This window comes from Zymoseptoria tritici, chromosome 5 (genome assembly GCF_000219625.1).
Source record: "Zymoseptoria tritici IPO323 chromosome 5, whole genome shotgun sequence".
Classification (NCBI taxonomy): Eukaryota; Fungi; Ascomycota; class Dothideomycetes; order Mycosphaerellales; family Mycosphaerellaceae; genus Zymoseptoria; species Zymoseptoria tritici.
The window spans coordinates 1,816,844-2,061,464 of NC_018214.1; the positions used below are offsets into that span (position 1 = coordinate 1,816,844).

Below are 244,621 nucleotides of genomic sequence, written 5' to 3' on the forward strand. Positions count from 1 at the left end.
TTCCTCCTCGGTAGCCTATCGGCCCGAATGCGACTCCTTAGTAAGGTCTAGTCTCCTACTAAGTACGTCGGCGGCGCTATTCGCCTTACCCGGCCTGTACGTAGTCCTAAAATCGATCTGCGACAGCTATTTAGCCTATCTAACTTGCCTCCTCGAGAGGGTCTTCGTCGTTATAAGGGTCTAAAGGTTCGCATAGTCGGTTAGCAACTCTACTTAGTAGCGGGCGCCCTCGAGGTAGTGCCTAAAGTGTTTAAAGGAGTCTACTATAGTAAGGAGCTCGCTATCTTCTATTCCGTAGTTCCTTTCTGCCGCAATTATCTTCCTTAAGAAGTAGGCAACCGGGAACTACTGCAGTTTGCCCCCCTCGTTATAAGGCTAGGACAGGATACCCGATATTGCTTCCCCTAATATATTAGTCTCTACCCGATAGGGGAGCTCTAGGTTATAGTAGCGCAGAACGGGCTCTTCTGCGAACTTGCGGCGTAGCTTATAGAAGGACTAGATCGCCCTGTTATCTAATTCGAGATAAGCACGCTCTCTTCGGCGCTAGTTCGCCGCCTTCTTGCCTTTAGTATAGCGGTTTAGGGCGGCCGCTAGCCGCGAGAAGCCCTTAATAAAGCGTCGGTAGTAGTTAGCAAAACTAATAAAGACCCTTATATTATAGATAGACGCAGGGACTAGCTACTCCTAGACCGATTTAATGCGTTCTAGGTCGATCCGCAGCCTATCCTAGGTAACTACGTAGCCTAGGTATTCGACCTAGCTTTTGTAGAACTCGCATTTAGCTAGGTTAGCGTACAGCTTGTGCCGTCGTAGCCGTTCTAAGACCTGCCGGACGTAATCCTCGTGCTCTTTAAGCGTTCTAGAGTAAATTAGGATATCGTTAAGGTATACAACGCAGAAGATATTAACTAGTCCTACTAGGACGCTGTTAATAAAGTTCTGGAACACTGCCGGGGCATTACAAAGCCCGAATAGCATTACCGTGTATTTAAAATGGCCGTACCTAGTCCGGAATGCTGTCTTCTACTCGTCGCCTTTCCTAATACGCACCTAATAGTACGCATAGCGCAGGTCGACCTTAGTAAAGTACCTAGCACCGGCTAGCTAGTCGAGGGACTCGCTAATAAGAGGTAGACCCCCCCTGTTTTTAACTATTACTACGTTTAGACCGCAGTAGTCGACACATAGGCGGAGGGTACTATCCTTCTTCCGTACGAAGAGGACTAGAGCGCTAGCCGACGACGTCGACCGCCTGATAAACCCGTTCTTTAGGTATTTAGGTAGCTAGGTCCGCATAGCCTTTATCTCTGCCTCGGATAGGGCGTATATCGGACTAAAGGGGACCTTTCCTCCTTCTACTAGCTCGATCTTTAGATTATGTAGACTGTAGGGAGCTAACTCGCCTACGAGTTCCTCCGAGAAGACATCCGCGAAGTTAGAGTAGGCGCTCGGAACGCCCCCCTAACCCGGACTAGCTTCTTCCGACGCGTCCTAGATCGTTATAACATAAAGTGCCGTGTTTACTTTACTAAGGCACTCCCTGTAGAACCTCTCTAGCCTAACGACGGCTATCGCCTATCGTTTTCGGGGCTTCGTTCTCTAGTTAACCCTTTTTAGGGTGAAATCTACGTTTAGATTGTATTTCTCGAGCTAAGGTATCCCTAAGACGACCTTATAGCTATAGATGCGCCCTACCCTAAAGGTGTCGACGCATCCGTGCATTCGTCCTAAGTCGTCCCGGGCCTTATATAAGCTCCGCGTTTCGCTAAGGACCTAAAGGCTTTGCCCGTTTAGCGTCTTGTACGCGACCCTAGCGGGCGGCTCCTAGATAACCTAGTCTATGTCCTTTGCTAATAAGGAGTTATAGAAGTTATCCTACGCGCCGCTGTCGATTAGTCCCGCGACTATTCTAGTCCTCCCTAGACTATTTAAGGTTAGCGTAACTTCGATAAGGCGCCTACGCTTATAGCGGCGCCGACCCAGCTCCGCCATCCTGCGCTACTCCTTAGTATAGAGAACCTAGCCTACTAAGACAGCAGCGTCTATTTAGGGGGCGCCTCTTTTTCCGAGTCCTTCTAGAGGGAAGGGTTAGGGCAATCGCGCTTAATATGCCCGACCTAGCGGCAACCGTAGCAAGTAGCCTTAGATAGGCCCCTCTAGTCCGATCCGTCCTCCGACTTAGACTTCTTAGAGTCCTAGTTGTCGACACTGTTGCTTCTACGTCTCTTTCGGTTGCCCTTGCCTCTTCTACGGCCCGGGTTGTCCCTTAACTCCTGCTTCTAACCCTCGATAATCCTGTAGGTTTTGTTAACCCTTTCTTAGGCCTTAATAAGCGTAGTAGCCGGAGCCGGGTAGTTAGAGAGGCGGGAGCGGTAGTTCTATAGCAAGGAGGCCTTAAAGTTAAGGATCTTGCGCCCCTCGTTCTCTTCTTCTAACTCCTTCTAAAGGATCTTTAGCTCTTCGAGGAGCTAATCGGGGGTACGGTCTCCGAGGGAGGCCTTCCGCAATTGTTCGTAGGCCTTCTCGCGGCGTTCCGCCTCTGTCCCTATAGAGTTAAGCATAACTCCCTTTATTATAGTCTAGGTTAGCGTAGTCTAGCTATTAAGCTAATCTACGTAGCGCTCCTAGTAGTCTTGCTAGAGCTTGCCTATATAGTCGGCAGCGTAGTCGACCTTTCGGTCCTCCCGGTTAGAGAATCTATAGTGTCTGCGGAAGTTGCGTTCTACCGCGCGGAGCTAGTCCTCGTAATTGGTACGGGTCTTCCCTTCGAATACGGGTAGTTCCTTAGACTTAGGGAGGCTATCCTTGTTCTTATCGAAATAGTCCGTTTCTGCGAAGAGTTTAGCAAGTTTCTCCCTCCTTAGGGTAATTAGGCTATATAAGGCTAGTTCGCTCCGGAGCTCCTTAATCTTTTGCTAGAGTTCGAGGAATTCGTATTCCGCCCGGGCTTCCTAGTTCCGTTTCTTACGGGTTAGTGCGTCCCCTTAAACTAGGTTAGCCTAAGTAGTTAAGTCGGTGCCTTCCTAGGTCGTTCCGGCATCGTCCACGGTTTCCGCGATAGAGGTAGCGCTTAGCTAGCGGGCGGCGGCGTCCGCGTCGGACTTAGCGGCTAGTATAGTACCCTGCTAGCGAGCGGAGGTGTCGGAAGGAGATTCCTCGCGTCTGCGAGTAGCCTTAGGTGCTATGTCGATCAGGGGTTCGATACCGTAGTACGTAAGTTTAAACGAATCGCGTGTTAGAATTGCCTCGTAATAAGGCAGGGAAAGACTAAAGTAGGGAAGTATCGAACAATAGGTTTTAGAATGTAACGACTCGATTCGTTAAAGGAGGGAATAGAGGAGGAGAGCCTCCTTCGCTATATACATAGCTACTGCTAGGTTCTATTCCCCTATCCTTTACTTCTCTCGTTATAAGCGGGATCGTCTGTCCCTTCGTAGCCCTTCGATCCTTATCGTTAGGCATTAAGAGGCAAGCTAGATCGGACTGCCTTAATCCGTACGCTGTTGCGCTCTTCGTAACCAGGATAGCTCGTTGTTGTGTTCTTCGAAACTAGGTTGGCCCAGCTTAGGGGAGATGAGGCCAGACTGCGCTCACGTGAGGGGATCCTCACACTCCGAGTACGATCGAGACGAGTAGTACGCTAAACGAAAGCGCTTAATAGATTCTTAAGTTCCTATATAGCGTAGACCTTAATATAGCTCGCGGTTATAGTTGTTTAATTATATAAATATTATACGAGAATATAAGAGCCTATAAAAAGCTAATATTACGACGCTCGGCTATACCTACCGAGGAGCGGCCGGACCCGCTTTCGAGTATAATATTCGAGCTATTATATTTTATCGAATAATAACATTAATAATACGCTAACTACTAGCTATTAGCTACGCGTTATATTATAAGGGAAGCCTTATATAGGATAAGAAGGAAATTAGTGCGTCTAATAGTAGCTAAGAGCTATATAACGGCAACTAAGAGCGGCAAATCTAGCTAAAATTAGTTTATCGTATAACACCTAATACGTACTAAGAACTTCGTCCCCTACTACGCCGGCTTCTCTTCCCTCCTTACCGGTCCCGGACTAGAGTCCGTCCTGTCCTAACTTATCGGCGACGAGTAAGGCGGCGTAGTACTCTTTAAGAATAAAATTAATTATAAATTGTTAAAAGGGAACGGTTTTAAAGCCTACCTTAACGCCCCGGCTTATAGCTACATTATATCCCTTACTCGTCCTAGCTAGGAAATCTCGTACATTACCGCTAACTTCGCCGTCGATGCGGCTTCCCCTACGAACGGATATATTAAAGTAGTCCCCGGTTCGTATCTTATGTCCGTGCCGTTATTACTAGGTAGAGGCGCTATCGATCCGGAATAAGAAAAGGAGCAGACCTAGGTTCCCGTACCGTTGGAAGAAGGCGACTTATTGATTTTTGGATCCGTGTTAGCGCATCGGAGTAGACGGAATAAGTCCGGAGGGGAGAGGAAGAGTATTTATACGACGTATTATTTAAGGAGGGAGGGGGAGGGGTTAAGGGAGATGTATTATTAGGATCGGAGGGAGAGGTTTCCGCCTGATCATAGTGAGTTAAACCGTTTCGGAATGGGTTAGTTAAGACGGGAGCTGACTTTTGTCGTGTAGAGCGAGTTCCGGGTAAGGATTATTCGGCTGGCGTGCAGCGGTATGCGTTTGCTGCGCCGTTCACGACAATTGAGAAGCCGGCGGGGGCGCAGACGGTGAAGGCTCAGGAGGTGATGTGATGTTGTGGAAGATATCCATCCGTGCGGAGCAGATTGGAAGCACCTGTCCAAATGTTTTTAGCTTTCCAGAAGCCAGATATAGCACTTTCGTCGTGTTGACGCCCACTCGAAAGCGAGCCGTAGCACTTCCATGAATGCTCACGCTCTCCAAGTCGAGAATGCTTCGGGACAACACGACACCCTCCTCAGACACACCTCCCTACCAATCAACAACCCACTCACTAGCCCCACTCTCCCAAAACTCATCACAAGCCGCCTTCAACCCATAATTACTCCTCAACTCCTCCACCTTCAACCCTTCCCTCGTCAACGGATCCGTCGCACTCCGTTTCAAATGCTCATAAATCGTCGCTCTCTCATAACTATGTCCATTCTTCGTAATGACCGGATCATGCATCGGCTCGAAAGTAATCATATCAATCAAATGATCGGGAATCTCCCTCGGTTTATGGTTTTGCGGGTCCGCTGCCTCGAAAACAGACCGTAGGGTGGCGATCTTGGTGGCGAATGTGGAGGTCACCTCGGCGGAACGTTCGTTTGCTTCGACGAGTCCGAGGGATCGCGAGTGGAGTTGGGAGGAGATGGAGTCCAGTTCGCGTTGTTTGGTGAGTTCGAGGCTGTCTTCGAGTTCGGCGAGGAGGGAGCCTTGACGGCGGAGACGTTCGCGGTCGCGGACGGCGAATTTGGCTTTCTTGCATTTGAGCACGAAGGCGGAGAAGGTTTGGAGGTCTTGTGGGGAGATCTTTGTGGCTGGGGCGGGATGCAGGACTTGGTCGTAGGCTGTTAGGGCGGAGGAGAGAGCTTCGTGAGGGTGGTGGAGGGCGAGTTGGGCCTGGGCTGGTAGAGGAGAGCGTCAGCGGCTGTGGGTGAATGAGTACGTTCAAGGGCTCTGGAGGATTCAAAAAGCCAGAGTAGCAATCATGTCCTCCGAGAACGACATGTAGAGCATCTCTTCGTTCGGTCATACCCCCTTCCCAACCGATCGATTCGCCACAGTAGACATCTCAACTCACCCAGAAAGTAAAAGCCCTTGTGATTTTGCCCATTCGGCCCCGTAATTTCAATACTCCTCAAACAGTCATTGACCGCCTCCTCCCTGCGAACCGTCAGCCTACCCTCTCTCCCACAAGAAGCCAAACCCTCTCCACCACCTCCACAACTAAGCCGCCAAATATCTCCCCCAAACTGGTCCTCTCTGCGCCCAACACCCAAAACCATAGCAAAAACTCACCACTTCTGCAACTTCAACCTCACATTCGCTCGATTCGTAAAAATCAACGGATTCCTCGAATACTTCTGCACGGCTTGGGTATAAAACTCCTCGGCTTGCAGGAACTCCCCATTTCGAAATGCTTCGTTCCCCTTCGTTTTGAGGGCGTCGGCGAGGTGCGCCATTTGAATTTGTGCTGCTGATTCGGGAACTGGGGGAGCAGGTTTGGGAGGTGCTTTTGGGGGAGTAGAAGGGATTGGTTCTTTGTTCTGTTGTGGAGAGGCTTGTGGGGCTTGTGCTTGTTCTGGTCTTCGTCGCGGCCGGGAGCGGAAGGGGTTGTGGAAACTCATGGACACATGGGTGGATCTTGATAGCGGGTCGCGAAGTGGTCTTTTTCATGTGATGTGGTGGTCGAAGTGAGGTCCGAGGGAGATGGAGGATGAGGTGCAGGCGGCCCCGATCGGGAGGCACCTTCTCCTGCTATTTTGGGCTGCTGTAATTGGTAAGCGCCGAACCTTGTTTGGGCGGTTTCATTCACTTCTAGAAACGTCCACTTATGGAACCGCGAGTAGTGCATGATGTGATTCAGTACTGTACGCCGAGGATTTGGCGGTTGTCAGAGACTGTATGGTGCCTGTATAGTCTTTGCAGTCTATCCGCACAACGCCGGTGGTGAATAGATCGGTCTACGATTTGCTTGCGCTCTTATCGAAGACCGCGCGAAGATGACAAACCAAGGATGAGCCTCAGCCGGCGTCACATGTTGCGCTCTAGTAGATGAGTCGATCGACTGCTCGTTTTGCACCGGCAGCATGAAGACCATGGTCGTACGTTCACGTTGTACGCACGCTTTCACCATGCTTTTCGTAGATTGCAATGCTCCAACTTCCCTCGTGCAGCCATGCTCCATCCCGTAACCCCGATCGTGAAGCCAATCACTTCTTGCCCTTCTTCTTCGCGCTCCCCTTGGCATTTGACGCTCCCGGACCGTCCTTCTCCACCAAGACCGCATCATCATCACTGCTTCCCTTCTTCACAGGTGTAGCCAGGCCAGTCTTCACTGCCTCCTCGTCCAACTCCACCAGCAGTTCTTGCTGGATGCCTTCCCGGCGCTTCTCCCACCACTCTTTCTCACTATCTCTCGTCGCTGACAACTCCGACGTTCGCTCCTTGATTATCCTGTTTTGGTTGATCTCGTTCGCTGACTGGAAGATGACTTGGCCCCAGCCGGATGTGAATGCGTTGGCCTGTAGTCCATATAGTTAGCTTGACTGCCCATAGACACGCAATTTACCATTCCAAAGAAGTATGGCAACAATAACTCACCTCCTCAACAACATCCTTCACCTCCGCCTCCATCTCCTTCTCCGCTCGAACAAACCTCTGCATCAACTCGTCACTCACACTCCCCCTCTGCAACAAATTCTGCAGCGCAGGTTTCGATGCTCTCAATTTGACAATCCTCTCAATATCCTCCACCGCTCTCCTCATCAATGCAGCCTTCAGCACTGAATCCGGCACTTTGTTCAACTTCTTCTCTCCTTCCTCAGCCGCTTCTGAGGGATCGAGGTGTAGCAGGGAGAGGTATATGTCTCGTTGAGTATGTGCGGGAAACCATGGTTCGAGGGAGGCTTGTTTGGCGAGTTGGCGTTTGCGGTAGGTGGAGGAGAAGGTTGCGAGTGAGCCGAAGACGATTGTGAGGTAGAGGAAGGGGAGGAGTAGGTTGGTCCAGAAGGGTTTCGGCGCGGCTGTGAAAGGGTCGCCTGTGCCATTGAAGGTGCCGTTGAATGTGCCGTTAAATGTTCCGTTGAAGGTCGCGTTGAAGGTCGAGTCGGAGTCGGCCATGGTGGATTATTGGGGAGGGCGCACGAGGCGCGGAGGATGTGGAGTTGTTGTCGCTTTGCGGTTCGTGGACGGAGGGTCTCAAGAGGGCGAAGAGGATGCTATTCCAGTGGGTGGTGTGGCAGGGCGTGGTGACAGTGAGAGTGTTTCTCTTCTCTTGGTCCTTCGTTTCAGTGTATCCACGTATCCAGATTGCCCATGTCAGGAACCTTTCTTTCATCAGCCACAATGATCCCTGAGGATCTTTGACGGGTAGATCCGAGAGCTCGTGTCAAATCCATCAATACGTGACGTCGGCATTTGAAGCTCGTGAACTTGAGAAACCATCCAACGAACATCACAACACCTTTCCATTCGCCTCCTTCAACCGTGAATACATCGACATTAGCTTCATCGACACACACCGCATGGCATCGACTTCGACCTCGCAATAACACCGATCCTCCTCCGCCACGTTTCGACACCCTCACCTCACACTACCTACACACCCACCACGCAACATGATCCTCAGATTCCAGAGCCGCAATGGCCAGTTCCGCCTCACAGTCGAGCCTACCACCGACATTTCCTCCATACTCTCCGACGTTCTCGAGAAACTCCCCAATGACACCGTTGCATCCACCGTCACCATCTCCCCGAAGCCTGCAGGCGCCGACTCAAGACCGATAGAATCATTGAAAGGCGTCACGTTTGGAAAGTTGGGACTCACGTGAGTATATCATGAGTTGATGAAGTTTGTATTGCATGAGCTGACTCCCTTCACCACAGACACGGCACGCAAATCTTCATCGACTACAAACAGAATGATGCACCTCCAACCAACGGCCAATCGGTCGCGGCGAACAAGCTCAACGGCAACCAGGTCAACCCAGAAGAGATGGCATCATCAGTGGCAATACCTGCAAATACGGCGCAGAAGCTCATTCAAAATCCATGGGAGTCGGTCAAGCAGTCTGCGCTCGACGATCGGTTAGATCAGCGGGATGGCAAGATCAAGCGAAAGAGGAACGACATGATGTGTAGTCATGGACCGAAGGGCATGTGTGATCACTGCAGTCCGTTGGAACCATACAGCAAGGACTACCTCGACGAGCACAAGATCAAGCATCTGTCATATCATGGATATCTACGGAAAGTGAACCAGGGCAAGAACAAGTATCAGCAGGGAAGCTCGTACATGCCGCCACTGTCGGAGCCATACTTTCGTGTCAACCCGAACTGCCCTTCAGGACATGCTCCATTTCCTGCTGGAATCTGTACGAAATGCCAACCATCCGCCATCAGTCTGCAACCGCAAGAGTACCGTATGGTGGATCACGTCGAGTTTGAGCAGTCAGAGATCGTCAACAAGTTCCTCAACTTCTGGCGTGGAGGTGGAGCGCAGCGTATTGGATTCCTCTACGGCCACTACGAGGAGTACGATCAAGTCCCGCTCGGCACAAAAGCCGTCGTGGAAGCAATCTACGAGCCGCCGCAAGTCGATGAAGTTGATGGTGTGACCCTCTCCGAATGGCCGAACGAGGCGCAGATCGAGAAGCTCGCCGGTTTCTGCGGTCTTCAACGACTCGGCGTCATCTTCACTGACCTCCTCCGCCCTGAAGAAGGCGAACAAACCGCCGTCTGCAAACGCCACATCGACTCCTACTTCCTCTCCTCCCTCGAAATCATGTTCGCCGCTCGCTACCAAGCACAATACCCACGTCCCTCGAAATGGAGTGAGACTGGCCAATTCGGCAGCAACTTTGTCACCTGTGTCATCTCCGGCGACGCAGAAGGCAACATCGGCATCTCCGCATACCAAGCCTCCAATGCTGCCGTGGAGATGGTGACAGCCGACATCATAGAAGCCTCCGCAGATCCCAGCGTCATGCTTGTCATTGATGAAGACGAAGAGAATGCCATCGGACGCAAGCGCTATATTCCCGAAGTGTTCTACCGCCGCCTGAACGAGTACGGCAGGAACGTGCAAGAGAATGCCAAACCCTCCTTCCCTGTCGAGTACCTCCTGGTCACACTCACGCACGGATTCCCGAATGAAGTCAACCCGAAGTTTGTGAAGTGCGACTTTGCGATCGAGAATCGTGATGCGCTAGGCGAACTTCAAGAGCAGAGAGACTTGCAGAAACATTTGCGCGCCGGCGCGAATAGAGTCGCGCTGGACACCGTCGAGGGCACGCTCGCTGTGTCCGACTTCCATTTGCTGGGTTACGTGATGTCGCTGGATATCTTGAGTGAGGTGAGTTTGACCTGTCCCTGTCCTGATGCATTTTCGTGGATTGTGTTTGCTGACATTTCTGGGCGTGTTCTCTAGGACGAGTTGAAACTCCTCTGCAACGTCGCCATCTCTCACGACGCCTCGCAGGGCGCGCAGCTCATGCATACTCCAGGTTGGGCCACTCTTGAAACCATTTTGCAGATGTAGCCTTTTTTGGCGCATTCTGGGCCCTTGCACCTGACCTCACCTCCCCTTCGCTTGCACCTACTTGTATACTATTGATCCATCGATCCTCCTTTTCCTGCTGCCCTGGACCGCTTTCACATCCTCCATCCGCCGACCGCGCGACTCCCGAGCTGGAACAGACTTTGACTAACTTTGTTCTTCTCTTTCCCTCCTGGATACAGGTTTCCAAACTCTCCTCGCCATCATCGAGGAATTGAAATCCAAACCGGCCAAGAGACTTAGCGATCCGGAGGGGCAGGGAGGGTTGGTTAAGAGGGTGAGGGGGATTGGACTTGGGACGTGAATGCGAGGACATGTGATATGGCGGAGCAGGGTGACAAGCAAGAATTCGAAGGCGAAGCGGGAATGGAGGTGATGGACACGTGGAGAAGACGACTGTCGCAGTCCAACTCGGATGGCAATGGTCGCCACAGACGATATTTCTCTCGCACGCAGATGCTTTCAGATGTCGAGCGCGAGGCCGAACACATGGAGTAATCATCACGGAATGATAGCCATTCCAGAAATGCAAAAGTCCAAGGACGCGAGAGCCAATGGAGATCCATGCCGAATATGCTCGTAGTACTCAATCCTCGTCCACCGCAGTTTCTTGTTCTCTGAGATCAACATCCTCTGCGACTGGTGCAGTTCGGGGAACAGAACCGCCAACAAGGAGGCTGGTGCCGGCGTGCGTCTTGTACCGCTCGCTGTGTTGTGACCGTTCTCGTTGTGGGCCGTGACGGCGACACTCACTATCCGGTCTCTCGAAAGCGTGTGCGTGGAATTGAGAATGAGTGGAGAGAAGAAAAGGCTTAATACGTGTGTACGCTCGAGCGACGCGTTCCGTGCCATATGAGTACGGTAGGTTTGACATCTCCGCTCCTCACCTTGAGCATCTCCCGGGACATCTTTCCTGCTGGCCGGGCGGATGACCACGCATTCGACTACTCTTCGTGACTAGAAGACAGTAATGGATGGCTCCCTCGTGATACGAAGACACCCTGTCCACCGCTTCGCCAAGGTCCATGAAATCGATTACCCCATAACAACTCCCTTTCTCCTCATTCTCCAGAGATCACGCCACGCGCCAGGATTCCGGTACGGGACCTGTAGATCCCCAGCGGTAGAAGAGCGGTCTATGCTATGCACGGTCCACGCTGTGCACGCTCTACCGAGAGTATAGCTTTATTTAGTCTACTACTTCTACGGTTAATATTGCAACAACGAGTCGTCGTAAGAGGGTAGTTAATAGCTTAAATTTATCGCATTAATCGTATCTATAAACTCTAAGTAGCTTAAAGTCGTTGCCTTAATGTTATGCGTATTAGTAGCTAGGAGGATTTAGCCGCCTATGCACCCCCCCTCCGCAACGAGGGCACCTTTAACACTACGATTAACACCGGTTTATCTACTTACTTCCTTTTGCGCTGCTTAGCTAGTAATACTATACGAGTAGAGGCTTAGAGGTTACTTTTTAGCTATAAATTAGCCTCTTTTGTCTCTAATAACGTAGCCTTTTTAGCCTTCTTCTACGCCGCTATAGCTACCTTAGCAGCTTTAGCTTATATCCGCTATTTAGCTCTTAACTACTTATCTACCTTCTTTACTATTACGTTAGCTTCCTTTTACTTCTTCTTAGTAGCCTTCTTAGCCTCCTTAGTAGCTAGAAGTTCCTTACTAGCCTATAGTTTAGCTAGTAAATAGAACTAAGCTGCCTAACCTTATAGAAGAGCTAGTAGTAGCTTAGTACGTTATCGCTTCTACTTCTTATACTTAAAGTATTACCGAAGGCTATAGCACTTACTTTTAAGGAGCTAATTCTATATTTAAACGTATAGAAGCGTATTTGTAAGCTATTATATCTTCTTCTAATCCTCGCTGCTCTCTAGCTACTTTAGCACGCTTTTTATAAGGGCCCTTGTCTTACGCTAGTCGTTCGAGATAATAGAGGTATTAGTACTAGCGGTCGTCGGTCTAGTAGAGGTAGAGTTGTTCGCGGTGCTAGGCCTTAAGCTATTACTAAAGTAGACGTTCTTGCTCTTCTTCGTATCTTTAAACTTGTTTAGCACGACTAATAAATCTAATAGCTATAGGCTAGTCTTATAGAAGCTAGAAGCGATATTAGCTAGTATAAAGGACTTCTAATAAGCCGGCTAAAAGAGCCTAAAGAAGTTACGCTTAGTAACTACTAACAAGCCCTCTAACTAGTGTAGAAACCGTAATAACTCGGAACTATAGTAGCTAGCTAATGCGCTAAAGAGGCTAATATCGAGAGGTTATAAGCGGTATGTTAAGTAAGGTAGAAAGACTGCTATAAGCATGCGGTAATCTATATAATACTAAAGGAACGCTATGTTTACGTATAAGCTATAGCTATCGATAACGAGTAGTCTATAACCTCTACTAGCCTTCTACTTCGTATAAGGCTCGAATATCTTTGTTAGCTAGTATAGCCTAAGGTTATTGTCTGCCTAGCTATTTAGTAAGGATGCGAAGAAGGCGTAGTACTACTCGATATCGAAGTCTTATATCTACGAGGATTAGATATTACTAGTAACTACCTTATAGATTAGAGCCGGTAGTAGTAAGGTCTAGTTAGTATAAATATATGCTATATAGGTAATCTATTTACGACTACTATCTTATACGTTACTAATAAACCGACCTAAGTTATAGTATACCCTCGTAAAGACTCGCTTTAACTTCTAAAGTATACCGATTAAGAAGCCCTTCTCGTCTATATTATAGATGTTCTATTACTCGATATTATACTACTAAACCTTACTACTAATAAGGTCGTAATATGCCTTATATTACCTTATAGAGTCCGCCTTCTTCCTACTCTTGTCTAGCGCGTTAAGATATCGTAAATCGATGTCCTTTAAGTGCCTTATAACGAATCTTCCGACCTATTGTCGAGTAGGTATAATATGTACGATATCGTAAACGAAGGTAAGAACTATTACCGGAGTCGGTAGAATACCTCTACGTATAAGGGTATCGATATAGGCTACGAGGGTACACTCTTACTAGTATAATAAAATTAAGTTGTTCTTATTACGTCGAGCGCGTAAATCGGTCTTTCTATACTAGCGTCGAGATAACGTATAACGGTAAACGCTATGCTTATCCGCGATTTGCTTAATATTCTTCGCCTTCGTCTCTTTTACCTCCTTTAATGCAGTATCTATTAGACCTATAGTTATAGCGTAATAAATCGTAGAAGTTGGGCTAATATTATGGATTTGGACGTATTACGAATTCGAGCGTGCACAGCGTGGACCGTGCACAGCATGGACCGCTCTTCTAAAGAAGAGAGAGGGGGGCGTCTGCCGCATGACTTTATCTCACTTCTCCACGTTTTCGCTTCTCTCCGCATTCTTCAACTCGCCGTTGGGGAAAGGTGGAATTGGTGGCGCCATGATGAAAGCGAGTCACGTTTGATGAAGAGTCGTCGTCGTCCAAGGTGCCGGACCGGACTTGGCGAAGTCTCGACCGGTTGGCATCGGCTTTCTCTCTCTCGTCATCATTCCGGGAAGTTTGTTAGCAATTTTCACCCCGGATTTTCGTCTTCTTGTTAGCGTCATTCCGGCAGGGTATGCAGAGACACACATCGTATTGAACGGGTGTTCTGCATACATGCATAATCCCATCTCGTAATGAAATCTCTCCCCGTTGGATGGACAGTGGTCCCGTGATTGCGGAGAAGTTTCAGTCCCTTGATCACATGGTCTCCCATTTTCTCCATTTTCATTACCCCCAGACTTGGTTCGATTTGCTAATAACCGCTTGGTCACATGGCCACGTCCAACCAGATGAGGAAGGAAATTCCCTCGAATGCATTCTCTTGACTAATACGCCCTTGCCAAGCGTGGATTGGTGATGAGGAGTCACCACCGAAGAAATCTTCACCTCTCCTCTCGTCGGCGTTGGTCATGGCATGTGCGCTTCGAAGCGTAATGGAAATTCATCGTCAAGCAGAGGTCAGTGCATACTGGTCAGTGGTCACAAGGAGGAGGAAAGTACGGTCCATCTCCATTCTCAGATAGGTACCTTATTATACATGAGGTATCCATCACAAAGAATCTCCACTTCCTCCCTTTGCTCTTCTTCTTATCTACGTCCACTCACGTCCTTTCTTCTGACACACTACTGAACCTCACCACCCGCTGCGCACCACTCACCTGTCATCTTCTTATCTCTACACGACCACACTAAGAAAAAGACTGCGCTTATTGCAACCTCACCGTCTCTGCCTAAGGCCGGCATCACACCGCCATTGTCGTCGTTGCTGCCTGAGGCTACAGTCATCATCGAAATGACCAACATCACCCATCTTCCTCACGAAATCCTCACCACCATCCTCCTCCTCGCCACCAAAGCCAACGAACGCGAGAATGAATCCTTCACCTACGGCCTGACACAAGCACCTCTCCCTCTCCAACAGACCAAACTCACCAAATACGTCCGCGGACCCGTGACGGCTGAGTCTCTCCGCTGGGACGCCACCGTCTCCATCCGTCAGGTCTGCTCCGCATGGCACGAATGGGCTCTCTCCTACAACCTCGAGCATGTCTTTGAGCGACGATGGCGCGGATCCGAGAGGTGGGCTGAGCTCTCACCAAACCGGAGGAAGTACTCCCTCTACGAATTGATGGAGAAGCCCTCCGGATGCGCCGTCTACCGCGATCCACTCTCCTCACTCCGATCCACCGATCGCGCCTTCACCCAGCTTCCGCACCTCACCCAACACGTGCGCCGCCTCTGGTTCAACGGCTTCTACACCGCCGACTCCGACAAACACATTCTCTCCATCGTCGCCGAGTGCTCCCACCTACAATTCCTCTCCGTCCCCTGGACCATCCTCCGCCGCGGCACCGCCGAAGACTGGATCGACCTCCTCAACGTCGACGGCGAAGGAACACCCCTCCACTCCCTCGAACTTCAAGCCGTCTGCCTCCCCTCCGCCCAAGCCCTCACCCTCGAATCCGACGCAGCCTCCAACCCCAACCCCCTCCTCGACCCCCGCGTCTCCTTCTCCCACCTCCACCGCCTGAAAATCTTCGGCAACACCCTCCACAACCCCATCTCCGACACGGACATCTCCCTCATCGCCCGCACCGCCACCTCCCTCCACGCCCTCGACATCACCAACCTCTCCACCGTCTCCGTCGCCGCCGTCCTCGAACTCGTCCACGCTTCCCGCCACACCCTACAAGTCCTCGAACACTCCCCCCGCTCCTCGGATGGTTTCTACCACCCTTACCCCGGCGCCATCCCCGATAGTACGCATATCTGCACCCTCTTGACGTCCCTCCCAAAACTCCGCGACCTCTCCATTTCCGTCCCAACCCTCTGCCCCGACCTCTTCCGCGCCGTCGACGACGTAAAATGGGAAGGCGACTTCCAAGTCCGCGCTACAGACCTCTGTGGCTGCCACCCCTCCACCTCTACCGCCACTCGCACCGCCTTACTAGGATCAACCCTCTCCGCCGCAAGAGACCTCATCGCCGCCCGCGCGCGTCTAGGTCGAAACCTGAGCATCGAAATTTTCTTCAACGGGTGTATCTTTGAACCTGGCAAGAATCTCGTACACGGAGACTTTGTGCTCGCGGAGGTGGCGTCGCGGGGTGCGTTTCCGCGAGGTGTCTCGGGAGATGCGGGAGAGAGGGAAGGAAGCATGAAGGGCCCGTATGGCACGACGGGGGTGTATGGCAAGGATTTGAGTGATGGAGAGGGAGGAAGGGGAAGTTGGGATCAGGTTTGGGAAGGGGAATTCTTGGAGGCGGGGGGGAGGGGGTGGGTTGGCCTTTGAGAGATTTGAGGAGGTATGTTGAGGGGATTGGGGGAGAAGAGGATTGGATTGCGAGGGTGTTTGGAAGCGATGGAGTTTTTGGTCTTGAGTTTTGAGAAGTGGACTTTGGTTGGATTTTCGGTTCAAAGAAAAGCGAGCGAGCGATTTGAGCGACTTGAGCGATTGATTGAGCATTGGAAAGGATCGATGAAACGAGTCGAAAAGGGAAAAAAGTTCAGCATTTGGTTTGGCAGCGCAGCGCAGCGATGGAGACTCGCGTGCTTGAGCGGGTCGAACGATGACCCAAAGAATATCCGAAAATGCGGCCATGAAGCACGATGCCAAAATGAAGAATTGGTCTAGGATTGTAAATGTACCCGGATAGCATAGCACGAAAAGCGAAGAGCATCTTGCAAAGATGACCCTACCGCAACCGCAACCTCCACCTCGGGCACAAAGCGAGACTCGACTACTTGACAACAGTGCTTGCTCTCAGATTCTAAAAATTCCCCAATCGCGCTCCCTATCACGCGCGGCCTTTCAGGCTCCCTGACAGGCCAAGTCCCATCTATGTTCTGCGTACAGTCTCGCGTCCATGTCGTCCATTGCCGCATCGATGCTGTCTGTCGTGAACCCGCGTTCGTTGTCGTCTTTTTCTCTTCGTTCATCACCTGTGGTGGTAACATATTCCGCCCCTTACTTTCTGATGGATTTCCGTTCATCACCTGTGGCAGCACATTCCGCCACTACTTCCGTATTGCAATCCAATTGACCCTTCCGTGCAGTCCGTCTCCGTCGCTTAGCTGATCTTGCCGGACATTGGTTCCTCATTCATCCGAATCCTTCTTGTCGGTCGGAGCCTCGGAGTATCTAGCGGGTTTGGCTGGGGAGACTCTGAACCGTTGTGCACTCTCACTTTCACTGGCCGAGTCGTGGGCGGCGAGCCTCCGGGGGGAGAGCATTCGTCTTCGGCGGCGCGAGGAGGTGGTTCAACCTCGTGCCCTTCCCGTGGCAAAGGGTCATGTTCTCCGATGCTTCGAGCGGTAGCGGCGTCGATCTCGGATTCTCCCCCTGTGGAAACAGGAAGCCATCCTGCTTCATCAGCGGGGCGACGAACGGATTGAGGCTTGTCTCTTTCTTCCAATAGACGATCGTAATCGTCGTCTAACCTTTGCCGTGTCGCGGCGTCCATCTCTGGTCTTTCCAGCGCGGAAGCAGCATGGTCGCGATGTCGGGTTCGCCTGGCTTCCTCCGCAGCGATGCGGCGTCGTTCCTCATGCTCGTAAGCCTCCGCTCGTTTGAGAGCGGCGGCGTGCAGAGTCGACAAGTCGACTGCTTCTTGCTGGCGGCGTGCAGAGTCGACAATTCGACTACGTTCCTTTTGTGCCTGGTCATCGTCAATGGCTCGGCGGCGCCGACGCTTAGATGTGGCTCGTCGTTCTCGTTCGACGTTTGCTTGTCGTTCATCCTCATCGCGACTCCGACGGTAGAGCTGCTCATCTCGGGCGGCAGTCGATCGTTCTTGCCAGCGAACAACAGTTGAACGAGAAGGGGCGAGCTCGGTCGTGGTGGGTTCCGGAACAGATCTTCCAGGCCAGTCGTGTCCCACCTCTATCCGATCTTGTCTCACCTCTATCCGATTCGGTCGCTCGTTATGCCATTTGAAAGGGCGTTCTTCCTCGAGCCAGGGTGGCGGTCTTGACTGTGCCCGTGACCTGTGCCTCTTGGCGGCCCGTTCCCACGGCCATAGCTGCATGCGGCGTCCACGTTCAGGGAAGTCGTCATGCGGACCCTGCCTCCTCGGATTCAATCTGGATGTGTGTCCAATCTCGCGAATGTCAATGGATACAATTCTATCAGCGATCGGCGGGACATGGACAGATTCCGCTCCTAGTACGGCCATGGAGTCCCGTATGTCGGGTAGGTCGCGGCTTGTTGTCAAGATCTTGAGCTGCGGTGCTGCCTTCGAGAGTCGTGCTAAGTAATACATCGTGGAGTGCCGGTTATCGCCGTCTGCGGTACATTCGTCGAGCGCGTCAAGCATAAGAAACACTTCATTGTACGTCGGAATGGCAGCAAGCAGGATATCCTCGAGCTCACTTTCTCTGAGAGTCTTCTGGTCTTCATATGCCCGTTGAATCGCCGATAGGCCAGGTTCCTTCCATGCTAGTTGAGCAGCGAGAGAGAGCAACAAGGCTCCATAGGTTCGCTTGTGGTGATCGGAGGAGGAGAAGTAGAATATTGCAAGCGGGACATCTGATGTTTGTACGTCATCAACAGCCGTACTGTATAGCACAGTCTTTCCAATGCCAGGTTCTCCGTACAGCCACAGGTTCTGGTTGGGTCCGAATTTCCACTCGACGTAAGAAGGAGACTGCAATAGCCAAAGTCCCAGGCCAGGCTCCTGTCGCTGCCGAGCGGAGGCATGGCTTGTCCATGGATCAGGCGCCGAGAGCCAGGCTTCAATCTTCTGAGAATGAACCTCTTGCTCGGATTGCACGGGAGGGCTCTTGCTAGTTCGGTCGCTAGTACTTGATGAAGTCAGCATCGCGAATACCTCTCTTACGGAGCGAGACCCACCTGTCGTCCATTCTAACATAAGTTTTCACGGACTCGATGACTAGGCTTATCGTCCTCGCAATTTCTGCTGCCTCATGTGACTCCGGCGTCCACTCTGAACTCTGCCAAGTTCTGGACCCTCCACCTTGCTGCTCGAGTATCTTCACAAGCCGAATGAGAGTGACGCGGCATTTCTCCAGAGCGAGGCTGATGTGGCTTGAGTATGGTTTGCCAACTTTTATAGTCTCCGTCAGCATCCCCAAGGCCGACAGGAGCTCATGCAACTCAAATTGAAGCCCAGCATGAAGCTGAGAATCGTCATGCGCAGAGTTCAAAAAGCTCTTAGCTTCTAACGTGTGCTCCTGAAGCTGTAGAACATCCTCGACTGCCGCCCATGTGATCGAATCCATTGTTTGCAACGACAGATGCTGTCCTGTCCGCGATGGTCCAAGCCTTTCCTCTATGTGCAAGATAGTGATGTCTGGTCCTCGGAAACGTACGGCTTTGGTTTGCAGGAGACTGTGTAGAAGTTGTTCGGTCCACTGGTCCGAGGCCGGTATGTCACTGCTGTGTGACCGCTGGTCCTTGGTATAATCTCGTAGATCTGGATTATCTGTTGCATCATCTGAGTCACCGTTGCTCAGAAGCTGGTGCGTATTCGAATCAACAGATTGGCTGCCATGTTCGCCGGAGGCAACATCTATCGAGATTGCTGCGTCGTTCCTGTAGTTCTCGGGATCCTCGTCGAGCTCTGGTAGCGATAGCAGAGCAAGAGCGCGAAGATGAGACGCGATATGTTCCTGGACTTTCGAAACCGAGTGCGAGGCATCACTCTGACCCACGGAATTCGGTTGCTTCTCACACAGCGGGCACACACCAGGCACTCTTACTTCCCCTGCCCTCCGCTTGCGCCGTTTGAACATGTCTATTTTCCGCCGGTCGAGGCTGTGCACTTCACTCAGATGAATCTCAAACTTGACAACGTTCGAGAATGTGATGTCTTCGATGCTGTTGCCGGCGCTCTTCTCATGCTTCAGGTCGCAGTACCAGAGTCCGAGGTGGACAGTCTTCATCCAGTCTATTCCATGCTCTTTCAACATATGGCTTAGCCAGTCGTTGGAGCTGTGGAAAAACTTGATTGGATCAGCACAATGCTCCGAAAGACATGTGTAGACCTGAAGGTCCTTGTCGACGTGAGCCCTGCGAGGGGTTGTTAGCGTAGCGAATGAACAAACTAGGCCGCGACGAACCTCCAATCCTCGTCAGTCAGAGGCAAAGACTGCGGAACAAAGCAGTATGGGCAATGGCCGGAAAATTTGTCATGCACGTCTGGAAATGGTTTGTCTGGATACACCACAAGGGTATCCCCATTGCGGCTGGAACGACCAAACACACTTCCAGCAGTTTTCAGCTCCTTCCGTCGTTGTTGTATCAGGCTGTGTCTCGGCATGGACAACATCGTTGGAGGCGGCTGGTTACTGCTAGACGCTGGCAGACTTTGCCCACCTGGAACTGCTTCGGTCGGGATCAGAGATTCAAATCTGGGTATTTTTGGCTCAGTCTTCAAGACTTCTGCCTCCGAGGTCTCCAACCTCTCATGATCGGTCTGCTGCATCTTCTTCTCGTGGTCGCGGCGGTAAAGCAGCCTGTTCCTACGGACGGCGATTGACTTGCCCAGTTGATCGGTGAGAGTACTGCGCGCATCCGGAAATCTCGCCCGCACCAATAGACAGCACGTGTGCTCGAAGAACACGCTATCGTTGCGCTGGTAATGAGCAGGCACGGGGGTAGACCTGTTCAAGATTGAGGCTTTGCGAACTGTCCGCGTGAGGCTTACGAGCTCGCCGATCACGCTGGTCAGTTCATCCCATGGTTTCCCCAACATGCATCCAGACTGACAGTCGAGAGATTCCTGGTCTAGAGACTCTTCGGCGGGTGTCTGGAGTGCCAATGGTGTCTTGCCCGATGTGGCGCCCGCTTCGTCCCCCTCGTAAGCGACATCCAGGAGTGATGCTATGGTATTCAAGAGCGAGACAAATGCGTCAGCGATGCTGTCTAAGCCCCGGAGTCTGTCGTCAAGGCGGTATCCTGGCTTTGCGCGAGCACCTCCGTACTTGTTCCAGAGCGCCAATCTGCCCATTAGTTGCTGAGTTATGCCACGGCGCGGTGGGCGACAGCCCGCGATGAGGCGATCGAACGCATCGAAACACTTGTTAGTGCAATCAAAAATCCGAGTATCCGTGTCGCTCGCAGAAAGCACGATGGCTGTACCAGTCGACTGGAGAACTTTCGCACGCTGATCTTCCATGTTCAGACATATCACCGGTGTGGTTCGTTGTCTTTAAGACTCCAGACAAGTTGCTCGAGAAAGACGCTTTTCAGGTCGGCGCCTGTCAATCGGCACCAGACCACTTCCGAGGCTGACCACCTCCATCACCTCCGGAGTATCTTGTGGCTGCATATTGATTCCGGGATCCTGCAGGTCGCGTAGAGGTGCCCCGCCTTCCTGGCTCATAAAAGAGCCCGCCCTCGCAATTACGCAAACACATGGCAAGTATTCTCCTCATCGCAGATCCTCATGTCGACGGTGGCATGGCGTGGTCTCGACATCGACACGTGCGTCGGGCTTCTGAAGAGCGTGCGACTCGCTGCTCTTCGCAAGATTCGCAGCACTTCTGGAGTAACCGCAAGCCTGCTACGAAGCAAACTCGAGAGGCTAGGACTTTTGCTGGACGCAATCGACTTCGCGCAGCCCACTCGGCCTTTTTTGCAGACGCTTCTGGACCTCTTGGGCCTCCTGCTCGATCGACTGGAGGATCTGATACTGGAAGCCATTAGAACAAGTGTTCAAGATGGATCGACAGCGACGATGACTAAGCTGGCTCTCCTGGCTAGCTTGATGTCTGAGAAGGGAGAGGCAGAGGCTGCTGAGTCTTTAGATCTGGAGCCACTGCAAGATGCTCAGCGCGCGGACGACGTCCTAGATACTCTCCATAGCTTCCTTGAGGCGCTTGAGCGGTGTCCGCGCGCTACTGTCGATCCGCAGGCCTTTACTCCATCGGACAGTGCGGACAGTGTGGGCTTGCAAGACAGCGGCGATGCTTGGCGCATTCTGTTTGATCTTCTCTCGAAACGCATCGTCGAGTGCTCCTCGCAGCATGAAGTCCATCAAACGAGACTCTTTCTCGGCAGCTTGGCAGATCAGGTCGATGCTTTGCGGTTACTCTGCTCGGGTTCGAATTCGCAAAAATGGTACGCCGTCGACTTCCTTTTCAAAACATCGAACAGGACCATCACTCAGGGAAGCCTCTCATCTGCGTGCGAACTGTGCAATGTGCTGAGCAAGTCGCCCAAGCATCGCGCGACCGAGATCTTCTATGACAAAGAAAAGATATGGCATGTTGACCGAGGTATGGTGCTCGAGCCCTCCCGAAGAGATCCGCAGCTTCAGTCGCTGCAAGCCTGGCTGCTTGCACAACCAGCCCACAGATACCGCAAAGCTTTGCAATGCATTCTCGCACAATGGCTCAACTGCCTTTACGGCACGCCTTGGTTGCCAGAGTCATATGATCTGGACAGCGTCTGCATAGATGGAAACCTCGCCAAGGATGGCTATCGTACACCATATGTCAAGTGTCGTTCGTGGCAGCCGAGCGAATGCCCACAGGATGGAATCCCGGACGCCGCATTCATGATCCGATTCGGAATACTCATGCTCAGAATTGAATTTCCAGGAGTCATCGAGCCCTTGATCATCGAGGGTGAGGACACATTGGATGCTGAAGAACTGGACGAGCTTCTCCAGGATCTTTTGGAAGACGAAAGGATTTGCGAGAATCTCGAGGTTCGCATGAGGAGCGTTCTGGAGGTCTGTCAGAATTGGGACGCTGCGTCTCTCCCAGAACGCCGAGTCATACTTGAAAAGATTGTTGCGCCTCTACTGGAAGAATTGAGGTTTCGATTCGAATTGGACGTTCCTGATGTTCCTGACAGGACCGTAGTAGCGCAGGCCGGGAGCCAGGCTATGCCGTCAATATTCGGAATCAACGGCTCGGGACAGGTGAGTGTATGCTTGCTCAACAAAGCACCGCCGCTCTCCCCAATGCTTCTGTACGATGATCACGATGACCCTGCAGATGCTCCCAATGTCAAGTATGCACATGAATTTTTTGCAAAATTTGCAGAATTTCGTCGGTTACATGTCGCAGGATCACAGATCCAGAAAAGAGTTAAGATTGCCGTGATCGACACTGGAATCAACGAAAAGTCTCCATCTGTCCACGGCCATCTCTTCAGGATCAAGCAAGAACGGAACAAGTTGCACGAGGAAGCACTCAGGATGGGGCCCATCGTCGCAAAGCAGTCATTTGTCGGCGGTGACGGATGTGTCAATGATGCATATGGTCATGGAACAAGGGTTCTGAGTCTGCTCTTGCGGACTGCACCCGATGCGGACTTCTATATCGCGAAGACCAGCACAAGAGCGAACGACGACGATGCAGCTTCCGCAGATCATATTATTCAGGTAAGGCGCGCTCGTGAGAAACGCTTCGCAAAGCACACAACTAATTCACCGTAGGCACTTGACTGGGCCATGGCACACGAAGTAGACCTGATCAACATGTCCTTCGGGTTTACGAGGCAACCAGAAGACGGGAGGTTGCAGCAGAAGTTTCGTGATGTCCATGCAAAAGGCATCAAGATGTTTGCTGCAGCAGCGAACCACGGACGCAACGGTCCCCGATCCTTTCCCGCGAGTGCACATGAGGTGATATGTGTGAATGCATCGTCCGGCCAAGGTGTATGGATAGGCAATCTCAATCCATCCGCGACTGGCCACGCCGACAAATGGAATACGCTCGGAACTGGCATCGAGTTTATCGAGGCATCGAAGAAGACGTACAAATCCGGAACCTCTTATGCTACGCCGTTGGCTGTTGGAATCGTCGCGAATGCCATAGATGTCATGAGATATCTGCAGCACCAGAACCTCCTTTCATCCAACCGGGCAAATTACTTTCAAACATACCAAGGCGTCGAGGAGCTCATGAAGATGATGAGTACAGACGGTTTCCTGGCTCCCTGGACTCTTTGGAACGGAAATGACATTACACCTTCGGGTTTGGCGGCTAGACTGGAATGGCAAAGCAGGTGATCGACGACAATGCAAGCACATAGCAAGTTCGACCTCACAATTTGTCTGCTTTTCCCGAACTACATATTACCCACCGGCAGATTACTCTTATCTGTCGCGATCCGGTGAGCATTAAGGCACTGCTACGTCCATCGAAAGAGTATGAAGCTATGCAAGCGAGCTAAGGATTCCGGAGCGGCGTGTACTCACTCGTGGCGGCCAGTGACGCTGGGCATTACGCGAGCCTGCATCTCTTTCTAGGGAGCTCTGCTGATTGGACGTGTAATGCATGCCTTCTGGTGGAGAAGGCGCGATGGAGAGGCCAGTGACAGCGGTGCTCTTGAGTTATCGATTGTGGCTGCATTGCTGACTGCGTCTCGGGTTGCCTTCATCGCGCTACATGCCATATCGCTTCGCGCGCATCCTATCTGCGCCGACACATCTTACCGTCCAGAGCAGATCATCATGAAGAAAACATACTTCATCTCGCCCAACTTCGACATTGCGCCTCCGCCAGATGGCCCACTCAAGCTCGGCCACATCATTCCGCGCCCAGATGAGTCCGATATCGAGCCGCTCAATGTCGACAGCTACATTGCAGCCCCAGCGTCGCTGCCACCCATGCTCAAGACTGGCTTTTCCAGCTCCCGCAGCAAGCTACTGGCCGGCGAACTCGGTATATGGGCTCAGGTCATGGCCACAATCGGCGTTCACGCCAGCGCAGGCTTCGATTGTTCTTCAGATGACGAGATCAACGTTAGAGAGGTTGAGACTCAGAGCTTCCAACCAAGTCTGGACTACGTGACAAGAAGCGTTGCTGGCCTCGACGTTGCTGCTTTCCTTGAGCAGACCCGATACAAAGCTCCAGTATATATGATCACAGGCCTCAAGATCGCCCGAGGAGCATCCATGCGCAGCAGCAGTAGCAGATCCATCAATGCCTCTGGCGGAGTAGACCTACCCATGGAAGGCGCCCGAGTAGGACCAAGCGGAAAGTTAACGCACAGGCGAGCGGAACACGGATCATTTGAGGACTCGAGCGACTTCGTGCTCGCGTTTCGCATCCAGCGTGTGCGATTCCGTGTCAAGGACGGCGTACCAGAGATTAGGGACCGCGCAACATATGTCAAGGGAGCTAAGATGCTGGGAGACGACGACGAGACTCCACAAGGACCAGAGGCGCCAGAAGTTCTCGGTCTACAGGACGAGGCTGATGAATTGCCGGAGGAAGTGGGATTGCTTAATGGTGTACATCACGATGACGATGACGGTGATCAGCTCTGCGAATTTGCGTTGTTACGATAGGAGGCGATTTCTTCGCTGCTCGCGCCAGGCGGTCAATTTCATGATTGAATCATCCATACCATCTCCTTATTCTTCAGAGGTGGAATCTCTGTGCTCTGGCTCGTCTCCGCGCAGCGAGTCCGTTCGAAAAGGAGATTTCCGCAAAGCCTGTGTTACGATCAGTTGTCGTAGTCCATTTCTGCGCCGGACTGCAGGCGGGACAGCATCCTTTCCAAACTCTGCGCGCATTCGTTCTTCAAATCTCTGATCTGGTCCTTCGACAGTCCAGCTACAGCCTCCGGATTGCAGAGGCGCCAGGGTGCGATCATCTGCACCAATGCATCCACATCCGCGACACCTTGGAAGCCGGCCATCGTGCGTGGACGCTGGACGTCGTACCTCTCCAAAGCGTCTTCCCAAGCCTTCGCCATGTCCCAGTCCACAGTCTCCGTCGACGCAGGCAAAGGCGAAGGGAAGCCGTGCAGTTTGGCCTCCATGAGCGCGCGCCGCTCGTCGCTGTGCTTGGGTTCCCATCCGTAAAACGTTCCGCCCAGACCGTAGAATGAGCGAAGAAACTCAAACGATGGGTGGCTCACCCATGCGGTGTCAAAGTCGAGCACACCGGTGATCTGTCCGGATGCGACATCGACGAGAAGGTTCCCACCGGCTGGAAAGAGGTCTGGTGAGTCATGTGGGTCTCCTCTCGCAGTTGAGCATGGAACTTACCACCCAGATCCGCGTGCGTGAGGACTCGACTGTCGCGTGAGAGCAGCTTGCGAAACAGGGCAGCGATCCCATCCTGCAAGAATATATCAAGTCCTGCGCGGAGCTCTGTCCCGCGCCAACCATCGATGTGCGGGTTCGTGTCTGTGCTTGCCAGAGCCTTGCTCAAGAGCTGTCTGAAAAATGCTTCGTAGCTGTCCCACGGCCCAGCACTCTCGAGCGGCGACGGCCCGCTTACGATGGTATCGGCCGTTGTCGGGCCTGACGACACGATCGACAATCCCCCAAATCCTGTCACCGTCGATGGCAGATTGTACTTCTGGAGCGCACCGATAATTTCAGCAAGCTGCGCCATGATGCCGGCCTTCTGCTCCAATGTGAGCTGCGGAAGGGCAGCATCCAGCTCTATTCCCGGTAAAGCTTCCTGTAAAGTCCAGCCCTGGCTCTCCGAACCGTTGCTGCCGCCACCAGCCGCGCTGGCCCAGCCATACACCGACGGGACGACCTTTCGCCCGTGTTGCAACGAACTGAGAGCAGCAGAAGCGAGATGCATCGCAGCGACTTCGTTCTCGACGCGATATGTTGGGTCGATGCCCATGGCAGAGCTATTCGTCAGCCGCATGATGAGTTTTGACGTGCCCTTCGGTATGGGTTCGAAGCCAATCCGCGGAGGGCTTTCGTTCGACCTCGGATCCGATTGGAATTGGCAGTCGCGAGGTATGGCGATTTCGTATACGAAATTGTTATACGTGTAAGGGCATTCGGGATCGTATGCTAGCGGCGTCACTTGTGCTAGGCCCATCTGAAAGCGGTATGAAGTCAGCAGTGGTAGCTGATCCCATTTTCACCTGCGGCGTTCGTTGCGCACCTTCACCCCAAGCTGATCACTCAGGAGAGTCTGGACGAATGCGAGGCGAGCCTCATAGCCGGAATGATTCGCCATGGCTGCTGTCTGGGTGCGTATATCGTTCGCGTGCGGGTCTGTAGCAAGTTCAGTTTAGCTCCAGAGCACAATACGGGTCGGATGCACGGGAGATACTGACGGCTCAACCTGTCCCGATTGAGGTTCCACCAGGCAGAAGGCGGTGTTGAGCGAAGGAACACAAGAGGGGGACCGAAAGGTGGACATCGTCTAGACCCCGACAGAATCGTAGACACGAACCCAACTTCGTCTTCTGACAGGGGGGCTACTGGATATGGAAATCACTGCGTTTTCCCTTGTCATGTCGCAATTTGAAAGAAGAATCAGGCGGCACACCTGGCCGTATGTATTATTGAGATTTGAGTTGGATCACCTTCCAGGGTTGGGCTGGCTTCATCACACCACAAGGGCTTACCGGTACAGCACGCGAGCTGCGAGGAAGCGAAGTGTCTACAAGGAGAACAACAGGATAGAACAATCCGGCTAATTGTCTACGGGTAAAAGTAATCACTTCCGCGTAGATTAAATCCCGGCATAGATATCCGGACAAGCGAGCCGAAGTTGCGACACAGCGAGGCGACGAGCGTTAGCAACGAGGGAAGTGAGTACTAGACCGAGCCTAAAGCGAGGTCGTACGTACGATACCCGAGCGCGTAAGGCATAGGCTCGTTTAAAAGGTTAGCAAAACTATTTAGGCGCTGCAGGCTCTATTACAAAGGCTAGTTTTGGTAGGAGTAGCAGTTAGCCGGATGTTCTTTTATTTTGTTCTCCTTATAGACACTTCGGCGAGGAAGTAACGACCGCTAGCGACGGAGCTTTAAATAGCCTACCCCGCTAAATTCCTAGTTTTGCGAATTCGTAGAATTAAACACTCTATAGACTGTCGCCTTTTCGTATAGCGCGGCGCCCGACTGCCGGTCGTAGGCTTCCTAGGTCGCCGCGAGCTTTTATATAGTTTAGCCTACCTTCTAAACTTAGTTATAATTATAATAGAAATACATTAATTACCTCGTAAAGTTGTTGTAGCTTGCGTTCCTCTATTGTAAAAGTTAGAAACTTAAACTCCGAACTTCAAATTCTAAACGAGGTTATAAGGATCGCAATAACGAGGATAGTACTATAAAGAAGCAACTTTTATCTTAGTTTTTGAAGATGCGATGTATATAAATAGCTTTGTGTTATATATTATAGGCAGAAGAAATATACGAGGCTCTATTCTACGTGTTATAAACGTCGGTCTCGCTGCCGTTTCCAAAAATCCAGGAATTTGGCGGGGTGGGCCATTTGAACCTCCGTACTAGCAAGGGTGAGATTTCCCCTGTCTATGGCTCGCGGGAGGAAGTAATACCCGATACGCCGTTGAGCACCACATTGCTTGCTCGATCACTGACATTGAACTCAGAGGGAAGAATCGAGGGCTACATCATCCTGCGAGTATCGAATGACGCGAGAGCGGTAGCTGGTGATGAGTCCTTCGCCCAATCTTCGGCAACCATGATATCTTACCGTACCGACGACAATATCGAAGCCACGATAGGGAGACGACAAGTTATGACGGTGCCTGTCAAACTTTGGGGACGCAGTGGAAGTACATGGCTGCTCATGATTCACCACACGATTGGCACCTTTATGAAAGCTCACCTACCACGAGTTCTGGCCTTACCTCTCGAGAAAAATCATGTCGCAGTTGCCGCTTCTCGCTGTGCATGTAGTGTTGTGCTTCTTCAATGTTGCATCCTTCATGTTCAACGTTCATTTCATGCCCACGGTTCCACACATCCTATGGCCATTCACTTTCAGCAACAAATACAGTACGCTCGTTGCAGAACCAAAGTACGGCGTGGCATTGACTGAAAATATGTGGAACTTAGTCCCCAACGATACACCCACAGACATCTCCGCTTCGACGATCGACGGTCGACTCTACACCATTGCGTCTTCGAAAGCCTGGGATTTCCTTGGGCCCCCATCATCCACCACCGATCAATACTGGGACGATTTATCTGCAGAAGGCCACGAGATCATAATGGTTCGAAGCCAGGAGCTTGAAGCAGCTGGATACAACGCCTCCAAGTACTTTCAAGGTCCAACATCTTGGGGTTTCGGTAAAGACATGTATCCAGTCCAAGTGGACGTCTTCCACCAGATACGTACGTCCGAATGTCTGCCACTCACACTTGGGAAGCACTTTCTAACGTTCACGCAGACTGTCTCGATCAGCTTCGCAAACAGATGTATGCAGATCACTACTACCCTCGAGATCAAGAGGCAGACTGGCAACACCTGGGTCATTGCTTGCACATCCTGCTTCAGAACATACAGTGCCACGCAGATACCAATCTGATCCCTCATCGCTGGGTTGAGAACAGCTCAAGGCCATATGCGCAGTTCAGCATTGACAAGCAGTGCCGCAACTTCCATGCGTTAAAGAGATGGAACAAGAAGCACAGTGTACTAGTTTCCAACGATATGTGGGCCTCTGCGAAGCCACACGCAGATTCTTACGTGTGGGAAGGATATGGCGAGGACTTATCGTAGCATTCTGCCATTCTGTAGATTTTGACTCGATCTTGGTCCTACCTGAGCTCAATGAAAGAGCACTTGAAGTCTGCAGCCGGCCAATGTGACAAGTCGTTCAGAGACCACACGATAGCATATTCCTACACACGATCTTGGCCACAAAGTTACTGCCTCCAAACAGTCCGCAATCGTCTTCCTCATCCTATGCAGGCCGCAACATCGTGAAAGCGGAATTTGTTGGGAGAATGGCAGATCTGTATGTCACTGACACCGCAAGACGAGTGAAAAGCCAACTCAGCATTGCGTTCACTCAAAGTACATATCTGCCTGAATAGCACGGTCCATGGCTTGGCTGCCATCCCAGCCAAAGCGATCAGTTTCGATGCGACAACATCATGTGTGGGTCCAGAGGATCAAAAGTAACCTCATCTTCCCACTTGTGCTCGAGCACCCAATCATTGATCCGGTCCAGGTTCCTGCACATGTGCTCAGTGGCGAACTTGGCCTGTGGTTCCCTGTCGGCTCCCTCCCAATAATAAATGATGAGTCCAACGTCCGCAGTGCACATAATCATTTGCCGAAGAAGATCCAAGCAATGATCTACGTGACTCATCAGTGGGCCGAGCCCCGTCAAAGCATGCTGCAGCTGGAGTCGAACTCACCTATGTGACCCATGATCGCCTCTTCGCTGAACTGAAACACCTTGAAATCCGAATAGTGCTCCCGCCAAAACGACCTCCTGATGATGTCGAGGCAGTGCATCTGGTGGTAGTACTCGGGGAGGGCAAAGTATTTGCCTTCAAGACTGACAGCCTCGTCCAGCGATTGACCGAGGGCTCGAACACCGGTCTCATTCAGTAGTATCAGATGGCCTTGCCAAGCTTGTTAGTCGTGGGGAGTAATGCCAGAAGACTTCGGATTTACCTTCGGTAATGTTGGCCCAGGCCTCGTCCAGCTCTGGCCGCGGCTGACCGACGTACTTCTTGTTGGCTTCCACATCGGCGTAGAATACCTTTTTCTGGTATTCAACCGCGCTCCAGATCGGGGCTGCCCTTGGTCAGTAAAGACGAACAATGGTGAGAAGACTCTGTTGGCTAGCGCGACGAACAATACAGTCGTTGGTAGCCCAAGTCGTCTCTGGGCGTCCGTGCATCCTCTATCCGAACGGCAAGCAGAAGGAGTGATGCAGAGAAGAAAAAGAGGACGATGTTCAAGATCGTGAAACGCTGCTTCCAAGGATCGTGGGAAGGCTCTTGCTCATCATGTCCCCGTTCTTCCATTGCCTGCGACTCGGGCTTGAGCAGAGAGTATTTCATCGTGGCACGAGTGAGCTAGCTGAACAATGGCAAAAAGCAATGGTAGATGATGAAGAGATCGTTGGCGACGCAAACTTCGAGGTCCCCGGTGAATGGCTCTTTGAACCGGCGAGACAGCCCACGCAACCTCGATGTGGATCTCTGGCGTTCTGACTGCTGCTCTGTCCCGTCCCAGAAGGTTTCAAAGGTCTGCCAGGCAGCTCTTCGCATCATCGATGGTATCATCGAAAGGAATCCGAAAGATGCAAGGGGTCATTCCGAGGTACTGAGCTCCGCTGATCGAGAAGCAAGCGCCTCGATCTTGTCATAGCAGGTCATGGGTGTTGTAATCGTTTTGGCCGTGCAACTTGTCTCATGCAGAGGCAAATGGCGCTAGACAAGGCCTACCGTAGTCCGGAAGGCGATGGTGACAATGCCACCTCGTATTCGACAGTATTGAGTTCTCGGTTAGACCTCAAGTCATGCGTTCGCGAATAGCCGCTGAAGGGCGGCACTTCCACTCCCAAACTTCCCCGACCGTTGGGCTGCGTGCATGCAGTGCCTAGCGTCTTTTAGCCTGACAAGCCCGCAAGGTCAAACCAACATCGTCTGCATGAATCACGACCAGGTGCTCAGCGCCGTTTCGGGTTGCCTGCATCGCAACTCCATCTTCCACGACGACTTCCAATATCGGCTTATGCGTAGATGCTGTGCCTCGTACCGAAGGTAGTTCGGTTCGGTGACGAACAGTTGACGCTAGACTGCAACCTGCTGGTCGAACAGCACGATCTGGCGAGACCGGAGGCTCGAAACAGCGCTACACCACGATTGTGCTTGCGCAGAGTGGGTGCTCAATTTGCTCATTGCGGTACGGCACCGAGTTCCACTCAGTCGAGCGCAACTCACTTTTCGTTGCACGTTGCACGTTCCACGCAGTGTATGGTAACTGGCCACATCGAGCAGTGCGAATGAAGTTTTCGTACAATGTCCGATCTCGATCTCGATCAATACGAGCAAGTAGCTCTGTGCAGTAGACATGGACCTCGAGCCAATCTCTTGCGTCCGCTTGATGTCAAGGAATTGAAGTTGATCCCCAGCCCAGCGGATCGCTCGTAACGACACGATCGCGGTCGAAATCCGTCTTGAGCTGACGTTGGAGACCCCACTGTCTGACGAGATCGAAATTGCGACATGAGTGGACCACTTCCATGACTTCCTTCACCTTGCCATCGTGCCGTTGTCGAGCCCAAACGAGCGGCGTGATGTCTGCGCTGCACTGCAGTCTCACGGCTTAGCTGAGAGAGTATGGAAGGTCGAGTGAGTGTCGTTACCATAAGGCTTTGCCGAATCGCGTTGATGCAGTGATCAACGTGAGAAATTGCCATGAGCTCGTCAATGTCTAACCAGTCGGGTCCTTCGTAGATCGCATGTCGCATGACGTTCTATATCATCAGCTCTCTTACAGAAGAGCTCTTCGGATTATACGTACCAAACAATGAAGCATATGGAATACGGATAGGGATGTGATGTAAGAGCCATGCTGGCCAGGAATCGGGAGCGTGTGGTTGATCATCTGGCTGGCTTCCTTCGTCGAAATCGCTGAAATACCAACTGCTTTTGATCAGTGATGCACGATGAAGACATGCGCTACTCAACTCACAACTGTACAATTCTTCCCACTTCGCGTTGCTTTCTTTAGTTGGAGGCCCAGAATAAGCAGACGAGTTCAAGCTGAACATGCCCTTGAACACAACGCTCTGGTGCTGCAGCACGCCCATCGCAGGAGCTACTTTGATCAGTAGCTTTTTCTGAAGGCTGCACAATCTGCTCACAGTATAGCACTTGGCCATGTTCCGGAATTTGATTCGTCGGACGGCACCCGCGCAATCCCTCCAGTAGAAGTGCGTTCATGACGGCAGAGAATAAAGCAAGATAAGGAAGGACCTTGAAGAAGCCATCGCGCAGCGCCGCGTAAGAGATCCGTCGGTCGGATACATCCTGATCGTGCTCGCAGCTGAGAGGCGTATACTTTCCGCATTGCTCCATATCCAGACGCGATACACTGACAAGTTCCAAAAGAAGAATAAGAGTAAAATGGAAGTGGTTGATAGAACTGTCGTCGGATCCTCATTTGCTCATCATCCGGGCTCTTGCAGATACTCGCACGTGAAGCCTTGACGACAGCCGCTCAAAGCTGGAGGCTACACTCCGAACGAACCCGGATGACTTCGCAGAGGATCCCAGGATGGAAGGATACCGGACCCATCCCACAGCGTGGACGTGGAGCGCCTACGCCGATACTTTCTCTCTCATTAGCTTCGCATTAGCCACTTCTCGCGAGAAGCAGTACACAGCACGTCAGGACATGAGAGCGTGTCGTGCTCTCAGGTGTGCAGGCATGACAGGCGAGGAGGGAGAATCGAAGCCAGTGAACAGCACACCGGAAGGCTTGAACCATCAATGCGCTCATTCGCTGACCTGCGCGGTCTGCTACGGCTGTACATCGGGTGATGACTCGAGCTATCGGGTAGGCATGTCTGACATCTCCCATGACAGTCCTGGTGGCGTGGTCAGCGTGATATCGTTTGTGCGCGTTGAAGTCGCTGCCGTTGAGATGGTGAGCTGAAAGTACTCTGCAGGGACTCGGACTCCAAGTCTGGAACCTTGCAAGTGAGAACGTGCGCATACTGTACGAATTAGGTAATAAGGTGGTGCGGCCGATCTACGAGCGGAATCGCAACTGGCGTGTCTGTTTATCGAAGAATCCAATGGAAAATGGAACGGCGTTGGAGTGGTGACTAAGCATCTCCTGCCTCAGGCAAGAACGACGATAGTTCCAACAATCACATCTTCAGACGTCCAATGCAACTGGATCGGCAACACCACCCGCGGTCAACGTGGCCGAAGCCATGCATGGTTCAGATCGCGCTGGGATGCTGCTACAGCTCCTGGACCAAAAGCAAGAATTATTTCCGGTTTACACTTTGGGACCATTCCTCGCAGAGTGAAGACTGTCATCTCGGACATGGTAGTTAATGCAAAGTCCACACGATCTCGCCTGGATGAGACGCTTCTGATTCGACAAAGGCCCATGTTTTCAGGCCTTTGTGCTCTGGACGCCTTCCGAGTGGATGTTCCTGTATGCAGTGCACAGGCTGTAACCGACGGATGGCACGGTGATTGCCCATTGACCTATCGAAGCTTTGAACAAGGAGTCGAACATCGGACAAGGCGGCAGACTCGGAATCTTTGTTTCAATTCGGCAATCCTGAGCCAGGCGAGGAGCGGCAGTTGGTGTGAAGCCATGAATGCTGCAAGATTTGTGCCCAAAGCCTCACTTCGATGCTGAGGGAGTTCGATCACCTCACCATCCCCCCAGAGCTCACCTCGCCCCCAAGCCTCCAGTCGACGTACCATTTTGCCAATGTCGTTGAGATACTCATGGATGGCATTCGCCGAAGATTCGCCCACGACGAACACATGGTGACAACTATACAACGATACAACGGCACCCTGCAACCAACAGCGAAGCGGCACGAGACCGGAAAGCATGCAGGTCTCTGCAGCGCCTGACTTCGGGAGTTGGTCATGCACGTAGCTCTGCAATCACACGCTACGCTGACGGGATCGAGAGCGGGCAAGCCTCGAGATCAGTACGGTGAAAGAGGGTGCAAAGAGCATAAAGACTCGAGCGATGCCCACCAACTTGCAACCAAATCAAATCCTGTCTCGACTACCCATCAGGTCAAACATCCCTTCGGCCCTCCACTCAAAATGCAACTTTCTCTCGTCTGTGCTTTGATGGGTGTTGTGTCGATCGCCGTCGGAGCACCCGTCGAAAAGCTCGTGAGCGCATCTCTGCCCGGTATTTCTCTTCTCGACTAACACAGACGAAGCCTGTCGGCGTCGACTCATACTCTACGCGCAGCGCCTGGCACAGACCCCCAATTTCAGGCCATGCCGAAGTCGAAGGCGAAGACGATGCCGTGAAGCGTGCTGCTGAGGCCGAAGAGGCAGTATGTGGATCGGAACGGGTTTCGAGAATCCAACAAGCTGACTTGACAAGACCATCGACTGCTACAGCACGCGCTCGAGATGGGCCAACGTCAAGAGAGCATGCGACCATCCCCCGTCGGAGGAGTAATGTCGATTTCATCCGCAGCTGGGTCGACAGCCGAGATGGATCGGGTGACACGATGGACGAAAGTTACTCGCGGAAGGCTTTGAGCAATAGGGAAGGAATTAATGCGGGCAACTCTCCTTTGTCTGTCTTCTTCAACAAGGACAACAAATCCACGTTCTTTACGCCCCCAGCGGAACCGAATGGAAATGAGCGGATTTCTTACTCACTTGTCCCCCATCGTTCGAAGTGCCTCAAACGTTTCGTGTTCATCTCATCGTCCCATGTAACGAGATCCACTCAGACCTCGAATCCCAACTCATCCCTCCGATCATCCGTCAATCGTCCCCACTCCAACAACAACCGAAACAGATAAATCTCCATATCCTCTTTCCGCATGACTTTCTCCGCCCACTCTTTGCCTTGCTCAGCGATCCTCTTCGCCTCGGCGTCCTTCGCTTCCCACTTCATCCCCTGCACATCGTTCCCATCGCCAACGCCACCAAGATATGCCACCGTTCCTGCCAGTCCATGGCCGCGAACGTCGAGAGGGACGAAGTGCTTCCACGCCCTAACGCGATCTTCCCACCACTCCCGAAATAGTCCTGCTTTGAGCACCAGACTACCACTTCGCAGGAAAGGTAAGAAGCGGCCACTGAACCCCGCTCCGTCCAAGTCGAGTAGGTATTTATGTTGCCAGTGAGCTTGGAAGTCAACAGTCGTCTCGGCCAGCGGTGCGAGGTGGATCGCTTGAGCGTCGCAGTCGACGCCGCCGCAGCGGACGATGGGGTGTGTATGCTTGACGTCTATTGACGTGGAGAGGGAGAATAGAGGGAGGTGTCGGTAGCTCATTTTCTTTTCGTCCGGAGTGGAAGGGTGGTTTGGGAGAAGAATCGGGTGAAGTGTGCCGGGGTGATTTGCGAGATAAACGAAGCGCTGGCGGGTCATACCTTGCCATTGACCCCAACCTTGCGACACGCCTTCGGAAGTAGCGCCACGCCAAAAGAGAGTGTTGCTCTTTTCTTCCCAGGGTCTGTCTGGATGCTCGGCAGTGGGAAAGTAGAGGGCCTTGTCGAGATAGTTCCACGCCGAGGGATAGAGGATGTCGTTGAAGCCGCCGACTTTGCTTTGGGAGAATATGGGGTATAATTCGTGAGAGGACTTGAACGAGGCGGGCGAAAGGTAGAAGCCGTGTAGGTTGGCGAGGTCGGGTTGGTGGCAGATGTTGGATGAGAGGGTCCAGTTGGAGAGGAAGGCGCCCAGGGAGTGTGGAGCGGCGCAGGAAGTGCAGAGGGACGAGGTGTCGTACACCCGAGATCTGACGGCGGGAGAAGAGGGAGGACAGCCGACTGCGCCGTAACGATGGAAGGTCTGCTGCCATGAGAATTCTTCCAGAGGTGAGGTGGTAAGTGGAGGTTCGATCGCCTCCCAGGTTGCAGCGCGGTCGGCGGAGAATGTTTTGATTGGTTTCTCGGCAGGCACGACTCCTCGTCCAACCTGACGCATTCGTTCAATCTCATCGTGAGGTACAGCGATACGAGATTCGTCGTTGAGATTGAATGCTAGGTCCATGTCGGGGAGGTATTCGGAGAATTTGGAAATCATCTCTGCCACGCCCTCCCCCATCCAGCCGTGAGTGGGTGCAATGTTTGGCATGACGGAGACTTTGCCTGATCGGATGCTGATTCCTGCCGCGAAATTCCATTGGTTGGCTACCATTTCCCATGTCCTGTGTCGAATTTCCTGTGGCGTGAGAGCGTAAAAGGGGAGCAAGTCGCGGTTGATGCTGTTGAAGTCGTCGATGATGACGGACTTCCTGTCAGTGGCATATTTGAACCAGAGATCGAACCCGGGCGGAGGATGTCTGCCGTAGCGATTTCGGTAGATCTGTGTGGCTCGTTTGAGGTCTTTGCTGGCGCCGGCTTGCGTGGCATATTTGTCATGTGCCATTTCAGCTTCATAGATGAGGAGGTCGATGGGGTGGTAGGATACAGAGGTACTGTGGTTGATTTTGAGACCCGTCCACGTGAGAAAGATGGCTAGAAGGAGGATATACAGCCAAGCTGGGAGGTGAGAAGAGAAGAGTGATCGTCTCCTTGGAGAGGATGCGGAGGAGATCGTCTCGAGTTGCAAATATGCCAGCAGTCCAAGAATGGCAATCGCGATGCCCAAATATGCCAGACCAAGAGAATATGGCGGGAATGGGTGCTGGTTCGTCCAGGCTGAGGGTGTCGCAGCAGTCACAATCGATGTGAATGCAACAATTAGAGAGGTGGTTACCAGACCTGCATGCAGTGTCTACCAAATAATCAGTACTTCCTTTTCCGAGAACACGGAAAGGAGACTTACCATAGCGAACGCGGATAGAAGAGCAAATGCAATATAAACATCCAATCGTAGAACATGCCAAACGTAATATCGGGGTATCGTCAAAATCCAAGTGCGGTCCGCCTCTTCTGCGAGGTAATACACCGCACCAATGCCAAACAAGAATGTAGCAGAAAACTGCGCTTATTAGCTTCCGCACTCAAAAGCGCTGCAAGTATCTCACTCACCATAAAAGCCCATCCAAGAAGGGCGCATCGCGAGGCCAAACTCCTCCCTCCTGATGTAACCACTCGCCCAACGATCATGGCAATCATTGCATCTGACACTGTTCCCGAAAATGGCAGGAGCTGCCCTGCAGAAGAATTCCCGGCGCAGATGTATGTTCCATGAGGGCTCGCCAGTGAGTTCAGCGCCAACAGCCCACCAAATCCAACCATAGAAGCAGTAGCCACACCGGACACCGCACTCTGGGCGACCAGCCGCAGGAGAACATCGTACACGCTTGCATCCACATCGTCATCCGAAGAAACTCTTGTGGCTTTCCTTTGTCTCGCCTTCCTGGCACTGTGTCCTCTCCAGAATTCCCAAGCTGCTAGCAAGACCGGGATGATGGGTGTGCACGTCCTTCCACTGCACTGCACATTCTTCACCACTCGATGCCAGACTTCTGCTCTGAGACAGAGAGAGAAGACCAACGCGAGAAACAGCGATCTCCATTGTCGAGGACTGGGCTGATCCAACTCTTCATCGCCATCGTCATCATATCGTTGATGCACAGGCAGAGGCGAGGCATCTCTCGCGGCGTTCGCATGACCTTCTTCGTTCAACGGCACCAAGTCGTATCCGCTCTTGCTCGATACCACTGCTTTTCGGGGTAACGATCGGCTTGCGATAAGTACTGTAGCTCCACATATTGCAAACGTTGCGATCGCGGTATGGACTGGCTTATCGGCGGCGAAGGTCGTAGGAGATTCGCGGATGATAAGGTAGGTTGCGATGACCAGGCCACTGCGAAGAGGTCCGTCAGCTTTCAGTGACACGACATCCAGGAATCGATATGTCTCACGTGCAGGCCGGCCAAATTGCCTGGGTCGTGCCATTGCGTCCGTTCATTTATTCCCTGTAGTGCATTGTCCAATACGAGCGCTATAACGTAGTGCTTGGTCCTTGCCAAGCTGAGCAAGCATGAAGATGCTGCGATCGTGCCTGGTAGGCGACACGAACGGCGCGGTTGTCAACAACAACAAGAAACGGAAGAAAGGCCCGAGAGTTCATGCGATTCAGTTCCAGGCTGAAAGAAAGCAGGACAAGGTTTTGGCGGGCGTTTGGGGGCCACGTGCCGATGCAGATCGTGGAGAAGCTTGTCTCCCTGCTAGCGCCAAAGTTTTTGGAGGAAGGAAGATCTGAAAATTGGCTTGTGAAAGTCGACTTCTTGCTCGACATCACCGCCGATTACTTCCTCCTCCTCCTCCGTCCGACATCTCGATCTAGCACTTGAGATCTTAGACTTCAGGTGACCATGGATTGATCACCTCTACGTTGTCCCCTAGCACGAACCGAACACCTGAATACCTCCCATTCCGTCCAGACTACCGCTATCATGCCAAAGAAAGCCATCGATGCGCGCATACCGGCGCTGATTCGCAATGGCATGGCAGAGAAGAAGCGATCTTTCTTTGTCATCGTCGGCGACCGTCAAAAGGATGTCATCGTCAACCTCTACCACATTTTGCTCAATCTTGACATCAAGTTGAACAAATCCGTGCTATGGGCGTACAAGAACAAGCTTCTGGGGTTCTCCTCTCACCGACAAAAACGGGAGAAGAAGATTAAGAAGGAGATCAAAAGAGGTGTCCGTGACACGGACAATGAGGATCCATTCGAGCTGTTCGTCAGCACACAGAACATTCGATATGTGTACTACAAGGAGACGGAGAAGATTCTGGGAAACACGTACGGCATGTGCATTCTGCAGGACTTTGAGGCGATCACACCGAATTTGCTTGCAAGGACAATGGAGACGGTCGAAGGTGGAGGATTGGTGTTGCTGTTGTTGAAGGGCATGAACAGCTTGAAGCAGCTGTATACTCTATCCATGGACATTCACTCGCGATACCGGACAGAGGCCCATGGAGATGTGACAGCGCGATTCAACGAGCGATTCATCCTATCTTTGGGAAGCTGCGAATCTTGCTTGGTTGTGGACGACGAGATGAATGTCTTGCCCATCTCGGGTGGAAAGAGCGTGGTTGAAAAGCAAATCTCAGACGAGGACAACGAGAAGGTCAAGTCGAGACTGGAGCTGGAGGAAATCAAGGAGAATCTGGCGGACACAAAACCGGTGGGAGATCTTGTCAAACTGGCAAAGACAGTCGATCAAGCGAAAGCACTTCTTACGTTCGTGGAGGCCATCGCAGAGAAGACACTGGCAAGTACGGTCACTCTCACAGCAGCTCGTGGACGAGGTAAATCTGCCGCGTTGGGTGTGGCTATCGCAGCGGCCATTGCACATGGCTACAGCAACATCTTCATCACCTCTCCCTCGCCCGAGAATCTGAAGACTCTGTTCGAGTTCGTCTTCAAGGGTTTCGATGCGCTGGGGTACCTCGACCACTCCGATTATACCATTATCCAATCTACAAATCCCGACTTCAACAAGGCCATTGTCAGGGTCAATGTTCACCGACAACATCGACAGACCATCCAATACATCCAACCTCAAGATGCATACACTCTTGGACAGGCTGAGCTGCTCGTCATTGACGAGGCCGCAGCCATTCCACTTCCGCTCGTTAAGAAGCTCATGGGTCCATATCTCGTCTTCATGGCGTCGACGATCAACGGCTATGAAGGCACTGGTCGATCTCTTTCATTGAAGCTCATTCAACAGTTGCGTGAGCAATCAAGAGGCGGCTCCAAACTGCAATCAGACGAAAAGGTCACTGGAAGAGAAAACGGCAACAAGAAGGACGTCGACTACACACCACGCACATCTCGCTCACTCCGAGAGATCACCCTCTCAGAGCCAATCCGATACGCTCAAGGCGATGCAGTCGAGAAATGGCTCAATCGACTTCTCTGTCTCGACGCTACACTCCCTCGAGCATCAAGCATACATGGCACGCCCCACCCTTCCGAATGCCAACTCCTTCAAGTCAACCGCGACACTCTCTTCTCATTCCACCCCGTCAGCGAGAAGTTTCTCCAAAACATGATGGCTCTCTACGTCGCCTCTCATTACAAGAACACACCCAACGATCTTCAACTCATGTCCGATGCACCCGCCCACCAACTTTTCGTGCTTGTCGCTCCAGTCAAAGAAGACTCCAACCGCCTTCCCGAAATTCTGTGCGTCCTTCAACTCGCATTGGAAGGCCAAATATCTCGCGAAAGCGTTCTCAACTCACTTTCGCGCGGACAGCGAGCGGGGGGCGATCTTATTCCGTGGCTTGTCTCTCAACAATTCCAGGACTCCGAATTTGCCGGTCTCTCCGGCGCTCGCATTGTCCGCATCGCCACAAATCCCGACTACGCCAGCATGGGATACGGCTCACGCGCTCTCACACTCCTCACCGAATTCTACGAAGGCAAACACATCTCCCTCGACGAGTCATCATCTTCCCTCCCGATCTCCACAGAAGAAGCATCCATGCCCCGAGTCTCCGACTCCGACATCGAGAAATCCTCCCTTTTGACCGACAACGTCAAAATCCGCGACATCACCGCGATGCCTCCTCTCTTCGCCCGCCTCTCCGAACGTCGACCGGCACCTCTAGACTACCTCGGCGTCTCCTACGGTCTCACTCAACCCCTCCACAAATTCTGGCACCGCGCAGGCTTCGCTCCCGTTTACCTCCGCCAGACCGCCAACGACCTGACTGGTGAACACACTTGCGTCATGCTCCGCACCCTCGACGCGGACTCCTCCACCGCCGACGGAAGCTGGCTTGCGGCGTACGCGAAGGACTTCCACTCCCGTTTCCTCTCCTTACTAGGCTACCAATTTCGCGCTTTCGGTAGCGTGCAAGCTCTCGCCATCGAAGAGAGCGCACGGAAAGGCTTCACCAACAGCTCGTCATCTATCGGTACAGCCACCTCTCTCACGAAGAAAGACCTCGACGCGACATTCTCACCATGGGACATCAAGCGCTTAGACTCCTACGCCAACAACATGCTCGACTACCATGTCATTCTCGACCTCCTACCGCGCATCGCGGCTCTATACTTCTCCGGACAGCTCGGCACCGGCTCCGACGGCGTGACTCTTTCTGGGATTCAAAAGTCCCTCCTCTGTGCAATCGGACTACAGCGAAAAGTCCTCGAAGACCTGGAGAAGGAATTGGGCGTTGGTATGTCGCAGCTACTGGCTATGTTCGTCAAAGTCATTCGGAAAATCTCGACTTTTTTGAGGAAGGTGCAAGAAGGTGCGATTGTGGAGGAGATGCCGGATGCTCCTACCTCTGGTGGAGTCGATCGGGATGGTGAAGGTACCATCGAGATTGATGGCAAGGCTGTAGCGAAAGATCTGGCGGACGACTTGCAGGACGCGGCGGATGAGTTTGTTGAGGACAATGCCGAGCGAGAGCGTAAGCGCGCGGCGATTGACAGTCTAGCGCTTGACCGTATGGGTGGCGATAAGACGACGGGAGAGGGTTGGGAAGCTGCTGAAAAGGCGGTGAGGGACGAGGTTGAGAGGAAGAAAAAGGGGAAGAAGAGTGGCAAAGATGAGGTGCTGACCATTGCGGTCAAAACGGGAAAGGGAGAGGAAAAGAAGAGGAAAGCGGGGCAAGCGCTGGGAGAGGCGTTGAAAGAGGTTGAGGATGGAGGAGGGAAAAAGAGGAAGGGTGGGAGTGGAGGGAAGAAGAGTGGTAGATAATATAGTATGGCTGCTTAGGCCGGCCAATATGAGCTGGTCGACATACGTCTGAGCGGACAGAGTAAGAGTCGGAGACATTGCAGGCGGGACTTTGACGTCGACCTGCATCTAGGATGCACTGGGCCGGCTGGACAAACATTTCGAGCTTTCCAAAGCAGGCGAGCAATTGGAGTATGCAGCAATGCAAAGGTCCAATGCATTCGCGTAAGCTCTATCGATGATTCTTGCACAAACATCTCGGTCTTTCTCTCAGCAATCGTCCCAACATCGTTTGAACTATATGACCAAATTCTCTCATTCGTCCAGATCTGTTACCCTCCTTCAACAGTCGTCGTCTCGTACAGATCGGTGTGAGAACCAGGTTCCAATTTCACTCCAATCAGACCAAACACAACCATGTCCACCTTCACCGAGACCCTCGACCGCCTCACCTCCGCCCTCAACACCCTTCGCCTCGATCACCAAGACGCCGCAACCCTCCGCCACCTCGCCACCGTCCACGCTATCAACCTTCTGGATCCATCCAAGCTCACCGGCCACCTGTCACCCGATGACAGGTTCAGGGAAGCCGACATCCTCGCCAACAGCTTCGTGCACCGCTATGCCAACGAATTGTGGCCCACCACCACGGTGCTGGAGGAAGTAGACAGAGCGACGCAGGTGTTTGATGTGTTTGTGCAGTTGTTGCAGTTGCCGATTGATGTGCCTGACAATGAGTTGGTGCGGCAGCTGGCTCCTCCTGCTGGTCTGGCTCCGGCTACCTCCACTGGCCCGACTCCTGGGCCGTCGACAGCTCCAGCTCCCACTCCGCACGCTGGTCTGCCTCCTGCTCCGTGGGCAGACCCACCTCCAGCATCTCCCGGCCGTCGCATCGTCAGTGCGCCTGAGGAATTGACCACCAGAGCCCAGATTGCACGCCCGCGGACGTTGGAAGAACGGGTGGCAGATTTGGAAGAGAAAGATCGTCTGATCGAAGGTCTATGCCAGGATCCGGATGCGGATCCGGAACATGGGCTGGATGATACGCTGGGGAGTGGAGATTTTGTCTTGGATGGGCATGAGTGTAAGCTTTGTGAGGAGATATTTGAGGGGACAGAAGAGTTGTTGGAGCATTATGAGAAGGTGCATCCTGTCATTGCGGAGCACAGTGGAGAGGAGGATGAGAGCAGGGATGGACGTGACGATGAAGTCGATGGGAAGGATGATGGAATCGACAACAGGAAAGATAAGCCTGCTGTGGAGGATGGAGTAGATGGGAAGAAGGTTGAAGAGAACAAAGACGAAGCGAAGATTGCTGAGCAGGACCAAGAAGTGCTGCAGCCAACGAACAGCGAGCAGGAAGATAACAAATCGCCAGAGAAGAAGGAAACAAGGAGGAAAAGGATGGAGAAGGAGAGGGTGAAAAGGATATATCGTTGAAGCAGTTCGACGAGATTCAGGCACGATGTGCGAGGCGATCGATAAATTTCGATTCCGTCGATTGCAGGCTGCAGAAAGGCACGGAGGAGCTCGAATGTCGTTTGGCCTCGATCTGTTTCTTGAAGATAAGTAGCATCTGTTTGTAATGGTAGCACGAGAATCATGACAGCTCTCCCTACGATCGGTTCCACATTCTTGAGAACAGAGCTCCTCCAATATTCCTCGCCAGCGATCCAGAGTAAAGCCCACGCTCCACCAGTCCACTCGCTTGACTGAACTTGTCGCATCTTGAGAACGCCAAGGTATTCGTGATCGTGAGCACCATGGCAAAAGCTAGAGTGCACTTGTCAGCTTCACATGTCTTCCATACAGCGTCGAGGTATACCCACCAACAAGCGTCAACCAGATAAACTTGAACCTCACAATTGCCACAATCGCCAACGCAATCCACAGTCCAGGCTGCGCATACAGCGCCAACCAGAAGAACCTCTTATCCGTAGCATTGATCAACCTTCCACCCGGCTCATTTGGCTGCGGCGCCGACTCGAACACCCAATGCGAGTCTCCTGATCCCGCACTCACTTCGTTCCACCATCTTAGTCCCACGAGTCTTCGGCCGGCAATATTTTTGAGGTAGTAGAAATCGGCTGCGAGGAGGAGCATGGTGATGATGAAGATGAGGACGAAGTTGTCGGTGAAGATCAGGCCGAAGAGGTAGACGAGAAGGCTTGCTGCGAGATATGTCAGTATGGTATGGAGAGGGTGATCTGGAGGCTGCGAACATATGCGGAAGCTGAGAAAGGTCACCAGCGTGATGGGGTGGGCGCTCAGTCGCCAGTTGAGCTGGCCGGGGGTTGCGTCGAGGTCGGCCATTGTCGTGAGGCTATGAGATGTGCGCGGGCATGAGGTGAGGGTCGGTCCTTGGAGTTGTTGCTTGGAGGAGTCTCTTGTATCACGGCGTATCGGAGGAGGTGATGTTCATTTGGTATCAGTGTTGGAGCCGAAGAGGACGCGTTTCGGGAGTCAAGCTTCCGGCTGCCCCTTCCGAACGGAGGCCTATAGTCTAGAACTATTGACATCGACATAGATCTGGTCTCGTCCACATGTGTCGCAGCACATTAATCATTCGACCAGCACTGCATTCGGTCTCCACAGAATCGATGGAGACTCTGTGGCAGGGCCGATCCCGGACGCGCTTCAAAACTCTCGCTATCGACTGCATCCGCACGGCGTGCTTGTGGAGCTGAACTGAGCTGAGCGCAGCTCTCGGGTAGACCTATTTCGAGTTGCTTCGCTTGCAAGACTGCATGGGCCCTGTCGCACAGCAGCACCTTCGACCGCACTAAAGGCATTACTTCGGCCTGATCTGTCGGGGAAAAGTAGGTTAGAGAGTGGCTGCCTTCGGTGGCAACCACTAGCACTTCTGGATTCGTCTACATCCCTTCTTGGAGCAACCATGGACGACGACGGCGAGCCGCAAACTCTGCTGCAATCCGTCCTGGGCTTCTTTGCTCGGAGGCCGTCGCCCAAGTCGGCAGAGCCGGCAGCTCTGAAGGCACGGCAGCGTGAGGCCTGGCTACGGACGGACGCATTCCTACAGCGCGATCATCTTGACGATGCTGATCCAGCGAGTGTTGCCCGGACTCTACGCGCGTTTGCGGCTCTAGTCCAAGACGACTCCGACCGCGAGGTTGATCTGGTAGGTAATCCAGAGCCACCACCAAATCCTGGTCGGTCACATTTCCGAGTCGTTAACCGCGATGCAGAACGTCCAACGGTCCCAGCACGAGCAATACAAAAGACTTCGTCGCATTGTCGAAAGTCCAGATCGCGAGTCACGCGCCGATTCGGACACCGTCACTCGCGTTGGAAAACGGAGAAGAGAGTGCGATGATGCGATCCAGGAATTGTCAAACCTGGATCAGGAAAACAAACGAAGACGAATACTGCCTATTCGGGAAGAGCCCGCTCATGGCTCCGATGTGGAAGACCCAAATGCCGACTTCGCCGTGCTAATGAGGAGACATTTGGTGTCCTTGGACAACGCGTTGCGAAGACATTGGGTCTGTGTTTGCCAAAAGTGCTCAGGATTGAGTGTGAGATTGTCACTGCCACACAACAAAAAGGATGTCGAGGCTGAGGCGAGTTTCGAAGTCTTCTTCGGCGTACGATCCGTGCCTGCGACTGCATTGCAAGAAGCTAGGATTACGGTCAAGTATGCTTCGAAGGATTGCATAGGGATGCCTATCCGCTAACAACATGATGTAGAGATCTACGCAAGGACGCGTTACCCAGGCGCTCATCCGAACCTGCGACTAACAGCTCGTCCGAGTTCGCCCACATATGCCAAAATGTCTCAGAATCCCTTGGCCAGCAAAATTGCCTCCATTTCGCCCTCGAGGATGGGACATTCTCCAGACTTCGCCCGCAGCCAAAGACGTTCGGTAGTGACAGGATCTCCCGGACAGTGTCCTTGTCAGCGTTTTTTGATCGTCAGCAAGAGCTACTCCGCGGCGAATCGGTGCTACCGCTGAAAGGGAAGCGTATACTGGCTCTTACGCTCGCATCCGCCCTTCTTCCTTTTCTAGAGACGCCATGGCTGCAGTTCTCGTTCAACCATTCCATGATTCAATTTTTTGAACCCCGCCAGGATGGAGTGCTTCCTGACATCACGAAACCTTTCTTGTCTCTGGAGCACGTCCCCATCGTCTCAGCGCGGAGTACAACTTCTGGAGCATGCAACGCCTTGAAACACATGGTTCACCCGAACGCCAGTGTGCTTGCGTTAGGCATATTGCTGTGCGAGCTTCATTATTGCACACCTGTGGAGCTAATGGGGAAGGATCCAAGGGCCGCCAGGAATGTCAATGATGATTTCTATACCTGCCTCGACAAGCTTCGGACGCTCGAAGACGATGCTTGCGAGGATTACTTTCTTGCCACAAAGGCTTGCCTTACGGGAGAGTACTATCCCGTTGGACAACATGCTGACTTCGACGATGTCAGCGTTCAGCGACTCTTTTACCAGAACGTCGTCAAACGACTTGAGGCCGTGATATTCAAAGGTTGGCGCATTCGATTGGGGGACTTGGGTTCATTTGACTCCCGACAGATTGAGTCCTGCTGGGGCTCCATTGGCCGAGAAGTCGTCCGCTCTCATGGCGGTAGGAGCGAACTCGCTGTCGAGGCTGGTATGACAAGGTCCAGCGCGCATCGTTCAAGGTCTGAAACTATGACTGCATCCACCTACTCTGATCTAGTGGTTCGGATGTCGGCACAACTTCCTTCCAAAACGCAGTCCGGCGGGCACAGCGGCACGAGCTCGGAGAAGAGCTTACACCTTTTCGATGCTAGCTATCAGACAGTTCATGATGAAGAGTGAGGCATTAAATGCTGGGTACTCATTGATATTGTACTAACGACATGCCAGGCTTTCACTCTCGGAAAGGTGGATGGACAGCCTGCTGTCTTCGATATACCGCTTCGTTGACCCTACCATCGAACATGTCGAACCAGTACGAATAGCGATATTGGACTCTGGACTTGATCCGGACAGCCCATTCCTCATTGAGGACCAGCAGCTAGCGACTCCGCGGGTCAGGGAAGCGAGAAGCTTTGTGCGTGGATCGGAAATATACGACGTTCGAGATGAGATTGGCCACGGCACTCATGCGCTTGGTCTCCTCCTAAAGGTTGCTCCCTTTGCCGAAATCTACGTCGCGCGGATTGCGCGGCAAGAAACTCTGGATTCAGATGCGTACAACGACATCGCAAAGGTAGTGCTGTTCAAGATGTAAAAGCAAGTATCTTGGACTAAGCTAAAGATCTGTACAGGCCATTGATTATGCAACGAAGCAGTGGAATGCGGATATAATCTCCATGTCATTCGGCATTCGCGAGTACTATAAGCCTATGGATGACGCTATATCTAACGCACTGAACAACCGGATCTTGTTGTTCGCGGCAGCATCAAACGATGGGGCAAATCTCGGCAGAGCCTTTCCCGCTCAATGTCCAGGCGTCTTTTGTATACACTCGACCGATGGAAATGGTAATCCTTCAAAGTTCAACCCTACGCCAAGCGTATCGGATGTCAACTTTAGTCTACTAGGGGAGCAAGTCTCTTCTCACTGGCCGGCCGGCATGGATGGCCACGAGCAGACTGTCCGCGTTATGTCAGGTACTTCCGTCGCAACACCGATCGCCGCAGGCTTAGCCGCGTCAGTGTTGTCCTTTGTCCGGCAGCAGGATCAGTATGCTGCTGCAGAAAGTGCAAAGCTGGGTCCTTGGCTGAAAAGTCACAATTCCATGGATTTGGTCTTCAAGAGTATGGCCAGAGAACGGCGAGGAGAATACGATTATATCACGCCGCATGTGCTGTTCAACAGTGGCTTGTCGAAGGAAGATGTGTATGGGAGGATCGAGCATATCAAGCGGGAGATGTTCAAGCGGACCATATTGTAGACTCATGACGAGAGTCACTACTTTCAATGAGTGCTCAAGAAAGGTACCTTTCCAAGCATGGGGATCTTCATCGCTTCATGATCTGAAATATGGCCCGTTCGTTCATCATGAATCAAGCAGGCACGCAGTAAACACTGCCGTCCTCGGTCGCATCGGTAACAGTCCGAGCGGTTTTGATCTCGGCGCCACTCACATCGTCGATCAGCACGCATTCGTCGTCTTCTTTTTGCCCCCCACCAAGAGACATAAAGGCACCCTTGTGATACTCTTGAAGCTTGAATCTGCGCCCAAATCTGAGCCGCTTCACACGGAACGCGAACACAAATTCCGAATCACGAGTGGACTGCGTAGCATCCTCATTCGTGCTTGTCCAGTGGCCTTTCGGCCCAAAGGCCATGCCCAGCGCGGGCACATCGATACCAACATTCGCTTTCACAGACGTGCTCTGTGTAGTCGAATAATTGATTTGAGCTCCTTTGACGAGCTTCAGTCCCGTGACGAGAAAGAGTTCGCTGATGAGCGCGAATCTCTGCCGGGGCTCTCTCAGCCAAGCCTGAACAGCTGGTGCCTTGACGGCTTCTGCCACGTATCCCTGGCTCGGCTCGAACGCTAGCGTTGTCATCGTGTCGAATGCGAACGTATTTGCCGTTTTGTTCGAGCGCTCAATATCCAACTCAGGACCAAGAGGGATTCCACCGCATGCCAGCTGCAAGAACTGCGCATAGATACCGAAGCCAAGGCCCTTCTCCGCGGACACCGTTTTCATCCAGTTGGTCTCGACTATGGGTGGGAAGGCGTCGGTCACGGCCACGACGCTTGCTCTATTCAAGGTATATTGCGGTGCGGACGTCGAGCGGATGATGGAACCGAGATCTAGCGGACCCGTAGGTGGAGAATGTATGATGTCGGAAACTGGACACAGGAAGTATGTCTTTTGGCTGGACATCGTGTAAAAAAGGCAGAAACACCGGAAGGTTTCCCAAACGTGTGAACTGATCAAACGAAGGAGAAGGTGCCAGACCTGTACCGTGGGTAGCACGAGTCCGCTGCCGAGCTTTATCCTTGACGGCTGGCTCGCTTACAGACAGCGACATGGGAAGATGCACCATGACCTCAGCTCTATGGGTCTCAGACAAAGGCGCGAGGGGGCGTGGCCATGGGCGGCCAGAGATTCTCACCGCATCTGAGGCTCTCGAGTAGCAGGTCTCGTATCATCAGGCGCGATTTGCTTGCGCATCATGGAGCTCGGCCGGACTGAAAGAAATGCACGACCGTCTGCACACTTGGAGTGTAAAAGCCCAGCAGAAGATGAGCCTGTGGACGATGTTTTTCTTCAAGATGGGCTTCGCGCGACCATCGCAGAGCATGCGACACAATGCCAGTCGCTTTTCTACAAATACATCGCCATACCTGACATCGTGCCAGATCCGACAATTATAGACGACCAGCTAGCACGCTTCCGTCTCTGGACCACAAACATGGATGTTTACGGACCTCTCAACGTCTCATTAGACTACAGACTCCGATTCAGTCCTATCGCAGCAGATATTATACATCAGCTACTGGATGTCATCTACGACACCTTGCGGTCTTGTAAGCACTATTCGTAACATGACTCGATTGTCCGGGTAGAAGGGCTGATGAGCGTGAGCGCAACAGTGAAATCATTCAGCGATCGACCGCAGCGCTCACTTGGCAGCAAGAGACGACGCATTTCTGGCTACAGGCTTCTAAAGGCCGGCGATGATGCAAGCGATTCAGAGAGCGATGGTGATTTGACAGAAGAGAACATGATGAAGATCACTGAGACGATCGGAGGAACTTTGACACGGCTTTTCCGCCTGTCCAACGCTGTTCGAAAGTCCGCTAAAGCGAATCGAGCTCGTAAAATCGAAAAATATCGAGACGACATAGAGGCTAATCAGGCGATCGAGGAGCTGCGTCTCTACACCCAATGCTACATCGATTTTCGCTTCCCAGAGACGCCAGAGGCGATCTGTTCGGCCTTGGTCAACGCGAATGCGCTGCGACTCCGACGGCTGTGGTATCAGCGCTCTCATCGCAGACGCATCGATCTCAGCCTGCCAATGCAGCAGCCGCCTCCGGTCGTTGTTCAATTGCCGGAAGCGACAAGAACTTCGCCAGCGGTACGATTCGCGCCAAGCCCAGCACATATAGTGACTAAGGAAATGCCGGACTTTTCGCCAGCGCCAGCGACCTTTGCTACTACTGCGCGACAAACTGCGGTTGCAGCCTTCTACGCCAGATCCACGACTGAGGTCCCTCGAGCTAAGTCTGTCCTTGTGAACAACAAGCTATCGTTTCCACCTCTACCACCAACTCAAGAATGTCCATATTGTGGCGTAATTGTTGAGTTCGGGAGCACTGCGAGAACAACGCTGTGGCAGTGAGCAAATCACATCTGCCATTTTGTGAGAACGCTGGGCTAATGCTAGTATGCAACAGCAATCACGTTATCGGAGATCTGGAGCCTTTCATTTGTCTTCATTCGCAATGCCTGGATCTGGACCAACTCCGCTCCGGGACCAGCCCACCCACATTTGAAACATCAAAAGCCTGGACCAGCCATATGAAGAGTGCTCACGGACACACGTGGGAGTGCAGGGCCCCTTCCCACCACCCAATTGTCTTTGATCAAGAGCTTCTGTACCAAAAGCACTCTATCGAGGAGCATGGCGTGCCCGAGGCCCATGCCGGGAATCTCAGCAACGCCGCACGGAGGCCAGTCCTAGGACAAGTGTTAGAGTGTCCATTCGGCGACGACTTCCAGTACTCGGGCAAGAGCGAGCACTCTGATGTGTTCTCCAGCGAAGCTCTTCAATTACATATCGCTGGCCACATGAAGGAGATTGCACTTCTCACACTGCAAAAGCTTCCCAACGACGACGACGGAGAGCTGGACAACCTCGAAAGCGATCAAGTACTAGGAGACGATGAACCGAACGGCATGGCTGGATTCACGCGCGCAAGTATGTACAGCATACTGGACGACGAGGAATTGGACCTTCAATCTCATGATGCTGGCGCTGAGGACAATGCCTCGAGCCCTCACGAAGAAGACATCAGTGCACAGGTGACAGTACTTGGCTTGGAGGACGAAGACGATCTGAAAAGGTCAAAGCTCCATCGTGCGGTGCAGGCTCGTGACCCGGACCTGATCAAAGCCCTGGTTCAGAGTGGCACGAATGTGAATGCGCAAGACGAGAATGGCCACACGCCGCTACACTACGCTACACAAAGAGGCTTTGTTGAATGCACAGAGCTCTTGATCGACAACGGCGCGGACTTACGAATGACAGACGGCTTTGGGTTCTCTCCGCTTCTCTGGGCCGTGGTCGCTGGGCAGGAAGGCGCCACAAGGATGATGCTATCCAAAGGATCCGACGCCAACTCGTTCAGTGCAGACGGAAGGTCTGCGCTCGCTTGGGCTGCGAGCCTGGGCTGGTCCCTGCCTCCTGAGGTTCTCCTCGAACATGGTGCCAGTGTATCTGACAGTCGAGGCGAGGACCGAACCCTTCCTTTGGACGAAGCTGCAGCGTGTGGCAATCTTCCTTATGTTCGATCGCTACTCAAGTTCGGTGCAGATCCGAACCACCGTAATCGCGATGGTTGGTCCGCAATACATTGGGCAGCAGAGGAGGGACATCTAGACGCCGTGCGTATGTTGCTCGATGCAGGTGCTAGACCTAACGTTGCGAGCTCTTATGGCACGTCTCCCTTGCACTGCGCTGCAAATGGAGGCCATGTTGCCATAGTAAGCTTGCTCCTTTCCCGGCAAGCTGACCCACTCAAGTCCACGTGTCACGGATGGACGGCACTACACCACGCGGCTTTCATGGGACATTCTCATGTCGTCGAAGCTCTCTTGCGAAACGATCGTGCACGATCGACTGTCTCTCAGCAAGACAATCACGGCTGGTCTACCCTTCATCTGGCGGTCTTCAGTCGAGACGTGGCCACGATTAACACTCTACTTCAAACTACGGCAACGACAGATCTACGTACACTGTTTGACGAAAGTGGCCTCACTGCTGAAGAGTGGCTAGATCGTGGCAGCAGGACTCAATCTCAGGAAACCCGAGGCACTTTAGCGTTCAGCAAATCGCGCTGTTGCCGGGGGGTCACAGGCCTTCGTCTAGCCGTCACCTTGGGTCACGTCCAAATGATTAGACTTCTGTTGGGATTAGGACATGACATCAATGGTGTGAACTCAGGAAAGAGGACTGCTCTCTATTACGCCGCAAAACAGCGTATGCATTGGGTTGTGGATGTACTCCTTACCCTGGGTGCGACGCCGAACATTCTTCCGGTAGGACGAAAGCGTTGGGAGGACTTCCTTCCAGATAGCGATATTTTACTGCGGCTTGTACGAGCAGGATACTCGGAGCCAGGTCCCGAATCCGACAAAGTCAGCCAGATTTACCAGGCGCTTCGAGCGCCGGGTGTGTTGGCTGTGCCCGATCAAATCATGACCGACGAAAAGGAGCCATCCCGGTCGGACCGTGATATCTCCTTGGGACCAGAGCAACCACGCAATATGACAGGCGCAACTACAAGTATACCGACACGATTGCGGGTGCCGCCGACGAGCCAGCCGGGCGACAACAAGCGCAAGGCCAAATCAGGCCGCTCGGATTGGTGGAAACGTCTCATGGGTGGGAACAGTCTGACGAGAGGAAGTTAGATAGGAAAGATCGCATCTTTGGATGAAGTCTGGAGGTTGTATCAACGCTACAAGCTCGTTTACTGCAAGCAACCGCATACGTCGCTGCTAGCACTCCATCAGTGATATGCGACCCCCTCGACAGTCCGCGGGCCTAAGATCCGAGCTATCATGCGTTTGACCTCCGGTAGGGAATGCAAACGCTTCTCCACTCTCTCTCTCTTTGCGCCACTAGAGCTTACAATTCCGTGCTGCTTCCCAATAATCAGACACTGTGCAAGCGACTTGCAAGCACGGTTCTGCAACGGCCCTGGGGACTCCTCTGCGATCATCGCACCGAGTTCGTACGGGATAGCCTCGCCGACCAGCCAGTCGTGGGCTTTGACATTTTCCTGGCAGAGGACCAAGCATGATGCCGAGGGAACATCGAGGAAGCGGTCTTGGCCCTTTCCCTGAGCTTGCTGCGCGAACTGGAAGATACTCGTCATAAGGAGGTGTAATCTGGCAGAGTCGTGATTTGCGCTAATATTGGATAGTTCATGAACGCAAGCTTGATTTGCATCGCTGAACAAATCGGTCTCGTAATCGCTGCCGATGTATCCTTCGAAGAACTCTGCGACAACCCGAGAGAAATACTTGATCGGCCCTGCTTTCCGGTCCGCTATCATGGCAAAGTGAACGGTCAACAACGAAGCCGTTCGAAGGACAGCTTCTTTGCGCCTCCTGGCTCGGACGCAGTCATCGAAGTCATTGAGGAACTCGCGAACCCCGAAGTGAAAGAATTCCAGCGCATCCCTCTCGCAGCTGATGTTGGCCCAACCCGAGATCGCCGCGGCTGTGATAGCAGTCCCTTCGCTCCATTTGTATTGGACAGTCGCAAGTTCCGTTTCCATGCCGGTGAAGACTGTAATCGCCAAGAGCGCATGGAGATCTCTCGGTGCAACCTTTTGCAAGATCTGTGTAGACAGTTCGCCCATGGAGTAAAGCCTCTTTGGATTTCTCGCTGCAATTAGGCCGAGAAAGAACATATGGTACAATTTTGCCCATTCTCGGAGTTCATCCGTTTTGTTCTCCTGAACAAGCTCCTGCAGTACCGATAGGCCATCCCAGCGGTCCAGTGCTACGAATTTGAGATAAAGAGACATCAGGCCCAGGACGAGAGGTAGACGGAGGGAAAGTCCAAGGCCTTTCATGACCATATTGACGAAGCGAGTTGAACGCTTAAATCGTGCGTCGAAGACCTTCTCTTGGAGCCCAAGTAGTTCTTCGACTCGCTGATCGACGCAATCAGTTGGCTTTAGTAAAGGTGCTATTCCCAAGAGAGATGGTAGCTTGTCTACGCGGGCTCCATGCTCGAGTAACTTCTGCGTTATCTCCGTCGAATTTGCCAGGATAGCTCGCATGAGCGGCGTGTCGGTATCGCCATGTTCGCCCTTGGCCTCGAGATAAGCCCCGTGTTCGAGCAGCACAGATACAACGGGCCCGTGCTGTCCAGTGACTGCGATATGGAGTGCGGTCAACATGCTTCGGTCTTTGGAATTGACACGGGCACCGCGGTCGAGCAAAAGCTCTGCCATTTCCCGATGACCCTGATCGACCGCCCACGACAATGGCGTTCGGCCATAGTTGTCCTTCTGCGAAAGAAGTCGAGCGTATTTGCTGAGCAGCATTTTCGCCCAAGGTACATTGCCAAAATATGCCGCGAAATGCAATAGCGTAAACGTTGGCGGACCTCGTCCGTTCTTCTCCTGAGCCCAGTATACTTTCCACCATGCGTCCCGGACTGGAGAGTTGACCTGGAAAAATGGACGACCAAACGCAGATTGACCGTCGATGACTTTGATGGCGTGATGAAAATGCACCGGCCAGTACTGACTGGCATAGGAGAGAAATGGGACGTTTTGCCACATTTCTTGAGGCCCTCCGAGGTTGCCAAAACTGCGCTCGATGTGCGCAAGGCACGTCTGCATAAGCCTTTCGTGGGTGTGTTCGTTCATATGAAACATACTGATCCCTTCGATGTTCTTGACTTGATCTCCTTGAAAGAACTCCTTCGCCGATTCGTGTACCAAGTTGATCACGTCACCTTCGATCTTCACAAGTAGCCCGCTGAGCCTGAGCCGGTTCACAAGCACTTGTTTGGCTGATAGAGTACCCACTGCCTCTGTAGATGTGGCCATGGTCAGCTCATCAAGCGTGAGTGGCCTGGCAGCGAGGACGATCCACTGAAGAATGGGGACTAGGACCTCTTTGTTGCTGATCTGCTGCAAAAGCCGTTGGTAGATCCCACTCAAGCCTTTGGGAAGATCTCGAAGAACGTCATCAATCTTGCTCCAATTTTGGCCACGAAGCTCGTTGACAGCAAACCCAACCCAAAGAAAGGTTCCGTCGGCGCCAGACAGCAAGGTCTGCTGAACCCGCCTGACTGATTCATCGGAAAGATGCTGTTCGACTGCCAGCTCAGCAACTTTGGCGGAAACATATCTTTCGATATCCTGCGAAATAATGGTGTCGGATGCGTCCAGAGAGATGCGCTGGAAGTGCCCGAGTCTGCTCTGAAGTAAGGCCGGCTGAGGTCGGGAAAGGATAATGAGTTTCAAGCTCGGGCTTTGTTTTTCCTCGGGCGTCGATATGTAGTTCACAATGGCATCGAGAAACTGTCCAAGTGAGTCTCTTGCACACTCATCGAGACCGTCCAAGACACAGATTACCCGGGATCTGCTCTGTCGAAGTAGAGTCACAAAGGCTCTCCACAGAGGAACGAAATTCGAAGTCGTGTACTTGGTGGTCTCTGTCCCTTCGAATGAGCCCTTAATTTCCTTGGCCAGATGAGGGTGAAGGTCGATCCATTGATGCAGAAGGCCCCTCATTATCGTTACGGCTGAGTTTCGGTTCTTGTCGCGGTTACTGCAGAAGTAGTAAAGGAGAACAGCGTCAGTAGCGTCGGCCAACGGTTGTAGCACGCTCGTGATGTAAATCGACAGCATGGTCTTCCCCTTGCCAGGACCACCGCAGATCCACAGAACCTGAAGCTTCGCATCTCTCAGCCACTCCTGATAGCGAACATGTCGTACTAGCCATTCGCAGGTGCCGTCGACTCTACGTCCCTTCAACGCAACAAGGGATTTTCGATCGACTTCCGGTCTCGTCAAAAGTAGAGCATCAAGTACGGGCGCGGCCTCGGCATACACTCTGGTGGCCAAAGGAGCGTTCGACACGGTGGGTATGAAAGAGACAACCTCTTTTGCATACGCTGCGGCGGCCACTGCAGCGTAACGTTGCCAGGCTTCAGACGTGTGCGAATCAGCGTAGTCACAAATGCCGCGGACCACCAAGTATCTGCCAGCATCTCTTGGCCGAGACGACATGGCCTCGAAGCAGAGAATGGTATTCTCTTGTGCAATTTTGTCCCGAATCGTCTCGTCACGCATCGGCGTCTCACCGGAGGCGATGGTGCCATAATGAACTCTTGGGCCTTGTACATTACCAGACTGGCGAGATTGGATCCCATCTGGACCGCGTATTCCTTCCTCGTGGTCGATATCTGGATGATCGTACATAGAATCGGAGATGACGTCGTGCTCTGGGGCAGGACAGCGAAAGTGGCTGGGGTCAGTCAGTACGGTTTCGGCGATGTACTGGTTCATCCTGCTCTCGTCTAAGATTGCAGCGGTCTCGGCTTTGCCCATGGCTATAAGCAATAATGGTGATGGCTGATCTAATACCCCATTGCGAACCGATGTGTACTTCAAGTGCACTCCAGCTGCATCGTATCGAATGACAGCCGGCAAGCCAGCCATTGACTTGCTGACCACAACGTCTCCCAGCCGAATATCCTCCTTGGTATTGGGTACTCCTCCTGCGACGCCGACAATCAGAACAAAGCGGAGGGCCATGAAGCACGCATGCAGCTGTGTCGCCACCTTGGCTTCCGATGTTCTTCCGTTGGGATACGCCACGACGACATTATGCCCGTGGATGTCCCCTAGAATGTAATGCGTGTCATCTTCTGGACCATGGCCGGGGATTCGACGGTCATGAACGTGGTCGAGGATTGCTTTTGCTGCTGCAACTTCAACGGGCAGTGCGCAGATCCAACCAAGAGTGTAGTCTTCGCAGGGTGCCATGTCCGGCCGCAGAACAGTTCGATAACACCAGTGGCGTATTTGCAATGGCACAATTGCCAACGTGCCAGCTTGAGGGTTGGGCTATATGGCTTCCACGACTTCGGATGAAGTGTCCCCGTGCTGTCGGTGAGCGTTTTGTTCGTAGCCGTATTTGTCGATTCGCGCCAGTCTCGCGGCGGCGGAAACGGATGAGTTGTCGATGTCTGTTCCGGTTGATGGACTGCGAACAGGATGTTTGGTCCTTACTTGGTCGCTTGTGCCTGTCCAACGACGGTATAGTTTTGATATTAGGACATTGGGCGAGTCACGCAAACGCATATAGAATGGCGAACCGAGAGCATGGGCGCACAGAGACCTCCCCAGTCCCTTCATCACGGCGCCTTTGAGCAGACTCTCGATGGCTCCTCGCTCCGCACGTACCTCCCTCCGTACAAACTGGTGCAGGTGCATAAGCGAAACATGACCACTACAATTCTGCAGTTGAGTGATCGTGACAGTCAATCACAGCGGCAAGCGCCGCTGTATTTTTTGGCCCCACACAAACCCATGTCTATGTTGTCCGCTCGACTGCTGGAGTGGTTCAGGGCAGCTTGTCCCGGCCCGACGAACTCCGCCCCGCTCAGAACACATCTGATTTCGATTGGGTGCCGTCGCTCTACCCACGCTTTGTGAGCACGTACTGCATGGGATCTTTGCAAGGATCCCGGTGACGGATCTGACGGTGGGGGGCGCGAGGCCAGGGCGGGCCCGGCGCTTAGGCAGGTTTGACCCCATGAGTGATCGATGGAGCAGCAAAACGGCCCATGGTACAAAGACCACTCTTTCCCATCTGTATTTCACCTTTGGGACCGAGGTGGCATCCCGACCTCAACAGCAGTCACACAAGCAATGGCATCTGGTCCCCGTCTTCGAGCTCCACCGTCCGCGGAGGTGCTGCACAGCAGAGCAATGGATTCGACCAGCGACACCACTATCAAGGCCAGCAAGGCAGGACGTCCAGTCCTCCTCTCCTTCGCCGATATGCCGGACTGGTTTCAACGTGATAACAACAAGTGGATTCTCCATGGCTACCGACCGATTTCTGGATCTGTTCGCATATCCTTCCGCAGCTGGTCATACGTTCACAATGAGTCAGTCAACATCTATTCACACCTCATTCCAGCGGCTCTCTTCCTGTTCGGCGAGTGGGGTGTCCAGCAGTATCTCACTCAGCGATACCCCGGAGTCGCGGCTGCCGATCGCATTGCCTTTTCCATCTTCATGGTCGCGGCCGTGACCTGTCTGTCATTATCAGCGACCTACCACACCTTGCTGAATCACTCCCAACACATGGAACATGTTTGTCTGCGGCTGGACATGCTGGGCGTCGTGATATTCATACTTGGCGACCTCGTCTTGGGAATCTATGTGATATTCTGGTGCGAGCCTCTGCCTCGCATTATATACTGGTCCTTGGTTAGTCCATGTCTTTGTATCATCAGATTCTCGACTTTGGCATCTGAGTCTGACTTCGTGTTTTTCTGGATTAGGTATCGATCTTTGGCACCTTGACCATCGTCATGACATTACATCCCAAGTATCAGGGCAACAAATACCGTACATTTCGAGCTTTGATGTTCGTGGCAACTGGCATGTGCGGCGTTGCGCCCTTGATCCATGGGTTTTTTGCGTTCGGCACGTCGCAGATGATGAGAAAAGCATTCCCTTACACCATGGCGAAAGCAGGCTGCCTACTTTCCGGGGTCTCGTTCTACGCAGTAAGTCTCCCTCGAAGTGCTGCACTCAAGAAGAGTTGATTCCAATATATGAAATTGCCAGACCAGATATCCCGAAAGCAGTTATCCAGGCAAATTCGACCTCTGGGGCTCCCATTCGATCTTCCACGTTCTGGTGGTTTGCGCGGCTGTGGTCCAGCTCGTGGGTTATCTGGACGCCTACGACTACGCCCACGCTTATTTGACTTGCTCCTCTCCGTGATTTGCTTGTCTTCTCTGAAGGGAGAAGCCTCCAATATCGGGAACCGTTGGCCTTCCCATGCCTTTGTACCGTCGCGCCGCTTAACGGAATATCAACGAATACAGCTTTGATGTTTTGAAGGCAACCTCGCTGCAGCTGATGCTCAACTGCATTTCCCTCCCTATTTCCTTTGCGCCTCTCAGGATCCAATGGCGGCACAATGATCCAAGTGCAGGAGATATCTTCACAAACACGAACTCTGGTTGCACATTCCACGGGGCCTAAGGTAGCCACCGAGATGTTCATCTCGGCATCACTGTCAGGATTGCACGAATGCAGCAACATGGCCGCGACCCGAGCTACTGCTTTGAGACATCACGAGCCGCCTGAGGTCGTATCAAGAAGCACAATCGAGTCCAGAGCGGTCCTTGCCCAGGACGTTTGACGACAGGCAAGACAACATTCAATTACAAAGCCATCCTCAGACCAAGCACATACGACCACAGGTACATGAAAAATCAGCATCCCGTCCGATCTGCTACGACAATCGTGTAACCGCCGCATCAGTACTCAAGTTGGTGACAATTGGGGAATCCGCGGTGTTGTATGTTTTTGCTCGCAAGCTACGCGGTAGGTAGTTTTTGCCTGTTAGTCTCGGTCTCACTCCGGTGTGAGACCCACGCTGCGGCGATGCCTCTTTCGAAAGCACTTCGTGTCTATGGCACAGGACATACTGCATTTTATGCTGCAAGAGCCCAGCCATGGAGATCTTTCAACTTCAACAGAAAGCAGTCTGCTTTGCATCCCGAAGCGAACGCCGCCGCAACTCACGAAGACGTTCGTTTCATCCGGGATGTGTTTTGTCTCCTGTCCAATTCATTCACCACTCTTTTCTGCTCAGTGGCCCAATGACTCGCGACAAACGCTTCCGCGCATACTGACTCTGGAAGCATGATTTTAGATGATAGCATCTGGTTGCGCATTCCACGAGGCTTGGCCACGTGGGTTTGCAGTCTGGAATGTGGCAACCTCTTTGTAGGTCCCGGATGGCCGACATCCGTTTGCGCTTTGTTTATTCACTGCGTCTTTCCTAATCGATATGTCTGTCCTATTTGCTAAAATGGCTCTTGCACATCCTCGACGGTAACATCGGAAGGATTCTCACACCACTACCGCACCACATGGCGGACCCCTATCCCGGACTAGCACAGAACCTGCTCAACGTCGACTCGGAAGGTTGTCCAGCTCCTTTCATCGGCGAGTCGTTACATCCCTACAGAGGTGGATGTAAGTTTGCCACTGGTCCGGCTCATTTGAAGACAGCACACTGACTCCGATCATACAGTCCGCGAAGGCAGAAACTGCGCCGTAAACCCTCTCGTTACCACGCCGAATGCTTCCCGATGTTGCATACCATGTCCCGTGTACGACTACACATACAGATCGGACTTCCGACGCCTGACAGATGGCGCAGCCTGGGTTCACCTCGCGGGCTTCATCCTGTGCAGCTTCCTGCTCATATCCCACATCGTACTCCCTGCCAAAGTCACCAGAAGAGCATACATCAACATGATACTTCTCGCGGGCATCATGGTCCTCGAGCTAGGATTCATTATCCCTCTTGCGCGCCAGCCACCACAATGCTTCGACGCCGTCACACCCAACGGCATGCAGAGTAACCGTACATGCGCAGTGTCTGGCGGATTCGCAGCCCTTGGTGGCATGACGCTGGTCAGCTGGGTCCTGGTCCGCGCTCTCTTCATGCACCTGCAAATCTGCTGGAACATCGTCATCGACGGGACATACTACCTCGCCGCCAACATCATCACCTGGTCCACCGTCATCGCCCTGACCACCGCCGTACTCGCTCACGTCGGCGTATCCTTCCGCTTCGGAGGCTATTGCCACGTCAACGTCGGCAGCTTCTCAACCTACTGGGGCTGGCTCCTCGCCTTCGCCGGCCTTTCCCTCCTCCTCCAACTCATGACCTTCGCCTACTGCGTCAAAGTCTACCTCAGCGCCGCCTTCTCGGGCCGCCAACAACTCACCTCATCCAGCCAGGACGCCTCCAGCTCTCTTGCCGGCACGACCAAGTCCCGCAACGCCCTCGTCGCCGCCCGCAGACTCCGCTCCGTGCTCCTCCTCCAATGGCGCTCCCTCCTCATTGTCACAATCGCCATTTTCACCACTGCCTGGATCTCCATCATCTTCGTCTACTTCGATGATCTACTCACTCAGAAAGCATTCGCCGAGACCGACGAGCTGATCCCCTGGATCCTGTGCCTCATCGCCTCGCAGGACGCCGCGCGATGTGCGCACTTGGCGGGCGCGTTTGTCATTTCGGAGGAGATTGCATTGGCGACATTGTACATCCTCGCATTGGTGGGTGTGGAAGCATTCTTTCTGCTGTTTCGGAGGGAGATGATGACGGCCTGGGTGGAATTGGTTAAGAAACTGTTTGGCAAAAAGGACAAGCGGAGTTCGGGAGAGGTTGACGTGAACGGGGCGCGGACTTGGGGTTTCAAGCGTGAGAGTGGTGGGCTTGGGAGCAAGCCGAATGGAGTTCTTGGGAACGAGCAAAGTTCAAGGGCGAGTGATGATGGGGATCAGAGAGAGAAGCTTGGTGAGAAGGAGGCGCATGTTGGAGTGGCCATGTAGCGGGCGAAGCTTGTATTCAAACAATATCAAGAAGTCTCTCCAATGGCCTTCAGATGATGCAATGCTTGGAGTTCGAAAATGTTCGATATCGGTTCGATGTCGATTCGATGTCGGTGGGTTGCTTTCGGTCGATTCGATGTCGGTGGTATCGATGTTCGGTGGTATCGATGTCGGGCGGATTCAATGTCGTGCACGGGTACACATCCCTAAACTAAGGCTGTGCGTTGCTCAAAATCTGGACGTGTTCGATGTCGGCGTGTTCGACATCCTACAAGGTCGACGTGGGACCCCCTTTGTGTCCGGGATCGCCGCCTGTGCCACCACCCTGAGGATAACCCATTAGCACACCAAAGGCAACGTGTACGGGACACTAGACTCTGGGACATACCCCTTCACATGATCCGGGCAACTGTAGAGCAGATTAGCAAGGTCGGCGCCTGAACAGTGAACATTCTCGGAGACTTACGCAGACGTCGCTTCCGGCCGGCGTGTCCGAAGTCCGCGAGGTCAACGCTGGGCCCCCCTTCTTTCCGGGATCGTTGCCTATGCCACCACTCTGAGGGGCATAAAGGATCAGCACACAGACCAAAGTAAACGTACACGAGACACCAGACTCTGGGACATACTCCTTCGCATGATCCGGGCAACTGTAGACCAGATTAGCGAGGTCGTTGCCTGAACAGTGAACGTTCTCGGAAGCTTACACAGGCGTCGCTTCTGGCCACCGATTTGTCCTGTCGTGGCTACGTTAGGGTCTGTGGCTGTGCATAGCAGTCGATGGGTCAAACGTACTCCTGGAACAGGAACAGGAGCCGCGAAAGCTGCCGCGAACAGCATAGCGAGCGTGGAGATGGCAAGGAACTGCATGTCTGCGATTTGCGAGGGCTCCCAGTTGAGATGGTTGATCCTGGTAGTGTTAGACGGATATGGTATTTTGGAGCTGGTGCTGCTCACAGGAATTCTTCTTGGGTATGGATTGTCTTGGATCCGTTGCAAAGGTCGCAGAAAACAAGTAGAGGTCGCTGAGAGAGGATTTGGGAAGTTCCTCGTGATAAGTATGAACTTTAGATCCTGGTACTCTCCTGAAATTCGATCGATTTCGATGGTCATTGCAAGTCGATCTCCTGATCATCCCGGACACGGCTGTTTTCGGGCGTGGAAAGAATCCCATGTCAGACCAGTTCCCCTCTAGAACTAGTGCTTACAGCGTGTGAACGCATCGGCGAGTCGGCGTGAACAGCCTTCCGTCGAGCAGCTCAATGCGAGCGTGATCGCACCAATATGGGTGAGTTTTCGTGCGTACTATATTAGCTCAACTTGTTAACAGAGTGGGTGTTCACTCCGATGCGTTCACATCCTGTATATCACGAACCTCTGTGAGAAGCACTGGTGACTGCTTTGATCTATGTCCGAAGGGTGTCGAATTGCACGGCCATAAAAATAATGAACAGAGAGAAAAACCTGTTGACGAGGAGCCTCATCAACGGGTGGCCATTGAGCGGACATAAAGCTTGTATTCAAGAGATGTTTTAGTCTTAAATCGCCGCTAAAGTCTCGGAGGTTGGAAGTGAACGATGTCGTCGTGATGGATGTCGGTGATTTGGATGTCGGTAGGTTTGGTGGCGACGGATCAATGGTTGGCGGCGTATTTGATGGCGTGTGCCGGTGCACAGCCATCAGGTCACACTGCGCTCAGACCATGGCAGAGTTCGATGACGAGCCCCCACCACCTCCACCTCCACCACCTCCGCCTCCGCCTCCGCCGCCACCCCCAGTGTGTCCCGGGGGAGGTTGTGGTTGGCGGTTGTGGGGCTCCGCGCCATTCTGCGGGACATATTAGCAAATGTACAAGCAGGTATGTGCACGAAAGCCATTACGCTTGAGCAAGGTGGAGAGCACTGAGGACTTCTTCGGAGATTGACACTGGCGTCCTTTTGATGGACCTGAAGATACTGAATAAGTGTCCAAGGCTTCGGGCTTGCATGGCAGTGGAAGTGCGAGACGTACGTCGGGTTTGGGAATCGGAGCTGCGAAGGCCGCCGCAGACAAAATCGTAAGCATCGAGATAGTGAGGAACTGCATGTTTGCGAGGAGTCCTGGCTAGATGGCTATGGTAGAGCAGTATTAGATAGGGAAGGTATTGTTGAGCGGCAGTAAGATCCACAAAGGTCGAGGTCTTGGCCCCGTAGTGTAGATCGTGAAGACTCGACAATGTCGATGGAACCGCTGGCGATGTCCTTTAAGTTGGAAGATTTCGACTTCCTGGAGCAATGCCGCAGTATGACCGCCGGTGCTCATTCTCCTGATTGCAGTCCGATCTCCTGACCATCCGATATACGCTTTCCTATTATTAGTTCAACGGTGAGAAGTTCCCTCTCGAAAAGGTAGATCGACAGAAGCTTCGCACGAGAATCCTGTCATCGGAGGCCTTGGATTGCGTGAAACCCGGTGGCAGCGTGTGCAGAACAAGGACTGTGATCAGCACGGCAGTTGATGAGCGTATCGGAGCGAACGGCTCCCAATCCTTGCGCAAATTCGACGGCCTGATCACGAGAGTGTTGACCGATCCTCCCCTGGACATCTTTGTAATCCTGCAAAGCTGAGAATAGGAGGCATTCATGTTCCGTATTGCTCTGTTACCGGAAGCACGCGGACAGGACTGCCGTTCATCGTGGCGCCATGTGACAGCGACGCCCGTGATCCGTCCTTTGCGCGGTTTTCCATTGGAACTCGGAAAGAACACCGATGGTTGCGGGCTTCATCAAGCTGCGATCCATCGGGCCTGTTCGAACTTGTTCGTCTGCCAGTCAGAAAAGGCGTCGCGAGGGCCCTCTAGCGTGTGCGGCCGTTGGCAGGTGGGCGAGGCATACTCAAGCACCTGTTCGGTCAGTCGACAATCATGGAGGGAGAGGAATGGCGCACCTCAGGCGAACCTACGGGAAGCCAGAGAGCTTAGTCAGCCCCACCTTCCCCACAAGCTCTTCCCCACATTGAGATCTTCATCGTCAGAAACTCTGCTCGGAATCCCAGACCTTAACTTCGGACCGCTTCCAATCATGGCCGCAGCAAATAGACCTCGAGTCTTTCTGGACGTGAGCATTGGAGAAGAACCGGCGGGCAGACTCACGATCGAGCTCTTCGCGGACAAGACTCCGAAGACGGCAGAAAAGTGAGCTCTCCAATACCGTCACGCGACAATCTGCACGACGATCACTACACGAACCACAGAGCACTAATGACTGCACCGTCCAGCTTCCGCCAACTCTGCACCGGGGAACACAATGGTCTCTCCTACGCCAAAGCGCCCTTCCACCGGGTCATCGACGAATTCATGGTCCAAGGCGGCGACATAGCCAGCGGCGACGGCACCGGCACGACGAGCATCTACGATGGCGAATTCGACGACGAGAACCTCGACTGGCGAGAGATGGACGCTGCGGGTCTGGTGTGCTCGGCGAATCGAGGGAAGAATACCAATGGGTCGCAGTTCTTCCTCACGCTTGAGGCGTGCCCGCATTTGAACGGGAAGCATGCAATCTTCGGACGACTGGTGGGTGGAGAGGATACGCTCGCGAAGATTGCAAAGGTCAAGGTCGATGAAAAGGACTGTCCCGTGACGCCGGTGTTGGTGTCGAGGTGCGGAGAGCTGGAGAAGAAGAGGAAGCCACAACAGCAGAAGCGGGACTCGCGGCAAGAGAATGGTACTTCCGAGACCAGCGTTGGTGATAGAGGGCGTAGACGGAAGAGCGACCTGTCCGCCGACGAGATGGACGCCAGTCCACCACCTCATGCGCGACGGAATAGACGGCAAAGCGACAATGTGGTCGATGAAGGCAAGCGTGGTCGAGTACGCGTTCGATCGCGGTCGAGGTCCAACTCACAGCCATTGAAAGAGACGGAAGAGGGTGATGTGTCGGATACCTCATCTGCGAAGTTGCACAAGCGGAAACGCAGTCCGTCACCAAGTCGACTTGAGGACCGTCGTGCGGAGCATGCAGATACGGATGGAGAGGATGAAGAGCGGAGAAGGAGGAGTCTGCCAAATCAGTATCGACAACGACAGGATCAACGAAGAGATCATGACGACGAGGCGAGGTATAGACCCAGTCCGAGAAGGGACGATGGAAGGCATTCGAGAAGGGACAATGACCGTTTTCGACCGTCGAGGGACCGGTATGCGGACGATGGAAGATTGGGCGGTAGCGGTGGCGGCCGTCTAGGAGGTGGAGGTGGTGGAGGTGGTGGTGGGTATGATGAGCCTGTTAAGTACAAAGGCAGAGGAGCAATGAAGTTTAGGGAGCCGGACAGGGCGTGGTAGGTGGTGGAGGCAGCGATATACTAATATCGGCACGACCAATCCACGACCAGCTTGCTGTGTAGAGAATATTTGTCTTCTTATGTACATCTTCAAGGACGACAGTTTTGACGACAGTTCAAAGCTCAAGCCGGTGCGTTGTTCTTCATTCACATCGCGATCCTTGCAAAAGCTTACCTCTTTAGCGTGCCTACCCAATGTAGAGGCTAAATGGCTCATCGGAAGACGATATTAAATAGCCTGTTTGGCTTCCATCCCAGGATCGTGCCCCGCGCTGCATACTCCACTTCGATGCGCACAACAGAACTACCGGCGGCGGTGAAGCACCTACTCAAAGGATCAATATTCGAAGCTATATGACCAAGGTTCACGATGACGAAAACAAGCTTGATCCTGGCGGAAGAATGAATTACAAGATTCAAACGGAGTGGGGATCCGGAATTGGAATAACCGTACATATATCGATAGATCCTTATGCGGCAAGATGGTGTCGCTCTTCTTCCTCAATTGTACGTTGATAGGACAGGTCATCATGCGTTCTGCTATTCTTACCGTTTCGTTGGCTTCGGCCGTGGCTGGAGCTGCGACTGGGTATCCCGGACAGCATACATCTCCACCAGAAACTCATTCGCAATGGAGTTTGCAGAAGTTCACGTCGTTGGTGACCTTTGGCGACAGCTATACCGATGACTCTCTGCTCCAATACTTTGCGGATCACAATGGCTCTGCTCCACCAGTCGGCTATGTCAATCCTGCCGTAACGAAAACCCCATCATATATCTCTCTTCGGACACATCATGTCCCAGCTGACAATCTCATCAGAACTATCACTCCGCCTCCGGCGGCCGTCCCTGGCCTCAATACGTCAAACAATACGCCCCAGGCGGCGTGAACCTCTACAACTATGCCGTCGCCGGCGCCGTATGCAGCAACAACATCACCCCTCGCATCCTCGACACCGGCACCGCCTCATTCCTCTTCCCGGCCATCGAACAATACGAGGTACCCGCCTTCATCGCCGATGCAGCATACACCCTGCCCGACGGCTCACCCTTCATGATCAACCCGCCGGACGAAACCGTCTATGCCATCTGGATCGGAACCAACGATCTCGGACAAGCGGCGCTGTTGACGGACTCGCAGGTCAAAGGGACTAACATCGTCAACTACACGGACTGTGTCTTCAATCAGATGAAGTCCGTCTATGACCAAGGCGGGAGGTATTTCGTGTTGATGAATATCGCGCCGTTGAACTTGGTGCCGCTGTATGGTCTGCCGGAAGCGGGTGGCGTGGGCAATACGACGAGTCTGTGGCCGAACAAGGGCGACAACTTGACGTATTATTCGTATCGGATGGAGGAGGAGGTTGTTTCGGTGAATGAGATTTTCGACTATAAGACGCCGTTTTTGACGAAGATTGCGGAGACGTTCGAGGGGGCGGAGGTTGCTATTATGGATATGCATGGCTTGGTGAGTATCAGCGCGAGGATGAGTGATTCTGAAGGACTGACCGCTGACCATGATGCCAGATCTCGGACATGTACTACAATCCCTCAGAGTACTTGAACGGCACCGCTCCGCTGAACGTTACGGGCTTCTCGCACCAGTGCGATGTCAAAGGCGCGAACTGCGTCGACTCGGACAGTCCGGATAGCTTCTTGTTCTATGATGCGCTGCATCCTGGCGAGCAGGCCGAGAGAGTCTTTGCGAGAGAGTTCTTGGATGTGGTGAATGGCTGTGGCCGGTGGGCGACGTATTGGTCGAGTTGTTAGCTCCGGATTGATCGACAGCGGTAGTCTGACAGAGCAAAGCAGAGCCAATAGCCTCAGATTGGAGTATGCAATGACAGCTTTGGCAGACACATAGCACATGAAATGTGGCATGCGGCTTACGAGAACGGTTGAGACCGGTTGCCTCTTAGAAACGGACGGTCGGCTTCGCGTGTAGTAGTAGACACCTCTGCTTCGACTTGGCCGAGATGTCGGCCGGGGGTGGTCCCGGACGCATCTCGTAAGTACACCGCCTGCGCGATGGCGGCATCGCACCTCCAGGCTAGACGACATCGATTGAAGGCGCTTGACATCCTGAACGTGGGGTCACGCAGCCATTGCGACGCCCGTACTGGTGCCCTGCTGCTGAACGCCAGCGCATAGCTCGTTTCCATCATGTGGTGTATTTAAGGTGTGTATCGAGATTGAGTTCGGTAGGCAGCGCCACGGCGGATTGAAAGAGGTACATTGCCGGGCGTGGGGTAGGTCTCTGTCCGTTGCGTTCGCGTGAGAGTGTATGGCAGAGCAAGTGGTGTCTCTGTGCGCACGGCATCATGCTGACACGAAAGTGCAGACTCAGGCGGGCTTAGACTCGTGCAGATGTTCCTGCATATCCAATACAGAGTGTTTCTTTCAACTCCGCGAGAGCTCTCCCGAGCAGCCAGCGTCGTGGCCAGCTCGTAGTCCACATTTCTGGCGAGAAAGCATTCCGCGGGTGTCCTCTTCTCTTCCCTAAGGCTGACGGTACGCGGGCCGAACAATGCTACAGGCCGAGTGCATTGTGACGGGATTTCTGAGTGATGATCTCCGTCTGCTGACGTTGTGAAGACTTGAAGAGTGCGAGATGTGCAGAGCTTCATCGCTCAATCAGATTGCCTGGTCCAGGAAGGCTTGTTGGTTCTGCCCCAACATTCTTAGGTATCGCTCGCCTGGTGGTTGCTGCTGTGTCAGTTGAATATCTGGATAGAGAAATCGCGGTAATAATCGAAGCTCTGCTGGCAATGAAGAGCAGTGACACCTGCCATGTGGACGCTTGCAGCGCTTGACACTCAAAACTTTACCCTGCTTTTGACATGCATCGAAATTTCGGTCGATAGGGCCACTCCGCCTTGCTGCGTTATGGTGTCCTTCGATCCTGTGCGGAAGATGTGCCGATGCAGGCTTGCAGATTGCGAGTCTAGGCGCATGCATTCGGTTCGGTGATTGGCCTAACAAGTGCTTCAAGGTTATGACCATCCCTCGGGCATTGTTCTTCGGCCTCGACTCTGTCATATTAGTCGTGGGGTTGGTGACATAGGCGTTCGGCATCAATGTCGCCGCTCGCTTACCTACAGCATTTCCGGGCAGTGTATCCGGCTACCACCAGATGTTTGCCGGTTTCATTGAGCTGCGACAAGATCTTGGCTATGGCGATGCGCTCGTGAGTGCGGTAGGATGACGGGAGGCGGCCTCCTTACGAATGGTACGCAATATGTCCGTTCGTCCAACTTCCCTCGATATAAAGAGCCGTTCCAACGTATGTTAAAGACGAATACATCAAGCCTCGAAGACCTGCCAGAACCCTGCTTCGAAGTCCAAACCACACCCAAAGCGATCAAGACGTCCGGCAATTACTACAAGCTTTCGCCGCATGCGCAGATCGTCGGGATGCTGCATATCGTCCTTCTCTTACTTCTCGTTCTCGTCTTTGCAGCTCTTGTCACTGCAACAGATTTCGAGCAGGACGAGGACTTCGTGTACTGGCTTTACGATCCTATCGAGACCGATGTAAGCGTCCTGTTCGAGGGCGCGCGCGTGCTTCTCAGCCACACCCCGCCATCACCTTGCGAGTCGACGGAATCTGGCAAAGAGCTGTTGAAGGATTCTGCCCACGATGCGCCGCTCCAGCTCGAAGACTCCGAGCAAAAATTGCAGGATGCACCGACGGGATCCACCACTTTCGTAGCCGATCACACCGCCCTAGCAGGCGCACACTTCGCCGACCAGCCTCGACCACCTCGCCGCGACGACCATGCTCAAAAGGAGCTGAGCGCGCTTGGGCTGGATAATTTGCACAACTCTCCCGTCAAGACGCCTGGTCGCCGGGTCCTGCCAAGCGCATGGCAGGACGACCCAGCATCAATACCTTCGAGCTCACGATATGGCCTGCCATCGCCGCCGCCAACTCGCAGCTCGCACAGTGACTCGCAACCTCGCGCTCATGCCGAAACGCAACCGAATCGGCTCATGTACCCGGCGACGCCGTCCGTGACCTCTTTGAACGACAGTGAGGCATCTGATCTCATGGGTGTACTCTCGTTCCCAGCGTCCAGTTCCAGTGCTAGATCCACAACCGCACCAGCCATGTTCAGATCTCGCAGTCAACCTGGCAATCGCTTTCGCCGGCATTCGCGTGCCAGTGGCGGTCCAATCCTGCATTGCTGCCCGAAGGATCTCCGCCTCATGCTGTTCAACACCAAGAACGAGCTTGTTCACCATCGGCGGTACGACGTTCCCGACTCAGGGCGTGCTTATCAGTGCGAGGTCCTTGGATGTCCGAAAGGCTTTGTTTCTCCACATGAGCGTGACCGGCACCTCGGAACGCATGGCATTGTTAGGATTCCGAAGGTATATTGCCCTTGGTGGGATTGTGGACGCAACATCCTAGGCTTTCCCCGGAAGGACAATTACGACCGGCACATTCGAAACGTCCATGATGGTCTGCTTCCTGAGATCGACGGACTGTCGACACAGAGCTGAATGCAATCGGTCTGTAAACCCCCGGGGTTCGGCGGCATGTTTGTTTTGTTACGATGATGAAGGAGGAGGGCAGCGGGCCTTGCCGTCGCCTGTGTGGCCTCGGAGTTGGCGGACTCGTCCGATGGGGAGCGGAGGTTTTATTTAAATGAGCTGTGCGCCACACGTTTATTGGTTGTCATTTTGACTTTGCTGGACGTTTTCATTTGCAGGGGACCGATGTCTCACTATTATTACCGTACGGGCCTTCCGAACCAGATTATTCTATCAGCATCACTCTTTCGACGTCACGTCCAACTATATCGTGACTTCCTGCTTATCCCTTTCTCTCTTCTGCATGATCAACACATCACGGTCTCTGGTCACGATGCCAGAGACTGCTTGAGCGCTCCACGATACTGATTGGGCATCTCCGCCTTAGAGCCCGCATCTGAGCATGCAATAGCTGGCAAATACGTGTCACATTCGACACCGCCTCTTCATGGAAATGATACTTACACACGCATAGCTTCCAGCCGCGAGAGAATATCTCTCGTGCGTCTTGCCATCCCGAAGTAGCGCTTGCAGCCGAAAGCAACGACCAGAACACCAGCATGAAAAGCCTCGAGACCGGCGACTGCGAGGCCGCCGTGGAAACATGGGCACGAATGGGCGCGGGCCAGACTCCATCTGCGTCGATTAAAGCTCATAACAGGAACACCACCGACGAACCTCCGTATCAGGTCGAGGAAGTATCGCGAAGGTGTACTCAAGCCAAATTCCATCTGGAGACGCCGCTCTGACCAAGGATAAGGTCCCTGCAAACAAGGTCCCTGCGAACACTCGGATCTCGAATCGACCGCGACGAGCTGGACGACGAGAGGCTGCCATCAACTCTTAGCGCAAGTCATGCGCACGAGGGACGCACGAAATTGATATTCAAACTGATAATTGCGGGGACCATTGATGCGGACGCTGGCTGACCGCCCATCCCACGCCCAGTCCACGTCGCGTCGAGCTTCTCTCCTTCCCGACTGCGCCATTCCGTACGGGAGCCGCGTTTCAGTGCGGTCTCGATCTCGATCTCAAAAGAGCCGGCAAAGCCACCGAGAGGCCGCGCCACAACGATGGTCAGCATCGCATGAATCAAGAGCACGCGCAGAACACAATGGACACCACAATTGCGCCGTCTCGGGTATCACGGACTCATGCGAAGGCCGCGACATGCTTTGACGAACTGAATTCAAGAATTCTCTGCCGCCGCCGCTCGAACTTTCTTGCTCCACTCACCGCGGCGCGAACATAGAGGGCATGTCCAGGATGATGACTGTGTGGCCTTCGGGAGGAGCTGCTCAAAGTCTCGCCAACATTGCCTCACTCCGATCGGCAGACGACCAAGGCTTGAACTGACGCCAGGCAAGCCTTGCGACTTTGACCGACGCACGGCGGCTGTCTTTCGACTTCAGGCTACTGCTGTGGGTTCAGATCTTCAGACACGGTATGTGTCGAATGCTCTGGCGGATCAACTTGTGCGATTTGCAATACGAGCGGTCGTTCGTGATTGTGTCTGGATCATTGAGACTTCGCATTGCTTCCATGTGCCCCTTCCCATGACAGCGAATCTTCGACACCATGTACGGCTCTTTTGGTGGAGACGGAACAATGCATTATGGCAATCTGGAGCGAGTATCCAAGCTCAAGTGTCCGAAGCGACTGTCGGGCCGCCATGTTTGTGGAACCTTCAGAGCGGGCCAAAGCTCCAAGAGACGATATGCACGAGACAATCTACACATCCCACTCCTGCCGAGGCTTCCCAGGATTGTCGGTGAGTAAGCTGAGACGCTTCTGCTTTCTCAATCTCCCATTACATCTGCCTTTGCAACTCAATTGATTCTGCGTGGAATATATCAACTGACGTGCAAGCCACAAATGCTTGAGTGTTGTCGCTGCTGATTTCATGATGCCGTGGTACCGGCGCCAGCCAGCACTGCCCAGCTTCACGATGCTGGCCGCCAGCTATTCAGTGATGATGAAGGGTCCGCCCGACCACGACATCACAAAACCAGCTGCCACCGGCCGTCGACTAGGTAATTCCCTTGCCTCCTTCTTCCTGTTCTGGTCATTGATCAATCCCCCTTTCGAATATTACTGTGTAGCAAGTGAGTTTTGCTGGATACTTCAGTACGACTGGAACGAACGTCTGCTACAGGATTGAGGGCCACGAGCTGGCCATAGTCTCGACGTCTCCTGATCTGCACAGCAGCCCACGACCTCATCACCTTTTACGGCCTCGATGACCTTACCAAACGACGAGCCTTGGCCAGAAAATTGGGATCCACAGCTTCGAGAGCTTGGACTTTGGGCTGCGCAAGAGCCAGAGACTTCGAGCTCGTCGCAGCATTTCAACCATGATGTAGACGAAGGGGTGCACGCAGCTCGGGAGGTAAGAGAGACAGCTCTTCTAGTGAGGCGATCCTTTCCAGCACGACGCTGACGGTTACCATCAAGACCGCAGCTGGGAATCGCAACACCGAACAACAGATACCGCCCCACCCGCCTTCAGCGTTCACCGCCCAGTACGCACCTCACGCCGAACTCGACGACCTGATCGACTCCGACAACGACAACACGCGAAATCCGCTTCAACACTACAACCCACCTACCGAATATGGCATACAGACACCATCAGCGTCGACATCGTCTCAGCTACACCCCGAGCTACCATACTTTACTTCTCCACCGCCTCAACACTTGCATCCCTATGGTCTTGCTTCGCCAACTACAAATCGGCATGATCAACATGGCGGACATACACCGTCAAATTGGACGTGGTCTACTTCGAGCCAAGATCAAGTATGGTTCACACCGCCCGCGTTAAACTCGAAGCCGGGCCCCGGTAGCTCTTCCACCGCAGCAGTGCACAATCCGGAAGCCTTCTGGGACATCGCCTCTGATGTCGATCCTTCGTTCGCCATGCTCTCGTATCAAGAACAAGCTGCACTTCTTACGACTCTGCAAGGATCTCAGCCTTTGCCCCAGCCGGCATGCATCGAGCAAGATACTACACAAGGCGAGCCCTCACCGACTGGATCACAACAAGGACTGCAGTCGGCGTTTTCATGGCGGCTCATACAGCCAAACACTCGTCTCGAACCAAATTCGAATCCCACCACCTCTCAAGGCCCCATGTCCATCGCTGCGTCCGCCACGCCCAGCCAAGCTTCAGCTTATACATGCAGTTCGGACGGCTGTGGAAAGAGCTTCAAAGACAAGTCAGGCTTGGACCATCACACGCGCTATCACAAAGAGCCGAACAACCCTTGGATCTGCACGATATGCGAGCCTAACACAGTGTGGCGCTGGAAGAAAGAGTATCACAAACATTTAACAACGCATTCGGAGGAACGGCCTTGGTTGTGCACCCAGCTTGGCTGTACGAAGACGTTTAAGAGGAGGGACCATATGCTGAGACATATGCAGAATGTACATGGGATGTCGTCGGCCTCCAACAGCTAGGAATAGTGGACTGGAGCTTGAACACAGAGTGTAAACTTCCTTGAAGAGCATGGGAAGCATTTCCAGCATGCAGTGGACACAGCGTCACGCATTTCGCATTACATGATACCCTTTTGTTAGACTATAGATGTATAGATGGGCCACAGTACGAGCGACAATTTACACAACTCAGCATCACTATACGTCGCGATCAACGTCGCCCTCTGGTACCTGTCTCAGCGTGTCAACCTCATCCATCAGTCAACAGCACGAAGCTATAGCTCCCGACTCGTCCATTGCTGTCGTCATCGCACATGCTCTCGAACGAGCTTGCGAACCTCACTTGTGAACAAGCCGCCAGCAGCTGAAATACAGACGGCCCGAACGGTACACAAGCTTCACAAGCCCACAGCCCAGTCCGCCGGATAGTCTTCGTATCAGGCACAAGGCAGTAGTCCTGCATAGCCCCAGCCACATTGTTGGAGCCGCCCGTTGAAAGGGAAGCCAAGGTACGGTAAGGTACGCAGTAAGCTACAGCTGCAAGCTCTTTCGTGGAGTCCTTTGAGCCTCACAGCTTGCTCTACACAGCCCCGTTCAAGTCAGATTCGCGATTGTGGCCCTTCAATCGTGCATGGATGATGATTGCATTGGCGATGAAGATGATGCAAGAAATGCGCAATTACAAGGATGGCGGCCGATGGGTCATGCGACGAAGGTTCTAGCGTATTGAGTGCACTGCTGGTCGCAGCAAGCCCGCCTGCGTGGCTATAGTTCCTCCAGAATTCAGAGCTCACTTGCTCGTCGGCTATCCCTTCGCTACTGGCAGGCCTAGCACCGTGCTTTCGTACCCTTCCGTTCCTTCATCCTCCCGCGCGACATTGTGGTTGCTCAAAACAAAGTTGTCCAGGACACGCACGTTGACGGGTTGAATATCGAGCATTTGGCGGACAGCTTGCTGCCGATCTTCTGGCATACACTCAATGATAGCCTGAGGCGGACCGTAGAGGTGCTGATATACGTGGATACCACACGTCTTGCAGAACGGGAACCCGTTGAATTTGCGGTCGAAAGAGTAGTCTTGAGTGTTCTCTGTTCCTGTCAGGACGACTTGACTCTTTGAGGGGTAGGCACCGACCCAGGCGTTCTGTAGGGAGATTAGTCGTCGCCGAGCCCGAGGTGTAGGCTGATCTGAAGTGGACTTGCCCGTGTACAGATACTGCAATTGTCTTCGCGGATCGCGAGTTCCTCGGGTGATTGGAGGAGCTGTACTTTGACCTTGCCACAATCGCAGGAGCCGGCTATCGGGGCTTGCGGAGGCAAAATGTGCAGTTGACTGAAATCTGGACGAACACTTTGACGATGAAGCTCGCAGGAAGAGATCGCGAAGGACTGATGGAGGAACTTACTCATAGTCAAAAGGATTGATCTGACGAATACACCTAACATTGACAGCTCGTCCTCGAACGGATCCTTCGAAGTGTTCTGCGGAGATCGTAGTACCACAGACACTGCAGAACTGGACGCATGGCAATATTGTCAGACACAGAGTGGATGATCCTCGTTCGTTGACTTGCCTCCTTCTCGAGACCTTCAGATCGATACCTTGCGATGTGGCCATCATCCCGCGTGGCACGATAGACCAGCTCAGTCGACAGTGGTAGCCATAGACATCCTGCTTTGCTGCAGTGTTTACAGGCACAAGTACTTGTCTGTTTCAAGTCTGCCACGGGAAGCTCGAATCGATAGCTTCCACAATGACAGTTGCCTTGGAGTACAGTCTCAGACATTCTGTGGTCTGGATTCTGAGAGAGACCATGGGAGATGCGAGCTTCTTTCCTTCTTGAAGCATGGCGGTATGAAGCAAAAGTCGCCCTTCAGGTGAAACACGGAATCAGCTTCGCTGAATTTGAAAGACGAGTGCGGAGTGTTGTCTGTCGTGTCGTTGTTGTTGATCCCGTAACGATCCATATGGCTCGGCTTAGTAAGCAAGAGCGGGGCCTGCAACCCGACGAGGGGAAGCAGCAGCTGGATCTCTCCTCTCCTTCTCTCCATCATCAACATTCGGCACCATTATCCACGGCATCCTGAACTCGGAGGCAAGAATGAACACGGATCACGAACATGCGAGTCCCTTCACCGGCGTGATGTGCTCGTGCATGTGAGCCTTACTCGGTACGGACTGTGTGATCATGCTGCGCCTACCCTGCAACTCTTGCACAGCCTCGACAGACATTATGGTACTACTGGTTCTGCAAGTGGTGCACCGACCATGGTCGCAACGGGCTGTGAATACAACTGGAGACGATTGCTGAGATCAAATATAAGGCTGACGATGAGTATTCCATTTCTTTCATCCCTGTTGACGTCTTTCCACCATTGTCGACGTCGTCTCCATCGAAAGATCTTTACGACATCTTAGCTCAATGATAGTGAGGCACTTTGTGTCATGAAGATGGCCCACTATCCTTGTCGCTTCACTATCACAATCATTGTCATTCTCACAATCGTCGCCCTTGTCAAAGCGCAACCGGAAGGATACGATTCGAACGCCGACATGGATTGGTCTTCGACGTTGTCCAATATGGGCGGACAATTCTCCAACATGCTGGCACTCGCATCATCGTCGCAGATGGTAAGGAGAAGACTCCCGTTTGTTTAGACACATGCGTCAGAGCACTGCACTGACCTTACCAATAGGGACTGCCATCACCGCAGTCGGACGTTAGGCCATCTTCAGATCAACCTCAACATCGTCAACGGACCCAGACCCAGCCGACCAGCATACCCAACAATGACTACCTGATGCCCACCTACACGGGAAATCTCGACGGCATGATGTCCCAGAGTGCTCCTGCGCAATTCCTCGCATCGCCCTTCGCGTCGACCGCACAACCTCTGACCTTTGGCGGGCAGTCTTTTGCAGAGTTCAATGAGATTCCCATCTCTTACAGTCACAAGAGACCGCGCTTGATGGACGAACCACGCATATTTCAGCACAGTCCGCAGCCCAATCTGGCGCCATTAGGACCTACGTCGCATCCTCGTGACTACTTGGAGCCTCAAGGACATTCAGCTGCCACGTCCTTCTTCGACGAAGGTCCGTTCGACATTGAGATGCCAACGGATGACTTTACATCACAGCAAGATTACCCGAACCTGAATCAATACGACGTTAATCAGCACCCTTGGGCACAACAGCAGCCTCAACAGCTTGTATCGATGCAAAGTTCCATGGATCATTCTTCTGTTATGTCTGGCTCGTACACCCCGCCAGGCGCTGACCTACCTCCTTTCTTCCGCGACGATGTCAACACCTGGAATCACGATACACCACCTCCACTCGTTGATATGCAGAGCTGGATCGACCAAGCTACGCCATTCGTCGATCACCTACTGCCACGCCTCGACACGAACCTTCTCGCTCCACCTGCGTCCTCGATCGCACGCTCGCCCTCCTCCGCGTCCTCCGTCGCATCCTCATCCTCTCGCCTCGGCTCTTCAAGACGCAACCGGGACCAGATGACAGCCGGCGACTTCGCCTGCTACTGGTGCGCCGCCGCCTTCCCAACCTCGCTCGACCTCACGCACCACCTTCGCTCGCACGCACCATACGCCAGTCGAAACCATGTGTGCCAAAAGTGCGAAAAACGGTTCCAATACAGGAAAGATTTGTTGAGACATCTTCCGCGCCATGATCCGAATCGGCAGAGGTTCTACTGCACGTTCACGGGGTGCAAATATCACAACAAGGGGTTTGGGCGACGGGACCACTTGGAGAGGCATGTTATCAGCCAGCATGGGAGGGTTGATACGCCGTTGGAGAGTTCACCTGCATGAGGATTTGTTAGAAAGAGGTGTCGGTCGTTTGACTTCGCTTTTGAATTGACATGACGATAGATACCCAGATATGTTTGACTTAGCTTACAATGCAATTTGCAGACACAGAACTTGATACAGCAGCTTCACAAACTACCGCAGCTGCAGATACAAATGTCAAGAACGATGATCTGGACTATTGCTCCATACGCCCGAGTAGACAATGGACAGAGGATTTGCATGTGAAAGCTTCTGAGCTGGGTGCAGCCTTCTCGCTTCGGCAAGAGTTTCGTCAAGCCTCGGGCATTCGATATGGGCGCGGTATACATGTAGTCTGGCTCTGACTCACCATCGTCAGCGAAGACTATGCTATACATTCGGCGCAAGGCACACCTCGAGAAGCGCCGAGATATCGTGGTCACGCATGAACGATCAGCGGTGAGCATTCGTCATGGCGACGAATGCCATCGATCATGCGGTTTAGCCAAATAGTCGATGACCTCGAGATACACGCCCTTTCTGCTTGGAACCCGCGTGCAAGCAAGCCAAGCCTTTTTTCCGTCGGCTCCGAAGGCCCGTCAGCCGCAATGCGAACTGCAGTCGCGCGGTGCACGCCTTTGCCATGTTCCCCGGATGACACGCCATGGATCGGGGGTACGGGAAGAGCGGGCTGGGGCATGCGGCTCTTGCATTGCTGTGCAAGGTCATACGGGTAATGGCTGCGGTTCGGTAGGAGCTTGATCGTAGAAGGTGAGGTCAAAGTGAGGCTGTGTGGTCATTGGAATCGTGGCTTAGACTGGAGTTGTATGAGATTGGGCTTAATATCTGTGCTCCTTCCGCCCCACACGGAGACGACGGGCCGTTCAGCGCCCCGATTCCCACTTCACGGAGTCACGAATTCGTCTTTCTTCCCTTCCACTCAACTTCTCGTCCTGTCGTTGCTTTCGAATTACTCGCTTGCATACATGGGCGCCGGCGCCGAGGTATGACGATCAGAAGAGCTCCCATTGACCATGGCCCAGGAACGCTGTCATCAAGAAACCGGCCAAGCGTCGTCGCACTGCTCACATGTCCATGTACATCTGTACAATCGGAAGCTCCTCCATGCTCGTGCTACTCGCTGCGCATTGTCATGTACTCTCTGGCGATTGAGTGACAGGTGAAATTGGCACTCCTTTCGGCGAGCTCCTATCCTCTCACTCTTTCTGCTTACACCGGTTTCGTCACGAACTCGCGTTGCCAGCGCGATTGTACTCGAGAACCTCCGTGCGCTTCTGCTGCTGTACTGCGACCGTCCGCAGTCTTCCGACACCGGCCGAATGTACTGTGGACGCCCGATGCCTCCACGAACGAAGCTATGGCGGCCTCACAACAATGACATTATCTTCAACGCCTGCGGCGCAAAACTCTTGGACTCCTCGTTCCTCAGACTCGACGAACAGTGTCGAGGTTTCACCAACTGCGCTGTGTGTTCTCAGCCAGTTGAGATTTCTCCACTTTCATTCTGTTCCTGCAGCTTGGTGCGGTTGTTTGCTTCGACGAACTGCAAGGTGATCGCACCTTGTGCAAAGCTCGCCCTACACGCTCCGCCAGCACCGCCAACGCCCGCCAACATTGCTGCACTTGGTGGTCACATCGGCCGCCAGCGACCACAGGGACCGAGCCCTAAATTTGAGGAGTATATGAATATCCTACTCGTGCTCCACATCCGTTGTCAAACCTTTCCTCCTTGCTTCCCGTGGCAATGAGTGATGTCTTTAACAACTTTGGTGGCGCTTTCTTTGACGACGACCTCGGTTATCACGAGCAGCCATTCCTCATCCAAGTGAGTTGTATTCGCCAAAACGTCAAGACTCAGGAATGCTCACCGCCGATAGCCCAACGATCAACACGATTTTGGATGCCAAACGAACTATCTTCCAATCGACCTCTGCCAGCAATGTGGTCCTTACAGTCCTCGCTACAATTCCCAATCTTCCTTCATCATCCCCGTCTTTCAGAACAATGGTCGGCGCCACAACGAGCCACGATGTACTGGCATGACCTACGCACAGGCCGTGGCCACGCCTCAGCCTGTGCGCACGCCGTCTTTCTCCACTCCGACATACGTTCAACCCCAGACTGCATTCCCACCGCTTCGGGCTGGATCTCCTACATTGCCAGCAAACGTCACAATCGGCCATAATGCGCAAGGATCGACTTATGCCCAGGTCGCACAACGTGCCAACCACAGCCCTATACAACAGCAAGGGACGTCAACGACAAATATATGCTCACCTTATACACAAGGGCCTTTCCATGCAGGCCAATCTATTGCACCCGACCAAAGACGAGCAGATCACGGGACAGCGGGTCAACTCTTGCCGCACCCACTATATGCCGGGGCGCCTCAGCGACATGCCCGACCTCAACGCCGTCCATCTCGATCGTACCATACAGCTCAGACCAATGATCCTATACAAGATCTTGCACAATCCTTAGAGGACGCGATACCTTTAGCGATCCAGCCGGAAACCACCCTAGATCCAAGAAGTGTCTCAACGTTCATTCAACGAACGCAGCGTGGTGCGCATCGACGGTCTATCTCCTCATCAGCAGGTCCTAGCATCCCTTCCACGCCTGCTGTACCTGCAACGTTGTCGACGTCTTCGATCACGAGCAGGAGGAAGGGCGAAGCAATGCGTGATCCTTCGCTGCCCTTCGCGTGTCCCGTCTGCGGCAAAACATATCACACCCACGAAGATCGCAAGTATGTAATGAGTCTTCACCGTTGGCCTGCTCGGTCCATCCGCTAATGTATGAAGCAGGCGACACATCGCCCGTACCCACAGTAGTGTCGAAAGCCGCCCTCATCGATGCGGACAGCTAGGCTGCGGGAAAGCTTTTATACATCCGAAGGACCTTCGACGCCATGCAGCCACCCACCTGCCACCCGTACATATCGACTGTCCTCATCCCGATTGTGAGAAAGACTTCACGAGACAGGACAACCTCGATCGTCACGTGCGAGACTTTCACCTTGTCGACTCGGGATTTGCGGGCTCGACGAGCACTTCTCGTCGTGGTAGCTTCATGGCACCGCGAACGGACCATAACTTTTGAGGGGGTAGGAAAAATATACTGGGGCAGTGGACATGTACATTGCAGTGAAGAACAATCTATGGGAGGAATGTGCTATTGCGGAAGACGGTATTTCGACTTTCTTTCGGTGACCAGGGCGTTCTGCGATGTACTGTACTTACTGCGGTTGCAATCCTCTGCTGGGAGGGATTATTGCGCTTCGACTTCTGTATTGATATTGTAATCAAAGTATAAATCAACAGTTTGAATATGAATATTTTGGTTCAACAGATGATCGCACTTCACGTCCCTGATCGGCAAGTCTTGCGAGAATTACCTGTATTCAAGGCAAGATCGTCACGAAATCCAAGTGAAGTCGTCGTTAGTGAAGTCGTTTCGTGCACGGACATCGTTCACGCGTCTCCCGCCCGCTTCCACGCGCCATCTTGACAATCCTCCTACGAAGCTTCCACATCCTCACGCCGTACTCTTCCAATGGCCCCTAACACATATTCTCCGACACGATAGCGCCGCGTACCTCGCAATGCCTCCCACGCGAGCCTCCAAACGGCGTAAACTCTCACCTGAGGCCGAGGTCGGCAGCGACACCAGGACAGCATCTCCAGCTCCAGCTCCACGATCCTCTGGCCGCAGAGCAGCACCCACATCTGCTGCGAGAAAAGCAAAAGCGAAGACAGTGGAAGCTGCACCTGCTTCTCCATCACCGGAACCTCCAAAGTTAATTGGCCGAGCCATCTGGAAAGAAGCCAAAGCGAAGAAGTTGAGCCAGAAGGCCGAGAAAGGAGGACGAAGCCTGAGTCGAGGGTTGGATACGGCAAGAGATGGCGAGGTTTTTGACGACATCGATGGGGCGCTGGTGGGGAGGGAGCCATATGGGAGGATGAACGGGCGGGCTAAACAGGTGACAGCGAAAAAGGTAGAGGAAGAGACACCAAAGGGCAGGGTCATTCCCGCGAAGACTGGGTTCTTCAGCAGATTCTCGAAGGAGGCTATTGAGGCTGCTGAGAGGGAGGGGAGGACAGTGGGCGTGTTGGACTCGGACGATAGTGAGGAGGAAGTTTTCGAGGACGAGGACACGGACATGGATGGTATGGATGATGAGCCAAGTGAGGGAGAGGTGGCCACCGATAGCGCCAAACCCAATGGCTCAGCGAAACAAAGTGCAAGCGGCGGGAAGTTCTGGACAACTGCTCCGTCGGGCGAGCGCAAGAAGACATTCGAGGATGAGATACGAGATTTGGAAGCAGCTGCGAAGAGGAGGGCTGAGGAAGAGAGCAGCGCGGACGAGCTGGCATCTGAGAACGAGCTGAGACAATCCTCGTTGAAGAAGGACACTCGTACGAAGAGAAGCGCCAGGTCAAAAGCAGAGGTCAAGACAGAGGTCACTTCGGTGTCAAAACCACGTGCCGTCAAACCGCTGGATCGAAGGAAGGCCACGCCAACAAAAGCTGCCGCTACGAATGGAATACCACGGGTCGTTCCGGAGGATGAGCTGGAGGTTGGCGACTCGGAAGACGAGCGGGTAGCAGCGGTGAGCAGCAAAGGCGCCAATCTGTCTGCGCAAAAGATGACAACGCCATCCAAAGCAAGACCAGCCATGGCGAAGAAGGCGGTCGCCATCCCTTCAATCACATTCGAAGCACAGCATTTGCAATGTATACAGAGAGTACTCATGGGCAAGGCGACTGGCAAGCGGGTGGTACCTTTGACCAACCTAAGCGACGAATACGCCAAGGTGTACTCACTCGTCGATCAGACGGTGACTGCAGGCGAGAGCAACAGCATGCTTCTCATCGGTGCCCGAGGCTGTGGTAAGACTGCTTTGGTGAACCAAATTCTGAGAGAGCAGAGCGTGAAGCATCCGGATGATTATCATGTTGTGCGACTGAACGGCTTCATCCACACCGATGACAAGATCGCTCTTCGCGAGATCTGGAGACAGCTTGGCCGAGAGATGGAAATGGAGGAAGAAGATGGTCCAGCAAAGAACTACGCCGATACACTGTCGACTCTTCTCGCATTGCTCTCACATCCCACCGAGATGGGAGTCGACGAGCCGGGACAAGTGACGAAGAGCGTTATCTTCATCATGGTCGAGTTCGATCTGTTCGCGACTCATCCTCGCCAGACTCTATTGTACAATCTCTTCGACATTGCACAGTCCCGCAAGGCGCCGATCGCAGTACTCGGCCTCACCACGAGAATCGATGTCGCCGAGAGCTTGGAGAAGCGAGTCAAGAGTCGATTCAGTCATCGTTATGTGCACCTTAGTCTGTCGAAGAGTCTGCAAGCGTTCGAGCAGGTCTGCCGTGCAGCGCTGGCGATCACAGCGCACGAATTGTCCAGCGAAGAAAAGCAGGAATTGGGAGAGCCCACCGATGTGGCAACAAAATTGCAGCTGGCTTCAAGCAAAACCAAAGAGCATTCCGCTGTCTCCAGCTGGAACAGCGTCGTCGACCACATCCTCGCCTCGGAGCCTTGCGCAAGACTGCTCCATCGACTCTACTACACAACCAAATCCATCCTAGAGTTCCTGACCTCCCTCTGCCTTTCCATCGCGACAATACCAACCAGCGAATCCACCACATCGACCGCACTCTTCGCCCACTTTACGACGACCCTGCCTGAAGCCCTCCATGCACCGGACTCAAAACTCACTCTCCTCCCCTCCCTCTCCATTCTCCAGCTCGCCCTCCTCATCTCCGCCGCCCGCCTCACCAACATCTACAACACAGAAATCATCTCCTTCAACCTTGCTTACGACGAATACAAAAACCTTGCATCGAAAGCGAAGTTGCAGGCTTCGGCATCTGGAGCGCTGGCGCAGGGAGCCGGGAGTCGAGTTTGGGGCAAGGCTGTGGCAAAGGGTGCTTGGGAAGGGTTGGTCGAGTGTGGTTTGGTGATGGAGGATGGAAGAGGTGGCCGGGTCGACGTCGCTATGGAGGAGATCGGAGGGAGCGGAGTGGACTTGGGAGCTTGGGGACGGTGGTGTAGGGAGATCTAGACGGGCGTGGTGCGACGCATGCTTGGCTATTGTGCATGGAATATGAAGCATCTATGCCCGGAAGTCACGACACAGCGGAGACACACAGCAACGTCCATTTCATACGGGAGGACGTCCGGAAAGGTACCAAAATGAAGTACTGGTTGTTTCTGACTTCCCCGCCACGATGCAGAGTGCTTCCACCACGCCAGAAAACACTCCACATTTTAGCCTCTGCTCCAGCCTCCGGTGGGCTGGCCGGCCGCGGTTGTTGCCCAGAAATCACACTTTCGGAGAATTTTCAGCGATCGTCAACACGTCAGACGTCGACCTCCACGAGCGAACCATGCTGCCAGTCCCCGTTCCGTTACCTAACATCCGGGAGTTGGAAGCAGTTCCGGGACTTGACTTTGACTACTTCTGCAGCCGTTGGCACCGCCGGTCTCGAGCTATACGAGCGCGGCCTTGTAATAAGTCTGACAGCTACAACCAACCTTGAGTCCTTGACCGCTTTTTCGGCACGACCACGTCGAACTGGCATCTGCAAACGTTGTCTCAACATGACAATGACGATATAGGTGGCCCTCGGTCGGTAGCTGCGCCAGGTTGACCTGCAGCGTGCCGCAACGCCGTAGCCGAGCTTTTGGCGAAGCACTACTGCAGCTGGTCAGCTGGGCTCCGACTTGCAAGCCTTGAAACCATCAGATTTGACGCTTCTGCAGTACGACTGCTTGCTGGGGCTTCTGGAGGGCCGAATTGGAGACTGAAAAGGTTCATGTAGCGCCGCATGGATCCCCGCCTTGGCTCCTTCCCGGGATTCAGTCAATTTCTCGGGTTGCACTGCCTCATGCATACATACGTCAATACACATTGACGCCGTTGTGTTAGCATTGCGTACGACCGCTGAATGTATATCAGTTTTTCTGTGGGTGGCTTCGACTCATCGGCACTTTAGCTGCCGGATGTCGACTGTTAAGCGTGCAGCCGCCGTTGCAAATAGTGGTGTCTTGGGTTTGGACTCGCACGGTGACAAACCCAGTGCCGTGGACGTGGGATACCTCACGCAACGGACCAAGCGTACCGAGACGGCGTGACACTGATTTGTCCCTGTTCGACATGGATCATCTCACCACCCCTGAAAGCTTCGATAGCCGACAAAGTGGCGTGAGAATATCTTGCATTAGCATCATCTGGACGACTCCCCGACTCTTTGCTGCCCACCAGCAGTAAAATGTACTTTGAACGCAGCACGGTTGCCGACGCTGTGGCCGCCAGCGGCGTGGAAACCGAGCGTCTGGATGAGCCGATGGCAATGGCGTTACGTATCCTAGCGCTGTCCTAATGCAACCCTTGCAGATTTGGCGCCCATTGACCGTTTACCGCCGATGGCAGATCAAAGACCGAGCTCGACCCAGCAGCATCGATCTGGCGGCCGACTCAATCTGTATACAACAAGCCAGCTCATGATCAACAATACCTTGCGAGGCAAGCGGTATCAATGCTACGAGCGTGAGTGGCTTGTGCTTCCGCCGGCGATATGGACTTTAGCAGCGTTGACAGAGTTGACGAACCAAGGAAGTCTCTGCTTTTCGTAGGCGAACACCTGCATGATGCAGGTTCCGCACTTGCATGAGAAGATCCCGAAAGGCTTTGAAATGTCAACGACAGCCTTGCCGAAATCCTTCAGATGTGATTATCCATTGACTTATTTCCCACTCGACACTGTACACGGCAGTGTTCTTCTTGTCAATCAGCACTGTAGCAGGCAATCCATGAGGTCAACCGATCTACCGTCTTACTTCTCAGCTGAACCCGGTTTGAAGCCAGGAGATTACCCTCAGCTGGCCCCAGTTTAGTCGCTCCTTTGGCCTGTCGTTACGCTATGCACACTGCACAGGAGACTAATGCAACAGTTCCCTTGGGGAGTCGGGAAAGTCGGCGACTCTTCTCTTGAATCCACTCTCTTGGTGACTTGGTGATCACGGCCGACGGCTTTCCTCCTGGAAGCGTTGTCCTGAACGACCGGTCTGATAGCACGCACCTTTCCCAGGCTGTCCCTGTCATCTCACCAGGACGACCCGAGTACCTGGATTCCGTTTCGCGCTTCTTTCGATCTCTGATAGAACTTGCCAGGATGTCGGGCACCCCACAGCCAGAGAACAATGCTTTGATCGCGTTTTCTGGGAGGAACTACTGTGCCTTTGGTCTCCAACACGGTATACATACCGTACCGGTCGACGAGGTAAGTGGTGTTCCTGGTCGATCCAACGATTGAACCGTACATTTCCCATACTGACGCGGTTCACAATCCAGCGAATAGAGCGAAGGTACGATGAACTGAACGACATCTTCAAACAAATGGTCGGGACCGTGATACCTCCAGAACTTCGGTTCGACGAGATCGAAGACCCGGAAGTCTTGGAATGTGGCTACCAAAAGGGCGCGTGGATTGATGATCTACTGAAGGAGAACGATCAGTCGGATATACTTGTTGGTTCAGGCGCGTACAGCACAAAGGAAGCGATACGCTGACATACGCGACCAGGTCACCGGCGTCGAGATATTCACCGGACACGGCAACAGCGACGATGATGAGGAAGATGAGGATAACGATGAGGACAGCGGGATCGAGGAGTACCACAAAGTGCGATTCAACCTCAATGCTCCTTTCCGAGAAGAGCCTGGCGGCTTCCTTACGCCCGAGAGATTCAATCTGGTCAACAGTCGGCTCTTGGTAGACGGGATCAATGCTGCTCGCTGGCAGTTCTTTGTGAGAGACATGAAGGCCGTCCTACGCCCAGGCGGCTGGCTGCAGATGATGGAGGTTCACCCGCTGTGGCAGTCAAGTTCTGGGCATGATCTGCCCTTTCTTCATCGTTGGTCAGAGCGGTACATGAGCATGTTGACGCGCATGGGCAAGGATCCTCGGATCGGTTCGAAGCTCAGTCTGTACATGACGGAGTGTGGCTTCCAAAACGTCCACGCTTCTATCGAGCAGCTCCCTGTCGGAGCGTGGAATCCGCGTAGGTGCCACTTCATCGAGAATCTCAGCGCTGATTAAACTGACCAGATTGCAGAACGAGCATCCGTGGGCAACGAGTTTAGGACCTTGTCAAAGGACATGGTTCTAGCAGCGGGAGCGTGGCCTTTGATGCGGCTCAGTGGCATGTCGCAGTCTGACTTTGACGCACTGATTGAGGGCGCAAGAGCCGAGCTGGACCGGCAGGAGCTAAAGATTTACATGTCGGTTCACGTGGTGTACGGCCAGAGACCGCCCAGGAGATGACGGAGTGCCGGGCACCCGATATCAACCGCCAATGCGGGCATCGCGCGCAGTGTGTTGCGGAGTCTTCCTCAGGCCGGATCGCCTTGAACATGATCAGGCTTGCGCCGTATCATGTTGCTGGACATCGGATCATAGGTCGGACTCCTTGCCTTGTCGATCGATCCGCTTCGATCGATACTGCTTGGTCTTTTGATCGCCGGTGCCACGCGATGGAGAGTCGCAAACAACGAGCCGCCGCGGAGTTCAACGTTGTCCGCCTCCTTGGCACCGCAATCGAGCTGGCCAGGATACGTGCAGGAAATGCGATGTCTTGTGATTGCGGAGGACGCGCATGGAGATGCAATGGCTTCACAAAGTTAGCGGCCAGAAGATGTGACGTTGGAAAGAGGAAGTGAAGTCGCAACTAGGAGATCCGACAGAATGGTAACACTATCGCCGTTTCATGTGGACCATGAACCACCACGAGGCGTCAAGAACTCTATCGTCTACCGCCACATCTCTCACGAGTCATCATCAGCTCACATGTGTTCTCTCCAAGCAATTGACATAATAATTGCAATCGTTCTCACTATTCTTGCGGCCGTACATGCTACGGAACATGACATCGATATCGCCCAACGGCTTCCGCCACAAACGACGTTCCTTTCTTTGTGGCACAAACGGTCAGTCACAACAGCTGTTTCAGAATTCACTGCAATTCACTATAGACCGTCGACTGGCACAGATGCTGTCTTCTCATACACAAGCTCGTAGGTCTACAGCTGCAGACCCAGTTGGAGGAAGGATGGGAGGAACTCGACCTTCTCGATCTTCTCCTTCTGCTCGATCAGCTCATCCACATCCCACTGCGCCCACACAAACTTCCCGTGCAGGAAGTCGCTCTCCGGGCCCGCAAGCCAAACTGTGAAGTGGCCGGGGACTTGAATGTCCTGTGGGAAAAAAATTGTCAGCCATACATCGCATACAAGACGTCGAACAGGAGCAAGCCTCCATGCTGCATATACACACCTCCCACGCAAAGGCGTCCTCGGACACACCGGCATCCTTTGCCAAAGTCGTGAGGAAGACTCCTGGATGAATGCTGAAGAAACGAACGCCGTCCTTCTCCGGCGTATACTCTCTCGACATGTGCTGGAGTACATTCACAAATGCCGCCTTGCTGGGACCGTAACCGATATGTCCTGGAACAAGGGCGTGGGAAGCAGCCGATGAGATGTTGACGATCGTCTTGCTTCCAGATTTCGGCATTGGAAGCGCGAGATATTCCTTGACCATGTGGAGCGGAGCGATGACGTTGCCATGGAAGGTCTTCTCGATATCCTCGAGCGGAACGCCAACGCTCGGCACCTGCTGGTGGGATATAGCCGCGTTCAGAACGACGATGTCCAAGTCGCCAAGGCTACGCATGATTTCGCTCACGCGCGGAAGGTCCGTAATGGATGCAGCGATGGTCTGAAACTCGGTATTTGGGAAGTCGGCTTCCAATGCCTTTTTGGCTTCGGCCTGCTTTTCAGCTGAGCGAGAGGCGATGATGATCTTTGACGTGCCGGCTTCAGCGAATGATCTTGCGATCGAGAGGCCGATTCCCTCGGAACCACCGGTGACTAGGACTGTCTTGCCCTTGCCATCGAACTTGCTTTTGGACGGTGACAAACGGTCGTAGGCCTGGGAGTGATAGGTCTTGGTCGGACGTGGGAGCGTGTCGAGGCTATTCATGGCGATGATTGTGAAATGAAATGATTCTTTGCTTGACTATGGCGGGATTTCTGAGAGGCAAGATCAGTGTTTGTAGAGGAATCAAGATCCTTAAGTGCTTGGGTATGATCCCAAGCCAAGGAGGCATTTCAAAGCAAGGCTTGGCTAGGGACGCGCAGGATTCTCAGGATTGCCGATTACATGACCGTGAAAAAGGGCATAGGATTTTGCGGTGGGACCTGACAAATGCAACCGTGAAATAAGCTGGAATGCACATATAGGATCCGGGTCATGCTCTGGCAAAATTGGTCACGGCGGAACTCAGCCGTCGATGTAGCACGCGGAGCAGAAGCGCTGACAACTGCAGTCGCAGCATGTTTTGTGCAGCACCTCATCAATGCACCACGATCCTAATACTTGGCAGCAGTTGTGCAGCTGACGGAGGATGGCCGCAGAAGCATAGCCAGTATACCAGAGAGCCACAGTCTTCTCGCTCCGAAATCGACTGCTTCTTGGGCCGTGCCGTTCGTACGAAGTTTTGATTCTACCTCTGGTATCCTGCTGAGGTACAAGACGCCACGGTCTGCTCGCTGCGAGGACGATTACCCATTCGTGACAATGGAGTACCTCAGTCACAATGTCTTTGCCGTGTCCGGATCGCGAGGTGCTGACGCTATCGCAGAATGTTGCACAGGTCTGTTATGTGCTGGCATCGCCATCGGCAGCTCCGCAAGGCAGATTGTCTGGTAGGAGATGTTGACGGGAGATGTTGTTCAAGGTGAGGTCGATGTCGGCGAGATGGCCCTCGGTCCAAATCGATCGCTCATGACGCTTTGTCTTCACTCGTGCGGCTTGAAGCCTCGTGATTGGTCAATCGGGGATCTGACTCTATCTTGAGATCCGGATGCTTTGGCCAGATGACCCTTATCGATTGCCCACGCCATTCATACCAGCTCTTCCCCCTTCATACCGTTCGTTCCTGTTTGGGCTTCACTTCTTGGGCCTCCTTTGCAGACGAGCAATTGTTCAGATTCCGTGTTGCGCTCACATTCCTCAAAAGAGTCCTCCGCTACGTCACTACGAACCATGGCCATCTTTCCCGAGCTTCACCCAGAGCCGAGCTCGATCGAACGCGTCGATGCGTGGGCAGTGACCCAATTGGCGGACGCCTTGAGTGGCACGGCCATAACATCTCCTCCTCCACGTCAAGCTCGCACTGTCACCATTGAGATCCCTCTCGACGAGCGCGAACCGATTCAAGATGAGTCTACGCGACTCCGACTTCGCGCGGCAAGGCCGGAACCTGTACATACCGTGTACAAGCGAAGCGAGCCGATTCGACGTGATAGCTTGAAGAGACGGGAGTCGTTGCTCAAAGGAAAAGAAGGGTCTCGACGTCGGCAGCGTTGGGAAAACGATCGCTTGCTGAACAACCCTCATGCTGAGCCGCCACTGCCGAGCGATTGGCAGCCACATCCGACGTACGCTGTACAGAATGTGCCGTACTTCCTCGCACCGCTCTGGGATGCTGAGTATGCGAGAAAGTCGCAAGAAAGGCAAGCTAGAGCTGCAGCAGCCAAAGCGCCCGCGTCAAAGGAGGAGGCGGCAGCTGCCAAGGTGGCTCAAGATCTCCGAGCGAAGATGAAGCGCGCCAAAGGAGCGAAAGGCCTGCTCCAAGATCTGGAGGACGAAGTGCGAACTTTTGTCCGCCAGTGGGAGGAGAAGGAGCGCCAGCTTGAAGGCGAAGGCCTGATTGAGCCCGATAGCGAGGACGAGGAGATCGTTTTCGTAGGAAGAGGCGGTGCTACAATGAGCGATGAGCGTCGAGAGGAGAGACACCTCGAGAAGGACAAGTTGATCTATCAAGGCCTGATTGACGATCATGGTGCAGCGTTCGGGCGCTACTTGACCCATCAGATCGCCATCTATGTGAGTCGAGCGCTCTCGTGGAATGATTGCCTCATGCTAATGTGTGTCAGTATGGCCTCAAGACTTGGAGCATCACCAAAGGCGGCGAGAGACTGGCATATGTCGGGCTCAAGATCGATCCAAAGACACGCCGGCCAAGTCTGTCAAACCGCGAACTGCCGCGACCTTTGTATGCGGTTGTTTGATACACGCATGAGTATAGACAATTGTTGTTCTTTGTTCGAAGTGCAAGCACGCGCGCCTGCCGTACATATTCACGGGCGAAGTTTGAGGCTGCTGTCAAGGCAGTCGCGTGCACATGCATGCGTACCATATATTCACCAGCAATTCACCAATAATCCATGTCGCTTCAGAGTCTGCATCACGATTCTCCTTCTCTGGCTCTCTTCTTTTACCATTATACCTTTACTCAAACTGGCTGCAGATCCATTACTTCTTCACCCGCCAATACGAAAGTCCAACACCAACAACCTTCCTCGACAAACACATCACACCACCACAATGTGTCAAATCTGCGGGATCTCCGAGATCGCCAAGAAAGATCGCTGGCCCAAACCAGTCGAAGTCAACAAAGTCGACCTTTTCTTCCTCATCACCACTATCCACGACACCTACGAGCAATACCAAAACATCAAGAAGTATACGCCCGCGGCTCCAATCCCTGAACTCCTCATCACCCTGCTCCGCACACTCCGCGAACAGCTCGGCTCCATCGAAGACGACCGCGAGAAGTGGTGGACTTCTCCCGCCAAGCGCGAAATGCGCAAGACTCTGGACCTCGAGGGAAATCAAAAGAAACTGTCGGAGCTGCACAAGATTAATACGGCGGTGAAGGGCCGGTTGGAGGAGATGCAGGCGAGGTTGGGTTGTTTTGTGAAGTGGACGTTGGGGATGAATGGAGGGGTGTATGAGTTGGATAATGCGTGGAGGGTTGCGGGTGGTGTGTAAAACAGGGCTTTATTTCACTATGTCAAGTGGCGGATTGAGGAGCGCGTAGCTGTGGGAAGGACACGGGGAGAGCATGGCAGCATTCGATGTTCTCTGGCAGGGAAGCGCATGCAGAAGCGAGCATCGAGGCGGTGCTGAGCAGAGTTTCACTCGAAGGCAGGGTGAAATGGAAGTAGTCGGGCGCCCTGATCTCGCCAGTACAGCTAGTATTAGCGCAGTCTTCTGTCACAGGACGAGCAAGCGCTATTCGTGCTATTTCGTACGGTCAGCATCAAAGCTTGTGCGCTCCACCCGACATCTCCTCCTCATACTCCAGATCCGGCTGGAATTCCCAATACAGCGTCTCCGGATCGCTCGCGTTCTCATACGTGTATTGCGCAGCCTCCTCTGGCACGTACACCTTCGGCAACCCATTCGCAGCCGCCGCTTCCACCTGGAGCTGAATCTCGCAGCTCCTCTCCATGAGCGTGTACAAGTAAGCTGCTTCGTCGACTGTCCCTCCCACTGTGAGCAAACCATGGTTGCGAAGGATCATGCCTTTGCCATTGGGACCGAGGGCATTGGCTAGCCGCTCTCCTTCTTCTTCCGTGAAGACCACACCGCCGAAGTCCTACCTCATACATAAGACTTTGTCGTCGTGTTGGGCCTCGTAGCACTCACCTTGTACACCGCCTGAGCATCCTTGTAAAAGTACGTCACATCCTGGTTCAACATTTCCAATGGCTTCACAAATGTGCTCCACGCCTTACCCGCGGGACTATGCGTATGGCAAGCAGCAACCACATCAGGTCTCGCCTTGTGCACCGCAGAATGAATGAGGAAGCCCGCCGCGTTCGCCGGTCGACTCATGTTGCCACCGATCGCATTGCCGTCATAGTCGACCAGGATCATGTCGCTCGCTTTCAATAGCCCGAAATGTCGTCCGAGCGGGTTCGTCCAAAATGTGTGAGGGTTTTCAGGATCACGGACAGAAATGTGCCCGCTCATTCCTTCCGTGTATCCTTTGCGGGCGAAGACGCGGAAGGTAATGGCCATGTGTTCGAGCATCCATTTTCTGTGGTCGGCGAAGGAGACGAATGTTGGGATTCCGGGGAGGCAGGTACCTTGTGAGATCAATTGTAACGGGGTCTTTTTCTTCTCCACGGCTGTTTCTTGTGATTTGTCTGACTTGATGTGTATCGGCGTCGCCGTGGCGTCCAATGTGGTGATCGCAGATGGTGCCATGGCTGTGAAGTCCTCTTTTCTGTTGTACTTCAGAGAAGAGAACCAGCTCGGAAAAAAGTTGAAGAAGGTATATAATCCCGGTCGATGTTAAGTTTTTAGCCCAAACGTTGAAGACGAGAGACATGGGAAGGAAATGGTTTTAGCCGACGTCGGCCAGCTCGAGCTGAGCTTCTCCTCAACTTGCTTGGCCTCGGGCGGGAAGTACCAGTATCTCGCACTTATCGTGGCCGACGATAAGGCACCATGTCAATCCGAGAGTCTGCAATCGTGGCTGTGTGCGTGGTATATACACGCAACTTCCTTGTTGGGCGAATCATTCTGGACTTTGACACTAGCACGCTAGACTGTCTTCGCTGACATGTCCTTCGTGAGCGACACTCAAGTTTTCTTCCATCAGACATCTACATCGGACTGACCATCTTCTCTCAAGAACGTCGTCGAAGCAAGCATTGCCGACCTACAGCAAGCACTCAACAATGGCTCCATCACCAGCGTCGAGCTCGTGGCCAAATACCTCCAACGCATCAGCACATACGACGCCCGAGGACCATGCTTGAATTCCATTCCCATCCTCAACCCGGATGTCTTCGACGAGGCCGCAGCATCCGATGCCCGTCGAGCAGCTGGTCAGCTTCGAGGTCCCTTAGATGGCATCCCATACACCCTCAAAGATAGCATGATGTACAAAGGCATGACCTGCTCCAACGGATCTCGAGCTTTCAAAGATCTAGTAGCAAACTCGGACTCTTTCGTCGCTGAGCGACTGCGACAAGCTGGAGCTGTCTGTATTGGTCGCACGAATACTCCGCCGATGATGGCATCCGGTATGCATCGAGGTGTTCATGGCCGGGCTGAGAGTCCGTACAACTTGGAGTACTTGACTGCAGCCTTTTCATCTGGCTCTTCGAACGGTGCTGCGACGTCGACAGCGGCCTCGTTCGCTGCATTCGGACTTGGATCGGAGACTGTGTCTTCTGGACGTTCGCCTGCTTCGAACAATGGGCTCGTGGCATACACGCCTTCCCGAACTGTGATCTCGCCTCGTGGAGTGTAAGTCAGACAATTCATGTACAACTTCCATTCTTGACTGACCTTGTTGACAATAGATGGCCACTCTACCCCACCTGCGACGTAATCGTGCCCATGACAAGAACAGTCTCAGACATGCTCGCCATCCTAGACGTCCTAACAGCAATCGACTCCACAACAAGCGGCGACTTCTGGAGAGAACAAAACCACGTCAACATCCCCCCTGTCCCTCGCCCCCAGTCCTTTCTCTCCATCAAGTCCCCCACCACAACCTCCCTCCACGGTAAACGCATCGCCGTCCCATCCATGTACATCGGACTCCCCTCCCCCTCCGCAAAACCCATCACCACCTCCCCCTCCATCATCGCCCTCTGGAACCTCGCTCGTCTCGACCTCGAAGCGTCCGGAGCCACAGTCATCTCAACCGACTTCCCCCTCGTGACACACTACGAAGACGACTCCATCTCCAACCACACCAACAACGTCCAGGGCTTCACCCCCGACTGGAACAGCAAAGAACGCGGCGAGCTGGTAGCTTACCTCTGGGACGACTTCCTCATCGCCAACGCCGATCCGAACTGTAATACTCTGGCTTCCGTAGACGGTACGAAGATGTTTCCTCGTCCGGAGGGGTATATCCCGGATCAATACATGGAACACAAGAATTTCATCGACTACCCCAATCTCGTTGAAATGGTTAAGAACCGAAACGGGAAGAGTTTGTGGGACATTGACGGGTTGGCGGAAGCGTTGCCCGCTTTGGAGGACCAGCGGAAACGGGACTTGGAGGACTGGATGGACGGGCTCAACATCGACATGGTTGTGTTTCCTGCGAATGGGGATGTTGGAAAAGCGGATGTTGATACGAATGATGAGAGCGCACGGCATGCTCTTCAAAATGGTGTGAGGTATAGTAATGGCAATCGAGCGATTCGGCATATGGGTGTGCCGACGGTGAGTGTTACTATGGGTTCGATGGAGACGACCAAGATACCTGTGAACTTGACGTTTGCGGGGAGACATGGGAGTGATGTGGAGTTGTTGGGGTATGCGTGGGAGTTTGAGCAGAGGACGAAGAGGAGGATTGCGCCGCCTGTGACGCCTGCGCTCGGTGATGATAGCAGTGTTCGCTCGGCTGTCGGTGGTCTGAACGAGGTCGGGGAGCTGGACTTGCAGATCAAGGTTGCTGAGCGAGTTGGTGAGGATGAAGTACGACTGACAGGGACTGTGCAGTCTTCCGAAGATGTCGAGCTGGAAGTCTTCGTCGATGGAAAAGCTGTTGCAGCTTCGCAGATTGAGTCGGTAGATGGAAAGTGGTCGGTACAAGCGCAGTTCACCCCCTTCGAGCCACCGGTACCGCTGTACGGCGGAGTCGGTGAGGTGGTCGGGAATGTCGTCGTGGTCGTACTGGCAAGGTCTGCAGGAAAGGTGCTCGGAAAGCTGGTGATGCTCGATCAGAAGAAGACTTCACAGAACGTCTAGCGCAGGACCAGATCAAGAAGGAAGGCAGTCTAGTACCAGTCATGTTATCATTGCGAGGGAGGGAGGGAAAGAACCCAGTGAAGCGGAAGCGTGAAACAGTCGTCACCGTTGAAGAAGCCGAGAGGTACATGGCAAGAACAGAAAATTGTCTATCCCAATTTCAACACCATCGCTAAAAACCATCAGTCGCTCACTCACGATCGATGCCGCGGAAGAAGAAACCAAGTAAACTCGACATCGCTCGACGCTCAACGCCCATTCCAAAATCGATGAGATCAAAGAAGCTTGTACCAAGAAGCAGAAAACAGTACTCCGAAATGAGCTCATGGCGACACCACCTCCATCATCAGCTCCCCTCAATAAGACCCACCACCGGGTTGAAGTTCTGCCAATCGCAAGCCGTTGAGATCTTGACTTGACCCTTACCAGTCGCCACGACTTTACCCTGGCGCATGATGGAGATTTCGGGAGCGACGCCATAGTTGGACACGAACGGCGGGAATGGCACCATGCCCATACCCGGCGTCTTGCCGTCGGCGTTGAAGGTCCAGTATTGGTTGCTACCGATGGACATGGAGATGGTGGAAGCCGACTTGACCAATGCGAAAGCGAAAACGGCGTCTTGCGCAAAGTCCTTGTTGCGGATGGCAGTCGACGAACCGCCGGTGCAGATGGTATCTTTGGGATGTACGCGGTACCAGTAGATGACCTGATCTTCAGTGACGGGCGGCGGGCTGCCGGTCTTCCACCAGGAGATGTAGTACTTTGCGATGAGGCGCCATGGAGCGTGATCCTGACCGTAGACATAAGCGCCCATCTCGCCGAGGACGACGTAGTCTTTGGCGTTGACGTCCTGAGAAGGAAGGTCGCGGATGTAGTGAGACTCGCAAAAGTCGTTCCAGGTGAGGATCTCGATGATGTCGGGTTGAACCTCGTCGTTGCTGGTGATTTGCTTGAAGCGGTTGGGGAACAGCATGTCACTGTACGCCACCCAGGCGTCGAGAGGGTTGCCATTGTTCAGATCCTTGTACTGCCACGGGGACATGGCTACACAGAGCATTGTTAGCCACTTGTTCACATGTGAGACATATATCCCTTGCGCCTGAACTCACCCATGATGTAAGGTCCTGTTTTGCCAGCATTCTTCAGGGCGGATTGGAACGCTTGATCAGGGGAGGCGGTTATGTTCGCCTCGACATCGAGTGGCCAGGCCTGCCAGTTGAAGTAGCCGTCGATGGCAGGGTAGTCGGAGATGAGCTTGGCGGCCGAGGATTGTGCATTGGTCTGCGCAGCGGTCGAGTACTTGGTGAGAGCTGGCGCAAGGGTGATGGGGTTCTTCCAGTACGCCATTTTGTCTTTGAGACCTTGGAAGAATTGATTGCCGTAATGCTCGATGTTGTCGCCTCCATAGGTGGACACGAGGAGGTTGTTGTTCCAGCGGTAAGCAGCGGGGCTCGAGGCGTGTTTGGTGATCATGTCTTGCATGAAGGTCTGGTTCCAGTAGTGGTTGCAGATGGTCCAGCTCATGTCGAAGGAGTACATCAGCTTGAAGCCCTTGTTCTCGGCCGCGGTGAAGGCATCGTCAATCCTATCGACGGACCAATTCTCGTTGGCCTGGCAGTTAGGCGGAGTCCAATTGAGAGCGAAGCCGTCGATGCCGACCTCCTGCGCAGAGGCAATGTCTTTTTCCCATTGGTCGACGTCGTATGCGAAGCTGTTCATGACCATGAAGTGAGCAAAGACGGTCGAAGCCGACGCTGTCCGGACCGCGGTCGCCGCAAGCAATGCCACGAAGAAGGCGAGCATGGTGAATGTCGGTGATGATGTTGTTTTATTCTGTGTTTCTTTTCTGTTGTTGATTGTTGTATTCTGTCGATCTGTTGATGCTGCTGTCACGTGTTGCTAGGTGGATGAGAAAATGAAGTCTTTCGCTGCTTGTGATTGTGTTCGATAAGAGTGAAGTCGATGATGCTGCACTTGCTGGAGGAGGGTATCGAGTCGACGATGTGGTAATGAATGGACTGCTGCGAGAGCGTTTAAAAGGAGTGACTTTGGATGTTTGCAAATGAGTGTGATATAGCACCAGGCCAGAACCTCTCAAAGGTGTGTGTGTGCGTGTGTGCGTGTGTGCGTTGTCGACGACGATGCAGCAAGCGTGCAGACGTAGAGTAGGGAGGACAATGAAGGGAGAGAGGAGAGCGAGGAGACAGGAGGTGTGCACGACGCTGGTACTTGAGATTGAGATTCCCAAGACTTGGAACTGCCACGCCGCAGGACACACCCATGGAAGATGGAGGATTCGAGGCGGGACTCCACTCTCCGAACAGAGGCAGCCGTTGTGGAGCGCCGCTGATGTTGAGAGAGAGAGAGAGATGAATGGTAGCCGCCGAGACCAGGGGCGGGCGCGTCCTTGGCGAGGTGCGCACAACACACGACACGACAATAATGTGTGGTCCGGATAAAGGAATGCAAGGACCCAGCGCGGGTTGGCTTGATTCTCACAACAGCGGAGAGCAAGAGATGCAAGAGAGATGCAAGAGATGTTCATGCAGGAACCCGTCGCTCGGCGGATCCTCCCGGTTTCAGGCAAAGTACGGCAAGGATTATTTTGACGCCCACTTGCAAACATGTAATAAGAATCGGAAGCCATGCAATTTGGGATTCATGCGGCTGGGCAATGCGGCGTGCGACCAATCTTCCTGCACGTTATGCGCCTCTTCATTCGTCGACCGAGGTTCCAGACCCCGGCAGCCCATGTGAGTCCAGTATGCGAACCAGGAAGTCATTTCATCTACAGATCCTTCTTCAAGGCACAGTGGTGGAGCGGTATGCTTAGCTAACAAGGGCGCGAACACACCCTATCGTCAACCGAACATCGCCATGCAAGGTGTCATCCTCCTCCCACGCCGCCTCATCTATTGTCCGCAGTAAACAGGAGGAGAGCCAAACTGTGCCGGATCCACAGCCCGGCCAGACCACAGGCGGTCTGCATCGCCAGAATCTCCAAGGCCAACCTGTCCTCGCGGAGTGGACCCCTCCAGACCAGCCACAGGTTCAAGATGGTAAAGTTGCTCGTTTCAAGTACCCTTCCCGTCGTCGCATCCACCTTGACCCGCAGCAGTTTGAGGGTGTGCAGAATCTTCAGCACTTCACCGACAATCGGCCGCAGTGGTTTCGTGTCGAACGTCGCAACCGAAGCTTCCAGCAGCCCGGTCCGCGCATTGAAACGTGGCATTCTGTGACGCGGACACGGGACCAGAGCAAACAGCTGCGGTGCCGAGTACACAAAGTTGAAGATCTGGGGGATGAGCAGGAGGAGCAAGGTCTTGCTGAAGTGTCCCAGGATGCCCACCACGGCGAACAGCATGCCTGCGAAATAGCAGTATGTGTCTCCGACGAACACCTGTGCAGGGAACCAGTTGTGCCGCAGCAGCGCAAGCGAGACTCCGATGAACGGCAGCAGCAGGTAGATGCTGAACAGATGTGACTCCGCTGCGGGATGCGGTTGCTGTACCGTCGGTAGTAGGTACAACGCATCGTTCAAAGCAATCAAAGATGCAATCACCAAAGACTGACCGACTTCGATCCCGTTCACCCCTGCTAGGATGTTGATGCTGTTGGGACAGAATATCGCAATGGCTGCCATGTAAGCGTAGTACAACCCACCGAGGTCGATGAGCTCCCCCAGATACCCACGCAGTGGGAGGGGAACCACGACATGCGTGATTCCAAAGTCCACATAGTACAGACCGAGCATGGGCAGGACCGCAAATGCCGGGATGAAGAACTTGTGTCTCCATCGCATGTCAAAAGAATCGTCCAGGAAGCCGAGGATGATCGTAGATGCCAGCGTTCCGTATGCGAAACCATAGGAGGCGAGCTGTTTTCGGGGCGGTTAGCGGACGTGACACGGCAGGATGCGGGTAAGTCGCCTTGCCTTTCTCAGGGGGAAGCGGTGGAGAAATCGGCCTGTCTCGAGCTGCTGTGCCTCCAATATCGCATCCATGTTTCCCGCCGCAGACGTCACCTGGATCATGTCTCGCTTGAAGGCAAACGGCAGGAAATTGATGATGGCGAGGAGGTAGACCAAGGCGCTGATCAGTCCCATCAACTCCGGTCTGCAGTTGTTGTCAGCAGGTGCATTTATTGATTGGCATGGCAGCAGTCGGTGTGTTTCATTCTTACAATTCAATGGGATTCTTCTTGGAGAGATCTTTTCCCTTGTAGCCTCGCTTGAGGAAGACATCGCCCGTCCATCGTATTACCGCGTAGGAAAATGCAAATGCAAGACCACTGATGGCGAGTGACGCGTAAAGAGGCTCGCCATCACTTTGCCAAGCGTTGATGAGGATGGCGATGCAAGCGACGGACAGAATCCCCAATGAATACACTTCTGTGCCGCTCAGGGGCTGCATGGCTGACCGTCACCGAGAAGAGTCGTGGATGAGATGGCGATGCATCATTTCTTTATGATAGACGATCGTCGGTTAAATCACAGAAAGACAGCTGGCTTGGGTCAACCGAATGGGGCAACGCTAGTCCCATCGCGGGCCGTCCCGAGATCCACTTCCTGTCCACTCACAATCGAGTTCCACAGACGACATCCTTCTCAAACACAGACGTCGCACACAAGGTCAATCTTCGTCGCAAGGTCCAGCTCGAGCGTCAAACGTGGTCGGTGGAACGGACAATGCAGTGAGCTCAACACCTCCGTGCGACTGCTCACGATGGACGGATGGCAGCCAATGATTGAGAAGTGCAGAGTAGCAGACCATTGAAAGATCCTGGTATACAGCAGCAACAAGAAATGACCTCCAACAATGGCTTCCATCGCTTCTCGCATGGCCACCAAGACCTGCTGCTAGCCGTGAGCTACAACTTCTATGGCACCCGCATGGCGTCCGCATCCGCCGACCACAAAGTCAAAGTCTGGGATCGCAACGACCAAACCGGCCAATGGATCGTGACAGACGTCTGGACCGCCCACGACGCCGAAGTCACCGACGTGAAATGGAACGGCCCTTTCGTAGGCGAACACCTCGCCACCATCGGCGAAGACGGCCTCTTCAAAATCTGGCAAGAAGACGTCAACGAACCCCCCAACTCCGGCCGAAGATTCAAACCCATCTTCCAACAGTCCACCTCCACGGGAGTCCCCTACGCCTCCCTCGACCTCAAAAACATCGCCGCGGAAACTTACCTCGCCATGATCACCCGCGACGGCTACCTCACCATCTGCTCCCCAGAAGACCACGACGACCTCTCCGCCTGGCGCGTCATGTGGTCCGACTACCTGGTCCCCACCCCGCCACGAACCGAAGAAACCGCCTTCCGCCTCAGCTGGCACAAGGAGAAGATCCCCGCCTGGCCCGCCGTACTCGCCGGTCTCGACCGGAAATCCCTCAGCCTCGCCGTCGCAGTCGGCACATCCGTCCGCGTCTTCCGAACAGACAAGGATCGCAAATTCTACACGGCCGCCGTGCTGGACGGTGCCACGGAACTGGTGCGAGACGTCGATTGGGCGAACGGTAGCATGCGGGGATTCGACGCGATTGCTACAGCGAGCAAAGACGGACACATCCGGATCTACGAGCTGCACACGCCCGGCGCATCATCCCTACCCACCTCTCTCGCGGGATCCGTGGCAGGCGACAACGAAACCAGTCACAACACTTCCAGTCCTTCCATAAGCAAACCATCCACGACGACGAGATCCGGCATAGGCGCCGGCCTCGCCCTCGGCGCCCGGGGAAGCCGTGATGAGAATGCCCGAGCGCCAGGCGCCGTGAAGCAAGAGGCCAAATTGGTCGCGGAGATTGCGGCGCACAGTCACGTCCCTTGGCGCGTCAGCTGGGCTCCCATGGCGGACATGTTGCTTTCGACGGGGGATGATGGTTGCACGAGGATTTGGAAGAAGTCGGTTGAGGGGAAGTGGGCAGAGGCGGCGGAGATTGATGTTTTCAAGGGGGCGTGAGGCCAATGGGTGATGGTGAGGCTGAAGAGTGGGGGGCAAAAATTTCGCGGATCGCATGATGTGCATCGGTCGTGCGAATTTTATCCCGGTGGTGCGAACCATTGTTGACGTGCAGTAGTGTGATGAACATGGCCGGAAGGAGAATTGTCAGGAGATGAGAGCCGGATATGCTCGTTCAACAGGAGAGAACGCTAGTATACAGTATGCACAAACATTACATGTGCGCCGCCACGATGCAATGACAATTCCCACCTACACAATCGACGCACAACGGCGCTCGTCGAACAAAGTACCAAATCTCAGTGCTCCCTCAGCTCAAATTCAACGTCCAGTGCGCCGTTCATGTGTCTCCTCCCAGTTGTGTTGCCAATTCCCTCTATTATCCCTTTACAACCGTCTGCTCCAGTATCTGTCGCATCTGAAGCAATCACTCCAACTGTTTCTGAAATCGCTTCCGCAAGCTATTATTCACAACCCCTCCAAACCCAAATGCCGGCACAATCCGACACATTCTCGCAAGCGAACTCTTCAGCCAATCTAGCCTCACCTTTTGCAACCTCTCCCTGACCGTCGTGTCCCCGTTACGATTGTAGATGTCCAGTCCGTAGAGGTGAAAGGGCGTGCTGATAAGCTGTATCGCCGCCGGAGCGAGGAACTGTGCAGCCGACGTCCGACTCATGTACTTCTCCGCGGCCTCGCTGAGAGGAAGTCGCGGAGCGATCAAAGGCGGGAGGTTGAAGGAGGCGAAGATTGTCATTGCGTCGCGGACGGCGAAGAGGGCGTAGGTTACAGGAGGGACCGGGCGGCTGGAGACTACCCCAAACATCTTCGTAAATTGTGAGTCTTTGACCATTGTGAGGCTCACGTTCGCGACGCTAGTGGCTGCGAATTTCGAGACGCCGGAGGTGGTGGTGCTGGCGGAGCGGTTTTTCGTGGTGGACTTGAAGGTATCCAGGACGTTGGCGGAGAGGTAGGTGCCGCCGTAGACCATGAGGATCAGGCCGAAGGTCTTGGAGGTGAGGTAGAGGTGTGGGCGGAGGAGGAGTTGTGTGAGCGAGGCGCGGACGGAGGTCATGAGTTGGCGTTTGCCAGAGGCATTTTCCATGATGGCTCTGGGGATGTTGTCAGCCTTCTTCGTCCCGTACAGCACTTCGTTCGGCAAACTCACTTGTCAACCATGCTCACGATCGGAGCAACCATAGCTCCAGCTGTAGCACCGCAAGCAGCATCAACCGCGAGCCGTTGGCCCAAATGTTTGGTGTTCCATTCCGACATCTTTGTCGTTTTAGCGGTGTCTATTAAACTGCTCGATTATCTGTTTTGTGTAATCTTCCCTTCTTCCCAGCTCTTATCTCGTGCAGAAACTACCTGCAGATCTCCGAGACCGGCAACCGTATTCGTTCGATCCTAAAGGCCTCGTCGGCATGGGCGATGATGTTGGCCTCCAATGGCAGCGGAGGCTTGGCTGATGTGGACTCGTGCTTCTTGCGGTTGTCGTAGTCGTGGATGAGTAGCTTCGAAGGATATCCGAGGTGAGGTAAGGTATGAGGTACTTTTGTATGACATGCCGATGGCTTTGTTTATAGCTCCACTAGAGCTTTTTCTGCTCCGGAGCTGGGGCCGGCTGAAGTCTGCCTTGCTTACACGAACTCACAGGGCACCGTGCTCTTTAGACCAACTTCTGTTGTTCTGCATTAATGTCCTTCGAATGCTGCAGCTCAAAATGATCTGTGGGAGATGGGCACTCAACTCGAAACACAGTTCCCATCTCACTCTACTCGAATATGCCGGGTCGACAACAGCGATCCTCCGAGCGACTCCTTGGATGAGAACACAAGCCTGGAATAGAGTACTGCTATGTCTGTTCCATCGTGGCCCATGACTTCGGCACGGGATAGAATACAGCCATATCTTGGAAGGTAAGATGTCGGCCGCTTGCTGTGCCCGTGATCTATCATGCGATACTCTGCCGCCAAGGACGTCCACTCATCTATGTGATCAGTTCTCAAGTGCTCTGAGACGCCGCGCACCGATGCCGATGACAAGGTATGTCATATATGGCATCGACTTGCAACCTTGATCGAGACTTTCATGCGAGGACAGGTGAGACCATCGATCGCTCCGCCTCCCAACAAGCAGATGGTCTTTCCATCGCTCGTCTCGCATTCGCGTAAGTATCCCAATGAGGAAGTCGTCGTTAACACGGGATTTGTGGCATGAGAAGTGTCGTCACGATCTCGAGATCAACAACAACGTGCACTATAAAGAACAGGTCATGTTCATCGAACCGGACCGCAGGAAATTTGCATTTGAAATACACAGCACACGATTCTCAGGTGCTTCGCTCGAATTCTCGCGAGTATGACTTCTCAGGTCCGAGGTTACATTGATCCCAACTTTCCAAATCCCATGGGACCCAACGATGCGTCTATCATCATATATGGATAAGCATGAGCTGATGTGAATACGTTGACAGCTTTTTTAATTTGCGTCTCTCAGCTACACGCCCTCCCTCGCCGTCGGAGTCCTTGGCGTCGTGCTCTTCTCCATCGCAGCAATCACTCACGCCTACCTCCTCTTTCGACACCGGACCTGGTATTTCACACCCATACTAGTCGGCACAATCATGGAGATCGTCGGCTATGTCTTCCGTATCCTGTCCAGCCAGCAAGACCCATACTCGGTTCCTTGGTTCGTGGTGCAGTACTTCTTCATCGTCGTGGCTCCTGTCATGTTCAGCGCGGCAATTTACACGCTCGTGTCCGTCATGATCGACATCTACGGGCGGCAATACGCTCCTCTACCGCCAAAGGTCGTGCTGGCAGTCTTCATCACCTGCGATGTGGCGGCTACGATCATCCAAGTTGCCGGCGCCGCGCTCGTGGGAGTGGCCTACTCGAACCAGAAGGACCCGACGACCTACAACAACATCCTACTGGCAGGTTTGGCGTTCCAGGTGTTCTCATTCGCCGTCTTTCTGGTCGTTCTGGCGTGGACTTTGGTCAAAGCAAGAGTGAGCCCGGCCAAGATCAGCAGGAGCTTCATCACAGGCCTCATCATTGCGACCCTGGCCGTATATCTCAGGACCTGCTTCCGTCTGGCAGAGACGGCTGAAGGACTGATGGAAGAGCTGTCGACGCATGAAGTTTACTTCGGGTGTCTGGAATTCGCGCCGGTCGTTGTCGCGGTGTTCATCTTCACGTATTGGCATCCAGGGCGATGGCTGAAGGCGGACATCTTGGAGAAGCATGAAGCATGAAAGTGAAGCAATCCAAATCTTTGATGTACCACATTCCAATTCTCGGCCATCATATCCCAGCCTGCTCCTCCCACGTACATCCTCCTTTATGCAAGACAGTATGGTTGAGCTCCGTGCCTGGAGTGAGAGGAACTTGCAACGCAACCGTGTCTTCATTAGCAGGATACTCAGTTCCATGCCCATATACACTGACATCAGCGGTGTCCTATCTTGAGGTCAGCAAAGCGCCATGTTCGACCAGCATAGACCCATATGACACTTCCTACCTCAGCAAAGATCAACCCATACTTCCCCCCAATAACCCACGCATCATCCGTACAATTTGGAAGCGTGATATGCACCAGCCCGGACAAGAACGTCACAAATCTGACGCACACGAATAAGCAATAAAAAAAAAGTTTATGGACTCGCTCGATCGGCGGGAAGAAGGTGTACATACTGCGCAGCAGGAGCTCTATGCAACCCAGCATTTGTCCGCGGCGGAATCACGGTGTACGAGACATTGCTGGCTTCTCCGAGATACACGGATAGTGCGCCGACGGTACCTGGAGTTGTGCTCACGGCGAAGTTTTCGAGACCCCAGCATTCGAGGGTTGAGACGTTGTTGGATGCGGTTATGGCTGTGATGTTTAGGGCTGAGTTCGAGGTTTCTTGGGAGGTGGTGAGGGGTGAAAAGAGGATGAGTAGGATGGGGATGAGACGGGCTTTGGTGAAGGGATACATGTTCGACGATGTTTGAATGAAGATGGTTGGTCGTTGTCAGTAAAAGCTAGAAGCGGTCAGTGGGCCCCCGCAGTTGACGACCTGATAAAAGGTAGATTTGCTAGCCTGCTACAAGCTACGGGTGTCTCGTACAAAAGATTCTGATCGCTCTCTCGTCCGGACCGGCATCATCTCGGCTTCAATGTTGGATAATGTGCAAGCAGACGTGTCTCTACGGGACGGGTGCAAGGTCATGCCTCGTATGAAGGAGCTATGGATCGGCACTAAGGTAGTACGTACCGTACCGAATAGGAAGGCGTCGTATTCGACCAGCAAGGTTCAAAGGATTCGAGCTTCGCCGTACATCGACTTCAGCTTTCGGTGTCAAGTCTGTATGACGCTTCGACTTCTTATCATCGCATCCGACAGTGAATGTTCACCGTATACCTGCTTGATCATGTCCGCTGTTGAGCAAGCTCTCTCGATTACGTCCAAAGATGAGCAGCAACATCTCGAGCTTCAAATCCGTCTTCAAAGTCGACATCAAGCGGACATGCCGAGCTGAAAGACTCGCTGCCGCGAGCGCTCGTACCACGAAGGGCTCATAAAAAGACTCGCAATGGCTGCTTGACTTGCAAGAGACGCAGAGTCAAGATAAGTACGCCGAAAAGACAAAGCCCAGCGATCTGCGACTTCCGGACAGTGATCTACCTGTACGGGAGAGACATGACTCTTCACTCGCATTGCGGACCGATTGTGCTTTCGGCAGATGATAGCAACGGCGTCCTCGGGCGAGAGACCGGATGTTGCTTGCAGGCCTGCCGCGGGCTTTCGTCGAGTTGTGTCAGTTGGAGGAAGACTCTTGCTATGAGAATGATGCATACCACCGAACCCTGCGGACACTGACGCCGCTGTTTCTTCTCGAGTCGTCCGCGGAGAACTTCACGCCACTAATAACATTCATTGTTTGGACTTGATCGGATCTGAAGCCGTTGCTAAGGAGGAGGGATTATCGGGCTCTGCTCTTGTTAGCGTACTGGTATGCGATATTTGGGCAGATCGGGCAGTGGTGGATTGAGAAGAGGGCGAGGTCGGAGTGTCGTGTTATAGTGAGGTAGTTGTCGATGCGGGCCGATGTGGATATGGGGAGTCTGCTACGGTTTCCAGCTGCATTGGGTGCTGGTGATGAACTGTTGGCTCGGAAATGTCTGAAAGAGATTGTCGGGGATCTCGGACCAACGAACGTGGACTTGTAAAATGTGTCGATAATTTGCTGCAGTCAATGAAAGTGGCACGAGGTCAACATGCACAAGGTCTTCTGTGGAGTCGTCAAAGGTGAGGCGTCCCGCATGTTGATTCATCATCCATATCGTTGCGGCGAAATGTCAGAGCGAAGATGAAGGATGCGAGCAATTATGTGGCTCACACAATGTTCTTTGCCAGCCATGCTTCCCAGTCGTCCTTGCTGAAACTGCTCTCAATGCCGTTCTCCACGATTCCCTGCACAGAGGTCAGCAAGGATTCTTTTCATCAGAGAATAGGGTATCGCAGGACTAACGTTGAAGAGTACAGTCGGTGTAACGTGGACGCCCTGCAGACGAGCAGCCTACGGCGAGTCAGTCTGCGTCAATAGCATAGAGCACCGTGGATCTCACCTTCACCAACAACTTCAGATCATTGGTCACCTTATTCCCACCGTTGAGCCCGCCATCCTTATCCGGCTTATCAGAAATCTCCAACAGACTGTAAATCTTCTTGTCATCGAGCCCGACACCGCCAGCCAACTTCGCGAGTCTCTCATAAGTCTTGTTGCGAGGCTCATGGACAACATTCGCATCGAAGTACTCCGTCTGCTTGTCAAACAGCGCTTTGCTGAAGGCCCAGAACTTATCCGGTTGGGTCTGTAGCACGGCAACTCCAGCCTCGTGGACGAGTGTCGATGATGGGTGCCATGGCTGGATCACTTGACGGAAGATGAGCTGGACCTTGCCGGGGTATTTCTTCTTGATCACTGGATACACGTTGTCGTATACTGTATCGAACATCTTCTTGCTGAAAGGGCAGACATAGTCGAGGACTGGAGTTTGGTTAGGTCAATGGCTTTCGAGGACAACTGTCGACACATACACAGCTCGAGCGTGTGGAGTGTTTCCGGGTTGGCTGCTGCTACGAGCTTTTGGCCGGCGAATTTGGGTGCGAGCGCCATTGTGATGATTTGATCGTATGTGCAGGAGGAGAGTACCGCTCACTTTGAAAGAGTCTTGAGATATATAGTTGTTCAAGAGCTGATGATGTTTTGACGAGGTTGGATTTCATCATCGTCGAGAGACGTCAGCACAAGTCCCCACATGTTTTTGCCGAACTCAAACGCGTCTTCCCACGGCGCGACTCACTTCACTTCAACAATATCATCTTTTCTTCATCCTTCATGCATCATCAGGATGGTCAGTCATCAATATGGGCATACAGGAGCTGCCGCAGAATACGGTCAGAGCGCTGGGTGCCAACCAGGCTCTGACGGATCCGGCTTCACTCGTAAAGGAGCTCATTGACAACGCCCTTGATGCGAATGCCAACTCGATATCCGTGGAGATCAGCAACAACACTCTCGACACCATTCAAGTCCGCGACAACGGCCATGGCATCGCACCCGAGGACCGCGAGTTGGTGGCACGACGCTACTGTACAAGCAAGATTTCTCGCCACCAGGACCTCAAGGACATTGGCGGCTCGTCGCTCGGATTTCGGGGCGAAGCACTTGCGAGTGCAGCGGAGCTGAGCGGCGGTCTGGTGGTCATCACCCGAGTGGAGGGCGAGCAAGTCTCCACGGCACTCAAGATCAACCAGCAAGGTGAAGTCGTCGGGCAGGAGCGTGCGTCTTCATCAATCGGCACGACTGTCAAGATCACCGACTTTATCAAAGCCAATCCGGTTCGCAAGCAGGTGGCATTGAAGAACACAGATGCATGTCTCAAGAAGATCAAGAGGATGCTGCAGGCCTACGCTTTCGCTCGTCCACATGTTCGGATATCTCTGAAAGTGCTCAAGGCCAAGAACAACAAAGGCGACTTCGTGTATGCACCGAAACCAAATGGCAACGCAGAAGATGCAGCATTCAAGATCGTGGGTGCCGCGTGCTCATCGCAGTGTATATGGTCCGTCCTTGAAGAAAGAGGCTTCACTTTGCAAGCTTTCCTACCCCGACCAGATGCCGACTTGAACAAAGTCTGCAATACCGGCACTTTCCTCTCAGTCGACGCACGCCCCGTCTCCACGACTCGAGGTCATCTCAAGCAAATGATGAAAATCTATCGAGAGTCGTTGAAGGCATTGCATCCCAAACACGGCGAGATCAAGGAGCCTTTTCTGTTCCTCGAGATCAGCTGTCCGCAGGGAGCGTACGATGCTAACATCGAGCCGGCCAAAGACGACGTCTTGTTCGAAGATGCAGACATTGTTGTCGAGATGGTGAAACAGCTGTTTCGTACTGTCTATGAGCCTGCGCCGGATGTTCCTGTCCCTGTCGATGAGCCTATCAAAAAGCATGCCGCAGTCACTCAACATGTCGACGAGTTTGCCGATTTTGAAATGACATTTGGTGATGACCTTCCAGCAGCACCTGCAGTGGTGTCGCGAATAGCTGAACAACCTCGAACTTACAACGCCGACGACTTACTGGCAGGCAATGACAATCAGCAGAGGGGCAACGACGATGTAATAGAGTCAGCTCCAGTACGACGGAATCTCAGATCGACCATGTACGGATGCGACGAAGAAGATATCGACCTGTATCAGGACCAGCCTCTCGCTGACAGCACCGAAACTGACATGGAGGAGCTTCGTCAAGCCAGGAAAGACAGGACACTTTCCAATCCCTGGACGCTCGCGAAGCTGAACACTTCTAACCGTCGTCCGGACGTCACTGCAGACATGCCTGTCGTCCGAGCCATATCGAGCTCCCCAACGAGGCGCGAGGAGTCTGGCCATGTAAATCTACCGCTCGGCCTCCCGACTCCCAGGGCATCATCGCCGACTCGGCCGGCAGAGAGCTTTCACCCCTCGGAGCACGTCCCTCAAATGCGAATCGCAAGAGATGGTCGAATGATCGATGATCCCTCACCATTGCCTCCACCGCAGAGGTATATGCCTACTCCAATGACTGCCCGCCCGAATCGAGATGCGAGATCGCCTTCTCTCTTCGAAGACATGACACCGTCAGTCTACGATCGCAGCTCACAGCCCATTGGCGAGACAATGGGCTCAGGTACTCCTTTGGACGCCATCCCGCAAGCCCCAGGCAGGTCAAGTCGATCGCCCATCAAGCGCCAGCAGCCCCGCGTCAACAAGCCATTCGTTCCGCCGATGAGAGCCGAGCCAGAGCGGGAAAAGGTCTGGTTCGACAACGTGGAACCGGCTCCGCGAAGGAATGGAGCTGGTCGGGCGAGGAAGTCTCAAGGCCATCACAACACCGACAACTTGGTGACGCAAGGAGAACTCGGCGACTTAATCGAAGACGGCCGCGCGCTGACGCCACCACGAGCCAACCGCGACATTCGCGACTTCGTGGGCAGAGATCCGAGCATTGACTTAGGGAACTTCATCGAGGATCGTAATTTCGCCCGAGACGGACCTACCAACCAAACGACGGTATCAGGAACCCACGACGAGGAATCTCATCCTCCGCCACCAATCCGCCGCGATTTCGTACCCGCAAGCGAACTCGCCATCCCCGAATCCGAGCCAGACCTCTACAAACACGACCCCCGACCTCCAAAACGAAGAAAAACAGCCGACCGCCCCGCTCTCCAAGAACTCAGTCCCAACACGTCCGCACCCACCTCCATCATCATCGACGACGACGAACCCCGGCCCACAACCACAACCAGCACCCGCGCCCCTTCCCGCCGCCGCAGCTCCAAAGGCACCCACCGCAGTAAATCCAGCCGCTTACCGCTCGAGCGCACTCCAGCTGGGAAGAGAGTCCACGATCTCGCTACGACTATTACGATCGACACGGCCGAGCTGGCTAGTTTCGCTGGGCGGGGGTATTTGAGGCACACTTTGCCGGGGTATGAGCAGTCGGCGGAGGATGGTGACGGTGGCGCTTTTCAGGGAATGGATTTCGATTTCGATGGTCTCGCGACGAGGTTGCATGGACTACTACTCAACGCGGGCTCGGAAGTAGAAGTTGACGACACCGCCCTTGTGCGTCGGGATACTCTGCGTTCGGAGATCGAGACTGCGTTCACGCAGTATGAGGAGCAGATGGCGGATCTGCCGGGTTCGACGCTGCCATCTGTTTAGCAGTGTACTTTAGAGCATATCATTAAAGTCGCTGTGATCAGCGCTGGCGTTTTGGGAAGGATGATGATACCCAAGGGATGTTATGAAGTGGAGTGAGCAGGACCTAGAGGACATGTCAAAAGCAAGAGAAAGGGATGATGATACCCGCGCAATGACTGGCAGAGTTTACAGAACATGTCAGAGAACATACCCAAGGAACACGAGTACAGATGCATCGCGCATCATCAGTACAGAACCAAAATATCCATAGTCAGCATCACACCGAAAGCGAGAGTCCGACCCAGATGCACATTCTAATAGACTTTCCATTTCCCTCCACGCACACAATAAAACAGTCTAAAACCGGACGGACTCTACACACGCGACAACGCTAACGCACACACTCTCTCACACACACACAAACGCCTACCTACTCCTCCTCTCTTCTCTAGCACAACCTTCTATGCAGCATGTCCTTCCCTCTGTCCAGCTCCCCCTCCCCTTCGCATTCTTCCTTCTCCCTTCTTCTTCCTCCATCCCCATCATCTACAACGGCTTCCCTCCAATAAAATCACTCCACCTCCTCACCTCACTCGGAATCCCCTCTCCCTTGGGCAATTTCTCACTCATGCACTGAGCGAAGAGGACGGCAGTCTAACACAAATCAATCGTCAGCAAAAGTCATCCGATCATCAGCTCCACCCGACGAAGGAGGGCCAAAGCCCCTCAGAAGGGGAAAAATGTAGAACTCACCCTCGGCTCCATGAACAACGGCACCCCAAAATCCACCGCATTCCTCCTCATCACATAATCCTCATCCACCATACTACTCGCCCTCCTCTTCGCGAGGTTGAACACCCCCTTGATATCATACTGTTCGAAAACCTCCCTCAACGCCCTCTTGTCTTCCTTCGGGAATTCAATCACCTGCACACTGACGCTACCATCCTTGGAGGTCGACTCGAGGTGTGCTTTTACCTCCTCATTCGCCGCGAAGAGTTTGTATCCCAGAGGAGTGAGGTAGTCTACGATCTTACCCAAGTCCGGGGTGGAAGTGTCGCCGCCAAAGAGGAGTCCCTCACCGGGGAGAGGGAGGCGGAAGTTCATGGTGGATTGCATAGCGGTCCAGTAGGCTTCGACGAGGTTTGTTCCGAAACAGGCCATTTCTCCGGTCGACGCCATTTCCACGCCGAGGTAGGGGTCTGCGCCGGCGAGACGGGTCCATGAGAATTGCGGGACCTTGACGGCGAGGTAGTCGCGCGTCACAGCCATGAGGTCGACAGGTTCAGGGACGTCTTTTCCGACCAAAGCCTTGGTGGCGACGTCGATGAAGTTTGTTCCGAGAACTTTGGAGACGAAGGGGAAAGAGCGGGAAGCGCGGAGATTGCACTCGATGACTTTGAGAAGGGGATCGCCAGAAGGATCCTCGGGATTAGTGGCGGAGATAATTTGCATGTTGAAGGGACCGGTGATGGACCAGGCCTTGGCGACTTTTTGGGCAATCTCCTTGACGCGCTCGATGGTGCGAGCAGGGAGGTGGGCGGGTGGGAGGACGAGAGAGGCATCACCAGAGTGGACACCCGCGTTCTCGACGTGTTCACTGACGGCGTGAACGAGGAGCTTGCCATTGTGAGCGACGGCATCGCAGTCGATTTCGAGGGCGCCTTCAATGAATTTGGTGATGACGACGGGATGGTCGGGGGAGACGTTGGCGGCGGCGAGGAGCTTCTCTTCCAGTTCGGACTCCGAGCGAATGACGGTCATGGCGGCGCCTGAAAGGACGTAGCTGGGACGGACGAGGACGGGGTATTCAACTTCGTTAGCGAAGTCTTGGGCTTCCTTGTAAGAGGTGAGTTCCTTCCAGGCTGGTTGGTCAACACCGATGGAGTCAAGGATCTGAGAGAACTTGTGACGATCTTCGGCTTTGTCAATGTCCTTGGGGTCAGTTCCGAGCACCTTGGCTTTGCCAGTCTCTTGGAGCTTCAGGGCCATGTTCTGAGGGAGTTGACCTCCGACAGAGACGACAACACCAGTAGAGGATTCCAGTTCGTAAATGTCCATGACACGTTCGTAGCTCAGTTCTTCAAAGTAGAGGCGGTCGGGCACGTCGAAGTCGGTGGAGTACTGGATGGAATGTTAGCAGGTTCAATCATTCTCACGACTCTGGCTCATGACATACCGTCTCGGGATTGTAATTGATCATAACAGTCTTCTTCCCCAACTCCTTCAACGACAAAGTCGCATTGACAGCACACCAGTCGAACTCGACCGAAGATCCAATGCGGTACACACCGGAACCCAGCACGATAACACCGTGGTCGTCAAACTTGACATCATGGCTCGAAGCGTTGTAGGTAGTGTAGAGGTAGTTGGTATCAGCAGGAAATTCCGCAGCGAGCGTGTCGATCTTCTTGACCCACGGACGGATACCGAAGTTCTTCCTCCTCGCGCGGACCTCATCTTCAGTGCTGTTGACCGCTTTCGCGATTTGAATGTCGCTGAATCCGAGTTTCTTCGCTTTGAGCATGAGTTCCTTTTTGACGCCGAAGAGGGAGCCGATGTTTTGCAGTTCGTGGGTGCAGTCGACGATGTTTTGAATCTTGTACAGGAACCATTTGTCGATCTTCGAGAGTTCATTCACTTTGTCGACAGAGTATCCCTCGTGGAGCATAGCCTGTCCAACAGCGAGCCATCGGCGATCGGTGGGGTTGCGGAGAACATCATCGAGGTCTTCAAACTTGTCACCTTGCAGGCCGTGGAAGCGTGGATCAACTTGGCGAATGGCTTTTTGGAAGGACTCTTCGAATGTACGACCAATGGCCATGACTTCTCCGACGGATTTCATGGCAGAGCCGATGTGACGGTCGACATTCTGGAACTTGGCCAGGTCCCATCGAGGGATCTTTGTAACGATGTAGTCAAGAGAAGGCTCGAAGTTGGCAGTTGTGGTGCGGGTGACGGCGTTGGGCAATTCGGGAAGAGTGTGTCCGAGACCGATCTTCGCGGCGGTGTATGCCAAGGGGTATCCAGTAGCTTTCGAGGCGAGGGCAGAGGAACGAGACAAGCGAGCGTTGACTTCAATCACACGGTAGTCGAGACCATCAGGTTGCAAAGCGTATTGCACATTGCACTCTCCCACGACACCGAGATGACGGACGATCTTGATCGAGGCAGAGCGGAGCATGTGGTATTCCTCATCGCTGAAGGTTTGCGAAGGAGACACGACAATGCTGTCTCCAGTGTGGACACCCAGCGGATCGAAGTTTTCCATGTTGCAGACGGTGATGCAGTTATCCGAAGCGTCACGTACGACCTCATACTCAGCTTCCTTCCATCCCTTGAGCGACTTTTCGACCAAAATCTGAGGGGAGAGAGTGAGGGATCGCGCAGCCAAGTTGCGAAGCTCCTCCGCATTGTCCGCGAATCCAGATCCAAGACCTCCCAGCGCGTAGGCAGCACGAACGATGATCGGGTATCCGACGGTATCGGCAGCTTGTAGTGCCTCGTCAATGGTGGACACAGCGATCGATTCCGCAATGGGGATGTTGATCTCCTTCAATGCTTTCGCGAAGAGATCTCGATCCTCGCTCGTCTTCAACGTCTGCACACTGGTTCCCAACACCTTGACATTGTACCTCTCGAAGATTCCCATCTCGTCCATCTTGACACCCAAGTTGAGCGCAGTCTGTCCACCAAACGACAAGAAGATACCATCCGGCCTCTCCTTTTCAATCACATAGGTGACATACTCCGGAGTGACGGGGAGGTAGTAGATCTCATCCGCCAGCACGTGGGCGGTCTGAATGGTAGCAATGTTGGGGTTGATCAGAATCGACTTGATGCCCGCCTCTTTCAGTGCCTTGAGACATTGCGAACCGGAGTAGTCGAATTCACCGGCTTGACCGATGGCGAGACCGCCGGAGCCAATGACCAGGACTTTGTTCACGTCGACGAGGTTTTGTCCGCCGGCAATGGCGCCGCTTTCGAGGTAGGCTTTGGCATTGGGTGCGACCTCTGCTTGGCTTGCGGCGCGGACAGCGGTGTGGGAGAATTGGCGGTGTTGGCGGTGAACGAGCTTGGTCTGAGGAGTGCTGCGAGCGGTGGACGGCGAGAGAAACGTTCGACGAGCGATTCGGGGAGCGACCTGGCGGGAGGCATTGGAGAGGAGCTCTTTTTGCAGCTGGCGAGCAAGTCGCTGGCTGAGAGCCATTTTCGCTATCTTTCCACGAGCCCGGCACTCGAGTGCTCAAGGCCTAGACAAGACTGTCCCTCAGCTCACTCCGTCGAGAGAGGGGAGAGGAGGATTTCGCGTGCGAGATATGAAGGATTGTGGTGTGTCAGTGGGAACAGAAGTTGTTCTTCGGTGAGCAAAGACGAAGCTCTCGCATTTGGGAGTCAGAACGTCAAAAAGTTCGCGGGCCGGTGCACGGAAACCTTAAAGGTCAGATAAGGATTTCTGGAGATACCCAACACACAAAGTAATGCAATGTCCACTATTCGACTGAACGGATAGGAATGATTCTTGGTCTACACTGATCGAATCTGCATACAGTTCTCATATCCAACCTGTCAAAAGGATCTCTCTTCAAGCAATGATATGCCAAACAGCAAATATTCATGTTCAAAGCTCGTCGACAGGCCCTCCTCCCAGTCCCCACAGCAAAATCGAGGTCAGCCATTGGAACCACTCGACGACAAAATTGAACAGTGCGTGCCAGGCAACCCTGTCCATGCTCGCGAAAGCACCGTGACGAGAAAGTGAAGAGAATTTTTCAGCTTCATGCAGTGTCCAAGGAAAGCAAAGCGGAGACGTACGGTAGTCTTTATTTCGTTGGGTCTCGATTCTGCAGTTGCTTTAGGATTCTTGTTATTGTTATCGGCAGCAGCGACTTCGGAGGGCTTTGGCTGGGTTGCTGGGGACTTGGACTTGGACTTGATGGAGGAACAGAGGAAACATGGCTTCGATCGGCGGACTGTGACGGTGACTGGCGGATCGAGCATTGGATCTCAGGATGCATTGGAGAAAGCATCTTTCAAAACATTCACTCAAAAGCATGCTCCCTCATGAGCTCACCTTGCTGGAACGATGTTCGTGCTCTCGAACGGTTTAGACTCCACCTCAAGAAATCCTTGGGGTTACGAACAACCCTAAGCCATTGAAAATCACTGCACTTCTTACTTGGACCTTCCTGTCGTCGTGTGACTCCTCTTTGAAGAGCATAGTCCGCCTGATTGGAATCGTCAATGCGGTAGAAATGCTTCCAATGTTAAAACCACACGGTAGTCTTATTGAACAGTTACTCGCATTGTTGGTACATTTCACGTGGGACCCTTCAGACTTCCTGAACGAGACGATCAGGATCGTTTCAAATCCAACCTGAGCTACTCTCCATATGCTGTGAAGACATCTTTGCAAGATTGTCTTCATCGACTCCTCCTTCTCAAACCGACTCGCTACAGGCAGGACAGGCATTGAGCTTGTGAAAGCCGATCTTTCGTCTCCAGCCCCATACTAAACCGCAATGCCATTGGCTCTCGAAGTACCGACCGACCACGTCTTCCTCCCTGCGACCCTTCATGCAGACTCCAGCTTCACCAATACTCAAACTCCAGCACCAAGCCGCAGCCCCACTGTCTCGCCTTAAGTCCTTCTGCCTTGGAGTCGCCTGACTGCCTTCACCTCGAATTAGTTGGAGGCACAGTGTCTGACACACGAGGCGATTGAACACGAACGATTTCCTTTTCCATTCTCCACATCTCAAAGTGGTCCTTTCTCTCTATGTACCAACACACAACCCCGTCCCCTATGCCAGAGATTCACTCGGCCGTCCCCTCAGTCCTCCCAGTCCTCCTTACACCCACTGCTCCTCATTTTCCCCTCTTCATCGATCCCATCCCTTTCCTCCCTCTCTTTCTTCCTCCCATCTTGCCCATCTCCAGACCTTCCTCCATTCCTCCAGTCCCCTCTTCTTTCCTCCGCAGCGAAAGACACTGCTCTCATACACATTAATACTAAAAACCAAAAAACAGGGAAAGAAAGAGCGGCCAGTCAAGAGCCAAGTTTATAACAAACAATGCCAAAAAGGGGAAATGATAGAGACACAAGGTGGTGTGGTGTGGTGTGGCCGCCGACTTTTTCTCAATCATGCAGTCCGGCTCCAGTTCCAGGGCCGTCCATGCGATCCATCCGTCCAAATACGCGCAAAGGAAATTCGTCAATGTGGAGGGGTATCATCTCATCGTCAAACGCACCAAGAGCACAGCCGTTCATTCGCTCGCTCGCTGAGCGAACCAGGGACATCAAGGGCAAGAAGGAACACGTCCAGGAATCATCATATCCGCGGCGCTCCGTCCTTGCCCATCGCTCCCTGACCAAACAACTTCTCCGGCGGCACGCGTTCTAAATTCGCGCCCTTGTCCACCGTCATGGGGACGTAACCCTCCTTCTTCCTCCTCCTCCTCTCCATCAGAATGCCCGCGACAACCATCAAGAATACAATGCCCAACGCGATGGCCAGACCGATGACGACCACCAGTCCTAACGCGAGATGATGTCCCCCGCCCGACATGAGATTCTGCGGTCGACTGACAAACAGCGCGGACAGACTCCCTTGTCCACCACCTTGCATGGACGTCAAGATGAAGGGTTCGTACGCCGTGCCGTTGAAGAGGACGGCGCTGGCGTTGCCGAGGGAAGGGAGTTCGACCGCGCCGAGGATGAGGAGGACTTGGTTGGAGGACATGAGTTCGGAGTTGGCGTGGGGAGTGGAGAGGGGCATGATTTGGAGTTTTCGGATGGAGGAGTCGGCGCCGAGACCGGTGGCGGGCGTCCAGGTGTTATCGGCGAATTTGTAGAGGAAGGCGGAGTTGTCGGAGGTGGATACGCCGGCGGCCCAGAATTCGTCGTAGGAGTTGCTCACGGCTGTGAGAGCGACGATGGGGCCGGGAAGGGTAGAGGCGCCGGTGTAGGCTTCGAATATCTGCTTCTTGGTGTCGTACGTCGCCATGGTGGTCGCGTTGCCGAAGATGGTGAGATTGCCCGCGATGATGAGCTGAGTCTTGCTCGCCCACATCATGTCGTTGACGGTACCGCGAAGGCCCGTGCCCAGAGATTGCCAGGCAAGCTGTTTCGTGTCATAGGTGCAGAGCGCTGCGCACTGTAGAGAGCCCGCGCTGGAGAAATGCCCGCCCACGTAGACGTTTGTTGATGATGGCTGGGCGGAGACGGCGTTCACAACCACGTTGTCGCCATTCAGAGCTGGTGGATGAGGTGAGACAAAGTCGTTGGCCACGAGGTCGTAGACAATCAGGCCGGTGACTTCGTTACCGCCAGCAGTGCCGTTGATCGCTCCGCCGGCCCAGAGTTGGGTCTCGTACGTGTCCATGGCGACGAAGATGGAGTCGCTGGACAAACCGCTGATGCCGGAAGTGCTGGCAGTGGAGTCGGTATTGTTGATGAAGACGAGATTCTCCACAGACTGACCGTTGCCGGTGCTAGCGGAGAAGCTTCCACCCAAGACAGTGATGTTGAGATTGTTCTGGCTGTAGAAGAGACCATCGTAGACGCCGGTGTAGTTTTGGCCAGCGTTCTCACCGATCAGGGCACGCTTGTGCTTGGAAGAGGTCGTGCTTGGATCGGATCGAGATGCACGGAGAAGTTGAACATCCAACGCTTCAAGCTTGGGCTCATTGCCGCCAACGAGCTCGACTACGTTGCTGTACTCGAGACCTTGCGAGGTAATGACACCGCCGTAGACCGGCGCCATACCCGGGACGGTGGAGTAGGCGGTGAGTTCGCCTCCCAGAGCGACGTTGGCAAACTGGACATTATGGAGCCAATTCTTCTCGCTAGGAACCCAGACCGTGAAGCCAGACGCCTCAAATGCAGCATTGCCTCCGAATGAGTTGACGGAGGTGAAGTTTCCAGTGAGGGTAATCACGTTCTGCAGATTGCCAGTCGTGACGTTGAGCTGGAGAGGGACGATGCTGTAGACAGCGCCGTTGACGCCACCTCCCAATGCTGACCACTCGTTGTTGGCGGTTGAGAACAGTGCTATGTGGTTCAATCCTTCAGTGGGACTGTCCTTGGTGTTGTTGAAGGTGCCGCCAATGTACAAGTCTTTGTCTTCCATGTACATATCCAAGACAGCGCCGTCGAGACCACCCTTGACGAGAGTCGTTGCTTCATCGGTGATCGCCATGATGTTGTGAAAGCTGTCGCTGTTGAAAGAGCCACCGACGAACAGAGCGTCACTCCCTTGAACGACCTTGTTGATGGTGGCGCGAGACTGGAGCGATGACCCGGCAGTGTTCACAGCTGAGCTGGAGAAGTTGGCAGAATCCGAAGTGACCTCTCTCGGGTTGTATTCGTACAGCCCGTTGAGTTCTCCAGTCGATCCAGCAGTCGAAGTGACCAATTCGAAGCGGACCCTATTCGCTACGACAGTCAAAGGGACTTGCTGTCCAGCCACTGGAGTGAGCGTGACCATCGGGCTGCTGTCAGCGTCGATGTAGCCGTAGTAAATCTGATCAAACTTGTCGTAGTTGTTGGTTTGGAACAGCACTTGCGAGATGGTGTCGCTCGAGGTCATCGTGCCAGTCATGTTGACCCGTCCTCGCGTAGCGCAGCTCCCATCCAAGACACAACCAGGAGTGTAGACCGTGACGGAATAGTTCCCAGATTCACGTAGGACTGGCTGGAACACGACTCTCGTGTCGTCCGAGACTTGCGAGGGCTCAGTCAAAGTGGCAGTCAAGAAGTCCGACTCAGTCAGGCCTTGATTGGGAGTTCGAACCCAGCGATCAGCAGGTGTTGCGGTCGAGCTGGTGCCTTGACCGGTAGTGATGCTACACTTTGGCTCGTTGAATGAATTGACCGCATAGTCGAACATGTCATCGGAGAACATCTCAATGCCGCTGAGACCTGCACCAGCGCCGTACCATTCCGTAATCCAGATGCGGAAGTGGTTCATGCCGATGGGCCTGACGAAAGCAAAGTCCTGGGCAGTGCTGTTGTTCTCCGGAAGAGGGCATCGTTCAACGCACCACTCTGTCTCACCGCTGACAGAGTTGGTGTATGTCAGATTGAGGACGCCGCCACTGTTCATCTCTTCAAAGTAGAAGGTCTTGGTGCCGCGACCATCTCGCGCAGTGTTGTACAGGCTGAAATTGGTCGGAATGAAGCCAAATCCAGACTGAACATCCCAGTATCCTCCCGTGTTGTCATTAAGCAGCCAGGTGTTGCCGGCTTCATCGGATCCACGCTGACAGATGATGTTGGCCGGATCGCTAAATCCAGCAGTGCTCGATGATCCTGCGGCGGTGATGCTGCCGGAACCGAGATTGATAGCCTGCGAATCGGCCTGCTTCGAACCATTCGGCGAGGTTGTGTTGCCCAGTCCATCGAATTGACCGCCAAAGACAATGTTGCCTGCAGAGTTCTTCTCAATAGTCTGCACCGGTCCATTAAACCCAGCAAACGGCAAGTTCACCCAGCCCGTTGTCCACGCCATGGCATTTGTCGAATTACCCGCCATGAAATTTCCACCAACGTACACCGTGCCTGATGTCGCGTCGCAATACAATGCATTAACCGGTCCTGATAATCCCGGCAGCGCAACCACCTCATTACTCGTCGGATTCCACAACGCGACCGACGCCGCCTGTACACCTCCTAAACTTGTGAAATTTCCTCCCACGACCACGCCTTGTAATGTTCCATCCGTGGTGACAAACGGACACATGGCGGCGATGGTCGCGTCAGCATCGGCCAATGCGAGTGATCGAAAGGAGCCATCGGGATATCGCGTGAGGAGTGACTGGCTGCCATTATTGGACAGGTTCTCGTTCTGTCCGAGATATTGATACAATGAGATGCTGTCGAAGTCGCCGCCGATGGCCACGCGGCCTAGTTCTGATAGATCGAGATTTGATGATGAGGCGATGTTCTGCGCGGATGCAGTGTATGCACCGCGGGCGTCGAGTAGCGGTGCTGTGAGGATGTAGGTGGCCAGTTCCGGGCCGACGGCCAGCAGTGTTGATAGAGGAGACCTCATCGCAGCGAGCGCGACGGGTGGATGGTATTAAGAGGCCGTCGCAATCGGAAGTCGGTGGAATGATGTTCGGTGTGTGGTATGTGAAGAGTAGTGTAGCAGTCTCCTCTCGCTCTTCCCTCTCTCAATCCCGCATGGTCGGCCGCCAAGCACGGGAAGCAATAGCAGCGAAGGTTTTTGGTTATTACCTTTGAGTTTGGAAGAATCGTGCGAGGTGGAGGCGCAATTGGCTCGGGACGGAGGATTGTAGCCGTAGCGTGGCCCGTGTTCGTATTTGGTGGTGTGTGGTGATGTGGTCGTGAAGGAATGTTATGCTGGAGAACGAATGACTGTGGGTGAGTGAGCGGCGGCGGCGGTGGAGGAGGAGGTGGTGGTCAGACGGACGTCGATGATGACCGTAAGGTGTGATGAGAGAGATGGGTGAGAACGAGCAACCTAGGAAGAATGCGTGTCTCTCGTTGTTCCCCTGGACACCGACGAGGATTTCGGTTCGCACGGTTGGCCCTATTCCGCCGCTGCACCAATCAACGCCGTGCGACTCAACGGGCTGGTCCGGGGGGAAATGAGATGCTTGGAATCGACGGAACAACAACAGAACACGAATATTGCTATTCGTGATATCATCGTCTTGTTGTTGATATGTTGGAAATGTCGAAGAAGACGACACTGCAGTTGCGGCATTCACGGCCGTCGATATTCATCACAATGCCTCCTCGCAGCATTTTCCAACCTCCTCACAAATCCCAGTCAGCAGATCATGCACCTGCAGTCCCTTGGATCGTCCTCCACAAAACAGCCACGCCCGGCTTGCTTGGCCCGGCTCTCGTGCCGTGAAACATTGTCCCGCGATACTCGAGTAAGAACAAACGTCTCACAAACACGAAGCTCTACCTCCTATAGGGCTGCAACGCGATCGCTGGAGGACCCTCGGAGGACTGAGGTCTCAATGAATGACTTCATATTCCGTTCTTGACTTCCAACTTGTTTATCCATGAACCATGTCCTCAACCGGATGTCATCAGCAAACCAGATAGGAACGATCTCGAACACGCCACGCATCGCTCGATGAGAACAAACGCCGAACGCATCGTGGCAAGCTCTGTGGTACCGTGCGACCATCCTCCACGAGAGAGTGTGGGCAGAAGGGAGAAGATGAGGTCGCACTACTCGGGTGTTCCTGCAGTAGCAGCTGTAACACGATGCAATGGCCCAGCCATGCTATACGCTTCCCTTGCTGTATCCATGTGCTGTCGAACGTGGGCCAGTATCGGTGATTGCACCTCGCACGTCTCCCACGAGGTCAATCTGCCAGTCGCCCGTTCTCTCCAGAGGAGCCCGCCGAACAATCGCTCAGCGTGAGTGTCAAGCCACCCTCTCCATCGAAGCGTACATCATGCCATCACTACGCAATCCCCTTCTTCTCACCCATCTTCAACACAACATCAGCCATCTCCCTCGACTGCCCCAGATAATTCCCCGGCTCACACAACTCCTCCACCCTCTCCCTCTTCAACACCTCCATCACCTCCTTCTTCCCACAAAGCGTCTCACACAACGTCCTCCCCTCCTCTTCTTCACTCTCAATCGTCTCCCTACAAGCCTCATACACCACATCATGCGCCTTCTGCCTGCCTATCCCTCCCGCCAATTCCATCATCACCCTCTCCGCCACGATCAACCCTCGTGTACTCGCCAGATTCTTCCCCATGGCCTTCGTATCAACCACCAACCCACTCATCGCAAACTCCATCTGGCTCAGCGCACCCACCGCAACAACAAAACTCTCCGGCACAGCAACCCATTCTAAATGCCACGACCCACTCGCGCGTTCAAAGTCCGTAACCATCGCATCGAGACCAAGACCAGCATTCGCCCGCAAAATCTTCGACGCGGCGAGCACGACTTCACTGGAAATAGGGTTCCTCTTCTGCGGCATTGTAGAACTCGCGCCTCGATGCAGCACAAACGGCTCACTCACCTCTCCAAACTCATTCGAACTCATAACCATAACATCCATCGCGACTTTCCCCAGACTTCCACCCACCAACGCCAGAAAATTCAGAATCTCCGCCACCCCATCCCGCGCGGTGTGCCACGTGATATCCGGATCTCCCAATCCCAACTCCTCCGCTAAGCTCTTTCTCACAGCCATTCCCTTTCCCTCTGCTCCTTCACCCAGACTAGCCAACGTACCCGCCGCACCTCCAAATTGCACCATCAAACACCGCGGCCTCAACTCCCTCAACCTCTCAAAATGTCGCTGAAAAGAGGAGAGGTAGACAGCGCATTTGTACCCCCACGTCACGGGCAGGGCATGCTGAAGGTGAGTCCTACCCGCCATCGGCGTGTCTCGATACTTCCCCGCCAATTTGCTCAAAGATTTGCACAGAGCAGTGAGGTGAGTCTCCACGAGATCCAGTCCGGCCTTCATTTGGAGTACGGAAGCGGTATCTTGGATATCCTGCGTTGTAGCGCCCCAGTGGACATATCGTCCCGCTTCATCGCCGCCCTCTCCGCATTGGGCGGCTAGTTGACGGACGAGGGGGAGGATGGGGTAGCCCACCACTTCTGTCTCGGTGGACAGGCGGTCGTAGTCTAGTTCAATGGTCTGACATGTTTGTGTGATGTGTTCTGCCGCGGAAGCTGGGATAACATGGTGCTGTGCTTGAGCGCGAGCTAAGGCGGCTTCGACTTGGACGCAGTAGTTTATGTAGGATTTGTCGTCGAAGATGGAGCGGATGGAGGAGGTGCCGAAGAGGTTTTTGAAGAGGAGGGAGTCGAGGGCTGAGATGGGCATTTTTCTTATCGTATTCTTCTTCGCACTTGTTGGAGATAATGGAGACGGGGATCGGGAGTAAGTAGAATGGCTGGAAGAGGGCTTGTACTTGACCTTGACCACCTACAATCGAAGCTGCGAAGTCGGGAGTGATATGCCGAGCTTGCTGCTGCTGTTGGCTTGCTTTGGGGAGGGGACCGTCGTTCCTTCTCGTCCTCCTGCTTCTTAATACTTCTCGTGCACGAGGATTCACCTCATATCACGACCGCATCCTCCTGAATCGAAGGCAAGGACAGACGAGATGGACAACGTGAAGTGAATCTACAGTATTCAACAGCAAATCCTTAGGGTTACGCCTCACACGTGGGGGCGGAGAAGCTTGCGGCTGATCTCTCCCGGCGCTTGCGGCGATACGAGGGAGATACGACGGACCCCTACGCCATCATCCTTCCGGACGAACTTCCAAGCAATGGCATCCGCATCTCCTTGGTCGTGTCTCAAGTCAGCAACCTTGTGCATCGTTTCTTGCTGCATGTCTTCTTGATGCCTGATTATTGCGAGTTGTGTCTATATGTTTGCTTCACTTGTTCTCGCATTGGATAGATCACCACCACTCCTATCATCTCCCTCGCCTCTTAGCCTCGAGCTCCCACGCCCTCGATTTCAACCCCGAACCCACCTCCTATAGTCCTCACACATCCTGAGCGAGCATGGCACGACCCGAATACGCCTCCACCGCCCGCGCCCTCGCCTCTCAAATCGACATCTCCGACGATGAATACTCTCCGCCCTCCAATCGCCCTCGCTCCTCCTCCCCCCTCTGGACTCGTCGCTCGCAATCGAACGCTAGAAGTCTACGAAGCACAAGAGAAGGACGCCCAAACACATGGCTGCAAACCGCCGAAAAACTCCAAACCCGCGCAACACGCGCCTGGACATCCCTCTCTCCCCCCCAAAAAATCGGCCTCTCCGCCTTCGCAGCCATCGCCTTCATTCTCAGTATCCTCGCCCTCATCTTCTCCCAACGCATCTTCCACGCTCTCGCTCCCGCGGCAAAACGCTGGCACGACTTAAAAGGAGGATGGTTGATCCTCTGGTTCATGACGTTCTTCGTCTCCTTTCCCCCTATGATCGGCTACTCCACTTGCGTCACCATCGCGGGTTTCGTGTTCGGATTGAAAGGATGGTTCATCGTCGCGTCTGCTACGATTATCGGATCTACGGCCTCCTTCCTCGCGAGCAGGACGTTACTCAAGAGCTATGTGACCCGATTAGCGGAAAAAGACACCCGCTTCGCGGCCCTGAGTTTAGTCCTCAAACACGATGGGATCGGATTGCTCTGTATGATTCGACTTTGTCCGCTGCCGTATAGCCTGTCGAATGGAGCGATATCCACGATCCCGAGTGTGACATGGCAGAACTTCATGCTCGCGACGGCGGTGGTGTCGCCGAAACTCCTACTGCACGTCTTCATTGGAGGCAGACTAGGCGCCATCGCGGAGGAAGGGGATAAAATGGACGCCCGAACCAAAGCCGTCAGTTACATCAGCATCGCGATTGGGATGGTGGTTGGAGTGGGAACAGGATACATCATCTACGTGCGCACGAAAGCGAGGGCAAAGGTATTGGAGGCGGAGGAGGCCGCTCTCGCTGGACAGGGTGGGAGGAGGACGAGTGCGGGTGTGGGAGGGGAGTATATTGATGATAGTGATGGGGAGAGGCCGGGACGGAGGGAGGATGAGATTTCGCTGCATCAGACGTATGAGGATGATTTGGAAGCTGGGTCGGGGTATAGGGATCAGTTTACGGATGATGAGGATGCGGTGGAAAGGGATGTGTTTGATGCGGGGGACGAGACGGAGGAGGAGGAGGGAGGTGGTGGTGGATATTTGAGCAGAGGAGGGATACGATAGAGATAGATTGGCATGAATGGCATGAACATAAGAAGGCAGGACTTGTGTTGGGTGCATTCATGTGATCGATATACTTATCCGTCTACTAGCTCCGTGCTGTCAATGTTGGACAGTCGTTCGATTTGCAGGCCATTGCTGCCATTGTACTCGCGATCATGTCGTCTCTGTTGCTCCCAGGGATTCATACAGAATATCGATTGTTGAAGGCATATATTCAGGAAGTCTACAGGAGCATGTGGTTTAGACCTAAAGGCCGAATCCGAGCCGAGGCTTCTTTGTACTTCGGCGCCACCACCGCTCCCGTCCACCACCGCCCTGTCGACGGTGAGACACTCTCACTTCCCCTTCACCTCGACTTTGTCTCCACTACCCTCACCAGCACCCTCTCGCGACCGACAGATTCTCGTGAGATTGTGCGGATTTCACAGCTGACTCGGCGCGAGCGACGGCTGCATCCCGACCTCTGCAACCGTCATCAAATTCTCCACTTCGAGTCTCGACCGCATCCGATACACTCGACCGCCGCTTCACCACGACTGCGCGCTCGCCAGAGGAACAAGACATGGCCTCACCGCCCAAGCCTTGGGAAAGAGCTTCGGGAAACCAGTCAGGTAATTGAGGACATATACATCACAAACAAGACATCCCACTGACTCACCTTCAGCGGCCATCCCATCATCCACAATCGCGACCACAACAACACCATCCAGCACATCCTCCTCCGCCGCCACACCAGCACTACCCGCACGACCAGACGCTCTCAACCGAGTCGCATCCCAAACAGCAGGCGCTTACTCCTCCTCCCCATACAATCGCACATCACCTTACTCCTCCCCATACGGCGGCGGCATCGGCACCGGCCTGGGTGGGATTGGCGGCATGTCCTCCTACAGCTCGCCCTACTCCCGCTTCGGCGGCATGGGAGGAGGCATGTACGGCGGAGGAATGGGAGGGATGTATGGAGGTGGATACGGCGGCATGGGAGGCTATGGTGGAGGGATGTACGGCCAACCAGGCATGATGGGACCCAACGGACAAGATCCCAGCTTGACGCAGACGTTCAGCAACAGCACGCAAGCCACATTCCAAATGATCGAATCCATCGTGGGAGCATTCGGAGGTTTCGCACAAATGCTCGAGAGCACGTACATGGCCACCCACTCCTCCTTCTTCGCCATGGTCAGCGTCGCCGAACAATTCGGCAACCTCCGCCAAACCCTCGGTTCCGTCCTCGGAATCTTCACAATAATGCGGTGGATCCGCACGCTCATCGCCAAACTCACGGGTCGTCCTCCACCCGCTTCTTCCTCCGACCTCACACCCGCCGCCTTTGCCTCTTTCGCAGGCACACCCGGCCCCGACGGTGCTCCCGCCAAACCATCCCGCAAACCCTTCATCTTCTTCGTCGTGGCCGTCTTCGGCCTGCCCTACCTCATGGGCAAACTCATCCGCTCGCTTGCAGCCAGCCAAGAAGCCGCCGCTGCGCAACAGCAAGGCCAACTCACACTCGGTCCCGACGGCCAGCCCGCGCCCATGGACCCTTCCAAACTCGACTTCTGCCGCGTCGTGTACGACTATACACCCGCCACGCAACCCGGCCAGCCCTTCCAAGAAGGCATCGACCTCGCCGTGAAAAAGGGCGATCTCGTCGCTGTGCTCAGCAAGTCCGACCCCATGGGCCAAGCATCCGAGTGGTGGCGTTGTCGCGCACGAGATGGAGGCGTGGGATACCTGCCAAGTCCATATCTGGAAACGATCCAGCGACGGCCCGCGCAGGGACAGATCGCAGCGAAGAGTGCGAGTGAGAATGGGAGTCGGGTGAATACCATGACGAGCGGCAGTCTGGGTGAGAGTCGGGCGAATTCGATGAAGATTACGGAAAGGGAGAAGGCGGAGGTAAAGAAGGCGGGGAAGGAGGCGCCCCCGATGTTGCCGGTGGGGAAAGGGGGGGATGTGCCGGTTGAGAGTTTTCAGAGGGGGGCTTTTTACTCATGAATGAGAAAGGAAGGTCGAGGATGGGCGATGAGAGGTGGGATTTTTCTTGTTTGTACAGTGGGCGATGATGACGAGTTGAGGACATGGTATGGTCTTCTGCATGGTGTTTATGTTGCGTTTTGAGCGAATTTGTAGATGTAAATGATCTATTGGTTTGGTATATGAAGGTGGACGATGGGATGGACGGTGGGGTTGGAAAAGCAGGCAATATCATGAGGAAAGACGATGCAATGCAACGCAAAAATCTCTCACAGAAATGGTTTTCTCGTTCCCACTTATTCTACTGCCCTCACTCCGCGGAGTTCATGTTGAATATTGGTAGTCGAACAGATCAGCTCAGTCCTTGTCCGTAGGGAAGAGGTCGCTAACTCGTCCGTCAGGGCAAGACTCTTTGATGGATACGGACAGAAAAATCGATCGAAGACTTCGACGGTTCAGAACCGTGAATGATCGTAGGCAGGTCAACAGTTTGAGCAGCACCACCGTAGACCGGTCCATGGACATCGGCCTCTAATCGACAGTGGTTGCAGGGCACTATGGACGGGAAAGATGAGCAATGCAGACGGTGAGGCATCACATGAATGTTAGACGGATGTCGTGGTGCAGAAATTCTCAATTCGAAACTGTTCAATTCGTGAAGTTGTCTGGCTTCATCGCTTTCCTGAAGACTGAAAGATCGTGCAAACGAGACGAAGTGTGTTTCAACCCTTGACCACCAGCAGCGACTTGTCAAGTTGCCAATCGTAGTCTGCTCCGCGATAATGTGCCATGCGATCTCAAGTCTTGAAGACTTTCAGCAACGCTGAACCAACGCAAAAGCATTTCGCAGCGTCCGTCGCCACGGCAGTTGCAAGGTAAAGGAGAATTTCAAGCTGCAACAGTCATGCTCGGTCCCTTCGCCGCGGCAATCATATTCTGCACCCCCTTCCTCAGCTCGTGTTCATAGCGCTCCTGCATTTCTTCGGCGCAACTGTGACGGCGACTGGTCAAGCCGCAAAGACAGGCCCACGCGGAAGTCCTGAAGAGAATCAAAACGCATAAGCAATCATGTCGATCTGTGCTTTCGTGAAAGTTGAGGTTGGAGAAGGAGAAGATTATCTATGGTGTATGGTCAGTCTCTGTGGAGTCAGGGCAATGGTGTAACAGGGGAACATGGGCAGGAAAGGGGACACACAGCACAAACTCACTTCATCTTCGCCTTCAACTCCTCCTTAAACACCTCCACCATCTCCACCGTATAATTCTTCGGCGTAGCCCCCGAATCCTTCATCTGCAGCGCCGCCTTTCCAAAACTGAGAACCTCGATCCCCGCTTCCTTGTTTCCCCTCTCCTTGCCAAACGCCTCCAAGAATTTATACCCATCCTTCCAGAACGCATTCGCAGCTTTCTTCGGGTCGTCCTCGCCCGTCACGACTCCCGCTTCGAAGTGTAGACGTGTGAGCGCGGTGGCGGACGAGAGCATGTGTAAGGCGTTGCGGGCGGAGGCTTTGACCCAGGATTTGATCTCGATGGAGGTGAGGTGCGAGACAGTGGATTTGGAGAGTTCGGACAGGAAGTCGACTGTCAAGGCGGTGTTTTCGAGGCGGAGAGGGTGGAGGTATAGGAGAGGGAGGGCTTCGGCGGTTATCTGTGGAGAGGTTAGAGGTGGGAGGAGGGACAGGGGAGGGATGGGATGACGGACCTGCTTGTTGACGGCGAGTAGGGCGACGCGGTACTTGCTTCCGCCGGCGTAGGTCTTTGCGTAGATCTCTCTGTTGGAGGTACGCTTTCCGTCGAGGCTGATTCGGTCGGTGGTGGAACCAGCGGAGGCGAAGTAGAAGCGGTAGACGCGGTTGCGGGCTTCGTCGGGCAGTCCGAGGAACTCGAAGGGTTTGGACGGGCGGATTACGATGGCTTGTTGCCCGGCGTAGGGACCGCTGTCGAGGATGATCTACGAGGAGTTAGTCATTGTATTGTTGAGTTCATGCTGGCGGGCTCACCGTCTTGGTCAACTGAAAGGAGTTGGGAGCGTCCAGCTTCAGCAGCAGGTGGTAGCCTCCGCTCGACGTGGGATTGGCGTGGACGTTGCCACCGTCGACTTTGACTGTGACTGGAATCGTCACACCTTCGTCTTTCGCGAGAGGGAGGAACTCGGCGACGTGTCCTGGATCCTTCTTCTTAGCTGGGGTTCGTGGTGGCTTGGGCGTCTCGCTCTTGATTTTTGGCTTCGGCTTCTCCGGCGTCGCGGCAACTGTGCTCAGGGCGGCCGCTTTCACGGCGGCGTTGACGTCGAGCTTCGCGGGAGCCTTCGCTGGCGCCTTCGTTTTCTGTGGTGGGTTCGTCAGTGATGTGAACGATCGATATCGGCAGCGACTTCAGCTCACCTTAGCGTCCTTGGGTGGCATCGTTGCGGTTGTTCAGCTCAGCGCGGTGAAGGTGTATGAGAAGAGATGGATATGCAAGCTGCGAAAGACCGTCAGCTTATTGGTACCCCGCGACTGTGACTGGCTATCGAATGAGGAGAGTGAAGGCAGAGACAGTTGGTCGGAAGAGAGCCAAGCTTGGAACAAACAGAGTGAAGTAAGAGAGCCCGATGAAGACGGCGAAGTGAGATTAGAGAGCACGTGTCAACAGCCGAGTTCCCAAACAGGCAGACGTGGAAGTCAACAGTCAAGATGGACCAATGAGAAAGCATGATCGCCGTCGCTTTCGCGAGATCGAGAGAGCAAACCTCACATGAAACTCGGGGCAGACCGGATGCAATGAGAGTGACTTTACCAATGAGAGGACGAAGTGCTGATCAGAACTGAAGTTGAAGGAGAGACAATGACTTCCAACAGCGAGCTCAGCCTCAAGAAGGCGCGAGGATTCTCGCATCGACTCAGGCTCGGTCGAAGCGGAAAGCTTCCAGTCTACTGCTCGTTCCCAACTGAACATGGTCGAGCCCGACAATTTGATCGGCGTCCGCGAATGGACTGCTTCAGCTCGCGAGTCACGACGGTCCAGGTCCATTTTGTCCCGGACTAAGCACTCAGCGGTCGTTCGAGGGTTGGACTTCTCGGAACAAGCCCTCGATTATCTCGACTTCAGTCTAGTGCAAGGGCTTCGACGCTCAAGATATGTAGAGTTGGCGAATTGGAAGTAATTCAGGTTGATTCGGACCACGAGAAATCGTGAGAAGACCAGGGAGCACGCGCATGCTTCATATCAGAACGAGAAATTTTGCTTGAGACTCGCCATCAGCTTGGGAGTCGCCATTCAGTGCCAGCTCTGGCATCAACTTGGGGTTCGTCATCAGCATCAGTGCTGTGAAACTTCGGCCAGCTGTGCATCGTCTCGCGCAGTCAAATACGAAGCCTTACTGCAGTGAGTTTGTCAAACCTTGAAGCCCTTGCGATCAAGCAAGAGACGGCGCTTACGCTTGCAGGAAGTACTTCAGTGCTCGATCGGTGTGGAGCCTATAGCCATCGCTGGCCTCTTGGTGCATCAGGAGGAATCGTTGAGATGTATTCGGGTCTTGGGAACGTAAGATGGATGTTCAAAACGTAAAGTGAAGTGAAGTCAACGCCAAGCCCCACCAAAACTCCCGGGACGCGACTTCCAACTTCGACGCGGTCTAGCATTGGAAACAGCTTCACATACGAACGCTTTCTGCATCCAACCACCCGAACACTCTGCATCCAACCACCCGAACACTCTACAACCATGGCCTCCGACCTCACCAATGGCACCGCGCCCAACGCAGACATCGAAATGAAAGAAGAAACCCTCGACGTACATCCCCACCCCAATCCCCACCACTCCCATCCAAAACTAACCTCCCCCATGCCAGACCTCAATGGCCGACCTCCAACAAGACCCCACAGACCCCAACCCACCCCCTCAAGAACCCTCCTCCGCTGCTCCACCTCCTCCTCCTCCGCAAACAGAACACCTCTCCACCCTCCTCCCCGCGCCCTCAACAGCAACTCCACCTCCTGCAGCGGCACCCTCAACAGCAGCAGCAAGACCAGGCAGCATACCTCCCAATCGCACGAATCTCCCAGATTTACCAGAAAAGCCAGTCGCACATGGTGGACCTACGAGACAGTTTTTGAATGCGAATCTGACGCCGCATTTACTGGAGGGAATGAAGTACGTGGCGGCGTATGAGCCGGAGAAACCGTTGTTGTGGTTGAGTGAATTTTTGAAGGAGAGGAGTAAAGAGGTTGAGGGATGAAGGGCATTCTGACATACCGATCGATGATCCGGGAAGGGATGGCGGCTTGTGGAGGAGGAATGGCTTCGCGTACAACGAGCAATCGATGAGCATATGATGAGCGTATCGCGCACTGGCTGCAGGGCCACAGCATTGCTACATCGATTGTCGGCCCACAACTCACTCGAGGTGGATGTGTGTTGGTCGCTTCTGAGCGCTCAGCGGAGTGTGAGCAAGGAGGAAGGGATGTCAGTCTGGCGAACAGTGCAGTAGCGGCCATGGACGACAGCACAGGCGCGTGAAGGCGGATGCCTGTACAACGCACAAGGACATGGTATAATGCCTTTGCCAAGCAGTCGGACAAGAGTATCGACACAGCGAATGCAGAGATCAGCTCGTTGCACGGGAGGACACGAATGCAGCACCGGCCTCGAAGAGACACTGGGGCAGACACAGAAAGTGAAGGGGAGGAAATCTCCGATTTTCAAGTCCAAGTATGTAGTTGGATATCATATCAAAGCAGCCGGCTTTTCCACACCTAAGCAAAAAGCGCCAATCCCATCATGTCTACATCTATGTACATCCCAACATCCCAACATCCAATATCCAAGCATCAATCGTCCTCACAACCTCCTCACTCACGCATGCTTCCCCTTTCCCTCTCCTTTGCCCGGACTATCAACCAAAGCAGGCATAGCCTCCACCCTCCTCCGCTCCTTCAACGCCCGAACCTTCTCCTCCGGAATCGTCAAACAATTGATCCCAAGATAATCACAAATCGCCGTGCACACCACATACGCCCACCGCGCGTAGACGAACATGCTGAGGAAGAAGTACGCCCAGAGGTAATACAGCTGGACTTCCGCCGAGGGCGCCGCGATACCCACGAGCGGCAAGTTGACCATCACCGCGCCACCGATTAAGGGAGCGAGGAGAGCGGTCCAGTAGGGAAATGGTTGGCGGGTCAGATGAGCGAGGATGGTTTTTGTGGTCATTCGCCCGAAGACGAAGGAGAGGGTTAGGCAGAGGAGGGCGAGGTGGTTGTCTCGCAGGAGAGTCGAGTGCGGCGAGCCGAGCCATGCGACCAGACACCCGCAGAAGAGGATCATGGGACTCCACTCCAGAAACACGGGGGCGACGGGGAGGTTCTTTGCCCGTCGGGCTTGGACGACGTTGTAGACGCAGCCCGGGAGGTGGGCGATGAAGAAGGCAGAGAGGATGAGGGCGGCCCAGAAGTCTTGCACGCTGAAGGTCTCGCCGAAGATATCCTCATGGCCGAGGAAAGAGTGTAGAGGGGCGTGCCAGACTTGTGGACCGTAGATTCCTGACACGATCATGATGGACGCCGCGAGGATGAGACCTTCGGTGGGACCGTTGAAGTAGCCCAAGTAGAGGGTGTGCGTGTGGTAGGTCTCCCAGGTGGAGAAGAACATGGGTAGACAAGGGATGAGAGCGGTGAGGGCGCCGATCTTGGTGGGACCGAGAGCCATGGCGGAGGTTTCGAGGAGGGACGCGAGAGTGCAGTTGAGGGAGTCGATTCCGTGGTCGAAGAGCTCGCCTAAGCCGGAGGAGGTTCCTGTTCGTCGGGCTTGTTTGCCGTCAATGTTGTCCATTGTGCTGTAGGCCCAGACGCCGAAGGCGTAGGAGAAGTAGATCCAGGAGTGGTCGGGTCCGGTGAGGTCAGGATCTGCTATTTGTTGGAGGGCAACGTTGCCGATGATGAAGAAGAAGCCGATGAGGGTGACCATGTTTGGGGCGAGCCAGAGGGGAAGGTAGTCGACGCAGAAATTCCACTGCGAAGGGTTAGAGAGGTATTGGACGGTGATAGCTTGAGGGTTCATACGTAATGCCGGAGAATGTGATTTGATATAGGTGACAAGTCCACGGAGGAGTATTTGTACGTCTTGAAGTGTTTGAGGCCTTCTTCCGAGAGGGTGCCTGTCTTGGGCATTTCTGTAGACGATATCTTGTCAACATACTGCATTTAGAGCTTGTGAAAGCCCGAGGCAGGGATGGGGAGGGAGGTACCTCTTCTCGTTGCCATTGCCGCGGCGCTGTGTCTCGAAAGTTGCTCAGACTTCTCGGAACAGAAGAGAAGGAGGTCGTGAGAACGCAGTCTGTCGCTCCGCTGCACGCCCAACAAAGGCGGTGGGAGGCAAAGGCAAGATGCGGAAGGTTGATCTCAAAAAGTCGAGCTCGAGGACAAGGGAAGATCCACAATTCCGTCACAGCGAGCTCTGATTGGCTGCGCTGACTTATTGCACATATCGATACCTTAGAACTCCAACAATGGCCGAGCGACCTACTTGTACATGTACACATATCTGTACGGCTAGATAGACTGCTGTGTATGCTTGAGATAATGTGCATGCACAGTGCCGGTCATTGTAAAAGTACCGTGGCAGTACACTGCAGATACCGGTACATGTAACTTAGCAGAACGCATCCATGTTCATGTCCAATGTAGTTGTGTAAAGAGGCTCGTTACCATTTTAGACAGCTACGTAAAAAGTGCTCTTCTCGAAGCACCGTTTGACACCGTGACGACCCGTATGCTGATCATACATCAATCTTCGCTTTTGACTTTTGCGCTTCTGGGTCATTGCTATGCGAACTATCCGCGCACGGAAATCGATCCGTGCTGCACACTCATTGCATCGTTTCGCCCCGTATGTCTCGCCTCTCTGCACGCCAACGCCGGTAGAATGAAGGAAAAGGAACATGGCACGCTTAGCGGGTGGACATGGCCTGGGATAAATGTTAGCAGTGATTCAAATTGGTCGAACAGCATGGCAGCTCACCTTTGTGACGACACGCTTGAGTGCGAGCTCCTTCTTCTTGAGGTCGTCGCTGGTGGAGTCCTCAATCTCGAGCTGGGCCATCGCATCAGAGAGGGCGCTCTCAATCTTCTCCTTCTGGCCACGCTTGAGCTTCATGCTCATCGTGGGGTCGGAGACAATGTCCTCAACTCTGCTGATGTAGCTCTCGAGCTGCTGGCGGGACTCAAACTTCTTGGTGAAAGCCTCATCGCTGGTCTTGAACTGCTCGGCGTCGTTGATCATCTTCTCAATCTCGGCGCTGTTGAGCTTGCCGACGGAGTTGGAGATGGTGATGTTGGCGCTGCGGCCGGAGGTCTTCTCGGTGGCGGTGACCTTCAGGATACCGTTGACATCGACCTCGAACACACACTCGAGGACGGCGTCTCCAGCCTTCATCGGTGGGATTGGCGAAAGAGTGAACTCTCCGAGGGAGGTGTTGTCCTCGCAGTTCACACGCTCACCCTGGTAGACAGGGAACTGGACGGTCTGTTGGTTATCGGAAACGGTCGTGAACGTGCGCTTCTTGATGTTGGGAACGGAGGTACCACGGGGCACTGGAAGAAATATTAGCGTCGCTGCAAAGCCTTTTCGGACCGGATTTTGATGCAAGTAGAACATGCGAATGTTGTACATGCGCGCAATCGCTCCGAATTGACCATAATGACTCACCAACTGGGGCGAAGATGTTCTGGGATCCTGTTAGCATAATTCGAAAAAGAAATGAGTCGGAGAAAAAACTTACGCCCTCCATGGCGACACCGAGAGAAAGCGGGACCACATCGAGAAGCAGGAGATCTGCTGTGTCGGCACTCGTCGCCTTGCCGGAGAGAATACCAGCCTGGACGGCGGCACCGTAGGCAACAGCCTCGTCGGGGTTGATGCTCTTCTCAAGCTTCTTGCCGTTGAAGAAGTCGCTGAGAAGCTTCTGTATCCGGGGAATACGGGTGGAGCCACCAACAAGCACGATCTCGTCAACCTTGCTCTTCTCGATCTGAGCATCCTTCAGGACCTGCTCAACAGGCTGGATAGTGCCGTTAAAAGCCTTGCCGTTGATGTCCTCGAAACGAGCACGGGTGATGTTGGCGTTGAAGTCCTCGCCGTCGAAGAGGGAGTCGATCTCGACGGTGGTCTGGGTTCCATTGGACAGGGTACGCTTCGCACGCTCGCAAGCGGTTCGGAGACGGCGGAGGGCGCGCGGGTCGCTGGAGAGGTCTGCAAAATGTTAGTGTGAGCCTGAGCACATTGTTTCACGGAGTGGCTGCACTCTACCTTTCTTAGTTTTTTTGGTGAATTCCTTTTTGAAGTGCTCGAGGAGGTTGGTATCGAAGTCCTGACCACCCAAGTGAGTGTCACCAGCGGTAGCCTTGACGGTGAAGACACCACCCTGGATGTGGAGAAGCGACACATCGAAAGTGCCACCACCAAGATCGTAGATCAGGACGTTGCGCTCCTTGTCAGACTTTCCGGATCCGAGACCGTAGGCGATAGCGGCAGCGGTAGGCTCGTTGATGATACGGAGAACGTTGAGGCCAGAGATGGCACCGGCGTCCTTGGTAGCTTGCCTCTGGTTGTCGTTGAAGTATGCGGGAACGGTGATGACGGCCTTGGAAACCTTCTTGCCGAGCTTGACCTCAGCGATTTCCTTCATCTGTGGGAAGTCAGTATGCGCCTAGGCTCAATGGCATGTCTCGACCAATGCGCACCTTTCCGAGGACCATGGCGGAGATCTCCTGAGCGGAGAAGGTCTTGGTCTCGCCGAGGTACTCGACCTGGACCTTTGGCTGGCCCTCACCATCGTCAATGACCTTGAATGGCCACGACTCGATATCCTTCTTGACGGTGGGGTCGTCGAACCTCCGGCCGATAAGACGCCTGTCCAAGTATTAGAACCAATTGTATTCCCAATTTCCACTCTCTTCCTCAACTCACTTGACATCGAAGACGGTGTTGATTGGGTTCATCGCAGCCTGATTCTTCGCGGCTTCACCGATCAGACGCTCCTCCGCGGTGAAAGAGACGAAAGATGGTGTGGTGAAGCTTCCTTGCTCGTTGGCGACTGTGGATCGATCTGTTAGACGGAGTTCCATGCGCCAATCCTCTCCCGCAAATCACATACTGATCTCAACGCCAGCGCCCTCATAGTTGGCCACACATGAGTAGGTGGTTCCTTGGATGAATGTCAGCGGATTGTCCTGACTTGTGGTTCTGATTGTTGCGCATGGCCGTACCGAGATCGATGCCAATGGCACCATCGTAAACTTCGTCCGCCATGTTGAGTGATGTGTGAGTGGGTGGGGGTAGGTGGTGGAGGAAGAGGGTAGAGGACGAGGGCGGCGCGAAAAGTTCGATGGATTTTGCTCTCTGCAATAATTTAGCGGACGTGCGAGCGGGTCATCCCGGCCCCGCTTGTGATTCCCACCGGAGCGGTCGCCCATTGACAGGACCCTGAGAATTTGACTAAGAATTTCATGGGAGAGCAATATCCATCTTTCTACATGCCCATGACGAACTCTGATCGTGAGAGACCTGTTTCCTCAAGCCAAAGAGAAGACGACAATCGCACGTTCAAGACTGGCTGATTACCAGCTGAATACATGCGCTCTGTGATCTACTGTCGTCGAAGAGTCAACGTGGACAACGACAGTCTCATCCGCCTGGATTACCCGTATTCGTCGCAGGAGCGACCCGTGTTCCTGCCGTCTATCGCAGACGTACTGCTAAGTAACACGCACGAGTTCTATCAAATGACATGTACGTGCACCGCTGACTGACATGTACGTGATCTGCCAAGTTACACGTACGGACACTACAAGTTACACGTACGGATACGGCTAAGTTACACGGACGGGTACTGCTAAGTTAGATGTACGTGGACTGCTAATAAGGTACAGTTACGTGAACTGCTCCGTTGTCGATACTTGTACGGCTACTCTGTGCGTCCTCGTAGTAACAGTGTCCTGCTGACTTATCTGTTCCGTGACAATGAGGCCTGGTAAGGTACCTCGCAGATGCCTTGCCAGCGTACCTGCGCATCTTATGAAGGTGGTCCCGTGAAGCAGCCCACTTCCATTACTGCTTAAGTACCCACGTTCTTCTAGCCCGGACCATAGCCTCACCACCGAGATCACACCATCCATCCTCCTTCCCTCTACATCATAATCCTCCCCCGACTCCCAAAAGCCAGAGCAATCCATCCTCCCATCAAACACATCCCTCCCAACGGCGTGACCGGACCAAGAGACTTGAACGTCTGTCCATCCAGAACGAGAAGATAGATCGAGCCAGAAAACATCGTAATCCCGGCTGTGAACAAGCTCTTGGCCCAGACGTTCTTTGGAGCAGCGTGTTCGGCTACGAGTAGGGCGATGGAGTGGACGAGCTGGGAGGGGAAGTCAGCTTACGTTCATTGCAGACCTTTCGGCAGGGAGCCTTGAGGTCATATAGACACGACCGATCCAATGGAGATGTCGTGGATGTTTATCGTACCTGGTAATGCGCCGCCGTCTGAAATGAAGCGATCTTCGCCGGCTCCAGGCCGCGATTCTTCAAGCCATGAGCTCCGAAAGCTCCGATGCCGACTGATGAGGCAGCGGACAGGGCGCCGACGAGCCAGAATGGTGAGTTCATCGTATCTTGTTGATGTCCGCTTGCGAATAGTCTCTCGTGGTTCTCACGTATCAAGACGATCTGAATGTGATGAGTTTTGACGAGATTCCTCCAGAGTTTGGTGTACTGGTAATGTGAGGTGAGCCGGTACGAGCTATACGAACCGCAGGTCTTCAGTCCAGAAAGGTCGACGGCCATTTCTCGGAATCATCAACGACAGCACAACGAGCGGCACATTAGACAAGGGCGTTGCACGGCGGAATCTGATACGCAGAATGGTGTACTGAACGAAGGTTTGGCATTGGTTCAACAGCTAGTAATGTTTGCGAAGGACATGCTTTTCGATTCGTGACAGGTAGCCACCGCGCTTGCTTGGTATCGTAGATGCAAACCACCTCCCCGGCAGAATGCAAATGCATCGAAACTCTCATGAACAGCAGCTTTCATGACCGACGAGACGTCTCGTCCCTGTCGCACGTGACTTTAATGATATGTCGCCTTTCACTCCCAAACGCTGCATCAGAACACCTCGCGGGCCGTGGCTGTCGTTGGTCTGTTGCGAGCTCGCTCAGAAGTCCCAGTCCTCGTCGACTGACTCTATAGCCCAATTGAACTTGGCCCTGTCGTGTACAAGTCAGCTGAGGTCCAGGCAATGAGGATCCGATGCAGAGTAAGACCTGCTGGCGTTCCCGTGGAAAAGCGCGGGTCACTGCAGGTCTTACACACTGTAGTACTCACCTAAGTGTCTTGGAGAAGAAGCGCTCGATGGGCACGTCGAACTTCTTGCTGAAGACAACTGTGAGGCGAGGGTCGATGTAGTTCTGGGGTCTCTGTTAGCAAAAGTCTTCTCCTGCAACAAGACAAACACGATACTCACGATCTTCGACGTCCCCAGCGCGACCTCCTTGTTGTTGTCACGATCTTCCGCCTGCAATCTCATCGTCGCGATGCGAGCGTCAAGCTTCTCGAGATCTTTCTCGTACTTGTCCACGGTAGCACTCTTGCCCTCAGCCTCGACTTTGCCCTTCTTGAGCTCCTGCTTGAGCTTGCTCTCAAGTTCTTCAACAACGACCATACGTTGCTCGAGCTCCTTGGCCTTCAGCGGCTTCTCGCCCTCAGCCTCGAGCTTCTCGTTCTCCTTGTCGAACTTCTTCTGCACCTTTGTTCGCAGCTCCTCCACCAGGGCCTCGTGGTGCTTCACCTGCCAGTCCTTGTCAAGACCTTCGGGAAGCGCAAAGTAAGCCTCGCCCTTCTTCTTCTTCATCTTCGGGTCGAGATCGATCATCATGTGCTTGATGCGGTACTGCTGGTAGCGCAGGCCATTGATCTTGTCCTCCATCTTCTCCATCTGGCCCTCGTGACCGGCAGCCACAGTGCGCTTGTGGTTACAGAGGATGGCCACCATTCGATTGGCGTCGTTGTACGCTTTGACCTTGTCCATAATGTTTCCTTCAGCTTTCAGCTCACGCAGGAGCGTGGCCATCGTGTACGAAGCGTTGTAAGTTCGGAAGACCTTGGCGGTCAAGCCAGGCATATAATTGGACAGATGCTTGTTGAGTGACGATGTAGTGAGCCGGTCGAAGATCTCGTCACCTTCTTTCTTTGGACTCCGCTTGAAGATCTTGAGGTTCTTGAAGACTTGCGGGTCGACCTCGACTTCGTTGTAGAAGCGGATGGAATCCTTTCCGAGGAAGTCGAAGATGACCTTGTTGGGCGGGCTGAGTGAGATGTTCTCAAACTTCAGCGAGCAGCAACCGACTGTGTCGGCTTCATCGTCGCTCTTCTCATTGCCGGCACGAAGGGCGAATCTGTCGATGAGGTAGACAGCGGTGGCGCGTTGCCGTTCAGCCATGACCTCTGACTTCAACTCCTTTTCGTAATCCTTGCGGATCTTGTCGATATGCTTCTTCAGCTCGCGAGCCTTCTCGAATTTCTTGAAATCGCTCATGCCCTTAATGTCGGAATTGGCAGCCAACATAACGTATTTGTACGCATTGTTGATGTTCTCCTGCCACATAGCCAACCACGTACCCTCGCCATCGTGCTTGACCTCTTTCCACTTGTGACCTTCCGGCGGCTTAGGTACCATCGCATCTTTGCCGATGTTGATGGTAACCTGCTCTGGCAGAACACGCTTCTTCCACTTGCCAGTCTTGGGGTGTTCACCACGGCCGCGGAAGAGACCAGGCGGCTCAACGCGGAAGTTGCCCACCTTCTGTTTACGACCATCCCACAAGCAGTACTGGTAGGGCGCTTCGATCGCGTCCTTCTCAGCCTTGAGTGCCTTCTTCTCGGCACCGGACAAAGCCTTCTTCGCGGTGCGTTCGGCGTCGACGTGGTTAAAGATTGGCGTGAAGTCGCACTTCTCAAACTTGGTGATCTTGACAGTATTGCCGCTCTCGTCCTTTGCTCCGCCAGTCTTGTCCAGCATTTCCTTAAAGTCGTGGAGGAAGTTCTTCTGGAATGTTGGATTCTCCGTGTTGTGTGTCGACATCAACATAGCGCCGAAAGCATATGCAATCTCCTCCGCATCCTTGTGCATGCTGACGGGCTTCCCGTCGTATAGCATTTTGACATTCTTCGGAAGAGGCGTGTACTCTGGTGGGAAGATCACGCCGTTGTGCTCGAGTGTTGTCCACTTGGTAGTGTCATCGCCATTGCCCATGTCTTCCCACCACCTGTACGGTTCCTCTTCTTCTTCGCCATCCTCCTCCTCGGCAGACTCCTCCTTCTTCACCTTGCCTTTCTTGGCAGGTGTGCTGGCCTGCTTCTTGACAGCTGCCTTCTTTGCAGGAGCCTTCTTCGCTGCAGCTTTCTTGGCCAGCGGCGCATCGTCCGAGTCGGATTCGTCCTTCACTTTCTTCGCCTTCTTTGTACCATTGGCCGGAGCTTTGGTTGCAGGGTTCTTCTTCTTCGCGAGGGGAACGTCATCTTCATCATCGCTCGAGGCCTTCTTCCGCTTCGCGTCGGCAGAACGTATCGCTTTGGCTTCCTTCTCGGCATTCTTCTCAATCGCTTCCTTCGCCTTTTCAAGTGTCTTTGCCATGGGCTGGCCTGCTCCCTTTCCACCAATTTGTGCTGCAGTCGCTTTGATCGGTTGCTTCGTCACCTTTGCTAGTGGTTCGTCGTCCGAATCGTCCGCGATTGCCTTGCTCGTTTTGCGTTTCTTGGAGATTGGTACATCGGAGTCCGAGTCGGAGGGGTCTTTGTAGCTTTTGCGGTTCGCGAGTGAGGTTTTCCGCTTGTTGCCATTGCCGTTAGTCGTAGGCTTGTCGATGTCCATACTTCCCACTGGACCGTTCGCGAGACTGGCACCAGAGTGGACCATTTTGCCAGAGGTGTTGGCCATGTCGTTGTTCGTGACAGCGGCTTTGGACTTGGCTGGAGGATGGTCAGTCATGGTGGTAGACATGGTTGTTGGTTGATGAAGGATGAATAGTTGTGATCGCTAAGGAAGGGCAAAGGCAGACAGGCATGACATGTGCAATACAGTGACATGTGCTTGTGAAGGATAGCTGTCCGTGCAAATTCGTCCATGTCCCTCCTTGACAGGTGAAAGTGATGCGCGCGGAGGGATAGACTCACCCACGAGCGGCCGATCGTCTTCTGAGTCGGACATGTTGTAGATTCGCGATCAAAGGAGTGTTTGAGAGTGTATGGAGCGTGTCCGGAACCCAGGCAAGATATCGTGGTCGAGTCCAGTTCGACGCGTCTTCTGAATGGAAGTGACGATGTAGGCGTGTTCGACGCGGAGTGCGATCACTTTTTGAACTTCTTGATGGCCGTGAGTGATGGATGAAAGATCACACAGGAAGAAAAGAGCACACAGTGACCGGCCGGTGAAGCTCGTGGAAGGAAACAATAAGAAGCAATGGAGCCCCATCGGATTGCTCCCATGGTTCACTTTTAGCATATGCCTGAGGCAGATACTCTCTGGAGCAAACTGAAACGCACGGACTTTCTCGGAAGGAGCCGCCGAGGAGCGACTTCATCGTGTCGAGCTCTGTCGGCTGTGTGTTGAGCGCGAATAGTTCGTAGACCATCACCACCACCACGATCTTCCGCCATGTTCCGCGTCGCCACTCCCGCCTTGCGTGCAGGCGCTTCATCGCTGCGGTATGCCAGACAACAGCCCTTCTCTCCGATCGCATCTCAAAGGAGGAGCACGAGAGTACGATCCATGAAGAAGACACACTTGCTGACACAGCCATTGCACCTTCAGACCGGCAGTCGTCGCATCGCCCGCTCTCCAAAGTGCCAACTATGCCACCCTTCGCGAAATTGAGGGCCGCCTCAAGTCGATCAAGAACATCGAGAAGATCACCAAGACGATGAAAATTGTCGCCTCCACCAAACTCACCAAGGCTCAGCGTGCCATGGAGTCATCTCGCGCATACGGTAGCACATCGGACACTGTTTTTAAGGAGGCGGAAACCAAGGCTATTGAGGGCACGGACAAGAAGAGTCTGCTGGTTGTGTGCAGCTCCGACAAGGGCCTGTGTGGTGGTATCCACTCCGGTCTCTCTCGCGCCGCCCGCCGTATGTTCGATCAGGATGGCGTCAACTACGATCTTGTCATCATCGGCGAGAAGGCCAAGGCACAAATGAGCAGGAGCAACCCCAAGAACATGCAGCTTTCGTTCGCCGGTATTGGAAAGGATGTCCCCACCTTCAGCGATGCGTCGGCCATTGCGGACCAGATCTCGCTCCTCCCGGAAGAGTACTCCAGCATCAAGATCCTGTACAACAAGTTCGTCAACGCTCAGAGCTACGAGGCGACCGTTATCGAGGCTTTCTCCGAGGAGGCAATTCTTGAGTCACGTGAGTCAAGATTGATTGTACAACGTTCAGGATGAAACTAACGACGAATTAGCAAACTTCTCCAACTTCGAGGTCGACGATGCTGTTTTGGGCAACCTCCGCGAATACGCTCTGGCCAACTCTCTCTACTGGGCTCTCGCGGAGGGTCACGCGTGCGAAATCTCCGCCCGCCGCAACGCCATGGACAACGCCTCAAAGAACGCCGGCGACATGATCGACAAATTCCAGATTCTCTACAACCGAACTCGACAGGCCGTCATTACTGGCGAACTTGTCGAGATTATCACCGGTGCCGCCGCTTCAGAGGACTCGTAGATGTGGTAGTGGAGAATGGGAGTGTGTACGATGTACATATAGCGCAGGCAGAGTGGAAATAAGAGTTTCCTTTGTCGACTCCAATCTTCACCTACGAGCAGTGTCTACGCAGGAGTACTGATCTGCATGAATCTTAGGTTGCCCAATGGCATCCTTTTACCGAACAAGATTCCATATGTGGCTCGGTGATACACCAGCACTGCTAACACAATGCTGATCGGTTTAGACTGGAAACTGATGTTACCCTTGGCCGTTCTGTCGTATCGTGTTCGAGAACAAGAGAGCTACCGGCGTCAACGTCACCATCAACGGCATGTACCCTTTCCTGCTCTCTGCCAGGAGAGATGTCATCGTATCTGCTGGAGTGTGGCACTCGCCTCAGCTACTCATGGTCTCTGGTGTAGGGCCTCGATCAAAGCTGGAAGATTTCGACATTCCTGTGATCTCTGATCTCCCTGGAGTTGGTCAAAACATGTGGGACACCTGCGCCATCGGAGGTGTAAGCTACGAAATTGAGATGCCCGAGTTCACAGCAGCGAGCGCCATCCTGGAAGAGCAGCGAATGCACGAGGCTGTAACCTCTCTCCTCGCCAACGCCACTGGACCCCTGACGAACGAAGGCTCCAACATAGTGGGCTGGTACAAGATCCCCGAATCCGGCCTCGCCGATATGTCCGCCACAGCACGAACCGCACTACAGACGTTCCCCGAAGACTGGCCAGAAATGGAAATCAACCTCGCTACTTCGGCGACTCTGCCCGACGTGAACAGCACATCCAAGCTCGTGGGAACCATCAGCGGACTGCTCATCGCACCAATCAGTCGTGGAAACATGATGATCCGATCTGCCAGCGACCTCGATGCGCCTGTCGTCAACTCGAATTGGCTGCGAGATCCCACCGATCAGGAGGTCGCCGTCACAGCTTACAAGGTTATGAGGGAGATGTCCGCGTAAGTACCACCAGTGGATACCCAATGGGAGAAATGCCACTCGTTCTGGTACCGAAAATGCTGTGTGCATTCCATCTGCCTGGTGTCGGGTGGCATGTTGTAGGCGCAGATAGCGATCAGGTATTTGCTACCACAGTCGATCTTTGGGTCTACGTCTGTGAAGCAGCACAGATGTGGTGATGTTTGTAAGCAGCCAGGACGACGGGAATGAGCAGGCCAATGACTGCGCCGGAGATCGAGAGCTTCATTTTCGTCCTGTTCTTGATAGTACGCACGCTTCGGCATTGAAGCAGTATATATTGGGCTGTTTGAGCGTGCCGTTGTGGAGAGTGAGCAGAATAGTGTCGTAGCTGTTGAGAGGAACTGTGGTGGCGAAATCGAAGGACGTGTACTTGTATAGCCTCCTTCCAGCGCATTGAATGTGAGGCTTCCATACATCCTGATGCCTGCGATCACGAGAACACCGCGCAGGTTCTGCATCAAGTGCCCTGTGAGGCTATGTAGAAGAGATTCCCTCACTGTCCGTAGATCCGAGTACCTTGCGCCGCATGAAACTCGACCAATACCTCCCTTCTGGACAATACAGCCACACTCGGAGACAATGCTCTGATGTCTAGACTTTTGGCTGACAGAGAGCCGCCAAGCTGCCAACGAGTGAAAAGAAGCGAAGCGTGTTGTAGCCTGATGTCACCAATCAACCAATGTGCATCACGTCCTGTCTGACCGGAATCGGCGTCTCCTCAAGAAGGACCACTTCGTTTCCCTGAATCCCAGCTGCTCCGGCTCGCCAATATCAATGCCAAATCTCCTCTCCTTGCCAGCACCAACCTGGAGTGAAGGAAGGTCTTCGCTTCCTTCGCTCCCTGGCCGACTTGGAGATACGCCCCACCAGCCAAGACTGAACAGCCAGCCATCAAGCACCGAATCCAGCTCTTTCCTGCTCATCAACTCTACATTCTTCGGCAGTCGCACTTTCTGCTCATCACAGATATCCGAGCCAGCCAAGAAGCCCGTAGTGCTCGCAATCGAAGTCGGCTTCCTCGGCAGCGTCCCTCGAAGGTCGGCGAGCAAGAACGCCAGCGCTCCGAAGAATGTGATCAGAGCCAGAGTGATCTGAAGCACGAGCTTGGAGGTATAGTCGATTTTGAGGCGAGAAGTGGTCATTATCACGCTACCTTTGACGGCCATGTCTGCCTTACCACCTTGCTCGATTGGCTGTCTGCGGAACCAACCCAGGTTGCCCGCTCCCCAAGAATCCGCAAGCACTTCCTTCCAATACGTTCGCAAGCAATCTCAACAGGCTGCCTCGTTGTTCGCCACTCGAGCGATTGAGATTCCTGTTTCCTTGTCAGCCTTGCCACTGCGCATAGAATAGAAGAGTCGACCTACCTCTGATGAGATGCGTTTCTCGGTGACCCTGTCGCAGTTCTTCGGACTGCAGCATTTGTGGCCATTGACGCAGTGCGCTAAATCTTGCTAGCATAAAGCATGAATAGGTAGTCATTCATGATGTCCCTTGAGAGCAGAAGTTCTGGCGCTTGGAGACGTCTTCAAGATTAACATCGCTGTCGGGGTTTGATTCGTGAGGCACAGCGTGAGCTCCGAGTACGAGGCACAAGGCCAGGCCGATGAATTTGTAGACGACCTTCAGGGTGATTGGACGTGGTGGTATCTCCCAGAGGTGTCCCTCGAGATGTTCGTTGGAGACAGAGTAATCGGAAGACTTTTGGTTGGAGCCGGAGTTGGTCCGAGGACTCAGAACGAAAGAGTAGCACGGTGGGCTTCAATGCCACAGCATCAAGCAAGAAGTCAAGGTGCTGTGAGGGAATTGCAGCAGCGCGGCGTCCGTGGGAGATGCTGGCAGAATGGCAACTTGGGCGCTCGTGCTCCCTGAGAGGAATACCAGGACGTCCGCATCGTTGCAAAGAATCCCGATGACCTCAAGAAACTGTCGGTTATTGTGCAAGAAGGGCATCGACTGAGGTTTTGACAGTAAGCGCTTTTCTTGTGTACAAGTTATCGCGCATAATGGATACTGCATACAGGAAGCAGCGTCGAGGGAATTCAGCCAATGGGTAGGAGCGGCCTGCGATTAGACACCTTTGACTTTGCTGGAGGTCGTCGTTTTCCTGCATGATGTTCTTCCTCTGTATGAACGCATCCGACTAATCAGCTCGATCACACAAGGCGCAGGGACGCATTGCTCCTGTTCCTGGACATCAGGCCTTGAAGCTCACGCCGGATTCAGATAATGACTCCGATGTGTTCGCATGCTGCACAAGGCCGGACCTTGAATGAAGAAGGAGACAGTGGCTCTTCCATGCTTGCGATCTTGGACGGTATATGCTGCCACAGCTTCGATGTGCGCGGAAGTCATGAGCGCACACTCACATCACCGGGCGCTGTCTCGAACGTCGGCGAAGAAGCGAGGACACAGTATCTACAACGATGTCCCAAGATAAGAGGTTCACCATGATCGACTACGGCACGGAATTGGGTGTCAGAGGAGCGCTGCCATCGGTTGACATGTCCGAAGCTGCTTCGATCGGGACTACCATTCCCTTTCCGCGGTCTGATTCCTGGGCTGACCTCAAGAACCTGATCCTTTAATGACGCCTTCCCAGACTGGAGGACCGGGCTTCCGTAAAGATCATCTCGGAACGAGATGACAGCCAGGAGAAAGTGTTCTTCGCCGTGGGTGTCAACGCAAGAACTTTCGGGAGGTGCAGTGGAAAGCCGCCACCACCCAAGGCGCTTGGATCTTCGCGAGCTTCGGAGTTTGACGGCTCCGGCAGATTCGCTTGTTTTGGTGTGGAAAAAGGCCCGTAATCTCGCCGTGTCCCATGGAGACCCCGTGATTATGCTGGGCAAGGATGTCCTGCTCCGCAGCGCCGAGGCCTCCGAGAGATCGCGGGTTAATAAAAGTACTCCGTCAGGGCGACTGTGCACGTTACAATGGAATTGAAATCGAGCAGCCGCGATACGATGTCGATGTCATGATTTGAGTGGATGGATGAAGGACAGGAGATGAGTGAAGGGCAGTGTCGCATCGAGCGTGGCCGTGAGGTTGCTCGCTAGCTTGAAACCACGTGGCTTGGCGAAAACTCAAGCCATTTTAGACGAGCCCGTCCGCTCCTGAATCTCGACCAACTCCATCACCGTTCGGCACCAGACTTTGACTCCATCTCCATGATCAATTCGGTCGATACGACCGCACGTACATCGAGCCGCACCATATCAGCAGCGGATACAGGCGGGAGACGAAGGATTGATGTGATCCGACCAACAGCCCTGACTGAACGCGGGACGGCTTACGTGCGTTGGTGCCAGCATCGAAAAGGCCCGGTTCGTGCTTCGTTGCAAGTCGGCGTGCATGATACAACCTCGTCGTGAGCCCAGCAGAGCGGATCAGTGTCATCCGCTAGCGAGGTTGCGAGACCACGCCGCGTGACTGCATGAGCCGCCTTCTTACCAGGTACCTCCATCGCCTGACTGCCCTCCATGCGGTTGACCGGCTGGCCACATTTCCACCATACCAGGACCAGCCTGCATCAAGGAAACGCAATTCGATTTTCTGCAGTGGAGGTGACTGCGACATCTCACTCATCGAGAAGGATAATGCGGGGTGCGCCTGAGATCCTGGACAGTCAAAGCGCTGTACAGGAGCATGTCGTTCTGACTCTGCGTCAAGAGCTGCGCAGTACGACCGAGAATCGACCTAGAGACAAGAGGTGCCCAAGACTCCACCTCGGTCTTGTTCCAATGCTTGCGCTTCGCCGTCTAAAGCCTAGAACGGGTAAGCTCTGTTCGCACGACAGGGACCCCAGTCCTGTCACCTCGACCGGAGCGATGGGTTTGCAGGCATGAGTACAGACTCTTGTGGAGCCCCACACCTCCGCACTGACTACTTAATGCTCTCGTATCACGCGGTCTCTTCCCTTCATCCTTTTTCTTTCCCTTTCTTGTTCCATCATCATCTTCAGGTCTGTTGTTTGAGCAGAGACATTAACGATACCATGGGTTTCACGATCAAGCCGCCGCCCGGTACGCCTGGTAAGGCATGGCCTGCGATTTGCGTTGGTCTGTTCGTTGCTTTCGGAGGTGTCCTCTTTGGATACGATGTGAGGCCATTCCCGCTCACACGCACGAGAGTTGGCAGGTGCTGATAATGCAACAGACCGGCACTATCAATGGAATCCTGGCTATGCCATTCTGGCTGAAGACGTTCTCGACCGGACACGTCGACAAGAACGGAGATCCGGCCATCACGTCTTCACAGTCCTCCATGATCGTCTCCCTGCTCTCTGCTGGAACCTTCTTCGGTGCTCTGACGGCATCACCCACTGGTGACTACATCGGTCGTAAACTTGGTCTCATGGTTTCTTGCCTTGTGTTCTGCTTTGGTGTCATCCTCCAGACTGCTGCCACGGAAATTCCACTCTTCACTGCAGGTAGATTCTTTGCCGGCTACGGTGTTGGCATGATCTCTGCATTGATTCCTCTTTACCAGTCTGAGACTGCGCCAAAGTGGATCCGTGGAACGATCGTTGGCACATATCAGCTTGCGATCACTGTCGGTCTGCTATTGGCTGCGGTGGTCGATAATGCTACGAAGGATCGCCAGGACTCCGGGTCTTATCGAATTCCAATCGCCGTCCAGTTCCTGTGGGCCCTCATCCTAGCCGGCGGCATGCTCGTTCTCCCAGAGACGCCAGTAAGAAAACCGAAGGCCAGAACGCCTGCAGCTGTCCGAGATTGTCTCTCGGGCTATGCCAGCAGGTCTCAGTCTGCCCTTATACTCTGTCCGAACTATTGCTAACCCTTCTGCCCTTCTGTTTTAGCGCATGTATATCAAGCGTGGCAAGCCGGAGGCAGCAGCGAAGGCGCTCGCCAAACTTCGCAGACTCGACATTGATCACCCGGCGGTCGTGGAAGAGCTCGGTGAGATCGCCGCCAATCATGAGTACGAGATGTCGCTCGGAAAGGCAACCTACGCGGATTGCTTCCGTGGAAACATCGGTGTCCGCCTTCTCACTGGATGTCTCTTGCAGTCGTTGCAGCAGCTGACCGGGTAAGACGACCATGCCATTACAATGGTGAAAATTCGCTGACAACAGCACAGTGTGAACTTCATTTTCTACTACGGCACATCATTTTTCAAGCGAGCTGGCATCCAAAACTCCTTTGTCATCAGCATGATCACGTCCGCGGTCAACGTCTCGTCCACCTTTCCCGGGCTGTACATGGTCGAAACCTGGGGTCGTCGCCCACTCCTTCTCTTCGGGGCCGTCGGAATGGCCGTCTGCCAATTCATCGTTGCCTCAGTGGGTGTCGGAGCTGGCGTCGATAACCAGGCCGCTCAAAACGCCCTGATCGCCTTCGTGTGCATCTACATCTTCTTCTTCGCCTGCTCGTGGGGTCCTTGTGCCTGGGTCGTAAGTCTTCATCCCGCTCTTCCCAACTCGACATCCTCACATATTGACCCTCTCGCAGGTTACCGGCGAGATCTTCCCTCTCAAAGTCCGCGCGAAGTCCCTCTCCATGACCACCGCGTCCAACTGGCTCCTCAACTGGGCAATCGCCTATTCCACACCCTACATGGTCGATCCAGGTCCAGGCAACGCCAACCTCGGCGCCAAAGTCTTCTTCATCTGGGGCACCTTCTGCTTCGTGTGCATCATCTTCGTCTACTTCATGATTTACGAAACCAAGGGACTTGCACTCGAGCAGGTGGACGAGTTGTACGCCAAGGTTCCGCATGCCTGGAAGTCAGCGGGTTTCGTACCCACTGTCTCTTTCACGGAAGTCACGGAGGTTGGTGGTGACTTCCGAAAGGCGAGCCTGGCGGATATCGAGAACAATGCGATGAGGAAGAAGTCGGTGCAGCATGAGGAGCACAATGCGGATGAGAAGAGCTAGGTGACTGCATTGGATACCCGTTGCTCATTCGAGCTCTATTTGGTCGGATGTCGTAATGCCTACACGGAATCTGATTTGCCAATTGGCGGTGTGTATTGGCAAATCAAATTTGTACAATAGCGATTACAAAATTGCACATATGTGCTGACCTATTTCCGCATCCTATCTTCCGCATCCTATCTTCCGCATCCTATTTTCCTTTGAGCTCAGAGGGCGCAACGCAGTTCGAACGCCCAGGTCATTGCTCATCTCCATCAGCCTTGTTGGTCAAGCATTCGCTGTCCCGGTCTATGGCAAATGTCGGACGTAAGTTCGGCGTGAGAGGAAAGTGACGCTGACTGGCTTCGCACGTGAAAAGTACGTTCAATCAGGGACAGCGGCTGGGTGCCAGCAGGATATGTTCAGGGACAGCGGACGAACGATGCGGGCTTTAACAGTGGGTCACTCTCAATTTGCTGCTGGTGCCTTTCCCAGACCACGCTATTCGGCGCGAACACCGACCTTCGTGGCAGGCATGCGTCTTCACCTCCTCACCGTGTTCTCCATCCTCTTCCTATCCAGCTCAGATTGCCGCATCGCCTGTATCTATCAACACGCCGACGGTAAGTCTCCAAAAAGCATAAAACTCGCGACAGTCGAGACTGTGTCGCCGCATTGTCCGCGCATCGCTAACCCTCATCCTCTCGGTCTTCAGGAACCCCCAGCGTGTTACGCTGATATCGAGAGCTGGAACTTCTTTAGGCAATATAAGTGTGACGCCTACTGCCATGACCGTACCTGTGCTGGTCTTGGCTTCTTTGGGTGCGAAGATCGAAGAGCAGAAGGCCTGCAGCCGTCCGAGACTGTCTCTCGGCCATGCCAGCAGGGCTCACTCTGCCCTTATACCCTGAGCCCGAACCACTGCTGACCCTTCTGCCCTTCTGTTTCAGGGAAAAGTGCCTCGTGTGGAAAGGAAAATGTGACAATCATAACTTGAACTAATGGCGATTGGACTCCACGCTTGCAAGAATGGCCCGTGGGACGACACGGAAGAAGTGTTTGCCTGGAGAATCGAGATGATGGTAGCATGCTCTGGGGTACTCGAGTCTATCGTAGGCATGTAGGCTATCGACAGCCGTCTGCGATACAATTTCAATCTTTCTATCCCTGCACTCTGAATGTCCGGCCACTGGCGGTCTTGCGTTCCTTTTCCTCCGTTTCGGGCCTGGCTCTTCGAAGCACTGAAATGATGGTCAGCAAGAACGCATGTAAGATGAGATCTGACAAGGACAACATACCTTGGAGGAAGTCTGCTGTCCGCCGGCGCATACGACTGTGAATGTATGCCTTGCTCGCCTTGATGTGGTAGTGGAAGTAATCGCGGAAAGTCTGAATGTGGGAGATAACCTCGTATCTCCGTTGTGGCGTGAGATGGCGAGGGAAGAGAACTGCAATCTGTCAGTCATCGCTCTGTTTCAACCACCTGGACCGAACTCACCGAATGTGACATAGCCGACCTCTCCTTTCCCAGTCGCCAGGCCTTTCTGTCCCTGAAGCTCGAGCGGCGGATCGTCGCGGAACAGAACCTGCGGCGCATTCTGGATCGCTCTTCTCCGGGCGTCTACAAACTCTTGCAAAAACACTTTGCCGAAGATCCTGTCCGTCTCATCCGAGAACACAGTGCTGAAGATCACAGTGACTCTGTCGTGGGATGCTTTGATGTAGATGGCCTCCTGATCTCGGTAGTGGATCGCCCGTACATCCCCTCCTTCCCGGACACCCTGCGGTGCGGTCTCGCTGGTGTAGTGACTCGCCTGCTCTTGCAATGTTGCGTATTCGTCAAATGCTTGTTCGAAGGGTGCTGCCATTGCGTTGCGCTTGAGCAAGCTGATCCTCCTGATCAAATCGTCCTTCTCTTCCTGCGTTGGTGGGAGATTCTCAAGATCGACTTGGATGCTGAAGTCATAGCCTGATTCGGGTTGAACGATGTACGGGCCATATTCGCGCTCCAGCACTGCCTGAGCTCCGTATGTGACAAGCTCGGGAAAGCACTTTACGGCGATGGAGATGAGGATCTGGGTCTTTGCATTCGGCGTGGAGATGTGGAAGGTGACATTGTCGAAGTCGGAGACAACTTGGTCGATCGAGGAGGGAGCGGAGCTGGGTAGTTGTTAGCTGGCTGCCATTGATGCATTGTCGGGCAGACATACTCTGAGGAGAAGCGGTCCTTGAGCAGCGACTCGATCAGCACGTTTTGATAGTCAAGGAGCAGCATATTGATGTTGGAGGCTGCGTCCTGTATTCGGTCGTTCGGAAGGAGAATGCTGTGTTCGCAAGATGCCTCCCGTCTTGTGGTCGTACGTAACCAGCGGGCAAGTGAAGTGGGCTGTCGATGGTTGGCGGCGGCCCATGCTCGCGGCCCGTACCGTTGTCGATTAGGGCTGAGATCAAGGCCAAAAAAGTTCAAGCGATGGCGCATGTGGAAGTACATATTCGCGCGAATTGTCTCCCGATCATGTCGCCATTTGAAAGACTGTGATCGCATGTGCGATTGAAATTCCACGATGGTACGCTCATACCGGAAGTACGAAGCTGGTCCAGCCTTCTCCACCATTTGCACCGCAACATCGAACATTGTCTGGACTTCCGATGGATCGAGTCGCAATGCTGGAGCTGGAAAGGCCTTCGTCGGCGCGAATGAGGAAGTGCTATGCTGGGATGTGAAGAAGGGAGAACTTCTATCAAGGTGGCAGGACAAAGACAACAAGAGCGAGGCAACATGTATAACACAATGTGAAATACAACCAGATCTAGTTGCTGTAGGATATACGGACGGATCGATTCGAATATGGGATTCCCTGTCAGGACAGATTGTGGTAAGCTTTAATGGCCACAGGAGTGCTGTGACACATCTGCAATTCGATCGAGAAGGTTCAAGACTCGCCAGTGGGAGCAAGGATACGGACATCATCATCTGGAATCTGCTCTCGGAGACTGCCGAGTTCAGGTTACGAGGTCATAAAGACCAGATCACTGGCATAGCTTTCTTGTCGACTCCGCTTTCTGGTACCCTGGACTCTGAGGGAGATGCTGTGAGGGGCGAGGTGGAGGAGAAATATTTGTTGTCCACATCGAAGGACGCCCTTGTCAAGATCTGGGACTTGGCCTCACCACACTGTATCGAGACACATGTTGCGCAAACAAGCGGCGAGTGTTGGGCATTGGGAATGAGCCCAGATGGTGCTGGATGTATCACAGCTGGCAACGACGGCGAGATGAAAGTCTGGAGGCTGGACACAGTTGCATTGGCGCGGCTGAACGACAACGTTGATGGTGGCAAGAAGGAGGACGTTCTCACAAGTCAGGGCATCATACATCGGCAAGGCAAAGACCGGACGATCGGCATATCGTTTCACCCTCATCAGGACTACGTCGCGATACATGGCTCAGAAAAGGCGGCAGAGATTTGGCGGATACGGTCTGCAGATGAGCTACATCGTCACATGCAACGAAAGCGCAAGCGAAGACGTGAGAAGGCCGCAGCTGCCGGCGAGACACTGGGTCCTGAAAAGGATGAGGCGCTCGAGGCTCCGGAAGTCACAGACGTCTTCGTCCCATTCGTGATTGTGCGTACTGGTGGCAAGGCTCGCTCCTTGAGCTGGGTGACGATGGGGTCCAAAACTGCAAAGGAGATTCAAATCCTGGTCGCAACGACCAACAATCAGCTTGAGCTGTACAAAGTCGCAAATCATCGCTCACAACAAGGTTCGGCCACACGAGAGGCGCCTGACTACAGTCGATCTCTTGGAGTGGATTTGCCAGGCCATCGAACCGACATCCGCACCCTCGCGCTCTCCTCGGACGATCGAATGCTGGCCAGTGCGTCCGCAGGTGCTCTCAAAGTGTGGAATCTGCGAACGCAATCATGCTTGAGGACACTCGAATGTGGTCAGGCTCTCTGCTCTGCTTTCCTACCTGGCGACCGCATGGTGCTCCTCGGAACCAAGTCAGGAGAGCTGGAGCTATACGATATCAGCACAAGTACGCTGATCGAAAAGATTGCGGCGCACGACGGTGCAATTTGGACGCTAGCAGTACATCCTGATGGACGGTCCGTTGTCACAGGTTCTGCTGACAAGAGTGCGAAGTTTTGGCGATTCGATGTGGTGGATGAGGACATTCCCGGCACGAGGCGGACCACGCAAAGACTGAAGTTGACACAGACACGGCAGCTCAAAGTCTCCGACGATGTGCTCTCGGTCTGCTTCTCACCTGACCAAAAGTACTTGGCGCTTAGCACACTCGACAACACTGTCAAGCTGTTCTTCGTGGACACGTTGAAGCCTTATCACATCTTGTATGGCCACAAACTACCTGTGTTGAATTGCAGCATAAGTAGCGATTCGAAGCTGATCGCAACTTGCTCTGCCGACAAGAATGTCAGGATCTGGGGTCTCGACTTCGGCGACTGCCACAAAGCCTTCTTCGCTCATCAAGACAGTGTGATGCAAGTCGGCTTCATCCCGCATCCTGTGGAGGCAGACGAGAGGCATACAGTGTTCAGCGCCAGCAAAGATGGTGTGCTCAAATCGTGGGACGCCGACAAGTTTGAACAGATCCAGAAGCTTGAAGGTCATCATGGAGAGATCTGGGCGATGGCTGTCAGCCAGACCGGAGACACTGTTGTGACAGCATCACACGACAAGAGCATTCGCATTTGGTCTGTTGGCGATGACCTTGTCTTCCTCGAAGAAGAGCGAGAACGAGAGTTGGAGGAAATGTACGAATCCACACTCGCTCAGAACCTGGACCGAGACTTCAAAGACGAGGAAGAACAGAACACCGACGTGGCAGCAGCCAGCAAGCAAACGATCGGCACCCTAACACACGGTGAGAAGATCATGGAAGCGTTGGAGGCCGGTCTGACAGATCTCGAGCTCATGCGCGGCTACGAGCGAGACAAGCTACGAAATGCGAAGATGGCCGTCCCGCAGCGCAATCCGATTTTCCTCGCTCTCGGCAATATCTCCGCAGAGGAACACGTCCTGCGCATCCTTAGAAGAGTTCCCGCGCCAGCCCTCAACGACGCCTTGCTCGTCATCCCCTTCAGCACTCTGCCCACACTCTTCACCTTCCTCGGCATCTTTTTGCAGAAGCGCATGCAGCCTGAACTAGCGTGGAGAATTACATACTTCATGCTCCAAGCACACATGACCCAAATCGTGGCGTCGAAGCAGTTGAAGGGCATCTTGACAGATGTCTATGAGGCGTATGAGCAATGGCAAGAGGAAGAGCAGCGTGTTATGGGCTTCAATCTTGCGGGTCTGGAGATTATGAGTCGGGAGGCAAGGGAGATCGAGACGGATATGGGATATGTGGACGAGCCGGTGGAGGAGGATAGGGGTTTGGAGAAGGGGCGGAAGAAGAGAGCTTTCGCTAGTATGGCGTAGTGAGGTGGAGGTGGACGATGCAGCTCGTGGGCACGAAAGACAGCGAGAAGTGCTGTCTGAAAATATAGTGAGTACCATCTGGTGTCGATGAGTATCTTGAGTTGATGCACAGCAAAGTATGACTGTTTTTCGGCAGATGGCTCTGTTATGATACCGGTCACCTTGTAAGTAGTAAGTGCCAATCGCTCATTTTGCAATGCTCACTGCAAGCTGTCAGCCTTGACTTCCGCGCTGTTCTCGTTGGGCGCGTTCTTGCCGTTGGCGACTCCCGTTGTTTTGTTGATCCGCCGCGTTTGAGCTGCTGCCTTCCGCTTTCAGCTTCACTTCCTCCGTCAACTTCGCTTCATTCATCGACTTCACTTCATTTCGCCGTCACACCGCACCACACAACAAGATGTCTGACTCTAGTGGTGGGCAGGTGCGTCGTGCCGATTCAATCCACAAGATCCAGGATGACTGACCAACACTACAGGAAATCATCTCATGCGGCTGTATGCCTTGCGCACAATTCTCCTCTACGGTCGGGCAAATCAACGCTTTGCTCGGCAGAGATCATTACAAGGACATCGGTCAGGAAGCGGTCGATGAGCATCTGTTCGAAACAATGCGAGCGCTGAAGCGAGCGTGGGCTTGTCTTCAGATGCAGCGCAGCCATCAACCGAGAGGCTTTTTCCTCAAGCAAGCACTCCTCCAGAGACAAGCGCTCCTCCAAGCCCACGCTCCACCTCCTACTGCCAGACCTCGCCCGATCTCGACCAGTGCTTCCGATGCCGCAAAGTCGATGCACCCAGCACGAGCAGCGTTGTTGAAGAGACCTGTGTCGTCGAATGATCTCGACGGCTCTGACGCTGCATACACTGCAAAGAGAGCTCGTGTTGACTCTCTGATCGACGCGGGTCGAGCGCTCGCGACCTCGGGTGCTGCAAACACCGATGTGGTGAGCCGTGAGCGTCTACCAGCGCCTTCCTCAGCTCGTTCGGGGGGCTCAAAGGAACACTACCGCCCCTCTCCAATGATCGCAGAACGTTCCGTTACACTCGACTCCTATCGTCCAAACTCCGCTCTGATAGACCGCCTAGCTGGGATCGACTCGTATCGGCCGCTGCCCGCGACCTCGGGAGATCGCCCTGCTACAGTCGACTCTTATCGCCCGCCTACGCAGCGTCTAACCCGTCTCACAGGCGGCGTCGAACCCAGTCGCCCTCCTTCCGCTCCAAAGGCCCCTGCTGGCAGCGTGGGAGACATTGGCCACCCCCCTGCTCACTGGAGAGGTGGGTGGGACCGCGACAAAGACTCGATCCTCGTGAGATCGCCAGAGGCCAAAGTCGCAACTGGCTATGCGCCTCCACTGCTTCCAACACTGACCGGATGCCTGAAGCACGAAGTAAGCCTCGGTATACTTGAGACATGCATTACAGTCACTGACAATTTGCAGCTCAGTCCACCAAAGTCTCGCACGCCAGAAATCAATGCAGACGCCGTTGGGCTGCTCAGATCATCGTCGCCACTTCCTTCAGCAGAAATCGAAAGAAAGACCGTGGAAGAAGCGGCACCGGTAAAATCGGCGGACGACCGTGCCTATGGGCGTCTCGTCGCCGAGATCGCCGGACAAATGCTAAAGTCTGGGGAGAAGTCAGCGTCACAGTCGGGAAGCAATAGCGGTTGCGGCAATTGCACCGATGAAGCAGACACGAACAAAGATCGCAGTGGAGACTTGGAAGGACGCGCGAGCTTCGGAGCCTCTGCTTGCTGTGGTTCCTGCGGGGCCAAGAACCGCGAGGTCTGGAGCTTGTGTGTCTGCAACAACAGGATGTGCTGCGATTGTTGGATCAAACTTTGTGTGCTCGCTGAGCACTGGCACTGTGTCACCTGCGGCGGCGAAGCCTCCTTCATCCTCACGGAGAGCGTGGAGTTGCGGCACGATGACTTCCGGGTCTGGGACATGGAAATGCAAGATTTTGCTCTGGCAGTCCATTACTCGACGGAGATTACCCTGCAGGCAGTCATTGACCGGCTACAGGACGTTCCCTGGGCATGCGATTTGTGGAAGGGCGAGGGCTCCACGACCATGGAGGAGGCGTTCGTGGACTACGTCTGACATCTGCACGCGAGCAGATTTGTCGGAGGAGGAGCCTCTTACGCAATGCCATCACGGATCGGGTAGAATTTGCGAAAAGAGACGGGAGATGTTGAGCTACGAGTGGCCGATGTTGTGCTGCACAGCGGTCTGTTTCCGCAACAGCAGTACGTCCATAGCATGATCACATCCCGTATGTCAGCTGAACTTCAAACTGCTCAAAAGCTTTGGCGTCAGGGCAGTGGAGCCGAAGCAATCTCCCTCACGAGCACATTAAACCTTGTGTCCTTCTCTTGCACAACCTCGGGCGTGAGTAGTGGCAAATAGTCCTTCGCCGCGACCGCATGAAAAGCAAGCTGATTCTCATACATCGCTCCCCCGAACGTCGCCATGTTTTCCCGCAACTCGTCCTTCTCCTCCGCCGTGATCGGTTCATGCATGTACTCGACATGCTTCACCGCCCATGTCGGCCAAAAGAATGTCGTCGGGGAAAGCGGACAGATCAAGTCAGGGTGCTGTACTTGCAGTAACTTCGGCATCCGCACGGAATGTTCATTCCACTGCTCACTGTCGAATGTGCTGTAACTCTGATGCCAGAGCTCCATGAACTGACTGTTGGGACGAGCGATGGTGACAGCATTACAGAGTCCGTAGCGATTTCCGCCTTCGTGGCCCATGAGGACATCTCGCTGATTGGTGAGGAGGTTTGAGAAGGATCTGAGGGCGAAGACGTCCGTATCGAGGTAGATTCCGCCTTCTCGAGTGAGGATGTCGAGGCGGATGATGTCGGACTGGTGAGCGAGGCAGATGGAGGTAAAGGGGCGGCCGTCTGGACTGCGGTATTCTTCAAGGTCGATGGGGATGAGTGTGATGTGGTGTTTGATGGTTAGGTACCATTTGTTCGCTGTGTTGAGGGCTGTGGTGTGGAGTTTGATTTCGGAAGCGTTCATTCGTAGGATTACTGCTTTGATGGCGAGGAAGTCGGAGTAGGACAGTTCGACTTGTTTGGTTTCCCGCGCTAGGATGACGAAGTGGACCATGTTGGGGATTGGAGGTTTAGTACGTGGAAGTTCGTGGGCGGATTGGCAGAATATTTCTTCGGAGGTGGATATCCAGTTCCAGCGTTGAATGCGCCATTCGAGTTGTATGCCGGATTGATTCAGTCGAGTTGCGAGAAGTTTCCTGTTGGGGATGAGGTAGAGGATGGCGAAGAGGAAGACGATGATTGCGAGGTAGGTGCTTAATCTGCGAGCAGACCCGTAGCGAGGGAACAGCACCATGATGATGAAGGGCCGGCATGGAGTCCAGGCGAGATGTGGCAGGCAACGGAGGACGTTGATAAATGTATGTTTAGGCCATCCAATATCGTAGGCCGCAGCAATTCAACCGATACCCCTTTGCCCAGCTCATGGATCTCAGCCTCAGAGGCACGCGTCCTTGATTAGTTCTATCCCGAGGAGCTCGTGCTCAACTAAGGCCACTGAATTCGGCAGCCCGTGAGGCTACTAGGGTTCAAAACTAGAATGTCGTTGTGAGTCACGAAGATAACTACCTTAGAGATGCAAATGCGGTGACTTTGGGGTCGCTCCTTCCTCTGATACGCGGTGCAGGTTGTTAGCGCCGCCAGAGAAAATACGATATATATACGTTTACGTCTCGAAGGTGATAATATTCAGGGCAACCAATCAGGTCCCTTAGCGCCGGGGTAGTGAGTAGCTTCTGCAACTTCACTGGTTGAGATGTCCTCAACTAACAACCTCCAGGCTCAATCGGTAGAGCGTGTGGCTCTTATGGCTTCGGTCAACTGCAACCTCAAGGTCGTGGGTTCGAGTGAGTTTCTCTCTTGTGCCTCCAATTCCAGGTCAGTATCTGACTAAAGATTAGGCCCCACCTTCGGCTATTCCTATACAGTCCATCCCGCTGGGATGAGACACTCTCGAAGACCTTTCTTTTTCCCTTTTGCCTCGTGGTTTTGAGAATTTCCTTTTTAGGAAGTTGTGAAGTTTTTGGGAAGGAGCGGACATTTTTGGGCGGCGGTGAGGTTGCGAGCGGGCGTTAGTGCCCGACTACGAGTCGGCAACAGTACATGACTTTGTGCGAGCGGAAAATCTTGCAATATACAGATTTTGCATGGAGACTTCCTCAAGCCTATGCAAGGAGCTGAACGGACAACTATGACCAAAGACTGCTTCAATCCATTCCTTGCCAGATTGATTTTGCCATCATTTCCTGTCGTATACCGAAGAGGGAGCCTGTTTTGCGAAACGAGACGATCTCCCGTACATTACACTTTCACGCCGACCGTCTCCTAAACGACTTTGACAAGCTTGGTGTGGAGCGAACATACACAATATGAAAGAGAGCAATCTGCGTATTTAGAGGGCCTTGGATGCACAAACGATTCGAGTGGTTTCGTCAAAGATCACCTTGCTATGTTGAGCTTTCAAAGTGTGCCCTTCGCATCTTGTCAAAACATTCCCGGTTTCGACAAATCCACACAGCTCCGTCAGCCGTTACCAAGATGGCCGACGAGGTCACACTTGGTGAAGGCGACTTCACGAAATCGCAGAATTGGCCGCAGATCGTCTATGGCAATCCAGACAAGGCGAGTGACACATGCAGCGCAAGTTGTTGAGGATGAAGTGACTGACGCTCTTCTTTTGCAGTGTGACATTCTCGACGCCCAAAACCAGGTCATGGCCAAGCACATGATCGGGGAAGCTGCGAAGAACAAGGACTTCCGCGAGGAGGTGATGAAGATGTTCAAGAAGCAGCACAACCTCCTCTCCCAGGTCGCCACCGCCCTCGATATCGACGGAGCCGACATCAACGCCTCCAAGCCGACCAAGCAGACTCCAGCAGCCGACAAGGACGATGAAGTTGTCAAAGCCCTCAGCGAGGAATTGCAGGAGGAGGTGAAGGTCCTCACAATCGATTACTCCGACAGCGGCAATCGCAACAAGGTCAAGTCAAAGGAGACCAAGACTGTGAGAGATGGAACGTTGGTCCAAGATTGGGTCGCGCACATCGAGAAGAAGATGCAGAATCGATACCATGCAGAGTGGCAGACTTTGACGGTGGCCCAGAAGAAGCGCTTCTTCTTCAAGATGGTACTCATGTTGATCGCTGAGGAGAAGGAGGCGAAAGTCAGCGACAAAGCCAAGGAGACAGCAGAGGTAAGTCATTCTCCTTCGTCCATTCATCATGTATGATCGCTGACATTGTGAGGCTCAGGGCAGCAAGCGCAAAGTCACGCAGGCATCGATTGGTGGCAGCGTGCAGGGTCGCCGTGGCCGTGATTCGATGGATCTGGACACGCCGACTACTGTTCGTGGTGGCAGCATCGGGAGAGGCGGAGGCGGTACCAAGTCCTCCAAGTCACGCAACAACACACCCTCCATCGGTATTGATACTCTCTTGCCGCGTCAACTGTCCGCCGACTTTCGCGAAGCCGTCAACACCCGGATTGCCACCAAGGCTCAGGAGAGCGAGCTCAAGGTGATGAAGCGCGAGCAGAAGAGCCATGGCGATGACCAGGACGCCGCGGAGGAGAAGGAGGACGATGAGGAGGAAGAGGAGGAGGGCGAGGACGAGGTGAGGATGAGGAGGACTCAGGCCCTCCCTTTCAGAACTAGAACATCGTCTAGAGTCCGCCGTCGCTCATCGAATGTGGCGCATCGGGACAACGTTGCGGCAAATGATAAGACAGGACGAGAAACCCAACAAGGATGCATCGCTCCGTGGCATACGATCAATGTAAAGGAAAAGGGTCTCCTTCGACATCTCCCCGCCGAGTGTCGAGGACCATCAGAATGTTCTCTGCTTCCCAGTGATTCGGTCGTGACCATGTCGTTGACGTGGACAGGTCTGGGATGTAACTTGAGGTGGCCTTCGGAAACATGAAACGAAATTGAAGGGTAATATTGATTGATACTTGAATGTATTTCTGGGCGCCTGACTTTTGAGGACGAAAATTTGATGCCTCAGGCATGACAAAGTCCGGGGCTAGCATCGTGACCCACTCTCCTCCTCGCGCGACGTGAAAGTCGAAAGCATGTGCTCGTATTGTAGGTGAATCTATTGTCGCGCCAAAGTCTCCGATTGTCCTTCTTTTCTGGCCAAGATCTAAATACATATCGTGGCCTCCGTGTGCATCCCGAATCGCGCATCCTCCTCAATCCCCACATCAAACGCGCGAACATGGACTCCAGCCGAAAACGCAGGGCCGTGGATGAGACTCCCACGACGGGGTCCGCGACGAAGAAGCTCAAGTTGCTGGTGAGTCGCATGCACATTGCAATAATTTGCGCCCGGTCGCATGCCCAATGGCCGAATGACGGATGCGCGAGCGCGCCCCCGGTCGCATTCTCGGTGTTGTGGTGGGAGTGGTGGATGTTCAGAAGAGTTGGTGAACAGAAGATGAAGAGGGAGCTACGCGCGACGGAGCATGGCCGGCATCTACACAACCCACCCTCCTCAAGCACCTCCGTCATTCGCCGCCAAGTCGAGATCACCACCGCGAGCGCAACATGCAAGCTCGCATCCAGAACATTCTCGCTGACCTTGTGCCTCCCTCTCCAGAACTCGAACCCAGCACCAGTACCGCAGCAACCATCCGCAGAAACCGTTCAGAAGGTCGGCTTGAAGCTGATCGGACAAATCAACAATGCCACAGACAAGACGTACGCTATCGCTCGCCTGCCCGACAGTCACTCACGAACTAACCAGCAACACAGTGGTCGAACCATCTCAGATGCCTTCATCGACCTTCCCGATCGAGTGGACTTTCACGACTACTACGTTCAGACGAAGATGCCTATATCAGTCAGCATGGTGGAAGACAAGATACGGCGCAACGGATATGCGACCATCACCGAGATTGAGAGCGACCTCAAACGAATGGTTCAAAACGCAAAGGAATACAACATGCCGAAAAGCGACATCTACGAAGACGCGGAACGGATACGAAAGCTGGTCTACAATTACATGAAGATCCACAACCCGGCTTACACACTGGATCCAAACTACCAATCGTTCTGCACCCCGATACCTGAGACGAAGATCACTTTGACGAATGGTGGAGCGCACAGTGCAGGGAACGTCAAGGCAGAGCCCGGAAGTCGAGGCGGCAGCAGCAAGCCAAGAGCATCACTCGGGCCTAAAGCGTCCGAGCCGCCGTCGGAAAGGAAGTCTTCAGCAGCGCCGAGTGCATCCGCGGCAGAGGGCGAGGACCAGGTCGATGCGGATGTTGATGATACAGGCAATCGCGACTTCACCGGCAAGACATTTCAAGAGGCCCAGCAAATGATTGTTGCGGAGCTCATCAGTCACGCTGAGGATGGGTATGTTTGAGTATGTCGATTCATGTTGAGCGCTGCTGACCTCTGTGAAGTGTCGAGATCTTCACACCTTTCGTGACCTTGCCGTCGCGCAAGCTGGAAGACTATTACAAGACCATACGGCATCCAGTATCGTTGAAGAGTGTGCAGAAACGCACTCGCGGTATACATGGTCGCGCACCGCCCACTGGGCGCACGGACTTCAAAACATGGGACGCATTCGAGGAAGAGATCAGCTTCATCTGGCGGAACGCCAGAGAGTACAACCTAGATGGAAGCGAGATGTACGAATTGGCGGGCGAATTCGAGGTATGTCAGGCTACGCTTGAACAAATTTTCCGACCTCTGACAACGATGCAGGGATACTTCAAAGCACAGCTTGCAGAGGCCAAGTCGAAGGTCGAGGAGCCTGCTGCGCGCATCACGCTCGCAGCTCCGAAGAAGTCCGGCATCACCCTTAACCTCGGTCAGCACCGCAGCTCACCAACACCTGGAGTCAGTGTGGATAATGAGGCATTGGCACGTCAGCGTCAAATGGTGCAGGCTGGAGTGAATGGTCAGCAGACTCAAGCCAAGCCCACGCCGCCTGTCAACGGAGCTACCAGACCACCATCACAAGGCATGCAGGACGCAAGACCATCGAGCAGTGCACAGGCTTTACCGCCTGCATCTGCGCCCGTCAAGAACGAGAGAGTGTCGACAATGTCTCCCGCGGCAACAATGGCACCCGCAGTTCAAGCGATCCCGAATGGCCATACCAATGGCATGATGCCGCCTCCACTACAACGGCATATGAGTGGAAGTCCGTATCCAGCCCAACCTACCATGGCGCCACCAGTCACAAGCTTCCACTTCACCGCACCCTCCGCCCTTCCACCGACCCCAATCCGCGAATACCCAATCTCGCAGAGCCTCCTGCCGGTGGTGACACTCTCTACACATCCGCAGTTGCGGCTACAGAAGCCATACAGCCTGGCAGTCCCACCACATGCATCGCTTTCGCAGCAAAGCAGAACCATCACACTGCCATCAACGCACTACTACGTGCAAATCGCGCCCACCATATCCCGAGAGCTCTCCATGGGTCGCGCTTACAAGATGTTCGTCACCGTCAATGGCACTCGCTTGACTCAACGCGACACGCAGTTTCACGCAGATTCTGGCAAGCGGACGCACATGTACGAGGGGAGCCTGGCATCCGGCGTGAATCGGATCGAGGTGGAGGTTGCTGCCGCGAAGGTTGATGGGGATGGCAAAGGACTTGACGTGGAGAAGGTCACGATTTTTGCCAACTTGACGAGATAAGCGCAAGAGGGCGCGATGGCGAGACTGTCGTATCTTTGTTGAACTGCCGGCTAAGAGACTCAAGTGTTGAGTTTCACAGGGGCAGTGGTATTGCGGCCTCTTCACTGGCTGGCGATTGGTGGACGGAACTTGAATTGAGAGTATGAAAGTAACGACACAGCAATGAGCCCATCGCTGGCGACAATGCAATTTGAATAATGCTCTCCTCAAGTGCTGCCTCTCGTACCTTACTCTCCCCGTCTGACTTCTTCAACAAGCACGTGATACATGAGCTAGCGAAGCTTATTCCACCATCGCTGGAACTTCGAAGCCCGGCGCCCGCCAAACGAATTCTGTGCTTCGACAAGACCTTCAACCCATCGTGCGTGCGAGCATCTTCCAAAGGTAGCATCTCAATTGCATGCATACCAAAGCCAGCGCCTTCAATTAACTAAAAGCAGCGCCAGCGCGCAGTCGGTCGCCATGTCTGACGGTATGTATTGCCTCGAAACCACGGAATGCTCGAAAACTGACAATTCACTCTCAGCCGACTTCGACAAAGTGCGCGCGGCGCAGGCGGAGCGCAACGCCTCTTCAGGTAAAAAGAACCTCATGGACACGTCGAGCCAGCGCAATAACTCCGATAAGGCGTCGCTCACGAAAGCCTTCGACCGCGACCTCTACGATGATGACGACAGATCGAAGTACAATACCTCAATTGCCGTCAACGATGAGGACGATGATATGCTGGACGCGGAGGATGATGGAGAAGGTGGAAGATTGGTTGGCCAGTACACAGCGACCGCTGCCCAAATAGGGGAGTGGGCGCATGGCGAGACTGAGGAGGCCGATATTCTGGAAAGTCGAGAGAAGCAGGCACAGATTGCGAGTCGAGAGACGGATTATCAAAAACAGCGCTTCAAGCGTGGACTCGACGGCGATGGAGAGAAGACATACAAGGAGGTCATGGCAGAGCGAGAGCTGCAGCGGGAAGAGGAGCGCGTAAAGAGGCTGATTCAGGAGAAGGAAAAGGAGCAGATTGCGGCCGACAGCGACAGTGATATGGAGGATGTGGAACATCAGGCTACGTTGACGGAAGGCAATGGTGCGGGCAAGGACTCGGACTCGGACGATTCTTCCGACGAAGACGAGAAGGCCAACGGCAAATCCACAGCGGAGAGGAAGAAGCGGAGATGGGACGATGAGGGAAAGACCAATGGTGATGCGAACGGCACATCTGAGGGCACAAACGGCGCATCGAATCGGAAGAAGTCACGCTGGGACTCATCTGCAGAGGCGAGCTCCGAGCAGAATGGTGTCAAGAAGACATCTCGATGGGACGCTACCGCGGAGCCCGAAGCCAAGAGCGGCAAGAAGTCATCACGATGGGATCAAGTCACCGGGGACGACGCCGAGGAGGAGGATACCACGGAGGTTGCATTGCCAGTTGCGCCGGGCTTCGGCGCCGATGCTGGTGGACCGAATGCCTTTCAATCGGACGAAGAGCTGGATGCGATACTGCCCAAGGAAGGGTACAAAATCTTGCAGCCGCCTTCGACCTACAAGCCTACCCTGACTCGGCGTGGTGGAGGCTTCATGAACCAGCAATCGGTCGACCCGCGCTCGATGGCCAAGCAGCTTCCTTCAGAAATTCCTGGCGTGGGAGATCTTCAATTTTTCAAAGCTGAAGATATGGCTTACTTTGGGAAGCTGGTTGACGGTGTGGATGAGAACGAGCTGAGTGTGGAGGAGTTGAAACAGCGCAAGATCATGCGTCTGCTTCTTAAGGTCAAGAACGGTACTCCGCCGATGAGGAAGACTGCGCTTCGTCAATTGACGGACAATGCGCGCACATTTGGCGCCGGGCCTCTCTTCGATCAAATCCTGCCGCTGCTGATGGAGAAGAGTCTCGAAGATCAGGAGCGACATTTGCTCGTCAAGGTCATCGATCGTGTTCTCTACAAGCTGGACGACCTGGTCCGGCCATATGTCCACAAGATTCTCGTCGTCATTGAGCCTTTGCTCATTGATCAAGATTACTACGCTCGAGTCGAAGGTCGCGAAATCATCTCAAACTTGGCTAAGGCCGCCGGACTTGCCCACATGATCGGCACAATGAGACCAGATATCGATCACGTCGACGAGTACGTGCGGAACACCACAGCTCGAGCATTCGCTGTCGTTGCGTCAGCTTTGGGTATCCCGACTCTTCTGCCTTTCTTGCGAGCTGTCTGCAAGAGCAAGAAGTCATGGCAAGCGCGACACACTGGTGTGAAGATCGTGCAGCAGATTCCCATTCTCATGGGTTGCGCCGTGCTTCCTCATCTTAACGGCTTGGTGGAGTGCATCGGCGAGAATCTCAACGACGAGCAGGCCAAGGTCCGCACAGTCACAGCGTTGGCAATCGCCGCATTGGCCGAAGCCTCCAACCCATTCGGTATCGAGAGCTTCGACGATATTCTCAATCCTCTTTGGACTGGTGCGCGTAAGCAACGTGGAAAGGGTCTCGCTGGTTTCCTCAAAGCTGTTGGATACCTCATCCCTTTGATGGACGAGGAATACTCAAACTACTACACCAGCCAGATCATGGAGATTCTGCTACGCGAGTTCCAAAGTCCTGATGAGGAGATGAAGAAGGTCGTGCTCAAGGTCGTCAGTCAAGCTGCAGGCGGAAGTGGTGTCACAGCTGCGTACCTGAAAGAGAACGTCCTGGATGGTTTTTTCAAGAGCTTCTGGGTACGAAGAATGGCTATCGATAAGCGCAACTACAAGCAGGTCGTCGAAACCACGGTCGATCTTGGCAACAAGGTCGGCGTGGGTGAGATCGTTGAGCGCATCGTTGGCAACCTCAAGGACGAGAGCGAAGCCTACCGCAAGATGACTGTCGAGACGATCGAGAAGGTTATTTCTGCCATGGGGGCTGCAGACATCAACGAGCGTCTTGAAGAACGTCTCGTGGATGGCATCTTGCACTCCTTCCAAGAACAAAGCGTCGAAGACATTGTACTGCTCAACGGATTCGGCACTGTCGTCACGGCTCTCGGAACTCGCTGCAAGCCCTACCTGCCACAAATCGTCAGCACCATCCTTTGGCGTCTGAACAACAAGTCTCCCACAGTGCGCCAGCAAGCTGCGGATCTCATCACCCGAATTGCGATTGTGCTCAAGCAGTGCGACGAGGATGGTCTGCTGGGCAAGCTTGGCTCTGTGCTCTACGAATACCTTGGCGAGGAGTACCCCGATGTGCTGGGAAGTATCCTTGGAGCCATGAGGAGTATTGTATCAGTCGTTGGAATCAGCATGATGCAGCCGCCTATCAAGGATCTGCTCCCACGTCTGACACCTATCCTCAAGAACAGACACGAGAAGGTGCAAGAGAACACCATCGATCTCGTGGGACGCATTGCTGATCGTGGACCGGAATCTGTCAACGCTCGCGAATGGATGAGAATCTGTTTCGAGCTTCTCGACATGCTCAAGGCCCACAAGAAGGGGATCCGGCGCGCAGCCAACAACACATTCGGTTTCATCGCCAAAGCCATCGGACCTCAAGATGTGTTGGCAACCCTGCTCAACAACCTCCGCGTCTTGGATCGTCAGTCAAGAGTGTGTACAGCTGTGGCTATCGGCATCGTGGCCGAGACTTGCGCACCGTTCACTGTGCTGCCGGCGCTGATGAACGAATACCGCGTCCCGGAGCTGAACGTGCAAAACGGTGTTCTCAAAGCGCTCTCCTTCCTCTTCGAGTACATCGGCGAGATGGGCAAAGACTACGTCTACGCCGTTGTGCCACTCTTGGAGGACGCACTCATCGACCGTGACCAAGTGCATCGGCAAACAGCCGCCAGCGTCGTCAAGCACGTCGCTCTCGGCGTGGTCGGTCTTGGATGCGAAGACGCCATGATGCACCTGCTCAACCTCCTCTGGCCCAACATCTTCGAGACCAGCCCTCACGTGATCGATCGCATCATTGAGGCCATCGACTCCATTCGTCTGTGTGTCGGCACGGGCGCGACCATGAACTACGTCTGGGCGGGACTCTTTCATCCTGCAAGACGAGTGCGCACGCCGTACTGGAGACTGTACAACGATGCTTACGTGCAGAGTGCGGATGCCATGGTGCCGTACTATCCGGCTGTCGATGATGATCAGATGAAGAGGCCGGAGTTGATGATTGTGCTTTAAGGAGATCAGCATGCATGGAGAGTCGGGAAGGATAGCTGAAAATGGGATCTGGGCATGGTGGAGTTTCGGAGGGCTTGTGTATGAGCAAATGGATCCGGCGCAAAGTGCGTGCAGTCGTCGGAACTGCTTCATCTGTAATTAGTCGTAGTACGACCGAGCTGGAGTCGCGAACGAGAAGAACGATGCAACAAGCCCCTTCTTTCTTCAAGGCATAGATCGTTGCGGATGCTCAAATGGCTGCAGATCTGCCCGGTAAAGGGCAAGTGCTGCTGAAGGATCACCTTGGTGGGGAGCTATCTGACTGCGACCTACTATGACTACATCTCGAAAACCATCATCATGCAAACCTTTCTGGCTCCGAGAAACGATGAACGAGCAAGAGGAGGAAGATGAAGAAGACAATACGCCTCTACAGATAGCAGCATCCCAAGGCGACCTCGAAGAAGTTCTCTTACTCCTCGCGCAAGGCACAAACCCAAACGACCCACCGAAAGGCTGGTACGGCAAGACCGCCCTCCAAGCCGCATCGCTCCAAGGACTTATTGTCATTGTAGAAGCCCTTCTCGCAGCTGGCGCCAATGTTGATGCTCCAGGAGGCAACAACGGCGGGCGCACAGCTCTCACTTTAGCAGCTGGAGCAGGCCGCGAAGAGGTCGTCGACAGACTGCTGGCACATCACGCGAGAGTAGATCTTCTTCCGCATCGATACTGCGGCCGAACACCCCTTCAGGCTGCTGCGGAAGGACGGAGTATCTCCATTATTCGTAAGCTCATCGACCATGGTGCCACGGTCAATGATGTGATCGCACACAACTTTGGACGGACTCCTTTGCAGGCTGCCGCCGAGAATGGACATGCAGACCTCGTTGAGCTTTTGCTCTCCCTCGGCACAGACGTCAACGCTGCTCCATCAAGATACAAAGGCGTCACCGCTCTGCAAGGTGCGGCGTTCGGTGGACACGTTGGAATTGTGCAACGCCTGATACGTGCTGGTGCCGATGCGGATGCTTCGGGTTCGTACTATAACGGAGTTACTGCGCTTGCTGCTGCTGCGGAAAATGGACATGTTGAAGTCACGAGAATGCTGCTGAAAGCTGGAGCGGATGTTGGAGGACTGTCGGGGAATAAGCGGCAGACTGCTTTGCAGATTGCTGTTGCTAGAGGGCAAGTGGAGACCGCGGCATTGATTGACAGGTATCGAATGGGTGTGTTTGCTGAGCGCGCAGTCGTGACGCATTGCGAAGATACCTGAATTGCACGAATTACACTTCATCGACATGGAGTGTGCAGCATGAGCGGGAGGACGGAGGTATCGAATGGAAGATCTGGTGAGCACAAAATCGTGGTCCCATACGAGGACGAATGATGCGGTGGTCTGATGCTGCTGGCATGTTCTGGATCCCGAGTGGGCGAGTAAGGCCATCTGGGCCCAGACTCTGACCGGGTTTATTTGATCTCAAGGCCTGTATACATGGCCTTGTTCTCACCGTAAACAGGCAGATTCGCACCGTGAATAGCAATCCCTCATGCGATGGTGGCGTGAGGCGGTTCATGAGTTCGCTCTTCATTCGCTGGAATGCTGACCGTCCAATCTGAACTATGACTGTGCCATGGCCCATCGGCGATGAATACGAGGAGCGGCAGATGATCCCACTGTCAACTGTAAAAAGGCAGTGCCTTTGAGTGGGCTGACTTTTCCACCCTTTTCTCACATATATCCGTCAACTCTCCTCCGTCTCCCCTCCATCTCTCCTCAAACGATCATCAAGACAATTTCAGAGCATCACACTGCAATCATCATGCAGATCCTCCAGCTTTCATTCTCTCCATGGCTGCGGCCACCCTCGCAGACTTCGTCCGTGCTTCCGTGCTACCGCTGTCAATGCCTTCTCTCACGGCTAACATATTTGCAGACATGCTCGGCGCCGGATTCAAGCAGTTCGTCCGGCTGGTGCAATGGTAGAGGCCAAAATGAGGGCCAACGTCAAGAATGCGACCTGGTACGCCCCTTCATCTGTATTGCGTCCATTTTCTGGCTGACGTCGCATACGTTGCAGGTCAACGTCTGTCAACCTCCGTACAACACCAGGTGCTTCCCAGGCTGGTCGACCGGAACCATGGCTAAGTGCTAAGAGGTAAGTTGAGCCGAAAACGCTGCATGGCGAAGAAGTACTAAGATTTGCCAGGTGTGTGGGAGCCGGAGTCGCTGTCGGTCAGAAGATTCTGCTTTTGGCCGTGCGAGACGGACCTTGGCTTCCGATTCACAAGAGATGGTACGAGGAGTCAAGATTCTACTGCCTCAGCTGCGTCTCACTTTGTTGTCTTCTTGGCGATGTTGGAGGAAATGGAATGGGACGAAGGAGTCTGTAGTTCAATAGGTACCTTAGGTAGTCCCGACGGGGCCCGCGCCGCCAAGCAGCTTATGTCAGCGGATGGGATGTCGGCAAATTTTCTTCTGCCACAAACTTCTCACACTTCGTCCCATCCATCGTCAACACGACCATTGATGCCATCGTCCCAGACACGAAGCACTGCTCGCTATCACTGACGCAGAAATCCGATGCATCGAGACGAATGGAACCCCTCCGCGAGTGACTGACCTCGCGTCTCCAAGTCCAGCACGTCTTGCCCAAAACATCCACGGGTAAGCATACTTCCGCCCTCTCCCACCCCTCACTCTTTTATGATCGAATACAGCACATTTGCTAGGCACCTCTAATGTTAGTGACCTCCGGTCACGATGATTTCCACGGACTATCTGAAATTCTTCACCTTTTGCACACGATTTCACAGCACCATTACGTTGAGATCAGCCGCTGACTGGTACACAGGTTTCTCCTCACGTGCACTGCTGAGGCTGGCAAGCACTGCTTCTGAAACATGCCGTGTTCTTCATACGCATCTGTCGATATCATCTCTCCAAACACGTTACAAACTCCATTCAGCGATATCTCTCAGCATATCCCAACGCACTTCGCGGGCGACGTTGCTCGCCAGAAATCAACGTCCAATCATTCTCCGCTTCCCCGACCTGAGGGTTGCAAATTTGCAAGGACTGTTCTCTCCGCTCTCTTGCTGTCCTCGTGAGGTGCGTGTGCACCTGGTTGCAACAGCTGCGGTGACTACTATGAGTACTTTCCACTCCTCAATTTGGACTGACATGCATGTATCGCTCGCCCATCGCTCACCGCCTCTTGAACTTTTCTTTCGCGCATCTCAAGCAAGTCTGCTGCGATACTGTCCGGGTAACCCAAGTGCTGTGGCAGTGTCAGGTGTCTCTACAGCTGGCCAACGTGTCTCGCACATGCAGATCGCAGCAGTTCGACATCAACTGCGACACCGCATCGAACACGAATTCGAGGAATTTTTCCGGCGTCCATTCTTCGTTCCGTCATCTCGTCGGCGCTGCGCATGCTGATTCTCAAGCCCATATCGACAACTTTCGCATATCAATTTGCGGCCAGTGTTCTTGTTGCGGCGAGTTTGTTTTAATGATCGAATCCGCAGTTCTGCCAGGTCCGGCCTGCAGGGCAGGCCGATCCTGCCGGCTGCACGGCACGGCGATCTTCGTGTATAGTCGTGCGATCGACACGCCGCGTAATCAAGCTTCAGGAATCGTTGCCGGCACTTCTCGAGGTGAGCTTATCTTCATCTCCTGTCGAAAATCAAGAAGTACTTCATCATATGCTGTTTCCGATCGACAGCCCATCATGAGAGATGCAGCGGAGAAAGCAACCGCGCAGCCCGCTATAGCCGTTGTCGAAGCGGCTACCGGGTTTGCGCAGCCGATATGCACAAGCGACTGACCACGTATCCTGGGATGGATGACATCTCGTGCGACTGGGGTTGTATTGGATGCGAAAGGCATTCTTTGATGATCGAGCACCTGACCGCATTGACGTTTCAGAACAGGTCGTGCACACTGTCTTGCATGAACAGGACAGGGCTGACACATGTGGTGGTGTCTCCACCGCGACAAGAGACGCGACGAACACAAGTTCGTTTCCGGGGAATCAGACTTTGCTCGCGGCAAGGTTGGCGTTGCTTGTCATTGACCAAAAAGCTTCGCCTTTGCAATGCCGGATCTGGGCCCGAAGTAGTTCTAGGGCATGGGAAAGCCATTCTCCACGTTCATCATCACCTTTGCATTCCTGCCAAGCAATAACACCACGTCGCGCATTCTCGCGATCGATGTGGGAGGAATCGAGACATCGGTGGTATAACAAGGCAAACCACGCTGAAGAGAACTCAAAAGTAAGCAGCCGTCCACCACCCTTGAGTCGAAGTGCACCCGAGATTACCTTTCAAAGGACATTACTTAGCGCTGATTCGTTTGACGCCCACGCAAGCCGGAGCCCTGCTCGCGTCGCCCTCATTTTAATCACAAGCCCCCCTGCCGACTTATCCCTCTCTTCGACCTCCTCTTTCGCCTCGCACAACTCTTCGATCCGTGGTCGTCGCTTTGGTCGTCGTCGCCGTTCATTGCCCTACATTCATTTCATTCACCTCCAGTCATTCCTTATTCAACACGTTCGTTCAAGACCGACATTGCTGTGGCGACGAACATTGGACATCAACAAACACCGTATTCACCAAGGAAATCCCACGACAATCAGCAGCCCTTGCGCGACGAACATTTTCTCAACCGATTTCGACGTGAACGAATTCGGACGAAACAACGACATTCGACAGGACTGAACATTGAAACATCAACATGAAGTCTTTCATCACCGCGGCAGCATTGCTCGCTGCTACGGTGTCCGCCGATTTGTGCCAAGAGGGCGTCGAAGATACCAATGGTGAGGCTGACCATAACGGATTGGCGGTCGAGGTCAATGAAAACATGTCTAACCCGCGCACCAGGCAACTTCTTCTGCCAAAAGGTCAACGCCATTACCTACACTGGTGTAGGTCACGATGGCTCCTACAACAAGATCACCAGCATGGACCCAACCACTGGCGCATGCAGCAGCGCCCCATATGGATACAGCGGTAGTCTCTCGCCTCTCGACGAGGAGGTCTCCATTCATCTACGCGGCCCCATGCTGCTGAAGCAATTCGCTGTTTACATGCCACACAACTCGTCCACTTCACCACCTCCAGCATCCAAGGCTCGCCGCCATGTTCACGACAAGCGACACGGTCACGCACATGCGCACATGCACAAGGAGAGGAATGCGGAGGAGGAGAAGCGTGCTCTGGGCGATATCGTGTCCGCACTGATTGATGGAAAATGGCAGACGTGGGCGAACAACTACAATGGTGGTGCCGCCGCGGCTGCCGCTCCCGCTGTCGAAACTGGCGCTCCTGCTGCTGCTCCTGCTCCTGCTCCTGCGCCTGCTCCTGCGCCTGCTCCTGCTCCTGCTCCTGCTCCTGCTCCTGCTCCTGCTCCTGCTCCTGCTCCTGCTGCTGCTCCTGCTGCTGCTGCTGTTGAGCCCGTCGCGAACAGGGTGGGTAGTGGCTCATCGTCGTCCGACTCCGGTGAGAAGTCAGACCCCGCCGACGCAACCGGCAACTGGGCCCGTCAAGCCTACTACAACTCCGAAGCCGGCATCGCCGCAGGCCTCGTATTCCTCAATCACCAAGGCGGCGATGGCTCCGGCACCTGGGACATGACATACGGCAACTCCCTTTCCTACGCTAGCAAAGACGGCACGGCGGGCGCTCCATCTCCCCAAATCCTCGCAGACACCACCCTCGCGTCCTCCACCGAAATCGTCATCATGACCGATCAGCCCTGCACCGACGGCAGCTGCGGCTACACGCGTCCCGACACCGTCGCACACCACGGCTTCGACGGACCCAGCAAAGCCTTCTTCTTCGAATTCGGCATGCCCGACGACGGTCAAGGCGGTGCTTCCGAGTACGACGCTGTTAACATGCCCGCCATTTGGATGCTCAACGCACAGATCCCGCTCACTCTGCAATACGGCGACCCGAAATGTTCGTGCTGGACCACTGGCTGCGGTGAGTTTGACGTCTTCGAGGTGTTGGCTGCAGGCGACACGCGGTGCAAGAGCACCCTACACGGAAACGTCGCGGGTGGCGACAGCGACTACTTTGAGCGCCCGACGAACGGCACCATCAAGGCTGCGCTGCTGCTGTTCGACGATAACATCCACATCAAGATTTTGGACGATAGCACTGAGTTCGGACCGAATATGGGGACGACTTTCTTGAAGGAGATGGCGGCGGATACGATGGAGGATTCGGTGGAGAAGTTGGTGAGTTTGTTTAAGCTTGGTGGATAGATTGGGTGGTTTGGAGAGGAGATTGAAGTGGAATTTTGATGATTGCTGTTTTACACCGACCCTTTTCTTCTTCTTCTTCTCTTCGCTTCATCATTGCGGTTGTTGGGAGGAAGGTGGGCATCGGATGAGTTGGACTCACAGCGATTGAGATATCCTTGGGTCGCGGGCGTTTCGCGGTGAGTGGCTTTGCTCCACTGTTCTGGATACCGTACTACTTTTCCGAATCTCCAACAGACCTGAGCCATGCGGTACTCCATCTGCCTGTCTTGACTCTGATCGTCCTTCGCTACTCAACTTGCGCCTGCTCATGCCGAGTTCCTTCATAGCCAATTCTCGCCTAAGCAATGTTTTGAACGATGCGTTGTTCGAGCAATCAGAAATCGTAGAGAAAGAAATTGTGAGTGCCCTCCTCATCCCAGGGACCAATCTCGGCCAATTTTCTCGCTCTCCTCGCCATCTCCAGCGCGATGTCCACTCCGAACTCGGCATGTTGGCGCATCACGTTCAACAGCTCACACTGCTTGTTGTCTCTCAGCATCCCTCCAGCTACGACCATTCTAACGATGATGTAGCGAATCTGCTCGGTGGCATGTGGAACGGCATATGCCAGCTGAGCGTGATTGGCGATGACTTTCTCGTCATCGAACAAGCAGATGTAGCCGTCGTACTCCCGGTTTGCGGCTGAGACCAGCCCGGTGATGAAGTATTTGTCCGCGAGAAGTGCCATCTTGAGGTGGAACAATCCCCAATTGGAATGACCTTGAGGGATGTCGTATTCGAAATTATAAAGATAGTACACGAGAGCGGCGACCTCTGGCTCTTCGTGTTCGGAAAGATCTAGGACGGCTTCCTGCGTTTCCTAAACAATTCTTTAGCAGTCCGTTAGAAATGGGTCCGGAATGGAATGTACTAACCTTGAAATTGCCATCGCAGGACTTTGCGAATACTTCCGAGTGGACAGAGAGCACGAATCTGTGGACGTTCCACTTGGCTCCGCGGCAGATGATTGTGAAGTCGGAGAGGGCGGGATTGTTGTGATACGCGGCGAAACGCTGGCAAAAGGCGTCTCGCTCCTCACTGTTGTACAAAGCGGACATGTTGCAAGGGACTGAAGGTCGAACGTGTTCGAAGTGTAGTAAGTCAAAGGTAAGCAACCTCGAAAGAGGCATAGAACGGGAATGTAGGAAGCTAAACTTCATTCGGAAGCTCGGGTAAATGTAAGTAAAATTATCTCGAAGTTACATAAAAGTAAAGGCTAGTACTGCTTCGCCCTGTCGTTAACTAGCGAAAGAACCTACTGCGGTCTTATAAATCTATACTTATTTATATAGTTAAAAGAAATTAGGAGGTATGCTTCTGCGTACTTTACTACTTACTAGAAGTCGGTAGCTTGTACTTAGAAGGCAAAACGCTAACGATGCGCTAGCGTGCGTAAGCTGTAATAACTCTATATCCTTCTAAGGTCTTAAGCTCTATTAGGTGCTAATTCTAATCCGGTGCTATCTAGTACGATTATTACGCCTTCTTTAAGTAACTCGCCTAGCGTAATCTGCCACTTTAAGTAATCTTATAATCTGCTCGATACTTAAGCGTATGTCGGGGATACTACTCTATAGTATAAGCGCAACGTCGACCGTAAACTCCCCGTTATCGCGTATAGTACTTACTATACTTCCTCTTAGGTTATCCCCTAGAGTCCGGTTCCTAACGATACTATTAATAAGGAGTTCGCGGGCTAAACTAGTAGCTTGTAGGTAGTAAGCTTATTAGCCTAGCATAGCATAGCATAACCCCCCTTACTAGTGCTAGCTATTAGTATAGACTAGCATACTAATAGCATACTAGTCCGAATAAGGCATACTAGCTATTACTAGAAGGTGTTATTTATAGTAGTAGTATTGTTTATAGTAGTAAGGCTAGTAGATAAATTAAGTAGCTATAGGCTCTATAAATATACTATTAATTGCTCTACTATAAATTAGCCTCTATAGCTATTAAGAACGACTATTAGAAGGACTATTCCTATATTATGTTATTAGTAAGGTAAGAAGTAACAACGTCCTTGTCGTCGAATGCCGGTGTTAGTACTCTACTAGTCGTAGATAGCTTTAGTAGTAGGCTATAGACACTACGTAGGAACGTATAAGCCTTAATAATGTCGCCGCCGAGCTATAAACGTCTGTAAGTAATTATGTCCCTGCCGCTACTAAATAAACGCTTAGGGTTGTCGCTTATTAAAGGGATTAAGAGGCAGTCGAATGCTATTCGCGAGAGGTTTAGCTATTACTTCCGGCGTTAATGCTAGTATTGTAAGTAATTAAAGGCTAGTAATACCTTATTATAGACACTGCTAATGTATTAAGGGTCTAGCAATAGATTAGAGCTAAGGTATTTAGCTATCTTATTAATAACACTATCGTTAGATCTATAAGAAGTCTTAAGCCTCTTATAGTTATATAGAAGGTTATAAACAGACTCTTTAGCGGCCGGAGCAGATACTCGTAGAGCGGCTAAAGAAGGTATAGCTATGCCCTTATATTTACTCTAAATCTCTATTACTTATATATAAACGGTATTAGACTATCTAGCTTAAGACGGCTAAGTCTAATAGCTATTAAACTATTACTTCTTATAGAGTAGATTAAGGTAGACGGCGGCGTAGAGGATAGGCGTATTATTGTACTTAGTATAGTACTTCTTAGCCTTCTTCTACGAGTAGTCGTAGCATTCCGAGATGTATTTAAACGTCGGATCCGTAGCTACGTCCTCGGCGAATTAGACTTTAAATCGGTCGATAGTGTCGAGGATAAAGCTAATAGTCGGATACTAGTTAAAGAGATACTGCTAATTGCCCTAAGAGTCTATAGTGCCGACCTTAAAGGTAGCTAGAGCGTCGTAGATCTTATCGAGTTGTGTCTAGTATTACGCCTTTAGCCGGTTTGTTATTAATACACTCTCTTGCTTATATTCCTTTAGCTAGCCCTTTACAAACTTCTTAAGCCTCTCTTTTAGCTCTAATACTCTTCTAATTATATAGTAGGTAGAGTTCTATCGCGTATTGTTATCCTAGATAAGCTAAGAAGGTAGTTAGTAAGATGTTAAAGAAGGTGTAAGAAATAAGAAATAAGGTCGAAGATTAAAGGGTTGCGGGAGCGCGGTAGCGGAAAGTCCCTTACGTAGGCTACGTATAGGGACTAATTATAAATTCGGAAATTAGCTAGTATAGACCTACTTTAAAACTTACCTTTAGCTTGTCGAATTGCGCTAAAACTCTACTAACAACTATTATTACGAATCGCTCTAGCCTCTACGGTAAGCCTCGAATAAACCTTATATTATTATGTAGTATGCTAACCGCGCCTCTGTTAGTCTAGAATAACTCTACTACGTCTACCGCGCCCTTTTAGACCTTCGCTTCTAGCGTAGCTAACGCCTTACTAGCTCCCTTGCCGAGTAATAACGTACGCGTATAGAGATTTGTAATATAGCCGAGATAGCGTAGTCTACGTAATGCCCTCTTTGCTACTAACTAGTTAGGGTGTAGCTCCTTTAGAATAAGGTCGACAAGGGCGTCGTTAGTACCGATGTTATCGTATATAAAGTATCCGAGTCGTCCCTTCTTATCTAAGCTATATTCCTTAATAACCTCTATTAGAGCGGCCGCCTTATTAAGAGCTAACTTCGCACTATAGGTCCTTCTAAACGCTAATAATCGCTACCGCCGTACGCCTCTACTATCGATAAAGTAAGCGAACACGCTAAGGATCGAGTAGTTATTTAGCGACGTCTAGCTATTAAAGGATAGGTAAACACTACTAACTACGCTTCTTAGCTCGCTCTAAACCGACTGCTTCTTAATCTCGTATACCTCTATAATCTACCGCCGAATCGTCGATGCCGCTCGAGGCAACAGTCTACCTATTAAAGAGCTAAGGAACTTAATAAGGTCGCGGAAGTACTCGTTCTCGACTATCCTAAAGGCAATATAGTAGTACACTATCTAGTATACAAGGAGGTTCTTAAATTTAGTAAGGGTATACTACTTAGTAAGCTGTTAATATACTATACCTTCTACAAAGGACGTCTTAACGGCCGATGCTCTAACAACTACCTTGCTAGTTACTCGGTTAAGCCGGTGCTTGTTATATAGATAATTAAGTAATAAGCTATTACTATTATAATAGTATAGTAACACCTGCTCGTAGCTAGACTTCTTATACTAATAATAGTAGAAGTACCTCCTCGAGTCCTTAGAGCTTATTAACGCCTTACTAGCCTTCTAGATAGATAATATTAGCTTGCAGCTCTTGCTAGTCTTAACGAGGGCTAAGTATCGAGTGTATTTAACACTATTAATAAGGAAGGTGTCCTTCTTAAGCTCTATATTAAAGCGAGACGGCCGAACAGACTGCACCTTCACGCGGTGGCCGTCGTAAGTACCTTCCTCGGAAGGGAAACTAAGACAGTCTAGAAGAAACCTCCTCGAAAACCTCTCGAAATCCGCCCGAAATCCTTCTCGAAATCCGCCTCGAAATACAAGCTATAACAGAACAACGGCACGATTCGAACGAACAGCCCTCTACGTTACGAACGAGAAGAAGTAGTCCACTCTATCCTATACGCGCACCTCCTCGAAATCCGAATCGAAATCGCATATCCCTTCTCTAGTAGAGACGTCGTTGCCCTCGAAAGGAAGTATATATACACTTTAAAGAGCTAGAACTCGGTAGAATCTATAACTCTGCGATTAACCTACGTAGCTATATACGTTTGGAAGCGGCATACAGTTCTATAAAGGCATATTAAGGACAAGAGAAGACAGCGAGTTAGACAGCTGCTTTTGCACTACTTTTGCACTACATTTCGAATTTGTAGCGTACGTACGAAGCGGAAGGATCCGCTAAAAATTCTGCAAAAAGCTTAGCGCGAAAATTCTGTAGCCCCGGCTGTAGACAACGACACTCGTTTAATTTCCTTTGTCTTGCGCTGTTTTAAAGTCCTTCGGCAGATTCTGCTTATAGGTCCTGCCTTAGGCACGGGGTTTCCCCTAAGGTTAAAGAATACCGAAAGAATTTAATTGTAAATAGATCTACTGCCTTGCTTATAAGGCCGTCCTACATAGTCGTAGACTCCGAAAGGACGTAAATGGAACAAACAAACAAACAAACAAACAATATATTAAAGCGAGGGTTTAATAAACAGAGCGTAATCTTGTTAGTTACTAGCTTAGCTCTAAATAGTAAGAATATAGCAATAGATAGAACAATAGTGTTATTAGATAACTAGATAACTATACTATTGTAGACTCGATATAGAGATTGCAGAGTCTGCTATTATATAGTGTAATAATACCCCTATAGCCCTATACTATAGTATCTTAATAGTAGTAGTATAGCATAAACAACACTACTAATGCTAGCTAACAACAGTAAGAGCTATGCTATTTATGCTAATAAGATGCTAATGCTAGCTATACTAATAGCGTGCTAGGCTAACAAGCTTACTATATATTCGAAGTGTAGTAAGTTAAAGGTAAGCAACCTCGAAAGAGGTATAGAACGGGAATGTAGGAAGCTAAACTTTATTTAGAAGCTCGGGTAAATATAAGTAAAATTATCTCGAAGTTATATAAAAGTAAAGGCTAGTACTACTTCGCCCTATCGTTAACTAGCGAAAGAACCTACCGCGGTCTTATAAATCTATACTTATTTATGTAGTTAAAAGAAATTAGGAGGTATGCTTCTATGTACTTTACTACTTACTAGAAGTCGGTAGCTTATACTTAGAAGGCAAAATACTAATAATGTACTAGCGTACGTAAGCTATAATAACTCTATGTCCTTCTAAGGTCTTAAGCTCTATTAGGTGCTAATTCTAATCCGGTGCTATCTAGTGCGATTATTACGCCTTCTTTAAGTAACTGTCACATCTGCCTCCGCCGAATACCGATAATCGGCATCTGATCCCCTGCCTTAGCGGCATATGCACCCCTACTAGGGCCTTTTGAGCTCGTTTAAGCCAGATTGCGCCTGTAGTATAAGGATATGTAGAATCTCCTCCTTCCGAGAGAGTATCGAATCGAGTCTGTTCTAAAGTAATTTATACTGCTACTCTATTCTTAACTGCACCTTTTATATACGATTCGATCTACCCTATAGCACGACGAATTACTTCCGAGATAGCTTCGTCTCGTCCCGGCCTATTAGGGAGTAAGAGCATCCGTCGCTGTGCGAACGAACCCGCTAACGACCCGGAGACTATAGAAACCTCTACTTAGACTACTATTAGCAACGACGAAGACGCCGAAGGCGGGCCTAAAAACCTGGAAGAACCTATCGGGCACTAGGATGCCGCTAACAGGGGCGAAGAAGAACTGGAGAACCCTCTATAGGAAGAAGACACTCTACCTAAGGAAGAAGAAGACGACATTAATAAACAAATCCGTAAGGAAGAGGCCGCTACTGCTAAATAGGAGCGCCTCCTCTAGCTTAGCCTTCTCTAGGCACGTAATAAGGCTATAAGGGACCGTATCGCCTAGGTATAGAACGGATCTATCCCTACTGTCCTACCCGATGCCCTTGTTCGGCTATCTATCCCTAAGAACGCGCTCCTAAAGGCCCGGAATCCCTACATCTTCGAGGGAAAGAACCGCGCCGACTAGGAATAGTAGTAGGAAGACATTAACCAAGCAATTAACTAGGCTAGCATAGCTACCGACGAAGAAAAGATAGAATTCGCTAAAGAATAGATAGCGAGACCCTAAAAGCAGTACTAGAAGCGCTACCTTCTCGACAAGGCATCTATTTAGCTAATATAGAGCAATATGTAGCTCGTAATGCTAGATTCTATAAGTATAAAAGACAAACGCACCTAAAGAGCTATAGACAACATTAAAGAGGCTAAATAGGGCAATAGGACCCTAACTGGGCTAATAAACTACCTAAAAGAATAGTAGGATAAGATTAGTTATACCGACATTCCTAAGATAATCTATAAATTTAAGGGAGCTCTTACCCCGGCAGTTAGAAATAGGCTCGAATAGGGCTAAGTTACCCTTACGACCCTCGTAGATATAGAGGAACGAGCTAATATATTATACTAACAGATATAGGAATTTAACAAAAAGCGCTTAGCAAAGACTTCCGTCGACGAGACTAACGGAAGGCGCCTAAACAAAAATAATAAGCCCCCGAGTAGGCCGAGAAGGGCTAAAACCCCCCTAAAGGCGGCTAATAAGGAGAAGTCGGCTACCGCCTACTAGACATATAGTAAAGAGGGCTACCGGCGCTAGGAATGCCCTAACAAGGACTAGTCGGGAAAAGGGAGAGCCTATAGTAGATCTCCTCTAACCGCTGCGGGTTAAGTCTAGTACTTAGAGGCCTAAAGAAAGGCTGCCGAGCTAGGAGGAATTCCCTAAACTATAGGGGAAGGGCTAATACGCCTTAAAGTAGAAATGTAGGGTCCTAATAGGACTAAGATACTCCGAGCACTACTCGATTGCGGAGCGCAAAGCAACTTTATAGACAATATAGTAGCTAAAGAGCTAGGCCTAAGCCCCGAGTTAGGGCAAACGGCCTAATATATAGCACTAAACGGCTAGAGGATAGCTATTTAGGGAGAATGCCGCGTCCCGTTTAAAGTAACGGACACTTAAGGACATATAAGAGGATATATAGAAACCTTCGTAGTCGGAAGAATCTATAGGTTCTAACTAGTCCTTAGCATGCCCTAGCTAGAATAATAGAACCCGAGGGTAAACTTTATCCGCAAAAGCGTTACCTAGAAGGGGACGAAAGGCAGATAATAGAGGCCGGTTAGGCTCGTCTTACCTAAAGAGTTCTAGAAGGACGCCTCCGGCATCCCTTCGGGGCGCGTTTAGGCCTTTGCCGCTTAACGTACAGACGACGCGCCAAAAGAACCGGAACTTCTAAGCGAATTCTCGGATTTCGCGGACGTTTTCGTAGAAGGAAACGAGTCCCTTCTCCCCGAGACAGGGCCGAATAAGCTTAGTATCGACCTCGAAGAAGGCAAGGAGGCCCTATACGGCCTATTATATAACCTCTCTATAATAGAACTAGAGACTCTACGCAACTACCTCGCCGACAGCCTAGAGAAGGGGTAGATCCGCCCCTTAACCTCCCTAGCGGGGGCAGGTATCCTCTTTATAAAGAAAAAGGACAGTAGCCTACGTCTGTGCGTCGACTATAGGGCCCTTAATGCCGTTACTATTAAGAATAGACACGCCCTGCCCCTCGTCTAGGAATCTCTAGACTAGTTAGCGCTAGCAAAGTTCTTTATAAAGCTAGATATACGAGACGCGTACTATCGCATCCGAATTAAGGAGAGCGACTAGTAGAAAACTGCCTTTCGGACGAGGTATAGCTACTTTAAGTACACTATAGTCCCGTTTAGGCTAACTAACGCCCTAGTAGTGTTCTAAGGATATATAAACTACGCCCTCCGGGGCCTGCTAGACTACTATGTTATAGTATACCTCGACGATATCTTAATATACTTACAAGACGCCGAAAGCTATAAGAAACACGTTAGGATAGTCCTTAAAAGACTTAGAAGACACCGACTCTTTGCTAAACTATTAAAGTGCGAGTTCTTTAAGCGGCAAGTCGGCTACCTTAGGTTCGTAGTAACCCTAAAAGGGGTCGAAATAGAGGCAGAAAGGATCTAAGCTATCGCTAACTAGCCCCTTCCGGCCTTAGTTAGGGATATTCGCATCTTTATCGGATTTGCAAACTACTACTGCTAGTTTATTAAGGGATTCTCCCGTATAGCTAGCCTACTAAACTACTTAACAGAGAGAGGCCTAAATAGTGCTAAAGGTAGACACCGACAGAGAAAGGAGGAATTAGTTCCCCTTAAACTCCTACCTAATATAGTGCAAGCATTCTAGCAGTTAAAGACTAGGTTCGTTAAAGCGCCTATCTTACAGCATTTCGACCTAAAACTGCCTATCCGCGTCGTAACAGATGCCTCTAGGTTCGCCGTCGGGGTAGTACTGTCCTAACCGCATAAAACGGAGGGCAAAATGCACTAGTACCTAGTAGCCTTCTTCTCTAGTAAGATAAACGCGGCCGAAAGGAACTATAACACACACGATTAAGAGCTTCTTGCTATAGTCGAGGCCTTTAAACACTAGAGATACTACGTTAAGGGCGCTTCGCACTAAATTAAGGTCTTAACAGACTACTACAACCTAAAATAGTTTATAATAACTAAGCAACTAAGCCGAAGATAGGCAAGATAGGCAGAGTAGCTGTTAAACGTCGACTTCCGTATAACGTACAACCCGGGGTCGCTTAATGCCGCCGCGGACGGAGTAAGCAGACGCCTAGACTTAGAAGATAGGGACTACTCGGGACAGTAGATTAACAAAAGCGACAATGCTCCTGTATTAGACACCCTTCGGTACTAACTAGGTCTGTCTAAGGGAATAACGGCCGAATCTAGCCCCGTTCGGTCTATAATAGTAGTTATAACCTACTATCTGCAGCTCGCTAGGACCTACTATAGCAAAACGTATATAATAGCGAGTACTCTAATAGAAGAATTATCAGACTCCCCGCTAATTAATATAATACGCGAAAGCCTAAAACATAACCCTATAGCATTAATAGTCGAACTAGCTATAAATAACCCGGATCCGCCGGAATAGACCTAAAGGTAGGCTATATAAGGCGAATTCCTCTTCTACGAACGGAAACTGTATATACCTGCGGGCCTAGTACGCCTAGTAGCTCTCTGCTAGTGCTATAACGATCCCCTAGCCGGCTACTTTAGTTTTAAACAGACTCTAGAGCTGTTGCAACGGTCGTTCTACTAGCTAGACATAAGAAAATACGTTAAGGACTACGTAAACAGCTGCTAGACATGCGATAGGGCGAAGCTACAGCGATATAGCCTATATAGAGAACTCTATGCGGAAGCTCTACTAAACAGGCCCTAGGAGGACCTAATATTAGATTTTATTACCGATCTGCCCCTAAGTACGTTTATAAGGCATATATACGACTTAATCCTCGTCGTTATAGACAGGTAGTCTAAAATAGCCTACTACATTCCTATATAGAAGGACATTAACGCCGAAACCCTCGCAGAGGTCTTCCTAAGAGAAATCTTCCGCCTTTACGGAACTCCTAAGTTAATTACGTCTAACAGAGGACTAATCCTTATATCTAAGTTCTGGAGCACGCTTTGCTACTACCTTAGGGTCCGAAGGGGCCTAAGTACCGCATATTACCCCTAAACGGACAGTTAGACGGAACATTAGAACCAAACGCTAGAGCAATACCTACGAGTGTACTATAACTACGAATAGGACGACTAGGCATAAATGCTGTCGGTAGCCGAATTCTCTTATAACGATAGCGTTTATGCGACAATAGGGGTAACACTATTCTAAGTATATAACGTTCGCGATCTAATTGCTGCTAGATAGCCCGACCTACCTTAATTAGAGGGCAAAGCTCCTAGTGCGGCGGAAATAGTGTATAGAGTAATCGGCCTGTAGAAAACGCTATATAAAAGACTAGCTGCGTTACAGGAGAGACACGTACGATACTATAATGCTCGCAAAACTGCGAAAACATATAAGGTTAGCAACCGTATGTACCTCTCTACTCGATATTTAAAGTCTATCCGGCTATTAGAAAAGCTCGATTACAAGTATGTCGGCCTATATAGGATTAAGCGAGTCGTAAACGACGTCGCGTATACGCTAGAACTGCCGGAAATGATAAATATCTATCCTACATTCTATATCTCCCTGCTAGAGGAGGAAAAACCTGCTAAAATTACCGAACGGGCCTAGAATAGCCTAAAGGAGATCCGATTAGAGGAACCTAACGTTTACGTAGTAGACAAGATCCTAAAGCGTAAAAAACAACACGGTAGATAGATATATAGGATCGCGTAGAAGGGCTAGCCCGCGTCTGAAAACACTTAGGAACCTGCGACTTATATTAGCCCTACTACGATAAGAGCATTTAATAGAAGCACGGGAGGTACTAAGGGCAGTAGACTAGTACGATAGATATACAAACGCGTTATTAGTTACTATTAAGGCCCAAAAGACACTAGTTAACACTATACAGACTCCTTAGTCCGGTTCCTAGTTACCTAAAAATTTTCTCTACCTTAGAAGAATTTTAATCTAATAAAATCCTAGGGGGGGAAATTAGGGGCTAAACGGGCCCCTAAGGACGACATTATTACACAACGAGAGACAATTAAGTATAGTAAAGTCATTTTAATTCTATCTAATCTATAAGTCGCTAAGTCGTAGCAAAAAGAAACAACCCGGGCGTTACCGCGCCTATTAGTCCTAAAACGAGCCTAAAAGAGGCTAAAAGAGATAAAAGAAACACAAAAAAGCGCTTACATACTTATTCCTTAGGCTTAAGGTCCCTAGAGAGGTCGTACTCGGTCGGACAGAGCACTCCCTCTATAACGGAGGCCTTCGAGCCCTTCTTAGCGCCTATACGGGTATAGACGGTATCTAGAGCGGCTAAAAGGGCCCGAACGCGACGCCTTAGGCGGTCCTCGATAGATCCTTAGGCTAGAATAAGTCGCTTGCGGGGGGTGTTAGGCACGTCTTTACCCTGTTAGGGTTAGTAGGGCACTTTTAGGCAAGAAAGGACCTAAATACTTATAAGCTCCCTCTTTCGCTTTATAGCCTCCTTAGCGAGCAACTTCTCGCACTTTCCGAACATAAGCGGTCCCTTCTAGTCGAATTTAGCCTTACCTTAGTATAGATAGAGGCTGTTAACACCGGTGAAGGAGTTAAAGCGCCTAAAAGGGGGTTAATAGAGCTAAACAGACCCGAACTAACTACACATACCCCTAAATGCGCATGTAGACCGCCTTGTAGGCCGCATAAGCCGCCGCAGCTATCGCTCCGGTACTATCGGCGGCAATAGCGGCCCTGCGGAGCTTATTAGCCCTCGTAATATCGCCTTTAACTAGTTCCGGCATCTTTTAACTACATTAGCCCCTAAAAGCCCCCTTTTAAACCCGTACATACCTAGAAACAATCGCGGTTGGAGCAATTGTAACACTTTAGGTAATATTCGTCCTTATTATTAGCTGCCTACTTGTCTAGCGATTCGCGCGCAAAGAGGCAGAACTAGGCCAAATCGGCCTTATTTAAGGGCTTGTTAAGGCAGTTAACGCACGGATTGCCCTTAAAGATGCCGTTAGCGGCGAATTGCTTACGTTAGGTCGCAATAGAGGCGGGTTACGTTATAATAGGCTCGTTCGGTCGCGGATAGGGTCGTTTAGTAAAAATAGCGGTTTTTCGATAAAAGTCGAGGTCGTCTAGTAGAAAATAGGGCTAGAAGGGAACTAAACGCTACGTTAGCACTATATAGGCTACAAATGCCCCTTAGGGGGGCACTTTTAGACCTATTTGGCTATCGGATAGGGTTAAGTTATACTTACTAAGTCTGTACAAGGTTGTTAAAGAAGAGAAGAACTCGAGGGATCCGAGCCTAGGTTTTAAAGCCGCAGTAGACCCCGATTAAGGCCTTAGGCTATTAAACTTAGCAAACACTAAAAAGAATTTACTCGAGGTAAAACCGTTTAGAGCGCGACGCTCTGCGCAAGGAGGGGGGCTATGTTATATCTACCTCTGCCGAATACCGACAATCGGCATCTAATCCCCTGCCTTAGTAGCATATACACCCCTACTAGGGCCTTTTAAGCTCGTTTAAGCCAGATTGCGCCTGTAGTATAAGGATACGTAGAATCTCCTCCTTCCGAGAGAGTATCGAATCGAGTCTGTTCTAAAGTAATTCATACTGCTACTCTATTCTTAACTGCACCTTTTACAGTAACTCGCTTAGCGTAATCTGCCGCTTTAAGTAATCTTATAATCTACTCGATACTTAAGCATATGTCGGGGATACTACTCTATAGTATAAGCGTAACGTCGACCGTAAACTCCCCGTTATCGCGTATAGCACTTGCTACGCTTCCTCTTAGGTTATCCCCTAGAGTCCGGTTCCTAACGATACTATTAACGAGGAGTTCGCGGGCTAAACTAGTAGCTTGTAGGTAGTAAGCTTGTTAGCCTAGCATAGTATAGCATAACCCCCCTTGCTAGTACGAGCTATTAGTATAGACTAGCATGCTAATAGTATACTAGTCCGAATAAGGCATACTAGCTATTACTAGAAGGTGTTATTTATAGTAGTAGTATTATTTATAGTAGTAAGGCTAGTAGATAAATTAAGTAGCTATAGGCTCTATAAATATACTATTAATTGCTCTACTATAAATTAGCCTCTATAGCCGTTAAGAACGACTGCTAGAAGGACTATTCCTATATTATGTTATTAGTAAGGTAAGAAGCAATAACGTCCTCGTCGTCGAATACTAGTGTTAGTACTCTACTAGTCGTAGATAGCTTTAGTAGTAGGCTATAGACACTACGTAGGAACGCACAAGCCTTAATAATATCGCCGCCGAGCTATAAATGTCTATAAGTAATTATGTCCCTACCGCTACTAAATAAACGCTTAGGGTTGTTACTTATTAAAGGGATTAAGAGGTAGTCGAATACTATTCGCGAGAGGTTTAGCTATTACTTCCGGCGTTAATGCTAGTATTATAAGTAATTAAAGGCTAGCAATACCTTATTATAGACATTACTAATGTATTAAGGGTCTAGTAATAGATTAGAGCTAAGGTATTTAGCTATCTTATTAATAACACTATTATTAGATCTATAAGAAGTCTTAAGCCTCTTATAGTTACGTAGAAGGTTATAAACAGACTCTTTAGCGGCCGGAGCAGATGCTCGTAGAGCAGCTAAAGAAGATGTAGCTATGCCCTTATATTTACTCTAAATCTCTATTACTTATATATAAATAGTATTAGACTATCTAGCTTAAGACGGCTAAGTCTAATAGCTATTAAACTATTGCTTCTTATAGAGTAGATTAAGGTAGACAGCGGCGTAGAGGATAGGCGTATTATCGCACTTAGTATAGTACTTCTTAGCCTTCTTCTACGAGTAATCGTAGTATTCCGAGATGTATTTAAATATCGGATCCGTAGCTACGTCCTTAGCGAATTAGACTTTAAATTAGTTAATAGTATCGAGGATAAAGCTAATAGTTAGATACTAGTTAAAGAGATACTACTAATTGCCCTAAGAGTCTATAGTGCCGACCTTAAAGGTAGCTAGAGCATTATAGATCTTATCGAGTTATGTCTAGTATTACGCCTTTAGCCGGTTTATTATTAATACACTCTCTTACTTATATTCCTTTAGCTAGCCCTTTACAAACTTCTTAAGCCTCTCTTTTAGCTCTAATACTCTTCTAATTATGTAGTAGGTAGAGTTCTATCGCGTGTCGTTATCCTAGATAAGCTAAGAAGGTAGTTAGTAAGATGTTAAAGAAGGTATAAGAAATAAGAAATAAGGTCGAAGATTAAGAGGTTATAGGAGCGTAGTAGCGGAAAGTCCCTTACGCGGGCTGCGTATAGGGACTAATTATAAATTCGGAAATTAGCTAGTATAGACCTACTTTAAAACTTACCTTTAGCTTGTCGAATTGCGCTAAAACTCTACTAACAACTACTATTACGAATCGCTCTAGCCTCTATAGTAAGCCTCGAATAAACCTTATATTATTATATAGTATACTAACCGCGCCTCTGTTAGTCTAGAATAACTCTACTACGTCTACCGCGCCCTTTTAGACCTTCGCTTCTAGCGTAGCTAACGCCTTACTAGCTCCCTTGCCGAGTAATAACGTACGCGTATAGAGATTTGTAATATAGCCGAGATAGCGTAGTCTACGTAATGCCCTCTTTGCTACTAACTAGTTAGGGTGTAGCTCCTTTAGAATAAGGTCGACGAGGGCGTCGTTAGTACCGATGTTATCGTATATAAAGTATCCGAGTCGTCCCTTCTTATCTAAGCTATATTCCTTAATAACCTCTATTAGAGCGGCCGCCTCGTTAAGAGCTAACTTCGCACTATAGGTCCTTCTAAACGCTAACAATCGCTACTACTATACGCCTCTACTATCGATAAAGTAAGCGAATACGCTAAGGATCGAGTAGTTGTTTAGCGACGTCTAGCTATTAAAGGATAGGTAAACACTACTAACTACGCTTCTTAGCTCGCTCTAAACTAACTACTTCTCGATCTCGTATGCCTCTATAATCTACCGCCGAATCGTCGATGCCGCTCGAGGTAATAGTCTACCTATTAAAGAGCTAAGGAACTTAATAAGGTCGCGGAAGTACTTATTCTCGACTATCCTAAAGGCAATATAGTAGTATACTATCTAGCGCACGAGGAGGTCCTTAAATTTAGTAAGGGTATACTACTTAGTAAGCTATTAATATACTATACCTTCTACAAAGGACGTCTTAACAGCTAATGCTCTAATAACTGCCTCGCTAGTTACTTAGTTAAGCTAGTGCTTATTATATAGATAATTAAGTAATAAGCTGTTACTATTATAATAGTATAGTAATACCTACTCGTAGCTAGACTTCTTATACTAGTAATAGTAGAAGTACCTCCTCGAGTCCTTAAAGCTTATTAACGCCTTACTAGCCTTCTAGATAGATAATATTAGCTTACGGCTCTTACTAGTCTTAATAAGGGCTAAGTATCGAGTGTATTTAACACTATTAATAAGGAAGGTGTCCTTCTTAAGCTCTATATTAAAGCAAGGGTTTAATAAACAGAGCGTAATCTTATCGGTTACTAGCTTAGCTCTAAATAGCAAGAACATAGTAATAGATAGAACAATAATGTTGTTAGATAACTAGATAACTATACTATTATAGACTCGATATAGAGGTTATAGAGTCTACTATTATATAGTATAATAACACCCCTACAGCCCTATACTATAGTATCTTAATAGCAGTAGTATAGTATAAATAACACTACTAATACTAGCTAATAACACTAAGAGCTATACTATTTATGCTAACAAGATGCTAATGCTAGCTATACTAATAGCGTGCTAGGCTAATAAGCTTACTACGTATTCGAAGTGTAGTAAGTTAAAGGTAAGCAACCTCGAAAGAGGCATAGAACGGGAATATAGGAAGCTAAACTTTATTCGGAAGCTCGGGTAAATATAAGTAAAATTATCTCGAAGTTATATAAAAGTAAAGGCTAGTACTACTTCGCCCTATCGTTAACTAGCGAAAGAACCTACCGCGGTCTTATAAATCTACACTTATTTATGTAGTTAAAAGAAATTAGGAGGCATGCTTCTATATACTTTACTACTTACTAGAAGTCGGTAGCTTATACTTAGAAGGCAAAACGCTAACGATGCGCTAGCGTACGTAAGCTATAATAACTCTATATCCTTCTAAGGTCTTAAGCTCTATCGGGTGCTAATTCTAATCTAGTACTATCTAGTGCGATTATTGCGCCTTCTTTAAGTAACTCGCCTAGCGTAATCTGCCGCTTTAAGTAATCTTATAATCTGCTCGATACTTAAGCGTATGTTAGGGATACTACTCTATAGTATAAGCGCAACGTCGACCGCAAACTCCCCGTTATCGCGTATAGTACTTACTACGCTTCCTCTTAGGTTATCCCCTAGAGTCCGGTTCCTAACGATACTATTAATAAGGAGTTTGCGGGCTAAACTAGTAGCTTATAGGCAGTAAGCTTATTAGCCTAGTATAGTATAGCATAACCCCCCTTACTAGTGCTAGCTATTAGTATAGACTAGCATACTAATAGTATACTAGTCCGAATAAGGTATGCTAGCTGTTACTAGAAGGTATTGTTTATAGTAGTAGTGTTGTTTATAGTAGTAAGGCTAGTAGATAAATTAAGTAGCTATAGGCTTTATAAATATATTATTAATTGCTCTACTATAAATTAGCCTCTATAGCCGTTAAGAACGACTACTAGAAGGACTGTTCTTACATTATGTTATTAGTAAGGTAAGAAGCAACAACGTCCTCGTCGTCGAATGCCGGTATTAGTACTCTACTAGTTGTAGATAGCTTTAGTAGTAGGCTATAGATACTACGTAGGAACGTACAAGCCTTAATAATGTTGCCGCCGAGCTATAAACGTCTATAAGTAATTATATCCCTATTACTACTAAATAAACGCTTAGGGTTGTCGCTTATTAAAGGGATTAAGAGGTAGTCGAATACTATTCGCGAGAGGTTTAGCTATTGCTTCCGGCGTTAATACTAGTATTACAAGTAATTAAAGGCTAGTAATGCCTTATTGTAGATACCGCTAATATATTAAGGGTCTAGTAATAGATTAGAGCTAAGGTATTTAGCTATCTTATTAATAACACTATTATTAGATCTATAAGAAGTCTTAAGCCTCTTATAGTTACGTAGAAGGTTATAAACAGACTCTTTAGCGGCCAGAGTAGATGCTCGTAGAGCGGCTAAAGAAGGTATAGCTATACCCTTATATTTACTCTAAATCTCTATTACTTATATATAAACGGTATTAGACTATCTAGCTTAAGATAGCTAAGTCTAATAGCTGTTAAACTATTACTTCTTATAGAGTAGATTAAGGTAGACGGCGGCGTAGAGGATAGGCGTATTATTACACTTAGTATAGTACTTCTTAGCCTTCTTCTATAAGTAGTCGTAGCATTCCGAGATATATTTAAACGTCGGATCCGTAGCTACGTCCTCGGCGAATTAGACTTTAAATCGGTTAATAGTGTCGAGGATAAAGCTAATAGTCGGATATTAGTTAAAGAGATACTGCTAATTGCCCTAAAAGTCTATAGTGCCGACCTTAAAGGTAGCTAGAGCGTCGTAGATCTTATCGAGTTATATCTAGTATTACGCCTTTAGCCGGTTTATTATTAATGCACTCTCTTGCTTATATTCCTTTAGCTAGCCCTTTATAAACTTCTTAAGCCTCTCTTTTAGCTCTAATACTCTTCTAATTATATAGTAGGTAGAGTTCTATCGCGTGTCGTTATCCTAAATAAGCTAAGAAGGTAGTTAGTAAGATATTAAAGAAGGTATAAGAAATAAGAAATAAGGTCGAAGATTAAGGGGTTACGGGAGCGCGGTAGCAGAAAGTCCCTTACGCGGGCCGCGTGCGGGGACTAATTATAAATTCGGAAATTAGTTAGTATAGACCTACTTTAAAACTTACCTTTAGCTTATCGAATTACGCTAAAACTCTACTAATAACTATTATTGCGAATCGCTCTAGCCTCTACAGTAAGCCTCGAATAAACCTTATATTGTTATATAGTATGCTAACCGCGCCTCTGTTAGTCTAGAATAACTCTACTACGTCTACCGCGCCCTTCTAGACCTTTGCTTCTAGCGTAGCTAACGCCTTACTAGCTCCCTTACCGAGTAATAACGTACGCGTATAGAGATTTGTAATATAGCCGAGATAGCGTAGTCTACGTAATGCCCTCTTTGCTACTAACTAGTTAGGGTGTAGCTCCTTTAGAATAAGGTCGACGAGGGCGTCGTTAGTACCGATGTTATCGTATATAAAGTATCCGAGTCGTCCCTTCTTATCTAAGCTATATTCCTTAATAACCTCTATTAGAGCGGCCGCCTCGTTAAGAGCTAACTTCGCACTATAGGTCCTTCTAAACGCTAACAATCGCTACTACTATACGCCTCTACTATCGATAAAGTAAGCGAATACGCTAAGGATCGAGTAGTTGTTTAGCGACGTCTAGCTATTAAAGGATAGGTAAACACTACTAACTACGCTTCTTAGCTCGCTCTAAACTAACTACTTCTCGATCTCGTATGCCTCTATAATCTACCGCCGAATCGTCGATGCCGCTCGAGGTAATAGTCTACCTATTAAAGAGCTAAGGAACTTAATAAGGTCGCGGAAGTACTTATTCTCGACTATCCTAAAGGCAATATAGTAATACACTATCTAGCATATAAGAAGGTCCTTAAATTTAGTAAGGGCATACTACTTAGTAAGCTATTAATATACTACACCTTCTATAAAGGACGTCTTAATAGCTAATACTCTAACAACTGCCTCGCTAGTTACTTAGTTAAGCCGGTGCTTATTATATAGATAATTAAGTAATAAGCTATTACTATTATAATAGTATAGTAACACCTGCTCGTAGCTAGACTTCTTATACTAGTAATAGTAGAAGTACCTCCTCGAGTCCTTAGAGCTTATTAACGCCTTACTAGCCTTCTAGATAGATAATGTTAGCTTACGGCTCTTGCTAGTCTTAACGAGGGCTAAGTATCGAGTATATTTAATATTATTAATAAGGAAGGTGTCCTTCTTAAGCTCTATATTAAAGCGAGGGTTTAATAAACAGAGCGTAATCTTATCGGTTACTAGCTTAGCTCTAAATAGCGAGAATATAGTAATAGATAGAACAATAGTGTTGTTAGATAACTAGATAACTATACTATTATAGACTCGATATAGAGGTTGTAGAGTCTGCTATTATATAGTGTAATAACACCCCTATAGCCCTATACTATAGCATCTTAATAGCAGTAGCATAGTATAAACAACACTGCTAATGCTAGCTAATAACACTAAGAGCTATGCTATTTATGCTAACAAGATGCTAATGCCAGCTATGCTAATAGCGTGCCAGGCTAACAAGCTCACTGCTTGTGGGACCTCGAAAGCCTTAGTCGCTAGAGGGGCGAGAGTTTCATCGTCTTGTACAAAGGGAGCAATGTCGTCTGCAAACTTTGCATTTGCGAGGGCGTTCAATCCGGTGATGAAGTATTTGTCCGCAATGATTGCCATGTCGATGTGGAAAGAGCCTTCCCCGAGGTGTTTGTCTGGATTGGCGTTCGGCAGGACATAGTCGTAGCTGAAGTGGTAGAGGTAGTGCACGAGGGACTCGACATGTATCTCCTCATGCTCGGACAGGTCGAGAACGCCTTCGCTGGACTCCTGTTGCTGCGATCAGCACGGTAAGCACCGGGAGAAGAATCCGTTCTCCTTCAATATCTAACCTTGAATGTGCCATGGCAGCACTTCTTTAACACATCTGAGTGCACCGCAAGCACGAACTTGTGCACTTTCCATTTGATCTCACCACACTTGACAGTAAAGTCGGAGAAAAGATCACTGTTGTGGTAGCTCGAGAACTGATCGCACAGCCCGGCTTTGGTATCTGTCATGTCCATTGCTGTGCGGCCAGGGAGAGTCGGCGGAGTGGATGTTGTGTGGAAAGTTCGGCGACGGAGAAAGAAGCCAGGGAGACCGCGAAGCTGGAAGGAGCTAGACCCGATTTGGATGCGTGTCGGGGGTGAAGTGAATGAATTTCACATGAGAATTTCCGGAATGGTTCGTCGCAGAATTCTACTTGAAGTCTTTTGCAACTACGGAGCCCCATCTGATTTCATCTCGGGAGTAGAAACGATAAATCACAGTGCTGAGGCTCTTGAGCCAAATTAGCATCGACCGCTGTCTGAATTATCTTTGTCGCAAATGGGCCACGTACCTGAGTACGGAAGCCGCAAGACTGGTGGCTCTCCCGGCCTCTGGAATGTCCGAGTCTCGCACTGCACCGGTAGATTGTCCTCTCTCCCACCCGGCCAGGCCTCGGTACCTGAGATCGAAGCGCTCCGGCGAAGTGGTGAATCAGTCAATCGCCGATCCGGGACTTCAGTGTCGTGCTCCTGCTCTCGTTGCCTTTGCTTCTGCCTCCCTCAGCTTCTTTTGCATTGCGAGAAAGATGTCTGCCGCAAACTCGGCCTGAAGGCGCATCGTCTGTAATATTGCTTCGCCTGAAAACTGTCCCGGGTCGAGCTCAATGACAGCATTAACAAGGTGGCTCCGCATCTTCGTGGTTGCATGTGGGCTGTTGTATGCCTTCAGTGCTACTTCGGCGAGTACTGCATACTTCTCTTCCTCGAAAAGCTCGTCCAGGCTCTCAGAGAACTTCCGTTCTGCGAGCGCAACGAGACCGGGAACAAGATACTTGTCCCCCATAATCACCATGTCGACGTGGAGCAGGAGATCTTCGAGGTAGGTGGTGCTGCCCCAGCCTATGATGTTGTATGTCCAGTTATAGAGGTAGTAGATGAAGTTTTCGACTTCCGTGATGCTGTATTCCGACAAGTCGAGGATGCCGTCCTTTGCCTCCTTAAAGTTGTGTTAGTCGACTTCGTACAAACGCAGAAGCTACATACCTTGAACTCGCCACTGCAAGACGCCTCAAGCACATCAGAATGGACAGATAACACGAATTTGTGTACCTTCCACGTGCGCACTCCGCAGGAAATTGTGAAGTCGGAAAGCCTGTCGTTGTCGTAGTACTTCGCAAAACGCTCGCGGAAGGCGCTCCTGCTTTCTTCGTCGTCCAAAGACGCCATGATGTACCGGCTGCCACTGGAGGATGAGATGCGGTGGTTGTTGATCAAAAGTTGGAAGTCTTGGGAGTCTTGATGAGGCTTTGGGGTTACTGAGCGAGGATGCGCTTTGGAGTGAAGCGAATGGAAGCCACATGAGAAGTCTTCAGGTTGATCCTGTCTTCCAGCAGCCTGCCACGTGAGACATTCTGCGCAACTTCCAGACATTGTACCTTACAAGGTGAAGTGTGACCAGAGGCATATGTGCTCGAGAAGGAAGGTGCATCCGGGAGTCGTGCGATGTGATGGAGCTAAAGTGGAATTGAGGTATCCTCCGATGTATGCAAGCCACGCAAATCTCCTCGTGCAGGTCTTCCATTCTCGAGCCCCGCTGGCGCATCTCTGGTCCGTCAAGATGATGTGAAGAGCTGCCGCCGTATCTCATTCTCATGCGCCGGCAGCGTGCGCTCGCTGCTTCAGCTTCAATCGGCGCGGCGCTGGGCAAACTTAGTCCCATGCGCCCCATCCATCATGCGATCTCGTGGACCTCTCAGACCTCTCAGCTTTCTTTGACATCGCCAAGGCAATGTCAGTGGCAAACTCGCCTTGAGTACGCATCGCCTGCAGCACTTCCTTTGACTCCATCTTTTTCTCCTCCACTACCGCGTTGACGATGTTGCTGCGCATGTCTGCAATAATGTCCGGGCTATCGTAGGCTTTCAACGCTAATTCGGCAAGCTCTTCGTCGTCTTCCAGATCGGAGAGGCAGAACTCGAAGAGCTCTTTTGCAACCGTCACTAGTCCTGTGACCAAGTACTTGTCGGCGAGTAGTGCCATGTCGATGTGAAAGCAAAGGTCCTCGAAGATGCTTGTGTCGTCCGCCAGTTTATACTCCCAATGGTACAGAAAGTAGACCAGAGCCTCGACCTCTTCGACAGCATGCTCCGATAGATCAAGAATGCCTTCTTGCGCTTCCTGAAAAGGCGTCAGCAGCAGCACCACCACGATTCTGACTGTCCACTCACTTTAAAGGCACTCTGGCAGCATTTCTTCAGGACGTCGGAATGGATGGACATGACAAATCTGTGGACTTTCCATTCTGTGGAGTCACATTTGATGATGAAGTCGGAGTAGGTGTCGTCGTCGTAATATTCCGCAAATCGAGCCCGAAGAGTGTCTCGCGCGTCCTGGTCCAGATCCATGGCTAGAGTCTGACAATGGTGTGGCTTTAGACGGAACAGAGCTGTCAATCAAGCACAGCTGAGGTGAAGACAGCCAAGCCTAATTTGGGTCTGACGGTGAAGTGGAGTGGGTAGTAATTGGTGTTCACGAATAGGTCGACTGCCACGATGTTTTCAGCAGCCAGTCACAAGCGAGCGTATCGACGACCATAAACCGCTGATCAGAAGCTGTGACTGCCAGTCGCATACATTCGAACAAGCGCGCGCACATGTCAGACTGACAGGGAGATGACTTGGGAGATTGTGATGGCTGCATGATGATATTTGGAGTACCCGCCGCCTCGATGGCAACTGTGAGAGAGCTGTACTTACAGGTAGCCTTTCGATCGGAGACGATGCCAACATCCACGAATTTCACATCTCGTACGCCTTCAGTCATCAAAGTCGTGCCTGCCACAGCAATGATGCGGCTGAGATGAAGTCCACTTCATGCCCTAGCCGTTCACCAGCCATCATCAGAATCCTGTATGATGGAGGATCGCTCCCACCCTGCACGAGAACGACAGGCACCGCAACCATGGCAGCTCACGAATGCGGTATTGTCCGAGAAGACATAAGAGAAGATACGGCCGCAGTCGCAGCAGCAACGTATCCTCTGAGTTGTTGCAGCAGGGACTGCGTTGCCGAGAGACTTAGTGCGCAGCGCCTTGGTAACTCGAAGAGAAAGTTCTGGATAGTCGAGCATCGTAGCTTCCAATTCACCGCTCATGGTGGGAGATTGGTCGTTGACGATCATGTCCACGATCACACTCTTGATATTCTCCGTCGGAGACCCAAAGTCAAACGACAGTGCAGCTGCCTCCGCGAAGTCTTTTGGCTTGCACTTGTGCTCCAGCGTCGCTTTGACTTTCGTGACTGCAAGATTCTGGAGCAGCGGGATGTTGTACTTGTCGGCCAATACCGCGAGGTGGACGTGGATTGCGGGCGTAGAGGAGAATGCAGACTCGTAGTCTTTGGCATCGTAGTTGAAATTATACATGTATTCGACGAAGGCCGTGATGACATCCTCGTGGTATTCGGACCAGTCGAGCGTCATTTCCGTCGCTTCCTACCAGGCATGTTAGCACGAGTCCTGAGGTCGGAAGCGATCGTGATGCTCACCTTGAAATCTCCCGAGCACATTGCCTTAAGCACGTCCGAATGCATGGCAAGGACGAAACGGTGCACCTTCCAGATCAGGCCGTCCGCGATGATAGTGAAGTCGCTTGTCACGCTGCAGAACTGCATCTCCGACAGCATCGCCAGCTTATCTTTGTCTGTCGCCATGTCAATGTGTTATCGCTGTGCGAGCGTGGACCAGTCTTGGTTGGTGTCGAGCGCGAAAAACATGGCGAACGCTGAGCAAGTTTGGAGGCTGAAACAATAGCGCTCCCAACCGCCGGGGTGAGCCACACGGCGACAACCGGAGTGTCGCCGATAGGAAGTGAGGTGAAATCATAGCTGATGTTAGCAAGACGATCACGCCCCGCTTTGTTATGTTGCCGTCTCAATCCCAAACCAGCAGGTCTGCGAGCTGCGACCCGTGGCTCGTGCGGAATCACTCGCCAGATGTAATGTCACTTGCGAGTTGGGTGAGAAATTTCAAGCACTGTCAAGTCTTTACGGCGAATTGAAAGAGAGATAATAACGAACCCGATACTTACAGACGTGAAACCCGATCGACTTGAATGTTCGAATTCAAATTAGCTCGTAGCTTCATTACACATTTAAGAAGCAGAAAGAGCTGAAGTCTGCATCCTCGCGCCTAGTCCTCCTCAAGTACCAGTAATCCCCGAAAGGCCCGAAATCTGCATTCCTCATCACCTCGAGCGGCTCAAGAAGGCGCAGTATCAACGTTGGTCGGATCGTTCGCAAGCACGGTCTCGCTCGCTCGGGGTCAAGGTATCGGGAAACAAGTTCGGAACATCGCTCGCGGGGTAGTATATCGTAACAGGAGGGAAAACAACAAAGCGCCACTCGTGTGTCTCGGTCGGGGGAAACGTACGTTGAACATCGAACCGAAGGAAATCGAATCGAACCGAGCCTAGGAAACTGCAATAAAGTCAAGCAACGTCAGTCTTTCAATCATCTCGGTCGTGTAGAGGTTGTCGGGTAGCGCTAACACTTCCACCTGTTGCCGCAGAGAGTGCACTCGCAGAATGTCGTGAGCGGTTCGTCGGCGGATCGGGTTTGAGCTTGTGAGTAGGACACGGCGCTGCCCTTGCATTTGCCGCAGGTCATGCTGCAGAAGGTCAGCATCATTATCTTTAAACGCAAAGAAGACCCTGCACCATCTGCCGTTCGAGAGACGAGCAGAAAGTGCAGGGTCGGATCGAGGTCAGCAAAGACGTACGTTGTTGAGATGGCCTTGGCCTCCTTTGGTGTCATGGACTTGTTCATGTTCTCCTTCTCGATCAGGGCATCTTCTGCACGCTTCTCAGCGGACTTGAGTTCCTCAGAGGTCATTGCCACTGTGGACTGTCAGTATGACAAATGTCAGGCCTTCCACCCGCCATCCGAAGCTTACCGAACTTCTCCGGCGGAATCTCCTCGCTAAAGACATTCTTTCGCAGTAACGTGTTGCTCCTCATCTTGAGGTTCTGGAACAAGCTTCGCATCTTCGTCTTGTACTCGGCATTCGTCTCCCGCTTGAAGTGCTCGAACGCCGCAACTTCCACTTTCCGCGCTACAGTGAGCACTGCGTCGGGCGACTCCTTAGACATGAACGCGATGCCGTCGTACATCAGCTTCAGACATCCGTCGCGCACCGCGTCGCCAGTGATCTTGTGGTCTACACCGTCCGCTCCTGTGTTGCGCTTCTCCGGATCGACCTTACTCTGTCTCGGCACAGATGCTGGCTCTTTCTTCACCTCTGATTTGGAGCCATTCGGCGCCGGACTGCTTGTACCGCTACTCCGTCCGTTGGCCGCCCCATTGAGAGCCTTATTTGCTGGTGCGGGACTGCTATCTGGCCGCTTCTTCTTCGACTGCACCTCTTGCTTCCACCTGTTCACCAGCCGAGTCGCTGTCTCGCTCACTTTGGGATCCTTGTTCTGTCGTAATTTTGTGACGGCCACGCCGATTTTCGACTGTCGCAGGAGGTCCTCGGTCGCTTTGAAGGTCTCGAGTGGCGCAAGAATGTTCAAGAGGGAGCTGGGAGGGTCGCCGGAGTCTGCGGCCTTTGCGATCTGCTTTGCGACTTCGTGGAGCTGCTTGGGATCCATGGTTGCCATTTTGACGAGGACTGGCGCGTCCTATTCAGTTTCGGTGAAGTGACAGCGATGAGTAAGAGGCGTCGAGCGTCGTTGATCGGTAGAGTGTTGGCGTGCGAGGATGAGGCTTTTGTACAGGTGGATGTTTGTGAGATGGTTTGCGCAAGAGCACACGCGAGGTCTGGAGAAGCGGCAGCCAGCCCGCGCTAAGCAATTTAAAGCCGAACCTATAGAACTATAGCTCCTTCCCGCACATGATGAAAGTGAAGACGTCCGACGACTCATTGCAAGATGAATATTCGATGCGCCATCGCGCGTGCGGAAACAGCTGTCAGACCGGCTCTGTCAGCCAGATATCGGTTCATGTCAGTTCTCGATCTCTCCCTTCGATCCGATGGATTACTGACGGGACAAAGTACCAGCCAAAGCACATTGGCAAGCTCCTGCAAACATAGCTCACAGCTATGCGGGTCAGCGATACCGCAATCAAGCACTCGAGCCTTCTCAACGACACCTCATCTCCTCAAGAAGGGTGGCAAGCCATCAAAGGAAGAGAAGCAACCGTCGTCTAGCTCCGCCCCTACCGATGACCCCTTCGATCTCACCAACCTCGAATCCGACATCGCTGCTACGATCGAGAAGCTCAAGAATGATCTTTCAAAGCTTCGTGCCGGAGGACGCTTCAATCCGGAAACTCTAGAGAACCTTCGAGTTCAGCCGGACAAGGCTTCGAATCAGACGGTGAAGTTGAGTGATGTGGCTCAGGTCATACCGAAGGGCCGAACGGTGCATGTCCTAGCAGGAGAGAAAGATGTGCGCCCCCTTTCCGTATAAGCTTGCTGTACGGCATGATGCTGACCGCCTATACAGCATGTAAAACCAATCTCTACAGCGATACAATCTTCCAACCTCTCGCTCACGCCCCAACCCGATCCCACGGGCCCCAACCCGCTCCTACTACTTCTCCAAATCCCCCCACCCACCGCGGAATCTCGGAAAGCTGTTGTTGCAGAAGCAGCGAAAGCAGGCGAGAAAGCAAGCACAGCCGTCCGGGATGCAAGGGGCAAGCAGCAGAAGAAACTGCGTGCAATGCAAGTTGGAAAGGCTGCGAGGCCGGATGATCTGAAAAAGGCGGGAACGCTCATGGAGAAAGCGGTGGAGAAGGGCGCGGCGGAGGTCAAGAAAGTGGTTGATAATGCAAAGAAGGTTTTGGAAAGCGGCTGAAGCATAGTGATCGATCTATGGTGGCCATATGCTGGGGGGCCACGATCTCGTGGGGCTGTGTTGGATCTTGCTGTCAGCTACAAAAGAGCTGCAAGAATCAGCTGGTACCTCGCGGACACTATTTGTCATGCTTGGGCTCTGATTTTCCATGGAGTATATGGCCAGGCTCCTGGGGTCATGCGGCCATGCATGGAGTGGACGACAGAGAGAACTCGAAATGCCGGCATCTTCGAGTCGATCGTCTTTGAGATCATCAGCTTCTTCCTGCGACCACCAATGAAAGGCAAAGTCCAATACAGTATGTGTAACGGGAGCCCCTCAACCAAGTTCGGCGACAACGTGCTACATTTTCTTTGTCACGCAAGCCGCGGCGATTCATTGTCTGGCTGACGACGCATACAACATCTTCAATGACCGCGGCCCGAGCTCTTCTTTGTCCATATGGTGATTTCCACCCGACATCTTAAGGTTGGTCTCTGAAGGACACACCTTGACTCAACGGACAAACCTAAGGGTGGAACATGTCCAGTCCTCAGCCCATTGCAGCACTGAAGCGGCCACCTCTTCGCAACGCCGGGTCTTCTTCTTCCTCCTCGTTACGACCTCAGGACGCATATGCTCACCCATACACTTCACACTCCGCAGCTTCTTCGTCCTCATCGCTGAGCGGACTGGAGCAATACAGTCCTGGTCATAACACGACGTCGTTCCAGGATTTCATAAAACAGACCCGTTCGATCAATCCGAATAAGCCTCTTCCGCCCACGCCACTTGCATCGCCACCTTCTCTCGGTCCATCGCAGGATGGAACCCGTGCGACCAAGAAACGATCGTCAAGCGTTTACAGCCGGACGCAGAGTCAATGGCTTCCCACCTCCTATCCTTTCCAAGACCCGGATTTCGACGTTGATCCTCTACCACCACTCAGACCGAAAGATCATGATGACAATCCCTACAAGCTTCGAGACCTCCCGCCAGTAGACAATACGAAGTTCCTCGAGCCACGTCCATTCGCGCCACTCCTCATTTCGCCGTCATCGTCTAACGGCGACCTTCGCCCAGAGCCTACTCCTCTTGCACTGAATAATACCATGGTTTTAGGACCGCAGGTACCGTCGCCCGCGAAATCGACGCCTCGGACCAAAGCGAGACTAATGTCGATCTCCAAAGCAAAACGAGACGCAAAGGCACCTGGTGCAGTGCATTTGCTGCCTGAGGAGTTGAGAGCTCAAAATGCAAGAAGAACAGAGAGACATTCAAGACTAGATAGTCTGGACATGCTCGGCCTCGGCGGCCCGCCACCGCCACCACCACCACCACTGCCTGTCTCTACTGTCAACGGACAAGCGTTCGCGGAGAACAGCCGGAGATTATCAGCATCTCGGAACAGCGAGCGATCTGACGGTACATACGATGTCTTGAAGAGTAGCTTTCATGTCGGCACAGGGCCTTCGAGGGAAATGCTGCCACCGCAAGACTCGCATGAGAGGGTGACACTCAAAGTTCCTGCAGGAGTGAGACCAAGACGTTCGGACGAGGAAGAACGCGGGAGACCACGGGAAAGGAGTCGACGGGGCGACGACCTCTCCGTTTCGCCACCGAAGTTATTCGTACATGACATGTATCCCTACGACAAAGCCGAGAAGGCGCCAAGCGAAGCGTCCAACGATACCGCTGGATACGACTTCTTCCTGGCTCAGTACGATCGTCGACCCTCGGCTCCACGAAGTTTTACCACGATGTCCTCCACGGTCGAGAACGATGACGAGGTGCGGCAGCATATGAAGATGGTTCCACAGCCGCTCTTCCAAAGCAAAGCTCAAGCACATCCGCGACAGGAGAGCAGTGCAGGAGGCAGCCTTCTTTCGCAGTGGAGGCCCAATGCGGCAGGGAGTCAGGAAAGCTTCAGCTCGGGCAAGTCGAGCGGGTTCCCGCTGCGATTGTCGATGGAGTCTCTGCAATCTATTGGCACAGGAAGAGACAGTAAAGGAAGCACGACTGGTATGATCCCAATATCGCCACCAGTCGGCCAAGGACGGCAGACCGAGCAGAGGAGGAAAATCGACGGCTCGGATATGAGAAGGCGAGACCCTAGATCTGAGAGACCTGCGCTACCGACTATCGACCAGAGCCTCGACAATTCGAGCTCACGGCCATCCGCTTCTTCCTCAGTGAGAGGTAACTCAAAGTACGACCACCGACGCAACATCAGCGAAACGTCCACCCAGGCCAGCCAAACCAAGACGCCTCTCTTCCAACGCGCAATGAACGGAGTGACGAAGCACGTACGCAAGACCTCTAAACTGTCGGACACTTCAACCACATCCACCGCCAGTCCGATCGCCGCTCCAGGATCGCCACATCTCCTTCCCAGCCCAGTCAAGAATTTACCTTCTTCTGGCTGGACGGGCTCTGCGAAGGCGACTTGGGAAGCCGCCAAGTCTCGTGCTCAGCGTTCGCGTGCGAGCATTTCCATCTCCGCGCCGACGAGACCGTTGGCTGAGAGAATGGAGACCTTGTCGGATAGGCACGAGGATTCGTTCCCGGGGCTGATAAATCTGACTTCGATCAATGGACTCGGCACGAAGGTTATGGAGAACTTTCGCGAAGGCAAAGCGGCGAAGAGGAGGGAGGGGTTGAAGAAGATGATTACTGTTGTGGGAGTTGGGGACGGGTCTGCTGGGCGCGGAACGAGCGAGGCTAGTAGTGAGGTGGAGTGGGATTCGGAGTTTGAGGATGAGGATGGTGGGCGGGATGATGGTAGTGGAGCGAATTGGTTGTAGATTGGAAGCTAATGCATCGACGAGGAGAGCAGGCGAAGTCCGAGAAATCAATTCGCGAACCAATATTGCATCTAGCCTGCCCACGAGCCGTGCAGGGGAGCCTTGACTGGACGTCTGATTAGCCGTACATGTAACTTATATCCGAACGTACTGATAGTCGCACAGATGAGTTCCCTGTACGTTCTATCAGCATGCCATGGTCACCGACTTGTACATTGACATGCCCGTTGCCATGAACGCCGTCAGGCTCAGTCAATTCAAGCGTCCATCAAGCAAGTAAGTGATTCCGACACTCGTTGGCAGCCATTCACCACATCGAGCATGTCCGGCAGATCACACCTTCGGCAGTGGTCGCGATGGGACACTCTCTGAGCCGACGACAGGCTGCTGTTCCACACACGACGAGTGAGAACTTCACGAAACCCAACTATCGTGATGCCGTAGGAAAGTTGAATGTAAAGGACAACACTCCAGCCCTGCTTACTAAGGCGACATTTTCACCCGCTAGCGGAGTCCCCTCTGTCCTCGGTTCCAGGTTGATGTTCTTCCGTTCTGCTTCTCTTTGAACCAAAACCGCAGGATTTGTGCCCATACATCGGACAGGTAAGAAGATGTCCTCGCAGATAAAATGATGTACATGCAGCTGACAGCGATCCCTGCGTAGTGCTGGGGCGCTCAACACTTTCCCGCTATGGCGGCAAGCATGGTTCCGTTACGCGAAGTGGTAGTATTCCCCTGACTGTCCAGCTTTTGACAACGAGTTCTCTATTTCTAACCCACGATGATAACAGTATGAGAAGCTGGAAGAGCTGGACCCGCTATGGCTCGAAGAAACCCTTCGCCAGAGGTGGCGCCAGCTTGCTTCCCAAAACGAGAACCTAGTGCCAGTCGAAGCACCCCTGAAGAATGGCGCTCCTCTGCGGCAGATATCTATGGGACCACATGATATAACTCGCCAGGAAAGTGCCGTCGATATTCTGTCCGATCATCTCAAACGCTTCCGATCCTACGACTGGGCGTCAACGGATCTAGGCCCCATGTCAGCCTGGTCCTACGAGCTGAGGCGTATGATCAACCTCTGCATGGCCGATCCACGACCCGTTGCTTTATGGTGGGGACCGAACCGAACGTTATTGCACAACGATGCCTATCGTGGCGTCCTCCAGGAACGATACCCGCGGGCACTTGGGAAGCCGGTGGCCGAAGTCTGGCACGATGTGCCCTCCTTCCCTGCTAATTTTGATGTGATCGATGCCACCGGGAAGCCGGCTTTTGGAGAGGATACACTGTTCTTTGTCACGCAAGATAATGGCAGAATCCTAGAAGCATGGATCTCATGGGCCATAATGCCACTTCCTGGAGAAACCGGCAACGTCGGCTACTACAATTCATGCAGCGTCAATACCCGACAAATCATATACGAGCGTCGCATGTCCACACTCCTGACGTTGGAAAGATATACCTCCTCGGTCAGTACGGTCAAAGGCTTCTGGGCGAAGATCTTAAAAGGTCTAGATTCGAACCACGCGGATATCCCATTTGCTACTTTGTATACTCTGGACATCGGCGATGAGTGGCAGTCAAGACAATCGGATCGGAGCACGCAGGAACGAAGAAGCAGCAGCTCCAGTGATGCTTCTTCCAACTTCAGCTTGAGCGGTCCCTCCTCGCAGTGGGTGCTTCAGGGCGTGCTGGAGTCTGCTTCAGAGCCAGAGCCTCCCGAGCTACCAGAGAGTATGTCCGACGAGACATCAGAAGAGACCTTCGGTATCTCTCTCAAGGTGACTGTCAAGACTGGACAACCAAAGATCCTCCGGGTCGCGGATGGGACCTTTCCACGTTCGCTGCAAGCGAGAGCTGTGTCTCGTGCTTACGGAGACCTGTGTCAAGAAGCAGTTCTTATACCCATCACTCGCGGTCGTCGGCATGCCTGCCTCTTCATTGGCCTGAACCCTCGCTGCCTCTACGACGCCGATCACGAACGATTCATCTCCATGCTGAAACGACAACTGGCATCCTCATTGAGTGGCGTTGTCATGGCCGAAGAAGAAACACGACAAGCCAAGGTGAGCGCAGACTTGGCTGCGAGAGAACGCATGCAGTTGACCGAGAGGCTGAACTTCAGCGAACAAGACGCCAAAGAGAAGGAAATGCGTTTCCGTTCCATGGCAGATCAGGCGCCTGTCGGGATGTTCGAGTTCGGTCCGAATGGCGAGTTGGAATATGCCAACGACAGTTGGTATGCATTAACACAACATCCTCGCGATGACTTCACCCCGAAGTCGTGGACAAGTTCCATACATCCCGACGATCGCGCCGAGTTTGACTCCCACTGGAGTCGACTGCTTGCGGGCGAAACAATACAGTTCGAGACTCGCTTGGCGAAACCTTTCGTGAGTACCATCCACATGTCCATGCCAGGCATATACATGGAGACCACGAGGGGTTTGAGAACACATCTCACACATGTCTCCAGATTTCCGACGAATAAATCGGCGGCGAACGCTTGCAAGGCGAAGCCTGGGCTTCGTCTTACGCCTACGCCGAGAAGAATGCTGATGGCAGTGTACGAAACATCCTGGGTTGCGTGGTGGACATCAGCCAGTACAAATTTATGCAAGGATTTCAAGAGAGAAGGACGGCGGAAGCTCTGGAGTTGAAGCGGCAACAGGAGGTATGTTTTGCTTCCAGAAATGCAAGTGCGGTGCTTGAATAAGCTGCACTGCACGATGACATTTAAATCATCTCTTTTTGACCCTTCGATAGGCTTTCATGGACACAACAAGCCACGAGGCTCGCAACCCGCTGTCGGCAATGTCACTGTAAGTGTCACGGCGTTGTCGTCTAGGCCGCATGTATCGCTGATTTTCGATCCTCTCAACAGCTGCGTCGAAAGCATCATCTCCACTCTACAACCAATGTTGAAATCACCAGGAGAGCAGATCACAGCCTCCCGAGAAACGATCAAGTCGACTCTAGAGAGTGCCGAAACGATCATGGAATGCGTGCAACATCAAAAGTTTATCATGGATGACGTTCTCACACTCTCCAAAATCGGATCCGGTCTTCTCGTGGTCTCGCCAATTGAGATACAGCCTCTGGACGAGCTCAAAAGAGGATTGAGGCTTTTCGAGGGCGAGCTTCGACAAGCGGATATTCCTTTGCAGCTCGTTGTCGATCCGTCGTACAAGGACTTAAATATCGATTATCTTTTGCTCGACCCGACAAGGCTGTTGCAGATTCTGATCAATCTCATCACCAATGCGATCAAATGTAAGCTCTTTAATGCTAGACTCCCATCCCAGCCTCGTTCGCTAACCAAATTTAATGTCTTAAGTCACGAAAGATGAAGCCATCAGACGAATCACGGTCACCATATCAGCCAGTCGACAACGACCCGAAAGCAATGATGGCTTTTCCTTCATGCCTAACGCGGAGGACAGCAATGCTCGACTAGAAGTCGAAGAAGACTCGGCAATCTACCTTCAAATTACAGTGGAAGATACAGGGCGTGGTATCGAGCGTCATGAGCTCGATCATCTATTCCAACGGTTCCAGCAGGCTTCTCCGAAAACCCACGTCAAGTACGGCGGCTCCGGGCTGGGCCTATTCATTTGCAGAGAACTTGCCAAGATGCAAGGCGGTCAAATCGGTGTCTCTACCGCCTTTGGTAGGGGGTCGAAGTTTGCGTTTTACTTGAAAGCGAAACGTTGCGGAGCGCCGGTGGGAGACGACAAACGTATGGAGCAGCAGAGAAGCGTCCCGACCAGGACAAAACCAATTGCTAGCAACAGCGATAGCGAAACGCGGCGACGAGTTGTTTTACTTGTGGAGGATAATCTTGGTGAGTATGACGTTCAGAGCCGTTCCTTTCACCGTTGCCCTCCGAGCGCCACTAACCACACTCATCTCCATTTCAGTGAACCAAAAAGTCATGGCCAAACAACTCCGCTCCGCGGGCCACGACGTGACAGTCGCCAACCATGGGCAAGAAGCTCTCGACCACATACGCACCACCCACTTCTGCGTTCCAAACGGCGGAGTAGAACTGGACGTCGTGCTGATGGACATTGAAATGCCCATCATGGGCGGTCTGGAGTGCACGTCTCGAATACGAGAGATGGAAATGAAGGGCGAGATCCAGGGACGAGTCTCGTTGATTGCAGTGACTGCGAATGCGAGAGCGGAACAGCAGAAGCAGGCGATGGATGTGGGGTTTGATGCTGTTATCACGAAGCCTTTCAAGATGGAGGCTTTGAGGGTTGAAATGGATAGTGTTTGTGGAGGGCAAGGCGGATGACGTCCGACGAAAGCTGACTGGCATGAATTTCAATCATGAAATTGGAGAGGCGTACACATTGGGGAGTACTACGGTCTTGGTCGCATCGGCACGCGGGGACAGCACTCTCGCCTCGACGTTTGCGGAACAGCATGTTGGAGGTCTCAAGAATGGCAGGCTCCGCTTAGACTTGGCGGAGAGCTATGGACGGAAGGAGAGAGAAGCGAAGAGCGAACACAGCAGAAGAAGCTGAGGAGTACGGCAGAAATGTGGTGGAAAGATCACAGGATGTTCGAATCACAATACACAATCCCGCGCCAGCCTGCCTACAAGCTGAAACGTCCTCTGTACTACGAATCTCGAGCTCGCGAGACGACCACAAAACATGACTGGAAGGACTTTCCATGACACACGTCGTTGTCTAAGCTGTTCTGCTGGACAACAGCGATGCCAGCAGAACTTGCCCAGCAGAGCCACTTCTGCACCACCCGTCCGCCACGCGCACGCAGAACAAGGAATGCCTGTCTTTGCGTTGCGATTTCCGGAATGGAACCTTCGATGGCGCTCTTAGAAATTGAACGTTCGATTCACTCTTTCGAGTCGCCATATGTCCGCAGTGGTGTGATACACAGCATGGACACCTATCGAGTCGACTCGAAGCTTTTGCATGTCGTCCTGAACTTTCGTCCAATCTCAGGCCTGTGGTCAGGAGATCATCGTGCGAGGCCCGAGACGGCACGCGAGTGAAAGTATGCTTATCACAATTTCGAGGGTGTATGCACGCACGAATCGATTCATCCCTCACTCTTCGGACATGGGCCCCGTGCAAGATTGAAAATTGGAATGATCGCAAGCTACACACGAGAGTGTGAAACCTCATCGTAGAAAGAAAGGCGACAAGCCACATGTCAGCACTAATCGACACAGCAGGGACGAACCATTATCCTTGTCAGCTTGACTTTCAGGGACCGGCAGGAGGTGACCCGATTTCCCTGGGGCAGCTTTCAGTCCGAGGGGCTCCTTTCGGCGCAGGATGTGGCAAAGAACTGGTCGGAAACCTCTGTGGCAGATGGCGAAGATGAAGAGCTACCCTCGTCGTCAGCTCGGGAGAGCAAGGCAACACGCGAATGTCCGCTCGGGTAGCGATAGCATGACGAGGGCCTGTTGACATATGCTTGCAGGCAATCTAAGGCCTGCGGTGTTTTGACCGAATATGGACTCAGAGCAGATAGGCTTTGGGGTTTTCTTTCCCCTGGAGGGCATTGGAAATGAGATACTTGAACCAAGCAGACGCACGGCGGTACCAGCTCTTCAGGCGTATCACTTTGCTCCTGTTCGCAACCATTTGGTCCACAACATCGACGACCAAGCAATCAACATCGCTTCTTCGACAACTCTAATCACGCCAACCCAGCAATCAACCTCTCCGACTAAGACAAGCGGCCGATCTAGCAGCCTCCTGTTTGACCGCTCCAACCATGAAGCTCGCCGTCATCATCGTTGCCGCCTTTCTCGGAGCGGTCCCTGCACTCGCCAATCATCGGCTCTTCTGCGAGGATGGGGACGACACTATTGTGACTGATCTTTGCGACTACCACAAGATCCCAAGGGTATGACATGTGATCCTCGATAATACCATCGACCGTGGTGCCTAATGCATGTATTCTAGGTCCCAAACTCTACTGGAACCTGCTGTGCTACCGACGATCAAGAAGACACCTTCAAGAGCATCTGCGATGGTTACAGCTGGGATGTCCGGGAGGCTCCGGAAGGTTGCTAGAGTGGCAAATGGATGATGGAATGAGAGACTGACTGGCACTCTTCTCTCACGGGTCATCGGTGAGGCCTGGGTGACCACCGATCAGGAGGAGTGTTGAGTTGGTCCGGTGGCTGATCCGGAGCAACAGAGATATGAGAGTCTTGCTCTGACGGTTACCTCAATCGATCAATTCAACGATCACAACTTTTGTCAGATGCGCGGAGGCTATGCACGCGAGTTGGAACAAGCTCACTTTACGAGCATGGCGGCACAAAGGTGATCGGAAATGATTTTGTTTGCTCGCTGCGTCTATGTGTATCTCGACGTTCCGTGATCGTAGACAACTATCCTCGTCATGCCAGCCGTGGCCATGTCCCGATCCAGCCTGCTGACCATCACCACCGCTCCGATTCACAGTCATTCATCATCGGGCTCAGGTAAGTCCGGGTAATAGGCCTCTCTAGGTTCATCCTCCTCCGGTTCATCCTCTTCAGGCTCAGGATCGGGATAAGTGGGCTCTGGTGGTGGATTCTCGCAGTAGTATCCTGGAGTTTCGACATCTTCATCGACATAGACACATTCCAGATAGCGGCAACAGGTTTCCGAGACGATGCTGCTACCTGGCACGCATGCGAATGACTGGAAGACGCACATGCCAGCGGGCGAGGGCGTGCTAGCGAGGGTGGAGCTCGTAGTGCTGGATGTGGTGTCAGAAGTCGTTGTGGAAGGCGATGTGGTGGCTTCCGTGCTTTGCACGGCCAGACTGCTTGTCGTGGAGGCTGTGGTTGCTGCGGAGGACGAGGTACTGCTGTTTATTGGCTCCGCACTGGCTGAAGTGGAGATAGATGTGCATTGGCTGGCCGAAGTTGAGGCAGGTGTGGACGATGTGCTGGTGTCAACTGTTGAAGATGAGGACGATTTGGTCGAGCTTCCGGCGGCAGTCGAAGCGCTGGCAGCAAGACTGGTAGATGAGCCTGGAGTGTTGGAATCAACTCGCACAGATGTCGTCGAGGCTGCGGAGATCAAGGTCGTAGAAGTTGAAGTCCGAGTAGAGGACGTTGTGGACGAGGTGGCGACCCCGGATGTGGTCAAGCTAGCGCTTGAAGTGCTTGTCGAAAGTCGGCTGGCCGAGATCGTCGTCGACGAGGATCTTGGGGTGGTTGACAACGTTGACGAGAATGTTGAAATCCGACTTGCCGATGTAGTAGTACGGCTCGGTTGGCTGGACGTAGTGCTGGCCCGAGTTGTCGAAGTAGTAGCTCGGGTAGTCGTTGTGCTGATCCTTGAAGTCGTCGTCGAAGTCGTGGGTGCCGGAGATGGACAGGCCTTATCATAGAAGATGCCCGGAGCCGAAGTATCGGCCTTAGCCACCTCTGACACTGCCGCAGAGTACAGACGACAGGAGCCAGACGCGAATCGGTAAGATCCACATCTCGGAATTCCAGCGCAGTTGCTCGCGCACTGAGACAGCGTGCCAGCAGGAGTGGTCTGGAGAATGCTTGCGCCTTTGTCATTTCCGTTCAAGCCACAGATTGGCATCCGGCAGGCTTTGTCGTACAGAACGGCTTGAGATGCTGGATTTGGTTTGGCGACCACGGCAACAGGTGCTGAGTAAAGACGACAGTAGCCGTAGCCAAAAGCATAGGCCAAGCAAGCCGAGTTCTTCGCGCAACTGGTCGTGCAATGAGCCAGAGAGGTGTCGGGGGCTGTCTGGATGATCTTGGCGCCAGTGTCAGCTGCCTTGAGGCCGCATGTCGTCGTTTGTCTCTGGGAGTTGCGAGGAGTCGCCTCGACGGCACCGTAGAATGGCACTACCAAGATGAGGAGCGTGAGAAGCTGCATTGTGAGCACTTGTTGGCGAGTGAAGGAGTATGAAGAGTAGATCGGCAATTAGGGAGGCCCTCGCGGCGTTTATATATACGTCTGCAGAGCTTGGGTCAATATTTTCAAGGCCGTGGGATTTTTGTCCCAATCGCAATTACCTGGTCTTTTTCGGCCACTCCGAGTCGAGAGGCTGATTTCCAAGGCGCTAATGAGGCCGTTGAACAATGTCGCTCGAACATCAGGCCACCACGCAGCCACCATGTGCCAGCTCATGCATTCGCTTTGCCTCGACTTCAAGGACTGCCTTCATAGAGCCGACCCTCCTTGCTTCTGCCGAGAGGGTGTTCCCGCTCAATGGCCTGTGAGCTCGTAACAGTGCTCAGCTGGAAGTATTTTGTAGGAGGACTTCCGCCGTGCAGCTCGAGGAAATGGTACTGATGGCGATAACATCGCCACGATATGCAAGTGGCCCAGCGAGAGAGCGGTCAATGCTAGCATAGGCGTTGGTGATGTTGGTAGGGTTCGACTGTCTGCAGTCAGATGTGCCAGCTCTAGATCAGCCCATAGCTCACTATACTCGTTAGATTCGCACTAGTACCTTATAGGATGCCGCACGAAGATTATTGAGAGTCACGTAGCGTGCAGTAGTGTCCGGCATCGCGAAGGCCGGAAGCTTGTCGGCGCGTCCGACTCACCGCTCGATCTGGATGAGCCCGAGATGCAGCGGAGAGATAGCACATAGCAACCGCTGCTCCTTCTTTACATATATGGTGTCGGCCCGCGTGAAAGCTCATGATGCTGCGTTGGTCCCGTTTCGCTGAGGTGTATACGCAAAGGTCCTGGAGGCAGATCATTGGAAGACCGATACGGTAGAGAGCTTTGCCCTGCAGAGTACGGCCATGCTTCTCGACGCGTGCAGTCCACGTGGCGACGAAGCACGACCATGCCTCATGCATACTTCAGCTGCGTCTGCATGCGCCATGTTTCGAAAAGCAGGTCCAGGCGAGGACTTCTATTGCCGCGGAGGACTGCGGTCCGACCTTTGTGCTGTCCAGCAATGTCCCGTGGACTTTCTCGGGGTCTCCGTTGATGAAAGCCACAAAACAACGGCTTCGCGTGTTGGCGGCATGGCGGTGTCAAGCAGCCCCGAGCCCTCTTGTAGCAGTCCAGACGCCCGTTGTGAAGCTCTCGCGCTTGCCTCTCGCCAGCATTCTCTATGTGCCGCCGTAATGCATGTGTGGTGCGCGCTCACCTGCACCTGTTCTCCGCTCGCGGCCAGACCGAGTTGGCCAACTTGTGTGTATCCGTCAACGCCATACCTGTGAGAGACATGGAGAGGCGGCGTTGCGCTATTCTCGGCAGCCTCTGGACCATCCTCTGGATCACTCTGCCGTCACAGCATTCGACAGGGGTTTCGAGCTGATGTTGATGTTCCTCTTCGAATCTTTGCGGCGGCGAAAGGAAATGCAACCCACGCTAAAATGGTTACGTAAGCTCAACTGAACTTCACGGCCAATACCTACGTCCACAATAACACCGAATCCATATCGCAAGGAAGAAAGATGAAATGGCAGGGACTGGACTGAGACGGGATAACATGGCTCTAGCCACAACCATCAGATGCCAGTTGCACAGCACTGATGGAGTGCAGCGCAGGACGGCTCAGCAATTTTGCTCATGGCACGACCACTCGAACACCACTCAATGTATCATGAGTGAATGAGTTCGACTCCGTTGGCCTCCTGTCCATATATAGAGCTTGTCTGAGCTCGTTGCATGCACTCACGAAGCGTTGTGAACCCATATCGAAACCTGAACGAAAATGTTCAGTCCGACAAGCACATCCGCTAGATGTGGAACGACGGCAACCTGGTGAGATGCCGACATCGATTCTGCCGTTTGCTCGGGAACGGAAATACCCCATACAACGAAGGATTACTGTCTACTTCAGCTCCTCGCCAACTCCCCGTGCGGGGAAGAGCATCGAGATGGTAAGATCCACCTCACCTCAGTACTGATATATAGAGAGATCACGACTTTGTCCGTAGATTCCGCGCAATCGCACCGGACCGCTTATTCTCATTATCACCTCTCCACTCAATACCATCATGCCTTCGAAAGACATCGAATTGAAGACTTCAGACAATATCACTCTTCGAGGATGGTTCGTCACGCCCGCCTCGTTCGACGGCAAATTACCTTGCCTAGTCATGGCACATGGCTGGACTGCGCTGAAGGAGATGGACCTCAACACCTTTGCCGACTACTTCACTTCCAGCTTACCGATATCCTGCCTTGTGTACGACAACAGAGGTTTCGGCGACAGCGACCCAGCACTGGGTCAGCCGCGCCACGAGATCATCCCTCAGCTACAGCAGAGCGACTATTCTGATGCCATTACATACGCCTCATCTTTGCCAGAGGTCGATCCGGAACGCATCGGACTTTGGGGCAGCTCCTATAGCGGAGGGCATGTTCTCTACGTAGGTGCAGTGGATCGACGAGTCAAAGCTGTGCTGTCGCAAGTGCACGCATCATCTCCATTCGACCAGAATGAGGAAAATCTACATTATTCTGCTTTCGCTGAGTTATACAGCCTACTCACCAACGGTTGGGAGAACTTCAACCGCCTCATTCGGCCTGACTTTGCTGGTGGGATGAACACTTCATTCGCAGAGGGTATGTCACTCTTCGTATTGTTGCGTATGCCCGCGAGCTGTAGTCGCTCTGAATGATCTGCATTGTACTGTGTACGATGCTCTCATGATCGGAAATCCTCTCAATGTTGAAACCTAAACGACTCCCTGCTGCCTGAGGCAGGCATGCTGAGTCAGCTCCCAGATTTCTTCCCTTTCAATCGCCGTTGCGCCTCTCAAGCTCTCCTGCTCCGCCTCCATTCCATCGTGTCAGTCATCATCAACAGATGCAATTTCAGGGCTGGACCTCTTTCCTGCTTTGCGAATGCTGACATATGTCCGCAGCGCTGGTCTGGTAGGCAAGCCGGATCCGCGTGAGCAGCTGATGAGCATACACAGCTCAGCAGTACTAGATCGCTGCTGGACATGCTACACGACACGGCATTATGTCAGTCGAGTGTCTCCGTTCATCGCGCCTTCAGATTGCGGACGTTTGATCGTAGGTGAGATAGCTCTCACTCGTGGTGATGGATCGCATACCCACCGTCGGGACCCAGATGACCCCACCAAGATCCTTCGGAAGGATGCAAGTACGATGACCTGGAGCTACAGACTTCGTGCCTAACAATAGCTCGGGTCTCAAAATGCCAGGAGGCCCAGAACAGCTCATCAAGCCCGTTATGGCGATGATCACCACGAGCTACATGATCCGCTCACCGCACGTATGGCTGTTGCAATCGAGGTAACGCAGCAAGTAAGAAGCAAGTATCTACGCCAGAATATTCCTCCTTGCAAACTCTACCGACAACCTTCAGGCGCTACTCAATCCTTAAGCGAGACGAATAGCGGAAGTTCTGGTGCTGAAACCTGCAGCAGGCGACAGGCCTTCGACGTTGTGTTACTTCGCGTCCTTCAGCTGGTCGAGCGCTGTTCTCTACGCCTGGATAGTTCTTCGCAGGTCGAACAATCGAAGACCCAAGACATTACCACAGGAAAAGCTACGTATCAGAGAACGACGACTTCATCATACGGCCAGGACAAATCCAGACCATGGGCGAGTCACGCCCAACCGCAGAAGAATACACCGATGTCATCGTCGTAGGAGCAGGCCCAGCAGGCTTAATGGCCAGTCTCAGCCTGTCGGCCTCGAACATTCCGCATCAGATCATTGACAAGCTCGGCACACGGGCACTGAATGGACGTGCAGACGGCTTCCACCCCCGAACGCTGGAGATTTGGGATAGTTTCGACATTGCCGACAAAGTAGGAAGCGTCGGCTATCGCATAAGTGAAATAGCTTTCTGGGGACCTCGTCCGGATGCCGCGGATGGAATTGTTCGCCAGCGACGCGACGTCGCTAACGGCGGTGATATTCGCCAACAGCGTGGCATCACTGTTCATCAGGGATTCATCGAAGCTGCTTTGACGGAAGGCATCAGAGCTCAGAATGGTCCTTCTGTGCAGAGAGGGGTCAAGCCGAGTGCCCTGTCGCTGGACAACCTGTCATGCGACGATCACAGCTCTTATCCGATCACGCTCGAGGTAGACCACCTCAAGAAAGAGAATTTGGAGCTCTGGGGAGGGTTTCCTCATTCTATCACGCCTGCTGGTCAGATCAAGGAAGAACACGGCTGGACTGGTGCTTTTGGTCGGGACTCGGAGGACACTGTACCTCACGTGAGTGGTGTTGAAGGACGCAGAAGAACCATACGGGCGAAGTACCTCATAGGCGCCGATGGCGGGCATTCGTGGGTCCGTCGCCAGTTCTCTGATCATTTCTTCATGGAGGGAGTTACCAGGAACTCGGTCTTTGGTGTGGTGAGCAAATTGCAGAGCAGAGGCAGGTCGGCGGCTTTGAGTTGTCCACTGTCATTGCTAACGCTTTGCTCCAGATCGACATCGTTCCCGTGACTGACTTCCCGGACATTCGCAAAATTTGCACCATCATGTCCGCTCATGGCTCCGTCCTGCTGATCCCACGCGAGAACAATCTGGTGCGACTGTATATTCGATTGCCTCGTACAGAGGAGCAGGACAACGCCAAACAAGTTGCGAGCCTGGAGACCGCCGGCAAGGCTTTCAAGACAGCCAAGAAGATCTTCCATCCTCACACCATCGAATATAACTACTGCGACTGGTTCACTGTCTATACAGTAGGCCAGCGGATCGCAAATCACTACTCCTACGCCAATCGGGTGTTTCTCGCTGGCGACGCTGTCCATACGCATACTCCTTCCGGGTACGTCCGCCCAAGCATGGCACACAAGTTACTGAAACATACGCTGACTTCAATACTTCACTACTAGTGGTCATGGATGTAACGTGAGTCAGCAAGATACATACAACTTGGGTTTCAAGCTCGCTGGCGTGCTGCGAAGCCAGCTCAATCCATCCGTTCTGTCGACATATGAGAGCGAACGTAGACCAATAGCTCAAGAGTTGATTGATCTTGACACAACGCTGGCCAAGATCTACACTTCCGACTCTCCTGCGTCATTCGAAGAGGTCAAACGCATCTATGCCAGGGTCAGCGATCACGGATCCGGTATCCACATCTGCTACGGGTCCAGCCTGCTCGTCGCAGCACCAGAAGCATGTGACGCTGGTCGAGCCTCCGGTCTCCGACTTGGACAACGCATGCCCGATGTAGAGATCATCAATCATGCCTCAGGAGGTCTAAGCAGTATGCACGCTCAACTGAAGGCCAATGGACGGTGGAGAATGCTCGTTTTCTCAGGGAGCTTGAGTGACGAGCAGAGCATCAAGCAAGCGAACTCTGCTGGTGAGCAGATCGCAGAACTCCTGAAAAGCGTTTCCACCACACCGAACAGGGACTCCACCACGAAAGACTTCCAAGTCGTGCTCATCCATGCTGGAAATCCGGCAAGTTTGGAAGCGGGCGCCTTGCACAGCGTCTACTATCCCTTCAACAAGACTACAGGATACGACTACAACACCGTCTTCGCGGCAACTTCAGTGGCAGGCGTGGATGAACGGAATGTATACGACATCTTCGGCATAGGAAAAGACCCAGGCGCTATTGTGATCATTCGCCCTGATCAGGTCGTTGGTTGGATCGGCGGAGTGTCGGACTTGGATCGTCTTCGGACCTGGTTACACACGTTCATGGTCGTGCGAGAGTGATATGTCGAGGAAAATACATGCGTAGCCTTGATGAGCGTAGGTTTCTTGATCATGCACCGCTCGATAGCCTGTTACGTCGTATGCTGACGACAACGAAGAACAGCTAGCGTATATCATCAAGACTTAGCTACGCTACAGTTTTACGCATCCACCGACTGTTCCTTCAGCGCCAGCGCCATCTGTTGTATGGCCACATCGCAGACCGTCTCCCGCCCCGTCCTCCACTTCATGCCAAGATCTTTCTCCGCCAAAGAAGTTTCACTCTGCCATTCGTCCACGGGATACCCTTCCTTCTCAAGCTTGACACCAATTTCCAGAAAGTGATCTCCAATCCAGTGCTGGTGGAGAGAGAACGTACTCCATACCATGGGACAGCGAGTCGTAATCGTCCCCCGCTTCGAGCTGAGCGACAGCAACATGTCGAATGTGTACAGACAGACTGAGGTCCCTGAGGCTGTGATCCAGAAATCGGCCACGAACCTCAGACTCGTGACAGTATTTCTCGAAGATGGCCACGATTGACGTGATCTTTCTGCCACTCCTGATGCAGTAGTGAAATGTCAATACACACCACGAGTATCCTCGATCATCCAGCTAGCTCATGGAACAACCCAGTCTGAGCCTCAGCAAATTCCGGGACAAGCTTGTGAGGCGGTATCCAAGCCCAGCCGTACGAATCTGCCTTCCGATGGCCTCGCCAACTTTCTACCTTCTTGTGAGTAAACATGGCGGACCGTGCTGAAAGCGCGCGATAGCTTACCCGGATCGGCTTTGTCGATGATCTTGACCTTTTCTCCGCACCTCAAGTCCAGATAGCCTCCATTATGCTGCAACGCTTGATGGTCTCGAGTCAAGATATAGATTGCATCGGGTATTGCAGCGGCCATTTCATGCACAATGCTAGGTCGATAAGGTACGTATTCGCCGTAGTTGTTGGGTGTATCGTAGACTCCTGGATGGACTGAGACTGCATCTGCTGGGTCACCAAGCAAGTGATTGAACTCGGAGTAGCGTTCGATAATGTCCTGTTTCTCCAAAGGGGCATGAGTCGCACGCGGAGGTTTCCAGCCGAGTTTTGCACGAAGACTCCGACTCGCCCAACGGAAAGAGTTGCTAGAAGCCAGAAAAGTTCGGTTGCCTGTGTATGGTTAGTACATCAGCGTCTCGGACGAGTCCGGAGCGAGACGTACCCATGCTTGTGACTCGCTCGCCGTGGAGCTTGCGAGGGAACCCGCTGATTGGATAGGAAGTACCTCTCGTCAAACATAATGAGATCTCGGTGGCGGTAGCTTTATTCGAACGGCGAATGTGAACAGGAGTGTCAATGCGAAATTGCTCCTCGTTGACCATGCGGTCCAGTATCCGAGCGTCGATTCGAACCTCTTGCGGTTGTAATGTGTCGTCATTCTCCTCTTTGATCAAAAAGTGAGGGTCGTGGCCGGCCACCGCATTCCTTCTGATGAAGTGTGCCAGCTGTGCCACCTCTACGCCAGCGATGAACCGACAATGCAACCAGCCTGATAATTCGTTAGTGATTATATGGACCGCAATTTCGATGGTTTCGATGCGACTGACCCGACACCTCGAATGTGTCCGCGTTCGGGACTTCATGAGCTGGCCCACTGTCGAAGTAGAAGCATGTGGCCACCAGACGCTGGGCCAGGGTCTTGATCATCGGATTTGAGTCCAGGTGCAGTCTGGTCGCTTCCTTCAAGATTTCCATTTTGTCCACTTCGTCCAGTTTTGGTAAATTATCAGGCAGCTTCGGGTTGATCCTGATATATCGCTTCCTGTTTTCGGCTGTCGGCTGCTTGATCCTTAGGTAATTCTCCCACGTTCGCTCGGAGTCAAGCGACATTTTGACGTGGTCATGGGCCAGTTTGGACAAATATCTCCCCTGTGCTAGGAAACCTGGGCGCAGAGGTCGCCATTTCGTGGAGTCTCCATCTTTGTACTTCGGAGAATACGCTGTGCCAAGAGAGACGATAATGTCTGGTTCGGCGTCTTTCAGCGCTGGCCACAGTAGCTTCCGTTCCTGGTCCGCCACTTCGACCGGGTTGTTGTGATATAGACCTCCGTCGGCATATGTGCGTTTTGATGGCTCGTGGCAGAAGGGTTTGAAATAGGTCGGTGCTGCTGAAGTCGCGCGTGCACTGCGCAGTGTTAGTGGCGATGACGTAAGGCAATGGCAGAGTAGACGCACGCTTCCCATGTCCGGAGCTCCGACGACGGCTTCTCAGGACGCTGAAATTGGTATGGTACTGTGAAATGTTAGCAGGGGGTTGAACGTACGGACTTGCGACTAACGTTTTTCCAAACACAAGCGATTGTAGTTTGACAGCACCACACTACTACCTGCCGCTGATGTCGTCGTCACAGCAACATTGATGTCGATTCGGTCGCTCTCTTCGCGCTGTCCTCCAAACAAGTATTGCTTGTCATTGAAAGCTAATTTCAAAGCCTCCTCAAAAGGATGAGTCTCATACTTGGACTGATTGTAGTGTTCGACAAGCTTCGATATTCCTGGCACGTTAATGCCTTTGCGAGCTGTGAAGGCCTGTTTGCATAGACTTTCAAACGAATGGGCGCATTGCGCAACTGTCATGTTGCGAGCTGTCAAGCCCAGGGCAATGATGCCACCAGTGCTAGCAACCTGTCAGCTTGAGATGTCCAGATGAGGATGTGTATACTTGTACTCACCTCGTACCGACTACAAGATCAAAGAAGCTTTGTACATTGATGCGTCCGCCTAGCTCCCTTTCAATGTGTTTGAGAATCTCGAGCTCCACCACACCTCGCACGCCGCCACTGGATCATGTCAGCAATCGCTAAAACGTAAACACCTCGAGATGGTGGATGACACACCCGTCTAATGTCAAGACTCTCACGCCCGCACTTGCAGGCTTCAGGTATACTTGCCACGGACTCCTCCACCGGTTATGTCTTGGCTCCATGGGACACTCCGATATTTCCACGTATCGATTGAGGTAAACTTTGCCATAGGTCCTCAGGCATGGCCCGCAGATGATGTGACCACATGGTAGCGCGTGCTCCGGTGACTCGAACAGGCAGACGTAGCACACCGAGTGACTGATATTGGCTTCCTGATCGCCTCGAAAGGCGTGTTCGAAGAACGGGAGAAGAATCAGCTCCTTGTGGATCTCAGCAGCCGCTTTATCTTCAGACCTCTCCTCTTGCTTCCGTTCCAGGACTTTGGCATGAAGAGCGACCAGTTTGTCGTATACGTCTCTCTGGAATTTCTCCCTGTAGTCATGAAAGTTGAACTTCGATTCGTAGTCGCCGGCTGCAAGCAGCTTGCCAGACTTCAATTGGTGTCCTTTGGCTCCGTGACCACTGCGAACGTTGACACATCGCTCTCCTTTCGCACTGCTGAACTCACATCTCCAGTGGCGATCACAGAAGTTCTCTAGCGCATTGTCGACATGGTCCGAGTATTCAGGATAAGTTTCATCCGGCCTTCCAAGATACCGGTTACGAGCCAAGTTGAGCATTATGCAAGAGGCAATGACAAAGCTGAGTTCTTCGAAGATGAACGGACCCCGCTGCAGCTCGGCCCAGCTGTTCATGACTTGAATCGCAAGCTTGAGTATGTTCCCGCCAAAGTCATTAGGAATAGGGCTATTCGTGAATGCTGCTTGCACAAAGTCGAAAGGCTCGTCCAGGTTCTTCGCAAAGTGGTCGAAAGCCACTTGAAGGTAAGGTTCCAGCTCGTCTGCGTTGAGAAGCATGCGAAGCTCGGCTTTCTTCTCTCGTGCAGCTTGACACGACTTGCTGATCTCAGCCGAGAGCTTCTTGACCTGTCCTTGAATGAGGTTGGGTATACCATCAGTGGGGATGCGAACAACCCTGACAGAGCTGTAGTAGGACAGAACCAGCTGTTCCACGGAGCCCACTTGGCGATCTCTGTCCTTCCAGAATTTGGCATGCCGCTTCAAAGTCTGATTGTTCTCCACGGCTCCTGCTACACTGGCCATGAGCGAGATAGTGGCCCGGTCGACGTCCCACTGCTCTTCCGGAATATCGTTCTCTGCTGCGTTCAGCGCGATGATGACATGTGGAAGGACAGGCTGGTTCGAAGATTCCTCGAGGGCTTTCTGAGCCCAATCTACTAGGCGCTCCACAACACCCTCGATAGTTCTGTAAGACAAGTGAGCCAAGGCGTTTCCAAGTCACAGATGTTCTGGGCTTACCTGGGATTCTTGAGAACGAAAACGATGACATCCGAGAAGGTGTAGAGCAAACGAGGATACAAATTGGCAACGGCGTACTCTCGGGTCTTCTTGGAGTCAGAATCGGCCCAGAGTAGCTGCCGTTCAGACATTGGTTTCATTCGCCGTCTCCTGCGAGCTCCAGCGGCGGATGCATCTCCTTTGGCTTGATCTCGCATCTGCCGACGGGCCTTGGCTCCCACGGGATCCCTAGCGCCGCCGTCAAGGCCTTCGCAGTCCGCGAAAAGCAATGGCGTTTGTGATCTTGACATGCAGGAGTCCGGATCCAGGTACAAGTGGACATCTTCTGAAGTCGGGACATCGCGGCCGTGAGCACCCACGACTGGTGTGGTGAATTTGGGATCATCTGGTTCGATGTTCAGGTCAATAAGTAGCTTGATCAGGGTACTCTTGCCAGCTCCTGTCTGCCCTACAAAGGACACGAGACTCGGATACAATGCGTCCGCAGTAGAGGTCGTCGGAGAGGTGATTGCGTCGGGATCTGTCCGTAGTTCCTTGATCCTTGCTATAAGGCTTGAATAACGCCCATAGTCCGCTATCAAAGGGAGCTCTGAACCATCCCGGATGATGCCAAACCACGTAGTGTCGAAATCGTCGTTGTGGAGCTTTTCACGAGCAGCATCGGTCAGGTCTGGCGTGAGCACGTCCTTGATCGTCTTGGCCACGTTGTGATTCGTCTTCTCGTGTGGCAAGTCACCAGGCCGAGGCTTCTTACGATGCACAGCTTGCCTATCCCAGCAATGTGCGCAGATCACCATCCGACACACGTTACAGAACCAGGTGTCGGCCTGCGCTTGCTCACAGTCTCCGCAAACTTCGCCCGAGCCAGTTACATGTGCTCCGGAACTCATAGCGGTGTCGCGAGTTCTGGATGCTTCCCTCAGACCTGAGCGAACGCTTTGCGGTGTGTGACGTCCTTCGCGAGGCACCTCCAGTGCGGTAAGTTTTGGCGGTGAAGCGCGCAGACTCTCGAATGTAGGTGGACTGTTTGATAATGGTGTCCTCGACGGCTGGTAGAGGTTGGCATTGTTTCGTGAAAGTGACGATCGTCGATCGCCGCCGGGTATGATAGGTATTGCTTCAGTCCGTTGAGAATGTGTCTGAGATGTATGACTCAGGATTGGCGTGGTAGTGAGAGCTCGCTGCGTGTACTGCGTAACCATGACTGCTGCATTGTGAAACCCGTGGACCTGGTGTATCGGCGGCCGAGAGGCTTGTTGTACTTGCATGTATTCTCGTTGTAGGTTCGGTAGAGTGGTCGTCAGGGGTTGGAATCGTTCAGGCGGCGATTCTGGTGGAATGTTGTGTGCCGATGGTCTTTGCAATGTGTAGTGTGGAGGAGCCCCGGTCAAATCTGGCTGTGAGACCCTTTGCTGAGTTACAGCGGGTGAGCGCGTGCGCGAGTGGTTTTCTAGGAACTTCCGTCGCAATGCGTCTTCCTCAGCGGTCTTACGAGAAAGCTCAATGGCACGTCTGAGTTGTCCATCTTCAGTCTCGTCTTCAGCTGCGCTCCCGGCAATCGTTGGCGCATGCACAGATTCTGATCTGTCTGCGTGGGTTTGCTCGACGAGGGTCGGCGGCGGATCGAGGTGTTCGCTCTGCGAGTTTGACGGAGGTGTGCCTATCTGTTCACGTTGCAAGGTCGAAGAAGTCCTCGGCTGGTTTCCTTCAACGTTCGACAATAACTCAAGTTCGCGCTCAGCTTGCTCGCGTTCTGCAAAGGTACGACGCAGCGAGGAGCTCGGATCTTCCAGCGCCCCCACAGCAAAGTTTCCGAAGTCGAAGTCTGGAACGTTGTAGGACTCCATAGGAGCCACGAAAGGTCGGCATTGGTCAACGTGTAGAAGTCGGAAACTGAAAGAGTAGTGTAGAGTGATAAGTTGTGTACGCCACCGAGCGGGGCTTGAAGCTGTGCCCATCAATCGCTTACTCCCTCAGCTGTGCGCGGCATTACCTGTGCTACATCGAGCAATGTATTTTGTGGCGTGGAGCATTGGCTTGAGCGGGCAAGAAAGCCTCCAAGGTATTTCTTCCTGAATTCCTGGCCAGATACCGCGGCTTCACGGCTTGGTGAAGATTTCGGCGAAACTTTTGCATTGGTTTCAACGACGTCTCGACCTGGCCGTGTTGGACGCGGGCATGTTCCAAGTTGAAAGTCGTCGACGCATCGACAGGCTCTGCAAGCGAGTGTAGCTGCAGCGATATGCAGCCTCGTCGCATTCTTATCAGCTGCATGCAAGGATGGTGTTCCTCTGTCTGCTCGTGAGATCAAATGTGTCCGAGACTCTGATGGTGATGGAGTGTTCAAGGACAAAGGTCATATTGAAGAGATGAGGTCGCGCCCATCGGTCTGGGTCGATGAGAAGGAATCAGTTCGGCGAGAAAGAGGGCAGCAATCAGGTCGTCATCGCAGACTGCAGCCGGCCATGAGAAGACAACCCGGCCGTAGATATTGTGGTGCATCGCCGTCGTCTCTTGCTGGGCGTCCGGCAGCGGTTGACTTGACACTCTCATCATGCTCAGCCTCGGGCTGCAATGCGATGTCTATGCGGAGTAGAACTAGTGTCATTGGAGCCCCTGCCGACAAGTACAGTGGCGATGCCGGCTGATTGTGAGCGCGGTCCGTGGTCAAATCAGGATGTCCTTGAATGATTCTGAGGCGCTGTATCGGCGTTGGGAGTAGTCTTAGAAGCACAGACCCTCTTGGCGAGCACTAACCTCTTCGAGCGCCTCGCCTGAGAGGGTCTGAGGGCCTAGCAGCGTTTTTAGGTAATACTGTGCAGCGCCGCGACATCGAAAATTCAAAACTACTTTTATCGCATAATTAAGGTATGTATAAGAAGCTGTATGTCGATCTAATTATACTGCTATAAAAATTATGCTGTAATTCTATCGCTATCGTACGCAGTAGGGGTATTAGTTTCTAACTAGTATCGTAGCTAGATTCTTATGCTAAAAGCTTAAAATTACTATGCCTATGTCTATTACGCCCCTATATCCGTCGCTAGTACTATGTTATTTGTCCGCTATAGTAAGACGCTACCGCGCGCGTTCCTCCTTAGCCTTAATCGCTGCCGCCCTACTCTGCTAATCCGCTAGGTTCTGCTTCGTTAATAGCGGTTAATAAGCTCTTAGTCGTCGGCTAGAGCGACTACGTACACTCGACTAAGTTGCTATAGTCTCGACATAGGGATGCTGTCCCGTGTTGCGATAAGTCGACGGCGCTATGCTACGAGGCGCTGGCCGCGTTATAAACGGGTTGTTAACTTGGGCGGGCTATAGATTCCGGGTCGTCCGCCTAGTATCTCTAGTATTACGTCCGTTATCTAGCCTTATCCCTAGCCTCCCCTTTACGCGCTGTCCTAAACGTAATTCTTATGTCTTATCTATATAGTAGTAGTTAGAGCTTCCTATATAGTATCCTAAGCCTCCGTATCGCGACTAATCGCGGTTGTCGGATAGGCGCTATACTAGAAGATCGTATGCGGATTCGAAGTCTTGTTCTTACGCTATGCGCTTGTCCTACTACTACGCCTGGCGCTCTTCTTCTAAGTAGTTCCGGAAGGCGCGCAACTTTCGTAGACCTTGCTTCGGGTAGCGGTTAATACTATAATAGACTAACTAGTCGTCTAAGGAGAAGCATATAGTGTCTAGCGAATGTTAGTATAGTTCGGATGTTTGCCTAGGCAGCTAAGGCATGCTTACTAGTCTCGCTTAATAGTTGTTAATATTAGTATTCGAGAGAAGTCTTAGGGGCTCTTACGGGGTTGTTTTGTATACTATTCGGTCGCCTAGCTACGTAGCGCAACGTTAGCATCTCGTTAGTAAATTCTATTAGCTACTAATTGCTATTCGCACGTAGCTGTCGACTTATCTACGTTACCGGCCTTTATCTAATAAATAGTTATGCTAAAGTGCTATAAGAATAGCAATCGCCTCGCGTGTTCTATAATCTTATAGCGAACTTTATTATTATATAGCAATGTTTAATAAAAGGGAGCCTTACGTTTGCTAGAGCACTAGTAAATAAGACGGTTCGGGTTATAAAGGTACTAGGGTTGTATTAAAAAGGACTTAACTATAAGCATGCTTTTAACCTGTAGGGCTATCCTGTCGACAGGTAGAATTAGACAGCGATGTTAGGACTTATAGTCTACCGCTGTCCGCGTTATGTCTTATCTCTACTCTTATCTTATATAGGAGTCGCGATATATAAAATCCAATGCTCGCTTAGCAATCGCTCTACCCGTAGGGCTATCCTAACGACGGGCTAAGTTCGATGCTGCTCTACTAAAGTCGTAGCGCGATACTAGTAAATACAATAAAAGTACTAAAATCCAAGTTAAAACATCCGCATGCTCTATAGTACCCTCCTATTATCCGCACCTGTCGCTCCGTTTCTTAGCGGTCGTAGTAGCGACCGCCCTAGCTAGACTCGCGGCGCTTCTGCTTTCCTGCCTTAGTAGACGTATTAGTAAGGTCCTAGGTCGTGTCGTCCTTACCGAGATCCTTTATACGCGTGTCCTAATCCCGAGGCTTGTATGCTCGACGAGCTAGTGCCTCCGCCGTACGAGGCTTTACTGTACTTAATAGCGCAACTAAGCGGCTACTACGGCTACGGAACCTATCGAACATCCCTATCGCTCTAGTCCGGGGTTCCGGTTCTACGCTAGGATCTAGGCTAAAACCTAAGCCTAAGTTTATATCCGAGAAAATACTACCCTTCTTCTTCTTGCTAGGTGTCTTATCTACCTTCGAACTAACTATCCTGCCGTCCTTAAAGGGGGGACGGCTAGACGTCTAGATCCCCTCGAGATCCTTATCTAAGTCCTCCCGTACAAACTCTAGCAAGAGTTAGGAAGTCTTCTTAGAGTAGCGACGACGTCGGCGGCTTACTAGCTAATCGTCTACCTCTATCTCGTCCGCCTAGGGCTACTAGGTAGTGCTCTGCGAGCAGGTAATACGGCGCTAATTACGCGCGAAGTCTTTAGGCTCCCTTCTTAGTTCCTCTAGCTCCTCCTCTATCCTACTAGTTGTCCTCCGAGGCGTCTTCTTCTTTAGACTCGCAGTCTTTATTCTTAGCCTCGAAATGCCCGATCCTATCGACTAAGTATCTCTAGCATCGGACTTAAATAAGTTCTAGAGCTCTTAATTATATAGTGTCGACCGACACTCCTCTACTCCGTCCTTTAATACGCTCTTAATCCGTCTAACGTATGTAGTAGCATCGTCGTTCTAGCTAAAGGTAAAGGGAACGCTTAGTATACCTACTATGCAGTTAGTTACCTAGATAGAGTCGTCTAAGGTAGGATAGGTAACGGAGTCTAGGATACTAGCACTATCGTCGAAGATCTCGCTAATACGCACTTACTAGGTAACTCTGTTTAGCAATAACAATAGCTAAGTTTCTTCTCGCTTGCTACCTTTGCTCGTACGCGATACGCGCTTCTTTACCGGGACTATGCTAATGCTGCATAAGTAGTAACTACTATTAAGTAGGCAGTTCGTATAGGCGCCGCCGAAGAGGAGAGATTTGCTGTCTAGCGCGGGAAACATAAAGCAGCCGTTAACTAGGCCTTTCGCGTCTGAAGATAGTCCGTATTAGTTGTAGCTACGTTAACCTACCTTATCGTCTAGCTCGCCTATTTTATTTGTACCCTTTATAAAGCTAGCTAGGATAGCGCTAAGCTTCGTAGCGCTTCCCTATAGGTTAACGTTTATATCGCTACGCAGACGGTCCTTAATTTTATGTAGGCTAATAAGCCTCGCCTAGCTTGCTAAAGAATCTAGGATAGACTCTAGTTCGCTATAAGGGCGACTATTTGTATAAGTCGACAGGATAAACTCTCTACATTTTTGCACCGCTGCTCTATCCTCCTATAATAGAGCCTAGTAAAGCTTTCTAATAAACTCCGCGATACTCTCCTTTATATGCTCGACTCGCTTATAGCTAAACTAATGCTTCTATAGCTACCTTATAACGGCCTCGTACTCCTCCTAGTCTATTCCGGATAGCGTATTGCCCTAGCTCGCTAGGCGCTCGAGACCGTCGCGGATAATCTTCGCGCGTTTTCCTAGAGTCTCGGACATTTCGGTAGTATTATAGTCTCGTTAGTCTTTAGATTGTAAATCGCAGTAAATGTTAGGAAGTTATAAGCTTATAATAGCTGCTTCTAATAAGGCAGCGTAGTTACGAATAGTAGCCTGCTCGACGCAAGCGGACGATAGCGGATAGTATAGCGGATAGTATAATAGATAGTATAATAGATAATGTAGTAGATAATGTAAGGAAGGCAGAAGGGGAAGGAGGTTAATAAAGGATAGAGAAAGAAGATTAAGAAACGAGGTTAGTAGGGCTGTAGATATACGCAGGTTGCCCTCTGCGCAGCTAGCACAATTACCGCTTTCGAGTCGGCTAGTTAGTGCGTTAGCTAGCTCGTAAATTTACTACGCGGCCCCTCCTACGCGTATAATAGCGCGTAATAGGTTTGCTGTCGCGCCTTGTACGTAGGTGTTTAGGGAGCACGATATTACTTATCGTCGCGGTTAGGTTACATAGTTTACTAGGCTTACTTTAGCAGTAAGATCTTAGCCGTAAAGTCGGTTATATAGCTTATTAGCCTCGCTCCGGTAGTAAGGACTTAGCAGTAACTTTAGCTATTCTAGTAGTACTAGGAATTATAAGGTGTGCGGTATAGCCGGATCTAAGATTTATTCCGGTCTACGGTTCAGACCTCGTCTTATAGCTCCTCTTATGTTTACGAGCCTTAAGGCTATATTAGACTCCTTAGTCCGTGTATATATACTAGGCCCGCCTACTTTAGCGTAGGCATAATGCGAGTCCTAGACTCCGGCGTTATAGTAGCTCGGATAATAAGTATAATACGGATAAAGAAGCTGCGCTCCTGTTTATAATACTACTAGGTTTACGCAACACCTAAGTAATATAAGGCGATAGCTAATAGGGATACTAAGGTTTAATTCGAAGAATATATCTAGCAACTTGCTGTCGACCTGTAGGGCTATCCTAACGACAGGTGCGAACGGACCTTTAATAACGGGCTTGTAGTCTATTGCTAATTAGCATGTCGTGTTAGAGCGACTGCCGTTCGTAAAATCTAAGGCGCAATGCGCTAAACAAATGCTAAGAAGCGGTCGCTAGTCCTATAGGGCTATCCTAACGACAGGACGGTAGCATAGCAGCTACGTAGGTAATAAAGCAAAACGCGAATCCAAAATAGTAGTGCAGGCGCTATAAATTAAGTAAGCTCTAGTGTCTTAGTATAGCTATCTAACTACCGCTTACGGCGGCGATTACTCTTATCTACTTTGTTGCTCCTACTAGGCCTTATAGTACCTATAAGCACGGACTCTATAGTAACGTCTCGGTCCCCTCTAGCGTTAACTATCTCCTCGTCTGAAATTTGTCGCGGCTTGTAGACCCTCCGCCTAGGCGGCTACGAGGCGCGAGGCTAGGAAGGCTAGGTTACTATGCGACTCTTATTACGACTGCTTAGCAAGCTGCTAAAGATGTTGCTTATTATTAAAGCTTGCTTCTTCGCTAGCGTAGTCTCCGGCTCGGGGCTGCTAAATAGGTCGGTAAGTGCTAGTTTCTTCCTTTTAGATTTCCGGGCCGAAGGGACGACTAGATCGTCTTTATCTTTAACGTCTATTTCTCCGAAGCTGCCGGGCAAATTCTTTCGATCCGAGCGGCGCCTAGAACAGTCCTCGTCGATAGGAACCCTCCTACCTTAAGTTAGTCGCTCTAATCTCGTACTCCTATACTGCTTGCGCTCTCGGACCTTAGCCTTCGGCATGCTAAACACTAGTATAGAGTCTTTAGATCCGGATAAGGACATCTATCTCTCCTCGGCCGTAGCTATCTTAGTTTAGTCTCGAGCTATAGTAGCATTCCTAATAGCAGTCCGACATGCTTCTATAGTCTTAGCTGCTACGCTTTCTATCCGACTAACGTAAGCCTCTGCAGTATTGTACTAGCTAAAGACGAATAGAATGTTAAGTGTACCTACTATGTAGTCTTCTCGTAGGATAGAGTCGTTCGAAGTAGGATAGCTAACGGCATCTAGGATACTATCTCCGTCGAAGATGTCTGTAATATTAACTTCGGCTAGGACGCGTCTAAGTAATGCTAATAGCGGATCGTTACGCCGTCTGGTCGACGTATTAGCCGTATTTTTAGATGCTAGCCTGTTATAAACTCGCGATAACTTCCTTCTGCTAATGCTGTATCCCTTCTTATTGCCGTCTAGTAGGCAGTTGGTATACGCGCCCGACTAGAGCTTGGACAAACTATCCGGCGCCGGGAATATATAGTAGCCTTTAACGAAGCCTTTCTGGTTATCGTATAGACCGCATTAGTCGCAGCCGCGTTAACTATCCTTCTCCTCCGGCTCGCCTATACGCTCGGCACCTACTATAAAGCTAGCTAGGATCGCAAAAAGCGAAGTAGTGCTTATATACAGGTAGAAATCGTTGCGGCCGCGCATACGCGTAGCGATCTTGTCCCGGGGAATAAGCTTCGCCTAGTCGGCTCGGCTGTCGAGGAGAAGCATAAGTTCGGTGTGCGGTCTGCTAGAGGTGTGTAACCTAGGTATAAATCTCTTAAGTGGATCTAGTATAGCACTATCCTCCTATGTAAGGACGCTATAAAGCTTAACGATAAACGCTATTACCTCGAGCTCTAATATCCGTATTTTTAGCTAGCTGAACTAGTTCGCCTATATCTAGATGCATGCCGCGTTATACTAGTCTTAATTAGTGCCTAGTAGGGCTTCGCCAAAGTCGGCTAGTCGCTAGAGACCTAAGAGGTTTCTGCCGCTCGTAGGAGTGCTTATAGTAAGCTAGTATTCGAGTTCGCGTATGTTCGCGAAGGTAGGTAATAGAAGAGATAGTTAATTAGTAGATAAAGTAGATAAGAGAGTAGATAAGGAAGTAGATAATAAAGTGGAATCGAGATGTTGTTAGTAGATAGAAGAGTTCCGAGTAATAATATTAATAGGGCGGTAGATATACTAGGAGGCACCTATGTAGTTAACACAATTAATGCCCGTAAATTTCGGTGAATTAGCTAACGATAGTAGGCGCATAACAGCGCCCTACTACGCCCGGTTTGCTCCTATGTAGCACGTAGCGACTAGCGAAGTAACTAACATTACTCTACCTCGCCTTGTTATAAAAGCTCTAATTCGTATCCGTCTATCGGATCCTAGGATAATATAATAAGTCCAGGTGTTAGGTCGGTCGCTACCGCTCGTTGTAAGTAAGGGTCCGTCCTTAGGTCCGGAAGCTCTATACTAACAGACAATAAGGGCTAGTCGGCCTATACAATCTATTGTCCTTTAACTACTACGTTCTTATTAAAGCGTTCTAGACAGCTAATATTCTTAACTAGAGTTACTAGGTTCTTAACACCTATAGCATATAGGTCTATAGCGTAAAACTAGGCTACTACGTTAGGATCCGGATCGACTTCTTTAGTCTTTAACGTCTCGTCCTAGCATACCGCTGCGACGGTATGCACCTCTTTAACTAATTTTAGGGACGTATGCTTTATGTTTGTAGACTCCCCGAAGCTAGCCTCTATAACCTCTCGCAGATAGCTAGTATACGTTACTAAGAGGGTTGCCTCTTCTAGTTAATTCTCGACGTCGAATGTCCTATTACGGCGGCTGCTAATAAGAGTCTTTAGGTATCGATTAAGGAACTCGTTTGCCTAGTTAATCTCGAACTAACTGTCCTCGGCACCTACTATGTTTACGAACCCGTTCGCTAGCATCGCTCTTTATAGTACCGGATCTAACACCTTAGAATCGGTTAGCTATTTTATCTATAGCATAATAAAAGCGTAATTCTTGTAGCTACGTGCATAGAAGATTAGGATACAGCGGTTAACAACTCGACGTAGTAGGCTAATGTCCGCATATTTAATAGCCCGGCTAAGTATATAATACGTCTTAACGATATATAGGAATCGGACATAGTTTCTCCGCTCTTCGTTTCTATCGATCCGGGCAGCTGCCTTTTTAGTCGCCTTTGCCTTCTTCCCCTGCTGCTTCTTCGAGGAGTACGAATTCTTTACCTTCTAGGTGTTAGCTTTAATAGCATCGGGTTCTAGGCGACGAGCAGACGGCGAGAACACCTTCTCGTACACCTTTCCGACTAGACTTATAAAGCCGTCGGCTAATAGCGCCTAGATATAGTTAGATATAACATACCTCTTAGGAACTACCGAGTCGATTTCTTCGTACACGAATGCTAGTACCCTTATATTAAAGCTGTCGAGTGTTAGTCGTTCCAGGTAGCTATACGGCGCGTAAAATAATAGACATATCTTCCGCTCTATTATCTCCTAGTATACTAGGAGTAACGATTTAGCCTAGCAGCCCTCTCTACTATTAAAATTGTTCTCGATTGCCTATATTAGACATATCTTAAGGTAGAAGAGCCTAGGCAATAGCAATACCTATTATATGCAGTTAAAATCGTCCTTATTCTCCCGGGACTCCTTTAGCTACGTCCGCATATTACTTACGGAGAGCTAATCGCTGTACATTAGTAGAATATACCTAGAGGGGTTATATATACTACCCGTAAAGTCCTCGACTAGCCGTCGAACACGTAGAACGTCGTCCTTAGCACGTTCTCCGTCCGTAGGTAGTCGATTGCGAGTACTAGAGGGCTAGTCTCGACTAGTAGGAGGCGGATTCTATAGCGTAGGAAGGCGGTTCTGCGAGGTAGGCGGCTAGTATTATAAGCTAGGAGGCTAACTCTATAAGGTAGGCGGCTAGTACTATAAGCTAGGAGGCTAACTCTACGAGGTAGGCAGCTAATATTGCGAGCTAGGAGGGCAGCTTTACGAGGTAGGCGGCTAGTATTATAAGCTAGGAGGGCAGCTTTGCGAGGTAGGTAGCTAATATTATAAGCTAGGAGGGCAGCTTTGCGAGGTAGGCGGCTAATATTGCGAGGAGGGGGGCTAAATTTGTATGCTAGGACGATAGTTATTAGCTGTAAGCGACTAATTTAGAGGAGCGGGCACTTAGGTCTGCCTAGTAGAGGGCTAGGTCTAAGTAGTAGAAGGGTGTTCGTAGTAGTCGAAATTACTAGGGCGGCAGATCTAGTCCGCGTTCTGTCCTTTAACAGCCTATTCGTACAATTCCCTAAGCTTAAGTTGCTCCTCTAGTATATTCTCTATAACGTTATAAGTGCCTTCGGTCGTGCCCTCTTATTTATAGATTAGATTTATAGTAGTACTAATAGTTTTCTACTTTACTATATAATTAAAAGCCGGGAATTAAGGGAAGCCCTTTACTTTAGTCTAGTCGATGCTATTAGGGTTAGCTTTGCTACTAGTAGCGGTATCTCTACTAATACTAGGGTCCTAGCTAACATTCTTCTTCTTCTTCGGTTTCTTTTTTAAAATAGAATTGTTAGATTCGATACTAAATGCCTATACAACGTCGGCTAGATATACCCTTGCTATAGCGCTTACGATTAAGTAGAGTAAGATCGCCTTCTGCTAAGCGTCGTGCTAGTTGCCCGGGCTATCTAGGATATCTTATAGCTAAAGCAGCCTATCCTCTCGGAATAGTTCTTTCTTTAGGCCTAAGCGTAGTACCTCGATGCTCTTAAACTATTTTGCGGTAGTAACATATTTTAGGACGTCCCGCCTACTAAAGCTATGCTAGCCGACGCGGGCAAAGTAGTCTAGGTTGTCGAATATACTATAGGTAAGGTTAGACCGGCCGAATGCCTTAATACGACCGGCAGCTAGGTCGTAGAGCATCTAGTTGCAATAGTATATACTCTTTGAGTATCCGTATATACCTAGTCTAGCTAGGACCGTAAGAACGCGACGTTTAATACCTTAACTCTATAGGTATACTCCTAACTGTATAGCGAACTAGTTCCCGGATCGAGGATGTCTTATGCGTAGAAGTATACTAGAAATAAGACTAATACGGCGGAGCATTAACTTAGAGAGATCCTAAGTTGCCGGCAAGCCTAAGAGCTCCTTTACGAGAGCCTAAATAGATAGGACGTACTAACCTATAGCTGCTACCGCGTCTCTGTAATCTAGTTCTTCTACGGGCAGTTTTCTGTCCTAAGACCCGAATTCCTATATAGACTTAGCAACAGAACCTATACGTGCTAATATTACTTACCTTCCGTCCCTTTAGATCCTCGAGCTCTTTCGCTAGACTCGCAGCACTTAGCTACTTACTATTAGATATATATAGTGCGATGCACTCTACTACTTTATCCTCCTGTAGAATCCGTGCTAACTTTGCTGCCCTAGTAGCCGCCCGCTCGCCCTAGTTAGGTATGTTCTATTCTTTCTTAGTCGTTACATAAAGCGTTAGGAAGTCCTCGAACGACAGGTACTGCCCGCGAATAGTCTATAGTATAAAGTCTACTTTCTCGCGAGCGGACTTCGAGTCGCTATGCTAGTTGTTCCCTCTCTTCCTCCTAGTCGGCTTAGGTTTCGTCTGCTAGCTAGCTTTAGTCGTAAGTAGCAGCGAGCCCTCGGGCGAATTAGATAGCGACTAGGGGGCAGGTAGACGAGGACTACGCATACGGCGAGAACTAGAAGCTAACTGTTGTTAATCTATATTATAAGATATTAATATTAACTTAGCTTAAGATAAGGTCGACGACAGTGTTAACTAATGTTAACTAAGAGCCTAGTAGCTAAAAATACACTTATAACTTAGCATTCTTAGCAAAACAAACTACCTAGCGCCGACTACCTCTTCTCTCTATTTAGCTTATCTATATAATTATTAATCTACCTAAGTCGATGCCGCTAATAAACCCCGTTTACAACCCGCTTCCTGCCTCGAGATGTTTCCGCAGTTATAGGCGACTAGGCTGCTTCGGAGGATGCTAGAGAAACAGGAGTAGGCGTACGAGAGCCTCGACGATTAGGATCTAATTCTATGCCGAATCTGCGCACTAGCGAGGCTTAGGCAACAATAGGACTAGAAGCCGCGCTCTTACCCTTCCGAGAGCCTACCGCTATAAGGCTAGGAACTACTATAGGAGGTAGAGGCTAGGCGCTAGTAGATAGGCTAGGAGCAGGTAGAGGAGGAGCTTTCGCCTTCCCTCGGCGGCGCTTAGAACTAGTAACGACTAAGAAGGTAGGCGATACTAAGGAGGGTGTACGAGCAAGGACCGAACGAGCACTACTAGTAGTAAAGGCGACAATACGAGGGTCCGGAGCACTAGCAGACCTTACTTCCTAAGAGGCTACGAAACAATCCTATTCTCGACTAGAAGAGGCCTCTTCTCGTCGGAGCCGCTAGCGCTAGCGCTCCTCCTAGCGCTCCCTCTCCCGACCCTCGCGCTTAGTCGCAAGCTCTTATAGCCGCTAGGCTTTAATAGACTCTACGACCTTACGTAGGGTCGACAACTACAGTACTAGCATGTCGCACAACTTAGAAGAGACTGCGAAGTCGACACCTATATAGAGTCCCTAGATCCGGCTATAGCTAAAATCGGGTAGCGCGTCCTCTATACTATACGCTTTAGCGAGGTAGTTAACTACATACGAAGGCAGTAGAGACCTAGGAACTCCCGGAAAGATAGCGTTGCTATAGTATAACTAAGCGGCTCCGGACTCCTATTTAATTAGACTATCGCGGATCGACTTAAGGTATAGCCGGGTAATGCTTGCCGCCGTACGAGTACCTAGATTAGTCGCCTATTCGAGCATATAATCCGAAGGTAGAGCGGACGCCGGCGAGCAGATATCGCAATAGACACGTCCTGCTACTAGCCTAGGTACCTCGGAAAACAACTTAAGTGCTATAACGCGGCGATAAGACGGTAGAAAGGACGTGCTGCTCGGCGGATAAGCGTTAACAAACTTCTAGACATATCTATCTATCTTGTCGCGCTTCTGCTAATTCGTTAGTTTACCTTTTTTTTTCTTCGACTAGCTAACCTAAAGAGGCTTATCGACATCTAAACTAGCGTCTAACAGGCAATCTATGTTAGCGTTAGAGCTCGTAGGCGTTGCGGTATCGTCGTCTACTTAGCTCTGCTATCTCGTAGGGACCTAAGAGTCCGGCGGCCTTTATATAACCTGATTACCGAGCATCTACGGATTATGCAGGAACGTAAACAAACTAGCTCCCTATTTTCGACTGTCTCGGACTGCGCGGCTAGTACGCTAGATAATAGTACGTATAGTGCCGTTTATAGCTAGTCGGTACTGCACAATATGTTTAATGTTAGGTAAGTTAACCTTTAGGCTAAGCGCCTTAGTAGCTAGAAGGATGCGGATGCGGGAGTCGGGCTTCTAGAACTCTCGGATAACATTTGCCTAAGTCCTCCTTATAGTCCTGCCGTAGTAAGTCCTTACGAGCTAGTATACTTCGTCCGAACTTAGCTAACTAGGATACCTTACTTAGATATAGGCCCGGAGACTAGTAGCAGCGGCATAGATGCTAGCATAGCTGTTAATAAAGACAACCGTCTTCTCTACGCTCTAAGGTCTAGCAACGCCGTCTAGGCCGACTAGGTCTACGAGCAGATACCAAAGCGCCCGCTAGTTCGTTAGCATCCTGTCTGGAATAGTATAATACTGCATTAATATCTCCGGCCGATCGATCGGATCGCGAATAAGCTAAGTGTCCGGGTCGAACCCGGCCGCCTCCTAACATTTAAGTAGAGTAGACGCATTAAGTATCGCAGAGCAGCCGTAAAACTTTACCTGCTCGTAAAGTATAGTCCGGAGGTTCTTTAGCTAGGTATACTATTTCCGGAATCCTCCTCCCTTAATGCCCTACTAGTAGACGAGATAAAACTTATCGTAGACAAGTATTCCTAGCCTTTTCCGTACGTCGGTCCTTATTATAAGCTTCTAGAACTAGGACTATATAGCTATCTCTAGAGATAATATTAAGTAGGTGCACCTACTATAATACAGGAGTTTCTAGTCGTCCGCTGTAGTACTAGCCTTTGTATTATGTGTTAGTGCAACTAGCTTGCCTCCTATGCCTTCGATCCTTTTAAACTATTCCCTACTAATCTAGTTTAAGGGCAAGATTAGGATCGACATCTTGTTGCGGATAATAGGCTATACCTAGAAGACAAGGCTCTTGCCTACGGACGTAGCAGCGATCTAGATAAGATCTCGGTTATTAAATAGTAGCTAGTAGAGTACCCGGACCTGTAGCGGGCGAGCGTAGTAGGGAAGGAGGAGTCGTACCGCCTGCTAAACTAAATGCATCTGCTAAGTAGTAGTTATAGGTAGCCCGCTATTAACGAGGACAGGCTCGTCGATCGCCTAGTTAATTATATTACGCACCTAAAGAAACGCCCGCCGGCGCGATAGTATAAACAGACTGCTAACTATATCTTTAGGTATCTCGAGGGTTAGCTTACTATTAGCGCCTACCGGACCGAGCTAGGTAGAACGTATAGCTTCCGGGTTAGTGTTTTGCCGCTATACATTATGTAGCGCCTAAAGCACGACCTTCTCTATGCCTGCGTTGTTAACCTCTACTAGCGTACGTAACAGAGCGGCGGTTATCTTAGCTACCTATTCGCGTCGCCTGGCGAAATAGATCCTTATATCCCCTCTACCTAGGACTTTCTATATAGACAAATCTTCCTCGGACGCCTTAACGGATGCTTATAGACTACCCTAAAGCCCTCCTATATCGTCGAAGTTACTAGGTACGTCTAAAAGCCCGCTGTTACTACTATCGTCGTCGCCTAGGTACCTATCGAACTAGTCGAGTAGGGTAGCTATACGTTTAATATCTATACTAGGAGACTACTTTTACGATCGATTTTCCTCGACGACCGACGTCCCTATACTGTTCTTATCTTATCCGGTACTGCTAGTACTAAAGCTGCTCGAGATATCGCTAGCGCAAAATCGGGGATTAGCGACCTTTAGTTGTCTATAGCGGGCCTTCGGGGGAGCTATTAGAGAATCGGGGACTGTAACTTTGCAAAGGGAGCGCGTGCGGTTCTAGTAGATATAGTTTTGTTAGTATTAGTCGCTAACTACGACCTCTAATAGAGCTCGCGTCCTGCTATATAAACGCGTTATTAAGATGCGAGGTACGCGAGCTCTATTAGAGGTCGCTACTAAGGAGGTATAGACAAATAGATAGCAGGAGGTTGTTTAGTAGGTCTAGTTGTACAAAGTTATAGTATCCGAAATTTGAATATTATACCTAGTATCGCTGTCGTCGCTACTAGCCGTTATTAATGCTACACTGTATGTTAGTAGTGTTTATATACTAATGCTGCGCTCTATTACGAAAAAAGCGCGTCTAGACCCTTAGACCACCTACAGTAGGGCCAGCTGCTTGCAGCTAATAGGCCCGTTAAGCGAGGTGGTCTGAGCGCCTGAGACTACGTTGGGAGCTTCAGAAACCGTCTCATGTCCTCACGTGACCAACAAGCCCGCTACTCCCGCCCGGCGTCATTGGTTGTTCCGAACGCCGTCCTTCATTTTCGCACCTCATGTTGTGCCAAGGTCAACGCTCGTAGCGGGAAGTTGCGACTTCACGGCCATGGGAACGTGCCTGTTAGCATTGGTTTCAAGTCAGCGACCTTATAATATACAATGTGCCCGGCGCTGGCACGCGCCGCTCAGTCGCGTAGGCCAAGCAGAGGAGAGTGCGCAACACCACGGTCGTGAGCGTCCAATGGATCTCCAAGCTCCCGCGGCCTCGACGAGACGACAGACGCTCGGAGGTATCTGCGCCTTGTAGGGTGAGCTGCGCCGAGTCGAGTTCTGGGACAGACTGTTCGGAGTGGCCGGATGTCAAGCCAGGGAAAGCTGGCAACATTTCGTCACGGGCCTCTTTTCTGGCAATCGAGCTCTTGATCGCCTTGATGCGCGGGCGTGGCTTTGAATAGTACATCGGATGATCGGAGTGATCGTACCCTATGACCAGGAAAAGCCAGACATAGGCCCTCTCAGACCATTTCCTTGGTCATGCAGCCCGGCGTCTAGACGACCGTATATTCGCCATGGTTCCTGCCCTCCATCACAGAGTACAGCTTTTATCATCGCGAAGCCGCCGCCGTCGCCATCTCTCATCCGTTCTGACCTCAAGATCTGTCCACGACTTACACGACGAGCAAACATGAAGCGAACAGGCGGCTTTGCGCTTGCTGTCCTCTTTGCCACTGCTGTTGCTGCCCCAATCGTACGCCCCATTCGATTCTGGAACAGCAATCTCTTGCTGACTAGTTCTGCCTCTGCAGTCCACAGATCGTCTTCTACCTGCTACTGCTGCTCTTTCGGCTCGCAGCAAATGCCCACCTACCGGAGTAGGTCTCCCCGAGCTGCAGCGAAGCCAAATTTACCTGTACTGACGCAATTTTGCACAAGGATCCTGCATCTAGATACACGACTGGCAATAACCCCAATGCGCACAAGCACCCTTGCGATCACAAAGGCGGCGCTGACAGTCCGCCTGCTGCTGACACCGAAGCTCGCATCGAATCCAACCCGGTATGTTCTCTCATGGCAGCAAACATCGATTTCGCTCATATTTCTCTTTAGCCTACAAGGCGCCCCAACAGCCACGGCGTCGAGCCACTGCCGCCGTACGAGGGAGGTCACACCCCTGCTGACCTTGCAGCTCGCGATCAAGTTGCTACGAATGACGGAACCAAATGTCCGCCGTCCTCGCAGGTATGCTCTCGGAACATGAAGTCTGGCAACAGTAATTCACCTTACTGACCAATCTTCTTAGGGCTACCACGGCTCCGTGGCCTCAGGTCACAATCCGACCCCTCACACGCGACCATGCGATCACGCTGGTAGCGGCGGCGGCAGCCCGCCTGATACTGCAGCACTCGAAGCTCGCAAAGATAACTTCGACCCGGTATGCTCGTTTTCATCCGTGTTCGACATTGTCGCTGCTATCGCTAATTGAAAATCCTTAGGGCGTAAACCCACATCATAATGAGGGCAATGAGGGCCCGACGCACCACTGTCCAAAAGGTCACCATTGCGGTGATGAAGCTGACGATTGAGGTTGTTTCTTTCGTCCTGCGCGATGGCTTGTCTGATTGGGATTTGTCCTGGACACCGTGCTATCTCCCCACCAGCGCAATCATAGACAATATGTCGAAATTGCTCGCGTTCCGCGTCTTTATTCTTAAGCCAACTGGTGGATTTACAGGCCCTCGATTGTTTTGCAAAAACGATCACGGTGCACGCGGGAGCGGACGTTGGAGGACTTCGGCGCACAGGGATGCGGACAGTTTTGGCAATATCGATCATTAATTATTCTCTAGGTATATGCCTCAAGCACTCGCCTGTCCTTAGCCACTTCAATGACATGTGCTCACGATGAAGTCGCGAATGAGACCAACGGTGCACAAGTAAGTCGATTGCATAGTATCGAAAGATGGAAATCAAAGCCAAGGCGTGTCTCAAGATCGACGCCGCGCCCGGCGGTAAATACAAGAAGAATATCGTGACGGTGGAACCTCGTCAACTCAAAACGAGCGAGCGCCTGCGGGCGCTTGAGAAGAAGAGACCCTATCCGCTCCAAGTGCCGCCGGTTCGCGCATAGAAGAAGAACTGCCCGCTGCCTCAACCACTCCCACTCCATCCCAGACCAGTTGAAAAGCTCCGCAGCCACGACCCGAACCCCATCCCCGCGAAATTGCTGCCATCGTCGAGAGGTCATAGTCCTCAATCCAGATCGATCGTGCGGGCGAGACACGCAGCGCGTCCAGGAAGGAGTGGTAGGGACACACAGGTCAGCTGTTCCTGTTGAATGGTGGAGGCTGCGGGCGTGGAGAGGTACTCACAGGTTGAGAATTCATTTAACGACGCACGCAAATTTTCCTTTCTCGCCGTTCACGACGCACTCGTCGTTGGACCAAGACCAAAAGTGATATTCACTTGGGAAGTTCGGATGGCTGTGTTCGCAGTTGAGCTCCTTCTTAGAAACGTCGCCGACGGCCTGAAGTAGAAGGAATTGAAGTCAGAAGTGGTACAAAAAGAGCATGTAGAGCGTGGCGAAGGATGTTCTTACGCAGAACGAGGTCAGCCAGTCCACGCCCTCAGGACAGCTGTGACCAGGTTGACCCTGTCCACTAAACCAGACGCAGACATGTGGGTACTTTGCCAGAGCGACCGAGAAGCAAAGCGCGAGGGCTGCGACAGTGTTGGAGAAGATCCTTGTGATGAAGTGTTGGAGTGGTGGGTGAGAAGGGTTCCTTCACTTATGGGCAGACTGGATTTGTTACCTCTTCGGAAGGGAAGTCTACGTGGTCTTATAGCTTCGAGTTCTTTCGTGCTTTTGAGATTACTTGTAGGGATCATACGAGGGCAATATGCGTTCGAAGAGCTTGGACGAGCTCGGACTGTCTAAATAGGGAATGGACGACGCCTGAAGCAGGGAATCAAATGATCGGCATTTTGCTGAGGCATCGCTGAGATGTGTGCAGCGATGAGCGCATCCGGGGTAGTTGCAACTTTAGCCCTGCCCAAGGTCACATGGTCCGAATGCCAGCGAGCAGACTAATCGAGTGGTTCGAGTCCATAGCATAGTAGAAATCGCCTTGTGCCTCCGTGAGATACCGACAGACGGCACTCGATCCCCTGCCTCAGCGGCATGTGTACCCCTGACAAACATATAATGCCTAGCCTGATATGGGAATGGCGCTTACTCTCGGAAGTCCAATCGATGTACCTTCCGGGCAAGTGATATCAAAGATCCCTCGAGCTGAGAGTAGCGCGGGATGGCTTCAAGGGGCAGCTACTAGTTCCTGTATGCAGGATAGGGGTTGTACAAACTCTGGACCAAAAGCAAGAAGTAGTGCCCATCCCCTGGCGGTCACACCGGCGGCTCCGCACCAATCTCGTTTTCACAAGACGTCGATACTTGCCTAAACAAGGCAGCGACAAGGTCTCCGGAAGTTAGCGCTTCTTCCCGTATGCAGGATAGGGACTGTAGCACCAACTACCGGGATCCTCGAGAATCCTGGTGGAGGTCTCGGATCGCAAGGGTTGTTATCGTAACACTTTCATTCCACAGGCTTTCCTATATTCCGATTCCAGTCTTGATTGTCGATGATCTTGCACGCCGGCATATGTACCCCTAACAATGATTGCACCGCCAGGCCTCGTATCGCAAGGACGACACCCTCGCGTAACATTCGTTCCCCAGGCCTACCTACATACCGGTCTCAGTGCCCATCGACAATTACCTTGCACGCACCCTGTCCGAGCAGACGTTGCCAACTGCTCGAGGCGTACATGCACGGGCGCGGAACTGTCGAGCGTACCCGGAGCTCGCGCACTGATTCCTGCTTGGGGCATGGAACCTGGACAATGCCGTGGTCTGATGGTGATGCTTTACGCACGGGGCTTGTGCATCTCTTTACCTGCTTGATCTCGGCAGATGCGTCGGCACTGGGGTATGCGAGTTCCTTCGGGGTCCCTCCCGAACACAACTCGTCTTCGCCATACAAGAATTAGTGTTATACGGTTTCTCGCCATTCCTTGCGCGGCGGCGAGGATCGTCCTCCTTCACAGGGCAGCTGACACAAAGTTCTTACGGTATTGCTTGAATCAAAGGCCTCCAGTTGAACGAACATCCCTGACAACTGGACCGTGTTCTGCGGACGCGCTCCGTGTGCATACTCCTGTATGCACAAGACAGGCTGTACATTCATTCCACCACAAAGCAGCCGCTTCTGCCTTCCTGCCCTCATCTACCTTCACCGGATCCTGCTTCTTCGCAGCCTGGCAAGTCAGCGCCTGACACGACGCAGCCACTACCGTACCTCTGCGAGTCTGACGGGATCCGCCAGCCAGTCGATCTCACACACACGCACGTTCCCGCCAATCACAGTTTGCTTCTTCGGTTTCTCATACCACCCAGCCAGAATGACCAGGAAGCTTGTTCTTACTTTGCTCTGCACGGGACTCGACTCTCAACAGTGGAAGGGCTCGTCGCTGATTTCGTGGTCAGTCGAGGATTCTCCAGAGCTAGCTTTGTGGTTCTTGGTCTTCAAACGTTCGTTGTATGGCAGCGGGCTTCCTACCGACAGAGCTCGACGTCTCAACCTGTTCATACCAGGTTCGTGACAATCGGGCGATCCGCGATGTTGTACACTAAGCTCAGCTTATTCCCAACGGGAGAGAGATCGGTGAGCAGGGACAGGCCTTCGATTCTCGTTCGTGGTGGCAGAGCCCTGATCCCTGGAGCATGCACTGGATCGGAGGGGCGCTTACGATCGCGACCGTGCTCCGCTCAAGTCGCTCGGTTTCGATGGCAAACAACGTTCCAGGATCACAAAGATGAGGCATCCTGTGCCGCAAGCAGAGACCAGTGCCGTCCCAAATTGGGTACCGACATTGTGGTGCCAAACCAAGCTCGGGAATCTACTCGCACGAGGCGTCTGCAGGGGTTTATCGACGAGCATGATTTGCTGTATAGAAAAGTATGTGCTCTTCCAGGACCAGGACATCGCCACTCCTGGCACTTCAGAACCAGAAGAAGAAACCTCGGACTGGGTCAAAGTTCATCTCACAAGCATCAGCCATGTGCTCCAGCTCGGACCGCAGCACGTGGTGAGCAAGGCTCTGGCTGGCACGATCATGCTGGAGGTGTGCAGCCTCGAGTCGTCGCGCGTGGACGCTGTCATCAGATGTTCGGGGATGATTCGTGCCATGCGTATTCCAACATCGGACATCCCGGAGTTTCGAGTTCGCAGCGACAGCCTGAGGGCTCTGCGTGGGCAGTGCCGCGATTTTCTTCGCCCAAGGGGAATAGCCTGGAATGATTTCCACTCTCGCATTCTAGATAGGATTTGAAAGTGGAAGAAGAAGATACGATGAAGATCGCTGCGCCTCATGGTAAGTCTCACCTTTCTGTCCTGGTCAGCCAGCCATCGCTCTGGACTGTCACGAGCCCTGCGATCGGTGACTTGACTCAGTGTCTTGGAATGTGGACGAGATACTCGCGCCGGAGTTTTCTCATTCTTTGCTCAGCCGACTGCCCACTCCAGTCTCATCTTCCAACGAAGCATCTGCCCACTCAAACTCCATTCACAAATCAACTGTGAGTTCAACCGTCCTCAAACAACATGAAGCTCTTCGCCTTCGTCTCGGTCATGATCGCCGTCATGACCTCTGGTGTTTTTGCCGATCTGGTCGTCCTCGCATCTGACCCAGTCTCCGTTACAGGATGCGTGTTTCAACGCTGCAAAGGCAAAATGCGGCGAAATAATGCCAGCTGCAAGACCAGCATACGCAAAGGCAAGGCGACTTTCAGCATCGACTGCTAGATTGCTCTAGCAGGCTCTTCCCGATTGGCATCGCTCGGCCCACACACCCTCCAGTCCGAGCCGAAACTGGCCGAGCAAGGTTCAAAGCTCCAACGCGGTCCTCTCCAGTCACCGTCCTGTGCACTCGCCAGGTTGTGCACGCCGAATCGCACCTCACTGGTCACATCATTCCGTATTTGCATTGACTTTTTCTCGCATCTCGACGAGCAAGTTTCAGAGCTTCGCCGCGCACTTTTCGGTCGCTGGACTTGCCAAATCATTCCAGCCGAATCTCCTCTCCACGGTCCCATCGACTCGCATCTCGCATTGGTTTCCTTCGGTTCTCGACGGCAGACGGGTCGCGGCTGGCTGTGTGGTCAGTCGAGGAAAGGGTGGAAGTCAGAGAGTATCCAGCCTTGGAATACTGTACATCCAACTACGTTGACCCGACGTTGCTCCTGTGGCAAATGGCTACCTTGGGAACTCGACCAAACCTCTGATCGCTCCACAATCACGTAATCCATAGTGCTGTCTGTCATGCAAGTTACTTCTTTTCGTAACGTTCGGAGCTCCTGCTGTCTTGTCGACCGCCAACTCAACAGGCACTGCCCGTCCGTTACGTCCGAGTTGCAACCAGCTCTTCTGGCAAGAGAACACCACAGTATGTCGCTGGCGTGGAAG

The 244,621-nt window shown here is 52.2% G+C and overlaps 73 protein-coding genes across 73 annotated transcripts; 39 read left to right on the forward strand and 34 right to left on the reverse strand.

The window, feature by feature from the left end:
• Nucleotides 1–4,745: 4,745 nt before the first annotated feature.
• On the reverse strand, nt 4,746–6,156 carry MYCGRDRAFT_93363 (uncharacterized protein; the record flags this gene model as incomplete). Its single annotated transcript, XM_003852491.1, has 4 exons — nt 4,746–4,804; nt 4,984–5,598; nt 5,775–5,857; nt 5,993–6,156. 4 exons carry the CDS (start codon nt 6,154–6,156, stop codon nt 4,746–4,748), a joined length of 921 nt encoding a protein of 306 aa, XP_003852539.1.
• An 864-nt stretch (nt 6,157–7,020) lies between these two features.
• Nucleotides 7,021–7,702, reverse strand: MYCGRDRAFT_27456 (uncharacterized protein; the record flags this gene model as incomplete). The annotated part of the gene is made up of 2 exons (XM_003852490.1): nt 7,021–7,218; nt 7,298–7,702. Coding segments are annotated over 2 exons (603 nt in total), but the record flags the coding sequence as incomplete, so codon positions are not given.
• Nucleotides 7,703–8,182: 480 nt separating this feature from the next.
• On the forward strand, nt 8,183–11,308 carry MYCGRDRAFT_109593 (uncharacterized protein; the record flags this gene model as incomplete). Its single annotated transcript, XM_003852220.1, has 3 exons — nt 8,183–8,522; nt 8,582–10,049; nt 10,587–11,308. The coding sequence occupies 3 exons, from the start codon at nt 8,314–8,316 to the stop codon at nt 10,749–10,751; spliced, it is 1,842 nt and encodes a 613-aa protein (XP_003852268.1).
• Nucleotides 11,309–14,571: 3,263 nt separating this feature from the next.
• MYCGRDRAFT_72393 (uncharacterized protein) lies at nt 14,572–16,068 on the forward strand (the record flags this gene model as incomplete). Its single annotated transcript, XM_003852221.1, has 1 exon — nt 14,572–16,068. The coding sequence occupies one exon, from the start codon at nt 14,572–14,574 to the stop codon at nt 16,066–16,068; it is 1,497 nt and encodes a 498-aa protein (XP_003852269.1).
• Nucleotides 16,069–17,211: 1,143 nt separating this feature from the next.
• Nucleotides 17,212–20,914, reverse strand: MYCGRDRAFT_93367 (uncharacterized protein; the record flags this gene model as incomplete). Its single annotated transcript, XM_003852489.1, has 5 exons — nt 17,212–17,568; nt 17,678–18,578; nt 18,628–18,914; nt 19,107–19,806; nt 19,857–20,914. The coding sequence occupies 5 exons, from the start codon at nt 20,912–20,914 to the stop codon at nt 17,212–17,214; spliced, it is 3,303 nt and encodes a 1,100-aa protein (XP_003852537.1).
• A 270-nt stretch (nt 20,915–21,184) lies between these two features.
• On the forward strand, nt 21,185–23,761 carry MYCGRDRAFT_93368 (uncharacterized protein; the record flags this gene model as incomplete). The annotated part of the gene is made up of 3 exons (XM_003852222.1): nt 21,185–22,666; nt 22,823–23,131; nt 23,186–23,761. 3 exons carry the CDS (start codon nt 21,185–21,187, stop codon nt 23,759–23,761), a joined length of 2,367 nt encoding a protein of 788 aa, XP_003852270.1.
• Nucleotides 23,762–24,205: 444 nt separating this feature from the next.
• MYCGRDRAFT_72394 (uncharacterized protein) lies at nt 24,206–25,045 on the forward strand (the record flags this gene model as incomplete). Its single annotated transcript, XM_003852223.1, has 1 exon — nt 24,206–25,045. One exon carries the CDS (start codon nt 24,206–24,208, stop codon nt 25,043–25,045), a length of 840 nt encoding a protein of 279 aa, XP_003852271.1.
• Nucleotides 25,046–25,203: 158 nt separating this feature from the next.
• MYCGRDRAFT_72395 (uncharacterized protein) lies at nt 25,204–26,718 on the reverse strand (the record flags this gene model as incomplete). Its single annotated transcript, XM_003852488.1, has 3 exons — nt 25,204–25,691; nt 25,754–26,549; nt 26,616–26,718. The coding sequence occupies 3 exons, from the start codon at nt 26,688–26,690 to the stop codon at nt 25,204–25,206; spliced, it is 1,359 nt and encodes a 452-aa protein (XP_003852536.1).
• A 1,629-nt stretch (nt 26,719–28,347) lies between these two features.
• On the forward strand, nt 28,348–29,207 carry MYCGRDRAFT_93371 (uncharacterized protein; the record flags this gene model as incomplete). The annotated part of the gene is made up of 2 exons (XM_003852224.1): nt 28,348–28,819; nt 28,876–29,207. 2 exons carry the CDS (start codon nt 28,348–28,350, stop codon nt 29,205–29,207), a joined length of 804 nt encoding a protein of 267 aa, XP_003852272.1.
• A 355-nt stretch (nt 29,208–29,562) lies between these two features.
• Nucleotides 29,563–30,505, reverse strand: MYCGRDRAFT_93372 (uncharacterized protein; the record flags this gene model as incomplete). The annotated part of the gene is made up of 4 exons (XM_003852487.1): nt 29,563–29,789; nt 29,852–30,061; nt 30,114–30,236; nt 30,298–30,505. 4 exons carry the CDS (start codon nt 30,503–30,505, stop codon nt 29,563–29,565), a joined length of 768 nt encoding a protein of 255 aa, XP_003852535.1.
• Nucleotides 30,506–31,628: 1,123 nt separating this feature from the next.
• MYCGRDRAFT_30682 (uncharacterized protein) lies at nt 31,629–32,271 on the reverse strand (the record flags this gene model as incomplete). The annotated part of the gene is made up of 4 exons (XM_003852486.1): nt 31,629–31,760; nt 31,816–31,926; nt 31,974–32,095; nt 32,145–32,271. Coding segments are annotated over 4 exons (492 nt in total), but the record flags the coding sequence as incomplete, so codon positions are not given.
• Nucleotides 32,272–33,948: 1,677 nt separating this feature from the next.
• Nucleotides 33,949–34,828, forward strand: MYCGRDRAFT_104605 (uncharacterized protein; the record flags this gene model as incomplete). Its single annotated transcript, XM_003852225.1, has 3 exons — nt 33,949–34,330; nt 34,381–34,500; nt 34,551–34,828. 3 exons carry the CDS (start codon nt 34,073–34,075, stop codon nt 34,626–34,628), a joined length of 456 nt encoding a protein of 151 aa, XP_003852273.1.
• A 76-nt stretch (nt 34,829–34,904) lies between these two features.
• Nucleotides 34,905–38,032, reverse strand: MYCGRDRAFT_93373 (uncharacterized protein; the record flags this gene model as incomplete). The annotated part of the gene is made up of 3 exons (XM_003852485.1): nt 34,905–36,902; nt 36,954–37,109; nt 37,160–38,032. The coding sequence occupies 3 exons, from the start codon at nt 38,030–38,032 to the stop codon at nt 34,905–34,907; spliced, it is 3,027 nt and encodes a 1,008-aa protein (XP_003852533.1).
• A 500-nt stretch (nt 38,033–38,532) lies between these two features.
• On the forward strand, nt 38,533–41,808 carry MYCGRDRAFT_72396 (uncharacterized protein; the record flags this gene model as incomplete). The annotated part of the gene is made up of 1 exon (XM_003852226.1): nt 38,533–41,808. One exon carries the CDS (start codon nt 38,533–38,535, stop codon nt 41,806–41,808), a length of 3,276 nt encoding a protein of 1,091 aa, XP_003852274.1.
• A 1,594-nt stretch (nt 41,809–43,402) lies between these two features.
• Nucleotides 43,403–44,159, reverse strand: MYCGRDRAFT_72400 (uncharacterized protein; the record flags this gene model as incomplete). Its single annotated transcript, XM_003852484.1, has 3 exons — nt 43,403–43,560; nt 43,617–43,958; nt 44,010–44,159. The coding sequence occupies 3 exons, from the start codon at nt 44,098–44,100 to the stop codon at nt 43,403–43,405; spliced, it is 591 nt and encodes a 196-aa protein (XP_003852532.1).
• Nucleotides 44,160–44,683: 524 nt separating this feature from the next.
• MYCGRDRAFT_93376 (uncharacterized protein) lies at nt 44,684–47,024 on the forward strand (the record flags this gene model as incomplete). The annotated part of the gene is made up of 5 exons (XM_003852227.1): nt 44,684–44,860; nt 44,940–45,442; nt 45,496–46,418; nt 46,488–46,605; nt 46,658–47,024. 5 exons carry the CDS (start codon nt 44,684–44,686, stop codon nt 47,022–47,024), a joined length of 2,088 nt encoding a protein of 695 aa, XP_003852275.1.
• Nucleotides 47,025–47,803: 779 nt separating this feature from the next.
• MYCGRDRAFT_93377 (uncharacterized protein) lies at nt 47,804–48,637 on the reverse strand (the record flags this gene model as incomplete). The annotated part of the gene is made up of 1 exon (XM_003852483.1): nt 47,804–48,637. One exon carries the CDS (start codon nt 48,635–48,637, stop codon nt 47,804–47,806), a length of 834 nt encoding a protein of 277 aa, XP_003852531.1.
• A 532-nt stretch (nt 48,638–49,169) lies between these two features.
• Nucleotides 49,170–51,758, forward strand: MYCGRDRAFT_93378 (uncharacterized protein; the record flags this gene model as incomplete). Its single annotated transcript, XM_003852228.1, has 4 exons — nt 49,170–49,284; nt 49,351–50,098; nt 50,158–51,367; nt 51,492–51,758. The coding sequence occupies 4 exons, from the start codon at nt 49,170–49,172 to the stop codon at nt 51,756–51,758; spliced, it is 2,340 nt and encodes a 779-aa protein (XP_003852276.1).
• A 307-nt stretch (nt 51,759–52,065) lies between these two features.
• MYCGRDRAFT_72401 (uncharacterized protein) lies at nt 52,066–56,502 on the reverse strand (the record flags this gene model as incomplete). Its single annotated transcript, XM_003852482.1, has 2 exons — nt 52,066–54,009; nt 54,274–56,502. The coding sequence occupies 2 exons, from the start codon at nt 56,500–56,502 to the stop codon at nt 52,495–52,497; spliced, it is 3,744 nt and encodes a 1,247-aa protein (XP_003852530.1).
• A 948-nt stretch (nt 56,503–57,450) lies between these two features.
• Nucleotides 57,451–58,479, forward strand: MYCGRDRAFT_42841 (uncharacterized protein; the record flags this gene model as incomplete). Its single annotated transcript, XM_003852229.1, has 3 exons — nt 57,451–57,957; nt 58,032–58,259; nt 58,321–58,479. 3 exons carry the CDS (start codon nt 57,451–57,453, stop codon nt 58,477–58,479), a joined length of 894 nt encoding a protein of 297 aa, XP_003852277.1.
• A 1,160-nt stretch (nt 58,480–59,639) lies between these two features.
• On the forward strand, nt 59,640–61,116 carry MYCGRDRAFT_93381 (uncharacterized protein; the record flags this gene model as incomplete). The annotated part of the gene is made up of 2 exons (XM_003852230.1): nt 59,640–59,745; nt 59,804–61,116. 2 exons carry the CDS (start codon nt 59,640–59,642, stop codon nt 61,114–61,116), a joined length of 1,419 nt encoding a protein of 472 aa, XP_003852278.1.
• A 1,809-nt stretch (nt 61,117–62,925) lies between these two features.
• On the reverse strand, nt 62,926–63,705 carry MYCGRDRAFT_104607 (uncharacterized protein; the record flags this gene model as incomplete). Its single annotated transcript, XM_003852481.1, has 3 exons — nt 62,926–62,940; nt 62,994–63,059; nt 63,124–63,705. One exon carries the CDS (start codon nt 63,695–63,697, stop codon nt 63,467–63,469), a length of 231 nt encoding a protein of 76 aa, XP_003852529.1.
• Nucleotides 63,706–64,187: 482 nt separating this feature from the next.
• MYCGRDRAFT_30791 (uncharacterized protein) lies at nt 64,188–64,765 on the forward strand (the record flags this gene model as incomplete). The annotated part of the gene is made up of 2 exons (XM_003852231.1): nt 64,188–64,285; nt 64,369–64,765. Coding segments are annotated over 2 exons (495 nt in total), but the record flags the coding sequence as incomplete, so codon positions are not given.
• A 1,198-nt stretch (nt 64,766–65,963) lies between these two features.
• MYCGRDRAFT_72410 (uncharacterized protein) lies at nt 65,964–67,203 on the forward strand (the record flags this gene model as incomplete). Its single annotated transcript, XM_003852232.1, has 3 exons — nt 65,964–66,188; nt 66,254–66,901; nt 66,961–67,203. The coding sequence occupies 3 exons, from the start codon at nt 65,964–65,966 to the stop codon at nt 67,201–67,203; spliced, it is 1,116 nt and encodes a 371-aa protein (XP_003852280.1).
• Nucleotides 67,204–70,518: 3,315 nt separating this feature from the next.
• MYCGRDRAFT_104609 (uncharacterized protein) lies at nt 70,519–71,172 on the reverse strand (the record flags this gene model as incomplete). The annotated part of the gene is made up of 1 exon (XM_003852480.1): nt 70,519–71,172. One exon carries the CDS (start codon nt 71,051–71,053, stop codon nt 70,823–70,825), a length of 231 nt encoding a protein of 76 aa, XP_003852528.1.
• A 703-nt stretch (nt 71,173–71,875) lies between these two features.
• On the forward strand, nt 71,876–73,431 carry MYCGRDRAFT_93384 (uncharacterized protein; the record flags this gene model as incomplete). Its single annotated transcript, XM_003852233.1, has 3 exons — nt 71,876–72,002; nt 72,240–72,358; nt 72,457–73,431. 3 exons carry the CDS (start codon nt 71,876–71,878, stop codon nt 73,429–73,431), a joined length of 1,221 nt encoding a protein of 406 aa, XP_003852281.1.
• A 784-nt stretch (nt 73,432–74,215) lies between these two features.
• On the reverse strand, nt 74,216–75,643 carry MYCGRDRAFT_93385 (uncharacterized protein; the record flags this gene model as incomplete). The annotated part of the gene is made up of 4 exons (XM_003852479.1): nt 74,216–74,750; nt 74,817–74,892; nt 75,013–75,090; nt 75,532–75,643. 4 exons carry the CDS (start codon nt 75,641–75,643, stop codon nt 74,216–74,218), a joined length of 801 nt encoding a protein of 266 aa, XP_003852527.1.
• A 321-nt stretch (nt 75,644–75,964) lies between these two features.
• Nucleotides 75,965–77,472, forward strand: MYCGRDRAFT_93386 (uncharacterized protein; the record flags this gene model as incomplete). The annotated part of the gene is made up of 3 exons (XM_003852234.1): nt 75,965–76,042; nt 76,108–77,037; nt 77,395–77,472. The coding sequence occupies 3 exons, from the start codon at nt 75,965–75,967 to the stop codon at nt 77,470–77,472; spliced, it is 1,086 nt and encodes a 361-aa protein (XP_003852282.1).
• A 3,358-nt stretch (nt 77,473–80,830) lies between these two features.
• MYCGRDRAFT_93387 (uncharacterized protein) lies at nt 80,831–83,311 on the forward strand (the record flags this gene model as incomplete). Its single annotated transcript, XM_003852235.1, has 1 exon — nt 80,831–83,311. The coding sequence occupies one exon, from the start codon at nt 80,831–80,833 to the stop codon at nt 83,309–83,311; it is 2,481 nt and encodes an 826-aa protein (XP_003852283.1).
• A 2,113-nt stretch (nt 83,312–85,424) lies between these two features.
• MYCGRDRAFT_93388 (uncharacterized protein) lies at nt 85,425–86,576 on the forward strand (the record flags this gene model as incomplete). Its single annotated transcript, XM_003852236.1, has 3 exons — nt 85,425–85,532; nt 85,836–86,313; nt 86,368–86,576. 3 exons carry the CDS (start codon nt 85,425–85,427, stop codon nt 86,574–86,576), a joined length of 795 nt encoding a protein of 264 aa, XP_003852284.1.
• A 722-nt stretch (nt 86,577–87,298) lies between these two features.
• MYCGRDRAFT_59280 (uncharacterized protein) lies at nt 87,299–88,292 on the reverse strand (the record flags this gene model as incomplete). Its single annotated transcript, XM_003852478.1, has 2 exons — nt 87,299–87,505; nt 87,585–88,292. The coding sequence occupies 2 exons, from the start codon at nt 88,290–88,292 to the stop codon at nt 87,332–87,334; spliced, it is 882 nt and encodes a 293-aa protein (XP_003852526.1).
• A 616-nt stretch (nt 88,293–88,908) lies between these two features.
• Nucleotides 88,909–90,385, forward strand: MYCGRDRAFT_93390 (uncharacterized protein; the record flags this gene model as incomplete). The annotated part of the gene is made up of 3 exons (XM_003852237.1): nt 88,909–88,965; nt 89,334–90,200; nt 90,251–90,385. The coding sequence occupies 3 exons, from the start codon at nt 88,909–88,911 to the stop codon at nt 90,383–90,385; spliced, it is 1,059 nt and encodes a 352-aa protein (XP_003852285.1).
• Nucleotides 90,386–91,419: 1,034 nt separating this feature from the next.
• On the reverse strand, nt 91,420–92,449 carry MYCGRDRAFT_72416 (uncharacterized protein; the record flags this gene model as incomplete). Its single annotated transcript, XM_003852477.1, has 2 exons — nt 91,420–91,758; nt 91,809–92,449. 2 exons carry the CDS (start codon nt 92,370–92,372, stop codon nt 91,420–91,422), a joined length of 903 nt encoding a protein of 300 aa, XP_003852525.1.
• Nucleotides 92,450–92,802: 353 nt separating this feature from the next.
• Nucleotides 92,803–94,883, forward strand: MYCGRDRAFT_41851 (uncharacterized protein; the record flags this gene model as incomplete). The annotated part of the gene is made up of 2 exons (XM_003852238.1): nt 92,803–93,422; nt 93,479–94,883. Coding segments are annotated over 2 exons (2,025 nt in total), but the record flags the coding sequence as incomplete, so codon positions are not given.
• A 2,911-nt stretch (nt 94,884–97,794) lies between these two features.
• Nucleotides 97,795–99,339, reverse strand: Mg77997 (UDP-N-acetylglucosamine:dolichyl phosphate N-acetylglucosamine-1-phosphate transferase-like protein; the record flags this gene model as incomplete). The annotated part of the gene is made up of 3 exons (XM_003852476.1): nt 97,795–98,763; nt 98,788–99,001; nt 99,069–99,339. The coding sequence occupies 3 exons, from the start codon at nt 99,296–99,298 to the stop codon at nt 97,795–97,797; spliced, it is 1,413 nt and encodes a 470-aa protein (XP_003852524.1).
• Nucleotides 99,340–99,554: 215 nt separating this feature from the next.
• Nucleotides 99,555–100,857, forward strand: MYCGRDRAFT_72424 (uncharacterized protein; the record flags this gene model as incomplete). Its single annotated transcript, XM_003852239.1, has 1 exon — nt 99,555–100,857. One exon carries the CDS (start codon nt 99,691–99,693, stop codon nt 100,855–100,857), a length of 1,167 nt encoding a protein of 388 aa, XP_003852287.1.
• A 427-nt stretch (nt 100,858–101,284) lies between these two features.
• MYCGRDRAFT_72426 (uncharacterized protein) lies at nt 101,285–102,389 on the reverse strand (the record flags this gene model as incomplete). Its single annotated transcript, XM_003852475.1, has 2 exons — nt 101,285–101,969; nt 102,026–102,389. The coding sequence occupies 2 exons, from the start codon at nt 102,130–102,132 to the stop codon at nt 101,285–101,287; spliced, it is 792 nt and encodes a 263-aa protein (XP_003852523.1).
• Nucleotides 102,390–103,218: 829 nt separating this feature from the next.
• Nucleotides 103,219–104,116, forward strand: MYCGRDRAFT_42167 (uncharacterized protein; the record flags this gene model as incomplete). The annotated part of the gene is made up of 2 exons (XM_003852240.1): nt 103,219–103,283; nt 103,357–104,116. 2 exons carry the CDS (start codon nt 103,219–103,221, stop codon nt 104,114–104,116), a joined length of 825 nt encoding a protein of 274 aa, XP_003852288.1.
• A 76-nt stretch (nt 104,117–104,192) lies between these two features.
• On the reverse strand, nt 104,193–104,779 carry MYCGRDRAFT_28735 (uncharacterized protein; the record flags this gene model as incomplete). Its single annotated transcript, XM_003852474.1, has 3 exons — nt 104,193–104,321; nt 104,383–104,482; nt 104,556–104,779. Coding segments are annotated over 3 exons (453 nt in total), but the record flags the coding sequence as incomplete, so codon positions are not given.
• A 1,461-nt stretch (nt 104,780–106,240) lies between these two features.
• On the reverse strand, nt 106,241–107,091 carry MYCGRDRAFT_100300 (uncharacterized protein; the record flags this gene model as incomplete). Its single annotated transcript, XM_003852473.1, has 4 exons — nt 106,241–106,318; nt 106,377–106,424; nt 106,474–106,895; nt 106,946–107,091. 4 exons carry the CDS (start codon nt 107,022–107,024, stop codon nt 106,241–106,243), a joined length of 627 nt encoding a protein of 208 aa, XP_003852521.1.
• A 184-nt stretch (nt 107,092–107,275) lies between these two features.
• Nucleotides 107,276–108,313, forward strand: MYCGRDRAFT_59299 (uncharacterized protein; the record flags this gene model as incomplete). Its single annotated transcript, XM_003852241.1, has 1 exon — nt 107,276–108,313. A coding segment is annotated over one exon (1,038 nt), but the record flags the coding sequence as incomplete, so codon positions are not given.
• Nucleotides 108,314–110,647: 2,334 nt separating this feature from the next.
• MYCGRDRAFT_109611 (carbamoyl-phosphate synthase (glutamine-hydrolysing) large subunit) lies at nt 110,648–114,311 on the reverse strand (the record flags this gene model as incomplete). The annotated part of the gene is made up of 3 exons (XM_003852472.1): nt 110,648–110,755; nt 110,855–112,225; nt 112,281–114,311. The coding sequence occupies 3 exons, from the start codon at nt 114,309–114,311 to the stop codon at nt 110,648–110,650; spliced, it is 3,510 nt and encodes a 1,169-aa protein (XP_003852520.1).
• A 1,585-nt stretch (nt 114,312–115,896) lies between these two features.
• MYCGRDRAFT_104614 (uncharacterized protein) lies at nt 115,897–116,323 on the reverse strand (the record flags this gene model as incomplete). Its single annotated transcript, XM_003852471.1, has 1 exon — nt 115,897–116,323. One exon carries the CDS (start codon nt 116,106–116,108, stop codon nt 115,935–115,937), a length of 174 nt encoding a protein of 57 aa, XP_003852519.1.
• A 110-nt stretch (nt 116,324–116,433) lies between these two features.
• On the reverse strand, nt 116,434–120,042 carry MYCGRDRAFT_10126 (uncharacterized protein; the record flags this gene model as incomplete). Its single annotated transcript, XM_003852470.2, has 1 exon — nt 116,434–120,042. A coding segment is annotated over one exon (3,609 nt), but the record flags the coding sequence as incomplete, so codon positions are not given.
• A 1,513-nt stretch (nt 120,043–121,555) lies between these two features.
• Nucleotides 121,556–122,950, reverse strand: CMLE1 (beta carboxy-cis-cis-muconate lactonizing enzyme, cyloisomerase, CLME1; the record flags this gene model as incomplete). Its single annotated transcript, XM_003852469.1, has 1 exon — nt 121,556–122,950. One exon carries the CDS (start codon nt 122,948–122,950, stop codon nt 121,556–121,558), a length of 1,395 nt encoding a protein of 464 aa, XP_003852517.1.
• A 483-nt stretch (nt 122,951–123,433) lies between these two features.
• On the forward strand, nt 123,434–124,575 carry MYCGRDRAFT_59307 (uncharacterized protein; the record flags this gene model as incomplete). Its single annotated transcript, XM_003852242.1, has 1 exon — nt 123,434–124,575. A coding segment is annotated over one exon (936 nt), but the record flags the coding sequence as incomplete, so codon positions are not given.
• Nucleotides 124,576–125,404: 829 nt separating this feature from the next.
• Nucleotides 125,405–126,837, forward strand: MYCGRDRAFT_72443 (uncharacterized protein; the record flags this gene model as incomplete). Its single annotated transcript, XM_003852243.1, has 2 exons — nt 125,405–125,448; nt 125,484–126,837. The coding sequence occupies 2 exons, from the start codon at nt 125,405–125,407 to the stop codon at nt 126,835–126,837; spliced, it is 1,398 nt and encodes a 465-aa protein (XP_003852291.1).
• A 1,094-nt stretch (nt 126,838–127,931) lies between these two features.
• MYCGRDRAFT_93404 (uncharacterized protein) lies at nt 127,932–129,828 on the reverse strand (the record flags this gene model as incomplete). Its single annotated transcript, XM_003852468.1, has 6 exons — nt 127,932–127,935; nt 128,025–128,200; nt 128,330–128,464; nt 128,519–128,767; nt 128,817–129,143; nt 129,553–129,828. The coding sequence occupies 6 exons, from the start codon at nt 129,826–129,828 to the stop codon at nt 127,932–127,934; spliced, it is 1,167 nt and encodes a 388-aa protein (XP_003852516.1).
• Nucleotides 129,829–131,652: 1,824 nt separating this feature from the next.
• On the reverse strand, nt 131,653–133,100 carry MYCGRDRAFT_72446 (uncharacterized protein; the record flags this gene model as incomplete). Its single annotated transcript, XM_003852467.1, has 3 exons — nt 131,653–132,807; nt 132,858–132,967; nt 133,043–133,100. The coding sequence occupies 3 exons, from the start codon at nt 133,056–133,058 to the stop codon at nt 131,653–131,655; spliced, it is 1,281 nt and encodes a 426-aa protein (XP_003852515.1).
• Nucleotides 133,101–133,477: 377 nt separating this feature from the next.
• Nucleotides 133,478–136,139, reverse strand: MYCGRDRAFT_72449 (Hsp70 family protein; the record flags this gene model as incomplete). Its single annotated transcript, XM_003852466.1, has 9 exons — nt 133,478–133,762; nt 133,816–134,387; nt 134,503–134,521; nt 134,576–135,045; nt 135,103–135,481; nt 135,537–135,705; nt 135,763–135,889; nt 135,950–136,000; nt 136,062–136,139. 9 exons carry the CDS (start codon nt 136,102–136,104, stop codon nt 133,745–133,747), a joined length of 1,848 nt encoding a protein of 615 aa, XP_003852514.1.
• A 769-nt stretch (nt 136,140–136,908) lies between these two features.
• MYCGRDRAFT_72452 (uncharacterized protein) lies at nt 136,909–137,460 on the reverse strand (the record flags this gene model as incomplete). The annotated part of the gene is made up of 2 exons (XM_003852465.1): nt 136,909–137,212; nt 137,320–137,460. 2 exons carry the CDS (start codon nt 137,458–137,460, stop codon nt 136,982–136,984), a joined length of 372 nt encoding a protein of 123 aa, XP_003852513.1.
• Nucleotides 137,461–138,007: 547 nt separating this feature from the next.
• Nucleotides 138,008–140,788, reverse strand: MYCGRDRAFT_100306 (DNA topoisomerase 1; the record flags this gene model as incomplete). The annotated part of the gene is made up of 3 exons (XM_003852464.1): nt 138,008–138,059; nt 138,178–138,260; nt 138,317–140,788. 3 exons carry the CDS (start codon nt 140,786–140,788, stop codon nt 138,008–138,010), a joined length of 2,607 nt encoding a protein of 868 aa, XP_003852512.1.
• Nucleotides 140,789–141,478: 690 nt separating this feature from the next.
• Nucleotides 141,479–142,631, forward strand: MYCGRDRAFT_80934 (uncharacterized protein; the record flags this gene model as incomplete). Its single annotated transcript, XM_003852244.1, has 3 exons — nt 141,479–141,555; nt 141,662–142,260; nt 142,313–142,631. 3 exons carry the CDS (start codon nt 141,506–141,508, stop codon nt 142,573–142,575), a joined length of 912 nt encoding a protein of 303 aa, XP_003852292.1.
• A 257-nt stretch (nt 142,632–142,888) lies between these two features.
• MYCGRDRAFT_93408 (uncharacterized protein) lies at nt 142,889–143,530 on the forward strand (the record flags this gene model as incomplete). The annotated part of the gene is made up of 1 exon (XM_003852245.1): nt 142,889–143,530. One exon carries the CDS (start codon nt 142,889–142,891, stop codon nt 143,528–143,530), a length of 642 nt encoding a protein of 213 aa, XP_003852293.1.
• A 704-nt stretch (nt 143,531–144,234) lies between these two features.
• On the reverse strand, nt 144,235–144,714 carry MYCGRDRAFT_93409 (uncharacterized protein; the record flags this gene model as incomplete). The annotated part of the gene is made up of 1 exon (XM_003852463.1): nt 144,235–144,714. One exon carries the CDS (start codon nt 144,712–144,714, stop codon nt 144,235–144,237), a length of 480 nt encoding a protein of 159 aa, XP_003852511.1.
• A 978-nt stretch (nt 144,715–145,692) lies between these two features.
• MYCGRDRAFT_104620 (uncharacterized protein) lies at nt 145,693–146,140 on the forward strand (the record flags this gene model as incomplete). Its single annotated transcript, XM_003852246.1, has 1 exon — nt 145,693–146,140. The coding sequence occupies one exon, from the start codon at nt 145,778–145,780 to the stop codon at nt 146,000–146,002; it is 225 nt and encodes a 74-aa protein (XP_003852294.1).
• A 1,358-nt stretch (nt 146,141–147,498) lies between these two features.
• Nucleotides 147,499–149,445, forward strand: MYCGRDRAFT_72460 (uncharacterized protein; the record flags this gene model as incomplete). Its single annotated transcript, XM_003852247.1, has 5 exons — nt 147,499–147,647; nt 147,704–148,240; nt 148,368–148,597; nt 148,649–148,961; nt 149,020–149,445. 5 exons carry the CDS (start codon nt 147,543–147,545, stop codon nt 149,443–149,445), a joined length of 1,611 nt encoding a protein of 536 aa, XP_003852295.1.
• Nucleotides 149,446–150,585: 1,140 nt separating this feature from the next.
• MYCGRDRAFT_72463 (uncharacterized protein) lies at nt 150,586–151,750 on the reverse strand (the record flags this gene model as incomplete). The annotated part of the gene is made up of 4 exons (XM_003852462.1): nt 150,586–150,665; nt 150,723–150,872; nt 150,923–151,584; nt 151,635–151,750. 4 exons carry the CDS (start codon nt 151,697–151,699, stop codon nt 150,586–150,588), a joined length of 957 nt encoding a protein of 318 aa, XP_003852510.1.
• A 238-nt stretch (nt 151,751–151,988) lies between these two features.
• Nucleotides 151,989–154,874, forward strand: MYCGRDRAFT_93412 (uncharacterized protein; the record flags this gene model as incomplete). Its single annotated transcript, XM_003852248.1, has 1 exon — nt 151,989–154,874. The coding sequence occupies one exon, from the start codon at nt 151,989–151,991 to the stop codon at nt 154,872–154,874; it is 2,886 nt and encodes a 961-aa protein (XP_003852296.1).
• Nucleotides 154,875–157,184: 2,310 nt separating this feature from the next.
• MYCGRDRAFT_42143 (uncharacterized protein) lies at nt 157,185–157,901 on the reverse strand (the record flags this gene model as incomplete). Its single annotated transcript, XM_003852461.1, has 1 exon — nt 157,185–157,901. One exon carries the CDS (start codon nt 157,899–157,901, stop codon nt 157,185–157,187), a length of 717 nt encoding a protein of 238 aa, XP_003852509.1.
• A 1,571-nt stretch (nt 157,902–159,472) lies between these two features.
• On the forward strand, nt 159,473–160,652 carry MYCGRDRAFT_93414 (uncharacterized protein; the record flags this gene model as incomplete). Its single annotated transcript, XM_003852249.1, has 4 exons — nt 159,473–159,535; nt 159,618–160,127; nt 160,186–160,545; nt 160,599–160,652. 4 exons carry the CDS (start codon nt 159,473–159,475, stop codon nt 160,650–160,652), a joined length of 987 nt encoding a protein of 328 aa, XP_003852297.1.
• Nucleotides 160,653–161,151: 499 nt separating this feature from the next.
• Nucleotides 161,152–163,595, forward strand: BRD2403 (RSC complex protein; the record flags this gene model as incomplete). The annotated part of the gene is made up of 3 exons (XM_003852250.1): nt 161,152–162,293; nt 162,344–162,599; nt 162,651–163,595. The coding sequence occupies 3 exons, from the start codon at nt 161,152–161,154 to the stop codon at nt 163,593–163,595; spliced, it is 2,343 nt and encodes a 780-aa protein (XP_003852298.1).
• A 516-nt stretch (nt 163,596–164,111) lies between these two features.
• MYCGRDRAFT_59333 (uncharacterized protein) lies at nt 164,112–167,895 on the forward strand (the record flags this gene model as incomplete). The annotated part of the gene is made up of 1 exon (XM_003852251.1): nt 164,112–167,895. One exon carries the CDS (start codon nt 164,187–164,189, stop codon nt 167,757–167,759), a length of 3,573 nt encoding a protein of 1,190 aa, XP_003852299.1.
• Nucleotides 167,896–172,184: 4,289 nt separating this feature from the next.
• Nucleotides 172,185–174,010, forward strand: MYCGRDRAFT_109621 (uncharacterized protein; the record flags this gene model as incomplete). The annotated part of the gene is made up of 2 exons (XM_003852252.1): nt 172,185–172,558; nt 172,623–174,010. 2 exons carry the CDS (start codon nt 172,474–172,476, stop codon nt 174,008–174,010), a joined length of 1,473 nt encoding a protein of 490 aa, XP_003852300.1.
• Nucleotides 174,011–174,383: 373 nt separating this feature from the next.
• Nucleotides 174,384–175,110, reverse strand: MYCGRDRAFT_109622 (uncharacterized protein; the record flags this gene model as incomplete). The annotated part of the gene is made up of 2 exons (XM_003852460.1): nt 174,384–174,869; nt 174,925–175,110. 2 exons carry the CDS (start codon nt 175,105–175,107, stop codon nt 174,384–174,386), a joined length of 669 nt encoding a protein of 222 aa, XP_003852508.1.
• A 23,559-nt stretch (nt 175,111–198,669) lies between these two features.
• On the reverse strand, nt 198,670–199,901 carry MYCGRDRAFT_59339 (uncharacterized protein; the record flags this gene model as incomplete). Its single annotated transcript, XM_003852459.1, has 3 exons — nt 198,670–198,787; nt 198,899–199,016; nt 199,073–199,901. Coding segments are annotated over 3 exons (942 nt in total), but the record flags the coding sequence as incomplete, so codon positions are not given.
• Nucleotides 199,902–200,120: 219 nt separating this feature from the next.
• On the forward strand, nt 200,121–200,981 carry MYCGRDRAFT_72478 (uncharacterized protein; the record flags this gene model as incomplete). Its single annotated transcript, XM_003852253.1, has 2 exons — nt 200,121–200,570; nt 200,628–200,981. 2 exons carry the CDS (start codon nt 200,121–200,123, stop codon nt 200,979–200,981), a joined length of 804 nt encoding a protein of 267 aa, XP_003852301.1.
• A 3,715-nt stretch (nt 200,982–204,696) lies between these two features.
• On the forward strand, nt 204,697–208,064 carry M3YPp2 (histidine kinase M3YPp; the record flags this gene model as incomplete). The annotated part of the gene is made up of 7 exons (XM_003852254.1): nt 204,697–205,337; nt 205,389–206,161; nt 206,278–206,438; nt 206,531–206,586; nt 206,649–207,037; nt 207,102–207,608; nt 207,685–208,064. 7 exons carry the CDS (start codon nt 204,697–204,699, stop codon nt 208,062–208,064), a joined length of 2,907 nt encoding a protein of 968 aa, XP_003852302.1.
• A 1,457-nt stretch (nt 208,065–209,521) lies between these two features.
• On the forward strand, nt 209,522–211,138 carry MYCGRDRAFT_93421 (uncharacterized protein; the record flags this gene model as incomplete). Its single annotated transcript, XM_003852255.1, has 4 exons — nt 209,522–209,653; nt 209,713–209,815; nt 210,220–210,239; nt 210,392–211,138. The coding sequence occupies 4 exons, from the start codon at nt 209,522–209,524 to the stop codon at nt 211,136–211,138; spliced, it is 1,002 nt and encodes a 333-aa protein (XP_003852303.1).
• A 2,596-nt stretch (nt 211,139–213,734) lies between these two features.
• Nucleotides 213,735–214,361, forward strand: MYCGRDRAFT_41428 (uncharacterized protein; the record flags this gene model as incomplete). The annotated part of the gene is made up of 2 exons (XM_003852256.1): nt 213,735–214,151; nt 214,215–214,361. The coding sequence occupies 2 exons, from the start codon at nt 213,735–213,737 to the stop codon at nt 214,359–214,361; spliced, it is 564 nt and encodes a 187-aa protein (XP_003852304.1).
• Nucleotides 214,362–215,121: 760 nt separating this feature from the next.
• Nucleotides 215,122–217,406, forward strand: MYCGRDRAFT_72479 (uncharacterized protein; the record flags this gene model as incomplete). Its single annotated transcript, XM_003852257.1, has 3 exons — nt 215,122–216,080; nt 216,155–216,501; nt 216,569–217,406. 3 exons carry the CDS (start codon nt 215,313–215,315, stop codon nt 217,404–217,406), a joined length of 1,953 nt encoding a protein of 650 aa, XP_003852305.1.
• A 1,528-nt stretch (nt 217,407–218,934) lies between these two features.
• On the reverse strand, nt 218,935–222,414 carry MYCGRDRAFT_41555 (uncharacterized protein; the record flags this gene model as incomplete). Its single annotated transcript, XM_003852458.1, has 6 exons — nt 218,935–219,559; nt 219,610–219,667; nt 219,714–220,051; nt 220,107–220,214; nt 220,272–221,564; nt 221,618–222,414. The coding sequence occupies 6 exons, from the start codon at nt 222,412–222,414 to the stop codon at nt 218,935–218,937; spliced, it is 3,219 nt and encodes a 1,072-aa protein (XP_003852506.1).
• A 16,374-nt stretch (nt 222,415–238,788) lies between these two features.
• MYCGRDRAFT_93424 (uncharacterized protein) lies at nt 238,789–240,231 on the forward strand (the record flags this gene model as incomplete). Its single annotated transcript, XM_003852258.1, has 5 exons — nt 238,789–238,975; nt 239,104–239,159; nt 239,211–239,342; nt 239,404–239,535; nt 240,055–240,231. The coding sequence occupies 5 exons, from the start codon at nt 238,789–238,791 to the stop codon at nt 240,229–240,231; spliced, it is 684 nt and encodes a 227-aa protein (XP_003852306.1).
• Between the last annotated feature and the right edge of the window lie 4,390 nt (nt 240,232–244,621).